General features: G+C 41.9%; 16 protein-coding genes and 1 long non-coding RNA gene across 31 annotated transcripts; 8 read left to right on the forward strand and 9 right to left on the reverse strand.

The window, feature by feature from the left end:
* The first annotated feature begins 4,574 nt into the window (after positions 1-4,574).
* Positions 4,575-9,890, forward strand: egr3 (early growth response 3). The gene is made up of 2 exons (XM_080468415.1): positions 4,575-5,088; positions 7,658-9,890. The coding sequence occupies exons 1-2, from the start codon at positions 4,935-4,937 to the stop codon at positions 8,734-8,736; spliced, it is 1,233 nt and encodes a 410-aa protein (XP_080324541.1). The 5' UTR covers positions 4,575-4,934; the 3' UTR covers positions 8,737-9,890.
* A 3,854-nt stretch (positions 9,891-13,744) lies between these two features.
* bin3 (bridging integrator 3) lies at positions 13,745-43,942 on the forward strand. The gene is made up of 9 exons (XM_080467011.1): positions 13,745-13,908; positions 21,582-21,630; positions 22,942-22,982; positions 26,585-26,646; positions 28,306-28,442; positions 33,285-33,325; positions 37,686-37,827; positions 38,917-39,051; positions 42,175-43,942. The coding sequence occupies exons 1-9, from the start codon at positions 13,901-13,903 to the stop codon at positions 42,319-42,321; spliced, it is 762 nt and encodes a 253-aa protein (XP_080323137.1). The 5' UTR covers positions 13,745-13,900; the 3' UTR covers positions 42,322-43,942.
* On the reverse strand, positions 43,471-64,789 carry acsl2 (acyl-CoA synthetase long chain family member 2). Its single transcript, XM_080467010.1, has 20 exons — positions 64,686-64,789; positions 54,704-54,954; positions 54,478-54,592; positions 52,263-52,327; positions 52,066-52,167; positions 50,971-51,070; positions 49,417-49,595; positions 49,261-49,293; positions 49,010-49,061; positions 48,778-48,851; positions 48,368-48,445; positions 48,150-48,284; positions 47,151-47,285; positions 46,461-46,629; positions 46,283-46,371; positions 46,088-46,204; positions 45,501-45,644; positions 45,314-45,415; positions 45,158-45,229; positions 43,471-45,076 (listed from the first exon to the last, which is right to left on the reverse strand). Exons 2-20 carry the CDS (start codon positions 54,950-54,952, stop codon positions 44,936-44,938), a joined length of 2,151 nt encoding a protein of 716 aa, XP_080323136.1. The 5' UTR covers positions 54,953-54,954; positions 64,686-64,789; the 3' UTR covers positions 43,471-44,935.
* A 1,505-nt stretch (positions 64,790-66,294) lies between these two features.
* On the reverse strand, positions 66,295-74,515 carry prkg1l (protein kinase cGMP-dependent 1, like). Its single transcript, XM_080466640.1, has 20 exons — positions 74,474-74,515; positions 73,497-73,689; positions 73,258-73,381; positions 72,871-73,037; positions 72,190-72,303; positions 70,631-70,736; positions 70,305-70,368; positions 69,890-69,967; positions 69,584-69,678; positions 69,334-69,399; positions 69,157-69,234; positions 68,405-68,501; positions 68,152-68,291; positions 67,954-68,043; positions 67,720-67,861; positions 67,477-67,640; positions 67,242-67,364; positions 66,933-66,995; positions 66,775-66,841; positions 66,295-66,687 (listed from the first exon to the last, which is right to left on the reverse strand). The coding sequence occupies exons 2-20, from the start codon at positions 73,684-73,686 to the stop codon at positions 66,604-66,606; spliced, it is 2,052 nt and encodes a 683-aa protein (XP_080322766.1). The 5' UTR covers positions 73,687-73,689; positions 74,474-74,515; the 3' UTR covers positions 66,295-66,603.
* A 1,527-nt stretch (positions 74,516-76,042) lies between these two features.
* On the forward strand, positions 76,043-82,374 carry ubl4a (ubiquitin like 4A). The gene is made up of 4 exons (XM_080466760.1): positions 76,043-76,257; positions 80,041-80,146; positions 80,254-80,498; positions 81,740-82,374. The coding sequence occupies exons 1-4, from the start codon at positions 76,210-76,212 to the stop codon at positions 81,845-81,847; spliced, it is 507 nt and encodes a 168-aa protein (XP_080322886.1). The 5' UTR covers positions 76,043-76,209; the 3' UTR covers positions 81,848-82,374.
* A 2,483-nt stretch (positions 82,375-84,857) lies between these two features.
* Positions 84,858-95,187, forward strand: LOC308112264 (dynamin-1-like protein). 3 transcript variants are annotated; one of them, XM_080467659.1, is made up of 18 exons: positions 84,858-85,020; positions 85,481-85,594; positions 87,319-87,460; positions 87,754-87,792; positions 87,992-88,038; positions 88,127-88,198; positions 88,284-88,370; positions 88,555-88,717; positions 90,797-90,917; positions 91,011-91,349; positions 91,771-91,891; positions 92,027-92,182; positions 92,290-92,379; positions 92,488-92,586; positions 92,769-92,879; positions 92,969-93,078; positions 93,211-93,370; positions 93,513-95,187. In XM_080467659.1, exons 2-18 carry the CDS (start codon positions 85,493-85,495, stop codon positions 93,567-93,569), a joined length of 2,016 nt encoding a protein of 671 aa, XP_080323785.1. In that variant the 5' UTR covers positions 84,858-85,020; positions 85,481-85,492; the 3' UTR covers positions 93,570-95,187. The 3 variants fall into 3 exon arrangements, with proteins under 3 accessions (XP_080323785.1, XP_080323786.1, XP_080323787.1); XM_080467660.1 differs by lacking the exon at positions 87,754-87,792; XM_080467661.1 differs by lacking the exon at positions 87,754-87,792 and having other exon boundaries at positions 93,211-93,274; positions 93,513-95,186.
* A 5,509-nt stretch (positions 95,188-100,696) lies between these two features.
* Positions 100,697-111,955, forward strand: disp3 (dispatched RND transporter family member 3; the record flags this gene model as incomplete). Its single annotated transcript, XM_080466673.1, has 20 exons — positions 100,697-101,696; positions 101,827-102,046; positions 102,169-102,305; positions 102,402-102,536; positions 104,108-104,268; positions 104,426-104,565; positions 104,686-104,777; positions 104,899-105,063; positions 105,436-105,597; positions 105,687-105,827; positions 106,607-106,743; positions 106,844-107,013; positions 107,138-107,268; positions 107,580-107,764; positions 107,875-108,001; positions 108,490-108,635; positions 108,738-108,897; positions 108,981-109,094; positions 109,209-109,381; positions 110,449-111,955. The coding sequence occupies 20 exons, from the start codon at positions 100,697-100,699 to the stop codon at positions 110,803-110,805; spliced, it is 4,053 nt and encodes a 1,350-aa protein (XP_080322799.1). The 3' UTR covers positions 110,806-111,955.
* A 1,441-nt stretch (positions 111,956-113,396) lies between these two features.
* bmp1a (bone morphogenetic protein 1a) lies at positions 113,397-144,878 on the reverse strand. The gene is made up of 20 exons (XM_080467926.1): positions 144,687-144,878; positions 136,275-136,388; positions 132,929-133,054; positions 131,946-132,063; positions 130,456-130,634; positions 130,060-130,165; positions 124,502-124,626; positions 122,681-122,796; positions 122,397-122,499; positions 121,057-121,173; positions 120,535-120,680; positions 120,246-120,441; positions 119,857-119,982; positions 118,515-118,675; positions 118,152-118,332; positions 117,931-118,056; positions 117,615-117,742; positions 116,962-117,175; positions 116,511-116,761; positions 113,397-114,532 (listed from the first exon to the last, which is right to left on the reverse strand). Exons 1-20 carry the CDS (start codon positions 144,829-144,831, stop codon positions 114,398-114,400), a joined length of 2,913 nt encoding a protein of 970 aa, XP_080324052.1. The 5' UTR covers positions 144,832-144,878; the 3' UTR covers positions 113,397-114,397.
* Positions 144,879-147,133: 2,255 nt separating this feature from the next.
* On the reverse strand, positions 147,134-161,690 carry kansl3 (KAT8 regulatory NSL complex subunit 3). 6 transcript variants are annotated; one of them, XM_080467772.1, is made up of 22 exons: positions 161,488-161,690; positions 160,047-160,322; positions 159,749-159,919; positions 158,852-158,942; positions 158,496-158,681; positions 158,271-158,399; positions 158,053-158,169; positions 157,869-157,967; positions 157,524-157,595; positions 157,359-157,433; positions 156,277-156,434; positions 156,127-156,190; positions 155,700-155,888; positions 154,816-154,972; positions 154,379-154,456; positions 153,885-154,064; positions 152,942-153,029; positions 152,620-152,747; positions 152,098-152,204; positions 150,195-150,393; positions 149,157-149,275; positions 147,134-148,208 (listed from the first exon to the last, which is right to left on the reverse strand). In XM_080467772.1, the coding sequence occupies exons 2-22, from the start codon at positions 160,259-160,261 to the stop codon at positions 148,203-148,205; spliced, it is 2,628 nt and encodes an 875-aa protein (XP_080323898.1). In that variant the 5' UTR covers positions 160,262-160,322; positions 161,488-161,690; the 3' UTR covers positions 147,134-148,202. The 6 variants fall into 6 exon arrangements, with proteins under 6 accessions (XP_080323898.1, XP_080323899.1, XP_080323901.1 ...); XM_080467773.1 differs by lacking the exon at positions 154,379-154,456; XM_080467775.1 differs by lacking the exons at positions 147,134-148,208; positions 149,157-149,275 and having other exon boundaries at positions 149,764-150,393; positions 152,620-152,706.
* A 1,384-nt stretch (positions 161,691-163,074) lies between these two features.
* LOC308112328 lies at positions 163,075-163,932 on the forward strand. The gene is made up of 4 exons (XR_013935481.1): positions 163,075-163,151; positions 163,389-163,470; positions 163,714-163,819; positions 163,900-163,932. It is a non-coding gene; the product is annotated as an uncharacterized lncRNA (long non-coding RNA).
* A 1,474-nt stretch (positions 163,933-165,406) lies between these two features.
* drc1 (dynein regulatory complex subunit 1 homolog (Chlamydomonas)) lies at positions 165,407-171,045 on the reverse strand. Its single transcript, XM_080466576.1, has 13 exons — positions 170,570-171,045; positions 170,277-170,466; positions 170,003-170,140; positions 169,260-169,346; positions 169,047-169,162; positions 168,574-168,708; positions 168,050-168,455; positions 167,813-167,902; positions 167,231-167,314; positions 167,005-167,120; positions 166,748-166,900; positions 166,577-166,672; positions 165,407-165,894 (listed from the first exon to the last, which is right to left on the reverse strand). Exons 1-13 carry the CDS (start codon positions 170,698-170,700, stop codon positions 165,867-165,869), a joined length of 1,770 nt encoding a protein of 589 aa, XP_080322702.1. The 5' UTR covers positions 170,701-171,045; the 3' UTR covers positions 165,407-165,866.
* Positions 171,046-177,536: 6,491 nt separating this feature from the next.
* On the forward strand, positions 177,537-200,766 carry antxr1a (ANTXR cell adhesion molecule 1a). The gene is made up of 18 exons (XM_080467838.1): positions 177,537-177,993; positions 181,588-181,659; positions 181,779-181,850; positions 182,431-182,512; positions 182,588-182,621; positions 183,072-183,151; positions 183,821-183,889; positions 184,990-185,070; positions 185,732-185,792; positions 186,941-187,039; positions 190,348-190,417; positions 190,870-190,948; positions 191,191-191,286; positions 193,481-193,522; positions 195,390-195,485; positions 195,880-196,047; positions 197,274-197,354; positions 200,222-200,766. The coding sequence occupies exons 1-18, from the start codon at positions 177,842-177,844 to the stop codon at positions 200,633-200,635; spliced, it is 1,848 nt and encodes a 615-aa protein (XP_080323964.1). The 5' UTR covers positions 177,537-177,841; the 3' UTR covers positions 200,636-200,766.
* A 5,041-nt stretch (positions 200,767-205,807) lies between these two features.
* On the reverse strand, positions 205,808-220,915 carry gfpt1 (glutamine--fructose-6-phosphate transaminase 1). 2 transcript variants are annotated; one of them, XM_080466691.1, is made up of 19 exons: positions 220,827-220,915; positions 218,672-218,779; positions 218,222-218,329; positions 217,791-217,916; positions 217,594-217,652; positions 217,361-217,495; positions 217,214-217,275; positions 216,853-216,932; positions 216,652-216,760; positions 216,364-216,527; positions 214,654-214,749; positions 214,089-214,186; positions 213,882-214,002; positions 213,352-213,509; positions 210,868-210,982; positions 210,241-210,368; positions 209,838-210,005; positions 208,794-208,955; positions 205,808-207,616 (listed from the first exon to the last, which is right to left on the reverse strand). In XM_080466691.1, the coding sequence occupies exons 1-19, from the start codon at positions 220,831-220,833 to the stop codon at positions 207,572-207,574; spliced, it is 2,049 nt and encodes a 682-aa protein (XP_080322817.1). In that variant the 5' UTR covers positions 220,834-220,915; the 3' UTR covers positions 205,808-207,571. The 2 variants fall into 2 exon arrangements, with proteins under 2 accessions (XP_080322817.1, XP_080322818.1); XM_080466692.1 differs by having other exon boundaries at positions 213,891-214,002; positions 220,827-220,886.
* Positions 220,916-221,788: 873 nt separating this feature from the next.
* nfu1 (NFU1 iron-sulfur cluster scaffold homolog) lies at positions 221,789-229,969 on the reverse strand. The gene is made up of 8 exons (XM_080468214.1): positions 229,845-229,969; positions 228,536-228,633; positions 228,129-228,264; positions 225,673-225,739; positions 225,467-225,584; positions 225,306-225,369; positions 225,049-225,223; positions 221,789-223,626 (listed from the first exon to the last, which is right to left on the reverse strand). Exons 1-8 carry the CDS (start codon positions 229,901-229,903, stop codon positions 223,588-223,590), a joined length of 756 nt encoding a protein of 251 aa, XP_080324340.1. The 5' UTR covers positions 229,904-229,969; the 3' UTR covers positions 221,789-223,587.
* Positions 229,963-232,957, forward strand: cUnh9orf78 (chromosome Un C9orf78 homolog). Its single transcript, XM_080468213.1, has 9 exons — positions 229,963-230,145; positions 230,335-230,394; positions 231,066-231,117; positions 231,220-231,290; positions 231,384-231,461; positions 231,736-231,933; positions 232,043-232,179; positions 232,256-232,360; positions 232,490-232,957. Exons 1-9 carry the CDS (start codon positions 230,069-230,071, stop codon positions 232,585-232,587), a joined length of 876 nt encoding a protein of 291 aa, XP_080324339.1. The 5' UTR covers positions 229,963-230,068; the 3' UTR covers positions 232,588-232,957.
* med22 (mediator complex subunit 22) lies at positions 232,480-238,507 on the reverse strand. Of its 3 annotated transcripts, none has more exons than XM_080468215.1 (4): positions 238,050-238,507; positions 235,988-236,068; positions 235,064-235,272; positions 232,480-233,495 (listed from the first exon to the last, which is right to left on the reverse strand). In XM_080468215.1, the coding sequence occupies exons 1-4, from the start codon at positions 238,170-238,172 to the stop codon at positions 233,300-233,302; spliced, it is 609 nt and encodes a 202-aa protein (XP_080324341.1). In that variant the 5' UTR covers positions 238,173-238,507; the 3' UTR covers positions 232,480-233,299. The 3 variants fall into 3 exon arrangements, with proteins under 3 accessions (XP_080324341.1, XP_080324342.1, XP_080324343.1); XM_080468216.1 differs by having other exon boundaries at positions 232,960-233,489; XM_080468217.1 differs by lacking the exon at positions 232,480-233,495 and having other exon boundaries at positions 233,858-235,272.
* A 918-nt stretch (positions 238,508-239,425) lies between these two features.
* aak1a (AP2 associated kinase 1a) lies at positions 239,426-261,748 on the reverse strand. 5 transcript variants are annotated; one of them, XM_080467816.1, is made up of 19 exons: positions 260,935-261,744; positions 257,478-257,596; positions 256,792-256,900; positions 255,502-255,644; positions 255,245-255,366; positions 255,077-255,158; positions 254,809-254,941; positions 254,587-254,690; positions 254,231-254,310; positions 253,972-254,135; positions 253,424-253,611; positions 252,752-252,952; positions 252,081-252,265; positions 251,576-251,772; positions 251,424-251,492; positions 247,720-247,821; positions 247,250-247,408; positions 246,813-246,902; positions 239,426-241,981 (listed from the first exon to the last, which is right to left on the reverse strand). In XM_080467816.1, the coding sequence occupies exons 1-19, from the start codon at positions 261,092-261,094 to the stop codon at positions 241,119-241,121; spliced, it is 3,270 nt and encodes a 1,089-aa protein (XP_080323942.1). In that variant the 5' UTR covers positions 261,095-261,744; the 3' UTR covers positions 239,426-241,118. The 5 variants fall into 5 exon arrangements, with proteins under 5 accessions (XP_080323942.1, XP_080323944.1, XP_080323943.1 ...); XM_080467818.1 differs by lacking the exon at positions 252,752-252,952 and having other exon boundaries at positions 260,935-261,748; XM_080467817.1 differs by lacking the exon at positions 246,813-246,902 and having other exon boundaries at positions 239,428-241,981.
* Positions 261,749-285,180: the final 23,432 nt, after the last annotated feature.

The following is a 285,180-nucleotide window of genomic DNA, read 5'->3' on the forward strand; positions in this document are numbered from 1 at the left end:
GGGGCTGCGCTCCCTGTCATCAGCGGAGAAAAGGGAAGTTTCTGTTTGTGTAATTGTTTATCATATTTCCATTGACCACTCTCACCCTGAGTGGAAACAGTGAGTTACTTGCGGGTTCCTGGTTGATTTTTCTGAAGTCAAAACTGCTAATTGTGTCCTTGAGTGTAACTGTGGGACGGTGAACCCATTTTGAACTTGGAACAGTTGCATAAGAGTCTCACCTGGCAGGTCTGTAGAGGATGGTGTGGATAAACTTTTCAACCCTTTCACCATGAGATACTTTTCAGACTTCACTGGTCTTTGTAGAGGGTGGGTCAGAGTACACCCCAGGAGGAGTATTGGTTTCTAACCAGCAACTCTCCTCGGGGAGTGGTTTGTATCAATACCCCAGATGTCTGAAAAAGGCTGGATTTACATGAATGACTTTGATGTTCTGATGATCAATCTTTAGTTGGTGGTTTCATTGACCCTAATTTGGTGTCTCATCAGTGAGCTAGGCAGGAGTAGGTAATGGAGGTTTTTTTGTTCCTTTGGTGGTTAAGCCAGCCTTGGTAAACCTCTATGTGCCCTCTCCGTGAACTCTGGGAGATCATTGATCAAATTGTCCTGCATTTGCTTTGTTTTCCTCCCGACTTAACAGTCAAAGCAAGCGGGTCCGCAAACAAAACAACCAAAACAATGCACATAAGCACACGGCTAGTCAGAGAATCCATTGCTTTTGAACAAATGTTAAGTATCCGTCGGCTGGAATATTGCTCTTGACCTTGATTTACCCATCTTATTTGACTTATGAAATCACATTTTTAACAATTGGCAAGTGGAGCATAATTCCACACTCATTGTGAAGCATGCCAAGTGGGAGAGCATTCTTCCAAAAACCACCTACTTGAATCCATCAGTACACCATTGAAATGCCAAGATGTGTACTTCCAATACACTGTGCTTTTTTTTTCTCTTTCATATCTTGGAGATATCCTGCCAAAACAGCTGGGTTTTGCCACTCAGCTTCCTTGAATGTGTTTATTTTTACTCTAAATGTCAAGAGAGTTGAAATATTATGATTAAGAAAAACTTACAGCTGTACTTTATTGCTGCACAATATATTGCCTTCTCTGAAAAATAGGTTTTCACATCCCCCGACGATGTGGGAAAAACATTTATTATTTTCTTAATTTATTCAAACTTACATTAATTAAAAGGAATTTGTATAATCAATTCAATTGCCTAACCGGTACAGAGTGATCTAATATGCATGTTGACTTGAGTCTCCATTCTAATTTTCTCTTCGCTGCTGTAAAAGTGCAAGAGATTTATTCCACTGGAGAATTTCTGCAGTTCATCACTTGTTGTGACAGTGGTGAGATGAATTTGAGTGTGGCATCTGTTCAATACACGTCAACAATATGGTTTTCTGACCACTCTGCACCCGTATTTATTGTGCTTTTGAACCGAGCAGACTGTGGACATTCATTGTCTCCCTGTAGATTTGATTGTTGCTTCTGACTGAAACTCGCACGAATATCCTCATTCCCAGGCATTATTGAATACTTGGGTATGTTCACAAATTAGTAATGCAGAATTTTAAAATTGACCTCTTGACCTTTAAAAAGAACAAAAAAAAACCAAGACAAGCATATACCTTAGCAAAAATCTTTAAATATATGTTTACCTCTCATTTTAATTGTCTACATACAAATGCTTGGCTTGAGGCTGTTCAACTGGAACTTGAGGGAAGCTATATGGAAACCTTTTGGAGGTTGTTTTTTCAATAATTATTATTTTTATCAATTTCTATACATTGTGGTAACATTGGGTTTTTACTTTAATTTCTCTTATATTAGTTATTGTGCTCTAGTTAAAGTCAAAATGGGATGCTGTCAAACTCCATAACAGGCTCTCAGTGCTTTTAACAAACAGGTAAGAGGTCTTCTGTAGGTTGTGAACCGTGGTAACAGTGAGTTTAATTAAAAACCACACTTACTGGGCATTAATTATATGCAAGAATCTGAAATATATAATAATCAGATACCATCTTATATGTTGGAGGATTATGGAATGTATGATCATAATTATTGCTGTAATATTGGCTTACATTTGAAATAAGGGGCCTAAAGTTGATGTTAGTGCACATGGGACCTTTTTATATCTCCAGCTCGCAGCTAACCACAAGGAACAACCATTTCACCCAGCTTGGAAAAACCAAATCTAATTTGACTATACACTCACAGAGCCCAGGAGGTTTTCCACTGTGCTTTAAAGAGGTCCTGTGCTTCCATGAAATACCTGTATGCAAAAGAGCCGGGACACTACGGCCGAGGAGATCTAACACTGACGGCCATTAAACAAGTGCTGCTGTCCAGCCCCATGTGACCCAGCTCACAGTCGAGGAAATAAGCTTGTAACAGGTGAGTGTTCCAGCTTAGCTGGCCAACTTTCCAACTGCAAAACCACATTAAACTTCCCATGAGGGCATACAATGTAGTGCAGTCACTCCTCATCCACACAGGTATCGTCACATAGGTTTGCATTCATAAACACGCAAATATAGATCGGTTTTCTATATATAGAGCTGCAGCCTAATGGGACAGACAAAATGGGATAAGCAGCAAATGCATGAATCCTAAAATGAACATTTGTTTTGTAAATTTGCCGAAAAATATTCCCTTTTGTTAAACTGGGGAATTTCTAAAGCCAAAGGTCATGGTGTGCGTCTACATCACAGTTTACAATTTAGCTTTCCTGTTGTTTATTTCCAATCAGCTATACAAAATACACTCGGGTTTGCTTGAATGTGTGATGATGTGCAAAGGTTTGTGTTGTGTTTAATGTGTAAAGCTTAAATTCAGTCAAATCGTACATTTTTTGAAAAATGAGATCAAATGCCAAATTATAAAATCGCAGATAGTGTTCAAGTAAATGCAGTATATCGCTGCAGATTTGTTGACTTCAACTCTGTAGACCTCACAAGACTAAAAAAAAAAGAAAAAAACTGTTTAAACTTGTGGTACCTTTTGACCTGCACCAATGTAGAAAACTTGATAAAAACAAACTTATGGGGTGAGTCAGAATGAATTTAAATGATGAAGCCAAAATAACAAATGTGTGTTTAGTCGATCATAAGGACATTGAATCAGTGCCACGAAGATCATGTCATCTGTTTTGCTGATTGAAGGTACAAGAGCAGGAACAGGACACCCGGCAGAGAGGGCTCTGATCGGCCCACTGGTGTGACAGACACTCCGAACACAAACACAGACAAGCACATGGAGGACTTGCCTGTGGTAATGAGACACAGAAGATCACTGGCTGCTCTGTTTGTGTAAGCCCCCTAAACACCGAGCATGATTCAGACTAATTCTCCCACACACTCTGTTTACACTTCTGGTTCATTGAGGTACTATTAATTTCTCAGGTCTGAATATTCAAGCACTGACATTTCATTCAGTATTTGCTGAGATTTTTTTTTTTTTTGCAAGAGCCTGCACATTTTATTTTGTCACAGCTGAGGCAGAAAACAGATAAAGTTCATTCAAAATTCCACAGCTACTAATTATGAGTTCAAACATTGACAACTCTGTGGATAGTGCTAGTCTGAAAACAGTAAGTGGGTCGACAGGTCTTTGAGTTTATTTTGGTCATATTTTTTGTTTAACAAATCTAACTATAGCGGCGTATTTTGAAGCATCATAGAGCTACTGGTGTATGTATATATAGATATATTCACAATCTGGTGAAAAGTGAGCCATGACGCCAAGTCCACTGTCATATCTTCAAAAAAAAAAAAAAAAGTCTGTGGCTTCCGATCACTTTTCCACTACTACTTCACCCGGAACTCTCATGTCCAAATACGGACATTGAAGGGGCGGGGCCGGACACTGCCTTATTTGGAGTTCCCACTTTAAGCGGTCACTTGGGCTCCAAGTCAAAGCAAGCCTTTCAAATATACAAAACGCTTACAATATTTACAAACTATTACCTCCTTCAGTTGCGGGCCTTTTCTGTGACAACGGTGCTGCAAGAGAACAGGTTGTGACCCCCCTCTTCTGCACTTCAGGGGGGCACAAAGCCTGCTCACCATGAGAGCACTCATTCCACTGTGCAAAATGAGATGGTGTGAATGGAAATATCACCAACCGGTGTCCCAACATATCATAATCTGGTTTCAGTAGGAATAACAGACCCCCTAGCCATAACACTGCTTCTTTCAAACTCACATACAGATGCATTACTAGCTCGCCGTGTGCCTGATAATCCACAGAAGACATCGTGCGGCCTGACAACAATGGAGATAACGCGCTCCTGGGCCGCTCTTATCTTCTCCACAAGGACAGGAACACGGGCGAGGCGCTCCATCCCAAAGAAGGACGAGGCTGGAGGTAACATGCAGATTTTTGTAAACTTTGTGTAGCTATCTGTGCGTCGGAGCCGCTTTGCCTCCACTGTAGTTTCCACAGACTGACGCGCCGCGAGCGCGCCGCTGGGCGCCCGTGTCCATATATGGTCATCTACGTCACGCCGATGTCCCAGCCCCCTATTTAACGCTGGCAGACTGGAGTCCCCTATCCAGCTCCAATAGAGCAAGTAGAGCCGCTCTTGTGCAACCAACACTACCACCTCCTCCATTGATTCACAGACTTCAAATTCCCCCACAAGCAGCCCATCAGCTCCCACAGTGATCAGATTAATAACAACAATAGCTCGCGATCACACGGGGGGAGACGACCGGCGCTGCTCATCCTCCGCGGGATACTTGGATAGCTACAGCAACAGGATCCAACCCTGCTCCTCTCCTTTTTTTTTTCTCTCCTCCACGCCCGATACACACCTGTGTTTTCCACTTTTGAGAACACCCGGCGTGTGTTTTTCTTCTTTTTTGTAACTACTCGGATACCTGCGCGTTGTCCTGTATAGATGTCGGACTGAACGTAACTGCTATGACAGGGAAACTAGCGGACAAGATCCCTCTTACCATGAGCAGTTTAATAAACACGATCCCTGATAGTCTCTATCCAGAAGAAGACATCCCGACGTCTATGAATATTTTCACCAGTTCGGAATCTATTAACCACTATTCGCAAATGAACACAGGTAAGAATTTGATCTACTTTTTTTTTTTTGTGAATGTGAGGATGTGTGTTTTCATGAAGCTGCGCGCTGCGCGGACGGCAACAGTTGTCTTGGTGCTGGAGCACCTGTTTGCGCACCGGCGCAAAAAAAGGCACATTCCCGTATCAACTATACGTTTTAGGGTCAGGTGTAACACACCCCCTTGTACATCGGGTAATATAAAAGTGACTCACTTGGAGATTTGCCAGAGATTTATAATTTTCATGAGTTTTCCTTTTTCATTCTTTTGCCGAAATGCGGTAATATTAAACGCAACATAAGAGCCAACTATACGAAAACTTAATACTTAAAAAGTTGTAGCCTACATTAGGATAATGTGTGGTCATTTTAATTCACGAAAGGTTTATGCGTATTTGAGGAATGTGTTTCTGAGTATGGCAGTAGGAAAAAAGGCGGTTTTACGCAAAGTCGACTAAAAACGCAAGCGGCTCTGAGTAAATCCGTGGGCTGTGAGAACAATGTTTATTCATGTGGTCAAACTGTAAAAACCGCAGATTTATCAATCTAATATCCACCTGAAAAAAAAATGGGTCATCTACTTTCGACAAGGACTTTCATTCACAACTCTATTGACATGTCATATCAGATTTAAGTAGGCGTGTGTGGTTGTTATATGAAACACGTTTAAACGCCAGGCCCGTGAACACGTCTTATATTCACCAAATTGCGAGGCCGAATATGTCGATTGATTTATTGCTTAGAAGAGATTAACGTATATTTGTGTTTAATTACGAGCCTGCCATGAAGGTGATCTTCTTGGTGCGTCTCGCTGTTGCAGATTAACATTGAATCAATCGCTCATTAGACTTCACCTTCCCAGGTGATGGGTCAGTGTTACCGCAAATACAACAAAAAAATTATAATCACTATCCTTGTACGGCTGAGAGGATCATCCCATCATGTAATGACCATTCACTTTGAAATTGCACAACGTTGTGCTCGATTCATTTAGATTTTAAAGTTGTTTTTTTTTGTTTTTTTTCAAATTTATTTACGCACAAATAAAACAGTCCTGTTACTTAAATCAAACCCGGCGTATTTCCTGATTTTTCGTCCAAGAAGTGTGTGTTTGAACCATCCAAACGCTGAGTACCAGAAATAATCTATATTTTTGTTGAGTTAGTTTGAAATGATTGCATTTAAGCTCCTTGCACGTGTGCGTAATATTCAATTTCTCTATAAACAGGGAAATAAAATGTATTTCATGTCATCTGAAAATTAGAATTTAATAAAACGAATATTTTTTTTATGGAGGAAGGTGTTGCAGGATAATGTACGTCAATGTTCAGATTATGTGTTACCTTGTGAAAATATATAAGTTAAACTATACTTGTATTTTTCTTTACCAATATGATATTTTGGAAATACCTGTAAAACCCTTTGAAAGTGCCATTCTATGATTTTACAGGTGGAGCAGGTGTATGAATTGCTCTTCACTATAAGTGACCTACACGAAAAGAGTGATGACTTTATTATGTGCCCTTCATCCTGTTTAAAAAAAAATAATCCCATAATTTAAAAAGCCTCGAGATTTAAAAGATTAAAGCAACATATATTTTTTTTAATCAGCAAGACTTGTTTTTGAAATGTCATATCTAAGAATAAAAGAATCCACATGGGACATTGATTTTATGACTCTTGTGTGTAGAAAGTGCACAAAATCTTTGTTTAATTTCATTATAATTTTGACACAATTCCAGCAGGCTATAATTATTGTGAAAGATAATATAGGCTCCCCCATTTATGATTCCCTGCAAATTAACAGAGGCGTCTGTTTAAGAAAGAAATCTCATATTTGTCCTTAAGAGTACGGTCAGTACAGAGAAGTATCTCTATTACGCACATCTGCATTTGATAAGTTTTACAGTCATTAAATGTGTGCATGAATGTGTCTGGCGTAATGTCTAAAACACCAACAAATAAAATAATAAGAATCCTTTACTGACAATGCAAACACATCAAATTTCCTCCTGGAAGTTCTTTGTTATAAATGTGTTTTGAATCCTTGAGCGAGATAGATGTGGCGTCTGCCTTATAATCCTCCCTGCTGTAAAGAAATCAAATCTTGCCATTGAGTTTGGCTGTCCTCCTGAGGGACACAATGACTGGATCAAAGGGGGTGTTTAGGTCTTGATTTATGAGAGCTTGTGGGATCTGAGAAGGGGAGAGAGAGAGAGACACCACTCTCTCAGAAGCAGCAGTCAGTCACTTAACTTACAGGTCTGACAGCGTTCACATTCTTTATGAACTGTATGGGATTTCTTTGATTTTTAATCTTTCGTTGTTTACCACAGAGATATGCAAAAAATAATCAGAATTTTGGACAAAGCAAGGACTTCCATTTAAAGTTCAGATAGCCTAAAGTGAATTTTGTTCACTTTGAAAAAAAAAAAAAAAAAGAACTTTTGCCACATTTATACTTTCATGAGCTTTTTCCCCTATATGAATGCATTTCATGTTTCATGTTCATGTTTAAGCAATCATGTGGATGATTTATTCATGTTCTGTGTTCTTTGTGCTTTTTGTCTAGATAATATCATGGATCTGGGCATGGGAAATGAGAAAGCAACCTCAGAGATTCAGTATGGATCCAGCTTCCAGTCCAACCGCAGCGGGCAGACTGTCACCTATCTGGGAAAGTTTGCCTTTGACACTCCTCCATCAGGTGGCATTGGTGGCTCTGGCTGGTGCTCTGATAATAATATCATCAGCCTCGTGAGTGCAGGCATCCTGGGTGTTTCTCCATCACCCGGCACAGTGACAACACAGACGTCTTCCTCCGCAGCCAACATGGGCGGACAGACGTCAGATATGGAGCAGGTATATGGTCCGCCGCTGCCAGCGTACTCCACCTGCAGTGACCTGTACCAGGATCAGGTCTCCTTCCACCACAGCCCCGCCACCAGCACATCTCTAGCCTACCCTGGCAATGACTATCACTCCACATCCAAAGCGTCCATGGATGGCAGCCTTTTCTCCATGATTCCCGACTACAACCTTTTCCATCATCAGGGTGAGGTTGGTGTGATGGAGCACAAACCCTTCCAGAACATGGACCCTATTCGAGTCAACCCTCCACCCATCACACCACTGGAGACCATCCGAGCATTCAAAGACAAGCAGCAAATTCACCCGGGTTTCATTGGCGGGCAGCAGCACCCACCTCAGCATCACCCCCCGCCACAGACTCTCACCCTCAAACCCATTCGACCACGGAAGTACCCCAACCGCCCCAGCAAAACCCCCGTCCACGAACGGCCGCACGCCTGCCCGGCAGAGAACTGTGACAGACGCTTCTCCCGCTCAGACGAGCTCACACGTCACCTTCGCATCCACACGGGGCACAAACCCTTCCAGTGCAGAATATGCATGCGCTCCTTCAGCCGGAGTGACCATCTGACCACACACATTCGCACACACACAGGTGAGAAACCTTTCTCCTGTGAGTTCTGTGGACGCAAGTTTGCCAGGAGTGACGAGCGAAAGAGACACGCGAAGGTTCACCTGAAACAGAAGGACAAGAAGCCGGCAGACAAGAGCAGTGGGCCAGCTGGGAGCCACAGCTCGCCGCCCAGCTCCTGTGGGGGGCCGACAGTGGGAGCATCGTGACCGTCAGCACGCACTTGGACTGGACCTTCAACACACACCATTAAGAGACTTAGGAAGAAGGGATCACGTCCACTATGAGATAAATAGGTGACTCTTTTTCCTCTCTTTTACACCCCTGCTCATTTCAGTTCCTTCTATTTTAAGATGGATGCCTTTATTTTAAGTACGAGAGGAAAGGCTGCTACGCCTTTCTTCATAAAGCAACTCAGAGCCTCAGCTACTGTAATGCAGTGCCAACATTAAAAAAAAAAAAAAAAAAAAAAAAGGGCACTTTGGCACATTCGGTCCTAAAGGCCGTGTGTATCCATAGGTTCTAAAGTGGATGCAGTTTTGTAAATTTTCCTGAAATTTTCTAAATTGGACAGAAGCCAGAATCTATTATAAGGGGTCGGAACACACAAAAACGATAATGGAGCTCAGTTAAAGGGTGAGTTGTTTGGGATGTATGCATTAATTTTGTGAGGCTGTTTAAAAGTGCAATTGGTTATATTTGTGTGTCGTCATGGATACTTTTATTAGTGGCACTTGACTGTCATTCTGTTGTTTTTGTTCAGGTGTGGTGTTTTTTTTTTTTTTGGTTTATTTTTTTATTTTATTTGAATGTTGTTTTCTTTAAAGAATGTGCCAAATGTATTGTGGTGATGCAGCCAACCTTGTTATATTAATTGTGCCTGACATTTGCCAAACATGACAGTGGTGTCTCAGCACACATGTTGAGTGCAGGATGAGTTCAGATTCATTCACCACATTCCTGATTTAGATTTATCCGCACAATTTAGTTAAATCTAGATAATGACTGACTGAGATACACATATTAAGCCAATGTCTTACCCTGTCACATGTACTTATAGAACATACATGCCTGCAGCAATCAATGCCTTTGCCAATACTTATTTATTCGTAGTCACTGTGAGACACTGTTTATTTTGTTTAGTTTTTTTGTTTGCATTTTTTATATCATGGCTTTATGTGGTGTTACAAGATATAATTTCTGTTATTTTTTTTTTTTTTTAAAGCTTACCAATGCTGTCCAGTTTTCTTGAGTTTTGCAATTATATGCAATATAACCATGACAAACATCACCGACCGGTGAATCAAATTAACTAAAAGCACAGTGAGACTGAACTACTTAAATAAAGAGCACTGGGTTGCAAACCAGCAATTTATGAAAGATGAATAAGGATTGAGATGAGCGAGTTCCCCTTTTTGTCCTCCACAGGGTAAAAAGACTTAACTATTTGGTTTCACTTATCAAAAGATGAGCAGTATATGGTAAAAGAAAAATAAATTTTTACAAATCCATGTTTACATCTTTTCTAATACAGAAGGACTGAGCTGTAAGTAAGGTGTTGTGTTTTTTTTTGTACAGTTTACAATGTATGCAGGTAGCTACAGTAGAAGTTTCACTTTTGTACTCAAATGCACCATAGTTCAGTATTAAATTGTGCATATATGTGCATGCCCTCATGCACACTATGTAAATACAAATATCTGCATAGACAAGAACTTTCAGTTGACTGAATGCTTGTGCAGAATGTGTCTTAAAGCTTTTAGTAATGTAGTTATAATACAGGATATTTTGTTGTCATAGGTCACTGCAAACACTTTTGGTGCACTACACTAGTGCCAGATAAGGTGTGCTACCATCCATTAAAAAAAAGAATAATAGCACTTGCACCATCTGTATGCTTTAAAGTGGAACCTGGTTTAAGGAGGCACTAATGTGTTCTCTGAATAAATGACAGGATGTTTTATTATTATTATAATTTTTTTTTTTTTACATATTGTGTATCTCCATTATAGCAATACTGGTATTTCAATTAAGACATCTTCCCCACTGTATAAAAAAGAGAAGAAAAAAAATCAGGTTGTTCTCGTTACATTTTTTTTTTTTTTTTAAATGATTGGCTTGTGTCATTAACAAAATACATTCAAGGGCAATGCACATAATATCCACACATGACTCCTTTTACTGTACCTATCTCTGTGCTGAAAGAAAGTATTCCTTTTTTTAATCATCCAGTGAAACATTTTGTATGAATTCATTTGTAATAATAGATCTGGGTCTGACATGTATCATAATAATCCTGACAAAATATCACAAATATAATCACAACTGATAAAAACATGAACTCATTCCTATAATACTGATTTGATTTACTTCTGGAAAGAATTTTAAGTTTTGTTTTGGTTTTTTTTTCTTTCACCCCATAGTTATAGTGTGTCTCTGTTGAGCAAATGGAAAACGTCCGGACTGAGATGTTAATATGGCATTAACACGAAGTACAATACATTTTTCACCAAAACAAATGGAAAACACAAGAATAACAATTAAATGAGACTGTAGCTACCTAGGTATTCCACTTTTTAGCTATAACACTAACATCAAAAAACCTAGTATCGAAGAAGGATTAAGGAAATATTGATGACCATGTCAGTACGGAAGAGTAAATTCATATATCTTTATTCGAGTTTCCCTCAAGTTATCCCATAGATATTAAATGCAGCTCCTACTTTGAGGGAAACATGTTGTTTTTTTTTGCTGTTTTTCAAATTGTTTGCCACTATCTCTGATTACTGGCTGTTGTCTCTGACTTTTAGGGGGCATGTACCTAATGAGAGGTGGATAATTTAAATGAACATTGTTAACACCCGGGGGGAAAAAAATTTTTTACCAGCCAAGAGATGCAGCATTCGGACTGAGAGAGTGTGAACTGACAAATGCAAAGGTCAAGAGAAAGGTTTAGAAAAGCTATGCCACAGAGAACACAATGCATGCAGAAATGAGCTTCCAAGGCCATACTTTTCCTTTCCTGTAACGAACCATTTTCACCGCTGAGCTTCCTGGCAAGTGTCCACTTATTCTCCAATTAATTTGGCCTCAGAGGGTCTTCTCTCAACTCATCTAAATGGGCAAATGAGCAGACGTTCTTGCACTTCTTGGGATGGTATAGACAGCCTGTAACATTTAACTGTAAATCAAAAGGTGTTGTTTTGGGCTTTTTTAAACCATAGAACTACATCATTGCACTGCAAGGATAAAAATTGAGTAATGAAGCTTGTCAAAACATGAAAAACACTGTTGAATTTCTAATCATAGTTTGGAAAACTACAACAAAAAAGTTAAGAAATTACAGCACCTTCATTTCCTCTAATAAGAAGCAGGTTGCTTAATAATGACACCTCATTTTCAAACACCACTTTTTAATTTGCCATATTACATCCAGCAATAAGTAAAGACCTCTGATGTAAACATAATGTTACATACAGCCTTACGGAGTTGGCATAAAGTGACGTGTACACCACATGTTCTGATGATTAAAAAAAAAAAATGTTTATTTCTAATGCTTATCTCAAAGGATTTGATATTACATGCTGACCTAGTTCATTCAGATTTTATTTTACCAAAAGGTATGCTCTCCTCTAAGAAAAAAAAAAGTGTGTTTAGTATGTGTTGTGTCAAGGACTGATGTAAGGTGGAGACCACGCCAAACCATTTCCAAGCCTAAAGGAAGCCGTGTAATAACTTTGAGAACCGAATATTTCATCAGTCTCAGCGTGTGTGTGTGTGTGTGTGTGTGTGTGTGTGTGTGTGTGTGTGTGTGTGTGTGTGTGTGTGTGTGTGTGTGTGTGTGTGTGTGTGTGTGTGTGTTTGTGTGTGTGTGTGTGTGTCTTCTGTTTTGTGCCATTTTACTTGTAACGGATGGACAGATTTTGTAAAATTGATATAATTTCCCTCCATCCCACTCTGTTTACCTAGTTTGGCGGCGACGACAATACAGGCTGCAACATGTTCTTCTATACAATAATATGTGTAACGTATGAATGCTATAGATATACATGAATGACTTGTTCAGTCAACTCAGAAACAACCAGTGTCTAATAATGCTTCTCCAACGATAATTTATGTTATTAAATATTTATGTTTAAAAAAAAAATAGTATTATGTTCTATCATCCAAAAGTGGGCGGCTGAAAGCTCTGAAATTGGAATTTGCCTCATCCTCGGCCTTTGCTTCATGTTGGATATGAGCCAACGTCAGCAGCCATCTTTGTGCCAAACTGGGTTGCAGGGTTGGCTGATCAAAAACAATACATGATGAGAACTCCACAGGAGCAACAAATCATAAATGTGACCTCCGTCTGCTTGCAGCTGAAGGCAGCCTTGTGCTAATGTTTGTGTGTAACTGTTTGAGTTAGTCTCTGTGAAACCGGCCTTGGGCAAGGCCAACGGCTTGGGCTCATTCACAACAATTAATAATTGTGGGATTATTAAAAAAATAAAATAAAAGTTACAAAAACGACAAAAAATATACTCATGTTTGAAGAGATTTCAATAATGTGTAGATATTATAGGCTACTCATGTCATCTTCTGGACTAAAGGGTGGCTTCAGGGATTTTGTGGTCTTCAACAGTGACACTGGTGTTCAGATGGAGTCGATTCTCACTGTTTTCTGTTGTGTTGTGTTTCCTTTCATTACAGTATATCCTCATCTCTTTGCATGTGCACGGAAATGTACCAAAGTGCCACTCTCACATGCCGGGGGGGTGGCGCTCATTTCTTTATTATGCATGAAAATAAAAAGTCACATTGGGTAAAATGGGATAAACCCGACAACAATGCAAGACAGACAATTGGAAGCACACACTGGGATAACTGTTCTGTTGGCTTTTTTGTTCAAGAAAACAAGGGGTCTTGTTTAAAAAAAAATGTTGTGGATGTCTTTAGCCTATTTCATGTTTCTATTACCTTATAATAAGGTCCTTTTATGATGAGCTGAATATTGAAATGAATTTTACTATATCCTTGTGATGGGGAGATGTGCTCCCCTGTTTACTTGGCACTTCAGTTTGTTGTAATGCAATTGTTTTGTTATTTCTATGTAAGTACTTGAATAAATAAAAATATAACTTGCTTTTGGTTTATTTGGATTCTCTATGAGATAATTTTTTTTTTTTTAAAAAGCATTAATGCAACGAACTTATTTAAATTGTCTCTAATAAGAGCATGTATGAGGTGAAGTGTTCGAGAGGAAACACTTTGCGGATCAGCTCCGGACTTCCTGTTTCCAGCTCGGCTCTTCACTGCTACTAACAAGGGGGATGTTTCTCCGAAGACCGTAAAAACTACACGAGTGAAACCCGGAATAAAAGTTCACTCAAAATGAGCTGGTACGTAAAATAGCTGCATGTATCGTTTGGTGTACCTAGAGCAAGTTGCGTCTCCCAACAACGTGTATTTTTAATGGGAATGCAGCTCCTGGCTTAGCGCCCGGGCGCCGTCTATTTCCTGGCGGAGCTACGTAAACAGTGCCGGGGAGTTAGCGGTAGCTCCTTTAACTGTCCATTCTCTCCATTAAAGCCTCATCAGGGGATACTCCTGGGCTCGGGTTGGACAAAGTACTTTTTGTTTCAAACTGGTGTGTTGGTAAAACATCGATCGGAAGATGTTTTAAGTGGTGTCGGTGGCTACTTGTAGATTACACTGTTAGCCATCTGTCAGTGAACGAAGGTTCGTCAGGTAGCAGGAGAGCTGTTAATCCACCAACTAATGTCGTAGCTGCTGTCTACCGCTGATGTGGAGAGCTGACATCTTTATACTGTTCAAAAGCAGTTTATTAAGGCTGATCGCACCACTTGAAAACGCCGAAGAAGCGAAGTGTCAGGTCAGCAGGGTCAGACGTTTAAAAGGACTCGACACTAATGTTACTGCTACTACAGCATCTTTATTATAGACAAAGGGAATTATTAATACGTTTACAATGGATAACATTTGATTAGTTCATCTTCACGTTGTTTGGATTACTTTCCTGTTGTCACTTCAAATGTTAGTTCCATCAACCTTAAGAGACCAGTGCCGTCTCGAGCACTGCTGGGGTCCTGGACCCCATATATAATTTTTTTTGGGGGGGGACCCTCTTCGACACCAGCTCTATGTTGACATTACAAACAGTTGAATCTATCTTGTTTAATGATTATAGCTGATCGGATCAACCTTACTGTTTCCCAAACTATGAGACCCGCTTTATCGATGTTTTCAAGTGAAAATGGAAAACCTTGCTTGCATTCTGGGAGTCCGTTTACACACCAACATGGCTCGGAGCCCCTGAAAACCCTTTTATTTTATTATTTAAAGGCCTCCAAAGGTGGATCTTCTAACTGTCTCCCAGTAAATGAAGAAAACGTAACATTTTGAAGACGCTCCGACTCTGTCTCTGTGTCGACAAAGAAAAACACAACTGTTGGAAAATGCTCTCGGTCCGCCTCTGTATCAACAAAGGAAAACACAATATTTTGAAAATGCTCCGACTTCGTCTCCCTGTAAATGAAGTTGAACATATATGTTTTCAAAAACGCCCCAACTCTATCTCTATGCAGACACGCTATACTTTTTTGACACGCTGCTACTGCGCCTAAGCACCACAGCAATAGTAAATAGTTTCTCCTGCAGATACTCAAGTCGATGGACAATAACAATAATGGCGGCAGTATCTCGTGACTCACTGGACTTGGTAGTTTTATAAATTCTCCTGTAATAGCAATCCAACTTGGTCGTTTGTCCATACGAATATCTGTGTACTCGCCATTGTTCATGTTTACTACCATATTGTTCTCTGCATGTGTGTGGTTTCATTAAATGAAACGCATACAAACACACAACAGCACCCACTAGTGGCTGAACATGAAAACTACATTGTTTTCAGCGTTTTTGCGATTTCTGTATAAATGGGCATTGTTTTCAGAAAGTTGTCATCGAAATGCAAAACCTTTCTGAAATAAAAACACAACCTTTTCATTTATAACTTTGTCATGTAAACTAAAGGGGGTCTGAGTCAGGACTCACGGTGCGGTGTGAACTGACTGTCTTTGGTTTGCCAAATATTGGAATAAAATTCTTCACAGTTTGGAGAATTTCATTTCCAAATTAGAATGTGCTTCACTGTGCACGCTCTCTAGGTACGTTTACTGGTGTGAGAAGAGTATTGTACTGCTATGTCTGCATTATGTTACATACAGAATATTACAAGGAAGATGTCTCAAAAGTTATCTTCACCAAAGCAGCTTGAATTAGAGGAGGGACCTTAGTTTGTATGTTTTTAATGGCATATTTGTCCTTCTTGGTCATTTTACCCAAGATTGTTGTGCCTGTGTGTGTTGGACTTGTGGCTTTTATTTTGAAAATGACTGTATTTACTATGCCTTTCCCTTCTGGCCCGATTTGACATATTGGCCATTTCTCAGTTCCAAGTATCCAAGTACGTACTTGCAAGTATGATCTCGGAAGTATGGACTTGCAAGAAGTGAGAACGCATTTCTGCCATTTTTTTACCAATGCATTGGGGGTAATTTGGTTTCCCCAAGTCTACACATGTCCCGTCTTCCATATTGTGGGCGGAGCAAGTACACATCCAAGTATTTCACTTTGAATTCTATCAGTACTTGGTTTCCAACTAATGACGTTTCACAGGTACGCGTGAATGCAAGTACAATTACGCTTTTTGAGAAACGGCCATTGACTGCCTAGTGTCAAACTGTTTCTGGATCTATTGTGATCACGTGCATTGATTAGAATAGTCGTGAATCAATCAAGTCAAACTCATTCAAAGTAACCAAACACATCAAGCGGGGGTAATATTGAAAGGACACTACACGTTGTGGATTAAAACCAATAAAACGGTAGATAAAAGCTTACACACAGAATAAAAACTGGATGAGGTAATCACATTGAGTATGAAATCTTGAACAGCTGAGTTATGAGTTTGGATTTTAAATGGGGGGGGGGGGGGGGGGTCGAATGTCTGGTCGGAGTAAAATTCCAGAGTTTGGGAGCAGACCGGCTGAAAGTTGTGGATAGTTTTGAATATGTACAGAAGAGTTTTATACTCATTTGACTGTGGAGCTGCTGTGGCACTGGTGTGATGTGACGGAAAGACGGCGTTCTGGTGATGATGCGAGCGAGCGGCTGATTTTTAGACCATTTGAAGCTTCTGCAGGGATTTGTGAGCGAGACCAAAGAGGAGAGAGTTACAGTAGTAGATGCGTTAGGTGATTAGCGGGTAGACTAGTCAGTGTGAAAACGGCTTCAGAAGCCATTGTTGGTCTTTTTGTTTTTTTCTCCATGGCTTTAGCAGTGGGAAGTGAGCATCTGACTGGGTATGGATGCCTCGGAGGGAGAAAAGCCTGGTCTTCCTCGGTGTTGAGGCAGAAATGACGGCGCCTGGTTGATATCGAGAGACAAACTATGCTGTTAATGTGCCTCCTCCAAATACAAATGCATTATGGCTGCATTTCAATGCATTGCCATTAACATGTTAATGCCGACTCCTTGAAACAAGCTTTGGAGTTATTCACTTTGCTCCTCAAAGTGTTTGAGAAAGTCTTGGTTAAAAGTGCACATAGATGAGAGATGTTTTTTTCTAATATTTATTCAGTGTATATTAATGAAGCAGTCTTTTCATTTCATCCCTATGTCAAAGACCTATAAATACTGTACATACCAAAACTATATGATATTCCAATCACTTTAAATGAGATCACTTCTTCTATTTACTTACTTCTATAACTGACAGAATCAAAATGATTGGCCTGACACATTTTAGTCAATGCCCTTTTTGTCAGAATATTAAAATCGTGTAAGGTAAATTTCACACCTTTATCTATTCTATTAGGAATGAACAATTATATCCATATGCCATCAGTGTTGCCAAGGGTTTGGGTCAGAGACTGAAAAAAAATATTATAAGTAATCAGTATAATAACGCAAATTGACCAACTTTTTCGGCCATTTTTGTCAATTCCCACACAAAAAGGATTATAAACACTACAATTTCCACCATGAACCTGGGCAAACAGTCAACCACAATAATCACATCACAGGTTAAAAGATTCCTCACAGATTTTACATGGACGATCAGTCTTGACATTCGCTTTACAATTACTGATTTTCTGATAAATCAGGCAGTCGATAGCAGATATTGGTGTGTATGTAATGAAGTGTTGTGCAAGGGAATGGTTGTTGATTCGTATAAATTTTTTTTTATATATTTTGACTTTTATCCTGCAATTCAGTTTACAGGCATTATAATGTTTTATCATCCATTTGTATTTTATGTTTCATTTATCACAAGCTTTTGATATACTTCACAACGTGTTCCTCGCAGGTCATACACCCAGCTGAAGGGGAAACGAGGAGAAACTTTTCCAACACATCTGTGACGTGCATGTATATTAACTTGCTTTCATCGACGCTACACGCTCTTAGTGTCACCAGAGCCGTGAGGAAGATGGCGTCACTCAGTTCAGTCACTCATTCAATGGCTGGCAAGAGACGTTTCTACCAGCACGCACCGCCAAACACAAGGTCAAGAGTGGGGTGTTTGACCAGTGAAAAGAGTCCTTTATGGGCTCTGCTGACTGATGCATTCCAGCACGGCTCGCACACTTGGTTAGATGACGTGAGAGATTTGACTTTCGGGTCATCATCGGAACAATCCCACTTCCCAACATCTTCAACTGCCCCTCTGTGCTCTGTGGAATATCTGAGGTCGAGTGATGCACTGTCTCTCTCTTGGTGTACACATTTGCAGTTTCAGTGAAAAGCCACTGGTTCTTCCAGCCGGTGCATAATGTGTCCTGGATACTGAGGACTGTCGCGTCTTTGTTCTTGCCTACGTGCTTTCTTGATGGTGGTGACGTGTATCCGATTACAGCAAAGATCAGATAGCTCTTTAAATGTGAGAAGACCAGCTTGCAGCAAATGTGTAAAAAGTGCCGCCTCTCACACAGCTCAGGCTGAACATCTGCAACGACCCAATCTCACCAACAACGGGAAATGATTGGTCAGCTTTCTCTTTCTAAAATTCCCACCCTTAAAAGACATGAGATCATAGTACTCTTAGTTTAAATTGTATGTTTTAGTCCAAATGGACTTTTAAGGGGACACCTTCATGCTTTTTAATTTTGTGTCAAAACTTGAACATTCTTAAATGGATTAAGGAAGACAGTGCGTTTGGACTGCTGAAACCATGCGATGTGGTATATTAGTGAAGTTGATTTACCATTGCACACTGCTAACATCAATCTTTCAGTTCGCCTCTGTGCCAAAATGGAGGAGGAGCAATCGGTTTGCATCTGGCTTTGTCTGTTGTCACAAGCTTAAGTTTGACTTTCAAAGTTTTGGTGTGCGTATTGCACAATTATTCCTCACCTTTCTTTTGGCTGTGTTTAGAGTTCACAGGACAAGATCAAGATCCATCCTTCGTTTTCATTCCCTCCCTTCTTGCTGACAGTTTTCCCTCTCCCCCCCCGAAGCACACTTCACTCTGTGTGTTTGCCAGTTCTCATGAGCAGCTGAAGAGAGTGACCACTTTCCTTTGGCTCTTTATAGGAGTACATATACTCTTGATCCATAATATTACGCCTTCCCCCTCAGTTTCTTTCCAGGCAAATAGATCCTCTGGTACATTAAAGGGAAAATCTACCCTAATATAGTTAGACTTGGACACAGACTCTTGATGTCATCTAGACGAAAAGCTTTCGACCTGGCCCTGCCAAAATTTAGAAAAGGGAGACCATTGACGACACATTTTTAAAAATATATGCTTCATGCTGCAATGATGGCGGTTAAAGCACAGTTGTAGTGTTTATACTTAAGTCTTCCATTTGTTTTGTGCTGCATGCATTTTGGGATTTATTTGTTTTCCGACACACCCACCAAATGGTAGCAGACATCCACGCTGCTTCCAAACATTGTAAAATATTGTTAGAAAACTGAGCTTCATATCAGTCCCTTTACCTTGGATTACACCTTGTTATACAGTTAGAATGTCAAAACGTTTTAAGGAAAAAACCTTTTTACCCAGACACACTACAGACTACACACCGAGCAGAAACGTTCACAACCATTAATCCGTGTCTTCATCTGATTTTCACTTTTCACACCAGTATAAAGTGCATAGCAACTGCTTGTTTCAAACCTATTAGTGCATACAGTGTGAGTCACTTCTGTAGTCGTAGTTTCTGCCTGAATTGCGGATTCATCGTTCAAGCACTGGCAAATGGCGTGGGTAAACGTCTCACAAATCTTAATGACATGTGCCAAACATGAAAATATTGCACCAGCAAGTGGAACAGTCGTCAAGACAAGTAGGTGCCCAGCCACACTGACAGAACGGGTTAATGGGATATGTACTCAACACTGGAAACTCGCTTCTGGGCAACATGTCAGAAACTGTTGCTGATATGCCTGTTACCCATCTGACTGGGCTCAAATGATTCGCAAATGGTTGTTTTGTCTTAAATATTCTGGTGAAAACTGATCATGCAAAATGATATTGTTTCCGTGGGAGGCTGCTGCCGCTTGTTGTTGTGTGTTTTGGAGAGCACTGTTTGACTTCCAGCCTAATTTTACATTAGAAGAATACAGTTGAATTATGCAGCGGTTGTATTTTGGGAAAGGAATTCCATACAGTTGCAAAATCAGCGGCAGGCGTGCGTGATGCACGCTACGTGACGTTATCGTTTATCTGTCAGGTACTTGAGAGCGGTGAGTCACCTCGATGAAGCTGACTAATTTCTGTGGTTATTTTCCATCTTGGCTCACCCAGATGATGACCTAGTGGGTGAAACTTCTCTCCTCAGCCAAAGCAGCAAAAATGTTTTTCGACATTTGCGATCAGTTTGGCTTCAAATCGACTAAAGTGGGCTCATTGAAGACCAGAGAGCTGATATAGCCTGAAATACACCACATAACCGGTGAATCAACTGAAGTCTTTATAAGTGAGCCATTTGCGTAGCCTGTTTGTTTGTTTTGTTGTTTTTTTAAATATATATCTATCTTATTCTTCTATCTCGATTAGTCTGGTTCTTATACGACCGTGTTGGAGTTTGTGATTGAGCTGTCATCAAAAGGATCTTCTCCACACATCACTAGCTTTCCCTGGTTGCACAACGAAGCCCTACATCACACCCTCTCTTTTCCATCTCATTAGTCTACACACCTTTCTTTGACGCAGCTGCTGCCTCACCCTGCCTGTCAGCAGCAACTGTCCATCACATAGCTTAGATTTCAGGCCATTAGTGCCACATCAATGGCGGCCCAGAGCCAATCACATCGCTACGGCAGTGTTTTGTCTCATGGCTTCCCAAGGCACCCTGAAGCTCAGCAGCAATTTATTAGGGTGGAGGCAAGGTTTTGAAATTGGGATAAAAGATTGTGTTTTAACTAAGAAGAAACATGTTTCCTTTTTCTTTCACCAAAAAAAAACTACAGTGGGGATATCTGTGTGTTTTCTTTCATGAGTAAAGAAAAGTTGTACTTCATCCTAAAAATTACATACAAGTATTGCAGATCTCATGACACTTTTTTTTTTTGGTGTCAACATGTTTGTTTGCGCCTGGCTGGGCCTTTTTCAGTCCCATTATATGACGGTATCTGCCTGATATTTTGGAGGAAAAAAAAGCTGCCTACTTCCCTGATGCACAATATGGCATCTGTGTTTGATTGCCAGCCGGGGTCAGGCTGCAAAACCACACACAGATGCGGGGACAAGCACTTCTGTTCTGTGATATCCGTTTGCAGCTGGAGCCAGATGTGATCAGTGATGACATGAAGTTAATGTACATGGCACTGACTGCATACTTGAGAGGACCAGGGATTAATAGCCTTAAATTGTCTGTCAGTGATCCAAGGGGTCACTTGCCCACCCTGAGACCTGTGCTGACCTCGAGTCAGCCATCATGCAACTGATGGCAATCGGTGCATTTAATAGTATCCCATTTTCACTGCTCACTCTTCTGGTTGCTGAAGTCTTGTCACCTCTCAGTGCTTTTTGTTTGTGTTTCAGGATGCCTTTCAAGATTGGACAACCAAAAAAACAGATTGTCTCTAAAACGGTAAGTTACTGGGGAAAAACCCCAAAGCTGCTCCCTCAAAAAGATTTGGTGTGTGTCTCCCTTCAGACTAGAATGCAGCCGTGTTGAATTTATTTCCAGATATATTGAGTGAGTCACAATGCATTTAATCGTTGAACATGAGTAGAATGAAATATCATCTATTAATGTGTATGTCCCATTTAGCTCGAAAAAAAAAGTTTGCAAAATGCCCCTGCAGTTCTTAATGGGTAAAGACACTATAAAAAAAAAAAAAAAAAGTGCTTTGTTAAAGCTAAGCTGTAGCTGTTAAGCTTCATAAATGGCATATAAAATGCGAATGGTAGTCTAAATACTGTCATCGGTGTGCCACAGCTATGAGACTTATTGGACTTCAATTTGTCTAAACCGTTCAGGGGGCAGAGGTGGTTACCTTGAAGTGACAGTGAGTGGGTGTTCTCCTCGCTGGAAAAAAAAACCACTTCCACTGTAATGGGCCTGTGGCCCTGCCGTCTCAGTCAAACTGGGTTTCTAACTTCCTGCGCCATTCTAAGCAAAAAAACCATGGAGTGGGTTTCAGACAGCCCAGCTCGCAGACCTGCTGGTGACAAAGTGTCAGCTGCCTCCTTCACTGTTTTGGCCTCTGTGTGTAAACCAGGAGCCCACAGAACCACAAGACAGGAACTTCTGATACCCCTGTAACTTGCTTGACATGTTTTAGGGACGGAGAAAGACAAGTTCTCTCATGCCTATGACGATGTGTGTTTTTTAATGGGTCATTTAATGTCAGCAAACCCTGCTTTACAACTCCTCAAGCTGATATCAGGAGGTATAATGTGCAAAGTGATTACAACATTCTAAAATCAACGGCTGAAAGTATGCGTGAGTAAGAATAAGAAAAAACGTCAACAGAAACTTTAGTTTCCTAATCAAGGTCACTTGAGTGTTACTCTCAGGTTTGGCCGTGGAGCAGTTGTGTATAAAACTCTGAAGTTTTGTGTCAACTGCTGACACATGTTTTAAAATGTTGTAGTCTCGTATTTGACATGCTGCATTCGCTGTCCAGTGATTGAGTCCCATGGAGAACATTGTGAAAAAGTTTGTGTAGTTTTTGAATTAAACGTACAAGTACTAGAGGCAGTGAGGCGTTAAAGAACAAGCAATATCAACAGCATTCAATAGGAGTGCAGTTAACATTGTTGCTGGGACATGTTGTATCTTTTGTTTGAAATATATAAATATGTCTTTTACAGTTTTTATATTTTAACTTATTCTTGAGATGATATTGAAATAGCAATATATGTAAAATGTATCACCCCCCCCCTTTTTTTTAAGGTTGAAAGAGACTTTGAGAGAGAATATGACAAGCTTCAGAAGTAAGTTAAAGTTTCTGTATGTAACACACACACACACACACACACACACACACACCCTTATTTAAAACAGTATTGGGTACTTTTCTAAAAACGGGCCTTCTATTGAACATGCATTCAGGAATGTCATATTTCATAAGCTTATGTAAGCTGGAGACTTATTGTAAAATGTTTGATTGCAGATCTGTAATATGCAATAGATGGTGCTTCCTTATTTTTGCAAAACAAAGGAGATTGGGATCCACATCACTTAAAAACTGAAGACCTAAAATCTCAGTACATCTGGGCCCCGGCTCACTGTGAGGCCGAGGTTAAAGAAACTCCCTGAGGGCCCAGCAAAATGAGTGGGAGCACCATTTTCCTCTCAGGTTTTGTTGAGTAGGAGGGCCCTTTATCAAGAAGGTGTGGTGCCAATAGACCTTATAGATGAGTCAGCGCAGCAGGCATGTAGAGACATTTAGGTTCCCCACCCTAGAGAGCCATATCAAGACATCTCGGTGGATCTGTGACCTAAATACAGTACACTTGATAGACAAGGCCCACCGCTTTATCTTTTTGCATTCTGTCTGCTCAGACAAAAGTATTTGAATGCAATTCAACTTGGGACTTGACGGTGTTGGTAAGCATCCGTCTGTCATACTGTGTGTTTTGCAATACTTTTGACAGGTGTAGTCCAGTGCATTCAGTTAAACCCTAATACTGATGGCAATATTTAAAGATTATAAATGCTGGTAACTAGCTGTTAGTTATTTACCTCAACTAATGAACCAAAGTTTGATTTGAATCTTTTTGATGCAATTCAATAAAGAAACTAAAAAGGCCACGTTCTTGCTCTGGATATCTTTGTCAACAGTATTGTATTCACAACAAAATATTTTATTAATGTTTTCAGTTATACAAAGTATGTTTTAGAATTTAATCTTTATTTTTAAAGACTAGAGATTTTTTGTGTATGTATGAATACGTTTTGTAAGCTCGGTTGAATTAAAAGCCGTAATGATATGCGAGGATTAACTTCCGTGGGACTAAAGTGGCTGACTTGTTTTGTGTGTGAATGGCTGTGGGAAAGAATTTTCCAAAAATGAAGCCATTGAACAACTTCCATAAAATGCCTCTTCGTTATCTCATGGCACGCTCGGGGTGTTGCTTGTGAATCTTAAAGACACATGAGCATCTTTCCGCTTTTCACCACGCGATGTCACGTGACGGTTGTGGCTGCACGGGGCATTAGGGCACTGGTGCATGGAGCAGCAGCTGTTCCAATAGGTCGCTCTATTAGCACCTTTTGGAAAGAGACTCCAGGCTCACCTGGCACTCTTCCAGAACGGCTCTCTCGCTGTCAGTGCTGACAGAGAAGGGGAGATGCAACAGTATTGTGCAACACATTTTTAAGTGGGAGGTAGTGTCTGGAACATGAGTTTCACATGCACAAACAAGCACTACAAGAACACATTTTGAGTGTACAGGCATTGGTCTCAGAGCGTGTTAGTTTGTTTATATAGTGAGACGCTTTTCACCCACTATCCTGCAACCCAATCTCTATGACTGGCAGGGTTTTGCCACGATGCTGTTATTTTCCTCGTCTCATATTTTTCTCCTTTCGTCACTCTCAACTGTTAACTGTGTCGGCCAAGCTACACCCCATCTTAGATTTTGTTTATTTTACTTTATGTACTGGGATTCCAAATTGCATTACAAAGTCTTGTTCTGTGGTAGAATTTCTCAGCTGCCTCTCGTTTCTGCGTTCACATAGGAAGCGCTTATAAAACGCGGCAATTTGACAGTTTCTCCAGACGTTTGTAACGACGTCAGACGCAATCTTCTCGTCGCAGGTACACCTCAAAAAGGATTTGTAGCAAAATGGCTGCATGGAAACGGTGTCTCTTCAGTCAAGCCCTTTAAATGTGCTTCACATGTTCTCATCAATGTCTGGAACTCTGCACATCTTTTGTTTTCATTTTTTTCACTGGACAAAATATATATATTACGAAAATGAAAAAAACAAAACTATAGCTTTAATTATTAGATTGTGACAGAGTCATGCCTGAAGTGTGGCTGATACAATTCAGCACAGCATTAGTAGTGCTCGCTGCAATTAGAAACGCCGGTTTCTAAAAATCGTAAATGTAGCCGTGTATTGTCATTACTTAAGAAGACGGCCGATACGGCTTGTGAGACCCAGTTGCATCTAATTGGTGAGAGGGACACAAGAAGTTACTGTGGAGATTGTTCTGACAGAATGTTGTTGTTTTTTTTTTTCCCTTTGGTGTGAACAGTAAGGGATAAAGTTACATCATTTACTGCAAATGACATTTTTGGAACAACCTCCATCTGGTCTGTGGCGATTCTGTATAAAATCCCCCCCAAAAAACGTCAAGACAAACAAAGACATGTAGAGGACAAGTTATGATTAAAAACATGAATCTGTTAGCTTTAGACCCCCACATCTTCAGAGTTTACAAACCCTTTGTTGGGCAAACAAACAAGAATTTATGTTGTTTTTTTATTTTATTTTTTAGAGATACACGAATAAATGAATACATTCATTATGAATGACAATCAAAAATCAAAGCTTTTACCATATGAGTGAAATCTGACATTAAATCATATTGTAAGGTTTCACTGTTTTGGAGCCCCACCTGCTTTTTGGTGATGATGCTTCAGGAGGGATTTTTCTAATAGCACAACCTGTTGTATTGTTAGAGCACCACATTTTCCTTTACTGCTACAGCAGCAACGCTTTGTTTAATGAAATGCAGCTCAACTCACTGTGGACGAATTAAAGCCTCACGAGTAAACAAATAAAAATAATTATTGGTAATTTGGTCATTTTCAGGCTCTTAGATTGAACAGTTTTGCTGCAGTAACCCACTGGGTGTTTGCTCCCCAGCTACCGAACAGTAAAGTAAAGGAAGAGTCAAACCCTGACCTGACTTCCATTTTTTAAATCAGCCTTGTCTACTTTATCCTTACAACCTATGGCTTGTGGCAACATCAGAAATCCCATGGTATTGTCATTACTTCATATCATATAAATATAGTCCCTGGAAAGGAATAATGGAGTGAACCCCCCCCCCCCCCCCCCCCAACACACTGCATTTTTCATCAAACCAGCAGAAATGATACGATGGAGGTCTCACGGGAGATTCTAAACCCCTTGTTTGCTTTAATTGATATAATGAATGGCATGTGTTTTCAGCCTCCGTAGTCTAGTAATTGCCATTTTTAACACCCATCAATGGAATATGTGCAGTGGAATGATTGAAGACATTAATGCTTTTGAGCGGAAATGCAGTTGACAGGAACAAGAAGGATTCCCCGTATTGTTAATTAGCTAACAGATTTTATGTGGAATCAATGAAATGTGTAATTTCTTCTTTGAAACATTTTTTTTTTTTATTGACTTCATTTCCTTCTTTGGGGTTTTGTGTTTTCCTTTATCTATGCCTGTGTTGTCCTTGTCCATGTTAGTGTGTTCATGATAAATAAAATACATTTTGTTAGAAGTATAAATTGTCATCAATTAATCTGCTTGTCAGGGGTTTCCTATATTGTCGCACGAGACGAAAAGCTGGCTGACGATCATCTTTCTGCTTGTCCCACAGGCTGGAGGATCAGACGAAAAAACTTCACAAAGACATGAAGAAGAGCACTGAGGCTGATTTAGGTGTGTTCTTCCACCAACTTGTGTGTTCCCGCCTGTCATGCTATTGATCTCCACTTGTTCACCAACATACTTGATGTTGCTTGGCAGGTTTTTCAGGGCTCGAGAGATATTTGGTTGTCTTAGTTTGTTTGTGGTGCACGAGCTCCTCAAATGAATCCACATATGAAACGATAGAATACAAGCCCTCGTCTTAATCTTCTTTTTCATACTTTTGGAGGCAATACTAGCGACTGGTGTGTTGTTTTTCTCTTTGTGCATGATTGAGTTAGGACTCGATTTGTGTACCACCTCTGCAGCTATTTATTTGTCTGCTTCAGAAGCTTTGTTTATTCTGTGTGTATTTGCTTATTTGTTGGTTTTATTTTTTTATTTTTTTGGTAAATATATATATATTTGGGAAGTAACTGTAGACATGGCCTGTGGTAAGTAGTTGGTTGTGGGGGTGGAGGAGTGGGGAGGGATGGAGCAATGCGAGGCTTCTTCATTTCCTCTCCTTTGTGCTCTGGAATATGGATGTCTGCATCATCAAAGTGTCATAACTGTCAGGGGCTCATTATCGTTAATGGATTCCATCTGTTGCACAGGTCCCATCTCCCAACAACCGCCAGCAAACAAAAGAACCAGACCGACTCCGCATGTCAGCGCTGCATTTATTACACTGCTCCATATCGGCCATTATTTATCAAGTCAAATGCGGCGTTACACAGAGCTCTGTTGAGCTGTCTGACAATCATCTGGTGAGGGGCGATAATAATCTTTTAAGGGCTCTGGTCAGTTCAAGCAGACTCGGTGTGAGAGAGCGGATAAAATAGTAGGGCTTGCTCTGATTTACCGGTGCATAAACTGTTCGTGTCTCACTAGCAGGTGATTACAATAGTTTTACTTATTTCCCGAAGCTCGCTTTTATATTTTCATAGCCCTGTAACACACGCGTCTCTGCATCGTCGACGACAAGGTCATTTCGAGCAATTTGTTACTTGAAGCTCGAATGGCAAGAGATGTAGAAATGCCACACCGTGATAATTGATTGGCTGAAAATTGGTCTTGAGAGAATCCCAAGGGAGTGTGAAAAGACTGATGACTGCTCCAGATTTCTATAAAACCCATTTTCGATGCCGCTCCACTTGTCAGTTCACGTCTCCTCAGTGCAGCTCATTTATTTTGACAGTGAAACCATAATCTGATATGCGCTCTGTGTCTAAACAAAGTGGCATGAGTGCATATTAACAGTAATTGGTACTGTCAGTGTAGAAACATGGCAACGATCCTTGGTACACTGGTGAATATTCAATACGGCAGGCAGCTCCACCACCCCCACAGATTTGTACAATGGGGGCAGGACTTTGCCATTCAACTTATGCTCTTTCCCAAAGGCTCACTTTTCAATACATGGGCACATAGAAACACATACATTGATTAAACGATTAAAGCCCCGGCTTAATCCCCCCAAATTGCCCACACAGTTCAGCAATAATGCCCAAATCTGGCATGAAATTAGATTAAATGTGGAGATGTAGATATCCACCATAGAAATTAGCATGGCTGGAAAGCTTATGTTTTTTTTTTTCCCCACTAAGTTATTTTGCTGTCTTTTAGCAATATTTTCTGCTTTATGAATGTGTGTCTCTTTCTGTGTGTGCGTGTATGTGTGGCTGCCAGCCATGTCCAAAGCGGCAGTGAAGATTTCTGCAGACCTGCTGAGTAATCCTCTGTGTGAGCAGGACCAAGCCTTCCTGGAGTCCATGACTGCTTTAGATACAGCCATGAGAAGGATGGACGCCTTCAACCAGGAAAAGGTCAGACCAAACTCACTCAGGTTTTACTTTCTCATTCCGTCATCATTTTTCTCTACTTTTATATTGCTGGCACTTGTCTTTGATATAATATTTGTATTTGGTTAAATGTATTTCCACAGAGATTTAAAGTAGTGAACTAGGAGAGGTTCTGTTGAGAATGCGTGTTTTCTTATTTGTCAATATTGTGGTGCCCATCAACTAAAAACTACCCGTATGTCTTTCCTTCTGCTGTTTTGGAAAAGCATCTGTGGTATCATCCTCTATAAGCTCAAGCTACTGGTTATCAGCTGTGAAAATTGATGCATTTGTGACTCACTGTTGTCTAAAATAACTCCTCCAAAGAAAATGCCTCTTTTCAACGGGAAAATATGTCTTGCCTCAAAATTTAGAAGAGTAACCTTTTGTATTTTGTAATGCTTTTGTCGCCCACTGAAAAAAACAACAACATTTGTCTTCAGTTCATTTTTGTCGTTTTACCCCAATTACTCCTAGGAAATTGTAATCTGTTTCTGCAGCCTTTTATGCCCTCTCCTACCAGGTAAAATGACTGGAACCACTAAACATATATGAATAGACTTCAAAGTAGTTCACACTGTTGGGTTCATTCATCTATTCACTCACGCACAAATGGCAACCGCTGCTGTCCAAGGTGCTCAACCTCAATTGAGAGCACATTGCGGAGTCTTATCGATTGACTCCAGGACACTTCGACACACGGACAGGACAAGATGGGCGATTGAACCACGAACTTTGGTGTCGAAAGACAACCTGCTCTATCAACTGAGCCACGGTTCAGTTATAGGGAGCCGGAGGGAGCAGGGATCATGAACTCATCATTAGTTACCTGCAGCAAAAGATGCTGAGCCGCACATATTATAGAAATATTGGAGCATTATTTTTGTCACATTTGTCACCTGAAATAACAAAAAAAAAGGGTCCTTTTGAAGATCGCTGGCTGTGTAACACGCTTAAGAATAAGGTGAAAAATTGATTAGACTACAAGGAGCCACTAATTGAAAGCTTAAGACTCACGTGTGGATTCAGAGCTGGGGGTTGCAGCAATCTGGGACACAGCACAAATTTAGTTGTCTCTTTCATAAAGATGAACAAATGTATTCAGCTCATGAAACGCAGAAAAATTCTCAACACTTTTCATATGGCATTGTTTGTATTTCGGTTGTGGAAATGGATTACAGCATACTCTGGGAAATTACCAACATATTACATTTACCAGTCTGACAAACAACTAGTGTTGCCAACGTATAATCTATCACTCCAGTCATGTTCTCATTGAATTTTGTAAAAGTTAGTTTGTGTTTAGACAACTGCAGGATTGGTTCATTTGGAAAGCATTTTCTTTTAATGTTAGTGTCTGTGATTCTTGTATGTTTTTGTCCTGAGGGCCAGCCAGAGCCAGGTAGACATTTCCTTCCAGAGCTGTAAGCAGTATTCTTCCACCGCTGTACTTTGTGAAGATCTCTTCTTTGGCTGTTAGGCCTCTTCAGTTTATTTGCTGGGTGCACTTTAGGTTTTGATTAGAATCATCGCCACAGGTAGTTATAATGTGAATCATAGTGGCACGGCATGTGTGCATCCCCAAGGCACTGCACTGTGAAGGGTAGACATTTAAAGAGGAAAAATACAGGAGAGAACACACTAAGTCATATACCGATTGACTCTGTTTCATCTGTGTTTTCTTGACTCGTTGCCCTGCTAGTAGGTGTTCTAGGCTTTTTCGCATTTGTTGCCTTAAAAATATTCCCCTTTCTTTTCATATTTTGTTGTGAACCAGAATGATTTCATAACCTTTCCCATAACAATGATCCAGCATGCAGGAGAAAATGAATGCCTTTTAAAACGGTGGATAATTTTTGTATTTCACGGCGTGCACCGTGGTGTAGTATCGTGTTTAACTAACATCAGTATGTTATACTGACCTGTGAGGATGTGATCTATCTTCTGATGCTTTCTGAATTGGACACAGTCCACACTGACCTGAAATTATAACTCTTTTGCCTCAATCCGCATTCAAAGCAGCTTGAAAAGTTCTTATTAAACATGTTGTCTTTTTAAGTCTTAAGCCACCTCAATAATTTTTTTAGTTTAGGTGCAATCCCATGTTGACAGAAAGTATATTAAATGTCACAGAGAAGTAGAATTACGGTATTGGCTGAATAGAAAAATAAATGACTTGCTTGCAATGTCAAACGCTTTTGTATGAATTACTTCTATTCCTTTCCTTGCTTCTTCAGCTTTAACATACCAGTCGTTCCGATTGGTTTCGCTTGCTGCTCATCAAATTTTACAGGCGCCATTTTGAGTGACGAGACAAAGTAAAATGTGGGTTGGACTGTGCGTGTGGGTTTGTGACCCGGGGTGCGTATGTTCCAGGACTTGGCTTGGTTGAGTGCCCAGCAAAGCTCTCCTGCCAGTTCCACTGTTTTCAGGATAAAGTACTGTTACATTCTTCAGATTTTATACAATGCCTAATTCTCTTTTCTTCTTTTTTTTTTCTTTTAAATTCTGATGAGATTTCTGAAGTACTGCCACAAACTCTTGGCTGTGGAAGGATAAGTAATGTTTAGTATTCTAAATCGCTCCTTCTTTCTATGTCATTTCAGCATTTTGGTTTGAAAACATCTTCAGCTTCAAAGTCTTCCTGCTCCTCTTTTTCCTCTTGGCTAAAGTTGCAACTTTTATAGGGAACTCCTGGCTGTCTTCGCTCATTTGAATGTTATTCTGTGTTTTCATGTTTCTAGCAGCCTTTTGTAGTGAAAGGCCTTCGCCGTGGATGGCGGTGGATCAGTTTCCTATTTGGTGTGTAGCTTCCTGCTTGGCTCTATGACTGTGATGTGTTTGACAGTGATTCAGCCAGGCACTTTGATCCCAGCTCAGTTTCTCACTTGCAAAGGACAACAGTCACCATCTGTATTGACGTGGTTGTTTTTTTGTTTGTTTTTTTTAAACACTCTTTCATCCAGAGTAGAATTTGACAGTTAGGTCACACCTGATTTTCCCTGCACTTCTTTCAGTCTACCTAAATAAAGATTCTTGCTTTAACACAATGTTCAGTTCCAGGTTTGGGATGGGCTGTGTGTCTCCTTTTTTGTAGAGTGGCTTAAAGTCAGCTACAGGCAAAATAGTGATTGTGAGTGCTTTCTGGTCAGTCTGCTGTGTGCATCACCTCTAGCTTTGCAAGGTGTTTAAAATCCAGCACAGCGCACTTGAACACTCTACTCTGACTTCTCTCTTCAAGCTGGCTGTTGATTCTGACGGCACCAACAGCAAACCTTATTGCTCCAGCAAAACAGACACAAAAGCATCCACCCTTTGCTCTTCTCCGTGTTGAGACGAGATGTTCTGCCGCGGGGCCCACAAGTGAGAGAGCCAGCAGATAAAACGTGCAGTGATAATGAAGGCAGCAGTGGCCCAGGTCTGTGTGTTTATTTCTGGGGCTGAGGAGGGCGCGCAGCCCCGCCGGCACACTGCTGCTGAAGCTGAGCCCCAGTGTAGATGGCGGCAGCGCAGTAGAGGATGCTCCGTTTGGAGGGATATTGATTTCCTCTGCGATCTGTGTGTATTTTTGGGAGGCCTGTGTGCCGGGATGGCCTCTGCCCCGTGACTCACTGATGGAGACTGCTGCTTGAGCGCCGGCCTCAGGCTCTGCGGGGCCTCCAAGGAATAGCTCTGCTATCCCCCCCCCCCCCCTCTGTGGGAAGGGGCAGAGGGTAGAGGGCACCAGCATGCTTAAGCAAATCTGCCGCTGTTCTTCTCCCTCCTCGCTGCATGCTCTCACCTTAGAAGCAGCAGCACAGCTCGAGTAGGGGAGGGGGAGATGGTGTGAATATGTAAAACAAAGAAAATGTGAATTCCCATGTACTTATTTGTTATTGGTTCTCTGTTTTCCCTCAAACCACAATCAACCATTTTGTACTTGGAAAAATGCCCGTGTGAAGCAGCGAGTGTTGCTGTATGTTCTCGGAGATGGTCAGGGCATTTTTACAAAGCACAGCTGCGATCTTGCCTCCTTGTTGTTGTGTGATTGACTGTCCTTCCAATAGCAAGTGAACATATGATTAGCAGGGATGCTCACCATTCTCATGCAGCTGTCACTTCACATCTCACTGCTTTAAATTTGCCTTCTCTGCTCTTTACATTTGCTATTCACTTGACTTGAAACGATAAGTAGTCGTTTTGAATCTGCAATGTAAATGATGCCTGAAACTTTATTAATTTTGCGCCAACTTCTGTCGATGAGACTTGGTGCTGGAGCTGCAGGCCCTGAGATGAGATGTTCATTTACTTCCATTTAACCCCCCCATACCCCCCCACCCCCCCCTCCCCCCGCCCTCCCCTGTCGGCTCTATCAAGCAGAAGGAGAATGCTGGAAAATATAAACTGTTATTGTTAAAATGTTGTTTGTAAAGAACTTTCATCTTGTACGGCAGCCCACCCTCCACAGGATTTGAAATCAGTAGAGCTTTGCTTTCATGTCCGTCCCCTGACAGTTCCATCCTTTTGTATCGCAAGCTCAATGAATATTCAGGGGTTTCTCCTTAGGGCTTGTGTACAATAAAAGAGTCAACGTCATGAAAGTTTGTTGTGAGCCCCCCCCTCTCCCTTCTCTTTTTGTGTGCTCTGTCGGAAATGTACACAATTGTTGATGTTTGTGCTGCTTCGTTACTTTACAGCTAATGAGCAAGAGACAGTGAAGCCGTTTTGGTTTTGACTTCACTTCTGATGTAAATCAATTTGACAATGAATAACAATTTGTAGAATCACTTCCCTTGATGTTGAGGTAGAATCTGCTTATGTTAACAGTTGTTCATTTTTTTATTACAGGTCAACCAGATCCAGAAGACTGTGATTGACCCCCTGAAAAAGTAAGAGTCAGTCTTAGTTTGTCTGGTTCTTGAATTTATCATGTTTATATTTTGCCCTTAAGTATGTCTCTATAGTGAATAAATTTGCTTGGAGTAGCAGAATAGTGCCAATCATAATGACAGTCTGGGCAGATAAAGTCCAGTTCACTTCAATATATTTATTTGGTGTCGGTCTGCACTTTTCACCAGCTGGGAAGAGTGAATACTGGACCACAAAACATTCTGGACTGTAGTAAGACAGGTTGTAAAAATGAACTAGGGAGTGAGCGCTGCTGCTGTGGTGATAGTTCGTCTGGAGGAAAGTTTATTTGGTTCCTAATACTCGCCCCCATTTCAGGCAGTGAACGCTATTCCATTCCTCATGTCCTCACACACACACACACACACACACACACACACACACACACACACACACACACACACACACACACACACACACACACACACACACACACACACACACACACACAGAGCAGAGGTACTAAGGGGAGTGGTGGACTATCCCACCCGTCTTCCGGAGCGCTTGTTAAGGTTTTGCTTCCTCCTGCTGGCTCCTCCCAGGAGATTAAACATGTGCTTTGTAGAAGAGATCTTGCTTAGTGTTTCAATGGCAAATTGAAGCTGAACTTTCTCCTCCTTTAAGTTGCCAGTTTATGAAATAACCAATGAGAAGAGAATCCTGTTAAAATGTAAGTTTGTGTGTATGTGTGTGTGCGCGTGTGTGTGTGTGCTCAGACCATTCTTCCTCATGCGCTCTGGTGGCGGAGCAATGACAGGATGGAATGGTTCTAATTTCCTCTTCCTGGTGGGCGGCAGGCGGACGTGTGGGCAGGCTCAGAATATGGCAAAAGGCCCAGCTTCCTGGGCCCATAGCTGTGGATTGGTTGAGGAGGAGAACTGTCTCAGGACAGTGCACACTCACACACAAACACACACCAACCCAGATTTTGGAGGGGCCACTGTCTCACAAAGATGGTGTTTCAGACCATAACTCTAAGCACTTACATGTTTGTAAAAACAGAGCAGAGGAAGTAACTTCATAAACCAATTTGAATGCCGAGCTAAACTGACCCCTCTTTTAACTTCTCCCTCGTAAAAAAAACACAGCACTTCTAGTGTTTAGTTGATCAAAGTGTCTTCTATAGAAAAGCAAGACACAAAAGCTGCTATACTTTAAAGCTTCCATTAGGATTCCATTAGTCCTCCACTAATGAATATTTTTTTTCATCGCTTACTTATCTCAAAATACTCTACTAATGATCCTGTGTCATTGTAAAAACAATTAGTGAAGAGTTCAAAAGAAGAACGTCATGTTAATGGAAGACTTTCAATGGGTTTGAATGTGTGTGCACATATGCGTGTGTATATATTTGCAAGCTACGTGATTGTGTCCATGTGTGTTTGCTATTAAAAAAAAAAATTGGCATCCATTCTTAATACTTAATGTGACAAAATTTGCAGTGGACACATGAGTCTTCTAGCCTGTGTGTCTCTCTCAGGCCGAGACGCGAGTTTCATCCACTCACTGGGGTCACAGAATGACATCACAGTGTTTATATGAGGGGAGGGGAGGGGAGTGCGTGGGCATGGAGGCGCTTCTGTTATCTAGGCCTTTACAACCTAGCCCCTTTTTTTTCTCCATTGGCTCCGACGGATGTTGAGCCTGTTTGGAGACCTCTGCCCTGACTTCAGCTTGAACTGGACAAACCGCTGTCACCCCACAACAGGTCGCAAATCCTCAAACTCTGGGGAGTTTTTTCAGGGTTAGCAGGAGATTGATGTTGGTTTCCATGAGACAGTGAATGAACTGTGAGCAAGTTTTCTTTTCTTTCTTTCTTTTTTTTTTTAACATCATCTGTGTGTTTTGTATCCAGGCTGTGTAAGTTTTGATCAACAAATACATGAGCAAGTTGCAGCACATCAAACTCTTTCCTAAGTTTTCGTGGCATGCACTTGACACATATTTTCTCACTTACCCCTCCTCTTAATTCATCTTATATATTAATTTATTATTTAATATTTTCTGCATAAAGATTTTCAACAAAACCTGCCACGTGATGTAATTTTAGGTGTTCATGAGAGGCCATGACAATGAGAGATATTCTATATGAACTGTTCACATTGTTTGTGGCTCGCTGCGAGTGTTTTCCTGGAGTGAGTTATGTGACGGTGCTGGTCCAAAGGGACAGCCAGACTTCTAGACTGAGGGTGTCTAGACCAGACTTGGGGCTTGGCTGACAGATCAGACGGGACCGTCTGTGGATTGGCAGATGTTCTTAAACACACACTCTGGTCCAGATGCTATTTCCGTTGAGCCTTTTCACCACACCCTGACCTGTCACATGGACAGTGGTGTGCCCTTGTGGCCCTTGTGCAGCCTTCAACCAGCTTAAGGCCTCATGGAGGCAAAACCGACCTCAAATGCCGAAGATTCTGGTTGACCGGTAGTTGTCCAGCCAAGGCCAGCACAGCGAGTGAAAAGTCCACGGCCTGGACGGTTTTAGACAAAACTGTTATTGCAGTGTATGTGTAGGCACCTTCAACCAGGGTCACTACTGCGTATTCTCATGTAGGAGGCGAGGACACAGCTGAGTCACTGTTGCTTCTAGACGCAGAGAGCCCTGAATACAACAGTGAGACATCAGCATCCAGCGTGGAAGGGAGAAGAATCGGTTGAGACCTACTTGGCTTTGTGTCTCGCTCCTTTGATTCCTTGAGCCGCAGAACAGCAGTGGCCTTCAAGTGTGTGAGCTGTCACATAGTGGCTGCTAGTTGCATTCCCATTCAGACCACAAACTGCAGTCCATCGTGGCATGACATGAGAAGATTGCTGGCACTGATCAGGTGAGCTACGCCGGTGAGAAATCTACCAGCCTTTGTGCCGTCTGAAAGCTGGTTGGCTGCTGCGTTGTCATCAGCCAATAGGATTGTGCTGGAGAGCAGTCATGCCTGGAGGGCAGTTACATAATCCCTTGGCACTTCAAGTATGTGTACACTGGAGCAGATAGTAGACTTGAGGATCGGCATCCACCCCTGCCATAAACTGGGCCAAAGTGGTATTTTATAAATAGCGGTAGAGCGTGGGCTGTGGGGCTGGGCCGCGCTGCGCTCCGTGATGTCACTCAAACATTACAAGACCACTCCTTGCTTAACTTCCTGTCGGAAACAATCCCTGCTTGTTTGAGACTGAGCTTCAGTCAGTGTCTTTCTTTCTTTTTTTTACCCCCCCTCCTTCCTCGCCCTCTTGGCCTCTGGTTAGGTGCACGGGCAGGCACGTTGTGATCTAGGATTTCACAGTGCAGGTACATTTTAATTCCCCTCATCTGCTGCACAGAGCAGGGTGAGAGCTGGCCTGGAGAGCCACGTAAATCATGAAGCCCACACATTAAGTGGTTTATAACGCCATGGGCAGAGACACACATATTGTACTATTGTAGTAGTATGTCTGCACCTTTGATGAAACGCTTTAAATGACTCAGTAAACTCAAAAACACAATACCTAATTTGAAGATATGATTGTATTTAAAACTAACTCACGTGGAGAGGGCACCTGGGTAAATTTCTGGTAGGCTATGTCTATTGGTTAGATTGGCCAATGTTACTTTGAATGGCTACGTATGTTTGCTTTTATTTTGTAAACTACCACGACTTTGCTAAAAGACTTCACCTTCTTGTAAATTAAAAAAACTAAATAAACATAACTGCCTCAGATTCAAAAATAAATGTCAGGTATTTACTGATTTCTATAGTATCCTCTAGGTATTTTCATTTTCAGATTAAATACTAATAGGTTGATATTCACTGTATACAGTATTCCTGCTTCCCATTAAAAGCTGCAACAAAACCAGTGCAACAAGTCCCAGGATGAAGCTCAGACTCCTGTTGCTAAGTTACAGATGAATGTTTTCCTATTTTTAGTGCAGAAGACTGGGATTTTTTGTTGCAAGAATATATTTTCATTTGGAATATGATAATTGTCACAAAATGAATTGTTTCATGCCATCCTGAACGGTAGTAATTAGATAATAGATTAGAGGAGGCTTATGCAGAGCTGTCCTCTGGGGTTTGAGAGTACCTCACAGTACCTACAATAAGATGTTAAGGAGAGGGGTTTTTATTAAATCATAATGGCTTTCACAAGGATATGATGCATCAACAAATTTCACAGAGCAAGCTTAGCTGCTTGGGTGTTTTCAATAAATTTGGTCTCAGAAATATTTAGTTTTTTTTCCATTTGTGCGCCGTGGCGTGAGTGTCTGGGAATGTTTTCTATTTGTTTGCATATACACTTGTGCATGTTTTGTTTTCACGCCCCGGTTACAGCTGCTTTCTTCAACTACCCCTATGTGGCTTGTTTCAGGTACGGCGGCGTGTTTCCCAGCCTCAACATGGCAGTGAAGCGTCGAGAACAGGCGCTGCAGGACTACAAGCGCTTGCAGTCCAAAGTGGAGAAATATGAAGAGAAAGAAAAAACCGGTCCGGTTATGGTCAAACTACATCAGGTACTACGAGTTTGAAGCCTGCATGTGTGCACGTGTTGCGCCACTCGAACGCTCCCTCTAACTGCAGAGGAGCAGAGTTCACCAGCTCTTACATGTTGCATGTATTGTGAATAGAGCTCAATAAGTGAGAGGGAAAAAAAAAAAAAGACACAAATGCTGACTGGATATGAACAAAAATAGTTGAGCACATGCATACAGTACATGTGCGCTCCTTCACCCACGCAAGCTGCCAGGCTCTCAAGTAGTGCCTTTTCAAAAAGGCACTGCTGCACATCTACAGGCACGTAATTGAGAATTGTAGACACACACAAACACACACACACACACACTATGAGGCCACTACAGAAGCACACACATTCACAGATAGTGCTGCAGTGTTGCTTATGCTATTGCCTCTAACACATCCGCACATGGTGAGCCACCCACACACATTGAGGAAAGCACTGTCAGGGGAACAAAGCCTTAAAGAGGCCCCTACATCCCTGCCCTTTGAGTCCCTGTGCACTTAAAGAAATGATCCAGACCAATCACTTGGATGCTATTTCAACTGGTGTGTGTAAAGAAATGCAAGCAAGGTGAAGAAACCATACCATAATGCTGCAGATAAACAATATGCTGCAGTTTGAATATAGCAACCCCCCCCCCCCTTCCCCTTAATAAAGATTCTCACCCTCTCACATTTATTCATTGTGCATTCCATAACTCCATGCCTACAGTAGACTACCCACTAATACATTCACACACAGATCAGTGGTGCTGGAGTCCACTCACAGCCAAGTCTGCCCACATTACCCACTCCTCCTCACTGTGGTCGTGATTACAGCCTTTTTTTGCACTGCTTCTCCGTGGGAATTAGGCAAATATCTCTGTGAACAATAACAAAAGCACACTAACGATGGCTCAAGTAATGAATTCACTCCACGGAAAATAAAGCAAGTTTATCCTGTAATCCACCATAAAATGAAACGTATTAAATAGTGTGAATCATGACACAAAATGATCTTTGTCAAAATGTAGTGATGCTTTCAAAAGACTTTAGCCCATAGAGCTGTTGTTGACGCGTTCTTCCCCTCTTTACCGCACACGAAGGCAAAGGAAGAGCTCCGGCCAGTCAAAGAAGACTTTGAAGCCAAGAACAAGCAGCTGCTGGACGAGATGCCCAAGTTCTACCACAGCCGCATCGACTACTTCCAGCCCAGCTTTGAGGCTCTCATTCGGGCACAGGTCAGTGACCCTTAGAGAAAGGAGCTCCAAGCGGGGGTCTCGCAGCTGCACGTGCACGCCCTCCCAGCAGTGTGCTGTCACACCCTCCATGCGGTTTGTTAAACAGTGGATGAAGTATCTGATGAAGGGTGTGTATAAAGCAGGCAGTCTGTCTCTCAGTGCAATCCTAATGTGATTAACCCCCGGCAACAGCCCACACTGTGTTCAGCCCAGGAAGGCCTCATCTGTCTCACTCCACCTCGGCCCTGCCAGCCTCTAACCTGAAGCTGCTCTTAGAGTAGCCGGGAGTCTCAACTTAGCGCCACTTTGTCCCCCCTTCCCCCACCCCAGACCTGCTCATGTCATTTCCTCTGCAGGACAGACACTGGCACACTCCGCTAATTGGTAAACAGGATTATCCCAGACCTAATGATCAACTTTGAACTACTTCAAATGAGAGGACACGGCGATCAGTCATACCCGGTGAAAAACGTGTCCACAAATCTAAGTTTAGTCTTTTTCTCAATTCAGAATGAATCTGATTATGACTTTTTACCTGGCTGTCTGTGGTGCGAGAGTTCATATTAGTAGCACTGTGTGTTTCATCCTCCCTACTTGATATTTATTCATGTCGCTCAGCCTCATGAATGAGTGTTTTTAAATTTACACACATGTGGGTGGTCAATGGACCTCATCCCCAGCCTTGTTGTGTGTGCTCGGCCTCATCCTCCGCTCCCTCCTCTTTCGACCGCTTGTTGATGCTCAGCTCCCAGCAGCAGCGGCAGCAGCAGCAGCAGCAACAGCAGCAGCAGCAGCAAAATACACAAAGGCAGTCTTTGTCAAGCTCACCACAACAAACTCCATCAAGCAACAGTCAGTGGAAGACACAGCCTGGCCTGCCCACCTGTACAGATGTTGATGAATTGAGACATTGTCTTTATTTGAACAGGACGAGGTCAAAACCGAGTATAAGATCAGAACATGTATGAAACTAGGGTATATCAAACAGCTCATTAGCTGGCTTGTGTGGCCATCATCTACATCCACTGGTGTGTCAAAATGTGCCTAATTGTGAGAATATAATCTATAAACGTGTGTATTGTATAGGACTGCAGCAGCGTTTTGTTTGTGTGTCTATACTGTGTGCTGCTGAAATCTAAAATTATGGTTGAGGGTCTTAATATTATGAATGGTGCTCATACCATGTTCTATGATCATGTTCTGTCTTCCTTAAATATTTCATAGAGAACTCAATCAAAACGGGTGGGTCAGAACTGAACAAAATTCGATTTTTCTTGATTAAAAAAATCTCTAAATGCGTTTTAGCACTGCTGTGCTGCCATAAAGTCTGATATTTACTGAGACTGATTGGGTCTGCGTTTAAAATTGATATTGTCACATGCAGTCATTTTCTGTGTACAAGCACGTTTTTTCACATTTTCTTATATTTTCAAGATAAACGTATCAATCAGATGCACTCATCATGAAAATGACGTCATTTTGCTCGAGCAGAGGACGTGGGCACTGGCATTTATTCTATTATCAATAATACTGCAAAAATAACACCTATTTCTTTGTATGCTGGTACTTGTTTCAATTTACCTTAACTTTTGTTTCAGATGAAAACATAAAAAGGAGCACAAGTTACCAAATATAATGCTTTTCTTGTTAAAGAAATATTAAAGACGACTTTGAAAGTAACATACAACTCAGTTTCTTTACATTGAAGTAGAACTAATAAACTAATAAATGATTATTTTACAGCTTCATATTTAGAAGTCTCACAGATAACGAGGGTTTGTCATTTGAAAGTCGTCTACTAGATCCCTTCATTGGTGTTATGACAGTTGTCACAGTAAGAGATGTGTGCATAGCTTTATATATATATAACATTTCTTTTTGTCTTGGCTTGATTATCTCACAGCGAACACAAAGTGTTTCACCGTATAAAATGCGACTTAGTTATTCATTATTTCTCTCCGAGGTCAAAGTGTAACCTTCTTGTATAAATATTAAGCAGCTGGGACTATGGTATGTTAAAATGCCCAGGAAAAAAAAAATAAAAAATGTAAATTGAAGCTCTGTTTTACCCACAGGCTCCTTTTTGTATCGTAGGTGGTCACAATTGTGTGAGGCTGCGTTTACTCCTCGTGGTGACTCGACTAATTGTAATAGTAGTCCTTGCTCCAGAGGGCGCCTAGACACTGATCTGGTGTACATTATCATCACTGGTCATATGGACATTTCCGATGCGCTTTTCAACAAGCCACTTTTGGGAGAAAAAAAATATATCCGCTTTACCCCCACAAACAACAGCAACCCAATACTTATGGCCCACTCATGTGGTTTAGGTGGCAAATATTGGTATAAACATGGAAAGGTCTTTCAGACTGAACACTTAAAAAGGCGTGTACAAGGTGGCCTTTTTTTCCTTCTTGCTGACAGCGTCTAGTCTGCTTATAACAGGGTTAGAGGTCTGTAGAAATTATTATTCTGTTGTGTCCTTCAGACTGAGTTAGTCAACTGTGTACCTGCTGCTCTCTGGGCCAATTCTGCTGGCTCAAGAGCACACGGGCAGGATGACAGTGACGTTTACTTAAAGAACATCTTATGTACGACTTCATGAATAAATATTGGTGTGTGTGTGTGTGTGTTTGTGTAGGGGGTGGGGGAGTGTGTTTGCAAGGGTTGTATTTCCCAGTACTTTCATTCTCTGCCCACTCTTCTGGAGTCTTGTAATGTGATTAAAGTCTATTAATCATCAAAGCAACTCTCAGGGGAGCCTGACTCATGAACTAAGGGGAAGAAGCAGGGGTGGGAAGTGTCAAGAAAGCTTTCAGTGAACACTCTCTATCTCTTGTTCAGACTGGGAGAGAAAAGCAGGGTCAGTACCCGCTGAAGTGCCGGGGTTTGGGGCTTTGTCGGACTTGTTTGATATCTGTGGGCTCCCTCTCCTCTGCTCAGATCACGTCTCATTAGCAGGGCCGAGGAGCTCCAGATCTGTGCCACGAAAACACAAATTTGCAGTTGGGGAGAGAGTTGCGTGGCTCAACCCCGTCGAGTTTCTGCGAGATGACAGACGGGAGAGTTTATTTTCTGCCGTCACAGATTATTCCTCCTTCTTTTATCCCTCCTTCCCATCAGGTGGTCTATTTCACCGAAATGTACAAGATCTTCAGCGAGCTGACGGACCAGATCGACCAGGCGGGATTGACTGACGAGCAGAGGGAGAGGGAGACCGAGGCCAAGCTCAGCGAGTTGCGTGCGCTGTCCATTGTCGCCGACGACTGAGGGAGGCAGGCTGGAAACCTGGAAGGGCTCTCGCCGTGCCGCTCTGAATGGATTGCACTCTTTTCAAGCTCCTGCGGCGTTCCAAACGGACAGCAACAGCCTTAACCCGATTCTCATTGTGTCTCCTCGCGGCCTCATCACCCCACCGTCACTCTTGCACTACACCCTAATATCTCACTCTCTCCACAACTCAGTGCAGCTGAACGCCACATTAACTAAGCCATCAGCCAAGTGCAACATTATAAGCCAATACGTTTCTTCATTTTAAATTTTTATTTTATTTTTTTAAGGGAAACAATCAAACAGATCTTGTCGGAACTAATTAGCATTGTTACACTTTGTGGTTTCAGAGGTATCTATAAGCTTTTTGTGTCGACTGCAGGAAGTGAGCAAGATGTCTTTATTAGTCACATTCGCTCCGTTACCAACAATCTGTGAAACATCATTTTTATTACCCAACTTTGAAATTACAAATACTGCAGATGTAATGTTATGTAATGTACTGCAGGTTATTGGCTTAGAAAGAAGTACTCCTGTATTTTTCTTTTTTATCTTTAAGTTTCGCTCCGTGCCATGCTGTGGGGGCTTTTTAACGTGGTTTAAAAGACGCCGTTTGTAACATCAGCCGTGCAAAACGTGCCTTTTTTTTGTTTTGTTTTGTTTTTTTTCCTGATCATGGATGTAGCCTGAAAACTAATCTGCGCAAAGTGAGTCTGCCTGTGCTGCCGTGTCAAGAAGGTCGAACACTCCGGCTGCAAAGATAACAAGTTGCTCTTCTTGTTGGGGGGGGAAGAAGAAGAGAAAAAAAAAATCAAAGGCTGCTGCTCCCTCTAGTGGAAAACATTCATCAGGACACGTATTTCCCTTTTGTTCACACCATCCATCCTTTGTTCTATTGTTGGTTCGAGAGTGTGTTTGCAAAGAACCTCTCACAATGTTGGCACACTAGAAAATCCTCTTTGTACACTCTGCGCCTGGGTTAGAAGCTATTCATTCTTTTTTTGGGGGGCTTTTCTTAATTCCACCAAAACCATATCATACTGTCGTTGCACTCCTTTGTTCCCAGGTAAGAGCTTCAGTATGACCAACACTCAATACGACAATGCACACACACACACACACACACACACACACAGACACAAATCGTTTGTCACAATTGTTATCAAGTGTCATCTTAAGAAGTCCACTATTTATTCCTTGTTTTTAAATTAATTTGTTGCTTGTCTTTGTGTTTTTAAATACAGAATGTAAAAGTCCATAATTGTATTAATGAAGGTGCTTTTCTATACAAGAGTTCATGTGGTCATAATGGTTAATTGTAATTTTTCTAACACAACTTTAACTTTAGAATGGGTTTTTCCTTTACGTTTGTAAATGCATTAATATGACAATCTGTCCGATGACAATGTTCTCAGTTGTCATGTCTCATGGTGAAATAAATTAACTGAACTGTCAAGATTTGGCCTGATGAGTTGAAAGTCGCTGCTTGAAAACTGTTTGAAGGATTGAGTCATGTAAAAAAAAAAAAAAGTTATTTATTCTTTATTTCCATTCAGTTATTTTGCTGGATTTATTCAACAGTGTCCTGTTTACAAATATTAATAAAAGCTGTATGTACAGTTGAGCCTTTAGTTTTTAACAAATCACTGCAGGCCGATTAGTATTTATGGTTGAATTAACGTTTTATAGAAACATTCTTCAGTTAGAAAAATGAGCTAAAAATCACAAGGCATTCATGAGAAAAGCTTCTATTTGACAATAGTGCTACAATGACCTGGCAACAAGAAACAAATCTACACTTACTGGATCTTCTAAGAGAAGCAATGCCCCAAGTGTGCGTAACAAGAGTCCCTTTCAAAATCCTGGCAATGTGGAAAAAAAACAAAACACTTAACTTGTGGATTCTTAGTAGCATTTGTGATTCTCACTAAAACTAAATGTTTACGTTCCCACAAAATCTCCCAGTGAGTCAGCGCTGAATTAGTGACGAGGACCAAAGTGAGAATCAAACTTATTCAGTGTGTAACCGGTTAACATGTCACAGATATGCAGGGTGTGCTTCCTGGAGGAGAGAAACAAAAAGGTGCTGCACATTGTTTTCAGATGATCCAGGGGGCCTGTGTCTGTTGGATAGATTTGACTACATTTAGAAACCCTACGCCGTGGTGAAGTGGCGTCACTGTGTTGCACGACAAGAAGTTTCTTCATGTCGTTTGGAGTTCCTCCCCGTGGTGTGTGGGTGAGTTACTCCGGCTCCCTCCTACAGCCTAAACACACACATCGGATCTAAACCGAGTCTAAATTGTCCATAGGTGTGACTGTCTCTCTGTGAACTGCCTCTCACACCATGTGAGCTGGGATCAGCTCTGGTCTAGAAGAAGATGGACGGCCTGGAGGTGAAGTCAAAAATGGATTGGGTCACTTTCAGTGGATTTTAACGAACTAGAACCCGTATTATCAAATCACACTGTGCATATGTGTAAGATGTAGTCACAGTCGTATATGTGCGGTAAAACAGAATCATAACTCAAAAGCCGGTTTAGTTTTACACGAGGTTCTGATTTTCATTCTCTCCTTGCAGGCTCCCGCTGCTCTGCGAGCGTCACCGATTCAGTCAATTCGCCGTCTTCTTGTACATCTTTAATATCTGCGGATGGAAGACCCTGCGGATGTCGCCGCGGCGGCTCTTAAAGGTGGGCGTGAGAAGGCCGTTGGCGACGCTGAACATCTCTGGGTGCAGGTGAATGTCTCGCACCTGAAAGGGAAGCGCGGCTCACGTTAGCACCCGTCACTTTGTAGCTGCACGTTGCAGCCGGGACCTCGTGGGCAGACTCACTTGTTCAAAGGACTTCAGCCCTGCCTCCTTCCCCACGGCTCGCATGTCCTCTAATACGGCCCTTTTCATGTCCTGTTGGAAGTGGAAGAAGTCAGAGTTCCTTTTTGCATTTATAGAGCACAGAAGTGATGTTTTGCAAGGAGGAAGCTCACACACCGGGTTTTCACACAGCTCCTGGTAGGACCCCACGATCCCTCGCTCTTTAGCCCAGTCGACAAACACCTCGGGGTCGGGCACAACTATGCCAACCAGATAAGACTGGAAACGTGCAATGCAAGACAAACGTTTCATTTCTGAACGTGCAACCGTTCGCATCAACATGGTTTGTTTTAGTTTCACCGACCTCTAAACTGTCTCCGTGCACAAACACCTGCAGCACGGGGACACTGCGCATGTAGATGTTTTCTATCTTCTCTGGAGCGACGTACTCTCCCTGGGCCAACTTGAAGATGTGCTTCTTTCTGTCAATGATGCGCAGAGTCCCATTCTGATATCGGAGATATTTGTTTAGTATAATAGAAAGGCGACATGCATCCATAAGCAGGTCGGCAAAAGGTGCATTCGTCCACTTTATGATCACAAATTGTCCATTGAGGCAAAGTTACAAATTACTTCACACACCAACAGAAAGAAAACAAAAACATTAAGATATCAATATTGGTCATTTAACCGTATTTCAAATCAGATATAGTAAATTGAGGTAAATCACAGATTCCGCTTCACACCCATCATGGGAACCTAAATTGTGTCTGATGGACTCGCATATCTTGAAACTGAGGGGAAAACATGAATATTTGTGACGTCATATTTGAGCGTATGCATAGTTCAAGTGACCGTATTCCCATTTCCAATGCAGAAATGATTATCTTTTACTTATTAACGACATCCTCATTGATATTTTTCAATTAGTGTTATTAAGCATTGTCTTACTGGCAGCCATTGGCCCACATCCCCGGTGTGCAGCCAGCCGTCGCTGTCCAAGGCCTCAGCCGTGCTCTCCGGGTCCTTCAGGTATCCCCTGAACACGCTCGGGCCGCGCATGCAGATCTGACATGGTGAAGCAGCGAGAGACGTGAGCAGTGTGGTTACATGTCACGCCTTAGTGCTTTTTACACCTCCACTCACCTCTCCCTCCCCATTCTTAGCGAGGTAGTTCATCTCTGGGATGTCGACCACCTTCACGATGTTGCAGGGTAATGGAGCCCCGACGTGACCTGAAAGAGACACGTTCACTCGCTGAGGACACAACAGCATAAATACTTTAGAGAGGGAGAGAAAGGGACTCGGTGGGACTGTTTATCACCTGTGCTGAAGTCTCCCGGCATGGAGAAAGTGCAGCCTGCCGTGCACTCCGTCTGGCCGTAACCCTCGAATATGAGGCAGCCCATGGTGGCTCTGAGAAAGGACAAGACTGTGGGGGAGATGGGCGCCGACGCCGTCAACACGAGCCGCAGATTACCTCCCAACTTGGCCTGAAACACGGAAGGGACACGTTGCAGGTTTTAATCGCGTTGTGATTCCAAGTTATTTTTAATTCTAACCATCTCCAGCCTTGGTCATATTTTTCCCATCTGTATTGATCACACCAAGCCAAAATCTTTCAGTTTCTCGTTTGCCTGTGTGCATGCTTCTCCAATACACTCCCACAGGGCCAATATGCTCCGGGTAATTTTGGCATTGATTGCTGGAATAGTTGTGCTTCTCTTATAAAGTTTGGAGTCAAATCCGTGGACTGTTTGCAAGGCTGCTGCTCTACATGCACCACCGTGTTAAGTATGAGAAAACACAGACAGTTGCAAATTTAGAGTCCGGGATTAAACGAAAGACTGAAAACACTGTGAGGACACACGATTGTGTCCCATGCGATACAATATATATACGGTCTTGGAGGTGGAAACTGAAGAGACACAATCCTGCATATTAATGTCGAGCTCCGCTAAAGCAACAGAAGACAGCAGGGCGCCAACAGGAACCGCTGCGTTCAGGGACCGACCTGGATCTTGTTGAACACCAGCTTGTCCCACAGAGTGTTGTTCCGTATGATCCCGCTGCGGAGTTCGGCCTGCTTTCTCCTCACGGCGAAGTGGAGCAGCGCCCGTTTGAACGGGGAAGTGACGGACGCCATGATCTTTATCGGAACCAGCAAATAGAATCACGTTAAAACAAGGTCGGCAGCCTTTGAGCGATGAGGTCGGGTTCCACTTTCTGTCACTGTGTGAAACTCAACAATTACAATTACATGTTACTGTAATTAAGTAGTACTTGGAGGCTACTTTTAATAGTTTTTAAAGTATATCAATTTACTCATATTTGATACAACTGAACCTATGTAATCTACTTTGACACCAGAAGTCTCTATCTGTGCAGCTCCACCAGTTGCAGTATTTCCTAATGATTTACTCTAGAATAAACCATGGAGCAGTTGCAGTGAGGATCACATCAGTTTTTCTTTAGCTTGGTGTTTGTATTCAAGAAGAAGGAACGTCTGTTGACAATATTGGCTTTACAAGCCTCATTTAATCCCTGTCTTGGTTTATATGGGTGATGGCAATATTATTTGTCATTTATCTGCAAGAGGCTGACTTGCTCCGTTTCTCTTCTACACATGAACGCACCACGAGTGCAGCCACTATATGAAGTAGTTTTATTCGTGTTCTTGTTGTCAATACGCCGATTCTTTCTACAGAAGCTATTGCCGCTTAATATCTACATTTGTTTACATTAAAAAAAAAACTATCATAGTGTCCCTTTTTTATGATTTCATAGTCAGAAATACGTTGTGAATGTACGTAGCCACCAATATTAGAATAAAAGTGATAATCTATGCTATATGAGATGTAATAAATCCAGTAATGTAAAACCTTGATAGATAGTTTGTACATGTAAATTTAATCCAATGATTGCTATTGACAACAGTTGTATTTATCCGCCCATGGTACCAGTTGACTATGGGTGAATGACGATTCGGACTCTTTCCATCTCGGGTTCTGACCTGGTCGTAGATGCGATTGAGTAGCCGTGGCACGACGGGGAAAAACGTGGGCTTGAGAGCTCTCATGTCATCCATTAGAAGAGTGATGTCCCCTTGGTAAAATCCCACCCGGGCCCCGTGGACGAACACTGTAAACTGTGACAGCAAACAGATTCATGATGGAGTTCAAGTGCGAATACTGACACTGTTCAGGGGGGGGGGGGAGGAAGATCAGCTACCTGAATCATCCTCTCAAACATGTGGGCTAGTGGCAGGTAGGAGATCGACACATCATCTTGTCTGATCTCAAACGAACCCTGAAACGTAAAAAAAAAAGAAATAGAACGTTAAAATGAGCAAAACACAAGGGAGAGATTACCCTCAGGCAGCAGCGCAGACTGAAACCTTGCAGGCAATCAAACACGTCGTACGGCTTTTCCAATAGCAGTTAGACAGCGGAGTCTTTATACAGGGGCAATTAGATAAAGTACCTCGTAGTGACAGGGGCAATCAAACAGCTAATTAATCATACGATTAGACACAGCGGGGAGAGGGACGGTTTGGAGATACACAGACACAAGCAGATGGGAAGTGATGGGAGCTCCGAGGCTGTTCTCAATTAGACAAGGAGGTGGAAGTGTAGACAGACCTCCAGGATCTTAATGACAGAGGAAGTGTTGGAGGCCATATTGCCGTGGGTGATCATGGCTCCCTTGGGCTTTCCTGGATAAATAAACAAGACATTATTGCCGTGCCCCGGTGCAGCAAAGGAAACTACAGCGGTGCCCATAAAGAGAGGTTGTTAGTGGGCACTGAAGGACATTTCTCTAATGATGTGAGTGAAGGATAATTATGGAGAGACTTATGAGATCAGACGGTACCTGTGGTTCCACTGGTGAAGCAAACCACGGCCAGATCCTGAGGCTGGGGCGGCTACAGCAGGAGGCAATAAAATATGAGAATATGACAACAAGCTTCCTCCACTCGTAATTTGAGACCTGTTTGCAAGTGAGTGTTAATGATATCTTATGGGACAGGAGCAACCATATAGCTGTCATGCTAGCGTTTAGAGGGAGATTAACTATTTACTCCAGTCGGTTTGATGTCGCAGCTGAGAAGAGGATAAACTCACCACAGGATCTTTGAGGTCCTGCCTGCCCAGGTCCTAAGATGTGGACAGAGAGGAGTTACTCATATCCATTTACACATCAGCATTGATGACCTGATTAAAGGGGATCAATTTTAATGAGTCGGAATTATGAGGATTTGGTGCTTCCTTCCCGCTCACCATGAGCTGCTCCAGTTTCAAAACCTCCACGTCGCAGCCCCTCGCCCTCTCCGCGAAGGCTCTGCTGAAGTCCTTAAAGAGAACCAGGCAGGACAGAGTCGGAGTTGCGCCTTTCTCTTTGTTCTCCAGCAGAGCGGCTGCCTTCTCCTCCCGGTCGCAGAACACCAGGGAGATCTCGGCTAGAACGCACAGAGAGTTCCCATCCAGGTGTGAGACCTTGGTTCACTTTGTCCGTCTCAAACGATGAAACGGAAACAGGAATTTATCGGCGGCAGAGTCAGGGCAAAATCGTACGGAAGACGGATGAGATGGATAAAACAAAATCTGGAGGAGATGTTTTAATTCTTTTAGGAAAAAAAATGTATATATAAAAAGAGTGATTGGACATCATAACTAAGAAATACATTTAAATACTTAGTAATACAAAAATATTTGCAAACACTTATTCCTTTTCAGTACATTCCTATATATCCAGATCGTCACACACAGACATAACATGTAAACTCACATTCAGCTCTCTAACGGGGGAAATTCTTATTGTGAGGCAGGCCTGTTAACCACTACACCACTGTCTGCAGAGAGGTTATAGAACAAATCACAGGTCCTTCTGTGGATTCAGACTTGATGAAATCCATGTGTCGACAGTTGTTGACGTTGGTTGTGTGTTTTGTGTTTCTGTTCTCTGCCGCAGAATGAATTTTAAACCTTTCTGAGTTTAATAACTGATGGATAAGTGACACTCATCACCTCTAGATGTAATGAAGATGAGTTATGATTGTAAAACCATGAGCACAACCATAAGCTTAACTGTAAAGCGTAATATAGACAAATTAGCTTTCGTAAAACCTGCGACAAACGCGTCCTACGGAAAATAAATGACATTTAACAGAAGATACAAAGACCAACAGAGGAGATTTAGCCTCCATTCTCACAGTAAAGTGCACACTGCCCCAGGTTTGAATCCCAGTGTCAGCAGGAAGGGCAACAGGCAAAAAAATAATAATTATTGTCATATCTGCTGTTCAAGGTGAGATGACCCCTGTAGAATGGAAGCAGTCGAATAGACGTATGCATGTAATTCTAACCACAGCTATACTTCAAGAGTAGAGATAAATTGGCCATCTGACTGTCACTGAAAGGCCATTAGGCATTTTGTCATTGCAGATTTTGGAAAGTAAATCCAGACCTCATCAAAGCTGCTGAACATCCAACCATGTTGCTTCAGGTTCAACTTTAACCTTATTTCTGGTGCTGCAGTGTTGAGTTGCATTTAAAATCATTTGTGTCGCCATTATATCTAATCTCATACGAAAGATCTTAAATGTTGCTGACGTGAGGACATTTTGTCCAACACCGGCAGTCTTGTGGTTACTTTCTAGAAGAAGAAGAATCATAGAATGTTTCAACGAGGTACTTGCAGCCCGTTTCACATCAGTGTGTCAATATTCAAACCAAAAAGCGCCAGTGTGCCAAAACTACTAGTTCTATTCGTGATGATGGATTTGATCTGAGAGGTTTAATTGCATATCCGTTTTCATGTGCAGGATTTCTCACCGAGGTTGAGGATATGGACCATCGCTTCCGGGCCCAGAGTGTCGTACAGAGGAACCACAGCCATGGAGAAGTAGTAGCAGGCCACCTCTGTAATGATGCACTGTCACCAGCAGAGGGAGACAAAGCAGCATCGGTGAGTTTCAACTCATCTCCAAATCCATTAACTGTGCACTCCAGCTAGATCAATTCACATTTAGGAGGTGATGCGTAACGATCGGCGTTACCACGCATTTCCTAAAAACAAGTCAAACCAACGCTGTAGGTGTAGACTGGTCTAATTAGACGTTGGGGTCTGATGGAGCAGAAAATTGGCTCTCACTTGCTGTCTTCACAAAAAGAGCAGACATGGCCTTTTTCTGACAGAAATATTAAGAGTTCCAGAGCAGCCGAGCTCCATTATTAGCTGCCCCGGAGACCCACATTCACCACCAGCAACCTGCTCTCAATATGAATGGAGGCGCTTTCAGGAGAGAAAGCTAAAACTAATCACATTCAAATCAGAAGAAATGTGATCTGAGCTCTGAGACGAGACACGTCACCGATCTCTGCAAAGAATGATGATACATGAACTTCTCTTCAAGTGAAATGTTGTTTCAAATTCAGTAGTTTACAAATCAATCGATCAGAGAAAAGAATCATGCAAGTTTTAATTTACTTTACTGACGGGAGCTCCTTTTTACTATTTCAGCTCTCTGGACACACATCACGTGATCAGTCACAATCATTCATTCACACACATAATCTCACACACAGATTAACACAACACACATACCACTGAGGCCAATCAGGATTTTAGTCAGAAGGGTGGAGCTCAACTAAGCTGCTTAATAGGAGCGCCGTTTGTGTCCTGGTATACACGATATTGTTGAAATTGAGACGTCTCAACTTGAGCTTGTCAATATTGGGACATTTCTGATCGACCTATGACCTTACAGACCACAAGCGAGCCCTTAAAAGTCTCTGTAAGCATCTAAAAATTAACTCAACTCCACCAGCTTTCTTCAGTACCACATGCAGCATCTCAAGCTGTATCTGTGAGTTTGTTAGTCACGCATTAAAAACTGTGATCCCAGTTGAGCCAACAGGTTTACATACCTGTGGGCAGTTTTGTGCAAATATGCCAATAAACTGCTGCGGATTGGGCTGGCAGCCTTTCACCAGCAGACCAGAGCCCAGCTTGTGTGCCTGCTCGGCCACCTGAGGAGTGCAGAACAACAAAACAGTAAAGATCGAGACGTGACACAGAGATGTTGTGATGGCCAAAGGGTTTATATACTGAAAGTATGTCTGACCTCGTTGTAGGAGATCCACTCGTAAGGCTGATTTGGCTTCCTGAAGCCCAGACACGGACCGTCCCCTGAAGGATAACGGAGTCAGGACAGTTCAAAGCAATTCCAAATTGTCTGAGGGAACATTTGTTTATCTGAACAATAGCAGGATTTAAGGAGTAATATAGAAAACTCTATAAAAATCGCTATCTCTCCTAATACAAATGTGTATATTTAATGGTTCTGATAAGAAACCGTTCCTATTCTGCATCATTCAGGTTCTTGTATTTCAATTTAGTTCTGTCTGGTAATGATTTGGATTGTGAACCTTAAAGACAGCGATATGTCTTCCCTGCACAGACCAACTGGGTTTAACTTCAAATCGTATATTAGCCCATCAATACCGTGAAGCTGGGTAAAGGTACGCCCACACGCGTGAGCTACATATGCAGGAAAAAGATAAAGGGACTCCTAGTCTCAGGATGCATTATTTGTCATATTCACCCACACAACAAAGAGAACGGCTGAGCGTGCGAGGCATTTGGGAGAAACCTCAGGTTCTGTGTTCAGGGTTCTGAGCCTCCCCTCAAACCAGGAACCTTCTTTCCATGAGTCCAGAACGCTAACTGCTACATCACCGTGCAGCCCTCCGTTAAAACAGCTCTTCTTTTTTTCATTTTAATTTATGTTTCTGTCTAATTATAAGTCATTCCTGTAAATAATTAACTCAGGAGGAGAGAGAATAAATTTATTCAGGCTCAACACTAAGGTATTGATTTACAGTGTCTAGCATTTATCAATGCTGGTTGTCGGCCTCTGAGCGACTGTCACTGCTTTTTCTACGCGTTTCAATATCACCCAAATGCTTTGAGGCACCAAGGTTAGTCTCACTGAGGAGGATCTAATTAGATTGTAGGGGTGATCTTAAAGGTCACATAGCCTCACATTAGTGTCAGTTCGGTGAATATATTGATGTCTCATAGCGTATTTCTAAACCAGTCCTCCAGTCCTGGGGATGTTATTTTGGAAATGCTTATAAACTGAACCTATGTCAGAGAATGCGAGTGTGTTTTGTGCGTTTTGGTTCATAACCTTCAACAAAAACCATGAGACTCCGGGCAATTTTACTCTGTAACTGATGATCACGACAGCTCTTGTTGTAGTTAAAACAACGGTGGTACAAAGAGCGAGGACTTGTGGATTGAAGGCGTCGCCATGACACCGGTGGCAGAAATTTGAAGACCAGCATCTCGCTACGTGACCTTGAATGAGACACTGGTGCTGCACCATAGTCGTCCCCGAGGAGTTAAATTTACTGCGTGCACATTCTCCATCTTCTATACAAAGCTTTCTATTCATTGAACATTGATGCTGCACTAACGGTGGCCTCGCTTTGAGACATTCATTTATGTCCTGGCAGCGCCACTGTTGTAGCTGCATGATGTGACTTCTTGTGTGCTGATGTTGTTCTCATTGCTCCTATTCAGTGGAGAGTGACACCCTGCAGTCAAACTCACTGACACACCAAAGTTGATCAAATCCCAGCATAGAAGGGACTTATAAGGTTACTACATTTGGGCAGTCTATAGGAGCCTAAATGCACAAGTCATGAGCCGTGGTGTTGGATGCCCAAAGGCTTTTCTACGACATCTCAGCATTCAAATTAAACACAAATTGACTTTATACTGGTTTTCTAACAGTAATGTGTGTCCCCATACGGCGTGTACGAGGCTCCAGAAGGGAAAAAAGTTTGTCATCTTCCTCACTTGCTCCACTTTATAGCGACGTGTATTCATACAGGCGAATCACAGATTTCCCTTTCACGATGTCACGCAGGGAAATAACCACTCCCCCTGGTAGTGGGTACTCCCATGACCGCCCCCAAAAGTTGCTGAGCTCTGCCCTCTAAAATTATGGGTAGGCGCCTTTTTTTCTTCTGGCAATATATCGGATAGGAAAACTGACACCGCTCATTAGCATTTAAAGGTACCAACACAGAAAGGACCTGTTCTCAGTCGAGCTCACTAGATTGACTTTTAGACTGGCTGAAATTCAGGACCAAGGCTGGATTTGGGAAAATACAGTTTGAATGCGATGTTGTGAGACCTCGGAGTACAATTGTTGGAAAAACTGTGTAATATGGGACCTTTAATAACCAGAAACCTAAAGCGACCAAACAGCAACCCGACTCATCAAGTCATCATTTCCCCTTTAATAAAATGCATCTTCTTTGCACTACCTGCAATCTTCCGGCCTCTCTGGAACATAGAGAAGGCCGTTTTGATGTCTTCATAGTAAAAATCCAGCAGGCAGTCGCTTTCATTCAGAGCCGATCGTCTGCAGACTGGATCTCCCTGCAACAAACGGCACGCTCACTGAAACCTGAAAATGCTCCTCTGGTGATTAAATACGCCGACCGCACAGGTGTGGCGCCGTGAGGCCCGCAGGAAACACGACGCGCTCACCTTGATGGCCACAGACTGGGCTTGTAGATCACATGGTGGACGCAAGGGTCGGGGACGGGTCACCAGCCAGTACGCGGTGAGGGAGGCCACGGCCCCCAGACCCAGGAGAGAGGAGGACGACAGGGAGAGGGAGGGCAGGGAGAAGGAGGGCCGAGGCAGAGAGGGCAGAAGACTCCAGAAGTCCTCCGATTCAGACCCTTTGAGTCCGGCGCTGGAGTGGAGCGATCGAAACCACTCCTGTAAATGCATCGCTGAAAGAGAGGAAGATTAAAGGGAGGGACGGAAAAATTTGTGAGAATTACAGGCTGCAGAGCCAAAAAAATGTAGCTGTGGTCTATAGTCTGCATTTCTTCTCTCAAAGCGGAGACTTGGAACGTTGCATCTGCATTACAAAGCGACAGATTTAGGAAAGTTTCACCAACGGGTCACTTTGGATTTAAAATTTAAATTGTGCTACACAATTTCCAGAGGGAGAGAGACTTTTTTTTTTTTTTTTTTTAAAGGCCATATTCAGTTTAAAATGAGTACCGCTGAAAGTTTCATATTATCTCAAGTTGCTTTTAAACTATTCAATTAAGATTATAGGAGATTGTTCCACAGTTTTAGATTAGCATAAACAAGAACACATTTTAATATTTGGAGACATATCTTTACATCGAACATGAGCTGATGAAGAAATATCCATTATCAGTTCAATGTATTTCAGTCATCTTCACAAATTTCAACAATAAACTGAAACGGGTACAAGCCAAAGCAAAAAATGATTATCTGCCTGCCTGCTTGTGATGCAATGTCAACACTTAACACTCATGATAGAGGATTTAATCTAGATGCATTTTAGTTTGACGCAGTGATAAATTAAGGAAACAGAATTACACCTATAATCTTCCCCGCACAGAGCAAACTACAAAAACCTCTACCGCTGTGAAACAGCATTAAATGTGAAGCTGGTACCTTTAACCGAATTATACTAGGGTGTCAAACGTGTCATGTGATACTGACAAACCGACAAGTTTTTCAGTTTAACGACAACGTATGAAAACAGAAAGCAGGACGTGTTTCAAATCAGCTTCACAAATGACTTCATCAAAACAGCAGAAAATGAATTTTCCATCAGTCAACTAATTGACTGACTAATCCTTTCAGCACTTTAATCTGCCAAATAAATAGACTAAATTAATGTTTTTAACACAGAGAGGCAGCTCTACATCATTACACTTTGAAATGGGCGGAATGAATGATAGAAAAGAATTAATTGAATTGAACTACAAGTTAATTGCATGTTCATCATTTCATTCATTACGTCTGTGTTCTATAAAATAAACTATAATCGCAACAGAAACTGGAGAGTGAACAGTGTTTCTGGGATTTAGCACAGCTTTCCTCTCACGTCATCAAACATGCAACAGACAGAATCAGAAATATTGACCTTTTTGTCAATGCAACATGTTCTTTCATGTCGAGATGAGGCGCAGACTCTTTTTTTTTTTTTTTTTTTTTGAAGCTCAGCCCGCCATCGACTCAAGTGGCGTCACTTTTATCGGACTTCAATCGTCCACAAATATGGATCCACAAAGCTTAGATTGAATTTTCTGTTGCGTACGCCTCCTGAAAACTGCAGAACAAGACGACGGCACGTCTAATGCAACAGCATTCAGCAGAAAATATAATTCAACTTGTGAAACTTTGTAATCCAGGCTGTGAGGAGTCTGGATACGAAGCTGAACCGTGCCGGGCCACAGGCTTGGCACTGCTCAGACAGCGAGGAGAGGAAGAAAAGGCCTTTAGGCTCCAAACAGAGACGGGCGGTGGGTGAGGGGAGGGGAGGGCACACCAGGAAGTAATAACGATTGGCTTAGCAGAAACAGGCACCGAGGTTACTCTCAGTCATGTCCTGCTGCTCTTTCATCCAACGGGGAGAGAGAGGGAGAGACTGAGTACAGTAGCAGAGAGGATGGGGTGAGGAGGGAGGACCAGCTCAGACCACCCCGAATCACTCGCTGCCAGAGACTTTATTGTTCATATCAGAAATGAATGAATCGAGGGGTGGGGTGGGGGTGGGGGTGGGTGGGTTGGAAAACCGGAGAACGATCGTCAGCCACAGAACAAACTCGCAGCCTTCACTCGCTCACAGAGCCTTCTCCCTGAAACTGTTCATTTCACCACCTCCAGCTGCCCACTGCATCTACCACCAGGGAAGGAATTCACCTCACTGAATAATTCTGTCCTTTCTCACATCCCCTCCTCAACCTCTCACCCACTTTCTCCCCCCCGAAACACCCACTAGGACCCGTCTTGCTCGCTCTTCTAACTAGGGCCAAAGCTACGCTGCTTCCTCTCTCAGAGGGTGAAAGCGTGACAAGCAGACGTTATAATCTGCTGTAAGCATCAATTTATGTGAAATAAAGTGGATCATTTCACACTTTACACCTGCTGGTGCTACAAAGCAGCTGGTGATCCCCTTGAGTCCTTTCAGGAGATAAATAAATAGAAAACAAAGGCCTTTATGAGGCTTGACATGAAAAATAATGACGGTCTGTTGTGAAGGGGGCTTCCTGTAGCCCCTCTCTGTCTCCCTCCTCTGCCTCCCATTCATAATGGCTATTGTCGAGGCCCAGACAAGGACCATTGTGCTCACAGCTTTGGCTCTCTGGAAGGCATCGCACCAAAGAAGCTGCAAACGCATGTGAAAATATACTGCAGGAAATCAAACACACCTCCAGTCTGTGTCAATTCCTGCCAGGGGAGGAAACTCTGAATATTCACACAAGCCACACCTGCTAATAGTTGAAATGGAGATGAACGCACTCGTGCCGTGGAGTAATATTTGAACGGCGAGGAGCAAATTATTTAAAAAGAAAATTACATTTCGTGACATTCTGCCCAGGGGGTTGCCTGCAAATAAATGCCATAAAATAAGCAGAACGCAGGTTCACAGGGAGTCGGGAGGCCAGGAACCGACAGCCTGAGGCCGACCGCATGTCTGAGCACATTGACTCCTGCTGGCAAGCAGAGGCAGAGAGGAGAGCTGCCGTACGACAAACAGAGAGACTGTGTAAAGAACCTACTGAAACCAAAGAAACTGGTTTCCAGACATTGTTGGCACATCATTGAATTACTGTTTAAACTGTTAGGTCACATCAGGTTAAACATTTTAATGAGCCTCAGACACTATGATCTAAAACGTCCACAATAAATAGTATTAAACCTCAGTGGTGTCATGACACTTCATCAAGCACTAGTGTAACATAATGGTGAGCAGCAGTTCTGAACCGGAGGGATGGAGGATGAATCAGGAGGTATAGTGTTATGATTAGCGCTCTCACAGTGAGGGAACCTCAGTTTGATTCCAGGTTTTCAGGACCTTCATGTGTGAGCTTGTTCCTCAATGCTCGTGTCATGTCAGGTGGTGTGCATGTACAGGACAGAGCGATCGTACAAGATTTGAGTTCACGACGGATACAGTTTAATGGTCCGGATCATTTGGTATAAAGCTGGGCTGTATGAGCCCCAAAATGAGTCGACAGCAGTTTCAGTTCAATTTCAGTACGAACACAGCTCAAAACAAAGCCGCGCAATTAAAAACACACAATCAAAGATTGTTCATTCATGTTGAGTTTTCCTCGTGGAGGTTAGTTCAGGAGTTTCTGGAGCTATTTGCCTCGTTCAAAGATTTTGGTTGTTGAGTTCACAGCTATGAATACCCACTGACTGGGTACACCCTGACCAGGTCATCAATCCATCACAGATTAAATGAGGGGGGAAGAGAGAGAGAGAGCCACACAGACAGTTTATGGAATCACCAATTAACCTCAAACACAGGAATGGATTACTTATTGGGCCAAGACAAATCATTAATCTCTCAGTATTTAACATTCAAGTGAAATATGTATTAAAACCCTTAAAATCGAGCCAGCCAGGCCTGGAGTGGAGAGGAAACACTGACTTTCAACAAGAAAGAGAAGCTCAGCTGAACCAGACTCGGATGTTGCAGCCATCTGCCTCAAGCAGTTGGTGTTCGTAGAAAGTGAAGCTCGAGGAGAACAAGACATATCAAATAAAGAGTGTCTGGTATATTAAGACAGTCTGAGTTCCAATAAGAGGACATCAAAGCCTATTTCACGATCAGCATGAAGAGGACTGCTTGCCGGGGAGACATCCGGATCATGACAGACACCAGTGGCTTGTGAAGAGATGGCTGGTCGAACACTGTGTGAGTGACGAGGGCCATGCTGCCCACACCCGGCCAGGACATTGTGCTGGGTTCTTACTGAGTTCTTATTGAGTTCTTACTGGGTTCTTACTGGGTTCTTACTGAGTTCTTATTGGGTTCTTACTGAGTTCTTACTGAGTTCTTACTGGGTTCTTACTGGGTTCTTACTGAGTTCTTACTGAGTTCTTACTGGGTTCTTACTGAGTTCTTACTGAGTTCTTACTGGGTTCTTACTGAGTTCTTACTGAGTTCTTACTGCGGCCGGAGGAGCTCAGAAAGGCCACAGTTTCAGGCTGGAAGTCCAAACCAGCAGCCACGTCACCATGCTGAGCCGACATGCGACCATGCAGCGTCTTTACTACCACCAATCACATCATTACTTTCCCTTACGACACAACAAGGCGCCTCATTGCCCACGAGCATCGACGACAATCCTCAGTTCACCTGCCAACATACTCTACAGAGAAGCCTCTTTATTCTGCACGTTTAATCCTGAACCCATCATCAGACAGACAGGAAACATGAAGGTTTAATGATGCTAATCCGATATATTCTTGTACCGGCTTTTTAGAAATGGCAGTTATGATAAGAAAACTCTGTCATACACTTCTCAGAAAACCCACGAATGTGTTTTTTCCCAATTCTCTTCATCAGTCATTGTACAGTGAGCCTTTAAATACAAATATATATATATATAAATATATATATATAGAAGAGAGAGAGAGAGAGATTTGATCATATGCATGCAAGACTGGTGTCATATTTAGAGAATATTTTGAAGTTTTCAACAATACTATGTTATATTACTGGGCTGCAGTACTCAGTAGTTGTACGGGATGCAAGTACATGCTTAAATAATCCCTATACAGAATTGGAAATAGAAATGTATAGCATTTTAGTCAGTTTAAAAATGTGGTAAATTTGTGGCTGTTTTATACTATCCAACAGATATTATCACCTAATACGTGAATTGGAAGGTACAATTGTTGAATTATTTTTACTTCAATCAGCACCAAACATTCACCCAATAAGAAATAACAGACAACAGACCCGTGTAAAACAGAGCATACAAATGAAAGTGACTGAATGAAGCCACCAAAAAATAATCAAGTGATGCAATATTTGTGGGGGGTTGGGGAAGGTTAAGTTTTTGTTATTGCGTACCGAATGATTTCTTCTTCAATCACATTTCCTGCAGGTGAACCATGTTTGAGGGTCTTTTCAAATAAATGGAAAGTTAGTTCCATAACACATTTTTGAGTGTTTTATCTCTAATAAAGTGAAACCCATCCGGTGTAATAATGCATCACCACTGCCCGCCACACTTGATATAAATGGAGCCAGCAGAGCAACCTTCAAAATAAGCAGGCAATAATTCAATTTCCTGCTCCGTTTAAAACTCTGGCGGGAGTAAAATTATTTTATCGAGTGCTTAAAACACTGGAGCATGAAAAGAAAAAAAGCTCTCAGAGCTACTTTTTAAAACATTGGTTTCCATGTCCGTCCAAGAGAAACTTGGAAACATTGATTTAGGGAACTGAATTAAATATTTATCCTTGATTAAAGACAAATGTTGAGAAAAGTCTCCATACAGTAGTTTGCTGATGGGAGCAGTGGGGGGGGGGGGGGGGGGGGGGGGGACTAGTGTTGGGGTGGGGGTTCCCAGGCGCTTACCCCTGACCCAGAAAACCACAGGAGGTGACATAAAGAGAGGGGGAGGAGGATTTTATAGGGGAAACCGGGGGCCAGAGCATTTTTGTGAGCTCACCAGCAGCAGCAGCGAAGTCTGCACATGCTCAGAGAGGTGATGGTGTGATCGGAGGGGAGAAGAGGAGAGAGGGACACGTGAGGCCGGCAGGGCCGGGAGGGGGAATGAGTGGAGAGAGAAAGAAAGAAAGACACACACTGGACTTTTCTGGCTGCGATTCCTAAACGGAGCATGAAGACAGACACACACACACACACACACACACTGACGTTTTTCTTGGAGAGGGCAAACAAGGCGAAGAACAAACGAGAGCAGTCACACATCCTGCACGTAGAAAACACCTTCGCTTTCCACCAGATGATCCCCGAGTCTGACATTCACTGGAAACCAATCGGGGCTCTTACAAACAATGGAACATTTGTGTGTTCTTGGTTTTTTTTTTCTTTTTTTTCTTTTCAAGGCTTAGGATTTCAGTTTCACTTAACCAAGCAGCACCAAGTCCACTCCGCAAGGTCAAGCACACATTTAGCTTTCCTGTCTCACGCCGGAGTCGGCGAGGGTTTTCTTTTAATTCTGCGCGGCCGAGCACGTCGACCCCCAGACGACACGATCAACACGGAAACTGTCAAAGGCGCACAGAGGGATGCCAGAGGGATGACACTGCGCCATGTGGGCAACTCCAAACATGTCTGAGTCAAAGTACTCACACATGCAAGTCACTAAAGATTGCAATTCTCAAGCAAAAATCTTTTTTAAAGAGGTGACGGACTGCAGTGTTATTCAACTGAGCCCACAGTTCAGGGTTGAAACGCTCTCCAACCATAATTATCCTCGGCTTTGACAAAAATAGAGCTGCAGCACACAATGTATAGCCAGTGTTTCTATAGGTTCAGAAGTATGCTGAGAAAAAAGCACAAGCTGAAACATTTTAATCCCATAAAGATAGTCGAAGGAAAAATTGTTTCATAGGGGGAAGAGCAACTTTTGATGTCAGTAAATTAAAACGATTAAATAAAACAAGAGGTATTGGATCTGAAGTCTTAGGTTTCTATACAGATGTTATATGTTTTCTGCCTTTCATCATATATTCAACATAAAGTGTAAAATGGTATAGAAAGCTGGTGAAATCTGTTTTATGTTTTTCTAAACTACTTTTGGCACTAATCCATCATTCAAGGTGAATTAGCAGGTTTTCTATGGTTCTTGTGTTCCGTGTTTAATGGTTCTCAGATGCACGAGTTCCTCTAAACCCAGAATTCCATTGACTTTGAATGGTAGCATTCAGCCGTCACTGTATTTTTGCACACAATTCTTTCATTCTTGTCGGTTGTCTGTCCATCGGTAATGTATGAATAAATCTATTTCACCGGAAGAGGTTAACATTTTTCATGAACTCACCCTTGCGTGTCTTTGTATTTTTCAGGTAATTTCAGAGATGATTGAAAAAAGAAAAGAGCGAGAGAGAGAGAAAGGGGGGGAATTGGAAAACACACACACACACACACACACACACACACACACACACACACACACACACACACACACACACACACACACACACACACACACACACACACACACACACACACACACTTAATGTCATCCTGGTATCAATGGGATTTCAGAGTCGTACAGTAAAAATAATAAATGATTCCAGTCTCATGATGGCTGCTTTTTCTTTTGAGCAGAAGAGTGTCATCAAGACGGTTACATCCAATGGAGGTTAAAGTTAAAGAGGTAAAACGTATCAAGGTTCACCGTGCTGGTCAAAATGTTCTTTATGTTACAATCTACACTCACACCTGCTTCAATGGGAACACGGTGGCACTACCAGCCTTCAGAACTGCTTCCATACTTAATGACAAAGTAGTAACAAGAACATGAAAGCAGTGGTAATGCATCCCATCGCTCCTTTGATTTGAGGTCTGGTGACCACAGAGGCCATTTGAGGTGAAGAAACCGGTCAGCTTTGTAGCCATCAGAGGAAGGTTACAATGTGGTCACGTCCTCCTGGCTGTGGAGTCTACATGATGCGCGTCGACACCAAGTGACCCACGTACATCTCCAGTAAAGGTCACACCATCATCACCAAATCATGCCCGAGCTTTAAAACACAAACTGACCAAAGGAAATCAGTGGTTTCAATTGGATATGTGAGTTTAATGTTTTGTATTAGCCATGTGTTCTTCCAAATAACCCTCCTCCAGCTGTGACTTTTGGAATTCCCTGAAGCGGAGCAGACTGTTCAGTTTCCTGTTTGTGGTCATTTCTCTTCCATGTCTGCCCTCAGTGGCCACCAGGTCCGAACTAATAGAAGCCTTCATTTGGTAAAGTTTTAGCATTTTAAATCACAATTTTCACGACGTAATAATCAATTGGGTTTTGTTTTCATATTTTGCCTTATGTCATTTTGAATTTGCATATAAAGTGCATGAATTCATGGAAACCATCTTTTGGGGTCCATCAGGATTTTGTGATTCTTTATATTGAACAGATTGAAATCAGAATGATGCAACACATTGTGCAGGCCCGCAGGTTTTTTGACTTTGCGTAACGTTCATGTCACATTGATCCCGTCTGTCCATTATTACACTTTGACCTCTGGCACCAGCACAGGAGCTTCACTCAGAGAGCTTTTGGTTATATTCATTTCTGAAGGCCTTCCTCCCATGAGACGGACAGGTTACCTATCCCCAGTGAGCTGGGATCAGCTTCACGACATTAGTCACCTTGAATTGAATAAAGTAGTTAGAACATGGATGGATGGATGAACGGAGCACATGGATTAGTGTTTTGTTTTTCTCCAATTTCAGCTGGTTGCGGATGAAATACCCTGAGAATCTCCCGTTCTTATTCTTTGTCTCGGCCACATCTACATGACTTGTGTTACTGCATCAGTACTGGTGTACCTAACATTATGGCTGGAGAGCAACATGTGGTATCACCTCCTCTAACATGTGGTATCACCTCCTGGCAGCACCGAGGGACAAAGAGAAAGCATTGTATTTACTGATCCATTCATAAAGTTACTCTGCTCTGGATACAGGCTGCTTGGAGAAGTAAGTGTAGGTCCTTGTAGTTGTAGAGCTACAGGAAAACAAAAGACCAGGGAAAAGCATTGTATTGTAAGCTGCTTGTGCAATTTCTCTCGCAAGTTAATTTGTGAACGTGTGTCAGTATTATCACAATCATGTTTTCAATGTGCATGTGTTTGAACTCTGCACTCAAATACAGGCAGAAAATCTCAAAGTCAACTCGAACATGACAGATCATTCCATACCACAACTACTTTGCCAGTGTTGGTCTGTTTTACCTGTACTTCAATACCACATAATTATTATACACGGGCAATTCCACACGAATAATGCTCCAATTGAAATATAAATGTAAGTTTTAGACACAAGAACTGTTTATGATGGTCTCCTACCTTTAAAAGCCAAAGGTGTTACAGCTTTATAACGTCCATAGAGGCAACAGGCAGCAACATTGACTTCTGAACAACAAGCAAAACCAATTAATGTTGTAAAAGGATTAAAGTGGTAGTTCAACATGATCAGGGGCACAGAAATGTTTGTAAAACAAAGATGAGTTAGAAATATAACCCTATTTCTTTCAGCAGATTGAGCAACAGAACTCTCATTCACCCCTCACGTGCAGAAAATCTCAAGACTCGAGCGGCTGCACAACTACAACAGGACACTGGATATAAAGACAAAACACTAGATTTAAAGAGCGCTGTCTTGAATTCTTTTTTAACGGGGTTCATAGCACACTTAAATAGTTGTGCTCAGAGAAAAGTGTTGCTTTTATGAGCTTAAACACCCGAAAGCTTCATGCAACAGTGTCCTGGCAGGTTTTCATTTTCTCAGAGACTGCAAACAAACTCTCAGCTCTGCAGAAGATCCATGCAAAGACTCTCGGGCGCTGCAGACTAACTTTTGTCCAGAAAGTCCCTCCTGAATCGCAGCCGCATCTGTTTTCACTTTTTGTTTCTCGAAGGGAAAAAAAACAAACAAACTAATTCAAATCACTTAAAAGCAGAGACGCTACATGGAACTCACCTTAATTACACGCAGGCCGTTTAATCTTCTCTTTAAAGCGCTCCCGAGTCAAACTCCTGCACAAGATCCATGGGCAGTTATCCTTACGTTAAGTTGTTTGTGATGCAGCTCCACTTCCGGTGCCGGCCTTCAAAATAAAGGTGGACACGACCTTTATGGGGAAGAGTCACCCTCCAAGTCATTTAACAATTGAAACTCATATGGTATTTATTTATTCCCTCAACTTGAAACAGAGAGTATATAACATTTCTACTGCTTAACTATTTCATGATAAAAGCAGAAATCTTTTTATACAACTAAATGCTTTTAGTTTGACATCTACTCTGTCTATCTATAGTCTGGTTTTCCACTAAATACTATTTCACATTTTGAACAGATCAGGACATAAATATGTGGATTTTCTATTTCTTCAAGGGGGGGAGGGGAGGTTTAGAATATTTTGAGTTATTTTTAAGTCAGGGGGGTCAAACACTATATTTTAGCTCAGAGGCCACTAACTGCCCAATTTCGAGTGAGACTGACCAGTAACATAGTGCCATAACAACCTTTAAACTTAAACTTTAAAGTTTTTCTCTGTTTTCTGTGTCACAAAACCAAACAAGATCTACCACGTATCCCACAATCTCAACATAAAGCTTATTTTAATGATAACTTCTGGTGCAAAACACAGTGAAATGTCAACAACTAAAAAAAAATCATTTATTACTGTTGCTCGTTTTTACAAACTGCCCCTGACAGCATGGCTCTGACAGCATCACAGATATCTCAACTCGGGTCTCAGTGTTGTGTTGTGTCTGCTACTCTTAAGAAAATCAATGTTTTCTTTGACATTTTTACAAGTTTTTTTTCAGCTGGATTGGCCAGTTTTGGCCCATGTGTCTTATTTTCAGCTCTTTGAAATATTATTTTACATCGTACCATATCTTTATCATATATATTACTTGTTTTTTTAGTAATCTTCCCATTGTGTCTGACTATAGGTAAAAGGGAAGAGGCTATTAAAGGTTATGCTGTCCAGTAATACCACATTAAGTTTAAACATTTTAAGCCCCCTCGATCAAATTATGGATGAGCTTAATCTTGCTCTCCTGTCGCTCCATAGAAATTTAACAAATTTTTTTTTTTTAATATTTGAAAACAGGTCTGAGAGCAGTGACAAAGGAACATTTTGAAATAAACAAAGCAATTTTGGTAGTATAATAATTTTTAGGATGTTAATCCTCCCATTCACATCACAGATGTTGGTAATGGCATCCATCTATTCATTTATTCCCTCATCAAAGGTTCATTATTAGTGTCAACCTTCTCCCAAATATGTCTTTATATGATAATTAAAACTTTGACCAATAGTGTATTTATTTTCATTATTTCCTTGGGGGTGGGGTTCGGAAACAAACTTTTTAAGTGTTATGTCATTATGTCATCAACAACATGTCAGATTACCGTCCTGAATGCTTCAATCGACACAACCTCCTTTGTCTTTTAGTTCCTTTTGTAGGAATTGAGCTTTTCTGGAAAACTGAACCCACACTGACATCAAACACAAATGATGTGCATGTTTTCACCAAAGTCTCAACAAAGTGTAGCAGGCATAAGAAGAGAGCAAGGACAGAGTGAAACAACATGTTTGTTTGTTTATTTAGTTACATTCAACTGCGGTGATATCACAGGACTGTGTTTGTGACTCTATACAGACGTTACACCAACGAAACAGTCTCAGGTTAGCACGGTAGGCAACACGGTTCATTTATCAAACAATATCTGCGGTAAGTGATACCGTGGAAAATATTTTTGGTTTGAAAATATAATTAATTCTCGATGTCAGTAAGACTCGGGGCAGTGAATTATTCATGAGGACTAAACCTGGAAACGATGAAGTATTATCTGACAGTTTATTTTTCCACTTCACAGAGATCCGTCAGAAGTCCTCCCAGTTTGCGCAGGGCTCCACTGAGTCCTCCGTGTAAAATCGACACGTATTGTTTTCGGGAGGGTTTCTCACCTGGAAAACAGTGTAACAAGAATGAAATCAAATGAAACCAGAATATGCAACAACAGTGCAGACAAATTAAAACAGAGTATGTTTTACCTGAGGAACGGCCGGTGGTGTGAGTGTTCTTTTACAAAGTCCGTCCCAGTTGAATCCTTCAAACCATCTGAATAAAAAGTATCAGAGTACCTATAACACCACGTCTCCAAGTAGAGGTCGGAGGGGTTTTCTCCAGTGTGATAAATATGTAGTCTTACTTGTGCTTCTGAATGTCCTTGGCCCCGTTTCTTCGACTGCCCAGTCTCTCCGAGGGATTGCTCCTTTAAAAGTCAAAGAATACATGAATACATCAACCATTAAGTAATTATTCTATTGCTTCGTCCCAGCAAACGCTGGAGCCAGTGAACCTGCATTGTTTCTTCATCTCTTCTCATTTGTTTGTCAGCTGGAAGTAGGAAGTAAGCAAGTGTTTCTCTTTCTGTTTAAGTAAGCTCTAAGGAATCTGTAGAAAGGTGTCATTAGTTTTCATGTTGTGTTTCATTGCGTTGGATGTGCTTTATTTACACCTGCACAGTTTCTTTATGAGACTGGAGGCACTCTTGCTGATGGTTTTTGGGAAGTCGATCTGATCGATGCCGCGAATGGTCGCCGTTAGAATCTTCATCGGGTCGGAGCTGCTGAATGGGAGCCTGAGGAGAAGAAGAAGAAAAAAAAAAAAGTGAGCCTTTCAGGACACTTTCAATCTATAACGAGGGGAAAATGAGCTCTGAAAGCTTGGTTGTATAAAATTGCACAGCTTACCCACCACTCAGGAGTTCAAACACAAAAACCCCCAGTGACCAGAAGTCTGCAGAGGTACTGTGGCCTTTGTTCAGAATGATTTCAGGCGCCATGTAGCCCAGAGTACCGCAGAAAGTCCAGGTTTTCTTACCCATCTCAACCTTCTTCAGACACCTGGAGCCCGTCTATAAGAAACAGACTTGTAGACACTCACTGGTACCTTTGCTAAAACTCAATATGAGGACTTGTGATAAGTTGTAGTACCAGTTTGGCATAACCGTGCTCGTCCAGGATGACATTTTCAGGCTTGACGTCTCTATAGATGACATCTCGACTGTGCAGAAAGGTCAAGGCCCCGACAACACAGGCCGTATAGAGCCTCGTGCTGCATTCATCCAAACACCCCCTGAAACAGTTTGGTGCAGAAGTGATTAAACCCCTGTACTATAACGTAAAATCGTGAAATAGAGCAATTTCCCTTTAGTTTAAATGACTTACTTTTCTGTGAGTAGACTTGATAAATCCCCACCAAGGCATGCCTCTGTTAAAAAGTAAAGGCGCTCGGGATCTCGAAAGGTTTTATATAGCCTGTGATCAATAAATGTATAGAAATGTTAGCTCTCTTTACGTCATCAACACGTGTCGACAACAAGACCGTCATAAGTCATAATTAGTCGGCCGTGAACTGAGTGACACCTGACGATGAAGGAACAGCGGGTCTCCATCAAGACACGACCTTCATTCAGGACGTGTTCTTGTTGAGCGTCGTTGAGGATCATCTTCTTTGAGAGGACCCTCATGGCGAAAAGACTTGTGACGTTGCTCTTTAGTTGTACCTGAGAGCGGGGGGGAAATCGATACATTACATTATAGAAACATGGAATCTCAATGAGGCACAAGCACAAGCCATCTGTGTCATTGTGTGAGTAGCTATAAGATCAAGTATTACCAGGTCTACGTGACCAAACTCCCCAACTCCCAGAGTGCAAATAATCTGAAAATCGCTTAGGGTAGAAGACGAGAGCGGAGCTGGATCCACGTCTGGCCTGCTCAGAGGGAAAACAGGGGTGAGCCGCTATCTCATATTTGCTATTCGTGCATCGGTTGCAGCATTACTGTGAAGGTGAAGTGAATAACACACATTATCTCTTTATCGTGGCACCTGTTTGAGATGGGATAGGCAGCGGGTGAGCAGTTGATGTGTGAGAAGCAGGAAAAATAGGCTAAAGTAATGATTTGAGGGGCGGCAAATTGTGATGACTGGGTCAGCGCATTTCCAAAACGACAGCTCTGTGGCGTGTTTCTAGTCTGCAGAGGCAAATATTAGGACTGCATAACATTAGGCATTTTTGATACGGACAGCGGTGTTTCAAAAGCAGAGCGGGTGTTGATTTTTTTGGGTTTTTTATCCATTTTCACTTGATTTTTGTTTTTCTGACTTCTGGCCTTTTTCAAGCAGTGAAGCCGCGGCAGCGTCATCAAGGCTCATTGAATTACAAGCGCAGAGCAACGGTTGAGCCAGACGAGCTACCGTCGCTAAAACTGCTGCAGAGCTTAATGCTGGTTGTGACGGGAAGGTGTCACACTGCACAATACGTCAAAGTTTGTGGCGTATCTCGCAGCACAATGGCAGACTGTTGAGGCTGATTGTTAAGGCTGATTGTGTGAATGCAAATACTTTTGTGTTGCAATTCTCCTCACTTGACTTCAGATTCCTCACTCTGCTGGCCCTCCTGACTGGAGTCAAATGTCAACCCATCGATAACGTCTTTGAAGGCGCTGAAACGCAAAAGCCATTCATTCGTGATGCTGAAAGTGAATCGGTTACGATCTAAACATTGTGGTTTTTAATTAGCTTTTTTTAAAATAGAAACGTACTCTCTGTCTATCACTAAGCACGTAACGTCTTCAGCAGCAATCACATTCACTGTGCGAATGTCTTCACTAGAAGGAGAGACAAAACATAGGATGAAAGCTGGTCAATGTCACGCAGGTACATGTTTCCTAAATAGAGAATAAGGCTGGAATATATGGCACTCATGCTGTAGCATTCAACAAGTTGTGATTCCTAAAGGCTGCGGAAATTCCTGGACATCATGATGTGAAAAGTCCTATATTTGCTTCCTACCACCACAGAGCTTTTTCTCCAAACCACTGTCCCTCCGACAGCTTGGAGAGCACCGTGTGCTCTTCATGCCCCGGCCTCTTTTCTGTCACTGTCACCTGGAAAAACCCCAAAACAAAAGACAGAGCAAATGAAAAGGGAAGCAAGAGTGCAGAGCAAATGCAGTGAGGTCAATTATCATCACTGTAATGTCATTTCCAAAGCTGCTCTGACACTTTGTCCTCTTTAATTCAAATCTTTTTTTTTTTTTCCGCCCGCTATGCATGCCTCATTTCATCGGTGCAGCAGGCAGAGAGCATAAAGCTTTACCTGGCCTTTACTAATGATATAGAAAGTGTCTCCTGTGGCTCCCTGTCGAATGATGTAGTCTCCATCTTTGTAATGTGCCTATGAGAGAGAGATGACACGGGAAGCAAAGGGAGAAAAATTGCTTTTAAAAAAAGGAAATTGGGAGGAGACAAAAAAAATGACAGAAAAACCATCATATCCAGAAACAAGGAGCCATTAATTCCAGCTACCAGTGTGCCTGTTGGCTTACCAGTGTAAATCAGAAAAGACTCAGGGGCTGAGAGCAAACATTTCTGTTTACAAGGATCTGACAGTCCTTCTGTCTGCACACGTAATCTATTAGCTGAGTGAAGAGACTGTTTGAAGAGACAGAGATGGCCATACAATATTATGCATTGCATTAAAAAAAAAAAAAAAAAGAAAAAGTAATCTGTACCTCCTCCATGAGATCAGACATTTTCATGATGACATCCTCTGGCAACGACTGCAGGAAGGGAAGGCTGCGCACAAGTACAAAAGGGGGCATCGTTACGATATCATTGGCAATGGCAGGTTTGATACGAGTTAGATTTAATTTGTACACAGATAGTCGCTGTGTGAGCACACACCGAATATTTCTCTGGCTGGCGCCCAGAGGTAAAAGCCTACAGGCTGCATTATGATGACAGACAAATCAAATGACCCCTTCTGACATTGCCGGAATACAGAGCGGCTTTCTGGTGCCGCACCGTGTCAAATCAAGCATATCGGGCTGATGTTCACCTGCTCAGCAGCTCCACGGAATGAGAGAGACGGTTCAGACCTCGTTGCATAAGTATGGTCTGGTAGCTCTGGCGGTCGATAACCCACAGCTTGCTGTCCGTTTGTGCTGCACAACAATAGACAGAGGAAAAGGAGGGGATAAAGGTCTTCTCAGTGACAGCTGAACTCAGGTGGAAACACTTCGGTCAACCTCAAAGACACATGTTGCCTATGATGAATGTGGGCGTGTGATTCAGGTCGAGCTATGGCCTAAAGAGCAGAGCGGCGAAATGCTCTAGACTAAATAAGAAGAGATGTATGTGATTACTTTCCTTGTGGAGGATATTTAATAGTCTAATCTAATACCTTTCGACCTGACGACCCGTTTTCTTTATAATAGAGCTTGAAGGACAGTGTAAATTAATAATGACCCATATTGATTGTTTCACAGAAGCTTCCTGCAAGTGGAGGTAAATGTCCTCTCGACACTCTAATTATATCCAACATCTGACAATATGGTGCAGACCTGATAATCTTAATTTCACCGTTTGGCTCCAAGGTTCCACTTCACCGCCATATGACAAGCACTTAATGGCAGTTGCTTTCGTTTTTCTTTCTTTCTTTCTTTTTCATTTCCACCAGAGATTTCTCGAAAAGGTGAAATCCTCATCTCAGACGAGGGTTTGGAGGATTCTGGAGCCCCACTTGGTGGTGACGCCCTGTTTTCACCTACTCCTTTATAACTGTCACAATGAAAGGCATCGCACAAGCAGACGCCTCACTGATGGTCTCAGATGGCCACATAAAAAAAAAAAGAGAAGGAAAAAAAAGAAGCAATTTCAGGTCAGGCAGGAGATAAACGCAGCGGGCTCGGAACGGATCCAAAGAGAGGGTCTGACACAAACGGACCCAGAACAAAGGACGGCGGACTGCCGGCATGAACTGAGCTTTGTTACCGGAGAGCAGACGAGGAGTGTAATAACCATACATCGGAAAAGGCTGGTTACAAGATAAACGCAAAGCCGTAGAAGAAGAGCAGGAGAAACGTTGAGGGACCAACCACAGAAAATAAACAGATTTTTCCACTGAAGCTGGTCCGGGCCACTTCCACAGCCGACTTATTTGTGAAACCGGGTCAGATGCAGGCGGCGATGGCTGGGAAAGTTTCCCCAGGGGACTCTGTGATCAGCCGCGAGACGGAAATGACTGCACACTTTCTATTTTATCAGAGATGTGACAACTTTTCACCCCAGAAATGTGCACATGAAATCTGATCAAATGCGTCAGGAAATCTTTTCAAAAGTGTTGGTTGATGCATGTGGGATTGAAAAGAGGAGACGTGGCGCTCAGACCGTTGGCTGTTCAGCTGAACATTTTCTAAATCACCCCACATTTCGGAAAAGCGATTAGAAACACCAGTGTCCTGTCAGAAATCTGTCTGCTTGAGATTTTCTGTTGAAAAACTGAATTATTTATATTCCCGTCAAATTAGAATTAATGGCAGCGTAATGCCACCAGTGTTTCAGTTTGACAGCCACTCAGTGATGAGAATGAAAGTCGACGTCACAATGCTTTGATACCTGAGACGGAGTAGATGTGAGTGCAGTTGTAGAGCAACGCCAGCTCTCCAAACATGTCTCCTGGTTCGATTGTGAGGAGCTTGATTCCATCTTTTGTCATCTCCAGCCTCCCTTCTGTCAATAGACATACACTCAGTGAGGAAACGCTGCATGTACACAAGATAGAGAGGTGCTGCCTGAATGAAGCTCTGTCTGAGTCTGGGTCTGAGTCTTATTGTTCACATAACCGATTTTCACATCAGCGGCTGAGATTAGGGGAGAAAAGAATAAAGGGAAGATTGGGCAGCTTCTCTTCATCACCTGTAACAGTTCACATTCAGCCAATATTGCTCAGGAGAAGGAAACACTGGCGAAATATGCGAGCAGGGCAACGCACAACCTCTTGTCTCCTGGGTCCTCAGGTTCAAGTTGACGTCTCAACACATTGCAGTGCAATGTAGGTCACTGGCTGTTCTCGAAGTATCTCCTCTTTTCTTGCTCAGACATGCAGTTGTCTCACTAATACTGTGCTCACAGGAAGGTCAGATTATCTAATTAAATTGCGAGCCAGCCGCGATATGTACAGATAGGATGGTTATAAATCATTTCATCTGGATTTTAAGCAGTTATCATATTAGGGAAATCCTAATAACACACTTAAGTATGATTAATGTGAGGAATTGTAAGAAGAAAACGAGTTACCTTCTAAAACATAGGCCTGAGCCCCAGTAGCCCCTTCCTGAATGACATAACAGCCTTGATTGATGGCGGTGCAACACATACAGGCTGTGATGGCGCTTATTTCTCCTTCATCAAGGTTCTTCAACAAGTCATTTTTCACCAACGCTGCCTGAATCAGCCTCTGAGACCTGAAAACACGCAGGTGAAAGGACACGAATTCTGCATTTCACAGCAAATTATCTAACACCTTGAATACAGTGTCCTAGGCTACAGCATTGGAAGTGATTAGAAATATTTGTTGATGTCTGCGTGAGTCATGCAGAAAGCAGTCACTGAGCCTTAAACATCGGAGGGTCTGATTCTTCAGTTGGCGGAGATGTATACTGAGAGAACGCAGCGTGCTCTTACTCCTGGCTTTTGTCACAGTTTCTGTGTGAAACCAAGGTGAGAGTCACGGGGTCCACGCTGAAGGGTTCACAGATGACTGTCTTCCTGCTGGATCTCTGGCTGCTCTCACTCTGAGCCGCACAAGCTACAGAAAGAACCGCACATCATATAAAAGACAGCATTTAAACGTGGTTCAAGGTTTATTTTCTTTTTCTTTTTCGCTTTGAAGCCGTGACGTGAAAAAGCATTCTGCTCTGTACCTGCGCCGGCTGCAGACGTTCCTGGGAGAGAGACGGTGGCTCTGTAGCGATCCAGCTCTTCCTGCAGTCTCCGAATGAGCTCATCCTTGGTGTCCAACTCCAGCTCCAACTCATCTATGAGCGTGTCCCTCTGGCGAAGCTCCTCAATCTTTAGCTGCAGGGCAAATTGCAGATCTCGAAGCGTCCCCATCACCTGCAAACACCAGCGGCAAATTCTACCTCTAATTACTCAGTAACATGCATGTGAGTGGCTCATTCCACATCAAATTAATATTTTCTGTCTGACTTTGAAATGCAACAAGTTCTCTTTTATTGGAAGAATCACAGCGAAATCAAAAAAACATTAATTTTTGAGATATTTGTATTAATACTATATTCATAAATACAATGGTTTCTGCTTGTAGATAGATAGATAGATAGATAGACAGATAGACAGATAAATAGATGGATAGTGTTTCAAGGACTCAGTTTTCAGAGCAATAAAAAGAAGTCGATGGATGTCTTTGTCCACTGAGCTTGCAGTGCAAGGTTTCCAGGGACAGAGCACACAATACAGCTTATTTATTCCTGCTCCACTCTGTTTACTCTGTTATTGTGTTTATCTATTGGACTTCCCCTCCTGCATCTTAATAGAAAAAAAATAATAATTCAAGGGCACTTGGAAAAGAAATGGTAAGAAAGCAGAGAAAAGAGGCATGTGTTGCAGGAGTTATGCAAAAAGACAGAAAAAAAACAAAAAAAAAGACAACAACAACTCACCACTGACTTCAACATACAAGTCCCAACAGAGATTAACAAAATAGATTTATCATGCGAGTATCAGTGCCACACAGTCTAAAAGATAATCTGTTAATAGACAGTTATATTTCCAATAGATTGTCGATATGGCTCATTCTGCAGAATGTAAGAATACTAACACGGTCCTCCGGTATTTTCCAACACACACACACACACACACACATACACAGAGCACTCACCACGCGCTGCCCGCCTGGTTGTGGAGTCTGTCTCACTTGTCCTGGATCGGTTCGTCCCGGCGTGTGTGCGCGCTCACAGCCCACCCGACAGGTGCACGCCCCCTCGTTAGCCGCACAGTGAAGGATGCGCGTGTCTCTCTCCGGGGCTGCGCGCAGACAGCAGCCAATCACATGACCGACACAGAGGAGATCATCCGGGAGGCTGAAGTGAGAAATGCTTGGACTGGATCAGAACTGGGTCAGAGGGTCCTCGGGGTATTTCTCAGCCCGGTGGGAGAGGCGGGTCTCCTGCACACTGGATTAATTATTTGACTCCTGCAACACAGTGTGAAGGAGATTAGCACCTGGCTGAGAGCACTGGAGCTTTAGTCACTCTGTCTTCATCTGCACGCGGCAAAGTGGACCAGCTGTGTGGTTCAATAGATTTTATGACATTTTCTTAAAGCAATTACTTTTCACTGTCACTGCGATGAATGAAGTGGCGCTCACATTATTGCTTAAAAACAAAAAAGAAGAAGCTGGCTGAATGAAACATATGTGGCTCTTCAGCTCCTCTGTAGAGGCTCCATGAAGCTTTCTGAAAATGATGTAGAAATAAACGTTCTCTTTCTTATTTTTATGTTAATTGCATCCCACACTGATTTTCAAGTATGGTCTAATCTCAAGGCTCTATTCTAATCAGGTAAAACAAAACAGGATGGCAAAAAATAAAGAAAGGATAAAATGGGTAAAACTACTCAAGAAATGAAATAACTCAGGAAAAAGTGGTCAAACTTGTTGATATAACGTTTTTTTTCTTAGGAATAAAAATGGAACAAATAGGAAACGTAAGGGGAAGGGAAGAAAGAAAAACGTTTTTGAAAAAGAAGGAAAAAGATAGAAAATGGGTAAAAAGAAAATTTAAAAAAGGCAAAAAGAAAGAATAAGAAAAAGACGGAAGAAATACAAAAAACAAAAAAAATAAAAAGGAACCCCTAAAATAACCCAGATACATAAAAATGGCTGAAGTGGGACAATCCATGCAAACAAACAGCAAAAACTTCTAAAAATGGCTACAAAAGCTAAACATGTAATACAGTTGCAGCTGTGACATTTTAAAAATGCAACCTGCAATTGCTGTTTTTCTTCGTTTCAGATAATTAACACGTTTTGCATATCCAGAGACATTTTGGATTGATGGAAAATCTCAAAAACGTTTCTTTAGGTCATGCAGGTTGCACACAGAAGGCTACAAAAAAACAGCCCATACAACTTCAGTTGATTTCGGTGATCAAAGTCGAAGAAAAATATTGCTGTCAAAATCTCAGAATTCAAAATACAATATGGAGAAAACTTCTGAAATAAATGTAGGCTAGAACTCATTTATACTTTGATGCTTGGATTTTATTGTTTTCACTCCTGCTTTATTTTCAAATCAACCCTAAAACAGGTTGTCTTGGCTTTTCTAAGATTAATATGTTTTATGGTGAAGCAATTTAAATCACAGCCACCAAAATAGGTTGCCCTTTCTTTCTGCGCTGCCTATGTTGTAATACCACACTCCGGGCACTGTGTGGCAGTAGTTCGCTCAATCTGAAGCTGTTGTGCAGTGAACGTCTGTGGGAGAAGAAGATGAGCTGTTAAAAAGAGAGGAACCACTAAGAATATTAAGAACTAATAATAAAGTTACGCTAGCGGAGTTTGTTTGTTCCTTTGTTATACTGTCGGGGGACTGCGTTTTGTTCGGGGTTTCAAAGATGATTCTCACGGTGAAACCTCTTCAAGGAAAAGAGTGCAGCGTGCAGGTGAGTGAAGCGCCGCCGCTAACAGAATGCTAAATGCTAAAGAGGCTCGCCTGTTTCGCCCCGGCTGCTCTGATCTGCCCCACGCCGCGTCTCGTAAAGACAACGGGACATATTCTTATTGACTCTACGCGGGTGTTATTAAGCAAAATACTCCATGGCTTAAAATAAGACGGATTAACAGACATCGCCTTTCAGTTACGAGTCAACGTTAGCTCGCCTGTTAGCCACATCCTGGAGTAATGCGCCCTCAGACTTTCCTCTGCGTTACATCTTCTAAACTCCGCAGATCAGAGGCACCTGGTGGTCGTGTGGCTTCGTCTGGCTTTTTGTCAGCTCATTTGAAGCTTGAACGTTGCTGTTAACCCGGTCTTAACCACATTATAGTCATACGTGCGTAATATGTTCTCTGATAGTACTTGTGTCGCTTGGTAATTTTATAAATTACAATGTGCCTGATCGTTGTTAAATAAATGTACCTTACCAACATATTTTGTGTGTTTGTTGCACCATGTGTTCACTGGGTGCCTGTCTGAGCCCCAGTGTGGGCCTCCTGTTTGAACACGATAAGGTTACAGGATGAGGCACAAACAACAACAGGGGTACACCGGAATACATAACACAGCTGGTTGATGAGTGATATGAAGGTTTATTACTTAACTGTACGGGTCTGTGTTGTTTTTAAAAGCATTACTGTATCTCGTCATTAAATTACCTTCCAGTGTATAGCAGTTACAGCCCAAGTCCTTGTGTCAGATTAAAATCTTCATCATACTTGTACATTCATCCATCTTCTATCCTTATCATTGTGAGCAGTGGTGGCCTAGCAGGTAGAGAAGCAGACTTTGGACCAGACGTTTGCAGGTCACTACTGTGGGTCCCTGAGCAAGAGTAGTATGTTGAAGTTATTTCACTTCATCCTATGTAGGGCCACAGGGCTGAGCCATGTTGACGATGGGCAAAGGTGTGTTACATCCTGGACCCGTCACTATTCCATCACAGGGCCCAAACTGATCTGGAACGTATATATTTTGTGTTTAATAGTCAGTATTAAATATCTGTAAATGGTTTTGTGTCACTGCATTGTTTATTTATATATTGTTTAATATTTACAAATGTAATACTGTTTTGGATTTCAGAGGTCTCGATTTAGCCATTTGTTTATCTTTGTTTTGTGTTATTTGTTTTGAACTGGATTGCTTTATATCAACAGCTATTTTTCTTCAGCTGCAATATGAACAGGGCAGAATAGAAAGAAATAGGAATCAAACACAGCAGCATAATGCATTATAGTTCAAGAGCAGTGTAAACTTCGAACTTAAAAATGCAACAATCAAAGGATAACTACTTAAAAAAAATGTACATACAGTTCAACTTCATCTCATTTTATTGTATAGTTTCATTAGATTATGAAACTAGAACAAATTCCATGACAAGTGAGTGTAGGTTCGTAATCGAACGGTGGAAAAAATGTTAAGTTAGAGTTGCAAAGATGGCAAACTCTCCAGAAAGTCCTCAAACAACAAATTCTATATTTCTTTGTTGTTTGAGTTTCATATCGATTAAACTTTTTTCTGATTCTTTACTTTCTTTGTGATAATAAACTAAATGCTTCTTATCTTAATACCCAGATTTACAATATTGCTGATTAACTTTTTGTTTTCAAGCCCAAGCAACTAATCAATTGAAGAGATAATTTGTAAATGTATTAATTATGTAAAAAAAAAAGGTAGTAATTTAGTTTTGCAGTGACAAAATTCAATCCAACTTCCATCATGCGAGGTAAACAAAACATTTATACAAAAATCAGGATGGATTCTATGACACTCGCTCAATTCTCACCAGGATAAATCACCCCGGTATCTTGCGCTGAATGTCCAGAGCAGGATATGTTCTGGATAAGAGGTCCGAGCTCCGCCCAATCAGATCTCTTGGAAAATGACCTGCCCATTTTTAAATGAGGTGAGCAGGTTCAGCGCTGAGCTGCAGCGGAGAGGAGATGAGAAATTAATTTAGAGTGATCCATCCATCCCTTTTCTTCCGCTTATCCGTTTCCGGGTCGCGGTGCTCAGACTGCCACCCAGATCACATCGCACCGATTAAGAACCTTTCCTGCAGGTGGTGAGCCCACGGGAAGGTGGCGCCCGTGGGACATGAACCCACTACCCTGAGATCCTGTCATGCTCTACCAATTGAGCTAGCCGGGGGAACCTTAGAGCGATCTTTTTGACATAATAAAATAAGTCCTGGTCACTGAGGCTTTGAAGGATGTTTTTGTTGTTGACTTGTTCCAGGTCTGTTTATCTCCACGAGGGTTGATCTGGAATAATGAGGTTAATGATCACACCTGGCAGAACTGTAGAAACATGAATTTATGGAGCGCAGAACTCCTCGTGTCGTCGCCGTGATGAATTAATATTCCAACACAAGAGAAACTCAGCCTCAAAACAACTGGACGAAAAATCTGAACTAAAAGAAGAGCAGTGTCCTCACTGCTCTTCTTTTCAGCCTGAAACGTTTCTGCTGTAATAAAGTGAAATTGATTGATCAGTGGACGTGCTGTCTGTTTATATCGCTGATAAATTAATATCCTATAATCTCATGAAGTCACGCATTAACAAGTCGGGAACGTTCTGTCTTTGGCTGAAGCAGCAGTGTTGCTTTTAATTTTAGGCATGTTTTAATTCTTCATCTTCTCTGAGAATAATCGCTCCTTCAGTAATCTGTAAACTGCGCTGCAGGATTTCTCTGTGCGTGTGACTGGTCAGACGCTGCAAACTCCGGCCCTTTCACGTGAACGCGCACACGTAGGTCTGGGTTGAACCAGAGAGTTGATAACCTGCTTCCTCGTAACGGTGATCAGGATCACGTGTGTCTGGATAAGTCAACCCAGGAAACAGAGAGAGATCCTGGATATGTTGATCCCGGTTTGTAGTTCAGGCCTCGAGTGTAGCCTGGATTTACCTGAGATCAACTAACTCCAACTGCCCTGCATCTCTGAATAATATAAAGTGGGATTGAAGGTGACGGATATTTGTTTTGAAATGATGTTTAAGGTGTGTTAAAATGGATGATGCATGAATGAATACCTCGCCAAGAGAAAGAGCTTGCCTTTTACAGTACATTTCAAGATGTTTTTTATTGATTTCATGTGCCACTGTTACGACAAGTCTTTCACTTAAGGTACGGTACACAACTTACTGAAAGTGTGCAGAGAGCATCAGTATGTGACCCAGTAGCTCTTTCACTCGCATCTTCTTTTTTCCAAGAGCGCCGCTGAAAATAAAATGTTACCCACCCGCAGCCAAGTATCCCTACAAATAACTGTGTTTACTCTGCTTTTTGGGAATAACAGTCGCAGCATGCTTTTTGAGTGGAAAGAAACAAACAGGCCTTTTCTAACGATCGATGTGTAGATTGCTCTCATTCTTGTGAATTTCAGTGGAACATTGTTAAAATAGAGAGTGTGTGTGTGTGTGTGTGTGTGTGTGTGTGTGTGTGTGTGTGTGTGTGTGTGTGTGTGTGTGTGTGTGTGTGTGTGTGTGTGTGTGTGTGTGTGTGTGTGTGTGTGTGTGTGTGTGTGTGTGTGTGTGTGTGTGTGTGTGTGTGTGTGTGTGTGTGTGTGTGTGTGTGTGTGTGTGTGTGGTAAAGCACACTGACCTTTGATGTCAGTGTTTGTGGATTGATCCCCGTCAGCTGTCTCATCATTGGTGTGTGATTGTGATTAAAAATGTCTTAAACGTTAAATGCTGCCGCTGTAACATTTGCCCGGCTGTGTTGTTGCAGGTGACTGAAGATGAAAAAGTCTCCACAGTCAAGGAACTCGTGTCGGAACGTCTCAACATACCGGCGAACCAGCAGCGGTTACTCTACAAAGGGAAAGCGCTGGCAGGTACAACAGACAAGACATAAGTAGATTTATCACATTCATCAATTCTTTTCTTCGTCCCTCAAATGTTTACCTCTTTGATGACTGTAGACTGTATGTCCTTCCTTCAGATGAACACAGACTGAGTGATTACTCCATCGGGCCAGAGGCTAAATTGAACCTGGTGATCCGTCCTGTGGGGGAGAGGACTGGAGCGTCGGGGTCGGCCGTCGCCGGCAGCAGCAGCAGCAGCAGCAGCAGCAGCAGCAGCAACAGCAGCACCTCACATGGAGGAGTGTTCCAGAGTGTCTCCACCATACTGGCTCGACATTTCACTCCAGCAGATGCAGCTAAAGTCCACGAACAACTTATTAAGGTATTTAAACCCTTTTACCTTTGGTCACTCTGATCTTGATGAAGCTGAATATTTGCTCCTACTTGTAGTTTATTGGATGGTTGTAGTTTCTAAGTGGCATCGCGTTTCTCACACCAGTCCCTGCGATTTTAAGAGTAGTATTTAAATCTTTATTGGTCAGATCCATGAGCCTGTTTGTTGAATAAAATCCTCTGTACAAAACCAAAACTTGGCTGTTCATGTTCCTCTGATGATCTCTGCCGGCCGGCGAAGTCCTCAAAAACTCACTATGGCTTTGACTGATCTCTTTGTTGAAGCTGGTTTGTATGATTCTACATTTTTCTTTTTCTGAACTCCTTTGGTTAAAGCACTTTCTAACCATGTTTTTTCAGCTCGCACAAATGGAATTGTGAAAGCTGCAAATGGAACACATTTAGGGGAGCATCAGCTGCAGGTTGAAATGGTTTGGGGGGACAATTGTGTAGAATTAACATGGAGCTGTGAGGAAAATGTAACTTAATGTCTGAGAACATGTGCAAGCGTTTCCAGGTGACGGCTCCGGTGAGTCCTTGGATGTGTGAAGTTTTAAGAACTTATTCCAGAGAGACATTATTTTTAGCTCTCTGTGAATAACAGTTAGTCTACTGTAGGGAGGTAACACTCCTCTTCAGCAGGTTTCCTTTAACAAACTCTGAGCGCCTCTCAGTCTCCAGCCCTCGTCACGAGCTTGAAGAAACTGTCTCACACAGTCTCAATTTTTAGTCACACAGTCTGCAGCTATAGAGATATAAAATCTACATTACATTGGGAAAAGATGTCGGTTTGTTCCTCAGTGAAGATTTTGTTTTATTGTTCTATTACTCACTCATGAAAAGGTCCATCTTGTAGAATATCTTTGTTGAAATAGTTTTCCTGGATTGATTTTGTACGTAGCTTTCACTGTTTTATGTTGTTTTTTGTGTAAATTGTTGACTTGCTCAGTTCGCCTGACTCTGCTTTTAGTACTCTGTTAGCATTGGCCTGAGTTTGGAAACAAGACTTGAGTTTCTGACGCATTTCTGAATGAATAAAAAAAGTAATTACCATTACTGAGTTTTCTGCCGGTTTGTATGCCTTTTTATCCCTGAAATATTTCTAGTCCTGTCAAGCAGCACACTCGTGAAATCCCCTCCTTTGTCTCTCCGTCCTTATTACACATAAACAACCGCTTCAGTAACTTCAATCGAAATAATCAGTCTTTTCTCTTTCTTTTTCTTCGGAAGGATTATGAGCGTTCCCTTCGACAGCTCAGCCTGGACGACATTGAGCGCCTGGCGGGGAGGCTGCTTCACCCAGACGGCGAGAACATGGACACTTCATACATGGACTAAGAATGCGCCGCGCTTCAAGCTGCTTTGGTTCCGACTGGTGTTTTGAGAGGCGCTCAGTGCTCGGACATGCGTACAGTGTTGATAGTGTGAGGCTGTATCAGTTTCTGTGCAGAGAGCTCGCGGCGTGTGAGCGTGGATAACAGTGACTGATTATCTCTGCACCGGGGCTTTCTTATCCACGCGCCAAGGACTTGGATAAGAAAACACGGCTACTTTGAATCGGCCCTTGTCATTCGATGGCGCTGTAATGGCTCCTCTCCTGATCGCGTAATATCCGAACACAAAGGATTCCATTCGTGCTGTTTGTTTGTTTTTTTTTCCACATGATCTCTGGCTGCTACCAAACCCAGGGGCCTCTAACTTCTACTGGAGGGTATTTATTTGTAATCTGTGTTAAATGTTTTTTTGTTTTTTTTTCTTCTTCTTCTTCTTCTTTTAACCCACCGGGAGCAGGTAATCCGTGTTTTATCCAATAACTTACTGATGACCGTTGTTAATTTGTAAATATGTTTCTATTTACAAACATTAAAATATAAAAATATACTTGCTCTTTGTGTTGTCTATTCATGCACGTATACCCAGCGCTCAGACCGTTGTGGGGAGAAGTGTTGAGCTTAGCTGCCTGTCCAGGAGGTTCTCTGCCAGTGTGCTGCATCCCAGGACAGAACAAGGGTGTAGAATATGGACGGACATCATGTCCAACCTGCCAGCTCACTGTCGATTCTTGTTTTGGTCTTGGAGATGGCTGCGCATGTAAATGTACTGAGACTAAACTAGTAAGCTGCTAATAACTTTTTATGTGCCGTCGCAGCTCGTAGGACTGCACATCTTTCATCTCCCTGCTTCCAGAACGTCTCCTGAGGCTTCAAACACATTGACACTCTCCATAATGAACGAGGGCAAAAGTCACTATCACCGTCTCTGGCCAAAAGTCAAGGTAGCTGTCACTTCGTTCATGTCCCTTTATGTGAATTCAACATCTCGGCTTAGCGCGCATGTTGCGTTTCAGTAAACTCCCACGGCTGTAAAACTAAAGGCAAATGACCTCCAAGCATTTTTGTGTAGTTTGTCAAGTTTTGAAGGTTTAAGGAGAATTATGAAAAAAAAAAAAAAAAAGGTCTTGTATTTAATTCCAGAATACAAACTGTTGTTTTGACATATTGACGGTTTTCACAGAGGGGACTCTGAATATCTTTTATTGTTATCAGAAAGTACTTTCAGCAGTCATTGAAAAATGAACCTGTTTTCTTTTTCTTAGAAATAAGATGTTACGTAAGTCACGCTATGAATGATGTATGAAGAAAGCTTTTGTTAAAAAAACAACAAAAAAAACTTCAAATTAAAAGAATAACATTGGAAAGCTTAGTACTGGTAAATGCTGCTGCAATAATGGGGGAAAAAAAACAACTATTTCAACCATTTTTCAGTTTGCAGGGCATTTTCTCCAGATTATTTCTCCCAATCTGGTTCAAATATCTGGTCTGAATATATTTTCAGAAGCACTTCATGAGAAGTGATCTCTGTAACATGTAACTGTTGTGCTCCAGTATCCTGCAACAACACAAGGAAGATCTAACTGGCCTTGAATCTGTTACGTTGTGGCTCAGAGGACCTGATCACCACATCAATGGCTTTGTCTGGGATTACATGAAGAGACTGAAGGATCTGATGCAGCCCGAATCTACAAAGATATTTCGACATGTTTGTAACAGTCTCACTTCTGAGTTCAGAATAAAACTGTGATTTAGTTAACAAAAAAAAAAAGGGACTGCCACCCCAGAAGTTTCTTAATTTATTCTTTGGTTTCTATATTTTGAAATCATCACAGTACAGTGCAGCATGTTTTGCCTTGTTTTATCCTCTGGGTAAAATTAGGAGAAATCTGAAAATGCATGCAATGAAAATTGTTAGTATTGACTAGATTAAGTCATATCATGAAAGAAAAAAAATCTTACAAAGGTCCAATGGATAAATTCAATTCTTTTCATTTGTATTCTAGGCATTAATATAAAATGTGATTACCTTCAATTGACCATGACAAGGCTGAGACAAAATTCCCCACATCTGTGAAAATCTTATGTCTATAAGATCATGAACAACATGAACATTACCCATTACAGCAGTGGAGCGGCCAGAGCCCCGCTTCACAGCAAACCTATCCCTGGTTAAAGTCATGGGTAGGGGGTGTTTCTGTATAAACAGGTTGCATGTTCTCCCCATGCATGCAGGGGCTTTTTTCTTCAGGGAATCCTACAGTCCAAAACCAAACAATTGCTATACCTAGAATAATGTATTGGTGTAAAATGTAACTATTCAAATGTCAACAGGCAACTCAGTGGCTAACATTTCAAACACATGTAGTTATTTAGATATTTTGAATTCCAATGTGGAGCAGTGGTTTGTGCTCTCAGCTCACAATAAGAATGGGTTCAAGTATACCAGTCGGGCCCCAGCAGGTTCTCCCCATATGTGGAGGTTTCATCCCACATTCTTAATTTATACAAGTGAGATGAATTGCTCACCCTAAATTGTCCATAGGTGTGAATGTGAGTGTGGTTATTTGCCCTGGGATGAATTGGAATCAAAAAGACATATTTTGTTGGAGTATATTAACTGTTCTTTCAGCAATGCCACAAACTGTGGCTTTTTTTGCATCTGCATCTTGGAATAAAAAAAAATACAAAGTTTACTTGATAATGGAACATGAATGATATATATATATATATATATATATATATATATATATATATATATATATATATATATATTTAAAAAGTAGCCTTCCCAGAAGCCAGAGGAAGTACAGTTAAAGGTCAGCTGAGTGTAGTCTGAACAGCTGTTTGTTCCATAATAAACCTTAAGTGGTTAAAATGGAAAAATTGAAGGAGTGATTTTTGTTCCCGAAGGACTCCAGAGGGTGGAGCCAAAGGGTCCAGAGTACACACGTTAGCCAATCAGGTGACAGAAGTCTGAGTTTCATAATTTACAGCCAATCAGAACGCTGAATTCTGATACGGCCCCGCCCATGTGTTACACTGACAGTCTGCTGCTAATTTTCGATAACAGGTTCTGGTAAAATGCTCCGTTTTTAAAGCTAACATTTATTTACCCTATTAAGGATGAAATACTGACCACCTGAACTAGAGGAGATTTGTTTGGTTGACATTAGAAAGGTGAGTTTATCAGCGCGCTTGACGATATGGCCGTTTCAATGAGGCGTTAGCATGAAGCTAGCACATCGCTCCTACTTCCTGTCTTTTAACCAGCAGCTTCAAGCTAGCACATATAATCCAGCAGATCAGCCTTTGTCGCGACCGTGTAACCCGGAGATTATGTAGATCGTGATAACAACCCGTTGTTAATCTGGGAATCCCCCTTCTCAACGTGTTGAGCTGAGCGGGCTGGTGGACTGCGGTGTTGGGGCGTCAGGTCCTCTCATCAGGACCACTGCCCTTGAGCCAAGCAGCACAGTCTCCCCAAGGGAATCAACTACATCCTATTTATATTCTATCTTCATCAGCTGCAGTTTTCTTTTACTTGCCAACCTCGTCTTCTCTGGATCATTTGAGATTGTTCTTTGCTTGACTTGCCTTTGTTGACTGTCCATGTTTGTTTGTTTTTTGTTCATTCTAGGAAGAGTGAAGAATGGAAACTCTAATTCCCACCATCAATCGGCTGCAGGAGGTTTTTCTCACAGTGGGTGCAGAAGTCGTACAGCTACCTCAGATAGTCGTGGTTGGATCTCAGGTGAGACAAGAATAATGACATGAAAGAAAAAGCTTAAGAATAATAACTAACGTTTTCAGGACATGTCACTGCATGCTATTTATGAATCTATTGAATAAATATCTATCCATCTTTCAAATAGCCCTATTGAACTTCAAGGGCCAAGCAGTGCAAGAGCCAGTCTAAGATGACTATGGTCGAAGACTGAATACAGACTGGACAGGTCGCCAGTCCATCACTGAGAGATCTGCAGGCAATTAGGAGTCACCAATTAACCTCTGAGGCCTGTTTTTACACTGTGGAAAAAATGTTGCCCAGGGAAAAGCCTTGCACACAGTGAGAACTTGCAAACCTGCCCAACCTGCACTCAACCTGACAACATTCACCTTTTCAGGAGAGCATTAACCAATTCACCTTCATGTGGCCCTCTTTAAGAATTTTCGAAACATTTATCATCTTGTGCCAAACTTTTTGGGAGCTGCATGGTGGTATGTGGTTAGCACTCTCGCTTCACTGTTAGAATATGCCAGATTTATATCTGGGCTTGGACGGTTATTTGTGCTATTTGCATGTTCTGCCTGTGTGTGCGTGCATGGGTCTTTTCATGGCACTCCCGTTTCGTCCCACAGTCCAAAAATGTGCATTTGAAGCCAGATGATGACTTTAAATTGTCTGTAAGTGTGAATTTTAGTGTGAGACTTCCAATGTCTCTCTGTTTAACCTGTGATTGACTAGTAACCTGTCTAAACCGTACCCTGACAATCACCTAATGTGAACTGGGATCGGCTCCCGCACCCTCACAACACAAAAGATGGATAAAGCAGTCCATAAAACTGATGGATATTATAATTGTGTAATTTGAATGAAAACACTACAATACGCTGAGTTTGAATTGAGTTCATATATCCTTTAAGTGACTTACTTATCAAAATGTTCACTAAAGTTAACTTTCTAACTAAATGTTATGTTAATGCACAGAATACTCAGTAGCACCAGCTTTTGGGCTCCTGTAGTCATCTTTTTTTTTCTCAACCGATTCCTACATTGGACTATGGAGGGGGAAATTGTTCATCTCTTTGATGTAGAGTCTATCTTGTTTTTTTGTTTGTTTTTTTGACTTGGCAGATGTCACTGAGTATCTCTTTCCCTCACAAAAGTGTGCTCTATTCTACCTTATTCTGCTCACCATGGAGCCCCTCACCCCCCAGCTCCCCTGCTTCTCAGTTCCTTGCCCTTTTTTTTGCTGGTTAGTGTCACACCAGGCAGTGCGGTTCCACTTTAATAATTGATTATTATTGTTGTTTTGCCCAGCCCAGGAGTTACATGAACGCAGCATGAAATGCCATCCTTCACGGCTCCCGACCAGCCACGCAAAAACGTTTTCTCAGTGAGAGGAATAGTTTATTTACAATAATGGTGATTTTTTTATGATGAAGATTGCAGTTGCAATAAACAAATCTGGGGTAATGAATAAATTAAACTAAGAGTGAGCGCTCTACACCAAAAGAACAAACAAAACTTACACACAAAACAAAAAACCAACACACGGCACTCCAGGCTTCGGTACGGCGCAGCCCTCTTTGAACTTTAAAAAGGGAAGCACATGAGAAAATACTTGCAGATGTGACTACAGTTGTAACATTATTTAATAATCTACAAAACAAAAGATGTGGCAGAGAATATCTGTATTATTAACTTCAGCTATGTCTTTATCTGACTCTGGCCTCTTGTATGTGTCTCTACAGAGCAGTGGAAAGAGCTCTGTGCTGGAGAGCCTGGTTGGGCGGGATTTCTTGCCTCGGGGATCCGGAATAGTCACAAGACGACCTCTGGTGTTGCAGCTTGTCAATGTTGCCCCTCTGCAGGACAGACTGAAGCTGGAGAACGGTACACCGAATCTATTGCTGCTTTATCTTTGTGTCGTAGTGAAATTTCCTCGACATAAATGATCATGTTTTCAAAGTTAAGATATACTGAGTGTCAGCAGATTAACAAAAAATAGTAAGTTTGTTTTTTGCATAGAGACTGCTAACAAAAGTCAGATCTTTCACTCACTGGTATTTTAACTTAACTACTGATTCGTGTCTTTACTTGATCTCTCTTTACCAATTTATAGTCTTCCTTCCTTATTTCTTCTTCTTCTTCTTCTTCTTCTTCTCCTCTCTTCGCTGCTTTTTCAGGAAATGGGGTAAAACAAAATGCCCTAAACAGCCACTCAGGTCTCTTTATATTTGCTCTGCATGGACGTGTCTTTGTTTAGTCTCATCACTTCGTTTGTCAAGTCTCAAACATTTAGATTGCTCTGACGTTCACATGACTACTGTCATCTATGTTCTGAGTTTATCTTGTGACTCCCCAAACCCTGATTTTAATTGTCACCCTCAGTGGAATAACTGGGGCTCACTCTTGTTTGCTCAGGTGTCAAAGCTGAAGAATGGGGTACGTTCCTGCACTGCAAGAACCAGGTAGATTCACCTCACCGACTCCCAATGATTCGCTTTTGTTTTCTGCCGCGTTTAAGTGATGCGTCACTGTCTTACCTTTTTCGAACAGATCTTCACAGATTTTAAGGAAATCCGTCAGGAGATTGAAGCCGAGACGGATCGCACTTCAGGCGACAACAAGGTGAGAAGAAAGTTTTGAAGTGAGCTATTTTAAGCTGATCCTTTTGCAGGAGCTAACAATTTCTCCCTCTTTTCATCTATTCTAGGGTATCGGTCCTGAGCCAATATATTTAAAGATTTTCTCACCCAAAGTCCTCAATCTCACTCTGGTTGACTTACCTGGAATTACAAAGGTAAACTGAGCCACTTGACAGGGGTGTCAGTTTTTGAATTACATTTTTTTTTTGTGCTTGTGCAAACATTGTGACAGAAGACGGTCGATAGCGCTGATGCAATTGCAGATCTGTCATCAGCGCAGATTCACAGATTGCGTGCTGCGGTTACTGTGACGCTGCCTGATCATTATTGTTTCCTCAGGTTCCCGTTGGAGACCAGCCAGAGGACATCGAGGCTCAAGTGCAAGAGATGATCTTGTCCTTCATCTCCAATCCAAACTCCCTCATCCTCGCAGTGTCCCCTGCCAACTCTGACTTGGCCACGTCCGACGCACTGAAATTGGCTCGAGAGGTTGATACAGATGGTAGGACATTCTGTATAGAGGCGCTTTTTCGCCTCTGATTTCATCTTAATTTTCATCCCTGCACTGGGCGCTCATTGCATAACACGCTTGAAATTGAAATTCATGAATTGAATTATTGAAAGTGCTGGAAGAATACATTACTCTCAAGTCATTTCAGGCTGTCAAGACTATTTGTCTTTACAGTTCACAATATCCTGACAGTTAATGGCTGCTTTGAGAATTAATGTTGCTGTCATGATACAATCTAAAGAGTAGATGTATCGGATATGAAAATGTGCCTGTAATAGTATCTGAGGGGTTGGCAGTGTGGCCTAGAAATGTCTGTTCTGTACGGTGATGTTTGTACAGAGTCTAAATGGTCTCCGAGTAGTTTATTAGAATGTCCCGAAGGAGATATAAATTTGCCAATCGTTCATTCGTCATTTCCTCTGTGAACCTCAGTTGCCACAGAAGGGAGATATTCTTCTTATCAAGTACTGTGGAAGTAAACTTCAAGTAAAAAAGTAATCAAAAGAAAACAAATAAAACGCAAGATCAATCATGAAAATAGCCGGTCCCTGACGACGCTGTCTCTACAGTGGGAATAAAAATATTGAGGTGCATCTCCATACAAACACGCATTTCAAAGTTCTGTCTCAGGATGTCAAACCAACCCACAGTCCGGATGACCGGAGTAAAAAAACTCTTTAGAAAGTCACAAACGACGTTGTCCTTCATAATACTCACTGCAGTCCCCTATAGTCCCACATAATCCACTGGTGTATAAAAAAATCACTTGTAAACTGGAATAAGAATCAGGAATTTCTTCACACGTGGAATGTTAAGCCACAAAAAAACATTTTTGACTACTTTTAATTTTCATGAAAGCAACCTGCTTGAAGTTTTGAACACATATAACCTCATCTGAAAGGTTTGATTAGTAAACCTGTGGTGATGAAACAACTTTCATCATGCTGTTGGGCAATAAAGCTGCCCTGGGTGAATGTGACTGTTATTAACGTTTGGCTCCTCGGTGGGTCCTCAATGCCTTCATCAGGTACTTTTAGCACTGAATTTGTGAAATCTAGAAGAAAAGGACACAATTTGAATACTTTCCTCCTCAATAGATAACACTTTCCTGACTTCACCCTTCAATCGCTTGCGGAAAAAGGCCTTAGTGACGAACGTGACGATGAAAAACATTTGCTCTAAACTTGTGAAAGAGATTCATTCATAAATAATGTAAATGTAATCTACAGTTTGCTGAACCCCATTAACATTCAGACTGAACATTAGCACGTCCTTTTTAGATGCAAGAGCGTCATATTTCAGTTTTATCTCGACCTTTTCTTTATTGTATCTGAAGTTTCTAATGACGCCTTCAGTATTGATGTAAATTCTGTCCGATTTTTGGCGGTTTGTTCTGACAGCGTCTTGATGCATCGCGATGTGGATTGTCTTTGCAGTACTTTAAGGTTTTTTAATGCTGGATAATAGTTACTCTCGAGACACACTTGTAAAAGTGATCATTTTTTTCTTTCTCAATAAGGATTTCCTGATGACTAAATCAAGTCTAAATAAATCTTACGTTTCACTTATTCACACGCACCTGCCATTGCCTGTTGGCTGATTGGTAGAGACGCCGTTCATCTCCGAGCGTCTCTTCCTTCATCTGACGAAAACGGTACCTGACAAAGATCCATCCAACGGTCGAAACACCTTCGATCCGTCTCTTCGTGGTTTATATTACATATGCAGATTTTCTTCTGCGTAGTTCGTTAAGAGACTTTACACGTGCCGGATGTGCCCGTGAACCTGTACATTGTCAGATTCCTCAGTTTACTCAGAAGCCTCCATCTCCATGCATATTCATCAGACTACGCACTCAAGACAACATGAAAGGATTCTTCAAAAATCACATATGGGGAGAAGCCTCGGGCACCAGATCCGCCTTCTGTACAGATTTATGGAGATGAATATTTGTTTAGTGTAATGGACAGCTGAGGGATTTCCTCTTGAGCTATGTCTACATGAAATATTTCTAGTTTGCAGGACTGTTGGTTCGATAGTGATTTGTGAATGTGTGTTTGTGTTCATCAGGACGTCGGACACTGCTGGTCATCAGTAAGCTGGATCTCATGGACGCCGGCACTGACGCACTGGAGGTTCTTCTGGGTCGTGTCATTCCAGTCAGGCTTGGGATTATCGGAGTGGTTAATAGGTTTGAAATAATTGACTTCCTTCGTTTCAGCCTGGTTTGGTGTTCTAACAGATTATCATTTTACTAAACTCCTGCCCTGTTGTTCCCTTGTAGGAGTCAGCATGACATCAATACCGAGAAGAGCTTAGAGGACTCGATGAGGGATGAGCAGGCCTTCCTCCAGCGGCACTACCCCTCGCTCGCGTCTCGTGCCGGCTCGCGCTATCTGGCCAAAACTCTCAGCAGACTGCTGATGCACCACATCCGAGACTGCCTGCCGGACCTCAAGACCAGAGTGACCGTGCTGAGCGCTCAGTATCAGGCTCGGCTCAACAGCTACGGTCAGCCGGTGGAGGACCACAGCGCCACCCTGCTGCAGATCGTCACCAAGTTTGCCAGCGATTATTGCAACACCATAGAGGGAACAGCCAGATACATACAGACCTCAGAGCTGTGAGTGTGACTCCTCTGGTGAACTTTAATATCTTAAGACATGCTTCGATGATGATGACAACTTTATTTCTCGCTTTGGAAAATTGTCTAATTATCTCAGGATGCTCTTATAACAAATTCAGTGATTGTTCCACGACTAAGCATTCTACTTGCACTAATGCAGTGCCACCAGGGTAATGTCCTTGGGGTAATGTAAGTGTAAATAGTAGTGGTATCAGCATCTTCTGCTTTCTCCTTCATCCCCACACTTCTTCTATCGCAAACTGATTAATTCATGTAAATATGCGGGGAGCAAATATTGACCTTTTTTTTTTTTTTTTCTTTGGTTGACTGCATTTCATTTGGGCACAATTAACATTGCTGACACACACAGCAGTGAGAAGCAGCACTGACGTCACAGCTTCACTCATCTCTTCTGCAGCTGTGGAGGTGCTCGGATCTGTTACATATTCCATGAGACCTTCGGCCGCACTTTGCAGTCCATCGACCCCCTGGGGGGTCTGACGGATCTTGATATTCTCACCGCCATTCGCAATGCCACGGTGAGCTTCTCCTCACTTCTGCCTCTGTAATTTCTTAAACACCGATTCTGGTTCAAGTTCCCGTTTTGGGAAGAATAGCAGGTAAATTTTAGGGTTGGTTTGTGTTTGTGTTTGCATCTGTTATTCTCCCCGCAGGGTCCACGGCCGGCACTCTTTGTGCCCGAGGTGTCCTTTGAGCTGCTGGTGAAGCGGCAAATTAAGCGTCTCGAGGAGCCGAGCCTTCGCTGCGTGGAGCTCGTTCACGAAGAGCTGCAGAGGATCATCCAGCACTGCTCCTCCTTCAGCACGCAGGTTAGCCCGGAGACGGAGGTGCACTTCACACATCGCCGAGTCTGAGGAAGAACGCTGCATTAATTATAACACCTCGTTAAAGGAAAATATGCTATTGTGTTTTGAAGGAGCTTCTGAGATTTCCCAAACTGCATGATTCCATTGTGGAAGTCGTGACTGGATTATTGAGGAAGCGCTTGCCGATCACTAATGAAATGGTAATCCGCAGCTTAGCTAAGAGGATATTTCATAATGATTATAATAGCTAACATCTAAGTGTTATTATCTGGGGTTTTTCCCTTTTTCTTTTTTTTTTTTGTCTTCAGGTACACCATTTAGTAGCAATTGAGCTCGCCTACATCAATACAAAACATCCCGACTTCACAGATGCAGCGCAGGTCTCAGCATCTGTCAACAGTCAGCAGGTAGGTTGTTTGTGCCTCAAAGCAAACGTTCACATTTATCATTTAATTTGCAGCGCCACAAGTAAACCATCAGGTTTCACTTCCAAACAGAGCGGCCCCTCGCAGAGTTCTTTAGTGGAATTTCAGACGGGGCCAAAAATTGAGTTCACCCTGTGACTTCCTTTCAAATTTCTCGCTTTCAGGCTGAGGCGGTCGACGGGGGGAAGCGCTGGAAGAACGAGAAGGTTGCAGAGGAGAAAGTCGCAGGCTTTGGCAGCCCCAGCAAAGGCCAGGCCATTAACCTCCTCGACACAGTGAGTGGCGGGATTAGCAGTTGGACGAAACGCTGCGTCCATTTGCAGGCTGCCTACATTAAATTTTTTTTCCGCCCCTTTCTTGCCAGGCTGTGCCCGTCGCTCGCAAGCTGAGTGCCAGAGAGCAGAGGGACTGCGAGGTCATTCAGCGGCTTATCAAGTGCTACTTCCTCATTGTCCGCCAAAGCATCCAAGACAGGTTTGACTGGGAAAATATGCAGAGCACCTGACGGAATCCTGCATCCCCTACATGTCCGCGGGTGTTGTTATCGACAGCAGCAGCAGGTCTTGAATAATCTCCTCACTGTCTGGGGTATGTGTGTGTCTGCAGCGTGCCCAAGACGGTCATGCACTTCCTGGTGAACTTTGTGAAAGAGCATCTGCAGAGTGAACTGGTGGGTCAGCTTTACAAACAGAAACTGCTGCAGGAGCTGCTCATTGAGTCACAGGACACGGCACAGCAGCGAACCGAGGTTGCTCAAATGCTAGAGGTAAAATTGGATGGTGCTTTTGTTCTCGGAGTCGGTTCTGAGCATCACAAGCAGCGAGCCTATTCTCCTTTTCTTATATCTGCTGTTTTGAAGCAAGCAATGTAACCAGCCTCTCTCGTTTTCTCTTTCTTTTCTTTTCCAGGCTCTTAAAAAAGCCAACAACATCATCTCCGAGATCCGGGAGACCCATCTGTGGTAGCCAGAGGAGACAAACAGTTTTACTTGTCATACGACAGCTTTGAGAGTATGAGAGTGTGTGCGTGAGTTTACAGCAGTGAAAATGTATGAGTGTGAGTGCGACTGAGTGTGTGGCGTGTCGTTGTGTGGCGGTATCGGTGTTTTCTCGAGGACCAATGAACATGGCACACGTAGATCTACTTTTCCTCTTTAGCTGTTGCCCTGAACAGCAGCTGTTTTTTTTCTTTTTTTTTTCTTTTCACTGTGAACGTCAAGAGCGTGATTTATCAAAGACTCAGGCCAAATGTGTTTTTACGAATGTGACAGACACCGCCGTGAACAAATCCTCTTTGCATCATTACATTGTGTTAATTTGTATTTTTCTATGTCTTTTATCGTTGTTGGGCTAAACGTGAAGTGTATGTGGTGTATTTAAGTTGTTCTCCAGTGTGGTTGTTTTTTTTTGTTCACACTGTACATTTTTGCACTTTCCAAAACCTGGCTTGCCTCTGAGCCTCTTCAGCAGGTGCTAAATGTGTGTAAGATTAGACTTTGTTAGTTTGAGTTCTCACCAGAGATGGAACCAGAAGCAAACTCCCTACTCCGTTGATCTTTACTGCAGTGCAACACTTGAAACACACTGCAGTCATTTTCAGACATTAAAGAATGACTGCAGACTGTTTTTCCAGCTTCACATCAATAATCGATATGAAGTTTATTTTTCAAAGTCACATTAACATATCAGCCTTTTTTTTTTTAACTGTTGTGTGAACTGCAGTTTTGTGTGTAGCTGTTAACGAGCGGCCCGAACATTCCCCAATTACATCTCTCTGCTCGTGTGAGACTTTTTTAGAAAACCAAAAAAAAATCCCTAATTGGGATGAACTGCTGTAGTACATGCATTTCATTTTATTAGTGAATTTCTATCGTTGAAATGTTTTAGAAAAGACGGCATTGCAGGATTATTCATAGTTTGGTTGGTTGGACCTAAATTTTGTGTAGCTTCTTTTCACTTCCCAGAACAATTATCATCTCATTGCACTGTTAGTGGCGCAGACACATAAAATCAGCTCCTCTCTCCACCCATGCAGATAAATGCCCTCCCAGGAATCCGACTGGCTGTGCAGATTTTTTCCTGCATGCTGTTTATTTTTTCAGTCCCCAACCATAAACGTAAATCTTTACATAGCCAGAGCGATTAGCCTCTGTGCCAGTCATTTTTCTCATTATGTAATTTTGCTTGTAGGGTACAATTAGGCATTTTCCTCTCCCGCTGTTCCCGGCTTTATAACAAGCGGATTTCTCCCTCTAATCTGAATCTGTTCTCATAGCTGAAATAAATAGTTATCGTAGGAATGAGGCTTTTACACAGCCCTCATAAACAAACTCTACATTTCTCTCTCACCCTCAGTCTGTCTTCCTTAAAAATCCCGTGTATGATTGCATGTGTGTGTGTGTGTGTCCAGTATGCATGTGTGAAAGTCAGAGCTGATGTATATTTTGTATTATTTAAATCTATATTATCATCATGTGTCGACTGCCTCTGAGTTCTTGCCTGCCAATATTTGTGATAAATGTTTACTGAATGAAGTTTCTGTCGAGTTTGTAGGAACTCATTAAACCCCGACAAAGGACACGGTACAGTCTGTGTGAGCTCATTGATGTCCTGCAGCTTTAAGTGTTGATCAGTTTCTGAAAGATCCTTTTGTTTGTCACCTGCAGTGAGGTGATGATAGTGGACTCCCCCCTCCTCACAGTATTGATCTCAAGTGGCTGAAAAAGTCTATCTAGTCAGAAGGGTCTGTCACAGTCACACCAGCAGGATGGAGTGTCCTGATCGCCCATCACACACACACACACACACACACACACACACACACACACACACACACACACACACACTCAGTTCTCGAACCCCTTTATTATTTCCATTTAAGTCTAGACTGCACAATCTGCTGTAGAAAGAGTCAAATAATCACCTCAGCACCTTATCTGCCCCGATTTAGATGATCGATTATCACCCTTTGATGTCAAAGCAACCCAAGTTAAACACGAGGAGGTATGAGACGTGAAGTGATGGACTACTTGAATGTAGCAGTGAGAGTCGGGAGCAAGGCATGAAAGTTAGGGGTGTGTGCGCGCGCGTACGTGCGTGTGGAATGCATTATTGGTCCAGCAAGGCAAAAGCAACGAGTCAAATCAGTGCTGGAATTGCAACCCTGCCTGTGTGCTCATAGCAGTCAAACATGATCCACATATTCAGGCTGAACATTTTTATGCTTCTTTTTTTTTTTTTTTTTCATCTGATGTGAGAGCGAAGTGGTGAAACATGAGAAATGAAGCAGAGGCTAATAAAGTCTTATTCCAGGTGATTATTTTAAATTGCCTGCACTTTGTCTCCTACTGTAGCCAGTTATTCTCATCACCCTCTTATAACACACCCCACCTCCCCACCAACTGAGACTAGACTAGACCATACCAACTCTGACATGATGGGAGGGGGCTTGGCTGCAGCATCGTGACAACTGCATCGCTTAGGTCTCTCGCAACCAGCCGAATGAAGGAGGAATCCCTCTATCTGACATCTGCCCCCAGGTTTAAAATCCCTCCCGGATGTTCACCCTGCCTCCCGTACAGTTAAGAGGCTGCTTGAGCAGCATTTCCCTCCTTGAGTTTGGTGTAGTATTGAGCCCGTCAGCAGAGCTGCCTGAACAAAGCCATGGGAGAGAGAGAAAGAGGGAGAGAGAGGGAGAGAGAGAGGAGCTTTTGGGAAGAAATGTCTCTCACTGACTCTGTCGCCTCGACAACCGGGTAAGAAAGGAGGGGAGGGAGGACCAGAGAGGGAGAGAAAGGGACCGGGGAGCATAAAAGGAGGGGAAAACAACACATTATGAACTGCTGAGATGAGAAGATTCCTGTAGAGTGAGGGAGGAAAGTGTATCTTTGTGTGTCATTCTCTCGTGTGGTGTCTCTTCCTCATTGATGAGTTATCAACTATGACAACAAAGCAGTAACTGATGATTTGATTTGATTTGATTTGATTTGATTTGCCCCCTCATCAGTGCATGGAGCAGATGAAATTGCAGAGCACAAGTTGAGCACATAAGTGGACCAAGCAGGCCTGAACGCTCCACCTGTGATTCTCCTTCCACCAGGTAAGTCTCTCCTCTGTGTTGCAGGCATGTGCTTGGATTGGGATGCTTTTGCTCTGTGCATGGGAAACATCGCTCATTAAAGGGAGTCAATGATGCAGGTTCATAGAAAATAAAAGCTATGAGTAAAACAATAAATAAAAGTTACAAAATAACAGATTTTTTTTAAGAAGAAAAAAAAACTCCCCTCTGTGTTGTTTGAGTCTTTATATTTTTCCATCTTATTTACAGGAGTAACAGTAAACGCATGCCTAATCCTCAGGATGCTCCACTGTGCATAATTCTTTGCACTCCCTTCAGTGTGAACACAGATTTGAACACAAGGAAATGAGCAGCTTTGTTAGGTACAAATGGAATCTGGAGAGTTTCACTTGCTTCACAGTCGGTGGAGAATAAAAGGCAGGTCCCCTATAAACATAACGCCGGGTGCTCATGCATAGGGAATGTATTCATAGAGCACTACTGGTGAAATCAACGCTCCTTTAAATGAAGCAGTATGCAGGTTGAGTTTACACCATACTGGATGTGTATGGAGCAGGAGGCAGCATGTGATATCCATATTGGATGAGATGGTGAGAAGATAAACTGGGGAGGGTGGAGGGGAGGGGTGGGGTTATTTTTAGCTGCTGTCAGTAAACGAAGGTTACACATCTCTCACCTTTGTGGACACAATAAAGATGGTGGAGAAAAGGCAGCTAGATTGACGTGTGTAAAAAGGGCAAGAGAAGAGAGACACAGGTGTTGGGTGAAATGATTCTGTGCGAAGGGTTCGAGGGATCTGCGTGCTGGGATTACTCGAAGCTCCCTCTTCTATTTGACAGAGATGCACTGTAGATGATTAGGGGGGTAATAACACTCACACTCAGCTCATCTATGTGTTTTTACAGGAGAAAAAAAATGTGTACGGGGGAAAAAAACGTGGCCAAATGTGGTTTTTGCTTATTACTTGCTGAGCATGACACTTGAGACAGCCAAAATACAGCTCTGTGCAGCAGAGCATGCTCTGTCACTGACTGCTGCTGCACGTCCATCAAGCATTCAGGTACAGCATGACCACCGAGGTTGTGCTGCTTTGAAAGAATTTAAGAAAACAAAATGCTTCCGAGAAAGTTCTGAGCTGAATCTATTATAGGAGTATCCAAAACACACTCGCACATCGAGTATAAATCAGGAGCTGATTCATTTTTGAAGGTGATATTACTGAATTTCACACCTCGAAACCTGCACCTACAGGTTCATTTCAGACTTCACTGTGGTTTTATATGAACGGAATCACTCGCAAAGAAGCACTGCCACGCTATGTGGATCAACGTAACTTTATTATTGACAGAGCTACATCGGAGGCAGTTTTTATTCTAGTGAATAAAGAAAGCAAGATGGTAAATGTCTGTTTTTAATGTGCACCCGCACAGTTTGTAATCCGCCTGTGTTCTCCCGGTGTGTGCAGAGAAATAGCAACGATGGAGACTCCTGACAGCTTGTAAACACATTAGTTATACCAGGCTCTGCGCTGCTCGCCGTTGCTTTGCACCGCTCATAATTATCGTACAAGAGGTGCAATGTTCTTGGATGTGAAGCGCAGTCAGACTCATCAAGACGAGAGGAAAGGAGGTGTCCCAGAGGCCATGCTTTACCGTGGTTATCTCCCCTCCACTGTACCTGCTCGCTGTCTACTGCCAGGCACACGTACACAGCAAAGGGTTCACTTAAAACACCCGAGCTCTGCTTTTATGTCTCATATGGACCAAGTCTGCCCATCAGCCGCTAATGAGCTCCTTGAAATGTCTGACTTTGACATCTGCAGTTCTAATCAGGCTGCTTTTTGATGCGGAAGTGACCAGAGGAATAAAGCTGTGGAGATGTAGCTGTCATTTGTTTTTTTTTTCAATGAATATTAAATGGCAATAAAGCCCGGTCCCCCCCCCCCCCCCCCCCCCCCCCCCCCCCACACACACACACACACACACATGTCTGAGCTGCAGGTTGTTTGTTTGATAGCTATGGAGTGTCTTCACTCCTTCCCCAGTCTTCTCCCTCCTTCTTTCCTTTCCACCTCTCTCATCATGTTTCTGCACTTGTCTGCAAGCCTCCTCTCATCCTATGTTGATGAGAACAAGCCAGAGAGGCAGCAATGAAATGTAACATGATTATATAAATCTAATTACTAAAATGAACAGCTGTTTATTTTATTTTTTTAATTCTTTAGCTGTAGAAATACAATTATATCTCACATTTTATGCAGGCATTGGCCACATAATGGGCAAGCTCTTTCATCATTTGAATTGGAAAAGCGACTTGCCTTTTATCATTGCACAAGGCACCATAATAGTGCTCATTTTCGAATAATTGTCCATAATGGTTGCAGATAACCAAAAATACTGCTTTAAAATTACATCCTGCCAAGGAGAACAAATTATTTTCTTTGTTATTTTAGAAATATGCAGCAGTGTAATCCTAAAGTAATGAAACTGCATATTTTGTTCTTAGGTTTTCATTTAAAAGAATTATAAATGCCCCCCCAAGACCATTCATGACTTTGTCCTCTAAAAATGGAGTAAGTTCGCGTCCACTGTGGGTGGATGCCGGCCTGCTGCCCTCCCATTAGAAAGGCACACTGGTGTCCTTGTCTGTGTGCTGAGATGACATTCTAATTAATAAAACCTACTGTTGTGGAGATTAACAAAGGAGAAAAAAAACCAAAACCAAAATGGTTGTCTTTTGAAGAGAAAGAGAAAAGCTCTTAGTTTTCAAGTCCGCAGGCTTTATCATCTCTTTCATAAAAGAAAAAAAAAAATCCCAGATAAAACTACATTAGCACATCTAAGTCCTGTGGACATAGAGAACACTGAAAGCAGCTTCTCTTAGAAAGCAAGAAACTGTCGAGTAAATGTTTTTAATGATGTGTCTATAAAACACATCCCTGAAATGCTACAAGATCAGTGAACTGGAGTCCGACTGTCACATAATGAACATGAGATTATGTTTAACCTACACAAATGCATTTTCTGCCACATCATTACGATTAACGAAAGTTTATCCAGCTGTAAGTGCATACACATTAAAACCCCGTAAAGCAACAAAACTCCAGTTCATTTACAGCCTCGAGGTTTGTCTCTCAAGAGTCTTCCTACTGTTTAATGTAGGAGTCTCAATAATTTCTACAAATATTAATTAAACAGTATAATTTGTGCATTCTTCTTTTCATGATGGATTTCCCCTCAGCCCTGAGCTGGATGCAGCTATCTCTTACACATAATCAAGATTCAGTGTCGTACCTGGCCGACCTTAAAGCATGGCTCTAAAGAGAATAGATAAATCGCTGCAGTTAGCAGGCGCACTTCTACTCGAATGCAAACTGTCTGCAGTATCTTGGAGTAGAAAAGTCGAAAAAAGTGTCGCCCATTGACACTATTAGTCAAAGGCTGCCCATCACAGGAGATAAACCTGCTCTTACTCCGCAGCTCGGTGTAATATCCTACTCACTCTTCTAGTCAGTAATTAGACAAGTGAGATGATTTAATTTGGTGCAGAGCAGACCCCGCTACACCGACTGCTGATATTTAGAAAGCCACCGGTAGACTCTCTTCAGGTGATAATAACGCACACTGACGGAGAGAGAATTAAATCACAGCTTTTAGCCTGTCTCACCCCCAAGCTTTTGTGATCGGCATCCTAAAGTGGGACTCAGACGACCGTTTTCCCTCGTAAGACCTTGAGAACAAAAAAAGGTTTCCCCGTTCAATTTTCTCTGTATGAGCTGCCAATGGCGTTCCTCTGTCGTCAGCTGTTTCAGGATTCACTTAATCCTCCCATGTCCTTGTTCAGTGTGTGCAACTTTAGACGTAGCTTTGTCCTTCATGTTGTCTGATGTTTCTGTCAACCGCTGCCGGTTCCAACATCTATTTTGTGCTCATGTTCACCTGCCCAGGGGAAGAGGAGGCGCAGCCTTAAGTGAGTGATGATGACTTGGTGTTTGGTGTCCCTGACAGGTGCCGGCATGGATGTGGAGGATGAGCCACCGCTGTTTCAGACCAGCTGGGGAGGAGAGGAGGAGGAGGAGGAAGGTGAGGAGCAGGAAGAAGATGATGATGGAGTAGGACATGCAGCAGGACAGAGCTGCTTCTCCGGGGACGCGGGAGTTTGTGGACTGTGGAGGGCAGTGGGGTGGATTTACACTCAGCCTTGGGCCAGTGGAGGGATCTTAGGGGTAGCCATCCTGTTGCCATGTGCCCTGTTTGCCTACATGCTGCTCTACTGCCCTCCTCTGGACATAGACCTCTCCTACAGTGCCTTTGAGGTCCACAGTCACTTCTCTGCCGAGCGCTTTGATGCCCTGACCATTGCTGTCAAAACTCAGCTGGGGTCCTGGGACAGACGCAGGCGAGACCTAGATAACATTGAATCTGAGGCTCTAAAGGAGCTTCTGCTGGAGAAGCTGGGCAAACGGGGAGTGCTCAACAGGACAGATAATGAGGGCACGAGTTCTTTCAATCCTCAAAATGAACCTTCACAAGCTGGAGATGATCAGAAGAGAGGATCTGCAGCGAGCAGAGATGAAAGGACAGTGCCTGAGCTGGGTCAGGAGGAAACGGCGAAGCACAAGAGCTCAAGTCCCAGAACAGAGGAGGAAGAAGAGAGATTACAAGGTGCAAATTCCACATTCTCTCTCATTAGGAGGCGCAGGTTTGCTCCCAATTACTACTTACAGAGCCAGGCCCTGTGGAGGATTGAGCTGGTGTTTGTAGCTCAAGGGCAAGGCGATCGCAACATCTTCACTCCGGAGCGTCTGCAGACCATTCATCATGTGGAGCATCTGCTCATGCAGCATCCGCAGTTCCACCAGTTCTGCTGGAGGCCCCTGGAGGTGCTGAGAGATCTGCCGCTGGGGCCGTCCTACTGTTCTCCACCCAGCTCACTCCTGTCCTACCTCTTCCCCAGTGAGAGAGGGGGCAAGATTTACTACGACGGCATGGGACCAGATCTGGCTGATATCCAAGGTAAGGTCGCAGTGAGGAGGGTGGAAGACTCCATGTCATATGGATTGTAAAGTACTGCTGCAGGATTTACGCTGCCCGTGACAATCTCGCCCAGCTCTGCTGACTCCCCCTGTGCTCGCTTTCTTTTAAGGTTCTCTGAATCTGGCCATCACCCATCCTCAGTTCTACTGGTACGTGGATGAGAGTCTGTCCCCCGAGCGTCTCTCCTCCTCACTCTTACGCAGTGAGATCCACTTCGGAGCTCCGCTGCCGTCTTACTACTCTCTGCAGGACCGAACAGATGAACAGAGAACTCGCTTCAAAAACTTTGTGGTTCAATACGCAGAAATCCTGGCCAAGCAATCTACCAGGTCAGGGGAAAGCAAACATGCAAAGGGCCATCTCACACAATCCATCATTGATTTATCATTTCTGTCAGATGCTCCTTTTCAGGCATGCATATGAATAAATTGATGCATTCTGTCTGTTCCAGTCAGGTGAAGGTGCTGTATGGAGGAACAGAGCTGTTTGATGACGAAGTGAGACACACCTTTCACAATGATATGATGCTGGCTGTCATCAGCGGAGCCTGCATCACTGTTCTCGTCTATGTCCTTACGTCCTTCTCTGGTATGATATTATGATCTGCTCCTAATTTACACTGCATTTCTTACTTTTAAATCCAGAATATTGTCTGCAATGCCATATTTCCTTTTTTCTCCCTAGTTTTTCTCACTTTCTTTGGGCTTGCAAGTATTGGTTTGAGTTGTCTGATGGCCCTTTTCCTATACCACGTTGTCTTTGGTGTGAGGTACCTGGGTATCCTCAATGGAGTGGCTGCTTTTGTTATCATCGGTATTGGTAAGTTGGTCACTTATTTTTTGTGGGGACGTAGATGAGAGGACTGATCAGAATCAGAATCACATTTATTTTTACATTCATGGTACATTTTAGTGTATAGTACTTGAAAGCAAAATATCAGAATACACATAGCAGGAAACCTGAAGAAATTTGCAGAATCATCGAGAGGAAATATTAACAACTCATCTGGCCTGTTCAGTCGGTATGAAGCTGGCGCAAACAGTGAAATCACAAAGACGGGGATCCGCGAGATGCTACCTGCCTGCTTCTGTCCATAAGCTTTAATTAGAGCTGCTGTAGAGAGTGTGGGAGGAGACAGGTTACAGCGAGAAAGAGTTAAAACAGAGACACTGACAATCACGCCTCATGAATACATATAGATTCACAATGTAACCTAATGTACATGTTACTGAATTAAACGCATTCCAGCAAGAGCATGCAAATTCCACACGGAAAGGCTCCCAAGCCTGGAATCAAACCAGGATGTTATCACTGTGAGATGAAAGTGCTAACCACTACAATACTGTGCATTCCTTACGTGAATCATACGCCTGTTTTTGTATTTATGTTTGTATAAATATACAGTGTATGTATTTATTTTGTAAACAGCGATGGCATATTCTGAAAATAGAAGGGAAAAAAAGCTTATTTTTTTGATTCTGTTTCCCCCCTGACAGTTTAACTTGTATTACTTCAGTTAATTGGAACATTTTTTTCAGTCCAAACAAAAATAAAATGTCAGTGTGTCACAGTTCATAATTACTTGTAAAAGGACACAGAGGTCTGATTCCGAAAAGGATGATAAACTAAAGTGAAGAGAGACAGCTCTTTACACAACTGATAGAAAAAGTAAAAAGAAATATGGATTTCCCAGAAATAGTAACAAAAATAAACAAGGTCAAGGTCAAGTTTCTTGAGACAGGAAGCAAGAATGGAAAGGAAATACTGACCTACATACCCCCCAACCCCCCCGCCCCCACCCCCAAAATTGTGTTATTGTTTTATCCTGTGTACAAAGCCTCACACTGTGTGAAATGTATCATGTAAGGATGAAGAGTCTCAGGTGAAACACAGAAGCAGGACAGCCAGTCACAGGAACTAAGAAAATCCCACTGGAAGGAGAAGTCAAAAATACAGATTTTACACCTTGTCCAATTATAAACGACTTTGTTCAGTTACACCTTACTCGCTGGAGTCGGTCTGTCTCTGAGGAAACTGGCAAAGACTGTAGAAATGCACTGTACCTGGCCAAGTCAGAGTCAGACACATAATCCTCCATAATACCACCACATGGCATACTGTTTTACTTTTTGTCTTTTTCTTTGTTTCTCCTGGCTTCTCCTTTGACCAGTCTTTATTCTTACTTCATCCTGAGCTAATCAGATTTAGAGTTTTGTGATGGATAGATTTAGGAGTGATGTTGATTTTCAAAGCAAAAAAGTGCTGAATTCTTGTTTCGAATTGAACCTTGAAGATTGTTAAACACATTTTTCATGCAATTTCTTTTTTATTTATTTTTTCCCCACAATCTGCAGTGATGCAGTTCATTTGTCTTCTCTTTTGTCTCCAAGGGGTGGACGATGTTTTTGTATTCATCAGCACCTTCAGGCAGGCCTCTCACATGCGGCAGGCGCAACAGCGAATGATTTACACAATTAAAACCGCTGGCCGGGCCACCTTCCTCACCTCCTTCACCACTGCAGCCGCCTATGCTGCCAACACCTTCTCTCAGGTGATGCATGAAGAATCCAGGAGTTAATAGGATAAATGACTCCTGTGCTACGAATGAATAGAAGTGCCTCTCTCAGCAGACAGCCATTCTCCTGCGATAAGCAGAAATTGAATGTTTCAAGGTCTTTTACACTGTGCTCCATTTTACTGACACTCAGATCCCAGCAGTGCATGACTTCGGCCTATTCATGGCCCTCATTGTCAGCTGCTGCTGGCTCTCGGTATCTATCCTGATGCCAGCCGCACTGTGTATCTGGACCCAGTTCGTGGAGCCCCACGAGCACGCCTGGTTGAATTGGTGAGCCATTATTTCCTTACGTTTGTGTGAGTGGTTAGTTGTGCATGCTGTGCTGCGACGCCGCGGGCGGGACGTAATCCCTTCAGCTATCTGCTTCCCTGAACTCTCATCCCTCCAAAGCTGGAAGTTGTTCTCGGGCCTGTCAGCGAGCCACAGTCCTTTGTCGGATGAGGACGATGACGTGGCACTCCTGTCAGTGGAGATGGAGCCAGGTGAGATTATCATCTCCTCAGCTCTGAATAGGTGACAGTTGGTAGGATTAGAAATGGTCCCAGCAGTGAAAAACACGACTGTCCAGGACCCGCTAAAGGCTCCTCTCTTCCTCTCATCCAGGCTCCTGTGATACAGACAGCGATGCAGCCATTCTGTCCCTGTCGGTGGAAACTGTCCTGTCCCCTCCAGGACAGCAGCATGTCGGGGTGGTGAGCACAACTCTCCAGTGGACTCTCAAGCACTTAGTGGCAGAGCCTGCCGTGGAGCACCGAAAAGCAGTTTTAGGTGAGATTTATTACAAACACTGAGAACTCAGTTGAATTTTGACACCACAGAAATCAATTCATGTCTGAGTAAACCAAAAACGATGAGGGGGAAATTCTGTAATCTACTCTTTATGATGACTGTGTGCAGAGCTCTTGATGTATGAGTATCCTCGGGCTTAAATAAGAAATATTGAAGAAAAGCTGTAATCTCCATTTTGTCCAGAAGGGATTTGGCCTCTCAGAGGAAGAGCAAGCGCCCCTCATATAGTATTCTTCCAAGCTTTTCAGAAGTGACTGCAATTGATCTTTACTCCCTATCTGTCTCTCAGCTGTGTACTCCATCAGCCCCTCCTCTCTGACAATGCTTATTACTGTCCCCCGGCCGGCCCAGGTGTCTTCCTCCTGGTTCTGCTCCTTTCTGCCGGCTGCTGCTGTCTGCTGAGGCCGGCCACACACGCCCCTCTCCTGTTTCGACGAGACACAAACCTCCAGACGCTTCTGGCTCTGAGGAGCAACCTCAGCGGCCAAGGCATCTCCTGCCCCATGTGCTCAGGTAAAACAGCCTGCGGCGACCAATGAGACATGCTCAGTTAATCTTCCAGATCCTCTACAAATCTGGGAAATGCATGTTGTGTCCTGCAGGTGTGTTCATGGAAAAACCCCACCCGCTGTACACCCACACCTCCTCGTCAGCGTTTAGGTTTTCTGCACATCAGCAGAACCCGAGCACGACGACCTCCACCGCTGCCATGAGCTCAGCGAAGCCGAGCAGCAACCAAACAGGTGAAAAACACTGTGTGCGCCGAAACATCCTTCAGAACATTTCATAATGACCACAGAGATTACAGTAATTGTTTTGTACACAGACAATCAACGCTGTGCCCTTGTTTAATTTGTCATTTGTTCTAAAGGTTAAAAATTATTTACAAGTGAATGACTATTTAACTTATTTTCTCCGACAGTCCAAACAATATCTAACGCTATTTATGTGCCAAGCATCATCTAAATGTGTCCTCATTGTTCTGGCTGGGTCAGCAGGAGGTGGGATGATTTGTTAAGGGAAAGAAATATGAAAGTAAGCTCAGATGCTGCTGTGTTGCTTTTTAACATTGACAATAGGACAATGCAATTCAGCAACTGAATTGCTGTGCTGTGTTTGAGTGGACTGGAAGGCAGTGCTGAAATCAGAGTTGTATGATTATCAAATTGATAGGATCCATCTTATTGATGATGAATTGCATTACAATTAAGACTGTATTGGGTTTTGTGCTTTAAAACCCATCCTTCCATCCATCCATCCATCCATCCATTCATCCATCCATCCATCCATCCATCCATCCATCCATCCATCCAATACATTACTATTCAATCCCTACTAAATAGTCATCATATTAAAAGTGTGAGTTAGGGGTTATAATGGCATGCACATAACAGGAGGGAGTGATTACATTTGTATTCATCAACAATCGTTTTCCAATGTGCATGTGTTACCAAATCCCGTCTCTTTTCCTTTAAACCCGTTTCTCCATGGTGAATTACTGTGTTTTGCACTGTGTTTTTAGGCCCTTTGCTGACAGTTTACATATCAAAGTTGGACCTCGAAGGCTCAACAACACTTTACCGTTTCTCCCTTAACACCAGCATCCCGTCCCCGTGGAAACCGTGCAGCACAGAGCACAATGAAGTGTCATCGTTTCAGGTTCGGGAGCGCTTTCGATAATTAGTTGTAGTGTTATGCCACCCTAATGTGATATGTGCCAGTAATGCGGCTTATTACTAATCTTGTTTTATCTGAATAGGCTTTTAATCAGCCCCACAGCAACTACACCGCCAGAATGACAGTCTGTACTTCCCGTGTGTACCATCCGTACCCCAGTTGGATGCTCACATCCGCCTCATGTGATCCCCGGCATGGCTGGACGCCAGAGTTCTCCTTTTATGTGGCAGCATCTCCACAGCTGCACAGCAGGTGAAAGCACAAAGCTAAAAAAATAAATAAATAAAAAGGTTTTAAATCAGAGCATAAATGATTTGAACTGTCATGTTGTTTTTAGGGTGGAATCTGTCACTGCAGCTTTGCTTTGTTCCCTCAGGAAAGTGTACTTTGCACAACGCCGCCAGAGGCCTCATCCGAGCCGAGTGTGTGTCAGCCCGCCCGGCTGTGGCGTCAGCTCAGGGCCTGATGGACCTTCACGGGGAACCTTCTATGCTCCTCTTCCCGGCGGTGAGCGGAGGAGCTGTCACAGTATCAGAAAGCATCATTAGCATGGCGACAGTTTGTTCGTACATCAGGAAAACTGTTTTCACGCCGCATGTGTCACACTGCCGGAACGCCTTTTTATGTCATTTAATCTCATCTTAAAGTCATAAAAATAGAGCGAATGCAGAGATATGACAGTTTAGTTTTTTTTCAAGTGGAGCTTCTTGAAGTGGTGCTTTCTGAACGTGTTGCAGGATTTTCCACAGTACTTTGGTTGTACAGATATTTTTACACTTTATAAATAGAGAGATTCTTCTCTGCTTCTATTTTCAAAGATCCCTCATCTGCTGCCAAAACGAAGCCATCCAAAACGTTTGGCTTCAACCCATGCAGCGGTGGTGTGTGTGGCCACCCAGCAGTGCGTCCTCTGGTCGACACAGGGGCCATGGTTTTTGTCGTGTTTGGGATCCTGGGAGTCAACAGAACTGAACACAAAGACAACCATGTCATTGGAGATATGGTAAGTGCTGTCAAAACATCTCGGCAAGAAACACCAAAGCAGAATGGCCCGATATTCAAATCATCCCGTGGTCCCGTGGTGATCCCAGTGTTATTTGTTTTTTCCCAAAGGGCAGCATTATATTGGATCCGGACTTCGATATTTTCCAGGAGATGGGGCATCTTTGCAAAATCTGTAAAGCAGTCAGTGCAAATAAACAACTTGTGAAGCCAGGAGGAGCACAATGCTTACCCTCAGGTAACACCCACATGCAATCACTTCATTTATGAAAAAAAAACAAAAACAAAAAAAAAACAATGTAGGAATTGATTGATTGTCGGGGTCGTTTGGTTGAGCTCCGCCAGGCGAGTGGCAGCCTGTTAAAGCAGCTCTTTCTCACTTCTGTGTCTTCCTGCTATTGCGCCCTTTACGAGAACAGTGTAACTGAATGTGATGGCACATTTATTATTCTTTTATATTGGATCAATTGTTATTTTTCAGTTTGGGCCTTTTGAGGGTACAAATAACATTTAAATTCTTGGGAAATTATTAGTGTGTGTATCTTCTGCTGTTAAACCTTACTGCACAATTTTGTTTAAGTGGCGCATAAAATGTTCCTAACAAGTGGGTAACAAACACAGAGACACAGTGTCTAAAAATGGTGGGGCACATAAAAGCCTAAGAAAAAAAAATATTAAAAAGAGAAGTGCTTTAAAAGGTGGCATTGTTGTATTTGTTCTCCTCAGGCAACAAGCTGTCTTCTATTCTGCCTTTGCTGCATCCCGAGTGTCACTCCCTCCCTGAACCGAACCTGCTCCCGGGGCAGCTCTCTCACGGAGCGGTGGGAATGCACGCAGGAAAGGTTCGCTGGCTGTCCATGGCCTTTGAGTCTGTAAGTCCCTTCATCTTTCCGCGTTTCATCTTCACGCTTCAAACAGCCACCCGGTCTCGGAGATGGCGCCGTCCCTAATGCTCTGCCTCCCCTTCTCCTAAGACCACATACAAAGGGAAATCCTCCTTTCAGACCTATTCTGACTTCCTTCAGTGGGAGAACTTCATCCAGGAGCAACTGGCCAGCCTCCCGCAGTCCTCAGCTCTGCAGCGGGGTTTTCAGACCTGTGAGCACTGGAAACAGATTTTTATGGAAATCATAGGCAAGTGAGAGGCCGCGTTAATCTCAAAGAAGTGCAGGTGTCGTGTTTGCCTGTGAAAATGTAATAAAGTACTCTTCCTGTAGGTGTGGAGAGTGCCCTCTGGAGCCTGCTGCTGTCTTTGGCCATCTGTGTGGCAGCTGTGTCTGTGTTTACTGCACATCCTCTGCTGCTGCTGCCGGTGCTCATAACCATCCTGGGTAAGAGATAAAGTTGCATATCTCGGTGTCAGACGGTGAAAAATACATTTTTAGAAGAGCACTCATGATGGGGCCCAGAGTCATCCTAAGTTTGTTTGCCCCTCGCTTCATTAGGGGTGATTTGCCTGGTCGTGGCAGTCATGTACTGGCTGGGATGGGAGATGGGAGCGGTGGAGGCCATTTCTCTCTCCATACTCGTTGGCTCTTCGGTGGATTACTGTCTGCACTTGGTGGAGGGGTACCTGCTGGCTGGGGAGACCTTCTCCCCCACTCCTGGTCATAACATGGTACTGAAGTGTATATTAGCCCCACGGCAACAGCTCTAACTCTTGTTTACAATCATGTAAAAGCAGCTTATGGGGGAGGTGGTAGTTTAAGGCCAGTGGTGCTTGAAGTATCATAAAGAAACAACATTCACAGAGACAAGAAGTAAAACATTACAAGTACAAATACTTTGCTATATTAGATATTTAGTGTATTTAGTCTATTGTTTTGACACTTTCACCCATACAGGATACATTTGATGATAAAATATGTAGACTGATTCCCATGTAGATTGTTAAAACAGTAGTACATAGAGAAGATGGCCACTTTGTGAATACATTTGATGAATGATAGATGTCAAGATATTTAACCATGCAGTCTGAAGATACTTCTTTTAAAAGCAGAGGCTTTACTTGGATAGTCACTAAATAGTTATTTGAGAAAGTTACTCATGCATTCCATGTAATCCTCACTTCGTTAGGTGTGTTACAATAATGAGGATATATTATGAGACATTGGCCGAGTTGCCAGTACTTTGTGAGTCAGTCTAAGTACTGATTCTCGTATTAAGTTCGTCAGTCAGTTGGAGGAAGATCTTTTTAATTTGGATGTCAGCACGTGTTGAAAGAAACAGATTTATCAACGACAAATGATGGCGATGAAAGAAATACAGCAAGCAGCTGTACAGCGACTTTATGTACTGCAAAAGTAACAAGCTCACTAAAACTTAAGGAATTGGAGCTGCATTACTAATTTTATAATATTAATCAGTTACTAACATATCGCTGACAAAGGTAATGACTTTAGTTGATATGAGTATGGGACAATGTCAGAACGAAAGATGGTGACCGACAGGAAAGTCCCATAAAATAACTACGGTAATTAAAAACTTTTGTTTTCAATGTTATTTATTTAAATTATAATATGACTTTCAACAATTGCTATATTTTTGACACAATATCTACTGAAACTCTCCAGCTGACAAGGTGTGTCCTTATATCACCTCAGGGATTTCAGGCCAGGAATACTTATTGTCCATTTACTATTTGTTTCAAAAAAGTCATCTTGATATTTTGTTGTGTCCTTGTAGGAGCTTGCAGCAGAGCGACGGAGACGGACTCTGGAGGCGGTGAACCATGTGGGCGTCGCCATAGTGTCCAGTGCTGTCACCACAGTGATCTCCACGGTCCCCCTCTTCTTCTGTGTCATTGTGCCTTTCGCCAAGTTCGGCCAGATCGTGGCCATCAACACGGCCGTCTCCATTTTCTTCACGCTGACCGTGACCGTGGCCACGCTGGCCTGCATGGCCCCCGTCCGCTTCAGCAGACGCCCCGGCGCAGTGCTGAAGGCTAGTGTGGCCGTGTTGGTGGCCGCGGCCTTGGGAGCAGGCCTGTGCTGGGTGGGAGGGCAGCTGGGTGCGTCGGCCTGGCAATCGATCAGCACATAAACTCTCCCTATCGTCACACTGATGTCAGGCCCAAGAGTTCCTCTGTATGCAAACTTCGAAAACTGTGTTGAGGAATGTCACAAAATGTGAGATCAGTGAAGGATCTTGTACTCTACAGCACAAAGATGTCAGACTCCTCTCAGTATTTACAAACTGCTCATCCTCACAAACCCATGTCCCCCCCCCTTGTGTTAATTAATGGACTGTAAGTATTGAGGAAGCCGGTCCTCGCCCGTGAGTGTCTCATCTCAAGTTATTGACTACATGACTCATTGTAGTGGGCTGACCTTTTCCGAGTTGACATGATGACTCAATTGAGGTATTTGTTTCATCTGGTTTTGCCTTCAGCGTGTGCGATTGAGTAATTGAGTAATTTTTGGGAGACAGTGGCTGACTCACAGCTTTCATCCTTACAACTTATGGAGTTGTGAAGAAACGCCGACTGTTTTGTGACCTGCTGGTGTGAGCGTTGACAGCGTGTGGCGCTCTGACGTCCGTGGAGACTGGCCTTCACATGATTCATGACCACCTTTTAAAACAATGTTGTTGTTTTTTTTAATCATGCACTGAATGTGATATTTTTTCATGAGAAGATCTGTTGTCTCGCTGTGGCTGTATTCAAGATGTAAAAAAAACCCAACCCATTTATACCGTTTTGTTAAATGTAAGGTGTATATGTCTCAGTATGCTGCTTTCACACACTGTGAAGTGAACTTTGCTGCCAGCACATACGTGTTCAGAGGAGCTGCGTGTGACCGTACTTAGCACAAGTTTTTTCTGACTTTACATGGTTATATCTCAGATGATTTAAAGCTTGGACGTCTCTATTTTTGTGATCAGCGTCCGTTGAAAGAGACCTCACGTCCGCTCCTCAGGTGTACCCTCCACACACGCTCCAACACACTTACAGGCACTCTGGAAAACCTACTCTACGCCCTCTCCGCTTACTCTCACACGATTCATAGCACCACTCAAACTGGCCATCGACGGCGGCTCGGGTCTGCCCCGCAGTGAAGGCGCGAGGGCCATTTATCAAACCGCACAACACAATAATGGTTAGGGTGAGAGACTGACTCAACGTTGGCGAGAGCAGTACATTTCTGTTTTCTGTGTGTGTTTTACTTGTGAATGTCAAATAAAGCAGGTGCAGAAAAGCCTTGGGTGTTTTCCTCTGAGAGCTCGTCTTCTGCATTGTTATGTAACGGAGCAGCAGAGCAGAATGAGGGACCTGTCACTGTTTGCCTACAGTCACACAATTACTGAGAGATCTCTGTTGGTAATTTTTCATATTAAATGGCTCAGATTTATGGAGTGAAAATGCAGCGCATCAATGTTTTACCTCAATTATTTAACAAAGGGAAGCGCTGTTCTATGTAACGTGGCGTATCAGCACAGTGTGGTGGAAACAGACGGGAAAAGATAACAGATGAGAGAGAGGAAAAACCTTGCTGGGGAGTCTTCTGTTTTCTTTTTGTGAAAGCACCAAATGTACGGTTATGAAGACAAAAAGAAAAACAATGTTTCTCGTAAATCTGCACAGCCGCTGGGAAAGTGCTGGAATTTCAAAATGTTTTTTTTTTCTTAAATTACAAAAACCCTTTTCATATGGAGGTAATCAGCTCATGTGCATAAGTGTGTATGTTGTGTGTGACACTCATCAAAAGAAAGGCACATTTATGTAAAAAGGGTAAACTACTTGCATATTTCAGAAATATTTATCATTTATTCATGAAAGAGAATCTATTTTGAACCGTTTCAAGCAACGCGTGTCTGCAGTTCGGTTACGGCGGAGTGTACTTTGCAGGGTCTTTTTGTTAGAATAAGTTCAGGGAAGGCCACAGTTTCAGCCACTTCTGGCAGGTTTTTGTGCAACACTGCTCCTTCTCTTTTTTGTTTTCAAGATAAAAGGACATAAGAATAGTAATGAAATACTTATTGAGGAGAAAGCGAGGTTACAAAGTGGGGAAAGAAAATGCTTTTGGATTGTGGCTCCGTGTATGAATGGTAAATCACAGATAATATAAATAAGAGATGTCTGACTTTGTCTGCCTTTCTCAGAAAACCTTTACTTAAAACCAGGGTTACCATTTAAGTTTTGCAATCCTTCTCACATGTCAATGGCACAAATGAGGGATACAGATCCAAGTTAGTTCTGTGAATAAAAGTCGAGCACCAATAAAAAAAATGTCAGACTGCAGCAAGTTCACACAACATGTTGCTGAATGACAAATAAACGGAGAAAGGGAATCGGTGAGCAACAAAGTATATTCAACATCGACCAGTGGCTTTACATTAGAAGGCAATTATAGGGCTAATGTCAACAGTACCTTTCCACCATTACATTACTTATGTAATCACTATAACAATAAATACCCAGGCTCATTTGGTTCTTGAGAAATACTTCATTGTACCAAGAAAAGGCATTTTCTCTGGAGAGATATTATTTTACATCAGAACTGTAAATCAACACTGGAACATAAGTCATACCTTTATTACCCCATTGTAGAGGGCACACACAATGTTCAAGTATGCCTGAGGAACTAAATGGAGCAATTAAAAAGAAAACAAACAAACAAAAAAAAACAGACGAGTAAGAGAGATAAAATGCATTTAAAAAGAAGTGAACTGGCACTGCATTTCACAAAGATTCAAAAGCTCATGATTTTGGAACAATTCACTGTAAAGTGCCAACGGCTTTGAGCTGAAAAACAAAAGCACATGTTCCCTTTCAAAGATCAAACACATCACTTTATACATGGAGGTACAGGAATAGCCAGTCATCGGGCGAGCAATTACCAACCAGAAGACATGGGCCACATTTCATTTATTAGTCCTTTAATAAGATATCTGCTTCCTCAATTTCCTTGTTAATGGTAACAACGAGAATCTTGCCACTGGTTGCCAGGACAATGCCAATTACAAATGCTGGTGTTGTCACTGTACAGTTTTCCTTCTTTCCTTGTAATTACATGCAATTGACTGACATACTGTATCAAAATCTCAAGTCATGTCCTTTCAATCCTCTTACAGGTAGGAATCCTTGAACCAAAGGGACGAGAGCGTGAGGAGAGGAGAGCAATTATTGAGGAGTGCAGAAGATGTTTCCTACTCTTCCTCCTCCTCCTCTACCTCTCCTCTTCCTGGATGTAGATGGGCTGGCCTGACAAAAGCAGGGATCTGTCCAGCTGATGCCTGCCTTCCTACAGGTCCTGAGAATCCGCTGTTTTCCTTTGTGCCTCATTTTACAAGGCGTGTTAAAAAACAAAAAACAAAACAAAAAAATACCTGGAGGGGACTGGGTCAATAGATTTTCCCCCTACTGTCCGTGTGAAGCGAACATTCACCCTCCCACCCCAATCCTAACCATAAAAAGGTAAAAACAAGGTGTACTGCAGAATGGCTTTACTCCTCACAGTCTGTGGGGGGAGCTAGAGCCCCTAGGAGCTGAGGTGCGGTTGGTGGTCTTGCGGCTGTTCTGTCGTGTCTGATTCATCTTGGTGGCCGAAGGTTTCCGAGCGTCAGGCTGGCGCCTCATCTGGGGGCCCCTCCGTTTGCCCCTGAGCCCCGCGCGGCCCCTTCCGGCCCCCGCTGGTCACTTGCGTGAGTGCAGTGTGTCCTGAAACTTGGTGCTGGTGTAGCGGACGTGAAATCCCTTTTTGTTGATGGTATCGTCAGAGCGGAACTTGATCACAATGGAATCACCAGCCGAGTAGATCTCCTCTGGAGGCTGACAGGAGACACAGGAACAACACAGTCATTTCAAGTTGGGGCTTTTCTGCTTCTTTGACTGCACTTCAATTAGAAATAAAGACTCCTCACATGCTCACAGGTCAAATCAGTGACCATGAACAGCAGCCTCTGAGGGCTTCTTCTGGAACAACCGGGAGCTACAGACTGAGAGTCGGGGTCAAGCAGCATAGTCTTACAGCTGCAAACGGATTCAAGTGCTGACTGATATTTAAGTAAGAATTTTAAATACTGTGGTGATTATGGTATGCCACTGAATGGAGCTCAGTTCACCACGAGAAAAAGAAAATCTATCTCCTACAAAGGTATTCATATATTGCTCTTAATCAGTGGTTTAGAAAATGTGGGGCGTGCCTTCCCTGGGGGGCACAGAGGAACTTCAGCAAAGGGCATAGCAACAGGAAAAATAACCAGAACTGCTTATCTAACTTTAGGTGTGGTACATGTGGACTTTGAGGGACTGGTTGTGTTGCAAAGAATTTTGTAAGAAGCTAAAGGCACGTCAGTCATAGTTTAGTGCTGAAACCGCTGAAGCAACCAAAGCATCATGACAGTCAGGTGGCCAAGGAGGACAAACACCACCGCACAGGTGAAGCTTTCCTCTCCCTGCTGCTAAAGACAATTCTATCGATCCATCTTCTCCACCAGATTCATCCAACTTGAGGGTCACCGGAGACCGCAGCAGTTCTCAGCTGTCACTGGATGAAGGATCAGATAAATCCTGGACAGGCTGCCAGTCTGGCAGTGTTTGGTAATGCTCCTATAACCAAGCTAAACTCCTTCCTAATGTTTGACATGGCATCTGATTGTAAATCATGAGAATAATAAATATAAAAGGCTTTGAATTATTAAAATTAGATGACTCTCATGGGTTGAGTATAAGCAGGTGGCCAGTAAAAGTGGGGGACTCATTCTCCTGTGCACCGAAACCCGCCCCCCCCCGCTCCAGAACAGGCTCAGATAAATTCTTTCCAGTAACAAGTCCACACAAAAGTTATTCAACATTTGACCATGTGATTATTAATTTGTACACCATTTTGAAAAGTGATTAGTGAGTTGCGGTGCTGCCACAAAGACAAGCTCTGTCAATTCAAAGCAGCCGAAGCTTGTGCAGCCAACCGTAAAACCACTTGACTTCTGATTGAAGCTGCCATTTATGTGAATAATACTTCTACAGTGGGCCATGAGTCTCAGTTTATTGGGGAAAGGATTCAAAGCACAAGAAGGAAGCAGCATTTCATTTCACCGTAGACCCAGAAACACCGTGGACTATTTAACGGAGAGAAGCCCTTGGGCGAAAGTAAGCCTCCCAACACTATAATGAGTTTTCGCTTTCCTTTAGATCAAATTGTGTCAGTTTATTTCAACATGTCTTATAAAAGGAAACTTGATTGAGAAGCCGTTCCCCGGTGTACCCAGTGTTATATGTCCCCTCCAGCGGTTGATTCATCGGAACAGTCGTGAGTAAGAGGCTGCAGCTTATTACTGAAGTGTGTAAATGAAATCAAGCTGTTCTTTGACCTGAGGAAACTTGTGTTTCTATTCCCTGCCGGCCTCATTGTTCCAGACACCAGCTGCAGCCTCAGCACTGGTGGATTGCTTCTCAGTTACAACCCAGCGCCAAGGACTCTGATAGCCTATCGACACCCAGAGAGTGACCGCTTGTATTGGCCCACGACCAACTCCTCAGCAACAGTCTTGCACTCGGAGGAATGTATCAGCTACAACAGTCAATGAGCTGGAGTAGAAACTGGCATCTGAAGCCCCTGGGTGTCTCTCAGAGTTACCCACTGACAGGCTGCCAGGACTGGTTAGTCAACAGCAGGACTAATTCCTGAACAATTATGCAAACACTCCTGCTGCTGTAGTGTAAAAAACAGACTGAAGTGCTGAGACTTGCCGGTTGTTATTAGTCTCAGAAAGTATGCCCACAGGATAGTGAAGGCGGTTGCTCTTACCCCTGAACCACAATAGCGTCCCAGACGTGGAGACTTGGTGTCAGCGCCATCGAAGAGCTCCATGTAGTCGTAGCCGCAGTCCGCCTCCTCCTCAATCTCAAAGGTCTGGAAGATGAGCTCCACGCCGTAGCCTTTCTCGGCCGAAATCACCCACTGGCAGTCTGATGCCCCGGGGTAGTTATTGTCCCCGAACTGGGCGTGGGAGAAGAGGTCCTTGGTTTTGACTTCAGCCTTGAGACGACCTCCACACTCTGGACAGAAAAGTTGATGAAACAAGACAAGAAGATTTACTTGTTGGGCAATTGGGCAAGACACTCAAATGCTGAAGAAAAGAAAAAAAGAAAAAGATTATTTGTGCATCTAGATGGGTGTGAATTAACAGATACATGAGGCTACAATCTCATCTGCTCTTGTTTCTCCAATAGGCGGAGGAGAAATTCCGTAGCCTTACCTGCAGTATGAGACGCCTCAAAGCCTTTCTTCTGCACCGAGTTGTCCGAGAAGAAACGAATGAACAGCTTGTTGCTGCTGGACGTGATGGGCGGAGGTTTTTTGGTGCCGCAGAAGCGACCCAGGGTCGGCGCTTTTCCATCTCGGCCATCATAAATCTCAATGTGGTCATAAGCACACTCCAGGTGGGCCTCCATGTCGATCTCATTAAAGGCCTTTCACAAAACAAGATGATGATAAATGGACTTGCTGAGATTAGGCTGGTCCATGCCGTTTTTTTTTTTAACTAACTATTCATTTATCTGCACACACAAACCCCAGCAAATTAATTCACACAGCAAGTTCAACAGCAAATATATGAGTTCATAAAGACCTCAGCTCTTGTGTTGTTATTTGATATCATAGATGTCTCTGTGCATTTGTAAAGCAAATCTCTTCTTAAAAACATCAGCGATGACAAAAATGCAGATATTAACAGAAGGGGGAGCCACACATCATCATTAGAGGTACTTTAACTGCTTCTGACATGAGCACAGTAAACACAGATGGCCTTACTGGATTTAGAAATTCAATTACAGAAACAGGCTTTGTATAAACAAATACACAAATGACGATCGGAGCTGTGCTGAAAGCAGGAGAGAGAGACGGACGTACGATTTTGATACGATGGCCTGGAGTGGTGGTAAGTGCCCAGGTGCATGCCTTCTTGCTGGGGTATTTATCCGGCCAATTGGGGCTGGTAATGACACCACTCACACTATTCACTGTGTGATCGCAACCCGCTACAAGAAAAGAAAAAACAAAGAGAAATCACTGAGTCAACAACGCACTCTGAAACATGCGAATACAGATTTCATGCAATGTTGAAACTGCACTCAAACTGTGTTTGACAGGTAAGCAAGCTTTAGCGGCGGCAGCTCTGATTACAAAAGGATTAACAACCACACACACAGAATTTAAGGTGAATTACCTTCTTTACAGTCGTGCTTGTTTTCGTGCAAAACAAAACCACTCCGACACTGACAGCTGTAACTCCCGAAGGTGTTGACACACTCATGCTGACAGCCGCCGTTCTCCTTAGAGCACTCGTCTTTGTCTGAGGAAGGACAGGGGCACGGTGAAGGCGATCACTTTGAAGACTGACGAGTAGGAGCGAAAAGTGGCCGAGCGAAAAGATTTGAGCTGCTGTACCTGAGAAGAACTGCGCTTTAAAGCCCTTTTTGGACACGGTGTTGTCAGATTTGAACTCAATGCGCATGTTGTTGTACTGAGAAGTGATCGCTTCGGGTTTCTCCGCCCCACAGAACTTCCCATGGAGCCTGGAGTCGGCAGAAAGTCCACTGCGCACCTCCACGTAGTCGTACTTACACACCTGAGCAAAGCAAGACAGCATTTAGAAATGGTAAGACTCTTCTATTGGTTTCAATTATGAAACACAAGAAAAACACAGAATTTTTGTTTGCGGTCAGACCTGGGAGCTGCAGCGCAACAACGGTTTGGAACACAGAACAAACAAACCGACTATCGATTAATGCAGAAAAACACAGTGCTCACGTCATTGCCCTCAGTCTCAAAGACGTCAAAAAGCAGTGTGATGCGGTACTGCGTGGGTGCGACGAGCTGCCAGATGCAGTTCTTGTTTGGAGGATACTCTCTGGGCCAACCTGGACTGGTGATGGACCCATTCAGCTTGGTGATGAAGCCTCCACAGGCAGCTGAAACAGACAGAAGAACACACTGTAATGTTAACACAGCTGCGGATGAATGGACAAATGAATAAATTATATCACCCGCATGTTAAACCAGGACTCTATCCAGATGGATAGAAATATCCTTTAAAAAGCCCGATTATAGCTTGACCTTCCTGCCAAGGGCTGTCAGGCTTTATGAGAGTTATACAATCCACAACATGTTACGACTACCGACACCGCACATTAACTCCCCGGGATGTTCTTCGTTCAAATAAACATGTGGTGTTGACATTCGATCAGTGCAGCAAACGATGTTGCGAAATATTAACGAAGAAACAAAGTCATGAGTTCTCGAGTCTGCATGTTCTACCTATTCCTGATTTTTCCCTTCCCACAGGCTAAAAATATTTAATTGCAGTAATAGCGACTCTAAATTGCCAGTGTGTGGATGTGAATGCGAATGTGTGTGATTGCCTGTCTCTCCTTGTCTGCACTGTGATGGACTGGTGATGGACTGGTGATGCCTGCCCCCCCCCATGGCCTTAATTGGATAAAATGGTATAAATGATTGATGGGTGGATGTTTAAATTTAGACTGTAGTAGGTGCAGCTAAGGCAGTTTGTAAAGCAGGTCGTCTTTCAATTAAGGTTGGCAGTTCGATCCCCCATTCCGCTCTTTCCATGTATTGAAATGTTCTTGGGGGAAGACGCAGGGCCTCAGTTTATATTCCCACTGGTGCACGAGTGTCTTGGATGGCAGCCGTTATCATTGGTGTGTGAGTGTGTGAGGGAAAAACTCTAAGACTGATCATGTAAAGCACATTGAGACACCCGAAGCAGTAAAATTGCCATTAAAAAAGTTAATTCACAAATAAGCACAATACTGGTACACACAGTAAAGATGGAATGATTGCCGACATCCTCCAAGGGCAGACAGTGGTTACGTTTTCATTTTGTGCAGCTTGTATACAAGCAGCTGGCTCTTCAAACACCAACATGTAATTTGTGAGATAAATAAAGCTTGCATTGTTGTGACTCAAATGTCTAAAATACAGTGCCAGGCTATCACCAGCGTCCCTGCGAGCATGTTGTCCCAGCTTTTGGGAATAACTGTATTTATTGTATTTGGGTGGCTAACTGTGCAAAGTGCCTTAGCATGTAAATTACATGGTGAACAGTGCTGGTGCCTTTCCTCCATGTACTTACCCTCACAGCTGCGCTTGTCTGCAGCCAGCTCATAGCCTGGGTCACATTCACACTTGTAGCTGCCTAGTGTGTTGACACAGCGTTGCTCACAGCGACCGTTGTCCGGCTTGGAGCACTCGTCCATCTCTGAAAACACAAAGATATGTTGGGACCCTTTTCACTGGCCCCCTGGCTCAATGGTGTACAAAAGGAAACTCTCCAAAACAACGGCAACCTTGGGCAGAAAGGGTCACACTGAACCCAAAGGTGCCACCAGAACAAATAGACTGAAATAGACCGACAATGCAGAACTAAAGGAAAGCTAATGTTCAATAGTGAGATTGCTGGAAGGCGTCGGATATACAGATGTTGAAATTCACTCCAGAAGTTCAGAGCCCTCGACCTCTCACCTTTGAAGAAGTTAGCAGCAAAGCCGGCCTTGTTGACAGACCCATCTGAAACAAATTTCATCCACAGATGGTTGGAGGTGGTTTTGATGTCATCTGGCTTGTCGTAGCCACAGAAGCGGCCCAAGAGACGGCTGTTCTCTGAATTCCCATCACGCACCTCAAGGTAGTCATATGCGCAGCTGTCGTGCCTCTCAATCTGTAATGGAAATGGAGAGAAAAATATTAGACAATAACTCCAAAGAAAAATTTGATTAGAATCAATAAATGAGGGGGAAAAAAGGGGTTTTACCTCAAAGGACTGGAAGGTGAGGCCCACATGGAAGCCCTGAGTAACAGAGATCTTCCACACACACACTTTGTTGGGCCTGTAGTCATCAGGATAGTTGGGGGACTGGATCTGGCCATTGTCCTTCTTCACCTCCCCACCACAGATGGCTGCAAATGACAAGTGAAAGCAGTAAAAACACTGCCGAGCTCCCACGATAGCAATATCATCTGTACATGCCTCAGAAAAAAAAAAAATGTGCGCTCAGTGTTGATTCACGGATTTGTGAAATGCCTGCACACACACACACAAATATACACACATCCCTTTGCACGGTCTGGAAACAATGGAGCCGAGTGTGAAGGCCGGCCAAAATCTGATTAATGCAGCGTAAAGTGCCTGACACATCAGCAGTACCGGGGCCAAAAAACTGGATGTTGCTACAGCTTCTAGGCACATTGTTGAATGTGTGACTGGCCATGCGTTCAGTCAGCTGAGCGACACGCTGGAGCAGGGTGCGGGGAGGACACAGGAAGGAGTGCTTACCCTCATAAACAGCAGAGAAGCCTTTTCCCACCCAGTTGCTGCTGCTGCGGAACTCAATCCACAGGCGGCTGTCGGTGGAGATGATGGGTTCAGGGAGCTTATCGCCACAAAACCGACCTGAGTCACAGGTGAGGACACACAAAGGCTTGATCGGGACAAGCATGGCAGGGTTGTAATTTTCTCCAGACAGCTATTTATTTCTAAACTAAACAAATCATTACAGGATACAGAGAAGTACGATGAGATCCATAAACATAGACAAACAAAACTAAACTAATCAACAATTGGTGCCTTAATGTTACTATTCAACCGGGCAAACCAGATCCATCACCTCTAATTATATTTCAAATTTAAAGCATGTGCATGTAATGTTTGCGGTCCCTCCCTGTTTTTTTTCTGTCATTTTGAAAGTTTAGTTTGTCATAAATTAAAGGGAGAGATAACCACGGTGCTCGGCTGCTACACTTAAAAATCCAGGGAAACAGACTGTAAGCAAACTAACATCAACACCATGTGCTCAAGCTGCAAACAATGGAAAATACACCATACGGTGAAAAGATCAGCCCACACTTTTACTTCAGAAGTTTAAAGGGTTTTTTTTTTTAGTGTGAACAAGCTGAAGAGCTCGTATCAGTCACAACTTATTCTTATTTGTTTAGTTTGTCCATTACTTGAGGTAGCATGCGTTGATCTTAGTCAGGGTGTGATTGTGCAGCTGTGATTAAATTTACTTTGACTGCAGACTGGACAAAACAAATCAAATGGTTAATTAAACTCTCATTAAACTGAATTGAGAATGTAATTAAATAAAAGTGAATGCAAAGCAGGGCTGCTAACTCTTACACGCTGAGATGAAACTCAACAAACTTGAAAGATCTCACACAGTCTGTACTTTGTATAAGCCAGAGCAGCAAATTTTGGGTGAACCTTGGTTTTAATCATCAAATAAGAAACGAGAGGTAGATTTAACTACAAAATATTCAGAGTATGACGAGCTAAAGATTAGTAAAATGACAATTTTCTCAAATAAAAATGGTATGAGTTCAAATATTTAGATACATGTGAAAGCTCCTAGGCTAAACTTCGTATATATGTGCAGTTAAATTTCTATTTCTATTTAACTTCACTTAAATGATCAATTCCATTCTGTGCTGAACTACGTGGAACCATGTCAAAGAATTTCCCCCAGGGATTAATAAAGTGATTCTGACTGATAACTACTGATTAATGACCACAAACTAAATAACCAAGTTGTGATCTGTCGATTAAAGAGGTATAACAACCATAAATTTGTAGGTTTCAGATTGATGCAATTGACTGTTGCTCAGGTGAAAGCTGACCTTTGAGTGGTGCCTTCCTCCAGTATCCATCTCGGATCTCCACATGATCGTACCAACACAGGTGGCTCCTGTACAGATCCATGGAGGTGAAGTTCAAAATGATCTAAAAACCAAAGAGAGGATCATTATTCACACGCTCCGGGGCAAAGGTTACACACTGCTCAAGCTCAGATAAATATATAATGAAAATAAAAACAGACAGCACGGCCACATGAAAGCAGACAGTGCTCCTTGTTTTTCCAGGCATCTCAAGAGTTGATTTGGCACTTTCCATATGCTCATACCTTTTCCCCCGGTGTGACTGATATCCTCCAGATGCAGTGCATGTACGCCGAGTATCCATTGGGGAAGCCAGGGGAGGAGAAGTTCCCGTTGCTGTCCTGCAGACTGTCCCCACATCCTGTGCACAGAAACAAAAACACACAGACCTGCACGTAAGGCCCAGAGCTAGGAGTGAGACATACTACCAATTAGTTTCTGCCTGAAAAACACCTAATCCGCTAAATCAAGCAATACAGACAAACAGCGCGAGAGTAAATCCCCTGAAGCCTCCATGCAGAGACACATGCTGGATGTTGGAATTATAAAGCTGAATGTGAAGTAAAGGGCAGCTCTTTTATGTTTCAAAGGCACATCTGCTGATAATATTCACCCACAACCCTACATCTCACCCGCTCCCTCCCCCACCTCGTCCAGATGATGATCACACAAAGGACTGGAGAGAGTATGAGACACTTTCTCTAAGCATCCTCTGAAAATAAACCTGGCCCTCTATAAATAACCCAGCCCTCTCGAGGATGTGATGCATTATGTACGTGAAGCCAGTGAGAAGAAAATAAAAAAACAACTCTCAGTTTAACTGGCAAAAGTAAGAGTGCATGAGTGCGAGGTCTGATTTCAAACACAACGCGCAGGCTTGTGCAATGAGCGAGAGACACTCCTGCCAAGTGAGGGAAAGATGCGTTTAATTAAGCTGGAGAGGAAATGCTAGAGAATGGATTGGTATCTCCACTTGTCCATCTTGAAAACTGTGTGTGCGTTCACAATTACCTCTGTGTTATTTTTACCAGGGGCTGCATTTAGTAGGAGTTACGAAAACATCTAAGCCGTTTGTTTGCGTTTACTGCCTTGCCTCGAGGCTTGTGGCAGCAGAACGAGGAGCCCAGAGCTATAATGGGTGTGTATTAATGCTGAGGTGTGCCAGTCCACATTAGCAATCACTTAGCCACACACAAGGCATGGGATGAGAAACACTCCCAGGAATGCTGCATGAATGGAAGACCTGTGGCTCTTTGGGGATTTTTTTTTTTTTTTTTAAGGAACACGTGTAGAGACTGAGTAACTCATCCCCCACACTGTGTGCCACATCATCCAACCTTCCTCACGAGAGAAGAGACCGTCGTGATTAAAGAGACAGCACACTTGCACTGTGCGCATACAGATCCATTACAGCTAAAACTTCCACTCGGTCTCTGAAACCGCACCGGCCAGCCCATCTCTGGTGACCCACTGCTATGTTTATTCATTGAGCTTTCATGTGAAGCTGACAGCTAACAGCTCTCCTTGTCATGCCTACAATTAAGTGTCTGAAATCAAATGAATTTTGCAGAAGGCTGCTCCTGAAGGTACATCTATCAATGCCATAAATGTTGTTCAATTCCACAGGATTAAATTCTCTCTCCTTCGTTAGTATTGAAGCATAAACAAACTGTGTAGAAAAGGTGCCAGGCTTACGTAACTCTCCTGAGAGAGGAACTGCTCAGTTTACATTTTACCCGCTGTGATATGTAAACATGAGAAATAACTCAACTATCATTTTAGTCATTGTCTTCACGAGACCAGCTGTTAGCTTGCATTGATCTGGGGGAAAGAATGATGACAAACTTCCTGTCCCTGGGTAGTGTTTACACTCCTCTCAGCTTGGGAGCCTTGGCTGCTGAAGCCAACGAACCACGCCACATCAATAGTAGATGCATACAGTGTGAGCTGCATCTGGTGAAGGCAGGAGGAGTCAGACCGCTCATTCTCTCCCTCTCTGCTGTGCAAAAATGCAAAAATAGACAGGAAAAACCCGGAGCAGACAGGATCTGTCATTTTGGTCTTACTGGAGCATTTGTAGAGTTTGCGTGCCTGAGAAATATCCCCTTTGCTAAGCCTGGTTCTCTGGCCAATGGGTGGCCGCACTCCATTCACATCGTAGCGTGGCAGGATGGTGTCCAGAAAGATGCCTCTGTAATTCAGAGAGAGAGCCTGATGTTAATGTTGCATGAAACCCAGACAGCATGCACATGATCCTGCTAACTATTCCAACATCCATGTATGTCTAATACCGCTTAATCCTGCGCAGGGTCGCTGGAGCCAATCCCAGCTTACAATGGGCAACGGCGGGATACACCCTGGACGGGTCGCCAGTCCATCACAGGGAGAAAGACAACCACACACACTCACATTCACACATAAGGTTAATTTAGGTTCACCAATTAACCTCACATGCACAGAAGTAGCCAGAGAAAAACTCACACACACACGGGGAGAACATGCAAACGCCACACAGAAAGGCCCAGCCGGTATTTGAACCCAGACACGGTGAAACGAGAGCGCTAAGTGTTCCAACATACACGCCACAAAACACGTTTGCTCAAGGATTAAGTGAATTACCATGAATTGGTGCAATTCAATCACCGTCAATGTTAAAATTAACTGCTCCTAAAGAATTGAGACCTCTAAATACGATGATGAAAAGGAGCATTGCCAGTGTTGACAATGGCAAACAAATTGTGGTATTTTTTGGGAGAAAAATTCATCAAATCCAGCTGCCAGAGAAGAGAGGCATGGCGAGCTCATTGCCGTAATACCTCTGGATTAAAATTGAGAACATCAACATATGTTTTCTGACCAAAGAAATGTCAGAATGGATGTGGGATTGAATAACAAGATGAATTCTAATGATAGACTGGGACATTTTGGTGTGGAATCCACATGTTCTTCCTGGGTCTGTGTTGGTTTTTTCTGGATACCTCATCTTCTTCCCTCAATCCAAAGGCATGTTTTTTGCATTATTGGTGACTCACTGTATACTCAGTGGGAATGTGTGTTGATTAAGTGTTGTGGTGCACTGGTGTCCTGTAGCGAATGTCCCCTGCCTCTTAGCGGAGTCAAGCATCAAACTCAATGACCTTGACATGAATAAGGCGGGTACAGAAGATGGATGAAGGAATGAATGTTAATAAGGAGACTGCAGTGGAGGAAGAAGAACAACCACACTCATCTGAACACAAAGAGCCCTATCATTAAATATACAGATCAAGTTACTTGGCTGAAAAAATAAGAAAAGGAAAAAAAGAAAAACTTTCAAGTGATAAACTTTCGATAATGTTACGAAACCAGTGAGGAAATACTTGACATACTTTTCCATTTGACCCAAAGTAGCTTTTCTAATATTCATCTTAATGCTTTTTGCGCAAACTTTAAGTGCAAACTAGTTTTCTTTTATAAACTATAAGGAAGTATTTCTCTAAATTGAATGTGGATTTTTAAAAAAACAAAAAAATGTGTCTGAAGTGCACCAGACGGACAGTTGCAGTCACTTATCATTGTTTTGCTTTGAGGTCAGGGTCATGCAGTCTGCTTCAGGGGTTAAGGCTGAGATCATTCTTCACACATGTCTGCCCCACAGATGGACCAAAACTAAGAGCTTAAGCCCTTTTCCGGAGTTACAGAGAGATCAAAATGAATTGCGTTGAACTGTGAAGGCAGGGATGTGAACATCAGCCACATTTTTGAAAGAAGTCCAGGCTGAAAAGAATAAAACTGCTCAGGTGAATCATCTCTACAGCTTTGGGAAGGGAAAAAAAAAAGAAAAAGAAAAAAGAACAGAACAGTTAGTCCACAGAGACTGTTATTCACCACGCTGCTTCACTTGACACTTTGCTAGTTTATCATCTTCATTTTTCTCCAAGTATTGGCCAGGAACGTCCTGGCTCCCTGGCTGTTCCCATGGTGACATGCCTATCAACGCCAGGCATGTGCAAACAAAGCAGCCTGAGCTAACAGTTTAGACTCTGTCTGTCTGTCTGTCTATATGTCTGTGAGCCTCCAGGAGCCCGTATGCTGGCTGCTGGTAGAAAAAAAAAAAAAAAAAGCCACTCCAGTCGGTGTCAGAGCAGACAAAGGGCACGCTGGCAGGTCTCTATTTGAGTTGGCACAGCTCCATGCATCAGTGCTAAAAAAAATATCTCTGGAGCAATGGAGGGGGGCAAGCTGAGCTGTGGGTCGGGTAACACACCCCAGAACAAAAAGCTATGGGATCAACTGGGCTTGTCCCCAGGAGACACAGAAAAACATCAAGACAAGCCATGAAATCTTCCCAACAATACCCGCAGCAAAGGCCCTGGCTTCCCACGGTGATTTACTGTAAAACACAGCGCAAACACAACGGCCAACAATGGAGTAACAAAAAAAGGGACACCAGCACAGGTAAATCAGCCAATCAGCACTAAAGAGAAAGTGCTTGGAATGACTTGTGAAAAGCTAACAGGAGCCCCTCGTCTGCGAATACAGCTCTGTGAAACATTCCCCAGCAGCAGCCATCGCTCTCACATGTTTAAGCAGTCCTATTGATCAGCACAGTTCCACGAATCCGGACAGGAAGAGAGTTGGACCAAAAAACAGGACAGGGTAAACTACCCCATACAAACACACTTCAGGACTGGACTGCTCCGTTGTGCGCAGAGCTGTCGGGGATCCTGCACATTTACAGGATTAGCAGGTTAAGTCCAAAGTTGACCTGAAAGCGACAACAGCAAGAAGGACATGTGCTGAACAGACCGAAATCCAACACAGGATTATAACCTTTCCCCAAAAGACCCCTTTTTTTCTAAAACTGAAAAAAAAACCCAGCCATTTATGAGTTTGGTTTGGACTTTGTTCGGGTTGCCAAACAAATCCTGTAAACCTAAAAGCCCAACTGAAGGGAGTACAAGTTGTTTGCATGAAGTAAAGCTGTATGACGCAGGAGTATAATGTTTCATGTTATATATCACGCCAGATGTTTCTTTCTGCCTTTCCATTCGTCCATTTTTCTGTACAGGCAATCAAACACGTCAAGAAATCCAAAATCTGCGTCTGCGGTACTGACGAGCGGCATTTCAAGCTTCAGTCTGCGTGAGGTGCGTTTCCGACCTGCAGTTTGGATGCACGGGGCCAGACAGGAATTTCTGTACGTTGGCCTACCTCCAGCCTCAGCCGCCATTTAGACAAAGATCCCCTCTCTGCTTATGGGAATCTGTTCGCTGCAAGAGCGAAGGCAGCTGATCTGGGAAGAGGCCACTACACAGAGAGGAACACCAGGGCATGAGAGCCAGTGGTGGGGAGTATAAATATATATGTGTACAGCTGACACAGAGGACCGACCAACAGCTGGTTCTTATATCAGATTGAGGTAGTAATGATCATAGCCTGAGCTTATATGGTTGTTTTCTTTGTGTTTTTTCATGTGCCCAGAGATCCCATTACACCTTCTCGGACTTACTCAGGGCTGGCACAACTATTGTGTTTGGTAAAACACTGCATAGCTGAAGTGACTGTTTCTGCAGCAGTCCAAAAGCGCTCCTATAATTCATTTATCTATGTAGCAGACGTGAGCGTAAACTGCAGCTGGAATACAGAAAACAAGAGGCATATCCAGCACATAGCATCAGGGGGTAACTGTAATAGCGAAACGACTGAAGCTCTGTTGTCACAGTTTAGGGAATATGTCAATGACAACAACAAGTGTGTAAAGAAGCAAAGGTTAGGGTTAGGCTTGCTGATGCTTTTGTGTTTATAATAATAATAAATCAGCAAACAATTCAGACTCAACTTCTCCCAAGAGGTCTATTTTTGCACTCACTTGGTTTGCTACTTAATAATATTTGAAATTAACTACAGTCTGGGGTGACCAGAGTAAAGTTCCAGACTGACCCGTGTTCGTCATGTGGCTTTTCCGACTAAAGTTTCTTGTGAAAAACCGCAACACCCCTGTGTAGTGGTGAATGACAGCACAACATCTGGCGGAGCTTCCTGGGGCATGCAGCGGGGAGTGGAGAATGAGGTCAGCTGGTGACTAATTTAAGTGTCATTTTAAGGGAGATGCGAACTGCTGTGCTTATACAAGCACAGAGTTTTTCCAACCAACTTTGGTTTTAGCTGGACTTCCACAGATGGCTATTTCTGTTCATTTATTTACCGACTGTCCAAAGCCTGAAAAATGAAGTCCGAGGCACAGTAGAGATGCGGCGAAACTTTTCCTTTTGTGAGTGAAACAATAATGAGGCCAATAAAGTTTCCAACTGCTTATTCTATACCATATGTAGGTGATTATTAGGGGTGAATAAAAAGTGCGAGGTGTGCAGGAGACATTTAGCAGCCAGGTATTTGTAATTACACTGAAGGTATTATATGTTTTTCAGCACACACCTCAGAAATACGAGTCCGCCAAGTAACCCAGTGTGACATCAGGCTACTAATCATCAAAGTGTCTTCAAAGACCTTTTAAGATTATAATGAGATGTTTTATGGCATGAAAGTACAACATTTACAAGCAGCTTCATATAACCTCGAGAGTGGTGTGCAGAGATTTTGCCGGGAGGAACCGGGGCTGCTGCTGCTGGCTTAGCTCAACCACCAGGAACGACACCGTTTTAGTGGGGCTGCTGCCGCAGCAAAAGCAGCAGGAACTGAAGAAAACAAGCTCTAATTTATAAAGGCTGTGGGCAGAAGCTGGTAGCTAAACCCTTTAACAAGGACCACAAAGAAATCGCTTTCGCTCAAAAGAAAACAACGCATAAAATGACACGATTATATCCCCGTCAGAGACGTCCGACTGAGGAACTTTCACAACAATCTATTGTCATGCTGCTAATCCTGCTAAATCCGTAATAACAGTGAAAAGCGTAAAAGAGACTGTTTTCATTGCCACAGGTAAAGCCTGTGAACTCAGGCCAAAAACCAATTCACTCAGATTCACTGAGACTCGGGGAAAGATACTAAATAGAGCCACATGAGTTCAATTTCTTCATACGGCTGGTATATTATTTTTTGATCCCCAGAAACCCAACACAACAATAGGCAACATAATCCTGTCCCAATGTTGCACAAATCACATTAGTGCTTCTCCAGTTCTCCCGGAGACTGATACAGTGTTGGAAGGATCGGCTATTGAAAAAAAAAAGGCCCAACCCAAAGAAAGTTGCAGAAGAATGCTTCTGACTTCAAAAGTGAAACTCTCTTTATAGAAATCCACGAAAGACTCATCTGCTTCCAAGAAATCAGTTTCTGTGTCTTTGCACCTGAACAATCCACATCTAAGACAAATATTCAAGTAAGAGCAGGCTTTTCAAAAACTCAATGGCCTGAAGCAACAAGTTGGATCCTCAAAGTGATTTATTAGTGCAGAAGAATTAAAGGCTTCATTCTACCTTCTTCCCCCGATTTGGGAATAGAGCCACATTACTCAGCAGTAGACCACAGAGACAGACGTGGTACATTACAAATCCACACAGTCATTAAAGATTATGAGCAGAATGGAAAACACTGATGGGTTAAAAGGCTGAAGCAGAGGGGGGAAGCTGACTCAATCACACGATGCCAGTTTATACGGGGTGGAACTTGACAGGGCTCCTACCTGGAGAATGTGTTCCTGGCATAGTGCATGATACTGTCAAAGTCGTAGACTTCTCCCAGAGAGTCCACCTCCCCTGGCTCCATCTTCAAGAAGTTATACTCCTGTCCTGTGAAAGGGAAACATCGAAACGTGAAGCCAGGTCACACTGTGAACACTCCTCTATGTATGTCAAAGATGAATACAGACTGTCAGGATTGGTTTTCTATGCTTGTCAAGAGATCTGAGGACACGTTTTAATGGAAAGTTTCTGGCTAAACATGAGCGTGTACAGATGTTTGTTGCTTTTGTTATAATCATAGCCTTCCCTGTCTGTGTGAGAAAAACAGGTGGCTCTTATTAGTTGGTTTCTGGCTACACTGGTTGCACATTATTGCTGAGGGATCACCGTGCACCTACCCGGATGAATGTTGTCCCGGATTATACTGACGTGTTCGTCTCGGTCGGGCCGTGTGTGTTCATGCCAGAAGCCGATCACGTGACCCAATTCGTGCACCACAATGCCAAACTTGTCACAGTTTTTACCGATGGATATGGCCTGGGGGCCCCCTCCTCGACGACCCACATAGGAGCAGCACCTATGAATCAGCAGCCAGACGCACACGTGGAAACACAGAGAGGTAGTGTTGACAAAGTCAGAATGGTGAACTCTATGCCTCCCGAAACCAGTGGAAACATGGGAGGATGAGAAGGAAAAGAGTGTGTCTCTGGCTCTCTAAAGTCTAATAACGCTTTACATTTCAACACGTTGTTTATGTATATAACCAAAACATCTTTTTCTCAACAACCCCTGGTCTGTTTAATAAGTCGAATGACCCGTCGTCGACACATACAGGAGTGACATTCATTCATCGGCTTGCCAATGCAAATGCTGAGAGTGACGGTGGAAGCTGGCTGACTGCAGAGCTCCATCTCAGTGTGACATGAAAGGTTCAGTGTGGGAGTCTGCAGGACGGGCACACACATAATGGCCCTGTGGGCCAGACAGCCGCTCTCTAATTACTGCGAGCCAAGTCAGGCTCTCCTGAGACACGCCTTGAACTTTGCACAGGACAGATGGGGGCCTGCTGAATATGCAGCAGAGTCAAGCGTTCCCACTGCTAACCGCTGCTGCCTGTGTGGATAATGTCATCCTTGTTGCCCCAGAGGCCAGTCGCTAAGATAAAAATGTCTATTAACAGTAAACTGGAAATAAAATTTAAAAAAACCTCCATGAGTCGCATCCGCTTGCTTTAAAGCTGTTTGTGTTGAACCCTACAAATCAGTGGGTCAAGTACACTTTGTGTAACAACATAATGACTGGTCTTTCCCCTGGAAACTTCTTTAATAACTTTGAACCGGGCTGACTTCTTTCTCCCACAAATAGGTCATGCAGGTGTTTGTTCAACAAAGCACCAAATTCAAAAAAATTGTTCATTATGAAACCAAAGAGCTTTTCCTGTCTGAACAGGTTGTCTATAATCGGTTCGCAAGATTAAAATCCACAACCACTATTTCCTCTGACTTTCTATTTAAGGAGAAACGCTGAGTGGACACAGCAGTCTGACTTTGGTGCGGAAAACGGTGTTATGGAGCAGCCGAGGAAATCTCTCTTTTGTGTGCTGTCCCGGGCGAAGTGTATGACACGAGTCACTGATGCAGTGTGATGAAGAGGCACAGGAAATTCCTAGCCACTGAATAGATGTCTCTTTCAGGACCGGCGGGGGGTTAAAAGAACAGCTCAGGCTCACTGCAGAGGGACTGTAAACAGACGGAGGGAACCTCAATGAAGCCCTGCTGAGCTGGAGGCAAGAAAAGCCTAAATAATTAGCCGGAGATGATCAAACCTCAACAGAGAGCCACTAGTGTTCAGTTCCTGCTAGTGGGAGCTCAAAGCTCCACTGACTCACCCGCATGGTCGATAGGTGAAGACAATATAGCTTTCCTCCTGAGTCCTCTCGACAAAGGTCACGCAGGTGTGCTTCTCCCAGTGGCGCATGGCTTGGCGGAATATCGCCCGCTGGCTGCCTGAATAAAAAGTCAGTGTGGGTGAGAGAACACACTGGAACACAGCATTTCTAAGAGGAAAAGTAGACTTATGTATAGCTCACAATACTTTTTTTAATTCCAACATTGGACATTATTGGACATTCCAAATGCCTAAAGATCACAAATCATTTCCCTATTTTTTTATGTCCTTCAGTAACATCCTGTTTAGACTAAAAGCTGCAGGATATGCACCCCCCTCCCCTCCTCCTCTCCCTCTTTGCCCCGACTCCCCCAGCCAGTAGAGGCGGATGGCTGCCACCTTCCAGTCTGGCAGTTTCTTTCTGTTCTCCCTCTTCAACATCATTCACACTCGCTCATGTAAGATTTCTTTTTCTATTATCAAAAAGTATATCTCATGCCATGAGATCACAGTGACCCTACTCAAAAAGGTTGAATTGAACATATAATGGCTGCCAGAAAATGTCTTCAAAATGATCATGTAGTCCATTTTAGCCTCCTTGAAGAATAGTGCTTCTCTATTTCTGAGAATTTCAATTGTCTTGAACAATTTCTGATCGAGACCACATTTCTATCGAATATCTTCAGTTAGGTTTTATGGCTGTAAAATGATCAAAAATGGCATTTAGTGAATGCTTTTGCCAGGAATTCAATGACAATGTTACAGTACTGAGAAGGTTGTGTTACAAATGTGTCCTCCATAAGTCCTAGGGGCATTTTAATGAATAATATACAGCCACAAAAATTCTATTTCTCTGCTTTTCTGTTTGTTTTCAACTTTCTAGGGATCATGAAATATTCAGCTTATGGGTGTGAGAGGTACGCATTCCAAATCCTGTCAGCTGTGACAGGATAGGTTTAATAGCAAGTATATATTGTTACTTACCACTAAAGTTACCACTGATGACATAAGGTATAACACCTTCAGGCCAAACACGCTCGGGTCTGGAGGTAGCCGCTCTTTTCCTGCGATGTGTGCCCAGCCTGTTCTGGCTGGTCTGATTGGTTGATCCTGATGATTTAAAACAAGTAGAAAAGCAGTGTTGATTCTGTACATTTGCTGGTCCCATAATGCAACAGTTTCACACACAAAGAGACATTTTGTTGTCAATCCAATTCGGTGCCAACAACACCAAAAAACAAGGGATTTTTTTCCCTGAATCATTTAGTCGTGTGAAATACGTTCAAAAAGAGGAGTGTTTTTTTTGTTTTAAATTAATTTCACCATTTTATTGTGACTCAACCAAACATAATGTTACCATGGCTTGTCTCAAACCCGGTGTTCAAAAAGAGAAAATAAAACATCCTGATGACACTGCAGGTTTATGGTTGGGATTTCCTTTCTGATGCAGCCCAACCAATGACCTGGACTTTGGTACCGACATTAAGTAAACACAAAGTGTTGGTTTTCCCCCCAAAATCGAGTTGTCAGAATTTGTAATGTCGCAAGAGTATAAATATTAACTTTGAGTGATCTATGATGGGTTGCAAAAACATGTACAAAAACAATTATATTTTGTGATAATTATTTAAATTTTCTTTAATGAAACTATGTTTTATACGTTTCTCTTCCAGTGAGAGATATGACAGCAGTTTGTCAATACAATGGATGTGTTATGAATAAACCTACATTTTAACTTGTATAAATAGAATTTTATTGATAAAGCATTGTTGGCGCTCGGGATTTTCCTTTCTCTTCCATTTGGCCAAGTTAGTGAGGACGCCAACAGACAACTTTAATCAACTTCAGGGGTCTGGAATATAACCGCACGACTTCCAGATAAAGACTCTGACAGATGATTTCACTCAGTTTTTCATTTGAGGTTGCAGTACTAAAAGTAAATCTGCCAGTGCCTGAAAAAAACAAACATCTGCAGGTTGTTCAGGATATATTGATCTGCATCGCTGTTTATTGAAAGCTCCATGTAACATCTGTTTACACAGCTATGCAATTTGGTATTAGTAAAAAACAGGAAAATCTTTACGAATTTAAGTATTGACAAGGAAAGTAGTACAAGTTAATCGTTTGATATCAGACGACCCTGGTGAGAAATGCTGGTGGTAAATCAGTAACAGCATAGAGAAGGTGCCTTCGTGTTTTCACGCCAACCGCGTTTGAAGTGCAAGCCACAAGCTTTTTTTTTTAGTTTATTGGACAATGTGTTCCGTTTGAATTTCAGTCTGCAAGAGTAAATCTCAGCTGCCTGCCAAGATCAATTAGCACGTACACTTGTGCATGTGTTGAGGAAATGGCTGATAACAGTCAAATCTGTTCAGTCAACTGATAAGAAGTGCTGGGGAAACTAAACTTGTGGGGAGATGTGTTAATTACAGTGAGACGATTAAATCGACAGTCTTCATTCAAAGTTACATGCAAAAGTATTTTTAGGCCAGAAGCTTTTGTCATATTTCTTATTATTATTCCGATTGTGCTGCAAGCTTCACCAGCTGTTGTGTATTTCAGACAATCGAGTGAATGAAGTCAACTCCAGAAGGAAAAATTATGTGGTGAAGCTTTTGGGCTTGTGAGTACTGAGCAAGTCTCGAAGTCCAGAAGAAAGAGTTTAATAAATGCTGATCAACGTTCAGATGTAAGAGCAGAATTTTTAGAATGAGTAGAAACTGATTTATAAGGAGTTTTCACACATTTTTGAATGTATTTGACTAAATTGTTACGGTGAAAAAGTACAATCGAGAGAAAGAAGGAAGGGATCTGTACCCATCATACTGGAAAAATGAAGAACTGTCCTTTTCTACTATATCATTTGAGGGAAGTGTGGAAATTATAACATTATAATAACAAAAACTAAAATCATGTCTCATTATTTTGTCAAAAAAATGGACTTAAGACTTTAACCTGATTATGTTACGCTTCCTCAACTGCCTCTCAATGACTTGGTCCATTCTATCCCAGCAATACTGTGCAAGGCTGCGTGTGGATCAGTGGAAGTCTGTCAGAGGTATCTTACCTTCAATGGGAAGCAATTTTAGAAAAGATTAACTATTGACAAAATGTGATTGAGACTTTTTGTTATTTCTACTTTTCAATATAATATTATTCATGAGACTTGACCACAATTGGGTTTGTGAACCAGAATAAACACATCACTACCCCAAATTTAACAACAGATGATTCAAATGGGAAAAAAAAACTGGTTCAAAATCAACAGAAAAAACACAACCATATGATTAAGAGACTTTTTATGGTACCTCCTGAAAGAGAAAAAAAAAGATTTTCCACCCATGCATCCACACTTATGTAAGTTGATCCGATACAGATACTGCAGAGACGGAACGTCTGTGCAGCCTGACACATGAAACATCTCTGTGAGGAAATGTAGGACACACACTTGACTTGATGTGTGTTTTTTTGAAGAGCAGTCTTATGCAACACCACGACACTGATAATGGGTTTTTTTCCCATCTTTTTATACTGAAGTAGCTTTTCTTCTTCTTTTCCTTCTTCAAAACGAGACTCTACTGCTGTGACCTCACAGTCCATCTCCGTTTCCTGGAGCATCGTCTTCACCCCCTGCTTCAGAGGTGACCGTTTAGTCTGAAAATCCACCTCACTCACTGGATATTTTAAGCAGCTGAAATGTATTTTTAATCCACCAAAGTGATCATTTTCCTCTGCATGCTTATTAAATCAAGCACAAAATATCCGAAGCAAGCTGACATAGTTTGAGCACAGGCGGCAACCTGAGCAGTCTTGTTGGTTCCTGCTCACTTCCAGTCTCCAGACAAGCGAAGCCGATCAGTCCCCGCTGACTCACAGCTGTTTGCCTAAATGGTGCTTTTCATTTTAGGAAAAGACATTCAGCGCGACAAAGCCCCACAATTTTTGCCCCAAACCGTGGTGTTACAGGTGTAGCAATGCACAGTGATAACAAGATGATTGGAGGCATAAACCTTTAAAGAGAGCTCGTGAAAAGCAAAAGGCCGTTAGCCCGACAGGTGTTGCTGCCGAGTCTCAGCTGAAGAGGATCCGAGTGGCTTCCAGGCTGAAGTATAAGAGAGCAAAAATGTCCTTGTATGCAATTACTCCCTAATCAGAAGCTCCCTTTACGGGAACCACAATCATTTCAGTTCTTTTGTTGAATTTTATCTCAAGTGACAACGCCCAACACTTTACCTCAGAGCAATAATGAAGATATTTATTTTGATTTGTATTAATGTCAAGTTGTCAATTCTGCAGCAGCGTTTAGAGTCCAATGTTTAACAACCATTACCTGCATCTGTGTGATTGAAAGTCTGAACAGTCCTCTGAGCCAAATCTATTATCCTGTCCACTTTAAATGATCGCAGGTCCTCCTCGTCCAGAGCGATGTCACCCAGATAGGCAACTGAAAGACAGAAAACACAGACGGCACACGTCAGGCGAGTAGCGAGAGTGAAGGTGCCTCACAATATGAAGCCTCGGTTGTTGCCTCAAGCTTTTCCTGTGGCTCGGGCCGAGTAGGCTGAATGGAAGCCCAGTGGACGCGCTTGGGGAAGGCCTCGAGGTTGTAAGACACGCATATGAAAATACACACTTCATTCCTTTTTTCCCCCACTTTGTTCCGTTTATCCCTTCCTCACAGTGGAATTGAAATGCAGTTGAGGAACAGGGAATCTGCTCATTTGGAGAGTTTTTGCTATGTTGTCAAATCGCCGTTAGTAAATGGACAAAGTAAATCAACTCAAGACATTGTATGAGGCTTAATAGAATCTGTCCAATCTAGTGAGAGAATGAACTCAGTAACCTGGCTGTTTAGAGGATTTTGCTGACACAAGTTTCATCCAGATGTTAACCGTGGAACAACAAAATCTGCACAGTCTGCTCCGGCGCCCTTGAATAGATAATGAGAACTACGAGATACGAAACAATGGGACGTTGACACTACCTCGATGGAGCAATATGGGGCACCTTGAACAAGTAATTGCTCTTTAATGAGGCCAAGGAGAGGGAAAAATAACCGAACAGGCCCACTTTACAAGGAATGTGCTTTATTAGATTTCTTACTTAAATGCCCCATTGCTAGAAGTCCGCTCCGCAGAGACAGGGCGCTCGGTTTTACTGGCTTTTAACACCAGCACGTTTGCAGAATTTATGGCACAGCTTGCATGCAGGAGTTTTGGGAGCGGTGGGATGAGGTGGGGAGGTTCTGGAGGGGCAATATTGTGGCGCTGTGATCCATCTCTGAACAGGAGAGGACAATGACGGAGGTAGAAAGGAGAGGAAGGAGAAATATTCTCTCCGTCCAACAGGGAAGGCAGATGTGGAGCATAAAGAAAATAACATTCTTGATGCAAGTTTGGTTTTGTGCGGTAGTGGAGGGCAGGCCGACCTTAAAGATTTACAAAACTTTTAATATCAGAGTTAGAAAAAGATTTACAATGTTTTTGAACTGTGAAAAGCTCGTCAACCCAACACAAGCTGTACGGCAGAAATACACCAGAAAATCATTTTGTGCGGTTATGTTTCAGGCAGTTCAAAGTTTTCTTTCTTTTTAAGCACAGAACAAAAGCGTCCACGGGAATGTTTTTATCTCCTTGTAGTTGTGTGGAAGTTTCAAAGAGGACTGAGACTGAAGAGAAAAAAGGACAAAATGCACAAAAGAAGCAAAGACAAAAACACCACTTGGCTGGAGTCCCCGCTCACCAGAGGAGAGTTATTGAAACAATCTGGAGCTGGCTTCAGTCGACGCAGGCTGGTTTTCCACCCTGCAGGATGTAGAGGATGCACAGCACACTGATGACAGCAATAAAGAAAAAGGTGTAGATCACAGCTGGCAGGTCAGGGCACGCACAGAGGACGGGTTTGAATTCCAGAGGTCAAAGGGATCCTCTAATTTGCACTCGAAAAGTACAACAAAAAACCGCCCTAAAAATCCCAATCTGAGACACAAAAACAGGCTGCTTTGGATCTATCAGTGGTGCTGACAACCACTACCATTAAACACTACTGATAAGGGGACGCCACCAGATGTGGTGCAGTATAGGATGGATGGACTGACAACAGGAGGACTTCTCTTCTTCACGCCACAAATTTTCTTCTTTTTTTTTTTATTTGATTCCCAGAAAAGAAGAGGTGGCGCTCTGAAACCAGTTTGAACAATTAATAAGAATACATTATTGAGTGCAAAACAATTCCAGGAGATATTTAATCTTCCACCTTGGCAGAAAGAAAAGAAAAGTACAACTGGAAGGATTTATCTGGCGTTCACAGCGTAATGTGCAATCCAGGACCAAATAATGAGGTACAGTCCTTCTCCCACCCCCTGGAGTTCACAGAGGGCTGCGCTCTATGAGCTCCATACATCCAGCAGCATTTGGAAGACATGCTGGTTAATCCGCAGCATCATTGTTCTCACACAACAGTGGAGATTGAAGTGAGCAAATGCACAGCCCGGTGGCATTAGGACTCATTTCCCCCAGGCATGGCAGTCGTCCTGGAGACGCTGTTGCAGGTTTATGGAAAGACTCGCAGGGATTGTGAATTAATCCCCTTGTCTCCTGCCTTTAATTATCCATACACACATGGTTTTAGGATTCTTTTGTACACAACTCTAGGCGAGGATTGAGGCCAGGCTATGGAGAAAAGTGATAAACTTATCTTGATGAGGAGCTCTGTAACGAGGTAAAATATGAACACAGCAAGGCTGGTGTGTTGTACAGTAGATTACAGCTTCGTGCATGTGGCAGATGGCTCGTGATCACCACAGAGTACAATGCTGCATCTCTTTCCAAAACATTATTCATTACCTAAATGACAACAGCTGCAGCTATAATATCAGTGCGGAGTAGTTAGGCAACGGCTGAGCGGTGTCTGTTTTTGGTTGATTTCTTTTTTTTATGTAAACAAAATGAAGTTTGAGGGAAAAATCAACGTGTGTTTCACCTGCCTCAATTCAAAATACAACAAAGACCTTTGGCCAACTCCTGGATTGACAACTAATTGATACAGGATGAAGGTCAACCCCCCCATCATTGAATTTTTTTAAGTTAATCTAAACCATCATAATCCTTCTCATCTCTTAAAACTCCCCCCACCCCCGTCCATCAATCAGCATATCTAGTCAGATTACACATGAGACCTCAATCAAATTAATCCCATTGATTCGTGTAATGCCTTAGCCTCGACCTCTGCGGTGTCAAATACACCAGGACTATTCCCATAAATCTCCTTCCCTGAATACCAGACCGTGACATCTGCCACTGAAACCTGCACAAACATCAATACTAAGCCTATACAGACACTAACATCAGCCTTTATTTAGAAGGGCCGGTCCCGCTGTGAGGCCCTGCTTTTTCCTGGCTGTACTTATAAAGACATCGAGACCGCCTTCCTCCATACATGACCTAATGAAGAGGGATGGAGAGACGTAAGCCTGGAATGCATCACAATACCCTCGCACCGCCTTTCACTGCCTTTTTGGGAACAAACACTGCCTTTTGAATGCCAATAGTGTACTTCGTTAAGGTGATTACCATATGATGACGGTGTAAGTACCAATTTGCAGGGGTTTTTTTGTACAGTCCTCGCCTTTTTCGGGCTGAACGCTCTCCTGTGTTGATATTTTCCCTCCAGACACTGCATTTTAAACAGCACCAAGAAGACAAACAGGTGGAAAAGTTTTGTGATTATCAAGAAAAACTTTCTATAAAGGGAAGAAAAATATATATTCCTGAGGGATGATGAATAATATTATTCAGGGGACGTTGTCGTGTAAATATGGTACCTCTCTCTGTTGTAAAAACAACACCAGCTGTTATTTCTTCAGCAAATGCTTATCTTGACATTTCCTTACACCCCAATTTAAGCCCAAGGCGGAAGAAAGAAAAAAAACATGCGTGTATCTGCACTGATTTCCAAAAGACACCGTGGCATAATTAGAGGAGAGAGTTTGACAAAGTCAGAAAGTAGAGCTCAAGATTCATGCAATTATTTCCCGATGAAGGCTCGACTCCTCATCACCTGCTGCTGAGATCAAGAACGAGTCGCTGTCGCCACATCGCCGCTTCGGATCTTATTGACCAAATTAATGTGGCCTCAGCTGCAAAGGGCGCACACCATGAGACTGCCGTCCCTTTAACGTTTCACACTCCATCAAGCCCATTAGCAGATTGGATTTCTCAGCTCATCCTGGCCAGTGATCACTGATACACCCGACTGTCAGTTGAACTCCCTCTAATGACTCATCAGCTCGCTAACAATTTGTCTATTTTAATGTCATTGATATGCAGTATTTGGGCTCCTTACACTGATGAATAATTCATAGCCAAGCTGTATTCTCACCTTTGACTAAACTTATTTTGACCGTACCAACTTCATATTTCTGGTTTAGAAAGCAGACTAACACTCACACAGCATTTTTCCCCCTGTAGCAGATGTCCAAAGTCAAATTTAAATGGGTTTGTGGACGAGTTAAATCTGGAGGCAATATTCACCTCTCAACATTTTCCATATTCAATAGCTATCTCCAGCTGAAGAAAAACACACCTTGAGTATATATCCCGGGTGGAGGGAAGTGAAATAATGTTCCTCCAGGTGAGCTGCAGCAAACTTTACCAAATAGAAGTGAATATGGATGAAATGGTGTCAAGCTGCTTAGTCCTGAAAGCTAATTGAACATCCTCTGAGCCTTTTGAAAGACGACTCCCACAGTGTGCTCCGTACCCAGACCTGATAATAAAGTCATGCAAGATTAGTTGTCGTTTAGCTTTGATGGAAAACATATTGTTTCAACTGAAGCATGGAGACTACGCTAATAGGTCTGCTGCCTAATCGCCTGAGCCCTGCAGAGACAGAAGAAGCAGGGGTCCTGCATGTTAAAAAAAACCAAACCAAAAAAAAAAAAAAAACACACAGCGGGAGCTCGGCGATACAACCCCAATTCTATGATGGAAGCAAAACATTTTCTTAGGTGTTGCTCAAAGGCTCAGTCTAGAAGTTCAACCGGAACGTCACGTCGTGAGAGGAGGGCCGCTGAGGGAGTCGCATAGAGAGCAACATGTGTTTTTCAACCAGTTTAAAGAATTACATAAAACAATGACGCAACTCATGTCTCACCTGCGTCTCTTACGATACTTCCAATGTGTCACGATGAAAATCTTTGCATGTTTGCAGGTTCAAATCCCACAACTGACAGATCACCACCAAGATCTCAGAAATAGGATGGGGGGGGGGGGGATTTCCCCAAGGGGATTAATGAAGAATGATTTGTTTAGTTACTGAGGTCTCCTTGAGGACAGAAAAACCTCCCTCAAAAACACGTTCATAAAAAATATCCAGCTGTTGTGTTACAAATGACCGAATCAGAGGCAGGTGGAAATGTGAATTACATAACTTCCTGATACTATCAACAACTTTTTCTGAGGCAAGGGGCCAAAGGGGGACAAACTCAGCAGCCCGCCTCCTGAATGGCCTCCTCTCACCTCACCTGGGCTGGCGTGGCTCAGCGCGACCCGCCTGCCCTCAATCTTCCAGCGGTGCGTTCTCTTGGCACAAGGTGAATGGCCCACTCTGTGTGGCGTGCTAAAGTCAGCCAGAGGAAAGACCCGGCGGCTCTCACGAGAAAACCGCTTGCATAACAGAAGGACGGGCAAGGAGAGATGAGCACAGGTTGACCTGTCTGCTGCTGAAACCACAGAAAGTCAGAAACATTTAAAAAAATGGAGAAGAATGTATCCGGAGCTTTAAAACGGGGAAATTGGGACGTCTGCTTCGTGAATTACTGCAGACCAACAAGTCAATCCAGCCACGACTTCTGTGACGATCGTTTCAGGCTGAGGAGACAAAGAGCATGGCTGCTTCGCAGTCATATTTCATTTTCTAAATAAGTACATCTAATCTCAGTGGGTTGTTAAAGACTTAAATGACTTTCTGGGAGCTTGCCAAGTCTGGAGTTCTGCAAACTAAGGAATTTTCCACTGGTTGAGCCCTAAATAGACGGCATTATTTCAGAGTTACAGCACTGCTCCTTTCAATCAATGCACATTTCTTTCATGTCGAATGAGGTGATGAGTTATTTATGTCAATGAAGGATTTGCAAAAATGAATTTTCAGTAACCTGAGGAAATTAAACAAACTCATCACTGGTTGCTTACTCAGCTTTTGCACGTCAGTCGAGTAGAACAGCAGCACTCAGGAGCCATTGGTGGGAGGCGTTATCAGCTGCATTTAAACCACAGGAACTTTCAAAAGCTTCAGATTCCTCAGGGGTGTGGCCCGCAGTGCGGAACATAGCTGATTAACCACTTGTGGTATTGAAGTTTACCAACTATATTTAAAAATCCTTGCAGCTGTGTTGTCTTCATTTGTCCCCACTGTGCTTTCATCAAATACTCGAGTATTTCATGGTTTTCAATGAAGCCGTTCCAGATGCAAAAAAAAAAAAATCACAATCAAAACCAGTATAATTTGAACCTCCTCCATCTATACAGTCCATCAAATGGAAATGCAGACCTCTCCATGCCATCAAGCTGTGGTGGAAACACAGGCAATAAAGGAACCTTTTTAAGTTCCATTAAGAGAAACATCTGGAACTAAAATTTCAAGGCGCGTTTGGTCACAAAGTGGGTCTTGTCAATTTTGACACAATAGACTTACATTCACTAAAGTTCTGACACTGAAAAGTAAAAGACAAAACCAACAGAAAGACCAATACTCTCCCCACATGGCATCCCTGCATTAAGACTCCACCAGCTTGTAAGCATTTTCCTGAGCGGAAGCTGCTCGACTTAGAAATGCTGACCTCCGGCCACAGAGAGCGATCACGGACTCAGTGTTGTGACGTGCATGAAAAATGAGAAGGGGCGAAAAAAAGAGACAGAGACAGAGGGAAAAAAAAATCAATAATTCAAGAATGGTCAACTCCGTGGACACTTGTCTGGAGTTGATGGTTGGGAAATAGTGTTTTCTCTGGTTCATCTTTTGAGTGAGGAGGAGTGAGGAGATCTTGGACAATGTGCTGTGTGGTGGGAAGGAGAAAAGCAGGTGGGTGTTGGAAGAGATGGAGAGTAGGGAGGGTTAAAGGAGTGGGTGTTTGTACTTTGCGACCATCTCCCAGCCGCCTGTCTGCAGACGTGTCCAGAGGAGGAAACCGTAAACAAAACAGCAAATGACACGCCGGACCACTAATAATGATAACATCCGCACTGAGATAAACACCAGTCATGGCCGGGCGTTTGTCCTCGGACATCCCAGCTGAGACATATACGTTCTGCAAAACTAAGTACCAAAACAACAAAAAAAACAAAAAACAAATCACTTGACATCCAAACACAGCATCAGCGACCTTTCGTCGGGGCGTCACTAGTGTCCAGCGCATCTATACGGATACATTGACAGCTTAAGTGACTCAACATAAACAGTACAGTTAAAACAGGATGCAGCATCTTAATGACTCACGCATGAGACATCGTTCATCTGCAGCTTGACCTTTGTCATGTTTATGCAGAGGCGAAACTCCGCAAACTTGCAAAGGTTTGTGTTTTTGTTTTTTTTTTGCCGACACTTTCTCGTCTCCTTGAGGGGGGGGGGGGGGGGGGGGACGGACGGACGCGATGAGAGGAGATAGTTGGGTAACTGAAGCGGGAGGATTGCGTTTCATAATCAGCTGACACATCAGAAATCATCAAATGCCAAATCAGTAAGCACTTCCAGGACTTTAGAGGTCATTTTGACTCAAGCCAACTCCCTCTATCTGTAACCTGAATAGTTTTACCAGATGGAAAATGCAATCTGTTCAAACTCCCCCAAAGGGATTTGGCAAGACAGTGAGTTCACGGTACACACACACACATAGTCACACACACACACACACACACACAAGAGGGGAAAAAACAAAAAGATTACAGTGACAACTGAGAATTGTTGGCCAAATAATGGGAAAACATGCAGGAGGAAAAGGCAGACATGTTTATACTGTGACCCATAAGACAATAAGAATAATGTGTGCATAGATTCTGAGCTCTACTGTACTCTCCTCTCTCTCCCCTCCTCCACTTTGTTTTAGTGGTTTGTGTGAACAGCCGGTGGAAAAAAGAAAAAAAAAAAAGACTATTTGTGCAATGACAAAAACCAACCAGAAAAAGGAGCAGAAGTCTTTTAAAATCCTTTGTTATCCCAACAGCTCAGACGTCTTCCTAAAAACACGACACCCTGCAGGAGCGACATGAGCGCATTTATAGGGAGAAAACGTGCAAAAAAAAAAAAAAAACATCAGGCTGAAACTTTTTTTTCTACGGGTACTTAAGCGAAAACTTTTCATGTCAGTAAAAGAAAAAAAAAAGAAATGTAGTGAGAAACATTTTTTTCCCTTCTTCCCATCCTTGTATTTTCATCCTCACTGCCGCTTTCGGAGCTGGATTATCCGAGGCGACTGAGAGAAAGCTTCACATGTTTCAAACTGCACAAACTACAACACTTACTACTAAACATTTGCACATAATGTTCCCTCAAGCCTTCTAGAAACTACACGCAGAGCTGTCATCTCAGGGAAAGAGAGAGAAACAGCGGTGTGATCTGTGCGAGCTCCGCCAGAAGAGATTCGTGGCATGTTTCTACCTCCACATAAATAAGGTGAATCAAACCGGGGGAGAGAGAAGAAGAAGAAGAAGAAGAAGAAGAAGAAAGAAAAAGAAAGAAAGAATCTCACCAGCTTTACAGGGATCCTTGTAGTCGATCGGGTCTGTTGTGGCAGTGGGCTCCACGTAGTAGCCCGGATCAATCGCCTCCAAATCGATCGCCAATATCACGCCAAGACATGATAGAAGAAACAAACACCTCGCCCGGAGCTCCATGTTTGTGGTGGGGGAGACGGCGCGAGGCGAGGGATAAAGGTAAAGGGAGAGAGAGAGAGAGAGGGAGGGAGAGAGAGAGAGAGAGAGAGAGGCAGAGAGAGAGAGAGAGAGAGAAAATGGGAGGTTTTGGGGGGAGAAAGAGAAGAGATCCCTCCAGGGGGGCGGGTTTTAGAGCCAGCCTCTCTCCGGTGTCTCTTGGCTCCGGGGCAGCGGTTTGGTTTCTCTCTCCTCCAGCCGGAGCAGCTCCGGACTCAAACTTTGATGATAGGGCAGCTCCTCCACCGGGCCCTGGAAATGCCCTCATGGGTGGACCTGCGTCTTTATTGCCCCCTTGTCGGTCCATTAGAGGTACTAGAGCTATGATTAGTTATATTTAATATTACGCTACTATCTCCTCTTATCGATCTCCTGCCATCAAGCAGCATTCACTAGAAACTAAAGCTTTCGTCACATATCGTTTCAAAGTTCCACTTTCATTAAAACATTTCACTCGTATTTTAACTCTTTGTTTAAAGTTTCAAACAAATTTGCCCTTTTCTTTTCTTTCTTCTTTTTTTTTTTTTTTAAGTTCAAAGTAGCCAGCATCGCGGAAACACGCACAACCATTCACACGTGCGCACTGGATGGTTGGAATCCCGTCACCCTCGCGCGCGCGCCGGGGCACGCGCACAAGCTCATAAGCAAACACACAGGAAAGAGCAAAGCGCCACCTGTCGGTAAGTCACCGAACAGGACCTAAATGAAACCAGAACGAAAAGGCAACACGCCGGTTTGTGTGTGAATTATTATTCTTTTTTTATTTTTTTATTTTTTTATTTTTTGGAGGGGTTCTCCAGTTTTAATCTCAACCTAAAGCTCAGTAAATGTCACATTTCGAACAAGGACTTCCAGCTTGCATTAAAATAGCCATATAAATGCAGGGATTTGTCATCCATCCATCCATCCAATTTAAATCACCAATAAACCTCACATGCATGTTTTTGGACTCTAGAAGGAAACCAGTGTACCCTGGATTCCTGTAAAATACCAACTATACACTATTGAGATCTAATTTCCCACAATGTAGTGTGTTATTTGAAACAAAAAAAAGCCTAAATATGGTTTACAAATATAAATCTCTTTACTTATTCATTATTTGTCACTTTCACTAAACAATGTGAAGTTACCAAATATCACTCACCTGTTACAGGGATGAAATAAACCATAATATACGACTCCAAATGTAAGCGGTATAACAGCCGTTTGTCTACATATAAGGACCGACTGACCTGAGTTCAGTTTATATTTTATAAAGCGTAAGCCTCTAATCATGGTTTGACTTGCTTATGGAGCCCAGCAGCTGGGAGCAATAAAATATCTATATGTGACACTCCTTACAAACCGGAATGAGCTACTTTCAGTGTGAGATTATTCTGTTTGTGCCTTATGTTTTCTTCAACATTGACTCTTAATAATAAAAAATAAAAAAAGGATCGATGCTTTACTTGGATTTTGAAATACATGGATGTTACGTGTTTTGTCTGTTTTGCTGTTGAGGCAGATTAAACTGATGCCAAGTTATTTCTTCCTCTGATGCCAGCGGATATGTTTTATTTGGTATTGAATGTTACCAGTCCACACTTGGTGGCGGCATTCAGTTAACCCTACATATTTACAGTGTTGTATGAGAGTGCCACCCACTACAGCTTTATGCAGCAGGGCACAATGACCATCACATAGTAAACACAGCGACAGATAGTCAGATCTCGGCCAGTTAACACATCTTTTTGATGTGTGGGAGAATACTGAAATAGCAAGAGGAAACTGACGCACGCACATAGTGAACATGGACACTCCACACAGGAAGGGACTCGAAAATCCCTTCCCCTGGACTTCATGGACAGACTCATTTCTGAAGACAATAAAAACAGCGCTGTAGTGGAGATTGGATGGAGGAGCCTCAGATGGATTGCACTGGTGCTAATGAGGGGAGGAAATGCCAGCAGCTCTTCTGCTCTCCCTCTGACCGCCATCACTGATCCCTCCCCTGTCTGCTACATACACAGACTTATATAAGAAGCAAGAGACACACTCCAATCTTTATCTCATCTGACTGCTGCTGAAGTGTGTTTTAGACCGGATGTCTGTGGCAATGACCGGCTTGTATTTATGTAGCAGGAGTAAACATCAGTTTAACGAACGAACATGAGCTTAAGACTGCATAACATTTTGAAAGATAGGAGTCTCTAAGCTTGCTCAATGCCTCAAGTGTTGATCACACCAGAGTAAATGTTTACATTAATAAAAGTAAATCTGAGCAAGTGTCTTCAGGCAAATCTGTTTATTTCAAACAAAAGGTCTGATGACAGTGCAGAGGGGAAACATTGTCCTATACAGTGGCTTCGACTGCAGAACAACGGCTCACACAGGAAACAAATAGATGGTCATCAGTGCACATGCACTGCTACCTTGTGACTTTCTGGATGATAAACAGTAACTGAGCTGATGAAGACCAATGCTAACGGACTCGGTGCAGAAATGGGTTAATTTTTGATCAGATTTCGGGCCTGTGTTGTATTAGAATGTCATGTGGAAAAAGCAGCTTAAGAAATATCAATGAGAATTTAACAGTAATGATGGTAATTATATTTATAATAATATTAGTGCCATGAGCGATGTAATTAGTTGTCGCAAATTTGTGTATTTTGAATGATACACACCCATTTCTTTTAGACCTAGTCATGGAGGCCCTTGGTAAACAGGATATATTAAAGCATAGTAGTATAAACAATATTACCTTAGTGCAGTTGTTCTCAAAGTGTGGAGCGGGTCTCCCCTGGAGGGGTGGCAGCAGGCAAAAATCACACTTTGAGAAGCCCAGCATTAGTGTATACCTACAAAACAACATAAGGTTTCTAGCTTCTTTTCTTTCTTTTTCAAAAATCTGAGTGGCAGGTTTCTGGTAAACACCAGCAGCCATCCTCTCACAGTCTTTGCACGGTTTGAGTCCAGTTAGTTCTTAAACCACACAGGATGTTTTAAAGGTGAAGGTAATGAAAACAGAGCACAGACTGTAGCACTGCGGTGTTGGAAGAATCACTGCCACCCAATCCGGAGACTGGTAGCAGCTCGGTCACGGCTGACAGTGACTGCTTGGCCTTTTCCCTTCGTCGGGGGTGGGGGTGGGGGTGGGGGGGAGGGGATGTGCTCTCTCTGGAGGATGTCAGGCAGGTTTGTTTTTTTTTTTTTCCCCCCTGCACATTGCGGGGTGGTGCGTTAGTCATTGCAGGGAGGGTGCAGTCTCATGAGCAGCCCGCGGCTCCCAGATGTCTCTGGCACAGCACCAGCTAACATCAGGTGCGTCTCCACATGGGAACGGAGAGCTGAGACTTTCACTGCTGTAAAAGGGCACAAAGAATTTAATTAACTCACAGTCCACAACGTGTAATAAAAAAAACCCAACTCATTTGTATTGGATTCTCGAGGGCAATTAAATGTGTGGCATTTACGAGTTTGACACTTCAACTGACCCACAAGCTCTTTCGAGGGCACAAAGAATAGACAGTAGTACTCGGAGGCGATTTTCAACCATCAGATGATGGATTTTAGAAGTGCCTCACATTTGTGTTCTGGAATGGGGACGTGACGGTCTGAGCTACTCTTCACTTAACATAAGGCGCAGTGCGGACTAGGGCTTTCAAACTCACATTTACAGCAAATTATGTGAACAAATAGCTATAATATGACAATACTATGACCATTTTTTAAATATATCTTTTAATTCAGTGTTATTTTTAACAGTAAACATTTGAATGCTTGTCTGTTTTGTTTCATCTAATGTTGAGCGAGCCATTTACGATGCCAGCCACTCTGGTAGAATAGAAACATGTAGATTATGAGTTAATTCATTTATTTTGCCTGAATCACAATTTTTTTTTTAATGCGACAACTATTCTCTCTTTTGAAGTTTTTTGGAGAAAATTGTTAAATGAATGTGTAATAATTCAAGAGGGTGGCGATAAGCATTTCCAATGTTCTGTGTATCATTAAAAGGTCATAAGTGACCTATGCCATCACAATGTTACATACATTAATCAATTTTCACTTACATTTTTAGAACATTTGGACCCTCCCACCGTGAACTCTTTAGTTACAAAACGGCTGTATTGAATCATGTACAGTAGTTATCGTTTGATTCTCATTAACAACCAAAGGACAATCATTCAGATCTGATTTAGTCAGGAAGAGCAGATACTGCTGACAAGAGGCAAAGACACATCCATAAAATCAAATGATATCAAAAGAAGGAAATAAACTTCGACTGTGCCTGTTCAAATGGGACACACCTTGGGATCATTGGTATGAGCTGGCGTCGCCGCCTCGCCTGCCTGGCTGAGGGATCCCACTCTACTGGGCTGTGCTCCTCGAAGGGTCACGGTTATAGAAGTGGGGGCTTTCTGCCCTCCTGACAACACACAGAAAGTGGCTCAGCAATAACAAGCTAAGACGTATGTCTTAAAGATACACGGTAACTGAGCACTTGTTGTAGTCAAACGGTACAATCCTCGTGGTTTATGCATTTTTATCAAATTTAGATACAAGCAGGATGTCTGGATGTTTGAATGAGGTGAGAGCAGACCTGTAAGTCAAGGTAGGAAACGGTTATGACAAATCCAAGTGAATCACAAGAAAGCAAAAAAAAATTAAAAATCAAGCAGCACCAATGAAAACATGAGTTTGATCCCAGTCTTTATTGTAGCAACACAAACAAAACTTGAGTAATGCCATTCTTTTCCAGTGGTATTGCTTTTTAACCCTCCCGAAGGTCACGGTCTCTCAATATGGATAATGTAAGCAGGTGACTTAATGAGAGGGTTTACATGAAACATGTTACATGTATAAGAAAAGGAAACAGACAAACAGACAATGGCAGGCGAAATATAATCAGACGGAGGAAGTAGCGTGGATTGACCTTTCGGTTCTTTTTTTTTTTTTTTTTTTTTTCCAATCCACCTGGATGTAAACTTTGTACATAATTCCTCAGAGTCAAATGGTCTCATACAGCTTCAGTTTCTATTTGCATTCTTTCTTCATAAGTGACCAACAGAGAATTTAGCTAAAAAAAAAAAAAAAAGATTTTACATTTCCTGTATAGCTCTTGATGAATATTTACATAAAACATGCTGCATGCCACTGATCTGCCCCCAGACGCTGTATAGCTGCACGTGTGACTGCGAACCTCACAGGTCAGTCTCTATCACCTTCCCGCCTCTTGTAGTCCCGTTTGGCCGGCCGACTTATTGAACTACCGATTCCTAAACAATGGACGAGTGAAACCGAGGGCACTCAACGTGGCCGCTGTGTTTTGGCAACTCGAGACATACCAGCGGTCTGATTGGTGATGTGTGCCAAGCCGGGCAAACTGCTCGCCAGCTTGGCCAGCCCGCCATTGGTGAGCAGCTGGTGGATGGCGGTGGTTTTAGCCACTCCTCCTGTGGAGACCACAGGAAGCGCTCGGAGCAGAGTGCTGCTGCTGGTACCCGCGGAGCTCAGGACCGGACCCTGGGGTTTCCCGCAAACCGCCTGAGGGTGGAGTGGAAGAGGAAAGAAAACACACAGCTCAAGGTTTGAATGTGAATGTGCAGGAGAGGAGGAGGAGTTGGTCCTGATGTGTGTTTGAATGAACAGAGCGATTGATTTAATTGGAAATATCACACAGTTAGGGCAGCTCATTAGAGGAAGTGTGAAACCCTGCCATGGGAAACCTGGTGGGCACCAAAGATGAGCTGGAGCTGTGAGCTTTCTGTGGAACAAAGGATATGCAGTGGCTCCTTTAAGGCTACAGATGCATCTCAATTCTTTTCAGATCTATTACAAGGCATTTTTAGTTTTATTCTTTAAAATACAACCATGAGGATCTGAAATTCCAGTGTCTCAAAATACCATATTTCATAAAGCCTTTCAGTTTATAGGTTATAGTTGAAGAAATAACTGACAAAATAACTGACTTTTTGATGGTATTCTAAGTTATTTGAGATGGACCTTGAAGTTCAGAGAAGCCACATAGTCTGGAAAGTTATCTGAAGACACATGAGGAGCAAACCGCAGATGATCAATGCTCAAAGAACCGGCTGGTCACAGAGCTGCATCAAAACAGATTCATGGAAAAATGACTAGAAGGACCAAATGTGATGGATAATGGTTACAAACACAACAGGTGACTGCACCCTGGAGGAGGTTAGAAAGTAAAACCACTCCAGAACTTGGAGGAGCTTCACCAGGAGAGGACTGAGGTCTGGAGTCAGCAGTGTGGGGAAAACCAGATGTGTGCAGAAGATTAAGCTACTAACTCTTCTGGATAATAAATCTTTTTATTTCTGTGCTCCATATATTTCCACGCTATTTCACTATGCTGGATTTTGGATTTTCATACACTTCCGTTGTACGTTCCTGACAGCGCTCACCACAGCAAGTCATTATGCGACATTCACCAGAAACCAAACATTCAAGGTCAATGCAACCAACTGATGAGATTAATTAAAATAACGCAAAATAGGACAATACTGTGTACCAATAATGACTGCTTCACTGTTTGAAAAAAGTGTTATCATGTATACAGCATGTTCTATATTTTGAAAGTGATTGTAAGCTCAGAACTTGCCCTCAGGAAAGTCCTGGATTTGGATGTAGAGTTGGATGGAGTAAATGTAAAACATGAATGGGCTGTCTAATCCCTGCTGGAACACTTTTCGAAACACTGATCTAGAATTAAAGGTAAAATTGCATGATTCTGATTTAGAAACTGAGTACAACCCAAGTGCCCTGCATAATATGGCTGTTATCCTGAAAGCCATGACGATGGTTTAAATGATTTGTGATTTCTTTTATTTTACTTTTGGCACCCAACACAAAAAAAGCTGATAAAAAACAAATGTGTCATGCAACAGGGGTGTAAGATCATGGCTGCTACATTTATACGTTGAGGAAATAGTCCACCAAAATATTGCTTTATGCAAACACACGTGAGTTGGTTGAAATATTGAAAAACCACCAGTCTCATCTGAAATATTTATACTTCAATAGATGGACAAAAAAATGCTAAAATAATGTTCTAAGAGTGAGAGGACTTATTCATAGTGTAGACTTTATAATAAAAATGTCACGATAGACCCTGAAACGTTTATGTGATGACTGTAAACCATGACAACTTGCTGTGAGGTTTCCCATATCAAATCCCAATCTTATCAAGATTTTGTTATCAAACATAAAGACCTCTGTGGGGGTTACCTGGGTGCTGCCAGTGTTGGCTGCTGTCGAGGGCAAGTTAGGTGTTTTGGTGACGATCTCCTGAAGACTGAAACTTAGGCCTTGAAGTAGACTGCTGGCGGAAGGCGCTGCACACAAACACACACAAAACAAAATGAAAAGATAAAGATAAAAACAGAAACTCAGTGAATACAAGAAGTTCAAATCAAGATGAAGTGTATCCCCAACAGATAGGAGAAAACACAGCAAGCCAGCCAAAAAGCCTCAAATCCTGCCTCAGGAGTAGAGTTGACGAACAGACACAAACAGTTATGTCCAAAGGTTTGGGTCAGTGACAGACAGCAATGGCGCAAGAGGCGATCAATGATGATGTTTGTCAAAATAAAATGTCCTGACAAATTGTTCCAATCCAGTGTTTATACTTGATTTGTCCCTGTGTAAAGCGCTCAAGAGTTGCACTGAGTGTTGAAACTACTGCGTCTGAGATCAGATGCACAATTGAGAGTGCAAACAGGCGTGCAAGGCAGGACAAGACAGAGATACCTTGGGCAGTAGCTGGAGCTTGCGCCTGGACTGGTGTGGAGGGCCCTGACACCATGCAAGGCTGCACGCTGCTGAATGAGCCGGAGCCTGGGGACAGGGCACCAGACACCTCTGAGAGACTACCAGACCTGCAGTGACACACATAACCACCAGTCTACTCAGGAGCTACCCCAGCAAATGGTGTTTGGTCATCACTTCACTATCCAACTCCGAGTACACCCTTCATCAACCCTCTCTGCACCGCACACGCTTTTGTCCAATAGAATGAGAGTGAGTGTGGCTGTAGGCAAGGTGCTGTGTGTGGCCCTGCTGCTTCGCTTACCGCTGGCCGGTCAGAAGTCCAGAGAGCTCCTTGGCTCCAGCAACAGTTTGTCCCACTGACACTGTTAAGGGCTTTCCAGAGACCCCCACTGCATGCAAACAGAACATCAACAACATCAGACATTCAACTTCGGGAGATTCAAAATGCATGAAGTGACCAAGGCTGAACCTCTCAAGAAATAGCTAAGCGGTTATGCACAGCCGCAAACGTAGGACGCATTTTAAGTAGTAAAAACTCTCGGATGAACCCTCAAAACGGTTGTCTGCACCCAATGCAATTTATTACTAAACAAAATGGTAAATAACACATGCAGACATAAATGTCAAGGCAAGTTAGTTTTTTTTCCCCATTCAAAAACATAATTCTCCAAATTACAGAGCTTTGAGCTGCATTTTATGTCCTGAACCAAGACCAAGAAGACTGTGTTCATTATTCGATGGTAGTATTGAGAGAACTATAGATACTCCAAGTAGAGGAGTGCAGGAGCTGCAAGAGGTCTGATATGACATGTGGATAAATCTGAACAAAACGTCACTATAACATAGTTGAAGAAAAAGAAGAATCACATCAAATTGTAAATAGAAAATCCGGATGACATTATAGACCAATCAAGGCCAGAATCTGTATTATTTAACAACAAATGTGTCTGAACACAAAAACAGTGACTGAAATCCCAGGAGTCTCTATAAATCTTATTTTAGCTTATTCCTCGTCTTATGCTTGTTCTCTTGTTTGAATTGCAAAGTAGCATCTTACACCTGCATGAGGATATTGTTGTGGCGCAGGCAATAGTACTAGTTTTAGTTTTCAAATCACTTGTTATTTTTGGCATCAAGTTTGATTCGTTCTTTTCTGAAAATTTCAGTGAAAATATTACTGTCAACCCTGAATCTAACTCCTCTGTATTCTCCACAGAGAGTGATGGAGGAAACCAGTTTTGTACCTTCATGTGGAGCCGGGCTGATGGCGCCCCCTGCTGACTCATTTTGAGAAACAATGGTGACCTTGATCTTCGCCCTCTTTGACGCTTTGCTTGGCGTGGGACTCGGCGCCTGCCTCCTCTTGCCATGAGAGCGCAGTTCATCCCTGTCCAGGCCCTCCATCTGATCGCTGGTCACTGGCACTGCACCGCACAGAAAAACACACAAACAAACAAATTCAATGTCATACAGAACAGTATTTTGAATCTGTGTTTAATATTTATGTGACCTTGCCTGATGATAGAACTTGCATTTTTACCAACTGAGTAAAGTGTAAGACGAGATAAAATGGATTACATTAAGCGAAGGATAAATTCAAAACATTACACCGAGTGTGTTGATGCAGTTGAGTCGACTATTATGCAAAATGCCTCTGAATATAAAGTGGAAGTAAAGAAAAGAGAGTGACAGGGATAGAGGAGAGAAGGGCAAGAACGGAAGAGGGATAGACACTTACCAAAAATACAAGGAGGAGTGCCAGGAGGAAGATTTTTCCTCACAAGCATGTTTTGTTTCATAAAAGCGGCAAACTGAGCTGGAATGAATTGGAAAAAAAGCCGGAAAGGGGAAAGTTGCAGGAAGAGAAAAGACAAGAAGATGAAAGGAAAGTGTTACAGTCCCGTCCCATCTTGCCCCGTCAGATGTCGTGACCTGATAATCTCTTAATAAAATAAAAAACAAAAATAAAAATCTTACGCAATCATGTCACATCCACACATTATCTCAGCCGCTCAACCTTTGCAAAGTTTGACTTACGTTGAGGTGAATGCCTCATTGTAACATGTTCACATAAACAAGTGGGGCCCCAGTGAGAGCTGTGCACACACGGGTGCCAAGGATCACTGGGCATTCAGGTGTTTGTGAACGCTCGCAGTGCGTTTCATGTGAACTAACCTTGTGCCTGCTTGTGAGTGAGCACTGTGCCCGAGCGCTGCATGTGAGTCTTTAGGAGCTGAGTAGCTGTGATCAAACTGGACTTCTGAGCTGGAGACAGGCCCGACGTCTTGGGTTTGGGACTTGAAGTGGGACTGCTGCAGACACTCGAAAGATCCTGCAGGAAAATTGATTAAACCTGAATCAGAATTGATCCATTAATCTCAGTCACAGGGCATATAAACACGCTATGAAAGGCAGTTTATTAACCCTCTCCTTAAAAATGCTAATTCAGCTGCATCACTAAATTTAACACACAAAAATTGCTTCTCGCGTCCCATTCCTTCAAAACTATTGCAGCAATGGAGAGCAAAGACAAGGGCAAAAATATATCACAGATAGCTTTAGAAAAATCCAAATGATAAAAAGAAAAAAGTTTTTTTTTTAATCAAATAAATTGAAACAACTTGACACGTATTTGTTCCCTCTAATGGAAGAACATCACTCGCCCTAATTTCATCTCCAACTTAGTTTTATCCTATTATGAACAGCAGTTTGAAATTCAATAGATGTGAACCAGACACACGGTGGTTATTGGCTCTCATCACACAGTGGGAATATACCTGTTACGAGTTCCTGTTAAGCTTGGGGGCCTTTTATTGTGGAGTTTACATATTCTACTGGTGCGTGTGTGAAAATTTCCCTGAGCCATGAATGTGAGTGTGTATGTGTCTCTCTGCATTTGTCCTGTTAAAGACTGGTGACCAGTTCAGCATGTACCCTGTCTTCACTCATAGCTGGGATCAACTCAAGCACTCAGTAACCCCGAGCTGAAATAACACAAGATTGAAGTCATTGCAGCCATTGTGATTCATCAAAATGAATAAAATGAAGAGACGTCTGACCTCTGAACCCGATGGTGAGATGGGAACTCGAAGTGCAGGAGAAGAAGGTCGTCCTCTTTCCATATCAAAGGGAAGCTCTCGCCGAGGCCTTTTCTTCTTCTCTGTGTCCAGGTCCCTCATCTCCCCAGAGCTGTGACTGTGTCCCTCTGAACGTGTCAGAACGCCCATCAAGAAATCTGCTATCTCATCCTGAAAGCCAAAGAGAGTGCAGCATGAAGATTTCCATCAAAAACAATGTTTTATTTTTTTTAATTCACCTCTACTTTACCAGGAAATCTCATAAAGATCAAGATCTTCTTTGCAAGGGAAATGTGACCAAGCTAGCAGCTCTTACAAATCACAAAATAATGTGGAACATATAAAAGACAATAAAACACAAGATGATCAGAGGAAATACAAAGAAAACTTTCTGGCTTCAGACACTGACCTGGACACAGCGATCCACCATGGTCTGCGTCAGCCCGTCTGATTTCATCTTCGCTGAAAAAATTCTGTGAAGGGATAAGAGTTTATCTACTGAGTAATCGTTCATACTCCATTACAAAGGACATGATATGAGGTGATTTCTGTGACTGACCTGAGGTTGTCGTCAGCTCCTCCCACCACCACCATGCTGTTGTCGGCCCTCAGCTTCTCTCTGAACTCTTCCATACCCTCAGTGGTGCACTGCAGAGCATTCTGGCCAATCACAAACAACACCGGGGTCTTCATGTCCAACAGGGGGTCGTCCACATCCTGAAAAAAAAAAAAAAAAAAAAACAGCACTGCAACAGTCATCATCTTCATCAATAAAGACGCTTTTCCATTAGCTCCTACTCAGGCTTACTCGCCTTGCCTCTACTCGCCTCAGCCTCGGTCGTTTTGCATTACAGAATAGTAATACCCACCGTGTACAAGTAATCACCCGAGATATGATGGGAAGCAAACGTGCATTGGAAATCAGCTCAAATAATAAATTAAATAGTAAATTTTTTTTATGCTTATTAATAATATTACAAAATGTGGATTGGTACGATCGTGCTTCACTGTTCAGTGTTTCGGTTTCACCTGTGCTCGTGTTAACTGCTGAATTCCTCCACAAGCCGTTGGCAGCAGCTGATGTTAAAATAAGATAAACAAATGATGATATTTTAAACTTTACTGGAAATCCGGTTAAACGACGTTCGCCAGGACAGCCACAGATTTTGGTCAGGTTTTTAACATCGGCTGTGAAAAGGAAACGCTTGAAGAAGCCGGTCACTAGTTAACAGGGAAACCAATTAATCCAAAACACCGCCACTCGGAGACCTCCCGATGCTCTAGCGCAGGGGTGTCAAACTCAGATCCTCGTGGGCCACAGCCCTGCACGTTTTCAATGTCTCCCTCCCCTGAATGTCCTGATGGTTCATCACCACATTCAGCACAAAGCCAGATAACGAGCTGCTCATTGCAATCAGCTGTGTTGAAGCTGGGAGACATGCAAAACGTGCAGGGCTGCGGCCCTCGAGGCCTGGAGTTCGAAACGTGTGCTCTAGCGGGTCCATCGAGCTCCCTCTGAATCCTCTGGTCGGCCACCAGACAAAAAAACGCCTGCACATCGTTGCTGCTCCACAGAGTTTATTTCTGTGCTTCTATCTCTGCGACTGAGTGCTTTGGTTGTGCAGGGCTTCAAGTTCTTACCCCTCTCGGTCCGTTGACTGTTAGCAGAGGGAAACCAAGACACACAACAGCTGTCAAATACTCCATGAGGGATACCTGAAATGACAATTCGAATGAAGAACTTTTTAAATATTCCTAACAGTGGAGATTACACAGCCTCATAGAGATTACTAAGAACTGTCTTACGTGACATGCGATGAGGGCACCAGCGTTCCAGCCGACCAGGATTATGGGTTTATGGGGGAAGTGACTGTGAACCTGGAGGGGTCACATTAATTACATAATCAGTTGGGTACAAACACAAAATCAAGCATAATACATCACACCAGCAATATGATAAAAGAGGATGCTACAGTTTGAGTAACATTAGTCATCAAATATCATATTGTTACAATCCATATACATTTCATTTAATAAATGATATTTCCAGTGTGCATATTCAAAACACACAAGACAATTAAGTACATGTATTTCACAAAATCGCACTTCAACTACAATGACAAAGTTGCCAAATAACAACAGTTTTTGTACCTCCATGACCTTGGCTCTGACAGTACACAACATGTGCTCCAGACACTGGGTGATGCCAACATTGGCCCCACTGTTCAAATGAGTGTGCACTGGAATAACCTGAGACACAAACAGATGCTTTAGACACAGGAAAATGTTCTTATTTTTTCCATCCATAGAGATTTCAGTGCAATGTATTTCAGACCTTCCCTAAACAGGAGAGTTGTGACTGCCAGAATCTCATTCGCCGTGAGGTAGAGAGGACAAGATTGGTCGGGCTCGATGGTGCAATAAGGATGAGTGGGGAGCCGGGAAGCTTACACTGTCACATGAAAAGGATGCAAGAGGAAGATCATGAAGCAATGAGCAGAAGTCGTTCAAGAAGTGTTTCTTTTGGGGAATAAAAATGAGTCATGATGTTACCGGTTTGTTTTGAGACAAAACTCCCACAGCTGGATCCCAAGGGCGTTTCAACAGCAGTGACAGAGCCTCTGCACTCGGGGCTCCGGTCTTTGCAGATGACAGTAGCATTCGGTCTATCAGCGAGGGCAGCTTGACACACGAGGAGAGGAAAATGATTCACTTCACACAAATCTGATAAGACACTACACATCCGTTATTCCTCTTTATCAGCTATAGCTACCATACCTTGCTTTTGAGTGTCTGCAGCACATCCAGGTAAGCAGCAAGCATGGGAAGGCTCAAGGACTCAATCATGGTGGTGTGTAACCACTGAGTCAGCTTGGTGTCCCAGTTCACGCTGGCGAGAGCATGTCGCACCTTTCTGGCACACTTATTGACGGCTATCCTCCGCAAAATGGGCTCATTCGAAGTCTGTGGTAAACAAGACCACACCAGTGACGTGATTAAAACATATTTAATAGAATATTGTCAATTATGCAGTTTTTTTTTTTTTTTTTAAAAACACAACATAACACAACTTTTTTTTTAAATCTCTCGTCAAAAAATGAAATTTAAAAAAATAAATAAAATAAAGAAATTACATTTTCATTAGCCAGACGGGCGAGTCGTTCTGCCTGCAGAGCTTTGACGACCTTGTTGAACAACTTGTTCTGAACCACTGACCACCCAGTCCTGAAAGAGGAAAACAAAAGAGGGTTTAAGCAATGTGTTGCAACTCAGGATCATTCGGTACCAATTATATTCTAGATCACTGTTTCACAATCTGGTCCTGCAGCTTTTACTAAGTGTCCGCATGTTTGGTGCAGTACCCCGGTTAAAATAAAGTTAAAACTGAATAAACAAAGTGAGGATGTGAACAAAAGACATAACAGATATCTGCTGTAATGTATAATCTGTGAAATAATTTCCACACCAATGTTTTCTGCTCAGCTGAATGCAACACAATGCATGTGGGATTATTTCTCTTTGAATTTTCACCAGCTAAAATTCACTGGAAAAAAACAACAACCCATAAACAAAGCAGGCTTCAGATTCCATTGGTGCAGAAATAGTTATGGTAAACTGCAAGCATATGGTGCTTAAAAACTCCATTAAACCCTATGTTTGGGGTGCGCTACATTCAGACATAAATACAACTTTAACCAAACTTCCTTGCACATGCACAGAGAGCTACTTTTTAACGGGACCTGGCACATTTGTGTGGTGCACAACATGGATCAAATGCCAGCACTCACACTTAACATATGAACAACACAAATGTAGCTACAGTTCATTCAAGCTGAACCAAACGTGAAGAAAGTAAAGACAACCGTATGGTTCACATCTGCTTTCTGTGTTGGAACAGGGAGATGTCCCTACATGCAGCCAGGGTAGCAACTACCCATTGTCATCACAAAGAGCCACTATTAGATATGTGATAGTGTTAAAACACACCAATAGATGATAAAAACCACAGATCATTCGGAGTGTTGACTTACTTGTTTATGTGTTCCTCCCAGTCATCAGGTGGCGGGGGGTTCTCAGCGACCGTGCGAGCAAACAGGACATGCCGTTCGCACTCTTTCATCACACTAAGTGCCTTCTGGTTATCATACAGAGGAACAGGGGTCGGAGTGACTGTGTCTACATCTATATTGGATTCTGAATCTCTGCAGACAAAGACAAGATCATCAAATCACTGCGAGAATGAATCACATAAACTGGTGAAGTCTGGATACCACCTCAGCCAAAAAATGAATATCAGTTTATTATCAATTCAGGAGCTTGATGACTCACGATACAGCTTCAGACTGACGACGAGACGAAGGGACAAATAGCGTTCTTGTGGGCCGGGCGCTGCTGGCGTCGGGATGGGCGTTCCAAGGTTTGGCATAGCTATGATCCAGAAACACCAAGTCCAACTCTCTTTCATGGGCTGACAACTGGAAAAGTAATGACGTGCCCATCTTGCGTGCTGATGTCTGGAAGTCCTTATCCCCACCACGATGCATAGTCTAGCTCGGCCCCAAAGGGCCCCAAGATGTCATAAACAACTTGTGTGGATACAGGCCACTGGTGGGAAAGGAGACACGATAATTCTTTTGTTTTAAATCAGCGTCACAAGCAAAATAAGATCCAAATCATTAACTCGTCATTTACCCATGAAGGCCAGTTTCATGTGTGTCATTGTGACACACAATGAGTTTATACTTAACTGTAAAGTTAGTCAGTTTTTCATTAGATGCTTCATGGAGTCAATGAGAATGAACACATGAAGGGAAGCACTGTTAACAAAAATTGTGTTACTATTGTGTTTGCAAAATATGGTTTTTCGATGTTTCCATAGATCTGATGCTTTTCATGTACCATTTATTTGGTGGAAATCCAACAAGAACGTTCCTAAAATAAATTTAGTTTAAAAAGCTACCAGCATTGTTCGAACCTTCGGTGTGTCGTCTTTTTGATTTTAGGATAGAAAAGTTTCCTTCTAAACTTTTACTTCTAAGACCATCTACAGGGATAAATAATTTAATGGATAATGAAAAGTGCACAGTGCTGGAAACAGTTATTCGATTCAGAAATGTACTGATATAATCTTGTTTATTTCTATAATCCTCCCACGTGTACTATCTGATCCTGTCATCGTGGTGTCTGTATAAATGTATCTCCACTAGTCCTATGACAATCCACAAACATCATCTCAATGGTAGAAGATCACAATTAGTGTCTCGATTACCCTTTACAGCAAAAATCCAGAATTTGTTATTACTGAATGGTACTTTCCCCACTAACGAAATCTCTATCTTGGATACAGGGCGTGGATACTGTCACAACACGAGCTATAATTACGTCACATTGCAGTGTAGTTTTTATTTACGAAAGTCGCCCGAGATATATTCACGTATCTGGTAACGTTATAGTGTTATTTCTAATCCAAATTAAGCACATGAATTTTTTGGGCGAAAATAGTCCAGCAAGAAATCGATATTATCTCTGATAATCATGCGTGCAGTTGCTTCGTGTTGAGCACCACCCCGAGTTCTTTATGAAGCCTACTAACGTTACTTTATTACGTTATTTTAGCAATACAGTGATTCAATGTAGGATTCCGTTGTGGACATACAACATAAATCCCCTCGGAACATTCATGAACAGCAGCGTGTAGGCGGCGGGATGGCCTGGCATGCTAATGTTACCCTAGCATGCTAAAGGCTAACTGCAGCGTACTCCTTCTTACCTTTGTGTTTGTGTTACTCCATGTTTACCATGAATCTTAGCGCTTCTCTTCACAACAAATCGAAAATGGTACGTGTTTTTTTTTTCATTTATTTCCCATATATTCGTAACTTTAAAATGGTTCTATTGAACATAAATAAGCGGTGCGTAGCCGCCTCACTTCCTTTTGTTGTGTGGTTTGGTTGCCATGTTATTTTCAACGTCCCCCTTTTCGATGCGCAAAAAAATAATAAGCGTGTCAGGGCGTTATTTCTACCAAACTGGCAACCCAGCCTGCGTAAACACAAAGTGGGAGTAAGTTTAGAGCGAGCCTGTCTAACGAGTCAGTTCATAACAACTCTCAATCAGGGATTATTACTTCAGAAAAACGAGAAAGCTTATTATGAACAATCAAAATTCACACAATTAACATTTTGTAGTCATTTACACCCCGCTAAAAACACAGTTGTTGTTGATTTTTAAGACTTTATGTAATCTCTAATATCATAACTCATACCTTTGTCATTTAAAAATTTATGTCATATCAAAACGTTTCTCCTTTCATCATTACCTCAGACAAACCGCAAGTTTCCTTACATGGTAGTTTGTGTGTAAATATAACGTAATTATATAATCTGTTTAGGAAACCTGAGCATTTTCCCTTCATGAATAGCACATAATAATAATAATAATAATTTTAATAATAATAATGATGATGATGATGATGATGATGATGATGATGATGATGATGATGATGATGATGATGATGATGATAATAATAATAATAATAATAATGCAATTTGTATGGAAATATTTTTCACTCAGAAAACTAACAAAGATAATTTTCATTTTACACAAAACAATTTTAATAAAAATCCCAACACGGACTCATATCACTGTATCATCTCTCCGCAGAGCAGTACCATAGGTGAAAACATAATTGTGGGCCTTTTGTATGTCACATTATGTATGCCACCATGTCTTTGTACTCCTGTTGGTAGGACACCCCAGATCATCCTGACCAGGTCATCCAGACTCATGCTATCAGTTAATGAATTAATAAGCAGCTCAAAAGTCACCCCATTGCCCCAGTTAACACTTGCATATGAAAGATGATAATGAATGCATGTACATGTTGAGGTTACATATACAGCACTCATCCAGAATGGTTTAATTGCTACTTTCATTTTTTTTTTGAGCCTTTGGATGGCTATATTATGCAGCACTTTCTCCATGTTATGGTTGCATGTTTTTCTGCTTTATTACATTATTGGGTTTATTACTTTTAAAATAAAAACAATTATTACATTCTTGTAAGATATTAACTTGCTTATCTCGCTAAACAAATTGAACTTTAACCATTGCAGTATGTGTAAATTATTTAATATATGCAAAGGTGGCTGGTGCCATCCAGCAAAGCATGGCTTTAGATTTTTCACCCTACAAAAAGGGTAAGACAAGGACAAAAACAGCAAATACAGTGCTTATTTAATGAGAATTATTTGTCTAAGGGTTCAGGGTTTATTCAAGTTTTCAGTGTTGTTGACCTATTCCAGTTCAGTGAGAGACCATTCCCCCACATGTTTGATTCCAAAGGTCTTTGAACACAATCTTTAAAAGGATTCCATCATCATAATTTCAGCACTCTTTCCCCCTCTGACTGCAAAACCTTTTACCTCCACAATGGTGAGTCTTAATGCTGTTAATCTAGGCACTTTAGTTAGCATTTATTATTTTGTCTCGTTTTGTTGACTTTTGTGCATTCGAGTTTGTTAATATGAAAATGCATATTATTGTCAGAAATTTTGATGTATATCACCGTGTGAAGATACTAAAGAATTATTCTTGCATGGTAAGATACATTTGTTTAGGTTAACTAATAACACTGAGTTGTTTTTGCTTTGTTCCGTTTTTCCTGTAAAGAAATTGTTGGCTGTGACTTTGTTGCTCGGTGCTCTACTGGCACTTTCACATGCTTCCTGCTATGTTAAGCCTTGGGCACCAGGTAAACACACACACACACACACACACACACACACACACACACACACACACACACACACACACACACACACACACACACACACACACACACACACACACTTCATTGTAGTGCTCCTAGTCATGATTTTGCATGGGTGCCTTTAAACCCTACAGAGAGGGTGAAAATCAGACACAAACAAAATCCCACAAAACACAATTGTAACTAAGCAGAAGAATATTCATCATTTCTTTTTTCTACTTTTAGCTATGACCCACTGCCAAGACGATGTGGATAAGACATGGCACCCAGTCGGATCTAAATGGAGGAACAGCAAATGTTATGACTGCACTTGCAATGAATGTTGCGCCGCGTAAGCACACTGATCCCAGCAACTGAAAATGATCTTTTACATTTCCTGCTCTTAACCAGGTGTTTGTTTTGTGTTTGCAGATATAGCACCCCGCGAAATATCCCACCAGAGTGTGTGTCAGTGTTTATGCCGGAGAGATGTGAATACGTCGTGCACAGGAGGGGTGACCCATCTGTGGCTTGTCCCGTCTTTTCCGCTGTAGGAAAGTGATTGAGTTGCTGCCATGGGTGGCCTGAAAGTCTGCTTTGAGCCTGAGATTATGATAAGAAATTGATAAATATTGTCATGATCACAGAATGAAATTAATATGGAACCAAAACAAGTTCAGCGTGTCTGTTAAATCATATAAATGCATTACATGGGATATGTTTTCATTTGTCTTTGTTGCTCAATTAAAAAATGAAACTTTGCCTTCACTACAGAACCACTGTCATTCTTTATAACTGTAGTGATTCTATAATTGTACGTACAAAGAACCATGGACATCTTGCCCTTTATATACCTCTAAGTGGTACCTTGACTAACATAGATTGCTGTATATATATGAAATATATTTATATTTTTAATTCTACAATAAATGGAAACTCATTTGTTCATGAGCAAAGTTCTCAGGTAACAAATCAATCTGAATTTCAATGAGTCAAGATCATTTTTTTGGGGTGGCGCAGATATTCAATAAATAATTGCATTATGAATGATGACCTATTTCTTGGGTTGCGCAATAACATAGAGTTTAGCACTCTTGACTCACAGCAAGAATATTCCAGGTTTTGATGTAGGCTTTTTTTTTTGGTGTTTGCATCTTCTCCCTGTGTGGATTTACTCCAAATGTACAACAGCCATTTGTGTTACTATAGTATGAGGTTGTAGCGAAGCCTCTTTGTAATGTTAAACTAATATTTATACACATGTATGTTTCTTTTTGTTTCATGAATACATATATGCATGAGTCCTACAGTGTATGCAAAGGATCTTTTGCATGAAAAACAATGATGGTGGTTGTTAAGGTGATCAGTGTAGGAGCATCCCACTTGAGGAACAAACCTTTCTCTTATACCAACTGCAAATGGCAGAGGCTTTGATTTTATCATTCACAAATTACTACAACATGTCAGGATGAAATGAAACCCACAAAACTCTTCACTCATGGCTTCAACATTCCACTTGACTAAACTAAACCAACTAACTAGACTAATTAAACAACAAAAAAACAACACAATCACCATCAACAGTACAAAAACCAACAAATCAGTCCTTGCGATCAGCTCAGTGATTGCTATAGGACATTACATATTATTGACTTGTTTTTACTTCATTTGGATATAATATAATATTTAGCAATTTCAAACACTGACACAATATAATAGTAATATTATATATACATATATACCCCCATCACAAAACTATTTGTACAAGCTTATGGCATTGATGTCCCCAAACCTCTGTCACTCTTGTAGACACCTGATGGAGTTCAAAAATAACTCAACGGTATAGGTTCAACACAACTGGGAAGCTGAGTGAAGAAATCCCAGAAAACGTGTAGAATGACATCTAGAAAACAAATAAAACAACGCACTCGCAGAAATTGAGAGAATTTTGGGGGAAAAATCAGATGAGATACTTTATTACACCCCAAATTAAAAGCAAACAAACAAAAGCTCAACAGCATTGCTGGGGATTATGTGGACAAATGGAACCAAATCACATATGTAATCTGGTTTTACACAAAAATACAGCCTTTTCTGAGAGAGTACACACTCAGCTCTCGGTGAAATTTTTAGATATGAAATCCTTCAAACCTGCTCAGTCTTGTACACTGGGACACTTGACTGGAATCATTTGAACAGAGGACCGATACCTGTTCAAGATTGTCTTGGTGGCAGCCGAGAACGCCATCACAAAATAAAAGAGTACGGCTTGCTGAGTTTTCACTTTCTCCTTTCACCATTTTGAAAATAACTTGAAAATGACTTGAATGCTGAATTTCAAATAATACTATTGTGATCCCAGACTTCACACAATCCCCGTGATGATCCCGATGTTGACTTTAGTCAAACATATCTGCTCCAGAGTACCTGAGAGAAAACGTCAGAAAAAATGTTGTTAGATAAGAAACAGATTCCTTTAAATCCAGCTAGACATTGAATTTGTAGTCTGAATTACATAATTTAACCATTTAAAATTTGATAAAAAAAACACACTGATTCTGCAACATGTAAATAATGTATTCATTCAGAAAAAACTATTGAAAACACGTATTTCTTCCATCAAAAGACAGAGAAAACCAGGAAGAACATTGTATATTGTATGCACAGCAATTCTGCTCAATATGAATATTTATCTTCATGTTCGATGGTTTTGCCAAGTGGCTGTTCCTGGTTTCCATCGGTCAGAGATTTGTCTGGTAATGATGATCCATGATCTGCTCTACACTAAACAATCTCTGACTTCACTGAATAAATGATAACAGATCCCTGTCTTGTTTAACACTATAAATGAAAAGCTGGTATCATTGTAACAAAGATTTGCTCCTGTCGCGGTTGTATATTATACATCATATACACTCGTTTTAGTTTGATTTCAAACGTCTCATTGACTTCAGGTGGGCCGCTCAAGGTCAGCCAAAGGAGCGCACAGCATGTCTGCTCTGTTCAATCAATGGTTCCACTGTAGAATTAAACTATTATGCTGAAAACACTATAATTGACTGTCTGTCAAGAGAGCAAAATATTCATAATTGTCCCATTCTGTACATACTCCTGGTGCTGGTGCAGCAACTTCCTCAGCTCTGTGTTCTGCTGCTCCGCCGTCTCACTCTCAGAGGTATGATCACACATTTCTGTCAGCATGGCTCTGAGAAACATACACACCAGCACAAAACCAGTCATTCGATGCAGTTAAACCACAGCGGTGTATTCGTCCACTCACTGGCATTTCCTCAGTTGGACCTCCGCTGCATCCCACAGTTTGAGTTTGTCCTCAGAGATGATGCTGCCCATACTCTCCCAGTAGGCTTCAGCTGCTGCGGCTTCTTCGCTTTCGAGAAGCCGGGAACCAGACTGTTCTTGGATGAAGTTCCTCCTTGAAATATAAACCACAGCGTCTAACAAAACTGGTGTGGAATCTTTTCAGCGGGTGAGCCCTACACTGGGTTTTCACAATGGATGCACTGGATGTGGATTTACCTGGACCTCCTGCTGTGCTCAAGGAAGCTTTTCAGAGCAAACAGGATATTGTTGCGGTCCATAAGCTCTGTGCTCATCTTTCCTGCCTCTTCTGCCGTGCCACTGCCACAAACATTCTACAAGCAAACAATGGACAGTAACGTCCACAAATAAAACTGAGACCATTTCCTATAAGTCGATGTTCACAATATCCCCAAGAACAAACAAACCTACTGCTCCTCCTCACCTCAGTCCTCTCTCTCTGCTGACGATCGTAATTCAGGAGGAAAAGAGTCAACTTGGACACATCCTTATCTTCGATGCCCAAAGTCTGAAGGACAAAGCAGGACGGTTGTTATTTACCTCTTGACGTAGTGGTTTGCATGCTCACCTCACAGCGAGTCACGTATATCCTGAAATCACTTATCAAACACATATATATTTTCTGGAGTAACAGCAGGAATAATCCTGGTTCTCATCCGGACTTGGAGGCTTTTCCATGAAGAGGTTCAACGTTTTCCCTGTGCGTGTGTTTTCCACTTTGCTTCTACAGTCCAGAAACATGCTTTGGAGGCTTTTTATGTCTCTCAAAATGAATGTGTATGTGTTGGTCTGACTCCGTGAAATGTTTATCCTGCCTTCACCCGTAGGGAGCTGGGATCAACTCCTGCACCTGTGACCCTGTTTTACATGAAGGTGTCAGAAGATGGATGGATGGTTTGCTCTATCTCAACCTGGTAAGACCTTGTGAAGCAGCCGCAAGACACTGAAGAGACTGTATATGCTTGAGGGAACAGTGGAATAAAAAGATGACCAACTTTATACTCACACAAAGAAGGGAAGCCAGCTTCACACCAGTTTGCTTCTCCGGCTCCAGGGATGTGAGTATATTCAGGAGAATATCTGTTATCAGGAAACCCTGTGATGGGAGGAGAGAAACAGTTTGCTTGCCTTTGTATGTGCACACACTCAGTTCTATACAAAAACAGTTACAATTATTGGTCGCATTCTTTTTTAACTACTGCAGTATCTTTTTCATGACATAAACATGTAAGATGACTCTGACCGCTTCATCGCACAGCATCTCCACCACCGTCTCCAGCATCTTCTCCTCTTCCTCCAACTCTGCGTGGCTCTCAGCATGCACTGCTTTCCCTTCTTTGTCTGTTTCCAGGTGCAGACTCTCAATAGTCTCCGGGCTAAGTCCGACTGAGGCATCCATCATTGGTGTTGCGGGGCTGCCCTTCGATGCTGACTCAGTTTGAAACAGCTGGTGAGCAGGACCTCTTCTTTGGGGCCTGATGGGACCACAGACCTCCATAAAAGCCATAGGAGGTGGTTTCCAAACTAAACCCAGGTGACTGCAAATCAGCGAGTCCATTTCCAAGGCCTTTTTCACACAAAGTTTGACCTCCGTATCGATGGTTCGCCACACCTCCTCGTACTGCCTGGCGTCGGCATGAGCAAAGTGTCTGCATGAAGGGAACAAGAGGTGCAGGAGGAACAGAAAAGTAGATTTAGAAGAAGAAAAAAACAAAAAACATGAAGCATTTATACTTCACAATCCCAATGTGATTAATCATGACTCACTTGACTTGGTTTTGAAAGCGTTCATATCGGTGCATGAAGCGTTTATAGTCATCTAAAAGTGGCCGGTTCTTCTTTGTAAAGTCTTCGTCTTCCTCAGCAAGCTTGGCTTTCAAATCCTTCATTTCTGACTTCAAACTGAAATGCAAAGGGATCGATGTCACAACCTGGGTGTGCTTGTGCATGCACGCGTGTGTGTTTTAGACAAGTGGTATACCTGAGGAGCTGCTTTCTTAGTTTAGCCTCGATTCTGGTCTCTCTTTCGATAAGTTCCACTGTTGTGTCTTTTACCACTAACTTGGAGGCCATTTTTTTCTTCTTTCTCTCCGCATCCTGCAGAGACCGGCGTGAAATGGATCAAAAAAGTTATTTAATTGTGGGCAATTTAAATAATAAACAACAAAGAGGGTTTTTTTTGTAACAAACATAAGAGTTCACCCAATGAAAAGCTAGTTGGTATATATGTGCAAACCTGCCACTCCAACAACTGTTTCAACTCCATGACGATCTCCTCTCTTGTCGTCATTACTTCCTGCTGTATTTTCTCTTGACATTTCTCCATTGTCGTTTTTGTGAGTGTTTCCATAGTTTCCTGCAGCTCGACAAAGTTCAGAAATCATCAGACACTGATATATATACGTAAGACACCAGCACGCCTGGGACTGTTTCTTTACACCGATTGTCTTTACCTCTTTGTTGTTGAATGCCTTCAACTCTTGTTCCAATCTGGTCTTGTCATCTGAATGTAGCATTTCAAATTCCTTCATATAAACTCTCTGCCAAAACAGAAATATAAGAATCAGAATCAATAAAGACGGGTCGTTATTACGACACTTGAGCACAGTCCAACAGCATGCAATAGAGGTGAATTGGTGACTCTAAATTGAACAGGTGCAGCAAACCAGACGAGGATGGATAGGAACTATCCGGGACTAAGTACAAAACAATAAACAAGATTAAAAGGGAGTATAACATGGGAAATATGAGGAAAAACCATAATAAAACACAGAAAATAACCAAATACAAGCAAACCATCAGGATCACAGCATTCCATTGTGTAAGCTTGTGGTCAAATAGCAAAGTGCTGGACCACATTTTGACTAAACAATGCATTAAAAGTGCCAGCAGAGTAATTATTACAGTGACTATACTGGGGTCCACTAAAGATTATCATCCAAAACTACAAATCTCAGACCACCAATCTAGTTATTCCCTGATTCATGTGGGTCATGTACAAAATGCTGTTGTTTTTTCTTCTTTTGAGTAATCCATTTGGTTGAAGGCTGGAGCAAAATATTAGAGACAGACATAATTATTCATAAAAGCTTTACACTGCTTACAAGAAGGTAAAAAAGTGATTGAGATGAAGAAAATGTTCCTTTTTCCTGCTGAAACAATAAGAACCTTATAGGACCCACACATCTCCTTGTACCTCAGAGTCTTTCAGCTCCTGGCTGTAGGCCTTTGTCAGGACGTCGATCTGGTGCTTGTGTCTCTCCATTAGCAGGTCAATCTCCTTTGCATTTTCCTTCAAGGTCTTGTCATGAAGTTCATTTCTCCTTTTGACATCCTGTTCAGCAGCAGAGAACACTAGTTATGCACACAGCTTCGAGGAGACACACCTCAGAGGGTCAGGTTGTCATATGGTATCTCTTGTACTTTGTGAGTCTATAACTATGAAATAGTAGCGGGATAGGCTGAGTTACCTGATGCAGGTCATTTAGGAGCTGTTTCTTTTCCTGAAGAACAACAGCACACAACTGCTGCTGGCTCTTCAGGGCTTTCTCCAGCTCCTGAGGGATCATCTTTTCATTTTTGTTTTTGAGCTGCCATCCTTTCGCGAGCTCCTCACAATTTGCTTGGGTGGACTTTACATCCTTTTCCAACAGCTCCAGTCTGTGTCATGAAAATTGTGAATAACATAGATAGAATGAAGGTCAGATGAAGGTATCTTGCAATTTGACATAAAGCAGATTGAAAAGATGAGTGAAAGATTTGCCTGATTTTGCACGCTTCCTCCAGCTCGGCCCTTCGCTTCATCTCCTTGGCATCAGCTGCGGTTATGATGTTGGTTACCGATGTAGTTAAATCTCTCTTCAGGTTGGCCAGCTTCTGAGCAGTGAGCCACATGAAATAAGAAACTTAAAATAAAACTGTCTATAGCGGCACCTTAACCTATTTAAGGTGCTGCTCTGGTGAGGACGGGGGAACTCTTTCAACCGCGTTCAGAGGCAACAATGATCAGGTCCAATGCGTAGATTTCCTTGGCATATTTTGAATCCATTTATTTAATTGAGGGTTTCCACAGTCCAAAAGTTGATGCCTGTCATCAATCACTCAGCCCAATACTGAGTTCCTATGGTCCACATTTAATCTTTCCTACCTACTGCCACTCTTCCTGACACGTCTCCCTGGAACGTCTTCCTGGAACGGTTCAAAACTGTGTCTGTTCCCCTGTCCTGCACACCTGGCATTGATTAGGTGGAGGCTTTATAACCTCCACCTTGCCCTAGCTCCACCTAGTGGGCGAAATCAAAATCAAAACAAATGGCCAGTCATCAGGAGGACACATACAAACAGAAATAAACAATAAACCCATAAAATGGCTCCTACACTGTCTGTATAGTTTAGTTTACTCTTTAGTGTATTGTCAGTTATGCTTATATTATATCATCTTCTGCTTTGAGGTGGTGACAGAGATTAAAACAGGGTAAAAAGGCAAAGTCCTGTTACGCGCAATGCATTAAGAATCGCTTTAACAACAATATCAATGGGCACACCCAGGAACCAGAAGTTGGAGACCCTCTCCACAAACTCTCCACAGATAAATACGGGCTGAATGCCAGTGTTTATCCTCTTGTAATCCACGATGACGTCCTTTGTCTTTTTGGGGTTAGGGATCAAGTTGTTCTCTTTGCACCACACTGACTGCTGCTCCACCCCATCCCACAGAGATAACACTATGATATCACCATGTTCAATACGTTAAAAACTGAAATTAAAAGTGCAAGCAGCGTTGAATGGGTCCTGGCACACTCACACGCTGGGACAATAATCAGGAATTTAAAACAACCTTCATACGGTCTTCCTCCTCCTCCTCCTCCTCTTCCTCATGTTGGCTCTCCTTTAAGTCTTCACTCAGGATGGGGTTTTGTTCAATCAGCAGGGTGGAGAAACTGAGAAATAAAAAACAAAACCATGTTCATCAAGATTACACATTAAACGTCACGTTGACTTCGTCAAACGACACAAAGTTACCTCGTCGTAGCGTCTTCAATTTTGGACAACACAGAGAGTTTTGGGTCACTATCAACTCCCTCCATGTCGAGAATGTGTCGTGTTCAAGTTGAAAACCGATATGATGAAGACCTTACGAGTCGGCTTCCTGGGATCTTGTTTGACAAACGTTGCCATGGTGACAGAGCCATCTGTGTTGCTTTCACGTGTCCTCGTAAAAGAGAGACATTTGCTCTTTGGTCACTTAGATTTTTTCCAGTTCTTTAATACTGAAGACTACGGAAGAGTATTAGGGCCACTGAAGAAAAAAAAAATTTTCGGAGGCTAAAAAAAAAAATAATTCATGCACTTCAAGAAAAAGACGAAAATCGATATAAACTTTTCTTTTCTTTTTCATCATGCAGACTGCTTGTTTTAAATGCCTGGCAGGCAGTTTGAGGAGCTGGTTAAACTATACTTTAGTAACAAAGAAATCCTTTCGCTTTTAGCTCACAAACACGGTGTAGTTATTAGTATTGGGACGTCGAAGAGAAAACTGCAACTTTTCCGAAGGATAAAGCCCACCAGCCTGGAAGAAGTGGCCTCATTTGAATTATCGGGTAATGGACAAATGCAAGGCTATCGATGGCTGCGCCCAGTTCAGCTGAAGCACGTGGTCTCACAAGATACAATAAGACATTTGATCAAGTTGTTCAATCCTGAAGGTGTGGAACTCAGACCTGCGCGTCGTTTGAGAAGGAGGCATTACTGCAGTCACAGTCGCTCCTGTTATGCGCAGCAACCATTTTGCCGGAGTCCGAAGTTTCATGTTTGGACGCAGCGCCGCAAACCAACGGATTGGATCGTGGTGGGGGATCCTGAGGAACCAAAGTGCACAATTTTGGATCAACATTTTCCAGACTCTCCAGGATGACGGACACTTCTCTGGTGATTTCCTGGATGGGATCCTGATCCAGTTCTGCTTCCTAAACCTTGTTCAGGTAGGCTGGGAAACTCATGATGTCGGTGCCCCTGGCCTCTCCTTCAGTCACCTGGATGGAATTTAACAAAATCAAATGCATGTTAACTTTTGATCAGAGCACATTACAGAGGAATTCAACTTGATTTTTTATTTGGCTTTATTTTTTAATTGTAGAGGGAAATTTTCGCATTGTGTTTGTAAGAATATAAACTGCAGTATGAGATCTGAATAAATAGAATTGATACTCATATATGGCCACCTTTCAAAGTGAAGTCCAAAGTAATCTTATTACTGCTGTTACTGTACTCACACCAGAGAGCCTGTTGTGTCAGGTAATTACAGACAGACAGGACTGCAGCACTGAACCTGAAAGCAATAAGTAATAACACCAATAATCGTGAGATAAACATTTTTTTAACTGAGAGTGAGGGAAGCAACTATGCATCCCGCACTCCATTGTGAGTCCCTTGTTTAATTGTGAATGCTTGTCTAGTACCTCTGTCCAACAATTTGAAAATTAAACAACATAAGTAAATTGTCACTTGCATTCTTCGCCAACAACTACAAACCACAACAACATCAACAACATGTATTTCTCATATTGTATGTGTAGCCTATTGTTTAGTGAATTAAACCTCAAGTTGTGTACTGTTTTGTTTTTATGCAGGATGAAATTGATGAAGTTGTGAGAACCTGGAATTCACACAAGACGAGAGCAAAGGAAGGCGGCGGTGTGATCTGAGGTCGCCTGATTTTGATGTACACACTTCCAGACATGTACAGAGCAGAAGACAGTCTCAAGATAACAGACATGGATGACCTGGCCCTTTGTCAGGAGGAATGCACCCCCAAAAGAAATAACTCGGAAGTGAAATTCTATAATTACGAGCTACTTTTATTTGCAGCAGTTCCCAGCTGGTCTTCTTCAGTACAAAATTAGTTTTTGGTACGCAGAGGAAACACAGGATATATTTTCATAATTAAGTACAGTTTTTGAAAATATTTCACATTCATTTACCCGCAACACATGCTTGTGGTGGTTTGATAAATTTAAAAAAAGATAGAAATTAATTGGGTGAAAGAGAACATTTTCCAAAAAAACCCCAAAACAACTAAACAAAACAAGCATTTAAACAACTTCAAAAGTATTGAACCACAAAAGGCATTTTAAGGCACAAAACTAGCATTTTTGCAAGAACTGTAAATTACAGTACTGTGAACGCATGAATAAACATCCAATATAATGCTAGACAGGTATTTACAGGGGAAACTTTAACATTAAAAGTTACAGGTACATTCTAAAACATTTATTGACTACTCTAAAACATCATAACATCTAAGATTTGAACATTTTATCGGGCCCTGAGTTACTTCGTAACAACAGAACGCCTAAGAACAAGAATCATCACACATCACACTGTGTGTCAAATGAGTATCACAGCAGAGTCTTGGTTGAAGGACCACGTACCATGTTACACAATGTCCATCGCCAAGATGTTGCTGTCAAGGATTTCATTGAATTCAGCACGAAATCTAGGAACTTTTCATAGCACTCAGGTAGCTCTAGAAACATTTCACATGTTCGTCCAATTGGACGTCTTGTGAATTCAGAATTACCGTGAACTCAATCACGATACCGTCTGACACAATCAAATCAGATCCTTTGCAGAATCTTAAAAATTTCCCCGGTTTTGCTTCATCCAGTTCCCTGACAAACCGTTTGAGATGATGCTCGACCTTCTTTTGCTTTGCTGTCATATCTGCTGGGAACTTCAACAGCCTGGACACTTAGTTGTTGGGTTAAGATCAGAGTACGTCTTTGGCAGTTTTTCATAACTGAGACTCATTGGTGGTTTTGTGACGTCTCTCCAACAATCAATCACAAAATTTGGCTTTTGCACAAGTTCTTTGTGGGAAGTTTCTTCCAGAATTGCTGAAAGGCTGTCTCCTGAGACTCTTCTCCTGCATTCGAAGTTGTTGATCCAAAAGATCATCAGGTTCAACAGAAGAGGAGTCTTGAAAAGCTTGGATGAGGACCTCTCTCTCTTGGCAGCTTATGAACAGAAGAAAGACCTCTGTCAGGTCACTGTACACTGCTCCAAATAACATCTCCTCAATGAAAGGGGGTGCAAGCTTAATAGGGAGATAGTAGCAATCTTGGTTTTATTTCAATAAAACTCTGCCAATGGCTTTCCAGGTGTCAGCCTTGAAATCGTGTCTGATGAAGGGTACTTTTTAGTGTTGCCCCAACTGTGCAGCGGTCATAGAAATCCTGCCAAAATGCACTACAGACGTCCCTGAGGAGGCCTGACCCACGACCAGCTTCCTCAGAGTTATCTGGAAGTAATTGGCTAATTTCCAGTGGTCTGGTCAGAATCTGAGGGTCAGAAAATGCTTCAAGCATGTCACTGAAGCAATTTACATGATGTATCGTAACTATTCTTGGTAAAGTTGAATGGTCAGGTGTTTCAGGCTGATAAATCAGTGTGTCATCTTGATTGAACTCAGCGTCCGTGTGAGGGCCAAGTGTAATTTCAGGGTCAGAAGGATCATACACAATGTCTCCTTCTAAAATGAGGTTGATCTCTGAGAAAGCTGGGTGGTCTGTGGTGACTGGAGGATTTGCAGCAGGTAGATCTGTGACAACATTGTGATAAAAGCTGCTTGCCTGGTCTTGGTCTTGATCTGTGTAGTTGGATGACAGAGCTACAGACGGGGCATCAGAAATTTCAATAACTTCATCCTGGCCTTCATAGCTCAAATCGCCGTCTCTGAATTCAGCATTTTCACCCGATTGTGGTTTTGGCTGTGTGGCGATGTAGAGTCGCAGGTTTGGAAGTTTGACAGTGTCATATACGGTTCCAATTGAAACCTCATCAGAAAAAGTGTTTTGTTTAAAGTCCCATACATCTAATGTAAAGTCTGACTCATGCCCTTTACTTGACACACCTTTTGGGGGGAAAAAGACAACCTTTCTCGTGCCCCTTTCCTTGCTTGGTAAGGCTTGGCAACCTGTTTGCCTTCATCTTTTTCTTTGTGTATCCAACCTATCTCAATAGTCAGTGTAGTTAACTTCCGTCTGAAATGGGGTTCAGAAGTTTGTGGCTCCTCTCCACTTTCTTTGGTTTCCTTTCTTATCTTCATTTTCTCCCTGAGCCTCTCAAAAAGACTCAGTTTGTGCTTTGAAAGTGGCTGTTGATTTCTGCAAAAATTGAAAAGTGCAATTCTATCTCCCTATGAGGGGATGTCGTTGGCCAAAGCTGATTCGTCCATCATCCGGATTACATCAATGTCGGCCTACAGAGGAATGCAAAACCATGATAAGGGTAAAGAAATCTCATGGGGTACTACTTGCACAAACATTCTAATATGTTGTCATGAAATACAAAACTAAATTTGCCATTGAGCTCAACAAGTAGACATTCATTTCATGCATGTAGACTAATCAAATTAAAACAGCAGCCCATTCTGTGCATGTTTCCCTATTGTATCTATAAAGTAATCATTTTCATTTTGTCAATAATTCTTTCCATATGCACCGTACTTTATACTCAGGTCAAACTGGCTGCTTGTGTCTGTGTGGTGACTTGCTGAATTGCTGTAGCTTGCTTTCCTGTGGTATTGAAAAGACGGTATTTCCCTGAATTTTTCAAACAGTTTCAGAGATAGAGAGTAAAAAAGAAAAACTGCAGTGTGAGGTATCATATTGCTGATAATGTTGATATGATTGTCAACATATCATTTTTAAAGCACATACATGAACCTGAATCTCTGGATAAACGTGATTCACTTGCTGTCTGTGTGTCTGTCTCTTTTAGAACAAGGTGAAAATTCATGCTGTTTTCTGGTTACAACAGTTTTTTTTCTCTCTCTTTGATAGTTTTCTGCAACTGTCTGAAACAAGGTCCGTGTGGAGGAAGCATCAATTCTGCGAGCTAACAGGCACAGGTACATGCAATAATACCTCTGCATCTCAGTTGCCACAACACACCTTTTGCTCCTCCGTCAGTGTGAGAGCTTCCTCTGGGACCCCCGATCTCATCGGAAATCTGTCACGGTGACTGACATGTTTGCCGATAACCAAGGAACCCATCTATCTCTCTGTACTAAAGTGATGGAGAAAGTCTGCTTTGAGCCTGAGATTATAAAAAGTATTGAGAAATATTCTGAACACAGAATAAAATAAATATGGAATGAAAACTTGTTCAGCGTGTCTGTTAAATGCATTACATGGTATGTTTTCATTTTTCCTTGTTGCTCTATTAAACTTGGACTTCGCTACAGAACAGTTTGATTTACTCCAAACATTCAACAACACGCATTTGAGACCTCCCTAAATTGGTCATAGGAAAAAAAATCTGCGAGCTGAGAGGATCAATGGTGTCTCTCTACCCTCCCTTGATATTTACAGCACCCACTCCACCCACAAAGCCCTTGACATCACAGGTGATTTCACCCACCCACCCATCACACAGCTTCCAAGAGACTGAGATATAGGTCCATCCATCAGGCTGTCAGGATGCTCGACTCTACAAACTCGTTCTCCCCTGCTCCCTTGGCCCACTGCACATATATAAACTACCAGGTGTCACTCGTCCTCAAGTGGGTATTCTGTACAGAGGTAGCCACTCCTCACCACTAGGTGGCAGAAAAAGCCAGCACACACTGATGTCTCTTGATGAGAGAGAGAGAGAGAGAGAGAGAGAGAGATTTTGCAAAAAAGTCCAACATCCACTGTTTGTGGGTCTTTCAGTTGCATGGCCTTGTCATTAACAAAAAGCAGCAGGAGTGTGAGGTTGTGGAGCTCCTCTCATCTTGATGCATGCTCCACAGAGCCCAGTGATGAGAGGGTTCCAACAACAGTGAGACTCACAACACTCATGCTGTCTCTCTCCAGTCGTCTTCAACCTCTGAGTTACACTCTCTGCTCTGGATTAATGCTCTCCTTGCGCTGAAGCTATTTGTTAAAAGAAGGATCTACAAGAAGGAATAACTTTTTTTTTTTTTTTTGTTCCAATTCAAGTTTTCTTTCTTGATCATCTATCTTGCGTGAGATTTTCTTGTGCTGGAATAATGTCATTGTGCTGGAGGAGAGCCTCATGGTTTCCGGTGGTGTTTGCTGCTGCGCTGGCTGTTGTTAGTGCTGGTACTGCTGGACCAAGCCAGGACAGGAGGCAGGCATCCTCCTGCTATGGAGGGTTTGATCTCTACTTTGTTTTGGACAAGTGAGTTCCCTGACACACATCACCGGACTGTGTTGCTGAGAAGTAGTGGAGACAATCACTTCTGTTGACCTGTTGCTTGATCCTAAAATCCAATATGGTATTTCTATATATTTGAAAGGAAATGTGTTAATCTGCATTAAAAAGCTTTACACATAACCATCATTACAGAATCTCATATGCATTATAATATGGGTTCATTATGATTCTCCCAGTAAGAATCTTGGTGCTCCTACATGTTTTAACAGCCTGCCATCACTTCCAATTCTGTTATAATCATCGATTTGATATTAAATAAATTAATCCTCTAATAGAGCTCAATCTTCATTTCATCCATATGTCTGCATATTAGTGATGTGTCACTCTCCCCATTCTTCACGCAAGAGCTCTTGTGTTTATTTTGGATTTTTCTAATTTGATTTATGGACAATGCATGATCATGTTTCATTATCATCCTGAACTTTCAACACAAGTGGAGGCCTGAATAGTTGGCCTCTTTAACTGAGAAGCCATTGGTGCAGATTTATAATCCGCTTCCTTGTTTATACAATGTGATTGGAGTCATACTTGTTTTTCCTTTCAGGAGTGCAAGATGGGCACCCGACCAAGTCAGTCAGTTTCTTTCATGGACGCTTGTTATTTTCATTGTTATATGGAGGATAGACACAAAGCACTATTTACTCACCATTTTACTTTTTATAAAGAAGGAAATCTCACTAAGAAAGCCAGCAGAGTGTTTCAAACTTCTAAAAGTAGAGAAAGCTGATAAATACTCTGGACTCATTGGTACAGTCTCTTGCCTTTGGACTCCAGCACAAATTCTTTCATTTAACATTCTTGTTTTGCAAAGCTGGCTATGATCTATTTGTTTTCACTGTATTCTAAACCATCAGTCAGAATGCTTGCCAACTAGGTTAAGGACAAGTTTACACTCTTGAAATGCATCATTTTTCTTTTTTGGAGGATGCGATTGGATAATGTTCCTGTAGCACCTCTGTTTAGTCCTAAGCTCCAGAGATGGAGACACATTTTCCAGTAACAAATCAGTGCCAAATCCAGGCAGTGGGATGCGTCCTAGAGGAAAATTATAGGCAAATCTGAGCAATAGAGAGGAACTGTGTGAGCTTAAGTTTGAATGAAACTGTGACCTGAAGATATTTGATTTTAGGCATGATTCACTGTGTGAGCTGTTACTTTATAGGCTTTTACCATCCTTTGCAGGTGGGACCTCACCTTGCTTCTTTTTTTTTTTGGGGGGGGGGGGGTTGTTTTAATCGTGACGTCCACCTGCTCTCTCTGTCCTGTTGTTTCTCTTCTTCTCTCACGTCACCTTGCCTTTGTTTCTTTTCTCTGTTTTGGTCCAGATGTTTCGGGGTTTTTTTGGCTGTGCTGCAAGTACTGGGACTGTCATGGTAACATTAGAAAATATATATGTTTGAGAAATGAGAGGCTTACCATAAAAGACCATTTTATAAAAGTCCACAGTGACACATAGCTTACAAACTCACTAATGCCTGATGATATCAACCAGACAGACTCTGTACTCATATTGACCAAGATAGTGAAATAATTAGCAGATGAACTCTGTCCCTTATGCTTTAGAAGACAAGGGATTCCTTAAAAGAACGGAGCAGGAAGGAGTGATTGTTGTGACATATACTTTGAAGTTGAGTAAAAACACCAAGTTCAATAGCTCATCTTGGAGTTTATTACAAAATAGGGAAGTGAGTGCAAAATGACAAACATCTACTCTGACCCAGTTGTGAACACAGCTGGCTGCAAGAAATCACGAGGGCACATTCCCATTTAAATAACATTGAAATAATTACAGCTGCTTTTAACTGGATTTTAATTGTAACACAAGGAGCATTGGACATTGTTTTTCCTTCACTTATTCACTCAGCTGGGCTCTCCAAACTAATCTGCTGGCTCTTCTTTAGCCGTTTCTAATCATACAGTGGTTTTTAAAGCTTGGGCCATACGTGGAACAATTACCACATATTATTATATATGATATATTACATATCAAGATTTACCAGATATTTTAAATTAAAAGCATTTAACTAGCATGATAAGAGTTCTGATATTTAATAGATATGGATTTTATCAGCAGTTAATACTATTTCATTAAATCAAATACCATCAGGAATTACAGTAATCCAACACAATCTACCACTTGGCATGAGAAGCAAGTGTGGTTTGAGAGTTTAAAAACTGCAGCTTAAAAAGCAGTGACTCAACAAATCAGATTCTCATTTGACACACAAAAGACAGGGGTGGACGAGACATTAGAGAAGCAAGTTTGTGTTTGGAGGTTTGCAGGCTCAATTTCCACTGCTGACAGATTACACTGGGTGTGTGGTGGGGCTAAGGAATGGACAGGGTACAAACATAAATAGTTATCACACGTTGAGAGATAAAACAATATAAAATGAAAACAGCTGCAAAACATAGACAAGGTACCTTATGACAAATTCAAAAAGACATAGGTTTGTGTCTCTCTGAGTTAGTGATAGAAGGGAATGCAAAATATCTGCAGCAAGAGAGAAAACATAAACCAGAAAAAGACACAAAAGGTTCAAAAAGGTACAAAAAAAACTTTGTACAATTGAAAATCATTCTAAGACAAAAAAACTTAGATAGTGAGAGACTAAACAACATAAAAACAGTCACCAAAGATCCATGAAAAAGCTATTAATGGACCCAAAGTGATGAGAAACAAAAAACAATGACCAATTATGTGAGATGCAAAACAGCTATAAAGACACACAAAACGTCCCGAGTGAGAAAACATGAACTTCAAGGAAACACAAACAGGTACAAGAAGAAGCAGCAATGCTCTGCAGATGGCAATTACCAAACAAATTAACTGTAAAAGCTTACTTAAAAACAAAACTGCACAAATATATCACACAACTAAACAAAATGACCACAAAGAAGCCCGTTATTTGTTCCCGGATACAAGACAGTGGGGAGGGCATAAACAATGCCTACACATACTAGACCAGATAAACACATAAAAAATAACTATAGGCTGACGGTGTGAGTGGAGCCCTGCAGTTATTTATTTACTACCATTTAAATGAGGTATTTAAAATGGTCCTTAAAAGCAAGAAAAGGTGGCAAAACCAATTCAAAAAGACTCCAATTCAGTGAGACGTGAATATAAAGGCATGTGAGACATATAAACAATATCTGCTGACCTCAGAATCACAAAAAAAACAACAGACACACGATAACTATTTAAAACATGAATGTGTCACGAAAAAGACGCAATCCCACTCCAGAAAACAATCACAAACATAAAACTAAATCTGAAACTTCCACGGTGAGCAACAGGGTAATAAAAACAGACCACAAAAACGAAGGAGGCCCAGAATGATTATGCAACACCACCACAAAGTGGAGCAACACAACTACAACAAGCGGGCCCTCAGAGATGCACAACAGACAGACGGACGGACACAAATTAATCACAAACAACACGACTGCGCACTTTGACCCTCGTTGTTTGGAAAAAAACCAGCATGTGGATTCATGAAACACAGCCGTGTTTGAAGAAAAGCATCTTCACCTTGAACTCTTTCCTTGCCTCAGATCTGGGAGTGTGCAGAATCACTGGACTGAAATCTACCACTTTGTTGAACATCTAGCTCATAAATTCATCAGGTAAAATAACCCGACAAAAACACTCGACATCAGAGGCTTTTTGCGAAACGTGTGAAGAAGAAGAGCTGAACTGATCTCACAGAGAGTAATGTTTTGGGGTTTTTTTCTTCTCACTGCAGCCCACAGTTGCGGATGTCCTTCATCGTGTTCTCCACTGAGGGACGGATCTTAATGAGCCTGACAGAAGACAGGTGGGTGCAGATCCCCGGAAAAAAAAAAGAAAAAAAAAAAAGGTTTTAATCCCATGCTTTGCTCTCATCTGGCTATAAGGAATGAGTATAATACCAGATTTGGACAGAGGTCACACACAGTTATGATCCATGTTTCTTTTATGGCCAAGAAGCGTTTCCAGGCAGAGACTTTCTCTCGCTGGGATCTGTCTGTGGTGTCGTCAGTCTGGGCAGCTACTGACTCATGTGGTTTTTGACACTTGGTGGACAGTCCCTGTGTCTAATCTTTTTTCAGCAGTCACACTGTTTCATGGCTTCCTTCACATCTTCTTCTACAAAGGGGTTCATTTCCTGTCTTTCTGCGTGACAGCGTCTCCAGCCAGTACAACCAACACTGGATCAGTTTATTCATCTGTTACATATTGCTTGTATGTTCTTATTACGGTGCCCGTATGGAAACTATTATGGTGTTGCCATGCCTCAGAGTGTCTGGTTTTGCTCAAAAGCGCGATCACAAATGAAACTGGCAAAATAAATATTTCAATTACGGGTTGATTATCAACAACGTGGATTACTCTTGTCTCCTGTTCTGCCTGCTCAGGGAACGAATTCGCAAAGGTCTAGAGGAGCTCCAGGGGGTTCTTCCAGGGGGGGACACTTTCATGCATGAGGGCATCCTGAGGGTGAGCAGCCGACATGTCTGACTCCTGAGCAAACAAGGAGAATATAGCTTCAAATCAGCTTTTCTTTGTTCACAGGCGAGCGAGCAGATATATTACGGAAACACTGAAGGTGAGTCTTACTGGAAGACAGGTCAACACATGGACATTTTCCATTTTCAGGTTTGTGAAAAGTTCCATGAACCAATGAGACAAAGTGTTTCTTTCTCTGAGCGTTGATTCAGTGGTTCTTAAGCTATAGGATCATATCTGAAAGATTATTTAGTAGTTAAAGGTGAAAAAACATGACCATCTTTACTGATGTTGAACAAAATCAGTGTTTCTATTTTTTTTTTTTAATATGCCTATAGTATCTCAGTGAGGCATAAATCCTAGAATAAACATAAAACTTATTCAGTGACATAATGATCTATGTAGCTGTAACAACACACTAGATCGCTCCATACAGCATCAGAAAGACTCAGTTCAGGTCAAGGGTCTCACGTTAGGATAAAATGACGTTCGTAATTATTCGTAATTATCCACAATAACGGTTGCTGATGGATTTATGTCTGGCCTGCAGGTTATCGGAGTGCCAGTGTCATCATAGCGCTGACAGATGGAGAGCTGCACGAGGATCTTTTCTACTACGCTGAGAGAGAGGTGAGGAAGGCGGAGAGGGGTTAAAGAGGACACGCAGATTATAACCACGTGAGACTCCAGATGAAAACGCTGCCACCACATACATCATCACTTTGATCCTCCGTCTTCAGTCAGCAGAAATTGGGTCAGAGCGTCTGCCAGATTTACACATCCTCTCTTTTCACATCTGCACTATAGGATGATTTATCTGCCCCTCAGACCGTTCAGACCCTCCAGGTGAAGGCATGTGAAGGCTTCAGGCTTTAATCAGCCCTGAGTGCCTTCTGACACACGTTGGCAGCAGAACTGGAGGGAAGTTAAAGCGGCTGGTAGCTGTAAAAGCTCCTCCAGGGAGATGAGGGTGGCCTTGATTTGTCGCTCGGTGTCAACACTAAAGTACACAACCAATAAAACTTGTAAATTAAGCTTTACGCTCATGTAATTATGTGCTGAGTGACAGGTCTTATGTTATATCATGCCTGATTAAATTGTTACGTGGATAAAAAAAACAAAAAACAGTGTTGCACAACTTCTTGTAAAATCTTCTTTGGGGCGAGACAAAAACAGCAGCATTTATTGACGTTGTTTTGGATGCTGTTGTGAAATACTGCAGTGTAATTGAACCCAGGTGTTGACCTCCTTCCTGTTTATTTCTTTTCCTGTGCGTGAATTTGTGTGCATACCTGGCAGGCCAATCGCTCCCGAAGTCTGGGCGCCTCAGTTTACTGTGTCGGGGTGAAGGACTTCAATGAAACACAGGTGTGTGCCTGTTATTAAGTATCTGTCTGAATCTTAAGTTGTTTTGGAATGCAGGCTTTTCAGTGAAATAATTCATAATAATTCAGACACAAATGTTTTGTAAGAGGTTACGAAGCACTAAAAATCACTATCTGGTCCCTTTGAATCAGCTGAGACTACCTATACAAGTTTGAACACACAAACTTTCCAGTTCTATTACCAGACAACTGAAGTAAATGTAATCCAGTGAGTTAAGTGCCACTAAAATAAAATATATTTCAGTTTATGCAAGTGTTTTGTGGCGCAATCACTGCATCGTGTGAAGTCAAGAGGCCTATTTTTCTTGCTTGGTGCAAAATAAATTGTTTTAGATGGCCTGTCTTAATTTAAATACGTGTTCCGCATGCTCAATTAATTAGAAATCTGGAACATTGCGAGACTTTCAGATCTGAGCATCAAGACCAGTAGTTTTAAACTCAGTTCAGGAGCCAAATCCAGCACTATTTGGTCTTGAGTGGGCCAGGTCCGTTGAATGATCGATTGAGCAATTCCGAATGCTTGTCTTTGTTTTTGTGTGGAAAAATTATGTCATGTCACTTTTTGTTATTTCAAAGTACTTTCAAACTACAACATTCAAATTTTGAAAAAACCATGTCCTTCACCTGCAGCTCCTCTTTTCTCTTTGACCTTCGTTGCATCCAACATAATGCAACAAATTACCTTGACCTTTACTGGTTTTACAAATCGATAGATTGATCTAATAAACTATTTGCCAAAAGGGATTCTCTGCTGGCTGATTAGCAGGCCACAGGCTTTCAGCAGCCTTCAACAAGTTTTCATCAATTCATATTCAAAGTATTGTTTTGATGCTGATGATGCTCCTCAGCAATGACAAACCTAACTTTCACGGGTTTCCCCCAGTGAACAAATGAGGAACAGCAGTGATTTAATAGAAATGTTTGAGTTTCCTGTCCCAGGGGTATAGACGCTGTGGTGAGGGGGTGTTGGGCTGCTGGCCGTGTGTCCGACACCCCTTGACATAGACAGTGTGTAGGTGGAAGTTTTCGGGAATTACATGTGCAGCTGTCTCCTGTGGTTGTAATTATTGCTTTTCTCTCCAGCTTGCTAAGATCGCTGATAGCAAAGACCACGTCTTCCCCGTAAATGATGGATTTGAGGCTTTGCAGGGCGTCATCGACTCAGTAAGCACTTCATTACTGCTCATACACTTTCTGATTATATTATAGCACCTACAATAACTAAAGCCAGGTGAGGGGTCCAAACAAAGTCAGTGTCTTCGCATAATCTACTCCAGTCATTCTCGAATTGACCAGCGTTCTGCTTAAATAGCAAAGAAAAAAAACAAGGCCTAATTGGTTTAAGTAAGGATACGTTGATCAATTCATGGAGCTCAGCCAGGGACGAAAACTCCAGGGAAACATGGTGTGACTTTCCTGCTTTTGATCAGCATGGCTGACATGAGCCAAACATGATCAAAGTATGACCCTCATCTCTCAAGACCAAACCCAGGGAGGTTCACTCAGACGGTTTGTTGTGAAGATGCTGTGGTCACTCAGACATGAGGTTTGTTAAAGCAAGATAAAGGTCAGGCAGCTGCCCGTCATCTGGAGCTGGTTAACAGAACAACGGAGAAACTCACGTGAGTGCGCCAGTCGGTCATAAATCAGTCCTCTTCTTCTTTGGGCCAATAGGGACAGCAAGATAAAAAGTGAAGAGGGGAATTGGAGAGAGTTTATAACAGATTTAACAAAAAAACAAAATACATTTGATGATGGCACTCACATGGACAGTAAGACATTCCTCTCGAAGATATTCATGATCTATATCTAATCGTCTCCTCAGATCCTGAAGAAGTCCTGCATTGAGATCTTGGCAGCTGAGCCTTCCAGCATCTGTGCAGGAGGTACAAGACAAAAACCCATCTTTCAAACTGTGAGCCGGAGAAATTAGGCAGTAACACATTTTAATCAATGCTATTTGACCATTGTCGACTTTGTATTATATATGTTTATACTTGATACTAAACTGAACTGTATCTAAGTGGTCAAACTTCCATATACCACAAACTGAGCTTCAGTATCTGCTGATGAGGGGAAAAAAAAACCCAAAATTACCAAAACATCACATCTCACAGCTGTTTTTTTTCTTTTGGAAGTGTAGCCTCACATAGAGAACAGTAGAAAAAGAGCAAACTTAGTTTATCAAAACTTATTTTTACAACTTAAATTATTGTCAGTGTCATGACAGTGTACCGAGTCTTACACACTGACAGTGTATTACTGTTATGAAACAGGGACCGTTACAGACTAAACATAAAAACATATGAGGCAGTTAAACATTTATTCAATATTTATTCCCACAGCCGGCGTCTCTAACACACTTTGAACATCTCTGTGTTACAGCTAATTAATAATACTTCATGTTTCCAGTTGAATGAGTTACATATGAAAAGTACTTTAGTGCCAGTAAGTCCCAAATCCCCCAAAATCCCAAACAACAAACAGCATTCAGAAAAGCCAAATTGCTTGTTCTTGATGGTTGTTGCTGTTCAACAAATACATTTGTCTGTTGCCGTTATATGTCTAGTTATGTAAAGCACATACAAATTGTTTTCCATCAGATTGTCAGTGACCTGTGGTGCACTGAATCTAGATGATCAGACGTGGACATTTGTGATACTGAAAATATTAACCTTTATAAGAACAAACACTCTTATTTTTAAATGGGGGAAAAAAATTGCAACCAAACTAATTATGACAGTATGTCAAAGTCTGCAACTTCCATTTGTTGAAGATCATTACTGGAGTTTTCTCTTGTATCCTTGTTGTGTAATAGATCATGTGGGTTGGTGTTATTATTACAATGATCATCTCTTACAAGTTCTTTTTAAAAGCATTTCAGTCAGTTATACTCAAATACCTGTCCCTGTTGTAGCTACACAATAAGATGATGCAAAGCTGGAAATTACTTGAGGCTCAAGACAACTCAGTGGATCTGAAAAATATTGCGTCATTGCTGAATTGCTGTATGCGTTTCTCTTCTTTTAACCAGAATCCTTCCAAGTGGTCGTGAGAGGAAACGGTTTCCTCCATGCTCGAAATGTTGACAAAGTCCTGTGCAGTTTCCGGATCAACGACACCGTAACTAAGAGTGAGTCAAACGCCTCTGAACGTCAGCAACATTCACAACGAAGCCTTGAGCACACATTGCCTCCGAGCATCAGAGGTGATTGCTCAGTCCATTAAAAGGAGCAACATCAGAAGCAAACAGCGGGATATTAATTGAAATTAGTACGAGTTCCCCCAAAAATCAAACAACAGTCACACAGCTGGAGTTACATGTAATTAAACAAGCAGCTGCGCTGACATTACTGGTACTATGACCTTTGTTTTTTTTACACAACACACTGTGCAGGTTTGCAGCCTGGAAAAAAAAAAGTGCAAGAGAAAAAAGATAAAGAAGAAGCACCACACACATGGCTGGAGGAGAAAAGAGTGAGTTCATTCAGCCAGTTTCCATGTGGTCTTTACCAGCAGCTTACAGTAACACTTGTTAAAACCACTTCCTACTGCACACGCCACTGTCGGTGCAGGCGACAGTAATTACAAGCTGAGCCTCAGGACTCACAGGCAAATACAATGTTGAAGTAGAAACCATCAGTGAGACATGTTTCTTTTTTGAAAAGGCAGCGTAACGCCCGTGATTCAGTTTTCTTGGGGCACGTTATTTGACCTTTCGTCGCTTTTATCTTTGAGCTCGTCTCCATCGAATCTCGTGTCGACTTTTCAGGAAGGACTTGGTTCGATTTTGCCTGGGTTAGCTGTTCGTGCCATCAATGTTCAGCACAGTCATCCTCTCGCTCTTTCAATCAAATTCAAGTACGAATTCCTTCAATATCATGTTTGAAGTTTCTTTGAATCACAAGTGTTTCTGTGATATAACAGCATCAAACTCCACAGCAGACATGGAAGCAATTTGAGGAACAATTCTCTTGTCATGTCAGGCCCATTATCCCTGTAGGCTCCTCTTCCAGATTCATTCATCTCTCAAAGCCGTTTACATAGACTCCTCTGGAATTTGTTTACTTCACATTTTGGGTAAATATTGAAAACAAAAAAGAGGTCAAGTTGACTCCCCTAAGGGTAAATATAAGAGTTCTTATAAAGAAAACATACATACTTGCTTTTGTTGGCTCTCTCGATACTTGTGGTAAAACTGGTTTAAAAAAAAAGAAAATCATAATAATACATGTGTTAAACAGATGAATCAGTGTTTGAATTTGTGAGTCCAGGAAAAAGCAGCAGCAAATACGGTCAGGCGCGCTGGGATCTGGCTGGTCGTATCCTGGGCAAACAGTTGTTTTGTGACAGATGTTGCACCGGACAACTGTGTCAATACTGGAAGACAAGACATGACAGAAATGTTGGATATGTGTCCGGTCCGCACGATGAGCGTAAAGATTCCTGTATGAACGTAATCAAAATCCCGCAAAGCAAAATGGCATTAATGTAGATAACACAAATAAACTTCAAATTATTGGTCATGATAATAATGATTATCAAACCACAACTGTAACAGCTGTTGCAGACTTTATATAGAAATGTAGTGTTCACTTTCAAAAAGTGTGCAACTCGGAGCCATCTGCAAATGCTTACAAAAATCAGCTGATGACGGGAGGTCTTGCTTCAACCACAATTTACCACTACTAATGTATTGTATTTACCAGAATGTAAGTCCTATTTTCTATTTGGTTGGCTTGTCATGTGACTTATATATTAAAATATATATTGGTTAATACCATCTGGAACTATTAGATGACACTATGACAATAGAACGCTGCTACAGTGTCACCAAAAAAACCTCTCTATTGGTACTGTGTTTGACTGACAGTGCAAGTGGAGCGTCAACAAAAATGCATACAGCAGAATGTGAAAAATGGAATTATAAAATATGCAGCAGAAAATGGAAACAGGAAGTTCAGCGTGTCCCAGAAACTTGTAAGTGACTGGTGAAAAGTGATGGAGAAAACAAAGAAGGCTAATCGTGGTCTAAAATCACAACGGCCAGAGATTTAGGAGCAAATTCACAGATGGATTCCTGCACAACTGACCGAGGTTTATTGATGGTGTAATTACATCTAGGCATCAAATAATAATGCAATTCATGCTGCAGTGCAACTTAATTATGTTTTTTGTTCCACTTCATGATACAATTTTTGACAAATGTGACTTATGGTCTGGAGAGTATGGTACTTGCAGCCTTCACTACTGCGTTTGAATAACTGACCTCACAATGAACTGTTGCATCCAAGCAACCAATAAAACAAACTTGTACAGTATTTGGATGGTTTCTTGGTTGTATGACTGAACAAAAGAGATCCTGAGAGAAGCATTTTTCTTTTTTTTTCAGATCTCCAGTTGTTGCCACTTATATGCAAAGCTACGTTACTGTAAAGAAATGATCAATTTTAAACTCATGCTCTTGAAAATCAAGCCAATTTAGGTGAAGTTACTTCAGTAAGTCAAATACACTATGATTTCCCCAGAATTTACTGAACGCTGCCTTTGGTTAAAATTTTAAGTTTAAACTAAAACTCTCAAAGAGCATCTCTCTGTCTTTGTCTCAAACATCAATTCCTCATCGTGTCGGTGGTTGAAGCTGAACTCCTGCCATTTGTCTGCCCTTCACAGTAAAACACGACCTCTCTGTGAGCGGGTGCAGTGAAGCGGCTAATAAAAAATAAAACAAATCATGACATGCACTTGGATGTTTGCCACGATCTTCCTCGAGATTTAAACAAAGGCAACGTGCAAGCTGCAGGGAATCAGGTCACATCTCCAGTTTGTCTTTTGCTTCAATAATATCGGGCTATTCAAAGTGGGGTCGGAGATGAACTCAGGAATGAATTCTATCTGGGCCGGCTTATAAAACTGGCGTGGAGTTGTTTTTGGCAGCGCCGGTCACCCAGTTCTCCCTTCTCCCTCGTCCTTGATTGTGCTTCTAGAAAAAGAGCAGCCGCTTGTGTCGATTCCCTCAGTTCTGGGGTATGCCCTGCCGCTGCCAGAATAAGCAGACGGGGTTTGGGTGATCATGCTTGTTGGAGCCACATTTCTCACAGCCAGCTGGACAAGCAGAGGACCTCGATTATTTTTCCCTAAAAAACAAAAAATGGTGGTGAGGCACTGTATTGGCGCTTGTGACATGGAGACAGATGTCGCCTTCAGACCGAGACAACAAAGCATTGGTTCTGCAGAGACCCTCCTCTCAGCTTGTTAGTCGAGTTACAGTGAAAAGGTGTGACGTCATTCCAGTCCTGTGAACATGTGCACGGTTTCCTCCCGGCTTTTGTGCAGAAGTTTGGTACCATTAATCAGTCAACTAACCCATAAATACCGACGGGAAGGTTTCCCAATGCTTTTGATAGTCTTTATTACACTTTGCTTCCTCCGTTTCTGCAGTGGTGAAGCCGTTGGTTGTGGAGGACACATATCTTCTCTGCCCAGCACCAGTGCTTCAAGATGAGGGAATGTAAGTCCAAAAAATGTTATTTAAGTGTGTGAGAAATGGAGTGATTTGCAACAAAATCCAAACACAGAACAAACTGAAATACTGTAGTCGTTTATCTTGATGTATTTCTGGACTCAAGTATAAATCACAATCATTACTTAAGGATATTTAATATGACTATTTTTACTATAAAGATAAATAAAAGATTTCTGTCTGAAGTAGATTAAAGAAAATAAATATCCATCAGACAGGTGTAGTTCGACCAGAAAGTTGTTTAAGAGACAAGCTTGTCTTGGGTTTCAATTCATCCAGTTAACTCATATGTAATGAAGCCCCCAGACGTTAGATTGTCTGGGACCCTCCTAGTCCATAACATCAGAGGTCCGTTCATACGTGCTTTGTGTTGTCCTACAACACTTGATGTGATTTTGCGAGATACAGCGTGAGTAACATGATTTGTCTTTCTCTTCCAGGGCAGCAAATCTTTACGTCAGCATGAACGAGGGTCTCAGTTTCATCTCCAGCTCGGTGACAATCACCACTGTGAGCTGTGTGAGTATGACGCACCAGCACTTGGCTGGGAACGTTTCTGGCTTCACGGCGTCGTTGTTTGGGGCAACAGATCAAACCGAAGATGTTCAAATAATAGAAGCAGACTGATTTAAGTATTTCAGGGTCGGCAGAAGAAGGAAAAAAAAAACTAAACAAAAGGACCATTTTCACTTACAAAGAAAAGGGGGCTACATGAAAGCTTCACATACTCAGACCGTCTGCGTTGTCTGTGTCTGTCACAGTCTGATGGAACCATCCTGGCCATAGCTCTGCTCATCCTGATGCTGCTCTTGGTCTTGGCTCTGCTCTGGTGGTTCTGGCCTCTCTGCTGCACTGTGGTGAGTTCTCCAAAGCGCCAGCGCTCTAATAACATGCACACATCACTCTTGCAAATCACCTTTGGTTCACTCCTGTCAGACTTCAGATGGCTTAAGATGAAGTGAGGTTGTTTGCAGACCAGAAGACAGAGAGGAATGTCTTTTTCAGGTGTGTCTTGTCTGAGCGGCGTGCCCTCAGGCCTCTCATGACCTCTTCAGTGCCCCCATGGTGACACGGTCGGGGTCGAGAAGTCAATAAGGACACACTGCTCCTTTGAATCGCTGCAGCTGAATTTAGTTCAGAACCAGAAGAGGTCAAGGCCAACAGGTGTACATGTGTTTAAATAATTATGCTGCAGCAGAAAATAATGTGTCTTTCCAGAGGTCACGGCACGTGACCTTCACGTTTCACTTCTCAATGCGCCCACTGTTGACACACCGGAGGAGCTGCGACTTCGCAATTCCTTCCATCAATTAGGATCTGAATACTAGGAATTTCCAGTTATCGACGAGGGGAAAAAAATCTATCACGGCGTAAATGTTTTAGTTTAATATATCTTTGTTCCAATTTATTATTTTTTTTGGTATCAAAAAGCAAGTGGTCAGGAATGAAGTTTCATGAAAAGCATTTTGTATAAATGTCATGTGCTCGGGGTGGAGGGGACAAAAGAGAATGCCTTTGGAAAAACCCTCCCTGCCATTATTTAGAGAGTCCTCAACCTGCCAGCCTCACAATATTTCAACAAACTGTCTCGTTACCGGCGGTCCTCTGTCAAATCCTGTATTTCTCCTCTCACATGAAAAGCACTATGGCGCATCAAAGTCCTCTCCAATGTTTCCAGCAGCGGAGACAGAAAAAGTTGAGAGCTGCCAGTGAGCGATGTCAGATTTTACAACATGACCCTCACTCCCTCTCACTTTTCTTTTTCTGCTCTTGTTCATTTGGTTGCAAATTCAAGCCTGTGTGGCAAGTGTGTTTCGGAAAATGACGCTGGGTTACCATGGGGAATCGTTCTGAGTTCCAGGGTTTGGAGAAGCGTGCAGGAAAATCACAAACGAGAATCAGTCGTCGTCTTAATTTGCCAAGTGCATTTAAGTGCAGAAGAAAATGCACTAAAGTGGTGACAAAACACGCTGACAGCTCATGGTTGATTTATATTCAATCAAAAGGGGACAAGAGGACACTGCAAGAACTGAATTAAAATCATACCTTCCTCGGAAATAAAAAAAAAAAACAACAACACGCAGATCGTCTAATGCTGCGCTCAGGCAGCTGGCAACTGGGATAATTACCAGTTGGAAAAGTCCAATTTCTCAATTTACAGCGTTCACATGCCAATAAAAACAGGCAACATGAGGTTGTCTTACAGTTCTGCTGTTTTGTGGCTGTCAGAATCCAGAAAAGAGACAAAGAGGTTCATCATCATCATCATCATCATCACACACATCCACCAAGAGCGGAATGGAATAAGGCTCAGGCGGGTTCAATAGATTTAGTTTTATGCAGGTAACACATCTGATAATCATTAAAGTTGTTATGAAGATGAATAGTTCATATAGCAGATCGGGTTCACTGGCGTGCCCCCAGAGGAAGTGTTATTTCTGTCTCTGAGTATAAGCAAAAATAAGAGGAGAGTAACTTTGTGTGGCCTGCACAGTGGTGTAGCTGTCAGCACTCGCAGCTCTGTGCAGAGTTTGCATGTTCTCCCTGCGCATGTGTGTTTTTTTTCCCTCCGTTATGTTGGTTTCATCCCAGAGTCTAAAAACTTATGTTGAAGCCAACTGGAGACTAAATTGCATCAAAAGTTGCAGCTGTTGAATATTCTAAAATAATTCTAAAAGAGTCTAACTGAATGAAAGAAAAGTTACTTCATGCAGAAGAAAAAGTGTCCGAATTCAAGGCTGTAATGACTTGATGCAAAACATAGGTGGAAAAAATCCTGTATCCCTGAGCTTGTTACTCTCCACCCCTGCTAATCAAAAAAAGTTCAAGCCAAAAAAATGTGGACAGCAGATTTCTAGGTCAGCGTGTTGCGCTCAGAAGTAGTTCAGACTTACGAGAAGTTGAGAAATCCCTCTATTATGTGATGTTGTTTCGCCGTCTTGTCGTACAAAAGGAAGACATGACTCTGACTTGCAGATTCTACAAAAATACATTTTGGTTGAGGAATTCTGTCATCGCAACCTCTTTCTTTCTGTTTCTTTCCACTCGCAGATCATCCATGAACCTCCGCCACCAGTTGTCGAGGAGAGTTCGGTAGGAACTACACCACTTCAATCTCCTATCCAACTTATAAAAACAACAAAAACATGCTCATTATTTAAAGATTCGGCAGAGTATAGATTGAATAATGTCTTAGTTTGCTTTAAATCTCAATGGCCATGGAGCCTCATTCGATCTCTCTCTGGCTTATGGCTCTCGTCACTTATTGGGATGTCAGTTAACGCCCTAAAATAATAACAATTGCATTTGCAATTCCTCCTTTCTTCCTGTTTTGAGGAAATTTGATGTGTCCAAGAGTTTCGACAGCTGTTCTTTGGACCTCCACTGTAAATATTACAAAGTTGAAATCAATCAAGAAAATCATTTCACATAAATTTAACCGACATATAACTGATGCTGAACAGTATACTGAGCAAAGCTAAGACTCCGACTGTACAGAGAAGAGCTACTGTATATCGACCTAAGGCAGCAAATGGACTGAACTTTCTTCAGTCAGTCAAACATGTTATACATTATGTTCTCCAAGAAGGGACTAGACGTAGACTTTGTTGATATTAACTCTATATTGTGAAACATTGATGTAGCTCGTGACAGACTTCTTCTTCACTCTCCTCATTAAAACGCCTGAACACTTGTATATTGACTCACTTCTCTGACAAAACTTCGCTCACTTACAGAATTCATTGCTTTAACTTAGAAATATGATGAAGAGAAAACAGCCTACATCACGGTCAATCATGTGCACTCGTCCAATCGACAGTATTCGGCTCCTCAAGCAACTTTCAATGATTGTGATTATTTTTTCCCCAAAAGCACACTATATACCACGATTGATACATTTTTGAATCTCAAACATATAAATTATGAAGTATGTCTGATTTTAGTCAGTTTAATCCTCCCAATCACATTTCTTATACGTAATTTGCAAACAACAGCGCTTCCATCCATCCAATCTTCTTTACCGCTTATTCCTGTGCTAATCCCAGTTTACGTCATCTTTCTTATTTGGATGAGTTGCTCCACAACTACAGCAGATTCACAACATTATACATCTACCATCGTATAAAACAGCAATCTCACACAATTTACAGTTCAAGCTGAACTGTGGGTGTTTGTTTGCCCCTCACAGTTAAAAAACGCCTCTCTGTGAGCCTCGTGTCACTTGTCTTTGTAATTCCTCAACTGTGATGGGAGTAAACGCCCTCTTATAATAACAATGAAATCCTGACATTTGCAGGACAAGTCATATATCGAAGAATTTCAATTGAAGTTTCCCTAATCACGGTTTTTAGGACCTCCAGTGAGAATATTGTGAAAGTAAGTGAGCTGAGACAATTATTTCACATAAATGGGATTACAGTGTTGGCCCAGTCTGTACAACAAATACCTTTTCGATATTCCATAACCACAAGACCGAACCGCATGTAAATGAGCGACATGTAAGGCTGCAATAACTTGCCCCAGATTTAACAGAAAATAAGTTTTACTGATTCATTAGTTCCAAAACCAGTAACATTCATACTTTCAAAGACAACATTCAGCCTATATTATGTTGTTTTTCTTAGCAACATCCTGGTGGATTATGAGTCAGACAGGGTGTATTCAAGGGCTGAAACATCTCAATTTTGGCCAGTGGGCTTTGTAATTTCCTGCGATCTGAATACCTTAGCAAGAGAGGGCAAAAAAAAAAAGAGGGCTGGGTTAGTGTGAGCAGGGCAGACGAAGAGATATTCACTTCATATGAAATTGTATTTACCAGGTAGCACCTTGGTTTTTTTTGTGTTGGTTTGTTTGAAATCAGTCATTCACCCTCTTTAGTCTCATCAATACTTATTTAGCTTTGCCGCTTGTCATTTTCTTTCCTAACGACTTCATAAAACCTCCTGTCGCTGTCTCCTAGGACGATGAGGACTTTGATGCACCTAAAAAGAAATGGCCGACTGTTGATGCCTCCTACTACGGAGGAAGAGGAGTAGGAGGAATCAAAAGGATGGAGGTGAGAGAGTTCAAACTGAAGACCTCTCATCAAAATGCCTCATCATTGTAGGATGGTACAAAAAACTGAATTATTTCCCCAAGATTTGAGCCATACAGGTTTATGACTTCTTAAATTCATCATTTTGGGCACATTTTATTGAAAAGAAGACTTTTTATTTGCTCTTCAAAGATCAAGTTAGTATAGCTTCCACATTTAATGATAATGTAGTCAATCCAAACACTTAAAAATGCAGTGATGTTATGAGATTCCCCTTACTTTGGTAAAGCATATCATCTTCCCAGTGAAAAGCACTTGATTAATGAAGATAATTATGAAAAAAAAAAAAAATCAACTATTACAAGTTCTTCAATAAAACAATGATCATTAATCTTTGTTTTCTCCTCGCCGTCAGGTCCGCTGGGGTGAGAAAGGCTCCACTGAAGAAGGAGCAAAGTTGGAAAAAGCCAAAAACGCCAAAGTGAAGATGCCTGAGCAGGAGTATGAGACACCCCCCACACGGCCTCTGAACAACGGCATGCACAAACCCCCCGGGCCGCGCAAGTGGTACTCACCCATCAAGGTATTAAAGCAATGCTGATGCTTTGCTTTAGCAGTGTTTACAACAACTGAAAATGGCGAACATAAAGAAATAACGAGCTTCAGCATAAAATTGCCATTAGTGCAAGAACTCTGTGGATCGAGCTCAGCTCAGAATTCATTTACAAAATGCATTTGCTTAACAGCTCTGCTGGGGCAAAGTTGCTTTTTTTTTTCCAGCTGATAGCATGCGTGTGCTGCAAAAGCACAACATCTGCAACATATTACTGCATTCTAATCTGGCCGAGGATGTGCAAGTGTTACTATTATTAAAATATTGTAGCAAGAGGAGGTTAAGATGTGTTAAGGTAATAACGCTTAGGTGCCTGCTGGCACACGGACCCTCGGTCCAGGTCCAGCAGGGGGTTAACGGAGTCATTCTGAAGCCTTCCCAGTCAGCAGGGGACTGCTAATAGAAACCAGACTCCTGTTGGACTGACCTCCGGGGAGAAGAGCTGCAGAGCCAGCAGTTTTCTGAAGAAAAACAGCTGCGCTTTCTGCTCTTATCCTCAAACTATTTACTGTTTGAAAAAGAAAAAAAACAAAACAACTACGAAGAGTTGATTCACAAAGAACTGAGTCCACTTTAGTGTGTCGCTTTGAAATAATTGGATGAGTTCAAATTGAAAAAAAAAAATAATTATTTAAAAGGGTTATGGGGGACTCTCAAGAAAGGAAAGAAAACACTTTTCACCCGTTTTTACACTGTGTTTTTAGCTGCACCAAAAAACCCCTATAATTGTGCCAGTTTCACACTGACATGTTAAGTTCATTTTTATTAAAATGGCTCGGAGTCTTTGACACATGTTGTATTTGATAAAGTTCACATTATCGGCCAACCCGGACTGAAATCACAAGCGAAAAGCTGCAACCCTGCACCCAAAGGGAGGTTAGGATTTGTGGGTGGCTGAGTCAGGGTGAAAACACTTGCAGGGTTCTTGCATTAGATTCTCTCGTTGTCTCTTCCTGTACAACAGTGTGAAATGACTCTGCAGTGAAGGTGTTGAATGTCTACTCACGAGGGTGTGTAAGGATTATTAAGCGTGGCTGGTTTATGAAAACGTTACTAAATTCTGAAGCACACCCTCTCTGCTTAGAAAATGCTTTTGCCAGAAATGCACTCATTTAAATGTCCCTCCACCATTGTTTAAAAAGGTGAGACATTAGTATTAAAACTTCTGACGATCTAATCTTTATGTGTTTCCACAGAGTAAACTTGATGCATTGTGGGTGCTTTTAAGAAAAGGCTATGACCGCGTTTCTGTAATGAGACCTCATCCAGGTGACAAGGTAAGACGAAGGCCAAACAGGGATCAGCCCGCATTATACAAGCTGACGCAAGCCTTGGCTCTGCGTTAGTATCTGGCAGGTTAAGATCAACATTTCACGTGTGTCTTTTTCTTTTCTACTGTAAAGTGTTCAGTGCTCAGCTGTAAGCAATGAAGTGTGCACAGACTCATGTGAAAACCTGCGGTGAGCCGGGGTTTAGACTGCAATGTAAAGACATCTGGTGAAGTCGTTACGAAAAGGAGAGCGTAAGGCCAGCTGTAGTGAAGGAGTAACGGCACCGTGACCTCCCGAGCTGGCGGATGACTCGCAGTCTGAGACTGTGAGCGGTGAAAGAATCAGTTTGAAGGGAGTTCTGTATATGATAATCCCTCACCGCAGAGGTTTATGTAATGCTTCATCGCCCTCAGGGTAAGACAGAAATGTGGGTTGATCCCATACCGCTGTGTTGATGGCAGAATCATCCTATAAACTGGCAAAATTAATAGTTTGCATCATGATATCTACATCTCACTGCTTCACTGTTTGTGTGATCTACTGTACAGCTTGTTTAGTCAGTCCGGCAAAACGGCTCCAGACAGCCCTGACTGTGTCGTCTGCAGATCAGAGAGCTGGTCCTGTTGTTGTGACGGGTGGCACACAGCTGTGTTGACACTCAGATGAATATACAGCTGAAGTTGGAAGCTGAAACGAGGCTCATGTAGCCGTAACTCAGTGGTGAGATCATCCCGAGCGCTCCTCCTGCAGCAGAGGAATGATTTTGAGAAAGTTCTGTGTGATTTATTTTGACAATACAGTGTTTCGGGGCCGATAGTGTTGACATGTGTGTCCAATCATGCAGTAAAATATTTCCAGTGGATGTGATGTGGCAACTATCGAAGTACGACTGTGAGCAACGCTGTGTGTGACGTGTGAGACTGTACGTCAGGACAAGCTGACATATTATAGAAAGAAAAAAAAACAAACATCACAAGGTCAATATTGTAGGAGAGTATTAAAAAGGTTTCGAGAACAAGTTGACGGTTCACCAGCAGTAAGTCAATGGAAGGGTGATAATGTTAAATCAAAGCTCAAACATCACACTCGAGCAACTAGAACTCCAACAGATCAGGAAGTCTGCATGTGATAAACTCAATTTGAATGCGATTTAGGACCAACTGCATGACAATATAAAATTGTAAAATCGTTTAGGACCTGAAAATAAAATCCCCAAATCCTTTTCAGAGCGAATCACCTTTTGCATGGTTGGCATGCGTAGTTTTTGATTCCTGGCTGGTTTGGTTTGGCATGGTGGATGTAATTGTATCATGACTGAATGCCTTCATTATTGAGAGTCTATATTTGACCACAATGACATTTAAGAGAAATTCATGTTTAAAGTTCAGTAAATTAGAATCCAGAGCTTTTAAGGGCACAAAAAAACTTTGAGACTGATTTAGTCAGAAAGCAAATAAATATCTGGACTACTGAGCCTAATTTAATAAACCCTTGTTCATTTCTCAATCAGTCATCAAGCCCTGCTTCTTTTTACCACTAAATAACAGGTTGTGTCGTTACATAGTGCTCACTGACCTAATACTGTATAGAAAATGAACGAGTTTTATCTGGGAACTATAGCAAACAAACCTGGGCTTTAGATGAAGCCGTCCTGAGCTCACCTTAAGACACCAACAATCCAGCATGCCAGCAGTTGTGGGTCAGGCCGTTTGCTCTCTGGCTTTAAACTAAGAACAGCCAACACACCACACACACTGTAATTAGAAGAGTAGCAGTGCGTCTTCCTCTCTATAAAACCTCTGGAAAAACTACATGGTCCCAGGTTTCCTTGGGCTGTAAACAAGCTCGCTCTGATTGCAATTAGGAACCTCTTGTCAAAGAAATGCTTGTACAACTTGCCCTGAATGAAGGGGCAGTTGATCCTGCTGCCTGAGGGGAGAGAGAGAGAGAGAGAGAGAGAGAGAGAGAGAGAGAGAGAGAGAGAGAGAGAGAGAGAGAGAGAGAGAGAACAAGTCAGCTTCCTCAATCATTTATATTGGAGCCTTATTAAACTCCTGAGCAGGCAACTGTGTGCTATCGCATATTTTACTCGACTTTGCAGGATTTTGATTGTTAATATTGAAGTTCACCCGATATGAGACCCTATGGTATGTCCCACTGACGCCAGATAAAATGCATCATTTGATGAAGAAATGTTGTCAGTCTTTATCAGTCTGCGTCCACTCCCTAAGTCAGTGGGTGCAGCTGTTTAAGGGGCGTAGCTTTTTTCTGAAATACGATCGTCTCTTCTGAGTGACGTCCAGATAAAGAGTCGTGTGGTACAGCAGGAAAACAGTACGATAGATGTGCAGCGTCTTCTACACTAATCATCCTTCTATCTATGCAATCTGTGAGAAAAAAACGGAGAGGCAGCTTTAGAATTTTGTACAATATGTACTATTTTCCATAATTTAAAACGAATGAAAACAAATGTAACAGTGTGAGCATTGAAGCCACAGACTTATCTTATGGCTCAGGCGTCTCGTTGTCTGGCCCTAATCCAATAAGATAACTGGCAGATTTGATAGCAAGAATAACAAAAGTTAAAGTACATGGTACCATACTAACATATAGTTTTTTTCTATATACTAACAAGTTGTACTACAGTGACTCACTCCTACCACTTAATGATGCTGAAAAAGGGGAATGTTAAAGAAAGACCTGCAGCTCAACAAACTAACACTTTTAATCAAATAAGCACGACGACAAATGATACGTCTTTATGTAGATAACCATGTATTACCTACAGCTGGTGGAATAAAAATGTGGATCTCTACACTTCCTCCAATGTATGCAATTTTCTAAAACAACTGGGGTGTGTTTTTAAATTTCAGGGCAGATGCATGAACTTCACCCGCATGAAATCTCCTCCTCCTCCTCCTCCTCACTACCCGCACTTCAACCACCAGCCATCGTCTCCCATCTACAACCCTCCCAGCAAGAGTCCACCTCCACCGAAGGGGACGCTCCCGCCGCCCCCCAGCAGCCCACTGTCATCACTCTCGTTTTCCTTCGCTCCACCTCCGACTCCGCCTCCCGTTCCCGGCACGCCTTCGCCTCCCATCACGCCTCCCCCTTACACACCCCCTCCCAATCGGGCTCTCCCTCCACCCACCTTGTACACACCTGACCCGCCGGCGCTCCCCCCGACTCCTCCACCCTGTGGCTCCCTACCTCCCCCTCCCCAGGGACCTCCTCCGGGGCGAGCCCCTCCACCTGCCCGCCCGCCGCCCCGCCCCGACCTGTAGAGCCCTGGCAGGAGGCGGGGGCGGGGGCGGGGTTGATGGGGGGGGGGGGGGGGGGGGGCACCACAGGGACATGAAAAAAGGCCACAGAGTCCTATTAGCATTCTGCAGCGCATAACCATCGCTGGACTGTAACCTGCACACGAAGACTGACCTTGTGCCACGATCAGCAGGCGGGGGGGGGGGGGCTTCCCACCTCATGAAGTGAGGAGTACTGAGGACTGTTTCACAGCTATTTGTCTACATTGACTTTTGTACACATCTAGCTCAAAATGTGCAATTGCTTGAATGCTTGAATTACAAAGACATTTCTTCTAAATGAGGTCATACGGGCGAGTTAAAAAACATTAGCCTGCACGGTCCTCAGAGGAGCCCCAGGCCCCGTCGTCCCCTCCACAAACCAACCAGATGAGATGAACAACAACAACAGCTCGTCCCAATCATCACCAGGGGAAACACAGCTCAGTCCAGAATGTTAAAATGTTCATGACACCAGAGTAACACCCCTTAATTTGTCTGATAAATGCTAAAATACTTATTTTGCAAACGTTCCACACACAGCAGATTGACAATGACACGAGCAAATCTGGAAAAAAATATATATAATTTTTTTAGAATTCTTGAATATTGAGCAATTGCATGCAATCGTGCTTGAGTCAGCATTTTGCTGTTTTTGTAACTTTTGTACTTGTTTTTCTACAATACTTTTTTTGTGTCATTTTTACTGTCGAGAATAGTGCAGTCTTTTACTTTTTGAGGTTAAAAAGACAATCAGTGCAGATAAAGACATGCACAGGAAGCTTATTGAAACAACAATGCAAGACATCTGAACTTATTTTGTTCTACCATTGACATGCATTCCATGTTCAACAGGCCTGACAGCCACAGCTATCCTGGTTTGTTTTTAGGGGTTTTTTCCCCACAGGAAACAATTCATTGGGATTCACCATGGTTACCACAACTGACTAAGGTGACTGCAGTCACAGACATATAAGCATAGCAGATTTTTTTATCCAACAGGATGTGGATGAATGTGCCAAATCAGGGAAAAGCTTTGCACAACTTCTTGCTCATCCACCCATGGCTTCAAGCAAGGTTTTATGGAAATAGACATGTACGTTTAGTAACTGTGTGCACGTGTGTGTCAAAAAGAAGCGAAGGCCTCATCTCACAGCACACTGATCTGAAGTCAGTTTTCTAAGGTTCACATATCTTAATTTAATATGCAGAAACTTTTCACTTCAAAGCATAAATTCGGTATAAAGGCTATCTTATTAGTCGGGAATATGAAACTGTTCAATGTTGATCAGATGTCCGAAGGGATTTAATTTTAATGTTGCCATCAGAACAACTAAATGAACTAAATGTGACTTTGAATCAGTGCAGTGTTGGATGCCTTCTTTTTGGTTGATTCATATTGCAAGTAAACAATCTATGTGTGTCAAATTAGATTCTGTCTGTGTTATTTTGTTGGAATGGATTTTAGTTTTTGCCATCTGGAAATAGCCACGTAGCCGTCTGTGTTTCACTGGTTTTCATTAAGAACTCTAAAATCTTTTGTTGGTTTCACCTTAAGTCACTGTTCCTTGTGCACCTCGTCCTATATATTCTACATTTTCTTGGGTTTTCTAATCTAATTGGCGACTCATTTCTTATGGGCCAGATTGTGAGAGTGTCAGACGGACTCGGGCCGAGGTTACCTTTTCACTAAGCTCCTGTTTTCGGAAAGATGGTCCGCCTGTTTCATCCTGAACCAACTTGGTGGAAATGACAACTTAACAGATGTCCAGTGTTAGCGTTCACCTGCATCTACAGAACCTTCATGACCACAAATGTTAAGTTATTTTTAAAACAGTCTCAGGCTGTATTTGTCCAGAAACATTAGCTGGAGTCTGCTGCAACAAAGTTACTAGGTCGTCCCCGTTTGAATCGACGAGTACAGTCAGAGTTACTTTATCTAGTAATTAGTCACAGTTCATTTCCAGTAGTCTAATTGATAAAGAAGTACTGAGCCTGCATGAAAATCCTCTATGAAAATGTAGTTGGGATCAATGGGTTCATGCAATACGGTTAGTAAAAAAAGCAGCAGGCTGCCCGCTCCTTCTCTGTCATGGAAAAGAGAAAAAAAGAGAGAGAAAAGAATCTGCAGTGCATTTCTAACCAAGCCCAGATGTTCATATGTTGCATTATGTCACATGCACGGATGGAGTGAGCTATCTTGGAAAATATTAGACAATTTAATCCTCAGGAAATGTGGACTGGCTGCAGGAAAGGCGTGCTGGTGCTGATTGTTCGTGACATAATTTGGGGACAAAGTGAGGACTCGGTGGACTGAGAGGTATGGGTTGGGTTTGGTTTGTTTTTTTAAATTGGTGGTTTTATTTAAAGTTGATGATGTGCAAAGACATTTTAATACAGGGCTTTCCCATTTTCAGTCAAACTCCTAATGATTTGGCTTTTGAGCCAGCTTCTCCTGTCAGGACACAGAACTGATGTTTAACATACACATTTAAAATCCTCCTCACAGATTGCCAGCTGTTACTCTGACACACACTAAATCTTTTTTTATAACTATAGGCAGCAGTAAATACTTTCAGGGATTTGGTTGGATCGTTATCATAAACACACATTCTCAGCCCTAAGAGATGAGTGATGGCGTATTGGAGGGATGTTCTTTGGCAGCGCTGTGTTTCGACTCAGCTCTTTGCTTACAGTATGCGTTCAGCTCAGGCTGAGATCATTCACTCAAGTCGCCCATATTCAAAGAGAAATTTGTGAATTTGTTAATGATTAAAAAGGGAGACTTAAACAGGACAGTTGTCGCCCCAGCTTCACTTTTCCTTTGAAGCCAGTGCGAACACAAACAGAGGACACGCGGCCAAAGTTGAACATAACAGACTTCACACAACTGATCAAGGTAGAGCTCTCTCTGCTTATTGAAGCAAAATAAATCTGAAGCACAACCATATTTGTTTTGCATGTTGGTCACTCATGAATGTGGAAAACTCTTTTCATCCTGATCAGAAGCAGATTTGTGGGGGAAAAAAAAGGAAAAAAAGTTTGGAACCAGAAAGGATAGAGACATTTAAACGTTGTGTTTCATTGTAGAAAATCTCTTAACGGTTTCAAGGATACAGAAAAGTAACAAAACTATTTTGTCTCCAGCAAAAAGAAAATAGCCACTAATTGATTATCGGCATGCTTAGAGACCTGATTTGCACTATTTCACATGTTTTTTCAGCTACCCAGGTTCGTGTAAACGTGGCCTGAATCTTATGGTGCAGTGTCGCTTTAATCATCGATTCATCTTCTGTGGCTTCTCTCTCTCAGCTGTTGGCAGCTGTAGCTCCTACCAGCAGTAACACTGGGTCTGTTTTTCACACGACGGCTGTCAGCAAATCACTTTCATACACAAGGTCACAGATCTTTAAACACCCACAGAGATCGATGCCTTCACAACTGCTTTTTTTTTTTGGCTGGAAGACTCGCACACTTCCCCCCAGTTAAGTTTACAGCTATAATCAATATGAAGGGGAAGAAAGAATGTCATCCTGACCCCAAATACGGGATAATTATAAACCACACAGTAGTGTAGTGGTTAAAAATCTCCTCACAGTGGCAATGGGGCCTTTCTGTGCAGTTTGTCCTGTCGTCATCATCAAGCTTGCAAGTAAAGTCCAGTAAGAAGTTCTTCATTGCAGTCAGGTGTGTTTTAACTTTTGAGAGACCTAAAACATGGGAAGGTGTCTCTCCGGGACCAGGACTGGACACTCCAGCTGTAAACAATCAATCAAAACACAAGAAAAGTTTGCAGTTTTGATTGTCAATGCTTGGGTTTTCTCCAGGTACTACAGTTTGACCACACAGTCAAAAAACCCCACACGTTTGAGGTTATTTGATGAGGGATCGTTTCTCTGTATTTGCCCCGTTTGGCTGCCCAGGACCTTTGAATATAATGAAACCGCGTTCAGATTAAAGTAAATGAGACTAATAAAAGAACTGCAGTGTTTGTTTGTTTATTAATACCACTACATTTCAAATAATTAACTATAGCTGTAGTTGAGTACTTGTTTTCAGCCATTTCTGAAAGAATCCTCACTAATGTGACTTAACATGAACGTTTAATCCCATAAAAAAAGAACAAACTGAACTATTTCAGTTGGTACTGACTGCGGGCAGCAGGGACGTCCCTCCTACACACACCTGATTCAGATGAGTGGATCATGGCGGTTTCTCATTCCGTTCGAGGGGCTGGTAGAGCTGGTGGTCGCAGCGAGAAAACAACCTGGAGAAACAGCTTGGTGGGTAAAACCAATCAATCAGTTTAGAGTTAAGGCAGGTGTGCCGCTTTAGGGAGCTGGTGAGTCTCCTGTGACCTCAGTGCTTCACATGACGATCTCTCCTGATGAGAGACTCCCCACACTGCTCCTTCTCATGGTTGGCAGATGGAGACAGTTTCTGCTCTGGCTTGTGGCGGTGATCTGTACTCAGTCTGAAGCAGCATGCGAGGCCATTCTTGTGGTTAGCGAGAGAAACGACTTCCTCCTGAAGGCCGCGCTCGCCGTCACCGCCGGCTTTGCTCTGTACCTCTCGGTGCTGCTGAAGCTGAACGAATTCCTCAGGTGGACGCTGGCCAGGATGCGTTTCTCACGGGAGGACTTGGCCCGGCAGACACTCAAGCTGCTCCACCTGGACTTCATCACAAACCTTTAGAGACAGCAGCTGCTCTCTCTTCAGCTGTGGCAGAGGGAAATCTGCGGAGTGGTCACAGCCAGCCCTGCTGGTTGTTCCAGATCTCTGCCGATCTTCATTTTCCATCTGGACGACTGTCTCAGCGTTCGCCAGTGTGGCAGCATCTGTCCTCTACGCACCAACGTGAGGCGGAGCGTCTCCACATTTCTGACTTTTCGGATGCAGCGTCAGACCACTGCTGTCCATTGCCCAGGCTCTCGGCATGTCTCGACCTTTGACCTCGCCGCATCTGTTAATATCCTGAATCTAAAGTCTTGGCAAACAATGAGACGGCCGAAGCTGGAAATAACTTGTAAAATTATCAGAATGTATAAATTTCCTTTTATCTACCTTTTAGAACATTAGTAAATAATCTGAGCAGTTTAATAAAGATTAGATTTTTACCACCAGATGCATCTTGAATGATGGGAAACGCCTCCAAAAGAGAAGTAATTGACACTTTATTGCATCATTTCCACTAATAAATAGTGCCCCATCCCTCTGTAACCCAACAGATGGTGCTAAGATTCAGGGTCGTGTCCATTTTGTCAATGTATCCAACCAAGAAGTCGAGGTTTTCTATCGTGGGCTCTGAAAGTACCTGCAACAACAACATCTACTTTTTTTTAAATCCTATCACTGGCTCAGGAAAAGCTTAATGATGAAAACAGAGTTGCAAACAAATGTGAAGTTAAGGCTTGATTGCAAAAGCAAGATAAACATTTTCAAACGTGAGATGGGTCTTAAAAAGACATGCAGCTCCTATTTCTTCTCTTATACAAAGCTGTGTGCACAGAAATCCGTCTTTCCTCGGTTTGTGGATAAAAGACTTCTGGCATTTCTCACACATAAGAGACTTTTCTACCTAAGTAAACATCTACGGTATGACGTACTACCATGTCACTGTGTATACGCTCCCTTTGGGCTTCACTATGACTCTTTATGTGACACAATCTACAGGCATCAGCACACGTGTGGCGACAACAAAATTAGACGAACATATAAAATACATGTTTTGGTTTACAACTGCCAAAGCCATTAGACAATTTTGGATTGACATTTTAAATGATGGTAACATTCACTTTTCAAACAAATACAGTAACTTCATCAATGATTTAAAAAAAAAAAAAAAAGGAAACTAAAATGTATGAGCTACAAATGGTCCCAATAATGTGTTCGCAGCAGTTCTGGAGGCAGAGTGTGGGCTGGCAACTGTGCAATTTCTACTTCGGGTGAGTATCTCACATTATTTACTTCAGTTTGTAGTTTACTGGTAAGCCGGAAATGAGTCCTCTTTTTTCCAATCGAACGGCTAAATGTACGTAGACAGCAGTAAACAGTAGGAGTTGCATGTAGAGAGAACAGCAACAGTGACCGGGTCCTCGGTAAACAAGCCTGATTCTCATTAACTGGGCCCACCGAGGCCGGCGTTTGAACTCCAAAACATGAGATTCATAGACGAGACATGTTGAGAAGACACAGTAAAGTTGTGGCAAATTACAAGCTTCTTAAGGAATCAAATTTCTGATGTTTGTAAGTCAGTACACTCAGGAAAAAGTAAAGATACTGAGGCAAAAGCTGGCAAATCGTGCAGAAATCAAATATATATATATATAAGTAATCCATGACTTGTGGCTTGGAATGATTGAAGACTACGATTTACTTCAACTGTGGAATAGAGACACTTCAGATAATCAGCTGCCAAAGGGGGGAAAAAAACCAAAATCCCAACCAACCTACAAATCATTGCACTAAACCTGTAAATGAGCCAGGAAGGTCTTGAAACATGACTTCTGTTGGTCAGCTTGGACATCAGCGACCAGACAGACTAATAAGCACAAGTAAACATGGAGGGCTTCTTCCGAGTTTGGCGCACTCGTGCGAATGAACCTGAGTGATCACTGTCAGCTGCTACACGCTCACAGACCTTAAAAGAAATGTAGGAAGCAGATGGTAAAGTACCAGCCCAGTCCCTGCCACCACAGACCAAACAACAGCAGGAACCACTAACTGAACACAACCAAGATCGGAGAAAATAGACGGAGAACTACAGAGAATGTTACAGAAAAATACACGAGCGCCAGGGGGAAATATTGCAAAAAAAAGAGCACAGAAACGGCACATCTCTGGGTTTTCTTCATCCGGACGCTCTCTTGGTGTCCGCCGGGTGTTTTGTCGTCGTCGGCGTCAGGTGATGAATGGCGTGTTTCACTCTACTGTCACAGACTTGGCCAGGTTTCTTGGACAGTCCACCTGTGTTTAAACAGGACAGCATCATTTCCAACATGACAAACATCGGCCCCATAAAAGCAGACAAGCGGGTGCCTGCGCTGATGACTAAATGCTGCCGTCAAGCGATCCGGCACAATTGACCAAAAATCTCAACAAAAACACACTTTAATGTGTGAGCCAGTGATATGGCAGCTTGGCAGGGCTGCCTTTTTTTTTTTTTTTTTTTTTTTAACTAAATATCTGGCTCAAGCGGTTCTCATCACTCAGTCTTAGAATTGAGTTAAAACAGAAAAAGAAAGTAGGGTAAGAGTGTGATGGAGCTGAATGTTTTCACTCTGAAGAGTTTTCGCCGACTCAGCGCTGACATTATTTACAATCTGTACTTTAGTAGAGCCGTTTACTTTGACCTTTAGCATACTTCAATACAGCGAGTGATACAAAAAGACACACAACGGCGAGTCGGGTTCTGGTTAACACACCGAAAAACCATTAGAAATAGATTTTTCGGTTCTAATGAGAAAATGAACTGATCAGGTTTAGGTGTGGATTGCAAGGTAGCAATTAGTACTCATACTTCAAAACAACAAGACTACAGGTTGATTCAAAGCCTTTCTGTGTGGTTTACATGTTCTCCCTGTGTGTGTGTGCTTTTTATAGGTACACAGCCTGTTGCGAATTATCCGCCCGGATCAACTCCAATTTTATAGAAGAAGACTTGGCGGATGTTTGGATTCATTGCAATTCTTTTACTATGGCAGCTAAACTTGACATCAGTTTCAACATTGTTCCTGAGTTTGGACTATTGCGTCATTAAACCAATACTAGGTTACTAGTGCAAGGGAGTTGGGGACAGTGGTCTGCACTTAGACGCTGCATGTTTAATCCCAGCTGAACTCCAGTGTGTTTGCCAACAGAACAGTTCAGTAGAACACAGTCAGATAAGCAGGGATGCAATAACTCAACCTCCTTATTTCTTCCTATTGCATCTTTTTTCCTGAATTTCTTAACTTCACCTTGTGGACTTCCTTCTTATCACAGTGAGCAGCATGCAAACATTCACTCACTGGTGGAAACTGAGAACATTAGTTTCAGTTAGGGCTGAAGAAACTGTCGTCCGATATCAGATGAGATAAACCTCGTTAGAGAAACCTCTTTCCGTTTACGAGCTGCGGCGGAGCCTGAGGGGACGGGTACTTACATCGTAACCTCGGAGGACAGCGAGGTGGAAGGACAGCAGCTGCAGGGGGATGACGCTCAGGATGCCCTGCAAGCAGTCCACACAGTGAGGCACTTTGATGTTGTGGCTGGAGTTCTTGGAGGTTTCGTAGTCGTCTTTGTCACAGATCACGATGGGACGGCCCTGGAGGTCAGGAAGAAGGCTTTAAATGTCACTCGCTTGGGAGTCGCATAAAAGTTGAACTCTCAAAGATTCCAGTCCTTCAAATTTAATCCCTCAGTTGATTTTCACACCTCTTAAACTCCCATCTGCTGCAGGTTACAGGCAGTGGTGATGTCACCTTGACCCAGACACTCCCTTTGTGTTTACTGGGGTGAAGGAGCGGGGGCGCGGCACAGACTGAGCCGTGAAAATTAACCTAACATGCAAAACCTGCTTTGGTCATCGAGGTTGTGAACTTGTTCACGCTGACGGCAGAAAAGTATTTCATTCTAAAATATATATATTCAGAAAACTCTTGATGACAAAATAAACAGGTAACAGGCCTCATCACTGGACGACTGCCACATTAGAGAAAAGTAAAGCAAGAGCTCCCCCGGGATTTTGTATTTTTCCATGTAACCAGGATCACCAGAGCTTTTGTTTCAACAGCAGTTTTTTTTTTTGCTTTTAAATTCAGCGGAAGCACATTTCAAGTTCTGTAAATGTGACTTACTTCTCATTAAACACAGCAACTTTATTCTGTATTCTACTGATGGACCACAGCAATTTCTCAAACTGGGATCTATCAAATCATTACAACTCTCTCAAACTTTTCCGGAGCTCCTCAGTTCACTCACTGAGTGACATGAGATCAACTGATGATTGGCCCGAGACATGTAGCAGTAATGGCTTGTCGTTTGACACCAGCCTCATAGTTTCACTGAAACCTTGGAACATTCCTAAAACATTTGGTTCATGTTATTACTCGACTCTTCATCCACATCAAAATACAAGAATGTGGAAAAAAAAAAGAGCATTAAACCTTTTAAATAAAGACAAGATCATACATTTTCAATGTTTTACCTGGCGGGCAACGATCTGCTGCAGAGCGTTCTGACATTTGGTGTAGGTGTGGTCTCTCATGATGATCATGATGACTGGCATGAGTTTATCCACCAGCGCCAATGGACCGTGTTTCAGCTCTCCAGCCAGGATGCCTTCTGAATGCATGTAGGTGATTTCCTTGATTTTCTACACAGGAAGGCAACAAGCCACAAATTATACAATCCAAGCATATGTTGTACATTTACACTTTCATTGAATAGGGAGCTAAAATGTCAATTCTCAAGACCGTTTTGTTTAATATGACTCAAGAATAAAATTATGAAAACATTTTTTTCCACAGTTCTTTAACTGGTCACACCAGAAATGGGAAAATAAATCAGATTAAACTGATGTAAAAAAAAACCAAAACACATTTACTCACCAGCGCTCCCTCCAGGCAGGTTGCATAATGGTAGCCTCTGCCCATAATAAGTACACTCTTCTGCTGGTACAGCTCTTGCGCCAACTTCTGGATTTCATCGTCCAAACTCAAGACCTCTTTAATCAGATCTAACACAGACGCAGAAAACGAGCATTGAGGCTGATTGGAAGCAACAAAACTTTCAAAACACAAAGCATTAGTGTGAGCTACACACTGTCAACACAGCCAGGACCTGGACTCAATCAGTTTATATTGTAAGACAGGGAGTGGCAGGCATTCCTCATGGTTTTACCATGAGGGGACATGCCATCATGTGCTTTAGATCCAGAGAAGCATGCGAGCCCCTCCAGCCAAAAGCTAAAGCAGCAAGAACATAGAGAGGATTGATCCTCCTCATCGTCGAGCTTCCTCGTCCAGGAAAATCATTGAACAAATACTAAAAAACAGGCCTTTGATGTACTCTATTTTTGCAATGCGAGCTGCTTCTCATTCAGCATCCATATGAAGCTTTTACATGTCAAGTCAGTTTATTTACATGATCACATTCATACACAACATATGTTGACTGATGGCCCTGTGAGATGAGGATTTCCTTGGATGAACCAGAATAGGTTTGGCTTGAATTACCTGGAAGCACTTTCAGGCCCTGGATTATCTCACGGCGTCTGGGCTGCATGGAGATCCTGTCGTCGCACATCAAGAGCGCAAACATGATCAAGGCCACAAACTGGCTGGTGTAGGCCTGCAGAGGGAAAAAAAATTATCAAAGAGGGAAAACCTAAAGCATTAATTTCCAAGGTGAAATTAGGAAGTATGAAGTTTGTGTTGTCATTGATTGATTATTATCCAAGTGTCCAGCTGTTCAAAAATATACATTTTGTTATATATATATATATATCCCAATAAGTTGCAACCAAACCCTTATTTCTTCTGGAGAATTGTGCTTTTCTCCAGTAAATAATCTGCCTCATAAAAGAAAAGGAAGACGTGTGTTTATTCCAGGCAGAGCAGTACTGTTCAGTCAAGGCAGTGCTGCTCAATCTCAAAATCTTTGGTGAACACACGGTTTTACGTTATGAAGCACACGCTCTCAGATCATGCTGAAAATGCTGGGGGCTCATAAGCTCAACACATCAGAGACTCTGTGACTGCCGTCACCGTCACCGCCACCCCCTCTCCTCTCCTCTCCCCCTCTCTGCCTTCATCTAGGAGCATGTTTGGACGCCTTCCATGCCCATCTGAGAGATTTAATCAGCGTTTGAGTGAAGCCAAGTCAACTCACAGGACCCTTCAGACTCAGAAATACCAATATGTGGGGCCAAGAAAACTGCTATAAACGCTTTGCACCGATTTGTTGTTCTTTTCTTTTTTCATGCACAGAGTTGTGCATGAAAAAACGTTGAGAGTCGGCTCAGATGTGGCAGCATATTTATTCCACATCACAACATGTGACGTTTCACTATGTTTTCATGGACAAGATACCAAATGTGAGGCTACAAAGGTGACAACACCTTCACATAGTGGACATGTGATGAAACGTCAGAAATTAAAAAACTGACGAGTGGCTTAAGATGGCATCTTAATTATTACATGACACTTGCATTTAACCAAAGAAAGAGAAAAGAAAAAAAGAAAGAAGAAAAGAAAATTCTAATTAGCATAAAACCGAGATTTCGAAGATCAATTTGAAGTCATTCGGCACTTGGGTGTGATACATGTGTTCCAGTCATTCGATGGGCTGGGTTGTAAATATGAAGCACTTGGTTGAGGTGGGTGTGTGGCCCAGCAAGCCAAGCAGTAAATGGTGGCGTCTCCGAGGCGTGCTCTGGTGCTTTAGAGCAGCACGAGAGTTGCTGAGCCAAGCCCAAGGGCCGGGGCACACAGAGACCTGCTCCCCTCTGTGTCTCTCTCTCTCTCTCTCTCTCTACATGCATCACAAACTTTTTTTTCCTCCATTCTGAGTCCCAGTTGGCAAATCTTTTTAGTTATAAGGTTTAGAAGGAGGAGAAGCATAAAAACCAAGTGTCTTAGCTTTACATAAGGCAAGATGAGAATATCAGGCCTCCTCAGCTCCCTGTGGGATCAGAGGACAGCGTCAGCATCCAAAGGCCGGATAAGATTTTCAATGGAGGTTTCATCTGGATTTCATTCATTGTTAGAGGGAACTTTCGTTTCGGAACGGACGCAACAAACTGGGACCAGAATGACGTAGATCTGAAACCTGCTGTCATGAGATTCTCCGTGTTGACTCCTGCAGCACAACACGTTTTCTTTGTGAGGCAAAAAGGTGTCGTGTTGCATGGATCCTGCTACATGGAATTGATCTTGCACAGTCCAAAGACATCAAATATGAGCATGACTAGGCAATTCAACTCAACTTCAAGTATTTTGCACCAAAAATAATATACTGGCAAAAATGAATGCTTGCACCAAATCTTAAAAAGAGGTTTGAATATATAAACATGGCTGAATGAATATATCCCAGAGACCATAAAACTGTACTCAGTTAGGAAAAGAAATATAGTAGAGAGGCTTTATGAGGCAGAGAAAACGCAGGTAAGTTCTTCAGAAATGTAGTTGAAGCTTCACAATAGCACGCTCTATACATTCTTCATATGAGGGTTGCACAGTTCTGGACTATTCTAATGCGAGTAATGCAATAGAGAGGCAGAACTCCAAATGATCAACAGGTCTCCCATAAGTGTTACATTATGTCAGTTCTGCACATTTAAATTAGTTGATTGAACTAATGTAGGAAAAAAATAAAGGATAAACAAAGGAGGTGTCTCGGTTGTTAGATCAGATCTTCTAATAATCTAACTGATGGTGTGAACATACATCTCAAATGAAGTCCATTTGGCCGTCACCATCGTCAGGAGCACTTCAGTTTCAAATTCCTATTGAGGATTTATGAATAAAATGTTTCCAAGTCTGCCAACGTCTGTCACATTACTGAAACTTGAATGTCAAGACAGTGTTCCTTCAGGTTACTTGGAATTCTGTAAGCTGGTGTTTGAAAAAGCCATTATGGCTTCTAACTTGCACAGGCTGCGTTAGGGACACACTTGGGGGTTGCAGGAGTGAATCAGCACACAGGCTGTCACTGTTTACCTTGGTACTGGCAACTCCAACCTCTGGCCCAGCATTGATGTGAACCCCACAGTCAGTCTCCCTGGAAATGGAGCTGCCCACTGTGTTGGTGATGCCCACAGTCAGAGCCCCCCTCTCTTTACAGTAGCGGAGGGCCATTAGGCTGTCAGCAGTCTCCCCTGCAGGGTTGGCACACAGAAAGCAGAGCAGTTAATTTGATGCGACAACAAAACAATCTCATATATTGGATTTGTAGGAAATTGCTTCTGTGCCACACAGGCATCCGAGTTAAGACTGCATCTTAGGAAAACCCACAAAGCCCACAACTGAAGACATGGACACACACAGACACACAAGAGTCTTTTTCTTCTTCTTAAATTCAGAGCTGCAGAAGATTGGTTCCCGAGTTGGAAAACCCAACCTGATAAAGCAGCAACGACACTGACAGAAAGATGAATCAGAAATGCCAGAGTGGCTCCTGCAGTCAGACAGCAGAACACAAAGCGGGAGTCAGACTTTAGATTAACTCCAGATGACATCCGGCTTCACACCTGACTGACTGATAAAGAAGCAGACGTCATCTCTGAAGACGGGTGTGTTCCTATCCAGGAAGTCGCTGGCCAGCTCCACCATGACGGGCAGCTCGGTGAGCTCCTCCAGGACCTGACGGGTCTGAGAAAGCAACGGAGGACAGCTCAGTATAAACGGAGGACACCAAAATGCTTGTAGGAAGACACTTTCTTAAAAATGCTACTCACTGCTACTCCAGCATGGTAGCTGGTGCCACAGGCGATAAGGATTAGTCGCCGACACCTCTGAATCTCTTTGATGTGATCCTTCAGTCCACCGAGCGTCACTGTGAAGCACAGCAGACAGTTAATCCATCATTCTGCTCCATTATTTCCCACCTCATTAAAGAAGATCTCGGAAGAGAGCCGAGAAAGGATGTTTAAACCATCACTGACAAGGTGCACGTGCACAGAAAAACATTTATGCAATTCTGCTGAATTATTCATGCAGAATAAAGAAAATGGTACAAGACGGGTTTATTAATCGTGAAATGTAGGCTGCATATATAAATGTGGTGTAATCAGCTTCTCTTCAGTGGAGTACTGAACCAAAGGTAAGTTCACGTGCACTTCAGCTCAATTGCACAAACGTAAATGCAAGAACAGTGAGAGCAGCATCTGTTTAAACTTTCAGGAGCAGTTCAAATCTTGGCGACCCCACAGTTTGGGAAGAAGTAAAAAGAGGTTATTGCTCCACTGCTCCAAAAGGGTAAAAAAAAAAAAAAAAAAAACCCAAAAAGGACGCCTCTCTAACCTGAGTTGTCGTCGAAGTTCACTCTCCCTCTCATGGTGTTCACCACAGACTCTGGTTGTTCAAAAATCTCCTTCTGCATGAAGGAGCTGTAGTTTCCTGTGGTGGGAAAGTCAGGTATTAGGGAATCATTGCAAACACTTGGAGTTTATATAAAGTTGGAGCCAAGATGAGTTTGTCTGAGGAAAAGCCTTGTTGACCCACATTAAGTTCTTACAAAGGCGATGTGAAAGCGTGAAACACGAGTGAACAACCTCTTGACAGCGTTTTACCAATAACAAGGCTTTTCTGGAACGGAGAGGTGGGGAGTAACAAAATGTTTGCAGTGCATTAATAACATATTTGAAGGCACAAGATAAGTCAGTGCACAAATTATATAAAACCAACAAGACGCATCAGGGAGATACTATTCTCCAATCAATCACAAACGGTGACAGTGAAAAATGAGAGTGCTGCACGGCCCGCCTATGATGGCAATTTGGGTCAAGCAAATTAGGTTATTCAGCAGAAAGGCCCCAAAAAATAAGGCGGAGGAGAGAGGCTGAGTAATGACAGGACCGCAAAGGAATGTCAAGCACAGCCAACATTAGCTTACTACTGCCCTCTGCTGGACAACCAAACCCAAAAACTAAATGAGAAACAATGTGTTCAAACCTATAACTAGTAAATTATGACTGATGACACACTCGTCACCTCGTATATGACATTGTGATCAAATCCAGTTCAACCTTAGTCTAAGTAATGACAATAATGGTACAGCTTGGTAAATAAATCCTACTTTGATTACACCAGTTCAACCCCTCAGGCCAGCTGTTTCTAAGTGTAGAACTAAAACAGTTTAATCCAGCTTAATCTTATTTAGATTAAATGTTGCTATCAGTTTCATGGCAAATCGTTGATGCTTTTGTTCTGCTTTGTCCACCTGGAGCTGTTGAAATTTGGTTTCTAGTTCACTTAATTTGAACAATTGTTGGTATTATTTTAAGTTCACATATTGTTTTGTTATATCTGCATTATATAAAGCAGCTTTTGTAAGACGGATACCAGATTAAAAAGAGCTGTGAAAAAAAAAAAAAAAAGGTCCCAATTGGAGGTGTAGACATTAGGTGATAGGTACGAAAACATAAACCATATAATTGATTTATTGGTTTACAACGAATCGCCTCCGTCATTAAGGAACAAATACAAGGCTTTACTACATCCTGAGTGCACATAAAGTCATCTTCAGCTGAGGGTGTGTTAGGGTGAGAGTCAGGGGTCATTTAAACAGGAGTGTTTTCACTGTGGAAGCAACTGAAGCGGAAAGGACTGGATCATAAAAGATTCAGCCTCAGGGCTCAGCTACATAAGCGAATAGACATTTATTGTGACACGTACAAAAAAACAACAAAAAAACCCGGATTCAACCCAAAATTACAAAGGAAGAGTACAAATTATTCATTCATTCATTCATTTTCTTCCGCTTATCCGTTTCCGGGTCACGGGGGTGACAGTCTGAGCACCGTCACTCAGATCACAATGCACCATTTAAGAACCTTCCTGCAGGTGGTGAGCCCACGGGAAGGTGGCGCCCGGCGTGGGACACGAACCCACTACCCTGAGATTTTGAGTCTCATGCTCTACCAACTGAGTACAAATTATACATTTGCAAATATGGCCGCGGGCGAAAGAATGTCAGGGAGACATGAAGACAATAGCTGACCCTCCACTCACCCTTCATGATCTGCTGCAGCTCCATCTGCAGGGTCTGGATGGCGCGAGCTGGATAGTCCCCGACCCTGCGCTTTATCCTGTGGATGGACAGTCGGCCGTCCATCACAGCAGCCACATCGTCGTCCTCCAGAAAGATCACACGGTTCGTGTGCTCAATCACTGCACTGTCACAAGACCACATCAGACATCAGCTTTATGCTGAGACGTGAACAAAACTGGAGCACAAGTTTCACAGAGAACCTTTGTACGCCGCAGAAGGTCGAGGCAAAGACGCAGGAATCTGCTTACCTTGCGTCAGAGGCAAAATAGTACTCCACAGCTTTCTCATCCACGGGGAAAAGGCAGGTGTCCTGGTCCATCCTGGGTAGGGCACTGCAGCTCTTCTTCTCTTTACCAGCTGGGAAATGAAAAAGAACCAAAACCTGAGTCCCCACTCCTCCAGAGAAAGTCCAATGGATGAATGAAATCAGACGCATAAACTCCAATTACAAGAGCGGTAAAGCACAGGAATGTGATCGGTGGACAGCTTGTGATCACTGCGCACTCCAATCAGCAGAGGACTTCCCCTCCTGCACAAACACACAAAATTCACTTATGTTACACCACACTGTAAACAGAGGACTATTTGGTAGATTTCTGCAAGCGAAAAAAAAATATAAAGAAAATAAATTTTACTTTAGGAAAAAGAGTAACACAACCGGTCAAACACTAAACTTTAACCAGAAATCATTGTTTTCATTTTCATGTAAGCACGCCGTCATTTATTCATCAATATTGGAGGAAACTCTTTTAGGACTTCAAACAAAAACACTGTGATTGATGAGAGGAAAACAAAACGCCACGAGCGCACCTTGTGCCAACTGCCTCTCCAGGATAATGGACACTTTTGAAGACCAGTGCAAAAGCTCCTTCCTGCCAGGATGAAGAACAAACATGTCAGATGGGCTCTTTCGTCTCATTACCTCACTAACGGCGGTGGGCATCGCCAAGTCCTTACCAGCTGCTGGGTCACACGCTCGATCAGAACGGCAAAACTGATGTCATCACTCTCCCGGTTGTCGTACATGTACTTCACCAGCTTGGCGATGGTCTCCGTATCAGTCTCCGACTCAAAATCGTAGCCTTTGCTCTCCTGTGGAGATGAAGTCAGAGTGAATGTTGTTTTCAAAATCAATGTAAAGTCCATTTGTTTTTTTTACATTTTCTTCAGAGAAAAAAAAATATGCTCACCAAGAACTTCCTCAGGTCTTTGTAGTTGGTGATGATCCCGTTGTGAATGACTATGAACTCTGAAATAAATAAATAGAAATCTCTACAAGATGTCTCGGTGTAGGCACACAGGTGGATTAAATGACTGCACACATTAGAAAACCAGCAACACACTGAGTTGTGCAGAGTGTTTGTTTTCTCTCTTCGGCACAACTCACCGTTGGACTTGTCGGATCTGTGCGGATGGCTGTTGACGGGGCTCGGTTCACCGTGTGTGGCCCAGCGGGTGTGAGCGATGCCCAGATGAACATCAAACTCCACGTCCATGTCCATATCATCCTGCTCTGAAGAGCACAAAGCAGGGAACACACTTAGAATCCCAACTCCACCACACTTCTATACTACGTTTGTATGATTTTAGGTCTTTTGTTACTTCTGCATTTTACTTACACTTTTATTGTTTTATTTTTGTACTTCCGCCTTCACGGATATATTTATATTGTTCCATTCATTTTATTGTTCCATCTCTTTGTATTGTCTGTACAGGATTCCTTTTCATCCAAGAAATAAAGTCTCCGAATGGAGACAATCTTTAAGCTTCAATCTTAGACATTGTGTTTGTGACGTGAATGTGTGATCTTCAACTTACTGTGGATCTCCTCATCGAGAGCCTTGACTTTTCCACTCTGCTTAATCAGCTGGATGGACTTTGCATTTGACTCCCACTCCTTCACGTTTCCCCCATCGATCCCCACACCTATAGAGGAAAACCCAACAAATGATAACATATAACAAGACTTTCTATATTAGTTTGTTGAACAAAAAAACTGTATTATGATGCTATTATGACTCTCCTGTGGTATTAAACTATTGCAGGCAATAACCCTTCAGATCTGAGTGACTGGAGTGGTCCAGCTCATCTAACTAGGACTGCTCAATAATTCAGTTGTGGTTTGTGTTCATTAGAAGAATCCATCAGCAAAGAATACAGTGAAAGTCTTTTTAACGCTGTGTTATTTCTGTATTAAACACCAACCTGATCAGATCGAAAAGGAGATGAATAGAAATGTGTTAACAACATGACTGTTTTCAGTCTCACCGGCTGAGTCGTATCCTCTGTACTCCAGACGTCGCAGACCTTTGAGCAGGATCTCAAGGATCTCACGGCGAGTCCTTGGCACATGGTAGTTGAGATATGCAAAGATTCCTGGAAAAAAACAAAAAAGATTTCAGGCCACCAAAATTGTTTCGTAAAGTGAAAGCACAAATACAATTAACTGCGAGTTGTGTTTTTGTTTAGATGAACACACTGTTGCACTAATATCTTTGAACCAGCGGTTTTACTTTTTTTTTCTCCAATACTTAATTCAAGTGGATTTGAAATGGATCGGAGAGCAGGAATGAAAGCAATATCTCACAGTTATTAAGTAGACTTTCAGATTAGATAAACATTTTGATTTGACAATAAAAATTCTGGCCATTTTTCTTTGACGTCAGATAAGCAGAGTCATTGACGTCAGTTCTGTTTGGAGAGTGATCCTACAAGTTTTACAAGAGAGTTAAATATATAAACACAGAGCTACTAACAAAGAATTTCCCAGATTACTGATCACAGAGGATCATTATGAATCAACCCCATAGCTACTAATTGGATCTAGACTATTGTTTATCTTTAGTAATCCAAGACTGTTGATGTAACCTTTCTCCCGCTACAATATTATTTAGTGCAATTTCAGGTTTCCATGGTTATCACATTAGTTCTTCAGTTTGTGTCGAGCATCTCTAAGCATGTGGTAATTGGGAATAAAGAAGAAGAACAGAAAGATGTGTCCATCTTGAAAGATTTATTTCACTAAAGAGAGAAAATCACACATAAATTTTCTTTATGGTTTCACAATAAAAATATCCAAGAAATCATCCCGTTTCAAAACGGGTTCATCTCATAGGTTTAGAAAACGGAACCCATTTAGCCCAGTTGTTGACGGCTTATAAATCAATGGTGATCTTTTTCCATCTGATGGATCTCGCTAGCTACATTCACTCGTACACTGTTCAGGAAGTCAACAACAACAAATAAATATTCATAAGATCGCCAACATTTCCTATATATTGTGCAGGAAGTTAATAAATACGTTAGAAGATCTGTTAGTACGACGGGTGTGTTATTTTTTTTGCCACTATTGTCAGTGAGTTCTGTGTGATTACTAAATGACCTTAAACACTATTACAAAGCATTAACAACTTATACGTCAAGGCTGGCATCTTACCAAGTCTCCTTAATAATCAGCACTACCTCCTGAAATCATCTGGCAATTTATCATCTTCCACATGCTGGAAGGAGTGAAACTTTAACCAGCGAAGGCAGGGAAACCCTGTTACACAACCAGACAGTTTAATGCTAATGAAGCACACTGGTTTAACTTAGATTGGATGATGGAGGGAGGCAGTGATCAGGGAGGTACTGCAAAATGCAAGTTTTATGTCTATCAGAAGAATAGATAACAGTGGCTCAACACAGGTATTATTAGCAACACGTTTGATTGTGAAAAACAAGAATGCTACCTGGTCTATCAGGTCTGATTGGTGTTATCAGATTGTGTTGACAGTGATGGAAGCCAGAAGTGATATCAGTCACACATTCAAGAAAGAATAACACACACACACACACACACACACACGCACGCACGCACACACACGCACACACACACACACACTGTGACATGTAAAGATATAGCATGTCAGTTACACTTCTTCCCTAAAATCAACCTGTCTGGAAGAATAGTATTCTCAAGCTGCTATATCCAGAGATAGCACACTGCCAGGTGGTGCTGCCGGTTTTATTTTACCACTATAGTTAAGACACAACGACTGAATAATGTGATTTAAACCCAGAGGGATGTTAGCTAGGAGCAAAGTTACACGGTAATGTCACCGCAGAACACATTAGCTTCTTGGCATTTCGCAGAAGAAAGAAATCAGCTCATACTCTTAATATTACACCCGGGTATCGTTCTGCAGACAGATATTTATTATTAAGTAAAGCTAGAGTTTGTACAGTGAAACAGAGACAGACATATATTTAGCGAGCTAACAGCATCAGCTAGTCAAACTCATGTTAGCCACCCGGAGCTCATCTCTAACCTCCACCGCTAACAACGCGGTTCCAGGCAGAATCCAATGCATGTTCTCTAAATGGGAGGGGAAACAGCATTTTTCTGAGAATGTAGTCGGTAGAGAACGAGTCCTGTACTCACCACACATGACTGCAGCTCGGATGTTTCAGCTACTGGAGGAGTTTGGCTGTTCTGCTGGGAACGCCTGTCAGTAAGCCCCGCCCCCTCTCCCGGTCCACTGAATCACAGCCAGCCACCTTCCGCCACAGCGCGCTCTGATTGGCCGAGAGGCATATCAATCACACGCTACCTTCGCGACGCAGGCACTGGCCTGACGTGGCACCAGGATGTGATAATGATGATGATGATGATGATGATGGTGATGATCCCCCCCCCCCAGGACAACCAACCAGCAGCAGCGCATAATACCCGGCCTGTGCTCTGTGCCAACAGCCAGGGAACCGCCAACAACCCCGCACTGTTCCAGGTTTACTTTGGAGCGAATGGCCGATGAATCACTAAGTCAACTGGAGGTTAGCATTTCCCAGAAGAAAATTAAAGTGTGAATGTTGAAGCTGAATATAGCAAATCTGCAATACTGATGAAGCTGATGGAAGTGATAAGGGATCTCTGATCTCCTGTGATCTCTTCCATGAGATGATGATTATTCTTCTTCTTCTTCTTCTTCTTCTTCTTCTTCTTCTTCTTCTTCTTCTTCTTCTTCTTCTTCTTCTTCTTCTTCTTCTTCTTCTTCTTCTTCTGTGGTAGTCTCATGGTTTAAATCGGTTAAAGATTGCAGGAGGAGAAGCGCGGTACGGAAGAAGTCATAAGAATAAGAATAACAAAGATTTGGATCACAAATGTGTGAATGCCTTTCAGCATTCACTCAATAAAATGCACCATACATCCACATACACACATTTGTAATTTCAAGACTGTAGCAGGTATTCAAGCTGAACTCCCTTCAACATGCAGATGGATCACTACATAAGCCTACATGGAAGAAAAGTACTATGAACACTATATACAGACACAAAGTACAAGTACAAAATAGACACATTTGAAACCCAAAATGATCAGAAAGTGACACAAACGACTAGAAGAAGAGAAAGGCAAGCAAGGCAAATTTATTTATAGAGCACCATTCAAACACAAGGCAATTCACAGTGCTTTACAAAGAAAGTAAAGAAATACAGAATCAAAGAAATGCATTAAAGCTTTAGAAGAAATTAAGGAAATGCAATAAAACAAATAATGAAGAAAAGTATAATAAGGGAAGATTTATTAAGATAAGTTTAAGAAAGTAAGTAAAATCTATTTTTTAGTCAAAAGCCTGTGCAAATAAGAATGTTTTGAGTCCTGATTTAAAAGAATTGAGTGTGTCAGCAGTCTTCAAGAAGTTTGTTCCCCAGGTGAGGAGCGTAGGAACTAAAAGCTGCTTCACCTTGTTTGTTTCTGACTCTAGGAGCACTGAGTAAACCTCTCCCCGAGGACCTCACAAACAAAAGGATAACAGTGCACACAAAATCAATCAGACTACCAGGCACAATATGACACCAGTGTCCTCTACACGTGACAGTCTGTACGTTTCGATGTGCATTATTTATTTGTTCTTATGTTGATTCAAAAATGGTAACGGCTTATTTTCAAATGACAACTTTGAAAGAGTGGTAATAAAACGCTTATTCAATTATTTTATAGAAAAACATGCAAAACAACAAAACGAGTACTAACAACTGTAAAATAACCACAAAGACCACAATGTGACCAAACACAATATATTGAGAGACACAGACGAGCCAGACACTAATAACTTCTACATAAGACCCACATCGACCACAAACAATAAAACTAACAAAAAAAAACAACCCCAATCATGACAGATCTGAAATAACCACATTAAAGAGCAAATAAGCACAAAAATGATTTTAAAAAACACCATCTGAAATTAACTAAGTAACTGATATACTAACCAGTGTGGAAACAATCGGGAGTAGGAAGGTCTTCTTTGTCATCCATGATTTAGACCCTGGCAGGACAAACTGTCACCAGTACCGACCTGCGTCTACATGCGTGATAGATATTCATATGTGATCAGGTTGGATGTGTGTGAGGGTTAAAACCAAAGCTGGAATGTCAACAAAACAAGTGTCATCTTCACTTGTAGCAACCCAAACCTCTTCTTAAGACAATGAGGTGTGAAGAAATATGTTTGCAGGACACATGAATAAGTTTCTTCCACTCCTTAATACAGTAAAATAAATCTAGAGATATCGGTTATACCATTTTTAAGTTATGCCTCTGTCACCGAGCAAAGTTGGCCTTGATATATATCCAAGTAATATTTGCAGTGAAGTCTAGATATGCAGGTAGGTTATAAGAGGGATATAGAAAACAGACCTCAAGTACACAAAAAAATATCGAAACCCAATCATCCACAAATATGCAATGGAAGCTGCAAGTACGCACAGAAAGCAACAAAAAGTGTTGCTTTTATTAAATTAGTAAACCATAAGTGCATACAATTAAAAAGACGAGACTAAAAATGTCACGTAAGAAAAATAAAGAGTCCAGCTTCACGATACAATTTAAGAAACTTTATTCATGTACACACAGTATATAAACCTCGATTCTGGTGTGACTTTATTCAGAAAATATGTAACAATGTGAAATCATAAATATATTTTATTCCTGCTCTGCAGCCATCTGTCTTTATAACTGAGCTGTTCTGTACAACAGTTCAGGAAACAACTACCAGAACCAATGACAACATCTGGAAGTATTACAATGATTTACCCAGCTGTGCTAAACATCGGTTCATCTTGTTGCTCCTATAGTTTGCGGTGAAGCGGGCGGCGAGGGAGACACAGGAATGTGCAGAGATGGCTCTGGATTCAGACGTTCAGACTTGAGCTGCCTCCTCTTCATCCTCATCCTTTACCTGTGGAGACACACACAACACGCTCTTACTGATGATGATGATGATATGGAAAAACACAGTTCAGCCGAGGGAACAAGTCCAGTTGACCTGAAACGTACCGACGTTCTGTTATTTTCATTATTGCAAATGTCGTGGTTCAAATCCCACCGTGGCTTTAGGAAGGAAATCTGACAATCTAACGTCATAATTTAGTAGAGTGGAAAACTTCTGTACCTTTGTCCTTGTTCAATATGTATCACAGAAACACAAGACCCAAAGAAAAGAGCTGAATATAGATTTATCACAGTGAATAAAAATGGTAAAATAAGATAAGCTCAATATTCCAATAAAGATTCTTACACACCTGAACACAGAAGCTTACATATTTGACAACTTATGAGATTTCTAATAAAATATATATATTTAACCCACACATAACAAAATGAGAATAAAATGAGTAAACAGGCCAAAAATAAACTGAACCTAATGTGTGACGTTTTGCTCATGTAAAATGACGGGGTCTTCTTTGCAGGAGACACGAGGCAGAGAAACGCAGTCGAGCGCTTCCATGAGGTCATTTCTATTGTCTGCCTTGTCAATAAGAAACGGGAGGTTCATCACTCTGCGGAGGTTGAAAGCAGGATTTGAAAAATAAACTCCATGTCTGCAGCAAAGTATGTAAAAGTAAAATACCAACATGATTTAAAGTTGCAGTGCTAAGGATTTAGTGCACTGTTTGCCTGTTGGTGCACCAGCAGTCTTTATTAAAAAGTCTTCAAAAAGAAATGTTTGAGGCTTTATTGCAACGCGAAGCCTCGTCTCAACAGGCTGCTGTTATATGTGTAAAACCTACATATGTGCTGAGGTCAGGTGAAGTCAGAACAATCAGTGCAGATAAGTTAGGGGTGGGAAGGTCGACTTCTTCATGACTCATGATTTAGACCTCGACAGAACAAATGTCACAGCAATTTGTCATATTCGCTTGCTCTTCTTTTACAATGAGGTGTGAAGAAATATTTCCTTTAACCAATGTGATGAGATCAATCTAAAGGTATGGGTTTTACCACTTTCAGTTAGCCTTGATGTCTAGCCAAGTACTATTTGGAGTAAAGACTGTAATTATACAGCCATGTTATATGACGATGAAAGCAATTATCAGACAAGCAGTCATATTTTGTAACACATGCACATGACAACAATAAAGTGAAGGAAACACTTGTGAATTCGAAACTGAATTTACTCATCAATGATTAGACTTTACTTGTGGCTAAAACCACTTGGAGAACAATTAAAAACTAGAAATGGTGAAGTTTCTGTGATTCTAATCATTTTATGACAATTTGCCACACATGGTGGTTGTATAAGTAGCATGTACAGGTGTAGCTTTATACGGACTGAAAATGTTTACCACACAAGTGTGAACAATAGAAACGGAGAACGAACCTGCTCCACTGATTCAACTTCGGGGACGTAAAACTGCAGCATGTTCTGGATTCCACTCTTTAAAGTAACAATGGAACTAGGGCAGCTGGTGCAAGAGCCCTGCAACTTCAATTTAACGATGCCATCTTCAAAGCCTCGGTACAGGACATCGCCTCCGTCCTCCTGCACGGTGGGCCTGGACAGCCAGAGCATCAGCATACATGAGAAACGGACAGAGGCAACCAATCATCAAAGAATATATCTTCACAAGCTGTCACCTTATTCGAGTGTCCAGAAGTTCTTTAATCATAGAGACGACCTCGTCGTCATCGTCCGATGGTGCTGAAAGACAAGAGAGATTCGAGAGGTTTTGCATTCAAACAGTATTCAGTCTGACCCACTCTTGTGTTTTCTCTGTACAGCTGATTCAAACCCTGACCTGTATCTGCATTTGGCTGGCTGTCCTCGTTCACAACAGGGAGTCCAGAGGTGAAAAAGTCCATAATGGCAGCATAAACATCTGGTTTGATTAATTTCCATTCCACGGTAGAATCAGACTGAAGTGGGGGGAGAGAAAAATATTAAAGCAGTATTATTTATAGAGTGCTCAACCAGGAGATGAATTTGCTCTCCACCTGTTTGTACCTTTGTGATGGTGATGAAGTCCGGGCCCAGAAAGACACCTTTGACTCCATCAATCCTAAAGAGCTGTCTGAAGACAATGCAGCACAATACAGAAGGTTCAATACATTTACACAAATGGAAAATTCAACCTGACCCAGAACATGTTTCAATATCTCAAGCGTGCAGGATGCCTTCATGTGAAAACCTTTTTGAATCATGGAACAGTAAATTACTTCCACTGCCGCCAAACCTGAATATCTTCATATTTTATTACTGAAAGACAAAAGTAGTCAAACAGAGATTCTCACTTGGAGGTTTTGGAAAACGTCCCAACACGTGTCTGGAGTCCCTGAGTTCTTATTAAATGTAAAGAATGGAGCTGCTCCATGAACAAGAGGAATTTTATTTTATGTTAACTTTGCGCATACGTCTACGCATAAATTACCACGCTTATATTCGCTACTTTAGTGAAACAGAGTTTCCATTTGCAACGATGAGGAGTGAAATGATAGTTTACCTCCTGTTCTTTATTTCGTGCTCTTTGGATGGATGTACGGGAGCATATCTGTCTCTTATCTTGACTATGAGAGCAGCAGGGAAGTTATAGCTTGTTTATCATAGTCACAACGAAACTGTGAACTTGGAAATTCCCAACTGATAACTAGCTCATTTGCCATTAGTATGAACGTACGATCACATATCCGGTGGCGTCCTCCAACGTATAGTCACAATCGTTTACTTTGTTTGTTTTTTTTTATCACATCAATGTCCATAATAAGAAAATGAAGAATGTGGGCTGGATTTCAGTTTGACGTGTTTGGAATGTAACAACTGTGTGATTTCTACAGTATATTAAAGAATTCAACACAACTGATATATGGAGAAAGAACTATCCTGACCAGTTCACCTTCTCATGCTATTCTGCTTCCTGTCATTCTCCAGAATTCAGTACTTTTTGGTGTCCACCGTTTCAAGAAGCTGATATGATAGCAGCATAATCTCAGATCACTCTCCAGTTTAATTCAGTCTACATTTGTCACAACCACTGAATTTTCCCACAAGGTGGCACCTTAAGCCATTTTGGCTGAAGGATCCAGCATTTCTGCAGTTTATTAAGGTGAAAATTGAAGATTACTTTAAATATAACACAACCCAAACCACAGCTGCAATTCGGTGGGAAGCTGTTCAAGCCTTCCTGAGAGGGCAGATGAAGTTTTACTAGTTTTAAACACAAATCCTGGAGGTTGGAGATAGAAGAGTTAAAGAAAAGGATAAAAGAAACTGAATCAAAACACTTCACAATTTTAAAGAACTTAATGAACTTAGAGCTGAATACAATATTTTATCTGTCAACAAAGCAAACAAAAGCTTTCTGAGATTGACACAGTCGTACTACGAGCAAGGAGAAAAGGCTCATAAACGCTGAGCTTGGCTCATTAAACAAGCTGAAACTGAAAGAACAATAAAGACCATTCAGCAGATGACGGTTTAGAAGCTAGTGACCTTAAAGAAAACAACACAAAAATTTGTAGCGCCAGATTCTTGTTGAAATTGATCAAATATTTTTATTTACTATTTCTTTTTATCTTTACTTAAGGAGTGTTTGCACCAGGACCAGAATGGTTTTATCCAGGGATAACATGGTTTCCTTGACGTACGATGAGTACTTAATATCGTGTTTGAAAGGTTAGGATGCTTTAAAACTGCTATTTTGGCATTGGATGCCACCTGGGTGGAGTCACACTTCCTGTTTGAGGAATTTCAAAGATTTGGCATGAAGGAGAATTATTTTTGATGGATTAGACTACTCTATGCTGACCCCCAAGCTGAAGTTTTAACAAATGGACTGTCTTCAGCACCCTTTAAACTGTACAGGGGCACAAGACAAGGATGCCCTCTGTCTCCACCATTATTTGCCCCGGCAATTAAGACACTTGCCTTGGCAATCCGTAACCATACTCACTTAAAAGGCAAGAGAATAAGATATATGAAACATCGTAAAGCTGATGATGTGCTTTTGTTCTGCAACCTGAAACAGACTCTACCAGCTCTACTCAACATAACTTTTTTGGTACCTTTGCAGGATACAAAATAAATGACTCCAAATCCATAATACTATTCATGAATGAAAATGAACAGCTAAACCCTCCAATTCATACTCCTTTGACTGATATGACATTTACAGAACAAAATAATAATAATAATAATAATAATAATAATAATAATAATAATAATAATAATAATAATAATAATAATAATAATAGCCACAGCAGAGTGTGTGATCTGCATGTTGGATTTGTCACCAGTTTTATGCTTTATTATGTTACATTACTGATGCATCCTGAGCAGTTGATAGTTGAAGGCCTCATTCACACACTCACAGTGGTGACCCATTCGCAGTGGGCTTCAAAGCAGTGAACTTATGGTTACTCGCTTGTTTCTTTCATCTCTAAGGCCTCTGCTAAAAAGTGTTTTACCTGGCTAAGGGTGAGCAGAAAGCGTCACGCGGACCAGCAAAATTCATAGTTCCTGCTTCAAGAACTGTTCGACCAGGTAGAAACTTCATACTGTTTGGATTCGGTGTGTCTTGCGTCTGCACAAACATGGTTCTTCCTAGAAACAGAAAACACCAAGAACAAGAATGAATCACCAGTCATTATCGGGGGCTTACTCAGGCTTGTGCTATATGCACTAAAATCAGATTGTATCATAATAACACGCTCCTTTTAAGTACATTTATTTGAATGAGAAGCAGAACCAACATCTGCCTCCCGAACACACAGCACACTTCGACAGCAGCCGATCATCATCTGCTAGTTAAAACAGTTTCAACATTTTCAATGCCAGACATGAGAATGTTGCAGAATGCTTCATGAATACAAACCAGGAACAGCCCAGAGGGGGCTTTGCCATCTGTTTGAGACTTCGATGGTATGTGAAGGCCAATATAATCCACTGCTCTGACATCCACCGGCAGCAAAACTGAAATAATACAAACAGGAGATTCAAAAGGTGACCACAGTATAGACATATTAGACACCCTTTCCACTCACCATCATTTACTGTAATACTGTGAGCATAGAGAAAGTGAAACAATGAATTCACAGATATGAGACAAGATATGTGCAGTATACCTGTCATGCATCCCTATTGGCCCATGTTGAAAGGACACTCCTTCACATTGGAAAATTGTAAATCAATAGACACCAAACACACATCAGATGTAAACCGCAAAATAATACATAACATATGTGCTCAGTAACAATGACACGCTTAAATGTAAATGTAAGTTGAGGAACAGCTTGTTTCTGGAAGCTGTTCGACTACTGAACTCTGGTGGTGCCCTGGAGTTCTGCAGTCCTCACAACTTGCACTGACACACTGATCACACCTATGCATCGGTTTTGTAAACATGGCATATATTGTTTTTGTAAACACTATAAACATATATATATATAGTTAGTATTGTGCCCATTTACATTACTCTCTATCTTATTCAATTGGGAGTCAAGAGTCCTTGACCATGACCTTTGACCCCCATCAATTCCCCAGAGCGTCTTAATGAGGCTGCTTCTTAGAAACAGGATGGGTAAATGCCAAAGTGGGTTAATGAAGTGTGATTAGTTAAGTTAATAACAAAGCATCATCCAAAATCTGTTGGCATCTTTGTGATTTTCATATCCATAAGTTTAGCCACAATGTTTACACATTGAAACTTCAAACTACCCCACACCATACTTGTTTAACCCAACATATGTTGTCCAAGTTGTGCATTAGGTAATATTTCTATATGACATATAGCCTGCTGTTTTCTACGAGCATCAGGCCATGGCAACATGAAGTAAAAAAAATGCACATGATAATGTAAATAGAGTGTTTGTGCTCTCCTGTTGTGTCGTTGAACTTCCATTGTTGCACAATGTTTGTGGCAGACTCTCACTTGCAATAGTTGAAACACAATATATAATCATCGTCACCATCTCTCATCTTAACAAAAGGACAATTTAGGGCAAATTGGGGTAAACTGGGTCATTTAATCTTTCTGCGTCAACACGCATTTAACCAGCGTGCTAAACGGCTAGTTCATGTTAGCCTGACTTTGTTAACATTAAATGTGCTTATATTAAAATGCTAGAAAAAATGAGACCCTAAATGACACTGCATGACCATTACTGACAAATACATAAACTTACGGACGTGAAAGTCTCGCAGAAAAAGCCAAAAGCCTCCCGACCTGTCTGTAACTCGACATGTTTGTTATGATTACGTAAAAGGGTGAACAGAAGTGAACGGAAGTGACGTCCTATTATTGTACGTCGAGGAAACGTGTCCGCTCCAAACGACATCCGGTATCTACAGCGCCACTAATTCGCCAGAAAAAGCTCCCGAATAAGCTCGCGGATAAGTCGGGGTAAAAATGCCGTGTAACAAAAACTTCAGGAGGAGAAGGAACTCGTCAGATGAGGAGGAAGACGAAACCACCCGAGAAGTGAGGTAAAGTCGATCACTCAGTCTGTTTTTGACAGAAATACAACCATAAGAAACGCTTCGGTGAAGGAAACAAGCTAGCAAGGGAGCAACATCCAGACGTTTCCTTCACTTTATTCTTATTTATCTTTCTGTATTTGTTTTAATAAATAAACTAGATCACTTGGTTTGATTTTTGTGTTCTTTTTCAATTAGATCAAAGGTGGAAGAAGCCAAAGAGCTTCAGAGTCTGCGGAGACGACAAAACGGAGTCAGGTAACACAAAGCAGCGGTTTTATTCTCCTTAATCTCACATTCTAATGTATCCACCACAAACTATATTTTTGATATCATTCAAGCACTCGTAATATGATGGTGATCCATAACTGGGAAGTGATGCTCTGGAAATTAACCCTTATAACTGATATAAACAGACTGAGGTTTAACGAGTTTGTTTTAAATTAGGAGGCTCATTTTGAATGCGTTCTGATCAAGTATATTGTAGATTTTATATAAACTAGGGGTACCATAATCTATAGGTTTCTATATTCTTTGCATCACAAGCAAGCTAAAGGTTTGACTATAAGTAAACTCAACTTTGAGGAGCCAAATTCAGACTGCCTCTGTTTGCTGGTATTTCATTTAAACTACATTCACTGTGGTCGGACTTTGTAGAATAAGTCAACCATTTTCATAGAATCTCTTTGTAGTAAATAATTTTCAACACTAAACTGCCGGTCCGTTTTTGTTTTTGAAGCATCTTCTCAAAGATAATTTCTCTTTACATCAACACTTTCCTGAAAATGTAATGCATGCCTTCATAGGCTTACCTGGAACAAAAACATTGAAGAGTGTGAATAAAACACTAACCTGGTCAGTTGTAGGAATCTTTTCAACTTTTTGGTGTGAAGACTCTTTACATATAACACATCTACCTTTTATTTTAGTGTCACTGCCTTACTGGCTGGAGAGAAGCTGCCACCAGACGCAGAAATCGATGTGAGTCATGCTTTATGGCTTCTTTAATGTTAATTTCACAACCTTTTTTGTGTTTAGACTGATCTTTTCTTTTTTTTTTTACCTTAATTTTAATCACAACAGAATGACCCCTTCAAACTGAAGACTGGAGGCATTGTTGACATGAAGAACGTGAAAGACAGAAACCGAGACATGTAAGTGACGCCAACTGCTTTATGGATTCCTGTTGTCATTTTGAAACGCGCTCCATTTCGTCGGACTTTAAACAACTTTCACTTCCCACGCAGGACAGAGGATGACACCGACCTCAACCTGGGGACGTCGTTCTCAGCTGAGACCAACAGGAGAGACGAGGATGCAGACATGTATGTGCTTTTTGTCACATTGACACACACACACACACACACACACACACACACACACACACACACACACACACACACACACACACACACACACACACACACACACACACACACACTCGCATCTTCACAGTTTTAAATAAACCAAGTGTTGATCAACGTGCAATTTTCACCCAAGTCCAAAATGTCAAAATTCCCATTTGATATTTATATATATGTTCTATATTTTAAGCTGGTTACGGGCTTTAAGGCAGCAGTTCGCGATCTTTCTTTGCAGGATGAAATACATCGAGACAGAGTTAAAAAAGAAGAAAGGCTTGGTGGAGGCGGAGGAACAGAAAGTGAAGGTGAAGAACGCGGAGGACCACTTGTACGAGCTGCCAGAAAACATTCGAGTCAACTCTGCCAAGAAGACGGAGGAGATGTTATCCAATCAGATGCTGAGTGGGATCCCTGAAGTGGATCTTGGTATTGAGTACGTACAAAATATTCCTGAATTAGAAAAAAAAAAAAGGTCCGGGTTAGATATTCCTTATTGAGATGTGGCAGCAATTTTTTTTATTACATTTTTTTTTTCTCCTCAGTGCAAAGATAAAGAACATAATCCAGACGGAGGACGCAAAGGCCAAACTCATTGCAGAACAACGGAACAAGAAGAAAGACCAGGGCACGTCCTTCGTACCCACCAACATCGCCGTTAACTATGTCCAACACAACCGCTGTGAGTTCTGTCGACAGCCACATGATGCAACTCCTGAAGGCAACAGTTTGCTGATCATGATGTGTTCTTCTCTCAGTTTACCACGAGGACTCGAACGCACCGCAGAGGCACCAAAGACACCGAGAGGAGCCCAAAGCCAGACCGCTGCGTGTGGGCGACACCGAGAAACCAGGGCCCGAGGGTGAGACTGAAATACACTTCCCTTCAGTTCTACGTCAGCAGTTAGGATCACTTCACGAGCAACATGCTTCTTTGAGATTAATAAACTTAATCCCCCCCCCCTTTTCTTTTTTTTTTTTTAAATCTGCAGCTCCATCACCACCTAACTACCGCAAGCGTCCAAACAATGAGAAGGCCACAGACGACTATCACTACGAGAAGTTCAAGAAGATGAATCGAAGATATTAAGGATCAGGATGGTTCTTCTGTCTTTTTCAATTTCTGCTTTTAATGTCCTTTTTTTCCTGATTTAGCTGCAAGTCATTTGTGGACTGGTTTCTCTAAGCAGCTGTTCTTGGTTAGTCTCAAACACAATGTTGTTTCTTTATAGCGCCTATTGTTCAAGTTTAATATGTACTGGGATCGTTTGCCCCATCTCTCCCTGGACGTTTGACATCCAAGCAATCGGGGGAAAAAAAATGCAGAAAGACGTCAAACTAAGAATATAATCCCGTTTTAAATTCTCAAGTTTGTATAAAAGTTTCAACTTCAAACTGCAGTCTTGTGTTGCATCGCTTTCAAAGAACACGTTTGATTAAAAACATAAAACCAACATTTCTTCCCCCCTCATTCTTTATTTAATGTCTTCATAGGGAAGTAAAAAAAGCTGCCATCATATTACAAATGCAAACTCAACTCAAAGTCCAAGAACTTAAGATTTCCAAACTTCTAACATAAAATAAATGCAATTTATATTGTCACAAAGACCAGGCATTAAATTCATTTAAACAGGGGAATGTGACTTTTTACGGCGTTATGGGCCGTTATTCTTCAGATCAGTTTTTTAAAGTAAGTTTTACTCATTTACCCAATAATGGTTAAAAAAAAATAAAAAATCTGCCAAGTTTTATTCCAGTTGAAACTAAACATAAACCAGCCGGACTCCCAACACCAGTCCTCGTCACGGTTTCTCTGAGCAGGCCGTCCCGTGTCCATTGAGGTGGTGCTGCGGGGGGTTTGCCTCCTGCGATGGAGGACCGTCCGCGTCGTCCCGGTCGCCCTGCGTGGAGCTGCAGCTGCTGTCGGACGACGCCCAGCTGTCTCGGCGCCGGAAGGCCTCGCACAGCGGCAGATCAGTGGTGTCCCACTGACTGTAGCTTTGCAGAGCGGAAACCAGCGGGAGGCAAAGAGTCAGCGCAGCACAGAAAGAGAGGAGCAGACGAGAGCGACAAGTCAGAATAAAAGCACACCCGGAACAGGAGCACATGAAGGCACACGTCCGATAGCGACACGGAGGTTATGCAGAAGCACCGGAGACCGCAACGATTCAGAGGGATGACGGATCATCCGCTTGTCTAGGTTCAGCATGAAGGATGAGATTAGTAGGTGATGGAGGAAAAGGCAGTGCAAGAGCAGCAAGGAAGGCAAGCCCACACCCAACGTGCTCCACACGGGACTGAGACACTTCTCAACACACACCAAAAAAAAAAAAAAAACGAGACAAACTACTGCAGCGTTTTGTCTCTACTTTTATTTTTCAATCACTCTGTTGGAACAGCTTGTAAAAAAAAAAAAAAAAGTGACACACATGTACATCTGCACCTTGTGTGACCGCTTACAGCTTTTGTTCCTATTGGACGGAATCCACAAGGTATAAAACTTCCAAATCTTTTTATTTTTTTACAGGAAACCTCTACGTTGGAAACTTAAAGCCTCAGATTTAACAGCAAACACCAGTATATAAATGTACATCTTGGTTTTTCTTTAGAAGGTACAATATGTCATATTTTTACTCAAAAAATGTCAACCTGGAAAAATATCCATCAGAATGTTGCAGAGTCAAGGTAACCAGCAGTCTGTCAGTAATACCACGTTGTACCACAAGGTGGTGCAGTGGAGTCACCAACGTAACAAGAACAGAAAAAAGAAGCGAAATTAAAATCTCAGTGAGTGACTCACTGCTGCGACCTGGTGGACAAAGGTGACATTACCCAGATTTTTAGGAATTGTACCTTTAAAATTGTCAGGCTGTTGATCATATATATGCTTTAAATATCAATTATATTAATTTTCATGGTTGATACATTATAAATCTCTTCTTTCATTGTATAAATCTAGTAGAACTTGTAACCAGCATGGAACCATTAGAAAAATCAAGGCCTCAAATTATCGCTTCCATTGAAATACTTGTGTCATAAATGCACTTGGAGATCTCATCGCTTACAAATATCTGAAGGGTTACTCTCTTGCATGTCCCCCTAGTTTATTTGTGAAAATGTTTGAAAGCTGAAAAGTCTCTTAAGGATTTGGTCAGAAATCTGCAGTAAATCCACACTGATGCTTTTGGTTTAGCTTAACCCCCCCCCACAACATGAAAACAGCATTTTGACTTTCAGAGTTATATATATATATATTGCTCATAAATACACTTTGAACAGGCAAATCTAGTGGTCTGTCACTTTAAGGCCTCCCTGCTTTAACCATCAGAGCAGAACAGCCAAAGCACTGTGTCACCGTGACAATGTAAAGGCACTGAGTGAGATGTGAGTCGTCACAACGACCCCCAGCCGCCATCTTTGTAGATGGATGTTTGGCTGTTTAGAAGTGGGGATTAAACCAACGGTGAATGGTAAAAAAGTGAGACAGTACATGGTGCTGGGCATGGGCGCCAGAGATGGGCGGTGCTGTGGAATGGGGGGGAGGCGGGGTTTGAGCCTACTTGTACCTGGAGGAGTAATATTCTTCCTCGAGCTCATACAGGTCGACGGCGATCTCGTCCCGGAGCGACGTGAGCTTCTTGTCGCACTCCTCCTGCAGCGAGCGGAGCTGCTGGTTCTGCAGGCTGATGGCGTCGTTGACGGAGGGGAAGTCGTTCAGGATCAAGAACTGCTTCAGATCGGACACCAGCTTCATGAGCGACTCGCCGGCGCGTACCTGACACAGTCGCACGTTATACAAACCAGTGCTTTGCCAGCAAAACCTACACTAAACTTCCAGGATAGGATGAATAACAGAAATTAAGGCTGCATAAACTGTAATTAATACAGAAAAAAAATTATCTTTCAAACCATAGTTTTACGGTAATTTACGGACTATTGAGCGCACCGGAATATAAGCTGCACCCACCAAATTTAAAAAGAAGAAAAAAAGAAAGGCCGGAGTTACGTGATGCACCTGAACGCATCACACGTGTATAAGAGGCATGAAGCTTGTTAACATAAAAATCCATAAATTACCAGCAGGGTTCAAGGCGTGTGTGAAAAAGTAGTGTCTTATTGTCCGGAAATTACGGTATGCGAAACTACAACTAAAAACACTCATTTAATGTAGGAACCCAAACGTTTTGCTGTATTTGAAAAAGTACATACAGACGTGAGCGGCATGTCTGAGACTTTCTAATGAGATTGTTTGTGTGATATTTCCGCTTGTTTCTGCAAGTATTACAATGGCGTGCCTTTGGAAGTAAAACCATGCGGTTGGTAAATCGAGCAACCTGCAATCTCAACTTCACTCCCAGAGAAAACATTCCACACTCAATGGAATGAAGAAGAAACATCCTGAAATCATGCATCAAGCACTTATAGGAAGACGTTTTAGAAATTTAAAATACTTCCATCCTTATAAAATAAGTGTTTTTGCAAATACTCACAATGTTGGCTGCTCTGACATGCATCTCGTAATGGTCCTGCTCTGCTTGGGTCGGTCTCGATACCTGCGTCTCATCCTCAATCTGGACACAAAAAACAAACGTTAAGTCACTCCATCCAGTCGTGTGCTGAGCTGTCGGACAGACCACGTGGTGAAAAGACGTGAGAGAATAAAACATTATAAGAAAGTAAAAAATCATAGAAGGTTTGTAAGGATGTAAATATCTTGATGTCCGTATTAGAAAATACATGGTCAAGCAATTCAGCTCCTCGTAAAGCGGATCAACGTTTGGAGCATAAAAGATGTTTTGGTAGCACATTAGGATGAGGCGGCTTCTCAAACGTCCAACATGATGCAGTCAGTGCTGATATCCCCTCCTTTCAAAATGTCCCCTCCTGTTCCACCGAGACAAGAAATCCTATCCATCACTTTTGTTCTTTTTCTAGTTTTGTAAATTGTATGTTCTGCAAACATATCTATGTATCTTTAATAATGTCATTAACAAACTAACAACGTCTCGGCGGTTGTGCTGAGGAGACGCTTTAACAACACACACTGATATCAGAAGCCAATTATTAATGACTCCGAAGACCCGTGTAATATTTGACATGGTGGTGCAATAATTTGAGGGAAAAGAATTTCCCGCTAAAGGATTAGATGATTGGGGTCGTCGAGGGCGTACATATAACTGCAACTGGTTCCAACAGGAGTTTTACCCTCTTCCATTCAGCTCATCAAGTAGTAGTTTTATTTGTCTTATTAGAGATATCATATATATTATTGTTAATACTTGTTTGGATCGATAGGTAGGTAATAAAAAGTGTTAAAGCACTTGGATTTAAATATAGACCGCCACTTTATTCACCAAAACTTATTTTATGACTTTGATTCACCTCCATTACACTTCGCAAGAAATCTCCACAATAAAACAAAACGGATCAAACTTTATTAAACCCCTTAGAGAGATGAAGTTTTTCTACATTTAACCATCCCCTTTCTAGGATGCGGTGTGCAGCCACATCGAGGCGTTCTGGGGCGCCGTTAGGGGGCATGGGTCACGCTCAGAGACCCACAGTGGCGGCACGTCTGGTGTGGGAATCGAACCTGCAAAGTCCTGATATCCAGTTCACCACTCCCCCAAACTGATAACTATACCACACACCTAACCTTCTTTTATCTAGAACAAGAAACAAACAAACAAAACATGCAGGGACAATACATAAAATGATCAAAATAGTGCAAAACGCATAAAGAAAAAATATAAAACATAAGAAATGTATATTTATAAGTATGCAAGTAATAATTCCATATCTAAGACTTGTCTACCGTACGGTCAGGCCAGCTAGAATCCTGCAGAGCTCCAGGTTTCCTCAGGTGGAACAAACCTTGAAAAGTTTGACAACCAATGTTTGAGTATTTTGGAATCGTTCCGTTATAGAATGTTGGAGTTTGAAAAATTGTTTAAATATGTGTGACAGTTTGGAACCCACTGTAAACCTAACAATTAAGATGATAAGAGGTCCAAATTTTCACACTGAGAAACTTCTTCTCATAGAGAGAGAGGACAAAATAGAAATACTTTATTAATCTCAGATTAAAAAAATAAAGTAAAATATTTACATCGTTGCTCCAAACATGATAGAATATAAGAGAATAGAATGTTAAAATATGAACTGAGTCAGAAAAAAAAGAATATATGTAAATATCATAAATGCATGGAGGCGTGGCAATGACTGACCAACACAACAAAACACTATTTACTGGGAAGAGTTAAACTGATAACTGTTTAACTGAATTAGTGTAACCATACAGAGGATGTATAAATGAATATGTAAAAACAAGAGCCAGTTTTAAGTAAACTTTGAGTCTCATTGAAGTATCTCGAAGATATCAGATTGTTTTTAGACTAATTTGGTTCGTTTTGTCAGCAGATCATTATCAGGGTTTGAAGAGGAGTTTCCACTTTGATTACATGGGTGAGCAGTTTAATATCATCAACACAAGTTTCCAGCTCGATAAGAACCACGGTGACAGAGGAGAGGAGGGAGGATCTGCTCTCTCACCTTGGCAGTTTTGATGATCTCTGTGAAGTTGTCCATGATGGACTTGATGTCATCTTTCAGCCTCTTGTTGTAGTTCTGCAGCAGAGTCTCTTTGCTCTGAGAAAGCCCTCTCTGTGTGGCCATCGTTCTCAGCAGGGGTTAACTCTTCACAAAAAAACTAACTGAAAACCCTCCTTTGGAGTTTTAAAATAAGCTGAACATCGTTCACGAGCGAAGCTAGCTAACGACACCAGCGCGCTCCTGCAACAAAAGCGCGAACTCACCGGCGACGCGAGTTTCACAATCGCAAACCTTCGTAAATACACTTTATGAAGGATTATGTAACGTTTATTCCTCCATCTAATGCTTCTTATCGAATGGTTTGTAGAAACTAAAAGGTCGTTTAATGAAAGGAAATGCGCTCCCGTTTCTTCTTCTTTCTTGTAACGGTGGTTCATATCTGCACCGCCAGTGTAACCGCGCCCCCTTGCGGCAGCTTTGTTAACTACACCAAGAGTAATCAGCAGAAAAGACTCTTCCACATAATTCGACTCAAACGCCTAAAAAAAACTAACCTGTCGAATATTAACAATGCCCACTGCTTTACAGAGGCACTTTCTTCAGTTAATTATATTTTCAGGGGAGTCAACAAGTTGCAACTCCTTTCTTGATGTTTATCTTAACGCTTTATTCATTTATGATTGTCATCAATGCATGAAGTTTGAAAACAAAAAAGGAAGAAATCAGAAGTTGCCAATTACCTTCACTTGCCTCATAAATGCTAAGGTGTCACTTGGGCCTTCTTGTGCACACAAACAGTGTCAAATTAATTGCCTCCCAACATTTGGATCCTGCAATTGCAATTATGATTTTAGGTTTAGATGAACCTTTATTTGTCCCACAAGTGAGAAATTGCACTCCATGTGATCATAAATGTAGGCTATTCCATCTTAATCTGAGTTGTATTGTACTGTACCATTTCAAATCATATTAAAAAAAAACAAAACAAAAAAAAACTTAATTATAAAAACTGCTCACCTCACTTCCATTCTGTAGACTCGACCAGTCTATTACAGATCACTCCTCACACTCATCCTGCAATCAACATCCTTTAACATTTGAAAATAAAAAGTGATTACTGCATAATTATTCACAACCTAATGAGCAGTTGTGGCCATCGTGAACTTAAACCAGAAAAATTATGAGACCCTAAATGAAGACATGACCTGTACGCTCCCAGGAGCCAAAACCTGAACTACTAAGTGATAACCGAGTGAAGAAACATATTTCCATGAGCACATTGCTCGTTTTAACATGAACAGCTGTGGGGGAAAAAAAAAAAATGTAGTGCAGTGTGTGAATATTTAGGGGACAACAAATATGAGTGAAGACAACAACTGATTTACATTCATTTAATAGTTTCTTTATGACTTACAGCATAGTTTTCAAAGGCAGGCTGTGCAGCATAACAAGGATTTTGAGTGCTTTTTCATCCAACAGTGTCATCAGCTGTTTCTTGGGAGTTTTCCTATACACCGCCAGTCGTAATGTGTTACAGACAAAAAACATTCTTAAGAGGACCCTGACTCTGTGTCAGACATTATGTGCAATCTTTATGGATATGGGTGAGAAAGGAGAACATAAATAAAAAAAAACAAAAAAAAAAAAAAAAGATTGTCCACTTCCATGGAAAGAAAAGGAAACAAGGGGTTTGCATGTTATGACCTTTGGGTTGTAACGGGTCGAGTCCTCTTCTCTTCAAAGTGCCAACGGTCAAATCCAAAAAGTGTTTCATGATTTTACAAAGACAATAAAAAAAAAAAAAAAAAAGAAGGTTCAAACAGTGATGAAAATAAAGTCAAAAGGAATGCCATCATTCATTCAGACACTTAAACCCTTACCTCATACAACCTATACAATCACCGACTCCAAACTGCAAAGCATTAAATGCCGTAGATATTTGTGTGAAGGCCGGAAACCATGGTTTCGGGTTTTTAAAAGTTGCGGTCAAAGTTCTCACTTTAGCTGTTCGTAAACGTGGAATCAATCGAGATGCGTTGAAAGAAAATCTTGCATGCGTAATACGGAAGGCAAAGGTAACTGCACTAAAGTCTCTGGTGCTGAATGTCAGTGCAATACTAATGAAACAACCAAAAATGTAAACGCAGCAGTTTAAGGCAGAAGTGATAAATACAGTCTTGATGTGGAAGGAGAGTGTGAGGCTTCAGAGGCGGCATCTTGTCCAGATACAAGGAAAAGTGAATCGTCAGCATCTGATGAACACAGAATCTACTATAAAGAATTTTCTATGCCTAACATTTATATCATAGGAACAGACACTGGTATTTCATTTTCATGAGACAGAAAAAAAAAAAAAAAAGTTTTACATGATTGAATGTCAACTTTAAAACGTCTGCATCATCATCATCCAGCGTCCGAATGAAAAATAAACACATATGGGCCCAAAAGCCATCGGCTGAGGTCATGACTGTACGCAGAGGTTGTGTTGACTGAACAATGTTTGGTCATTGACAGAATTATTTTATTTTGTCCAATGAGGCCGTTCATCATTTAGACAAGACGACACTACTGAGGGGAGATCTGGCGCAGCCTCTGTTCTTATGTGGTTCGCATGTTTATAGTACTATACAGTGTTTTCTAGTTTTCATTCAAAGCTGTTGCGACAATATGAGCCTGTGATTGACTGAATTCATCCCGTCTGGAAAACAGAGGAATCAGATCATAGCTCCTCAGTGAAGACGACCAGTGAGCTCCCTCACTGTGTGGCATGTCAGCGCAGAGACAAAATCACTTGAGGTAGACAAGAAAACAATCAAATGCTTGACCACCATATTGGACACGCGGATGTATGAAGGACTGACTAAAGAGTTGGAGTGTGGGACAGACTTGGGTTTCAGCAGTGTACAGAGGACCCATCAGCTCTAACTGGAGTGGGTTGAGAATGAGATCAAGCGGGTCTGCAGTCCAGCTGCAGCGCTGGTGACAGCATGCAGAATGCCCGTTTCAGTTTGCATAATTCAGCGGTTTCACTTCTTGCCGACCCCCCCCCCCCCCCCGAGTGAGAAGCCCTCAGGGCTTTTCCTGCGGCGCCTTAAGGTGAAAGGGTGCAGAGACAAAAGGGTCCACGGAGCTCACCTCGGAGGTCCACGAGTGAAGAGGTCCGACGGGGACGGATGCCACCGCAGCTTGCCTGCTCACATTGGACACCACTCTGTGAGCCGCCACCGGCTGCTGCGGCACAGGCCCCTCGAAGTGTCGGGAGTATTTGGCCAGAGCTTGAGGGCGGAAAGGCTGTTGTGCGACTTGTCCCAACACCCCTTGATCAGAGGTCACAGCGTGAACTCCAGCCGCGTGGATGTACGAGGTCGTCGGTTGTGCTCCTGCAGCGTCTTTCCTCTTCCCGAAAGGAGCCTGAGAGAATACGTCGAGGTGCTGCTGCTGCGGCTCGGCGAGCGGCGCACGAGGAAACGGCGCGTTGGTGAACACGTCGGCGGGCTCTTCTTGAGAAATCCGAAAGGGCGCTTTAGAAAAAACATCTGCCGCGACGTGCGCGCCCTTGGCTGGCTCTTGTGCGTGATCCTGAGCAAAGGAACTCGGGGCTTCGTGGTGGAAGGTGGAAGGCGGCGGCGCTGCTACGGTACTCGGGTGCAGCGACGAGGGGAGAGCCAACTGAGGGCCGTTCTCGTCTTCGTCCTCAGAGTCCTGCAGCAGAGGCTGAGAGCCGCTGCAGTCAAGGGCTGCTACTTGGCCATCGGTGGCGACGCCGTCCTGCCGCTGCTCCTCCTGGGACTCCTTCTCTTCGTCTTCGTCTTCGTCTTCCTCTTCGTCGCTGGAGTGCACACAGCCTTCAATCTGTTGGGACTTCCTGTCCAGAACTTCCGTCTCTTGTCCCTCCTGAAGCACAGCGTAGCCGTTGCTCTCCGCTTGCATGTCTACATAAGAAGAGCAGATACAGAGGAGCAGATCAGAAATGAATCGATCGAACCTCAAAATGCACAAATATATAATGTATAGTTTAAAAAAAAAAGTTACCGTCTGAGCTCCAGCTGCCTATTTATCTAGCACACCTTCAACTCTCAAGCCTTAACACTTGACATACTGCACGTCTAAAAAGGTGTAAGGCCAGCGATCTGTGAGCTCGATCCGACACGAAGGAACCACAACAGAAACAAGACAAACTCTACTCTGGAGGAGTCACATGAGACAGACAAGACTAGCCACTCTACTGTTACATCAGACAACATCAAGTAACCTTGTTTCCACAAATGAGTTGGAGCACAGCAGCACTATCCTCAACTCGGCCTGGTGACCACCGGCAAATTGCTTTAGAGGGGGGAAGCAGTGGGAGCAGCTTTCATTCTGAGTTAGAGCTGAATTGAGTTAGAGGGAGGTTAGAAGAGACCAGAAGGTCTGTGGAAACAAGGGGAACTAGTCAGGGATAGACAGGTTGGCACAGATGAGCGGAGACGGGTCAGTCTTACCTCAGCAGTGTAGACAGCAGCTGTTAACTGGCAGCTCTTGGGGAGAGGTTAGTTGAAGCCATTAAAGGAAGAGATCTTGGTTTTGTTTTGGGGTTTTTTTTGCTTCATGCTGGCTGATTTCCCTCATCAGTTGCTAAATTTAAAGTGTATTTCCTGCCTGAAGTTGTCAAACTGAAAAATGACCTGCGGCTCATTTGCCTGTCTGTCAAAACAAGAGAATTAAACTGCTTCATTAACAGGAATGGAAACAGCTACTATTCTCTCACAATACAAGTCATTAATGGCAGTCCGTCTATGTTGCTTCCTCGAGTATAGAAACAATTAAGACAGAAAAGTCAACATATTGCCTGGCCTGCAATCACAAAGGCAACTAATACCGACATCTGCAAATAAAGGAGAGAGTGGCGAGAAAAAAAGCTTTGATATGAAAGTCTCAGAACAGTAAGACCCGAGTAAATCTAATATCCAATAACACTAGCACATGCAACATGCAAGGTCAAGGCTCATCATAAAGCACCTGCATTATTTGGTTTCCCATACAGAGCTGAGGGATCTGAAACCTGCTTGTCAGCTTTGTTCTCGTGAAAAAATACGACACAAAGAGACATCGAATGGATTCACATCGAGTTTTATTGTCACTCTGCTGTATGCCTGTCTTTTTATCAATTAACTCATAAAAATAGAAGTACAATCCATAATGATCCCACTCCGACAGGTGAACATATGCTACCAGTCCAGACCTAACACCCCAATGTGATCATGGTGGAGCTTGTATCCGTCACCATTCCAGCTTCGACCAGCACAGTCAAGTACATCAGTTTGACACAGCGACACAAGTGAAACTCCACGGCCAAGGCTAGAACTCTACAGGATACGGCACTGAAGCAGTATCAAGGGATTGCATAGATCAGCTACAAGGATGCAAATGACTTAACTCAACATGGGAAAGGGGGAAAAAGAATGGAAAAAAAAAAAAAAAAGCTTGGTAGGATTTACTCATGCCACTTCTGACAGCAGTCTGTCATGTAGAAGAAGAGTAGAAAACTAATTATGCTCAAAACTTAAAGCTTGTGGGAAATGTTTATATATACAGAAATGGGGTGATATGGAAACTTGATGTGCGATGACATTAAAGAGAACCGATTGGGCTCGCTTCGTTAGTCCCAGACTCCACTGCCAGTGCTTTTTACGATGGCCAGTTCACGAGCGACTCACTGGTGTTGCACCGAGTTCCTTCAAAAGCGAGTATGGTTCTCTTGTATTGACAGAATCTATTGATCTCATCGTTCATCGAGTATTTCCATCGAGGTCCAGGAGAGACCTGCTCAGAGCACAGCCAGGCATAGTGCTGCCACTAACTTCTGGCATCCTAATAACCAAAACGGTATGAAAAAAACATCCGAGCAGTAATTCCACCCAATATTAGCCGTCGCCAACAACTGCAGTTCAACATTACATTAGCTGTCAACAACAAGACACGCCTTTTACATCAGATCAAACAATTAGATCATAACTTTTTTGGGAAATATTAAAACCCGACCAACTGTCTGGCCACCAGGGGGCGCAGCAGCTCTCTTGGCGTCACAAATTGGGAGTTGTTCATTTGAAGCGGTTTTAGGTCGCATCCTTCCTGCATCTTTGGTGAGCAGCAAAGCCAATACACAACTAGTTAAACAAATCCCTTAAAAGCTGCTGCCAGCTTGTTGCAAATGGAGTCAACAAAGCAAAGAAGTTACTTTTGCTCGTTTATGTTGTGTTTTGAGATTTCTGGCATGTTTAACATCAGCACCTCTTTTGACTGTACGTATACAACACAGGAAAGCATAACGGTCCTCTTTAACACCGTCGTGCTGGTCATGTTACGCAAGCTTTTCATCTTGTTGACTTATTAAATGATGGTTAACAATTAGCAGGGGGGAAATGCATTCCAGAGGAATCAGGAAGCAAAGTCCATCATTAACTCTGTTCTGCTGTCAGATCCAAATTCATCAGCATCAAATCAGAGTAATTTACAAATACCATGTAAATACAAGGTGGTCGGGTTTGTTTCACGTACTGACAGCGGCATTCAAAAATAAAAGCCATCTCTGAATGGCTGACATGAATCAAGAAATGATAGGACCACTTTGGACAGAACATGTTTTTGCAGTGTTAAATACAGTTTCATACACAAATATCGTATTTTTTAAAATCAATATATCCTTATACATTTTTACAGATTTAATACATTCACTCTAAAGCACTATTAGTAATAGCCACATCTACTCATAACGTGAGAGATGAAACACCTTCAAATAGTACAGACTAAAAACTGACTTTCACCAGTGCTGACGAAAGCAAAATGGGGAACCAATAAACATGGATTTAATGTACATATATATATATATATATGGAATCTTATTCCCTTTAATTCTAACTCTGAAATTAACCAGCACAACATAGTTGGATGAAAATGACACTGTACCTCCCGCTCTCTGCGACAGTGGTGAGCTGCTAAAGATTTGCTCAATGTTTCTGACCCCGGGAGCAGACCGGCACACGGCAAACTCTAGAAAATCACCCTACGCTTTGGCATTGCTGCAGGTCAAAAACTTCATGACTCTATATGTAGAAGGATTTAATCATAAAATGCATCCATTTCATGTCAATGGTCTTATTAGTGCCGTACAGAATGCTGACAGTAGACGCTTGGCAATGGATTTGGAATAATCAATCATTTCACCAGCTTCAGGACGTCCAGGAACACGGACAGACTCAATGGTGCAGCTAAATAACATTCAGAAAGAGGTGCCGGTACACGTGTAAAATAAAGCCGAATGTTGTGAGCCTAAGTTACTCGTCTATTCAGGGGGAGCAGCTCAGAAATGAACAGATGCAGATGTTTGAAGATGTTGTTGATCATGTGCAAAGCAATCATATCCAAAATGTTAAAATAAGGCAGTCTATCACTCTTCCAACAACTGTAAACCACAACAGCTTGAGAAGTCTGTAAATACTGCCCAGAGCTCACGTTTTCTCTCCCCCATCAAAGCTCTCCACACGGGTTCAGTCAGCGTAGCGGCGCAGCTCCCAATCAAGTTGCGTCTTTGTTTGGTCACTAGTTTAATTCAAAGCTTTAACTGGAAAAGTGCATCACATGGTCCAAGATGCCACTAATCTCTGACACACATAACTTTAAAAAAAAAAATAAAAATGCAGCCACAACCCTGAACAAGTGGAGAAAGTGAACACAATGCAGCTGTGATCAAGCAGTTACATGTGTGCATAAGATGAGGGTCGATCTCCATGGGCGTGCGCTCAATGAGGGGCATTAATGCAAATATGAAGAAAGCATGAGGAGGACTGTGGTGTAGCCGGGACAGAAGCGGACGATATGCTCAGGCGTTAAAAGATTTTTTTTTGTTTTTTAACCAGCGTGGGAACAGCCAGCAGAAATATATGAAACCAGCTAATCAGGCAACTAGAGATGGAGTTGAGGCCAAGGAGGCGCATTAAGAGAAAGGTTCGACTGAACCCGTCTACGCTGGCTCCTCTCTTCATAAGGTGCTACATTAGGTGCCTCTGTGAGCCCATCTCTACCCCCGCCCCCAACCCTCCTCCCATCTCTGTTAGGATTGCACGCTGCCCCTTCGACCTCTCCCACCCCCTCTAGAGGTCGATGAGCTGATCCACCAGCAGAAGGGAGCGGGCCAGGTTGGGGATGCTGGACTCTGAACTGCCACTGTTGCTGCGCGAGTGACCACCTGAAACGTGCCAGAAAGAAAGGGAGAGATAGAGATGGAGGAGCCGAGGGAGATCGAGAGAGAGAAGCAAAAGAATAAGTCATTTTAAACGGGGAATGAATGGAGAAATTAAGTGTGAGGAGGAGATGGAGAGGATGGAGGGAACGTGATGGCAGAGCATAGGGATGTATGGACGAGGCAGAGAGAGAAACGAGCAGAGAGTGAGCTGAGGTCATATCATACAGCTGCATCATTACAGGGGAGCCATTCTAAGATGACGAGACTTTTCAACTAAAAAAAAGCCAAACAAACATCAGCAAGACTGAGAGTTACTGGCTGTATAACTTCAGACACCAAGGGGGCGAACAAAGATGACTAATGTGAGAGCTTGATGGGGTTAAAAAGCCTTAATGTGACGAGCACACCCATACAAGACTTCTCACATCAGCGATCACAAGAAAAAGCTACGGTGACTGCACAGTGGGCTGCGTCATTACTCTGTGAGGTTCAGTCTGGGCTTCAGCAGGTGTTAACGGGCATCTCGGCTCAGTTAGCCTTACCTTGATTTGGGTTTTTGGAGATAAGCACAGGAATAGGGTCAAACTCGTCGTCATTGCCCTTTTCCCCGCACGACATGAGGAAAGTAGAGTCTGCGACGGAGGAAGAGGAAATAAAGGAATAGTGATAGGTGGAAAGAAGTTATGGCAGGAAAACCGCAAAACCAAAAGAGAGAAGAGGGTGAGTGGTTTATGTTTCTATATATATATATATATATATATATATATATATATATATATGGTAGAACCAGGGCTGCCAGTTTGTTAGGCCATCAATTTTAAATGGTTTTTCTTCTAAACCTTCTAAAACATCTGCAGGGGTTCATATTAACAGTCTAAATCAATTTGCACATCATCTGACTATGTTTATGTGGGGTAACTCCCGATGTCACCATGTGGTCAGTGCACATAAAGAAAGCTGCACAGACGAAGCGACTCACCAGAAGCCGGCGGGCCGGGTTGCAGATCCTCCAGACAGGATCCCGAGCCCGGAGGAGCAGAAGAGCAGGAGGAAGGGAGAGCAGAGACAGACGGGTTTCCATGAGAAGTATGAGATAGCAGATTGCAACCCAGCAGAGAGTCCTCCCCAGTGAGAGAATCTGAGACAGGACGAAGCAAAAGCACCACATTAAAAAACCCCAAAGATGAACAGAGAAAGATGCATTTTGTTCGTAAGATCATTAAGCTTCTATATGTAGAGGAATATATTCAGTTTCAAAATCGATCAGCAACTCAATCGATACAGGATTGTGCTTTATGGCAAGATGGACATTGTTAGAGATTTTATAGTACCGAGAGTGTTAATGTTAGGGGTCAAAAATATTGAGACCTTAAAAAATGTTTTTTTGTAAACTCTTGGACGGTGTGAATTATGTTCTTTTTTTCCAATCCAGTATTCCAGGACGCTAACCTGGCATGCTGGCAGGAGTGAGTTCTGGTTGGCCTGAGTGTCGCTGGGTCAGGGGAGCTTCCAAACCAGGAATCAATGAATCCACACACACCTCTGCCTTCGCTACACAGAGACAGCAAATATGGAGAACAACACAAAGAATTTGTTAGTATTGTAAGAAAATCGAGTTGCAGAGAATAAAACGGATGAAAATCTTTGTTCCTTTGGCAGCTGCTTGGTCTGACCTCTTAATGACGTGTGACAAAATGGAGACAGACAGCAAAGAAGAGACATGCAGGGCAGATGGAGGGATTTTTAGTCAAGGAAGGGGGACATGAACACAGCTGGTACCATTGGTAGAGCTCCCAAGAGGGTTCAAAGGTCAGGGAGCAGCAGAGAAGGTTCAGGGGACGTCAGTCCCTCAACCAGCTTCTCTTCGAGCGAGTCGAACAATGAACAGGGAGACGAAACAGACAGATGGTGATGAGGGAGAAATGTGCAAAGGAAGAAGGATGAGACAAAGCACACATTTGAATTGTAGAGATGCGTCACAACAAAAATGAAACAAATATTTATGGTTAAAAGGTTTGCAAGAGTCCAAATCTGTTCAATCACATCCAAACAAACCTGATGATCGAAAATAATCTATAAACCAACATTCCATGCAAAAATAAGGCTATAAGAAACTACAGTTGTTGTAGAAGCACAATCTATTGCACTTATTAGTTTATTTAGTTCAGCAAACCACAACTCTAGTCTCAGACGAGTGAAATGTCACACAAACGTCAGGCCTTCAAGACAAACGGAGACACTTTTTAAACACTACAAGAACTCTAAAAACAAACAAGAAAAAATGTCTCCTTTAGTTTTGAGTTGTTTGGTCTGCTTAGCTTTGAAAGTACATTTGGCTGAAGTTTTTTTTCCCTCTAATTTATTAGATAAAATTGTGTTTATTTGAAACTTGTCAATGTGAACACAGTGTGATGTTGTCTGTGTGTGTCCTGTGACAGACTGGATAAAGTCGTACAGAAGATTTGATGGATGAAACCAGTCCCAGGTCTGTAGGTGGAGCACTTATTAAAAACAGCTTGCTCCACCTTTGAAAAACAAACAAACATGTGCGCTACATAGTACAGAAACGGAAAAAAAACAACAACTGCTAAATAACAGTGAAAACTGTCCAAACCAGTACAGTTCTTATAAAACAGGAACGGGGATATTTTAGGAGCGTTATCCAAGGTAAAAGTTTACTATTGCTGGAGTGTTTGTTTGGAGTGTTGACCGACGTATTTTGTTAATCTTTAATTGTTTTCAAAGTCAAGCTGGCCTCAGGACAGTGTCAATGCATTACTGTAGTTACACATTCTAGAACTACAAATGGAGTTAATCCACTTCCTGTCCCACACTTCTCGGTTCAGTAAGCAGTTTTACTCCTTAGCTGCAGATCTTTGTGATCTCAGGACAATATGAGGACAAAGAAAATGGACTCCAAAAGCTTGTGAAGTCCAGTTAAGCAATTTGTCTAAGAAGACATTGTGCCGAGGTTGATGGAAGAAAACATTAATTTGAAGGATCTGCTGGCTGACCGTCAATTCAAGCAGCACCAGTCTCATTGTAGACCAACGATAGCAGAGGATTAAGGATCCATCAAGACGGTCAATGTTGAAAACTGAACAGAACTGAAACTAAAACTCAAGCTGTTTGTGTTGTTCTTATCCAATAAAGACAAATATATCTCTCAGCTCTTTCTGCTGTTAAAATAAAGCTCATGAAGACTTGGTTGTTGTTGGTTTTTTTTCTACTTTTCTGTCCTATTTTTGTGTGTCTTGGTGGTAAACCCAAGTGTCCATGGTACAGAACTAACAGAGACCAGGTGAAAGAATCTGGAGACCAAAGTCAAAATTAAGATTTTGTTTTTATGTTTCAAAGAGGAATTGTATTAATTTCTTTATATTACTTTCAACAGGTGCCAACATCAAACCCTGTAACATGCTTATTGAGTCGTTTTGTAATATTGAGGGTGTAGATCTGGTGCTCAGAAACTGAACAAAAACATCCTCTGTCAAGCACAGTGTGCATCTTTAACTCTTCACAATATGTGATTGCAATAGAGAGCGATGTAGCCCACAATTGTTGCCATTTCATTCCATTTACATACAAACTCATTTCAATATACGACTCAAGTTAAAGCATTTAGTCAGGCTCAAAGTTGTCAGTGTACAAATTTGTTCAATGGACTTTTAAATCTGCACTGGAAAAAAACGGTTAAAGTGAGTTATTCAGTCATAGTTAGTTGTTCATTAAACAAGGCATAGTGATTGTTATTGTGGAGAAAATACTGGCACTCCATGCTCAAAACCACTGCCTGCTGACTTGTCACTGCACCTCATACTTACAGAAAAACTGCTATATGGGGCAATAAGGGGTGGGGTGGAAGTCGGAGGGTCTGAGACAAGGAATGTGTTGGCTCAGAAAATGGCACAGCAGATGTGACCTTTTGCTCCCTGCACTATAGAAGAGAGGCCAACATGAATAAAAAGCATCACACCAAAAAACCCATTTGTCACAACAGCAGGCTGAATTAACCACGAGCAGTTTTTCCGTCTCACTTTACTCCAACTTGACAATCCCTGGACAAAAAAGGCCACTTGGAAGGGAATCGTCTTCAGTAAAGGTTAAACAGTGTGTGCATCTTATTTGAGTGAGCAACACAGAGAGAGTCAAAGAGACAGCTTCGGTTGGATTAAGAAGATTAACCACGCCCTCATTATGTAATGGCCTCGGTGTTTATTATCCTCTCAGTTCAGACCTTGAGCAGCAACTGCACAAAGGCTGTTGCACAGTTTCTTCAAAAAGAGCTAAAGGCTGCACTGAGGAATGCATAAAAGGCTGGGTCATCTGTTTAACAATACTGGGTGCTATACGTTCTGTTTTCCTCAGCAGCAGTGGTAAGCAGGCTGCAGCAGCAGTGAGGAAATCCAATTAACAAAGGAGAATTTGTCCTTCGCGTTACCAGGCAACAGCGAAAGCACAGATCTGCAAATGAGAAGCGATGTAGTTGTAGCTACTGTGTCTATTCAAGGCCACTGACAAGAAGCCACTGTGAGGATATGCATGCTATGTCAACAAGATAGCACTGTGGGCAAAACCAAACCACTAAACTGACCCTTGTAAAGTAACCTCTGGTTAGTGAGATACCCAGGAAACTACCCGAGCAAATAAAAGAAGCCGACTCATAAATTCTCAGAATGCATTTGCTCAGCATTACTCAGACATGGGGCGATTAAATCAAAGCAATTAAAGCTTGTTCTGTAACATGATGCAACACGAAAATTACCTGTGGTGTCAGAGAGCGAGAGAGTATTAAAAGGCTCTGGGACAGTCAACAGTGCTGAACCTGCACTGGAGATGGCTGCAGGTCGTTCAGCTTATCATCACACAGTGAATAAAAATGGAAAAGAACAAATGGAGGAATGTGAAGCATGAATGAGTGGAACAGAACGGTAGAGAATACATAGGATAACATTGACGATTTGTAAAAACAGCAACCAAATTAGGGGTGAATGAAATGCAGCGTCTCTCAGGAGAGATATCGTAGACACGGATACTCAGAGAAGTGCCCACTTGTTGCTGATATACGATATTGCTCAGTAAGAGGCCTCCATAGCATTTAGTACCTAAAATCAATGAGACAACACATGATAACAATAAAACAAAAGTCTTACCTGGAAATGAACCGAGCCCTGGAATGAGGTTTTCATTGGAGCCTACGCCCCTCTCTCCTGCTGCAGCAGCTGTGCAAATATTAAAAAAAACAAAAAACAATTAAAACGGCCATTCACCATTTGTGAGTCACTAGTGAACCAGCTCAACTTACTCTCAGCTAACTTCGCAAAGTCTTTGTTGAGGAGCTCTTCTGCTGTCAGTTTGGAGAAGTTATCGTCACCGAAGGGGTTCCAGCTGGACTGAGCTTTGGGTGCAACAGCTGCTGAAAGGGCGTCAACAACATCACCGGCATGATACACACTCTGCTGGGATGAACACGGTGAGCCGGAGGGAGTAGTGCTGGCTGATCTGCAGGGATACAAAGATACAGAAAGAGAAAAGGCTGTAAAGAGCACACTTTGAAAACAAATAAGAGGTGTTAGTAGTATGGCTGCTAGCTTCCTGATGCATGCAAATAGGAGTAACTGAAAAGAGCTATTTAAAGACTGAATTGAGCGATTCTTTCAATACTGGATTCTTTGGGAGGTAAAAGGGCTATTTGTCTTCCTTCTGGGTTCTGTCATATGAATGGACTGCCTATTGGGCTTCCCGCTTCACTCAGAGCCATGAAAGGACAGTTCATTCTCAGATTACTGAAGGGACTTCATTTGGCTCACTTGGACTTGTTGAGTCCGGCTTCAGCTGCGGCTGCATGCAGGAGCTGAGTGGACTTGCTGACTGGGACCCCGAAGATGGCACTGTGGGTGACGTCGCTCAGGATGCGTCTGTGGCCACTCTTGGGGGCCATCTTTGGTGATGAAGGGGGCGTCAAGGAGCCGACTTTGTGAACCCCTCTGCCGCTCTGTAACAAAGAAGAAAATGAAAGAAAAACTAAATAATCCTGAATGGAAGATTGAGGGGAAAAAATGGATGGCAAAAAGAATGTGCTAATGTGCAAATCACATATATATTCTGGGTTAGTTTCACAAAACTAAACTCAAACCCCAAATGTACAACCAACAGAAAAATGAAAAGGAAGGAGAACGTTTATGAATTCTTCTTAAGCCACAACAAAAAGCAGTTAAAGGAGAGAAGAAAAGATGCAGACAGAAACCAATCTCAAATTTTAGTGATAAGTGAAAGTACATTGAGACAAATCAGGATGAATCACATAGGAAATGTCTCGTAATGTGATTTCTGTGACATTGAAGTTTCCCGACTGCCCAAGAGGGAAGAAAAGAGTCAATTTCGATCATTGAATTGATCATTGATTTGATAGAGATGAGCAACTACTCAGCCCAAACCCAAAGAGTAGCAGACGGCAGCAGGATTCGGGTGTTACCACAACCTCTGTCTCAGCTGCAGGACCAATGATGGCGGACTCGGGGATGGGAGTGAGATGGAGAGCTGCTGTTTCAGGAGAAACATTCAGCTGCTGGTAGTGTTGCAGGGTCACAACTGGAGGAAGAGGTTTAACTTTGGACTGCAGGAGAGCAGATGCTTGAGAGGGTGTTTGTTGATGCTGCTGCAGGTTCTGTACCAGTTGGTGCTACATAGGAATACCACACAGCCAATCATGAGCAAAGCTCCGGATCAACGGCTGAAATTCATTTTAGTCAGGCTCGTCCAGGAGTTTAAATACAGTACAGAACGAGTAACAGATTTTGCTGCTGTAACAAAACCTTTTATAAACAGGCATTTGAAAAAAAATGAATGTGTATATATTGGCTTTGGGGAAGAAAACATAAAATAAAATCAGTGATTAATAAAATTAAGGTAACATTTTAATTTAATAAACCTGCCCCCACCGCCCCAAAAAACAGTTGGAGTTGGAACTAGAAAAATACATGACAGAGGACAAACAAATGAACGAGCCCATAATGTACAGGACAATTACTTTGAAAAATATCATGATGAGCCGGATGGACCGAATGATAACGTAACTGTGCTTTCTTAGGTTGAAAATCTATTGATGTAGTTAAACAATACTTACAAACCAACAATTACTATGCATTCCTACCTGCTGGTTGCTTTGAGGGCTGAGAAAGGCTGAGGCCTGCTGCTGCTTCATCAGGAGCTGCTGATGCTGAGGTGTCGCCTGTGGCTGCATGTTGGCCGTCTGTGCTTGCTGCTGTGCCGTTTGTGCAGGAGACTGCTGAGCCGGCTGCACTGCAGCTGCTGCATGAGGTGGGACACCGATACCAACACCTTGTAGCGGAGGAATGTCAGAAGAATGCCGTTGTGTTATCACCAAGTTTGTTGTATGATCCAACGCTCATGCACACTAAATATTATCATGATGTCAGGGTGGTGTTTGTGGCCTGAAGAAATGTGAAAGGAAGCTTTTGTAACTAATTAGAAATTGTGTGACAGTTCATTCTCAAAAACTGATAACCGTAAGAACCTATAGTGAGATGACTGAACCAGTGGGAACACACGGCCACAATAGCTTTTACAATTAAATTAGTGAGAAGTTCGTTCAGTCTATTAAAGGCTGTCCTTTCAGTTGGATCATAAAGTGTGTCATTATCAGTGTGATTGTTACTAATCAAAGCTATAAAGTTGTACCTATAGCTTGGGGCGTTCCAGTGGTCACGCTGGGCCTCTTTCGTGGAGTGAGAGCTGGCTGGATAGGAAGAATGCCCGATATGGGCTGGGGCTGAGCCTGGCCAGCTTTGGGTCGCTGACGAGGTGCTATTGAGGTTTCCATGGTAGGAACTGGGTCCGTGAGCCTGATGGGAAGAAAGAAGGACTGCAGTGTAATGCTAAAGTTTTTTGTTTTTTTTTATGGTAATAGCACATTGAAATGTGTGGTTTCTCCATTCACCTGGCTTTGGTTTGACTCTTTTTGGCCACCGCTTCACTGGCTCGGATAGGTTCAGGAAGTTTTGCGGGGATGGGCAAGTTCTGCAATAATACGATTATCAGTTGACTAAAGAAATTGAATAGTTCAATGTAATATTAAAAGCATAACACAATATACATGACAAGAATAGTTTGTTCTAAATGTTTATATCCCAGAACGTACACAGTGCCAAAGACAAGAAAAGGTGTCCCTGTGCTCCAATATGTTCTAGATTACTATTTGAAAAGCAAACAGTACTCAGATAAAAGTGTAATTGTGAAAGGCAAGTGATGAGTTAATATTCCATTCTGCTTATTGGTCTTCTCTTACTGACTTACGTGTACATTTGGGACTGAGCACTCTCGTCGAGCCAGTTTAAAAGCAAAGTAGGATACTTGGTAGATGTCCGGTCTCTTATCTGGATCAGGTTCCAGCATGTATCCTAAGATGTTGATAAAAATAAGATCAGAAGGTTATGTGCATGCAAATCTGCATTAAATAATAGCCATACATTTACAAAGGAACCAAGTCAGCAAAAATGTAGGAAAATGATTACTCACTAATAAGACAGTGCATTTCCTGGGAGTAGCGGGAATTGTCTGGGATTGTGAAGCTGCCATCGCAAATGGCCACTTGGCTCTCGCCAAAAGGAAGCGTGAAGTAGCACAGCTTGTAAAGTAAACAACCCATGGCCTATACAGACGACAGAATCAATACACATTACATGAATGTCAACACTTATCAATGCTCTTCTCATCATGACGGTGAATCAATCCAGTCTTAATCCTCACAAGACTTATTAATTAATTACTGAAACGTCAGTCTTACCCAAATATCTGCCTTTGTTGTGATAACCTTTCCACCGTAGAGATTCACCATCTCTGGAGCACGGTATGACAGAGTTGTGTACCTGAAGGTAAGAGGAGGCTGCTGAGTTTCTGAAATTTTCCCGGACTAATAAATGATGCAAAACGCTCCGAAACAAAAAATCCCTACTTTTTGATCTCCTCTTCCACGATGGCCACTCCTTCTGTCTGAGGATTTTGGAAGTGGTTGGTTGCACTTCCAAAGTCACAGAGGACGTAGTGTCCCCGGTCGTGCAGAAGAATATTTTCCACCTACACGAGGAAGACGACATGAACCTCATCAGAACTGACAGCACAGTGCCAGAAATAATAACTTCCCGCTTCCAAATAGCTAATATTAATTATCTAGTCCAGTAAAGGCAGTTTTAGGAAAACAATCCGGCTTACCTTGAGATCTCGGTGAATGATTGGAGTCTTGCACTGGTGGAGACGAGCAACGGCCTCACACGTATCACAAAAGACCTGCAACACCTCCGCTTCAGTGAAGCCCGTCTGTAACCGCTGGTTCATTAGGTTTACCACCTGCCCACCTACATGAAAGACACACGACAGTTACAAGTTCATAAGAAGATAAGAGAACGACAAATAGACGTAGCCGAGCAGCACTGGTACACATGCTCGTTGTCTGAACCGTTTGCTCTGTGACGTACACAATAGTCTATGATGTCAGTACGATGGAGACATTATAACCTGGGCTGTGTTTATACAGACAATTCGAATTTTACTTTTGTAAGAAAAAGTTTGGGAGAATAGAAGAGAATCAGTATTTAATATCAGACAGTGACGTAGTGGTTAGCACTCTGGCCTCACAGCGAAACGAGCCTGTGGTTCGAGTCCAGGCTTATGGGCCTTTCTGTGACGAGTTTCTATGTTGTCCCTGTGTAGCAAGGGTTTTATCCAGGTACTCTGGCTTCCTACTCCAGCCTAACATGCATTTGAAGTTAACTGGTGACTAAATTGTCCATAAGTGTGAATGTGAGTGATGGTCAGTCTCTCTGCTTGTCCTATAATTGGTTGGTGATCTGTTCACTGTGTACCCTGCCTCCACCCATAATCAGAATCAGCTCCGGCGCCCCCACCACATTCAGTTCGATGAAGCGATAGAGAGAAACAATGGAATTATTTATCATGGTTGTTTGAACAAGGAGATATTATTGGAGATATTTCTTTTGGCAGTGCTAGTTGATATAATAAAAAGGTATACAAGAGAGGAATCAGGGAGTGATCTAAAATTACAGCGAGTAGGGAGCTAGTGATCTGTACAAGATGTGATTTATGACCTTCACCACCCAGTGCACGTCGTTCTCCACTAGACAACTGGAGAACCAGACAGGGCAGCAGTACGTTACGAGACTCTAAAAGTACTACTTTAGTATACTTATGAAATCAATTCAGCTTCTTTAAAAATATATATATATTTTTTTTAAACTTCTCCATCTTTATTTTTGTATTATTTCTAAAGAGAGTTTTTACAAGTGTACAAGGGTATTAATATTTGATCACTCTATAAATACCATCACTGAGGTATCATTTATTGACTGAAACTGAACCTCCATTGATTCCAACAGCTATCCAAGGTCTATTAGGCTTCTGAAAAAAAAAAAAAAAAAACAGGATGCTGCAAGCAGCTGAACCCAGCAGAGATAGAGAGGCACGGAGGGGGGTGGGCTGATTTACCTCGGCAATAGTCCATTAAGATTAGGACTTCCCACACATCGCCAGATCCAACTGCTGCTATGCTGGAGTCCAGGAAGCCAACAATGTTTTTGTTGCCCACTAGGTCCCTCTATGTAAACAGAGAACACAACAATGTAAAACAACAAGGATGACTTTCACAGTATACAGAAGTAGGACAATGTAAGCATTCAAATAAATACATGTCTAACTATTCAGGCTGTTGAGTGTATTTTCAGCTACTTAAGTCTGGAAGTAATGATGATAACCATCCACTCAGGGCGTGGTTGCAGGAACTTGTTAGTTTAAGATGCCAGTCAGGATATGGACAAACAAGACAGAGAAGACTGCAACATTTACAAGTCCTTAATTCAAAATCCGACTTTTAAGTCCTCCCCCAAGTTCTTGCCAATATAGCTGGATCAAAAAGACTTTTCAGATAACGTTGAGTGTTTGAGAGCCTACAAAATTTCCCCAAATTAAAATAAAGTATTGCATGTAAATTCTTTTTTCTCAGTGAAGCACAGTTATGGCACATGTATGACACTTTCATGGCACCAGTAACTCCACCCACTTTACTAATGTAAAAGAAAGAATCCAATCAGACAGGCTCATGTCTGAGAAGTGTCAAAAACAAAGTGCAGCTGGCTTCAAAAAGCAGTTAGTGACTGAGGAATATTCCTACTCACCATAATCTGTATCTCCAGTTTGCAGATCTGCAGATCGTGCTCGTTGTTGACATACATTCGTTTTAGAGCACAGCGTACGCCTTGATGTGTGCGCACCAGAAAAACTATGGCGAATCCTCCTGCAATAAAAAACAAACAAACAAACAATAGAGAGAGAATTACCAACAAGGTCATTTGTCATACAAAACATGTATGTTTGGAGTTTTATATATAGTAATAGCTATTTAAATGTTATTGTATCATTTATCATATGATTATTCGTAAATGCTACATTCAAAATACCCAGTTTAAACCAAACAATTAAATGGCTTCCAACAGCTATGTGATTTATCTATTCTCAAAGTATCTTTCAACAAAAGCTCCAGGCCCTAATATATCATACATCTCTTCATTTTGGTAGCTGAGGACAGAAAATGAAATTGGCTTATGTTGAGTGTATCTTTTCCCATGTTATGACAGTAAATGAAGAGGTATGGAAAGGTTGAATCATGCGACTGGTGTATGTAATGAGTGACTGGAATGAAGAGCTCGAAACGCCACTGTGAGTCAGCCATCACGCTGTAGAAAAAAAAAAAAAAAGGAGACAAAAGTGACACAGGATATGGGAAGTGAGAAAAACTCATCATCCCACCTCAGGTCTATGTGATGCTGACACAAGAAAAACCACATGATGTCAGCGCACATCCCTGGCAACAGAAAGCAGCAACAACCACACAGATGAATGAAGACCTTCCATCAGGCGCTGCCAAAATATACCTGAACCCAGCCATCATGTGAAGTCTTATCAAGTGTTTGTAGAAAAATCCACTATGAACCACCAAAACTGAGCATCCAGTGTTTCTCCTCACACCCACGGGAGCAAAAGTGTCCATTTCTGCAGCCTTTAGCGTGAATATTCTCACAGACCCACCCTCACAGTCAGCTGCCACAACCAATGCATTGACACACACACACACACACACACACACACACACACACACACACACACACACACACACACACACACACACACACACACACACACACACACACACACACACACACACACACACACACACACACACACACACACACACACACACACACACACACACACACACACACACACACACACACACACACACACACACACGATTAAGTTTAAATTCACTACTACAAATTAAATTTTGTTATTACTCTAACTCCTCAATACACTGTTTTTCTTGCAGTTCGAGTTAATGCCACACGCAGGTCTGACTCATACAGCTGGCATCACTAAGCCAAGGACAGCTCCACGTGATCAGGCTGCTTGACGTTTCATTGCGGCTGCCTGGGGATAAATCACCACATTGCTGAAGAAGCTGTTCAAGTATCAAGCAACAGCAATATATTTTCAAGCTCTTCTAGTTCTTACACGACTTGTGTGTCAGTGTCCTGCTCTGTGTGGGACCTGGGAAATGGAGGGGATGAGCATGAGCAATCACACATCACGATTCCCCTGCTGACATTACAAATTTTATAACTGGAAATTTCACAATGAAGTGCAAAATTCTGAAACAGCTTTAGTCACAAAAAGAGATTTATCAGAACACTAACCAGAGTACTTTGTCTTATGGTCATGACATGTAGAAATGCCGTGCCTAGAATATTATTTTCTAACAAAGTAGTGACTGAAGCCCGCGCTGCATCAGCATGAGGAGCATAGAGTCTCCAGAGCAATGACAGCTGAGCCATTGCCGTTTCGCTCCGTCTAATCTGAGACGCCGCTAACAAATTAGAAGGATTAGCTGCCTTCTTAAGAGACACTCAGCAGTGGTCTACGATCTCAATCGACGGTGTGACCGAACAACTGTAAGCACTGCTACAAATAGCCCAAGCACACTGACGTAAGTGAGCATCAGGGATTATACCACTTTCCTTTATGCATGCATGTTCAAGTAAATGGACAAAAAAAACCCCAGTAACAATACACCTTTAGGCAGTGCTATGAAAAGCACAATGAAAGGCTCTCAGGCTTCTGTCCTAATTTGTCATCAGTGTAATGGGAATTACATAACCAAGTCAGCTTAAGGCTAATGCACAGCACATGTCTTCACTACTATGCTGTTTACAAACATGAACACAATGCTGCGATGTAGGCGCCCCACAGAGCCTCTCGCCCAGACAAAATTAGCAAAGACCACCCAGTCTTGGATGAGACAGGTTTAGCGTCATGAAATACAGAATATTTTGACTATTATTAACAACTATGTAAGACACTCGTGTTACCAGCAGTAATTTGATATTGACAAGAAAACAGATACTGTTGATGGTAAAGACAGAGACCTGTGTCTTGGAAAATCTTTGAACAACTGGTGTGAAGCAAATCACAGACATTTGATCCTAATGTCGTAAACAATAAGAAAAAGACAACTCCTGCCCTTAAGATACAAAAAAAACAGGATGGCATATCAGCATTGACAGGACTCACACTGTAAGGAGGAGGTTTACTGGATGAGCATTAAATATTGATATGCAGAGTGAAGACACTCATAAGCACAACACAGAAGTCAGTAAATTCCTGATCATTGTTTCCAATGATGTTTTCACACAGGTGAAGTTAGACCTGTGTCTATTGATCAAACCTGGCTGTGGCCAAACAGATGGTGCTCATCTATAGTACTGATAAATTAATCAACCTTTTTTAATCAATTATTTAGGAGGAGGCCCTCTTAGCTAACAGAACATGGCAGACTCTTATTGCAGAGACAAACGACCACAAGAAACCAGCTACACCTTCACAGACACTTGTTTAACTGAGTTCTTATGAGGACTACCTTGCAAGTTATAACCAGTTGAAGGTGGTTTTCTTCACCCTCCACGCTTTGATCTTAAACTTACAGGAAACCAACATGCATATTTGGTTTCAGTAAGTTGCAGACTTCTAGGAAATCCCACACAATCAACACCGCTTTTTGTTCATGCACATGTCTGAAATCTACATCTGAAATGTGTCCCACCCTCTGCACATACCAGGACACATGACTCAGCATAACATTTAAGAGCACAGTAGAAAATCCAGTTGCACCTCCTCCCAGCCTGCAGGTAACGTGTGAAGTAAAGCAGAAAGAAGACAACTGAGTAACACACCCTCCTCCAAGTTCCAGTTTTCTGCCTTGGATCACTTTTCCCATTATCACTGTACAGAAGAAAGACTCGGAGCACAAAAGAAAAGGGCTACTTGGCAGGAAAAACAGCATTAAGAGAGCAAACAGGTTACTGTAAATGTTAAAGCCTTGTGCCAATAAGGGGTATGATCGCCCACTAACAGGTAAGAAAGGTGAGAGCCTGCAATTATATTGGCCAGTCGGGATGAGCCCAAACAAATACAAGGCCCACTGACTGAACTCAGGTTACCTGAATATCCAGCAATGTGAAGCTGATGAGGTTCTGTTGGAAGTGTTTGTGTGACATGTGTGCAGAAAGCCACGTAGCTCACCTTCTGCGACGATTTCGTCGACGGTCACTTGATATCTCCCGATGCTGAACACCCGCCCGATGAAGCTGCCGCCGCCGCCCGAACCGGCGCCTCCTCCGCCGGCTCCGGAACCAGGCCCGGAGCCCGCATAGTCCCGACGAGAATCGAAGAATTTCTTCATTTCTCCCAGATGGTATGCAAAGCACGGCCCAGTCCCCCGACACGTCGCGGCGTCGTAACAAACGCTGGGACTAAATTAGAAACAGACCCTGGTCACCGAGACGAGCCGCTGTGAGCAACACGGAGCTTTTCCACTAATTGAATGAGCGCTGCTCGTTAGCTCGAAGCTAAGCGCTAACTCCACTAGCTTCAGATATTCCAGAGCCGAGCGACGCTCCTCCGGCTAACTCATGACTCCGACACCAGGCGGAGTCAAATCCTCAAAGATAAGTCGGCGCTTTCCGCTCCAAAACGACACTGAAACAACGGCGGCCAGGCGACGAGGTCGAAGGGAAGAGCCTGGTTAGCTGTTATCACACCCAGCCGGCTAAGTAGCCCACTAAGCGGCTAGGTGACAGCTGTCAGCCGACGGACCGGCAGCCGGGCGGGTCCGAGGAGTCCAATGCAGCTTATCACTCATCTCCACCGGGAGCCTTCTCCACGGCGGGGTCCGAGCCTCACTGGGGTGCTCGACCGGAGGAAACGTGTGCGCCCGGCAGGCTCTGAGGAGGCTGGGTGACTTAATGATAGAGCCAACAGCGTCCTCCTCTCCTGCTCCTCTCTCCCTCGATCCTGCTGCTGCTCCTGCTGCTCGTGCTGCACTTCTCATCTGATTGGTCAAATAAACATCCATTTCCTGGATGTGCTCCTCAGCCACGCCCCCTCAACATGTAGGATTCTGTCAACAAACATCACGATTTTATAAGACGTTTGAAGATTTACACGAATTTGAAGCTTAATATGAGTCGATCATCAGTAGATATCTAGTCTAGTTAAGAAACAGTCCACCTTTGTGTAACAGGTGCAGCAAAGAATAAAGGTAATTAAATGTATTGTTGGACAGATGGCAGTTTTGTCAGAGTACTCCTATATTTATTACATAACAACACTAAAATTGGTAGAAAAATACAAAATATGGAATAATTATTGTATCTGGCCTGCACCATGAGCAGTGGTTGGTGATTATATATATATATATATATATATATATATATATATATATATATATATATATATATATATATATATATATATATATATATATATATATATATATAATAATACCACCAGGCCTTCCAAGTTATAAGAAAATGTCACATGTGCTGAAACAATTTCACTTGTGTCATGGAAAGCCAATGATTTAGGTGAGAAGAAGTCATTCAGATTCAAATCAAACTGAACAGTGTATGGCCCCTTTTACACTAGGGGTTTATTTTATTGGTTGTAATTTGCCCTGATATTGTCTGACCCTATCAGTTTCTGTCCTCAAACTATACGCTTAGAAAATAGTCAAACATGTCTTTTTCTTTCGCATTAATATGAAATCTAAAGCCGGTTTTAAGCTTTGTAGCAAGCACAGTGTGATGAATGCTTTGTGTTAATTGTAGCCTCACTGGGGTTACTTTCTATTTTTTCTATTTATTTGTATTTGTTACCTCATGTGAAGCGGCGACCATTGCTGCTTGACGTGTCGCTCTTTTCCTCCTGCAGGGGTCGCTGTTTAATTACAAAAAGAAAGTGACTAAAGGCCTTCAGTCACAGTTTCAACAATTTGCAAAGCTTGGTTAAACCTTTTATTGTTGATCTAAATCTGACGACAGACAGACAGACAGACAGACAGACAGACAGACAGACAGACAGATAGATAGATAGATAGATAGATAGATAGATAGATAGATAGATAGATAGATAGATAGATCAATGTCATTAAATTAAAAAAGTAAATATAGAATAAAATAAACTAGCCTAAAATAAACTGAACTAAATTAGACCTTCTTAATATTAAGTGTCTATTTAAGAAGAGTTATCAAGAAAGATTTTTTTTTCTAATTTCTTTCCAGAAAAATACCTCAATCAGATGTATCATTGGGGAAATAGGAGTTACTTTGCTGAAGTAAAGAGCCATATACGTGTATGTGGCACACATGGCAGTAATACTATAAAAAGATCACCTGTCTCAATAATTAGAACAACATGGTTTGTCTACATTCTAGTATTTCCTTCAGTTAATTAAAAAATGTAAAGGAGCAAATAGAGAGACTTGTTTATATGAGATTATGGATGTGTAATATTTATCACCTGCATAAGCCAAACAGATTAATTTGTGACTGTGCCTATTACTGTGTCTATTACTGTGGTATCAATTTAGTTCTGAGATGTTTACATAGACTGACAATGCTTAATACATATATCATTACCACTCTTTGTAGCTGAATAGTATGTGTTCATGGTTGTTTGTTTACAGAATACAGGACGCTGAAATCGAGTCAGGCTTGAAAGTCTAAGAGTTGGTGCAGCCACACATTTAAACACGTGGAGACCATTTTGTTAAAATAATTGAGCCATTAAGCTATTTCAGGAGTAGAGCTGTTAGTGCTGTGGTGATAAATGACAAAGCTCTGATGCATTCTTTCCCTTGTGCTTATCCTCTAGATGCTACGGCTCAGACATCCTAAAAGCTAAACACACTTTGTTCTCAGTTTCTGTGCTTTTATGAGAAATGAAATATCCTCACATGGCGACTGATTTTAGATATGTGAAAAGTGAAGAGCATTTCCAATCAAGCATAAATGCAAGTATCAGAATAGCACAATAGTGCCTGTAAAGTGAGTAGAGATACAGGAGAATTTGCTACTTTGACAAAAACAACAAGAAAATCCTCAGAAGCTCAAATTGCACCAAAAGATGTGTTAGCACGTTACACTGCAGCTGAAGTTATTGCTGTGTGAATGAACAAACATGACTACTGTTATTGTGTGAAGTGGCTGAAGACCATTGAGACACACTATTTAAACGAAGTCTACGTGCATTGATTTGAATGAAGACAGTTGGAATCAGTTCTGTATACACAAAATACCTTTAGTGTTTCTATATGATGAGAGTGTGTGTCCACCAGTGTTTGGCTTCTCTGTACTCTCAAATCAGGAATCAGAGAGGATGTTCGCAGCTTTTCTTGAAGCAATCAGAAGATGGCACCAGGGAAAAAAGGTTGATACCACTGACACCCCATTTTTATTAATGGAAAACAAAGGGATATTACCAGTATGCACATTTTCATTGATTTACCTCTTTCAAAAATGAACCAAATTAAAAGCAGGGTTAATGTTACTTTTACCCAAGTTAGACCTCAGTGTCTTCCACTAAGAGGAAACTTATGAAAATTTCGATTTTGCCGGTAAGCATCATATTTTCAGTAATTGCATGTTTTTGTTCTTGTAGGACTCTCGGCACACACACACATACACATGAAATAAAACCACTCTCTATTCAGGAGGTAGCCTGACCTTTATCTTTCCTTGATTCTTGGTAGCTTTTCTCATCAAGATGGCCTTTTTTACTTCAAAATGACCTTTCATTATCTTTCCATAGTTCCTATGGCAGTTTTTTCTTTCTTCGTCATTGTCTTTTGTCTAAATATCAAAACTATGTTGAGTCACAGTATGAACTCTGAGATGAAGGCTTCAGTTAATAAATACTTACATTTTCCTTGATGGTAATATGTCCTTCATATGAGGGATTGGCAACATGGCGAGGGTCATAAGAACTTCATCTGCTCAAAAATGCCAAATTGTAATGGACAATTTGAAAATGTATAATAATTGGAGCTACCTATTTGACCAAAGAGCTAAATGAATGTAAAAAAAAATGCATGTGTTTAATACTTTAAAATGCATCCAGTTTTATAAATTTTAAAGAATAATGCAATTGATTGTGGGTTCAAATGTATTTAACTGAACCTGTTCTATTATTTTTGGAACTGATCTCCCTGGGCTGTAACAAGGCAGCCTGTGGGCCACTAGTTTGGTTTATAGCGTACTATAATAGACCTTAAAGGGCCGTGCTATTTGCCAACTAGACATTTTAAATTAGGAGTTGTTCTCAATAAATCTAACCCAGTTAAATAAAGGTTAAAGGAAACAGATCATTAAAAAAAAAAGCTTTCTAGCCTAATCAAAGGAACAGCAGGATCTGAGGATGCCACTTTGATAAAAGGCAAACCGTCTTCCATGACATTTGACCAAGTCCAGCAGATCTAATTCAATTTCTGAGTTGCCTCCTACCTGGATAAATCGATTGTCTAGGAATACACAGACAATAGAAAAAAAAAAACCCTGAATGTAAAATGTGCATAACACAAGAAAAATGTAGTGTGTTCTTTCTCATTGTAGGTGGACTGAGTGTTGATTAAATATATATTATATATATATTAAAGTTCAATCAAAGCGGAACACAGAAGTCATTTGAGGATATGTGTGTGTGTGTGTGTGTGTGTGTGTGTGTGTGTGTGTGTGTGTGTGTGTGTGTGTGTGTGTGTGTGTGTGTGTGTGTGTGTGTGTGTGTGTGTGTGTGTGTGTGTGTGTGTGTGTGTGTGTGTGTGTGTGTGTGCATCAAATTCCCATCAAAACAGCTGGATTTCAATTCTTGATATTCCCTTTTTGAAGCACTTTAATTTTGAAAATCAAATCCTGCACGGTCTTAAGGAGATTTATCCTCAAACTCTTTCCAATTTGCTTGCTTATTTTGGCATGACTACAGTTTTAGAGTAGCTGATTATTAGACCTTTGGAGAGTGCGAGGCAACATGTACCCACATACGAGAGCTGAAATGCCCTCTCTCACTCCAGCGGCAGACACATTACACATCTGGGTCTTATCCTCCTGAAAGAGAAAGTCAATCTCCACATGCCTGAGTAAACACTCTGGACATTCTTGGGTTTTGACGATGGAGAAGTTCAAGTCCTAACCAAGTTGTCAGAAGTGTAAATATTTCCACAGACATGGTCCAAACTCTGACATTATGTTGGCATTATGTACTCTGAGAGAGATGTAGGTCCGGTTTGAAAGAAATTTGGCTTCCTTAAAAGAAATGAAACTGTGCAGTAATGTGGAGCATCAAAGAGAAATACATCTGAGGAATTAGTGGATCACTTCCTTTAGCCGGGTCCAGGTCATGGCTCATATCAAAAACAAACTGCCTTTTCGTCCACTATTCTTCAACATCACTCCAGCTTTCATCACAAGTACGTTTGTTTTATATCCTCACAGGTACAGTGGGCCCATGATGGAAAAGTCCTTATTTATTTTAAAATATTCCACTGTTAAGATCCGAGGCGAAATTCAGTTCTTCACCTGCATGCCTTCAAAAGCAGTGTTTTTGTGATCTTTTCATCAATTGATTTTCCACCCTTCTTCCTTCATTTTGTTTCCCCGAATATATTTTTAGGAACAAAAAACAGAAAGTAATCATCCAGAAAATTGCAAATAGGCTGACGATTGGATGTAATACATATTATGCTTCCTGTAAATCCTCTTGGACAGGCAAAACAAATTTCATTTTCATTCTCCTTGAAGTGATAAATCAATTTAACATATATGCTTTTAATACTCCACGGGAAATATGCTTTTTTTGTTCAGCTGTCAAGAAGAAAAATATAAGCAGAAGGGAAAATATAAGACAGGTCCACCTAATACTTATAAAGGCTTTATATCTATAAATATAAAGCGTAACCGTCAGATGCAGGCATATAAGTTAGAATTTTGCTAATGATAAATGTATATTCACAATATCAAGAGTCCACCTTGTACATGGACTGGCGTACAATAAAGTGATATTGTCTGCATTTGTTAGGGTAATTTCTGTTTGCGCATAGAAGCAAATAAAGTACAAATAGGGGATACTTTAATGAGGTATTTTTTGGTTTATATGCACTTGATTTATTCCAGAGCAATGTGTCAGCCAGAAGTTTGCATTTGGTTGTAAAAACAAAGCAATCACACAGGGAGGAAATGAGCATCAATCGATTTCTAAATTCTCAGTCCAATATTGGCAGTATGGAGAGAAGATAGGTCATCTCAGTTCACGATAAGTTCCTTCCTTATCACTGAGGACCCCAGGCCATTCATAGACCCACCAAAATACATAACATCGTCACAGACTTGGCAAGCCTCCAACCAAAAGCAGTGAGGGAAATATTATACCTTAAAGTTTACAACCATACCTTTAAAGGTACCAGTACCAGTTAAAGGTATGGTTGTAATCCAATATGTAAATAAAGAGCATTACTTTACAATACAATCTGGTCCAGTGACTGAAATATAGCTGTTGCTTGTCCTAGACAGCTGTCAATCTCACAATCTTTTTCTTTTCCCTGTGAATCTAAAAATAATCAATCTCTTCCACTTGGTGGAGGTTCTTTCTCTCCCTTGATCCAAAAATGGAATTTCACATCTCTTCCGTGAGATACAGATTTAAACGTGGAGCTGACCATCTTCAAACTCCCTGCTTGGTTATGAATATTTTGACTTCTTGTTGGAGGAACTTGTGTAATCCTAACAAATAGACAGAATCATCCAAAAAAGTACAGATGACATCCTCCAATTCCTGCACATTATGCTCGCCTGACCTCAGCTGTACCCAGATTCAAGATAAAAGCCACAAAAAAGCATGGAGACAAAAGACGTTGTTGTAGCCTAACCTCTAAAGCCAAATATAATCACTCCAGGACCACACAAACTAAATGGCTCACACTGTTGGTCCCAGTACTCAATATTCCCAAGGTCTCCTGAGGTGCTGACAAGGAGAAACTAAAAACCCCAGCGAACGTAGTTATAGCCCTCGTCCAAATCTACAAAAACGCCTGAATGTTGAGGGTGAAAAGCTTTGGCCCACAGGTTTCCTTATCATGTGATCCGGCTCACCAGCAGATGGTGATCAGTGTCCAGATGATATTATCAATGCTTCTTGCTGCCTTTTCTACCTTTCATGCAGGCGTCTCAAGCTGGAAGAAAAAAAAAAATAATGAAATGTTCATCAATATTTCATGGAGACATTATTTTCTAAGTTTTTTACCCTTATATTCAGATCCGCCTTAAAAAGTTAGGTTAATTTTCTTCATGGTAACAGTCAAATGGATATAATAGATAAAATGGGTTTTATACCGATAAAGTCAAGCCAAGTCTATAATCACACTCACACTGTGAAAATTTACACAAGATAAAATTAGAACTTTGTGAACACAACAGTAGTGTATAAAAACTCTGGCTACAATCCCGTCTGACCCCACAAACAGGAACATGTTATGTACACACTGACACAGCCAGTTGCCCATATTCACAGATCCACTTTAAATCTGTGGATTTACATTTCACCGGACAGCCGTGCGAACACAATGTTGTGAGGCAATTGACACGTAACCCCGATACTCGATGGGCATAACTCCCTTCTGGTTATGTTCGTGCTTCTCCTGCTACGCAAATTATTGAATGCATGTATAGTGCCTGCGGCTTCGGGATGTACTGATTCTCATGAGATGTGACAACTGGCAAGCCATTCTGCCACCCACAGACCAAACAGCAGCGGCTTCTAGATTATTCTCCCGATGGTGGCAGCAGGTGTTGCTGTTTAGGAGAGCTGATGGTGTTGATGACCCTGGTGACAAAAGGGCTTTACCTGCCTGGAACATTCAGGCGGACTGAATGGAACTTGTAGCCATTGCTGGTAATATAATAACATGGAATAAGGACGTATTAAATGAAACTAAGTCTTTCAACCTTCAATTAAGACTGAATGTGTGGGTGTGTGTTTGTATTAGCCTTAGTCTGGGTCGCTGACCCATTTGTGCTTTAACCCCCAGCGAAGCCTGTGAGTGCATCGTGGGAAGTTTACACCGGTCAGCCACAACAAATAGAGGGAAAACCATTAAGGATCCTGTTACGATAGCAGAGACACACAGCATGGTGATAATTGCTGCCATCAGAAGTGGAAAAAATAGACAACCTCTTTGGTTCCATAGCCTAAAAGATTAGTGGAACAGTTATTGAGGTGAAAACTGGAGGGTAAACAAAGAAATTGGCAATTTAACTCATTGATTGATTTTTTTAGAGGAAATTGGGGTTAAAAAAATAATCAAGAAAGATAAAACAATTGATTATCTAATACATTTCACATAATTGTATTCATTGTTAGTGTAATAAGGATAAGATTAGAAACTTAGTTTTTTTTTTTTAAATCTCTCTTTCTCTGAGTACAACACAGAAAATATCTCATAAGTATCTGCTTATGGGACCATGTCTCTCATCACAATAACAGCTGGATCTCTGACAGTTGAAACCTACCTTATTTGCAGCTCCTTTTCAAATGTGTTAAAAACAGATGCAATCATGAATGTTTCCAATGTTCCCAGATGTTAAAAAATCACTTTGAGCATTTTACCTTAATATATTATCAAATACTTGGTGCAATCTGGAAAACATGGCTAATATTCCATATTCACATGCTGTACCTTATTTTGTTACATACTCCTTGTGTGCTAGTAGATGTGTATGTGTGTAATATCAGGTTGACGACCAATTTCATACCAACAAACCTTTAGTAGATCAGGCCTACAGAGCATGTAATATATTGGCTTGTGAAGACAGGGACACAATGATCTGCCTAGATTAATGAAGTATTATAAAATATGGCAGTATCTCATATTCAGTTATATGTTTTGGATTAATTTACACCACAAACACAAGTCAGGCATGTTTGATACCTCATCAAAATCAGACAAGCACATAGATATACAGAATGTAGCTCCTCACAAGTTTCTCGTTTTTAAAAGACCAAGCAACTATGTCACCACCACTGACATAGTTATTGAACGGCACGCGATTTACTTGCACAAGCTTTGGAATATACTGGTCGGTTGATGTACTGGGCACTCCTCGCATTCACTTGGCCTGAAAGGCGTCAGAAGGCATCAACTGGAAGTGAAGTTACTGCTTCCAACACCTGATAACATGGGACACCTTCACAAGACTGTTCAGGCGGCTGACACGGCACGGTAGCGGTGGATTTAATGTTGTGACTGATCCGTTCGAACGTCAGAACTTATCTGCGTGTGAAAAAGTCTTTCTCCACTGAAAGACGAAGAGTCTCCTCTCCTCATTAGCATCCCTTATCGGCCCACCCAGCCAACAGTAATCAGCTGAGATCAGTGGAGGCAGGAAGAGTGAGGGATGAAGGAAAGAGGCGATGGGTAAACTTCCTGAAGAATGTGGCGTTTTTCTCTCGCGAAGGGTGGAGTGCTTCTTACAGACAGAAGAGGGGAGCATTTTACCCCATTTCCTTTTTCTTTTTTTTCTTTCTTAAATCTTGTGTAGTCACAGTACTCGATGCAAGAATACTTCCCCGAGTTAGTAAACAGAGACCGTGGTTTTGGATGATAAGAGATTTTTTCAGGAATGAGGGAAATGACCATGTGATGTTAAAGCCTGACAGCATTTGTAACACTGGAAGAAGATGGAAAGGAGGGAATTCATTTAATCTTAAGTCATGTATTTGAGCAGGCATTTAAAAAATTGGCAACAAGCTGAAACCAGAAATCAGTGTTGATCCTTGCTCAAAGATGCCTTCAACTCCAAATATTTAAAACAAATTCTTAATCAACTCAATCAATCAGATTTTAAATTTGAGTATGAAATTAGTTTTGAAACTCTATTTTTTTTCTCCTGTGTCTCCTGATTGTCTCGAGGGTGAAACTTATTTCTCTTTGTGGTGTGTGCTTTGGGCTGGTAGTAACATTATTACTGGTATGTTAGATAACTAGGTGCTGAGAGCAAGAGGTAATAAGTCCATAACTCTCCATTTAGATCACTTCTTAGGAAAGAAACATTTGATTTAAGAACAATTATCATTTAGTGGGTGAAATAATCCAACAAAAAGAAAATAAATAAAACGTGTTTGTTTGTTTTTTTAATGGGCTTTATTGCTTAAAAATGTTCACCTGTAACACCCCTGTAGTCAGTCTTCAAATACTTTGTTCTGGTTTTGACTCTTGTGTCTGGAGAATTCACTGAAGGGTTTGAGAAACAGCTGCACACCTCTGAGTCGACAGATTCTCTCAGATCATTTAGAAATGATCCAAAGGTTAGAGTCCAAAGAAAGGACACTTGAGTCTTTGTCTCAAACAACTTTCACATACTGTATATTAGGTTCTTGTCTGAGTTTCTGCAGCCATAAAGAATCCATTCCAGCAAATCGAATCAAAATGACTCAGCAATGCAGACATTCATAGTCATTGTCCTGCTGCTCTTAGAAATAAAGGAAGCAACATGTTGAAAGTAAACCACTGAAGATTCAAAAGTGTCCTGCAATTGTTCAGCCTGTGTGATTTAGGAAATATAAAATTAGCACTTAAAGACGTTCTTTATTCCTGGTTTTATGTATATTCCTTCAAGGAATGCCACATGTTTTTACTGTCAAATTATGTCATCACAAACCAACTTTTAGAGTTAATACAAGCGATGTAGTTATTTTAAAGATATGACAAATGAGCTTGCAGATTATCAAAGACACTTCTGACTGCCTCGGGTTCAGATGGAGTGTGGAAACTTTATGCTGCATTTAGACACCACTTCCTGAAGAGGAAAATACACCGCTTATTCCCCTGGAGTCTATGAAACAGATATCCTTCCCATTTTTATCCAACCTCCATGGCACAACAGACAGCATTCATCAGATGTTTCAACAAACCCCTGGTGGACTGTCGTCTCACACTAATGAGTCCTCGGGCCTGACCTCAGACATTTTCTGAGGACAATGAGCAGCGGTAATAGCAGTAAAAGGATTTAGGATGGCACTGAGGGGGTCTCATGGGTGATGTGTGACAATACTTCGAGCCAGCTTCCTTTTGGTTTAGATAGGAAGATGCATAACATGTTGTGTGTACCGTTCAGTTTAAGCAACACCTCAAAAGTAGATTTTCACTTAATTAGAGGGCAGAAATATGTAAGTCTACTCCATGACAATGATGGCATGGAGTGAGTAAATAACTAAACTGTGCCTGCAAGTTCACAGACATGATCCGATGGAAAATGTATTGTTAAAATGATAGGAATCCAAGGTCGCACAGTGGTGAAGTGGTTAGCGCTGTTGCCTTAAAGCAACAGCGTTAACCACTTTCCATGTGGAATTTGCATGTTCTCCAGTTTCATTCAACGGTCTAAAACAGTCTGAAAGTGTTTCAATGGTTAGTCTAAAATTACTCAAAGCTTTTAATGAGTTTGTGACTGTCTGCACTCCATGTTTGCTCTGTGATTGACCCATTGCCAGCTGGGATTGGCTCCAGCACCCCTGGAAAAAGGATAAAGCAACATAGAAGATGGATGGCTGGATGGATGGATTGCGTACCATTTGGTACTGAACTCTGCAATAAGACATTTCTTTCAATGGTTTTTAATTTTGAGTCCCACTTCAGCTTTGTCCAAATGTTAAAAACAGGCTCTTCATAGTGAATTAACAGGCCTGCTGCACCTATAACAACATACATTTACTAGTTAGCTGTGCTGATCTTCCACGCATGATGGATCGGCAAAAAAGTATTTGTAAATTTCAACAGAGTGAGATGATGAAGATGTGAGGTAATTTGATAAGAAATCCAATTAATCAACAACCTGTATTGCAATATTTTATACTGGCTAGTTTCACTGTCTTCAGAGATAAAGATGGTTCCTGAATGAGATAGAACTGTCTACCTCTCCCTCTCCGACTGGAGTTAGTAAGTTAGTGCATGTGCTTATACTTTATTTTTGTCATTAACTAAATTCCTTAATCTGTATTTCAGCTTTTAGTTGCTGATCTTCAATTAGCTAACTTACTGTGAACTTCAAAGTCATTGAAAGACATGCTTCACAGTTTCAACATCATAATCTTAACAACTTGAAATTTTATTTCAAGTTCATTGCTGTTTTTATCTTTAAAATTTTGCTCTTCACCTACTAATGCAGTTAATCCAACTAATCCAATTTAGTGTCACAGGGTGCTGGAGCTGATCCCTGCTGACTCAAGGTTGAAGCCAAGGTCCAACCTGGACCGTTGCCAGTTCATGTGACACGTAGGGACAATTTCAGCAATCAACATCAAACAGATGTCGTTGAACTCTGGATATGAACTGGAACATCCACAGAAAACCCAGTCAGACAGATTATGCAAACTCCACACAAAAAGGCCTAAAAAGCCTGCAATCAAACAGGCAATGGTCCTGCTGCACCACAAAACCACTATGGAAAAGACACAATTCAGTCATTTACAATGTGCAAAGTTAGGAGACACAGTCCAACAAAAAGCCTTTCATCACCCACAGAAGCAAGAATGAGAGACAAAAATTATTGATCTGGAATTAAAGTGAACATTGGAAACTCCAGTGCAATGGGAGAGTAGTGGTTAGCACGGTTGCTTCTGGTTCAAACCTGTGAGCTGATGTACCTTTTGATGGGGTTTGCACATTCTCTCTGTGCTTTTATATCCTTCCTCCCACAACTCAAAGATGCATGTGAGGTTATTTGGCTGTTGATGTGACTTTCTTCGATATTGACTTTGTATTCATTTTCAAGAAGTACGTTAAGAACCGGACATACCCCCTCAGCTTTTTTCCATTTATCATGGGCAAGTTAGGTTTATCTGTTATCACTATCAAGTGTACTTTGAAAACACAAGTGCGAATTCTGACAAAAAATAAGTAAATCTAACAAGGTTGTTGTTCACTGTAGGCTTAAATATTACGTTCTGCGATGTCCGCATGTTCTCTGTCTTTGAATAATAAAGCCAACAAAGAACACAATGTATAAATGAGACAACTTGGAGGATTTTGATCACTCCTCTTTTAGTAAGCTCTGCTTATTTACTCACAAACTGGGCTTAATTCATCCATCAAACCACTTTAAGAATCAAAACTGTCTTGAAATAAAGTGGTTTAGTGCAAAAACATGCACCTAATGTTAATTGTTTACAATAAATCACCCATTGGAGTGAATGCGTGTGTGAAATTGTGTGTAAGATTGTGTTTGCCCTGTGATGGACTGCCCGTGACCCATAGTCAGCTGAGCTGAACAAACTGGTGCACAAGATCAATGGAATTACTTTTTGACAAAAATAATGCATTAATTTAATTCATTGATTTTAAACGTAAACTTTATTTTAACGTAATTAACGCAGTTGTGTTTACTTCCGTTTTTTTGTTTGTTTGTTTTTACTCCCTTACCGGAGCAGCCTAATGTGCAGCACCATGACTACAGAGCAGCACAATACCGAGTAGAATAATATTAAAGTAGAAAGTTTCACTTTAAAAAGTTACCTGACGGCTGATTGAGAAAGTGAAAGTCATTAATTTTACTATGTAAAGGAGGTATTTAACGACCACAGAAGTAATTCTGCAGCAAAAAGCAGACTGCCATGGTGGCTGACCAGCAGCCACCAAACTGCTAAAGCTGGAGGAAATACTGGCAGGGAAAATATAAGTTTGGCTGGCTCTCCTGTATACTGTGTGTGCTCGCGTGTGCATGCTGTCTCTCTTGCTCTCTCTCTTTCTCTTGTGTATGTAGATATTACACTAGTATATTATTGCCACTTTGTTCATGTCATAAGTTTACCACTTTTTTTGACCTGCACTCTAACAAAACCCAGACTTATGTTCGATGTTAATTAATTCATTAATTTATGTTTTTATTTTTTATATTAGTTATAAAAATAATCTTTGAATTTAAATATAGTCTCTGTGTGTTGAGTCGACAATAATTCCATGGTTTTCCCTGAATAAATATTCATTACAAGCTTCAGTCTTTGGTAGGAAAAACAATGCAAGTAATCGCAATTAATTACAGAAAAATGTGCAATTAATTGTTAAAATAATCCGGACACATGTTCATCTGATAATCAAGAATACAAAAGGTTTCTATGTAGATTTGCACTTAATCATTGAACCTTCACTGCTTACGTGCGCGACGTGATTCTTCTGTGACCAGGTTCAGTCAAGGCCTCCTTCATGCTTGGCCAGAAAAGGTTCACAAACATAAGATGAATGACCAGTCACTGTTAAATGAGATGAATGGCGTGAAGTGAAGCAGACATTAACAGGGTTGTCATACGCACCAGCAATACTTCCTAAGCCAAACATCTCATTTCTGTGCTCCAAAATATCACACAGCAAAAGGAGAATAACATCTTCTGGTTAGAGCCTGATTACAAACAGACTCTAAAGAGCTCTGCACATTTTCATGGTTAAATACTGAAATAAAAGTGATCTGTTTTACTTTTTTGAAGCAACTACATTCAAACTAATTTTGATTTAATGAAAAGTTAAATGTTTTTATAACAAACAAAATGAACAATAATAACTACAAAAACAGCCACAAGAGTGATATTGACTTTCTTTTGTAGATCTTTTGCAAAAAATAGAAAATGGCAAGCAAAAATAAAAGAACTAAAAGTTATATGAAAGTAAACATAGCTAATGATGTATAATGTTAGCCATCAGATGCTGTCTAGGTCTCAGGATTATGGTCTTGATTGTGATTTTTTTATACATCGGTTTTCTGGAGAAAAAAAACATTCTTCGAGATAAGAGAGGCTGCCGCTGCACTATATTGATTTATAAATAAATAAATATGAGGAGTCCTACAGAGGAAGTTGCCTTCCTTTTGATTAAACATTTTATCAAAGCAATATTGGGATGGATTCTGATATAAGTATTACAACATACTGCACAGATTATGGGATTGGATTTTGTGTAATGTTTCTCAAAAAATGTGACATTGGTGTACTTGTTGATGCTGGTGAACATGACAAAGTTGTTGAAAAGAAAGGACACAAATAGGCAAATACATCCATCCACCTTATACCCAGGCTAGGGCCTCAGGAAGAGAAGCTCTGTTCCAGCTGACATGAAGCAACGAGCCGGGTACATCCAGGATAGGCCGTCAGTTAATCTCAGGACAAGTATTGTCAAGGTCAGTGGGATTGAATCCTGGTCTCCAGGAACCACAAACCTACAGTGCTCTTAATGCTTCACTGTTCCAAACACAACTGATTGAATGGTTTATTATCAGGCTTTCTACAGAATCTGATTCTACCACATTCACTGAATACTAATGTATAAGAGTAGGGAGAGACATTAAACAGGACATGACTAAAGCCTCTGATTAAGAATCACCAACATAATAAAATGAGGTAAATTAAGAACTGTCATTCCCATTTTGCATGCAGACTTTTAATACTTGTTGGATATTGAATGTTGGGCATTATATTAATGATATTTCAGAAATAAGTGTACTTTATTGATCCCCTTTGGGTAAAATACTTCTCTGCATGCACCTCATCCTACTTAAAATGAACCTTAACGACATGTGAGGAGCAGTGGGCTGCCACAGTACAATGTGCAGGGAGCAGTTTTGGGCCAGGGGTTTTGCTCATGGGACCCACAGTGCAATTCAAACCTGCAAACTTCCTATTCCAAGTCTACTTCTCTAATCTCCGGGGGACCACTGCCCATTTTATAATTATTTGTCATCTGTCTAGCCCAGATGTCTCTTTCAAACAACAAAGCAGTAATATATATTGAACTTTCAGGAACATGGTATCTGGAGTGGTCCATTGGTTTGCACTCACAGCGAGAAAAGCCTGTGTTTTCTTGTCGTATCAATAAATTGATCGCAGGTGTGAATGAGAGTGTGCGTGGTTGTCCGCAGCCCTCCCGCACATGTAATTGTGTGAAAGCTACAAGAAGTGTCAATAGACAGGCTACATTCGTCTCCAGTTTCAGGAGTTATCTTGTGAAACTATGTCACCTAATGGACTCACAGTGTTCCCAGATCTTAGAGATTGCTTTGATGACAGTGTTACCAAAACTGATGGGAAAGATATCTACGCCCAACAAAAAGGACAAATAAACTGATATTATAGTTGCAGTGAGCGATGCGGAGTGAGACCATGACGTCCCGTCAGTGTCAGAGTTGACTAAATGGCGATGTTTTGATTACAGTAAAGGCAGGCTGATTTATTAATAACAATTGTTTTCAAACAGAGACAACATAGTGTGTTTTGATAAAGAAAAAATAGCATATGCTTTTTATGGGAACTTGATTACCCCAACCCTTAGCTCCGCTGTGTGAACCCGAGTATCTGGAAGCCCGTGTTTGTCGCCATGTTTTAAAACCATTTTCATCAGCAGGACAGATAAGGCGGATCCAGAGGAAATATAGAAGAACACTCTGTAGCTTTTATTAAAAGACTTCTGAACCTGGACCTATTTTGCTCCCGTCTCTGCTGACCCCATTCAATAAATCATTGTCTATTAACTGTTAAATGATGAAGGGTTGTATTTGTTTTTTATCAAAGTCAATCAATGCTGTCAAAGTAAACTACATAGAAGCAATTTCCTTGTGTTTTTGTTCCCTGCGCTAGGCTATAAATCATTGTACCAGATGGCTGAGCAAAGTGGTGAAAATGTGAAATAACCCCTCTTCCAATAGATCATGTTTGTGGGCAGCATCGGGCTGGGAAAGGATTAATGAAGTATGAGATTGGGCTCAGTGAATTGCACCAAGAAGAGTCATCGCAGAAGTGGGAGCAACGGAAAGTTCAGCTCACCTTGCAAGACACAATTCATTTCATCCCACCGTCACAGCTCGCCTCTGACCTTACGGATCGGCACAATGTATCACCTCATAAAGCTGAAACCACAAATTGGACTCTGGCAACAATATGAAGTGTGTATGTGGTCAGCATTACTTCTTATGGAGCTTCTCTTTAACAACAGCACCTGTAAGAAGGAAAGGCCTTTCAGTCCTCACGAAGTGTCATTTCCTAACCTAATAATGTCTAATGTGCCCAGTAATCACATCACTTACTTGAGGAGACAATATTAATATGCTGCTCTGTGGCAGTGTGTCACGGATAATACTAATCCTATCTATCACTGGGAGATAGTCCCAAAAGCTATCAGCTCAGATCCGGATATTCGATCTGACAGATCCAAAGGTGCAACACACTTCTGATACATTGCATTCACACATAATAAACACCTAGAATAGACTTTGGTTCCATTTCTTTCACTGTAAAGGTAAAATTCTGAATTCTGAGGTGAAAAAAATTCTGTCACTGCTGAAAGACATCCTAAAAAATATGATAGAACTGAAACAGCTTCAGGAAGTACAGTACAACAGTGGCAATACAGGATGTTTTGCAGGAAGCAGACTTTGGTTAGCCTTTGGGTGGCAGTTTGCACTGTCTCTTTTTAACTGCATGTGTCACCGTCCTCCATGTGTTGGCAATCTTGTGGACTTCTGACCCCTTTTAAGTTGTACCTTGCACTTTCCCAATTATGGATTCATGAGGAAGTATTTTAAGGAAGAATAGGTCTTCCGCAACATTTTCAAATTCTTTGTGTAGCTTCCTCTTGCTGTTTTTTCCTACAGTGGGCTTGTACATTCTTAAGTTCAGAAAACTGCAAGAATGACCCCCGTAAACATGGGTCATTCCACTAGTGCGTGAGTAAACATGCCTTTGCATAATAACCTGGGGTGGAAAGTGCCAAGACTTCTGCAGGTATCTGTTCTGTACTTGAGTATTTATGTTATTGGAAGAGATATTACTTTTACTCCCTACATTTGCGAAAGGTAGACTCTAAAACACAGTGGTCCACAAACATCTGGAGTAAACATTCTGTGAAAGTGAAGTGAACATTGTTTGTAACAACACAGATTCTTTGCACAGCTGCTGTTGTGCAAGACATTTTCTATTCCGCTTTTCATCAGTGGACGGGGCTTTTTCTTTGTTTATCTTGGAGGTGAATCAGCAGATGTCCAAGCGAAGGATTGGAATGAATTCTTCCACGGAACTTATGATATTCTTAGAGGTTTTTGTGAACTATCCATCCTAAATGCTAAAAAAAAAAGAAAGAAAGAATCCAATTTATTGATATGTAGTTGACTGCACAGTGGTGTAGGAGCAATCTTGCCTCATAGTGAAAACATTCGTGCTTTAAGTTTGGGCTTTGGGGCCTTTCTGTCCAGAGTTTGAATGGTCTCCATGTGTGTGTTTTCACCTGGTACTCACTTTTTATAGCGTAAAATTTGTGCAATAGTTGAAAAAATTAAATAAAAATCTTTTCTGTCCTGAGTTTGCATTTAACATCTGAGCTCTTCCACTGGTCACCATAAGCGGGCATGCAGCTGAATTCTCAGAGAGGAGCTGACATACTTTGACGGTGTTCTTTGAATGACACAATATCCCTGATATGGGCATGTTATAAAAGAAACATTCTGCTTAATTATCATATGTCCTTCACATTTTAGAAAAATAAAGTGGTCATTTTATTTCATTCAAAATATGTTTCTCAGTCGTCAAATAAGCAAACTTGAACTAGATTCAAATGTGGCTGCACTGTGGCAGGGGTCGACCCAGAGGATGGCCGTGTGGTGAGCAGCGCGGGGGCCTGAGAACAAGACTGGAATGTCAATGCGCCAACTCACAAGCAACAGCAAACTGCACTGCTGGGCTGCAAATAAACCAAAGAGGCATTCCAAATAAATATATAGGTTCATTCAACAATCTCTTGTTTTCCTATTTATGACATGTACCTTGCCTCTCAGGGGAACGAGCCTTTGAAGAATTCCCATTGGTCCCAGCAAAATTCCCACAAACTCCCAGAGGCTCACTGTGTGTGTGTGTGTGTGTGTGTGTGTGTGTGTGTGTGTGTGTGTGTGTGTGTGTGTGTGTGTGTGTGTGTGTGTGTGTGTGTGTGTGTGTGTGTGTGTGTGTGTGTGTGTGTGTGAGAGATTAATCAGGCTGGTGTAAAGAAACCCAGACATATCCAAGTTCACAATGGTCCCATGTATGCCCACCCTTTGCTCCCACCCCAAGCTCTCATTTCCCATTGTCTCCTCCAGTAAAAACACCCTGCGTTATCTCCTGGATTGCTGATAATGCTAGTCTCACGCATGCAACACTGTTTGTTCAGCCATTATAGACTAAATTCACTAGAAAAGTCCCCGTTCTTAGCAGCCACTATCGGAGTGAACCTTATTACACAAGTCTAAAAACAAACGCACTCCCTAAGAAATCCATCTGGGCCAGCTGTGGTGAGGCTGCTGCTTGCACTGGAAATAGAGCTCTTTAATCACAAACATCAACGTTTCATCATATATTGGGAGCAGCATAATCTGTGTACAGATAAGCACTCAGGCTGAGGAATGTCATGTATGTCCAATCAGTTCACGAGATGACTAATGCTGACTCGTTTTCTTTCAAATTGCTTGGCGAACAGGCTGCAGGTGTATGCGAAGTTTCGGTCAGGAGTTGAAAGGTGAAGTGCGGCTTTATCTGATGTGACATGAAAGAGAGCCAGGAATCTGATCATCTGATGTAATGTGTCTGCTTTTACAAATGGCGCCTGACTGAAGTGGCATACCACAGATCCACAGACGTGGGTCACTCCCTCAAATAGGGGAGATGACACAGTGAGGACAAACTCAGCATGGCGTTTGGCAGGACATGCTTCTTCTCAGACCACACAGCGGCAACAACTAATCCTGTTTTTGTTTAAAAAAAAAAAATGAAAAAATGAAAAAGTGGATCATTTGACTGATCATGCTATTTCAGCTCCAACGAGAGGAACAGAATGTCCTTTTTTAATGGTGGTAAAGCTGACATTTATATGTTGGAAGAGAAATTAACATCCCTCAAGGAGTTTGAGTCATATTTGTAAAATCGGTAATTGAGTATTTTACCACACCGCGAGAGATGGTTTATTTGGAGAACAGCTGTTGAACCGCTCGCCAACCTCATCGCTCATTTTCATCATCAGGAAAAGCGAGTCCGTCTCTTAACATTATTGTGCTTGTCATGCACAGTGAAGTACTTTATTTTTTTCCTGGAGTGGCGATCCCCTTTTAGGCTTTAAAGGTCAAAACATGGTCAGTTGCAATCTTGCCATCTGAGCTTTACCTACTTTGGGAGCAGCAGATGAATATCGAGTTTACACAGCACACACGGCGACGCCATTCATTCAACACGCCAACGTGCGGCGCTGGAAACTTCCTTTGTGCCGTGATCAGATCACATTGAGGGTTAAAAAAAGCAGAAGGGACATTCACTCTGGTTATGGATATTGTCAATGACACGCTTGGGAGCATGCACCTGTTGGGAATTGACACATTTTTGAATGCTATTCTATCATTAAACACCTGATTAATATCTCATTCAAAAAGTGGTAAAAAAGACACAAAAATGTTTCCTGTATGTGGACTCCAGCTCATAAAACAACAATAATACAATGCAGAGCGTTTTATATGTGATGTAAAGTGGAAAGCAGTGGTACCCCACCTTTCTCACACTCCTCCGATTGTGACAGATTCTTTGGATTCTAATTATATATAAAGTCAAATGGAAGCCAAACATTGGCAGAAACAGCCCGAATTAAAAAAAGAAAAAAAAAAAAAAAAAAGCAAGTGGTGGTTTTCCCAGGTCAAAGAAGGAGTCCCAGAGAGCAGGTTGGAAACCACTGCTGTGAAAAATACAGATGGATTCAGCTAAAAGTGAGGGAATTTCTGTTTTGGCAGATTATTTTTTGTCGCAACAAGTCGTCTTTGTCTTTCATTTCATTATAAGGATGCACCTGGGCTTTTCTTTGTGGGTCCTAATGATTCTGCTATCAGTGAGCAGGCTGGTGACCACCACAACGAGGAGATGTTGTGAGTGTGTATGCCTTTTCCACATGATACAGAGGATGTAATTTTGTGTTTTTCTAAATAATTGTGATAATGTATTCTTTCCTCCACCAGACAACAATAAACACCATTCAATAGCAATGAAAAGCATTTTGCCATTCACAAAAAAAAAGCATTTTCCTCAAAAACATGGCATCATTAATAAACAGGCTTTTGATTTAGTATACGATTTACTGCTGAGAAGTATTGTTACAACAAAGAAGTAATTTACTAAACACAAATTTCCTTACTTTTGTGACGAGTTTAGATTGAGCTACAGTCCATATAAAGACAAAGTATGACATTGCTAAACAATCAAATAATTCAAAGTAGAGCTGCTTGACTAATTATTACCAATTTTAACAGCCTATCTAATATTCCAATGAAATAACAGTAATAAACAGGAAACTGCTCACTGATGGTTGACTTGGTAATAATCAGGTTCTCTAAGTCTGGAGCTGTCCTCCTGACGTCAGGGATCCATCACAGTGGGGGAGAATCAGGGAACGCTGGAGCCGACCAAACAGGACAGGAAACCCAAGAAGGAAACATGATTTGACTCTTAGATAAAAGTGTGATTTAATTAAAAGACAGCCTGTGAGACACCAGAAATGAGACAGGACAACAAATAGCAAAGAGAGACAAAATAGGTTTTGTGACGGTGAATGTTTTTTTCACGCAGCAACCATACTGGCTTTATGGCTTTAAATCTGCTGATATTCAGACTCGACACCACAAGCAACCACGATAGACAGACGAAACACTCATGCATTTAATTCAACCCAGAGATTGTGCAGCACTAAAGAAAATCTTGGGTTTCCCATAGCACACTGTACATACTTGCGTTGATTTTCTCTATGAAACTAGAAGAGTGGGTGTTCCACAAATACATGAGAATCCAATGAAGCGTATATAAACGCACTCTTTATTTGTGGAGTTAACTTAAGCTGAACTCATCCCTTTCTGTGCACTTGCACAAAAAACTTCAGCGCAACACAGGCTTTGGCATCCACTCTATCACTGCTAAGAGGGTCAGCACAATAGACGGTGTAATTTGATGACTTTATTTGATTTAAACTTCCACAGACTCCTGGCAAGGTGTAGTAGTGCAGCACTTCTCTCACTTGGTGGGAAGAACCTCCGTGCAGAATCACACAACCTCTAGATTATTCGCTGAGCTCTTCTGGTGTCTCCACTTGGAATACTGACCATCATTTCAACATGGCACGGAAAGAAATGGTCAATGAACAAATATTTGTATTCACTTTAGCAGCTGGCATCCCTTATTCTTTGCAGCCCCCACAGACATGTCTCACTTGGCACTCTGAGGGGGGAACTATCATTACACCATGCCTTCTACGTTGGACTTCATGCACATGGAACATGACTGCTTGCAAAGAATTTGTACAAACAGACACACGTGTAAGCTGCATGAAATAATGGACCAGACTCTGTGCATGGATGCACACTGAATGATGGTGTGCTGCTCAGCTTAATGTTTGACTACAGGGTGCAGTAGAGTGATGGATTATTCTACATGCACACGAGTAATAAACGATGAGAAAACAAGTGTAAAACTGCTAGGTAATGAGGTTTTCTTTCTTTTTTTCCCCGGTTTTACTCATTTATTCTTAAAGTGGATGGATTTGCTCAGAAAAAGTAATACATTTCCAGTAAAAATGGTTCATTTGATTTCTAGTTATTATGAAAGTACTCCAAACTGCCGAGCAAATCATTTGAAGGGCACTTCTGTAGATGGTAAACGACATGCAGCAAAAACAGAAACAAATCAAGGGACACAGAATGACGTTCATTCACAGGAATAAAATAACAAAACAAAATGCAGGAAAAATTATTACCATAAAACAAAACTTATATTTCTGTTTCACCTAAATGATCAGGCAGCATAAAAACAAAAGCTTGTTTAGATATGATTCCGTTGACCTGCTTGACATAATAAGACACGTTTTGTACAAGTCACAACAGGAAGCAGCAATTGCTTCTCCATCCCCGTAAATAATTTCCTCTTGGCTATTAGTCCGTATTTAGCTTCACGTTGCATTTAAATTAGGTTTGTGAGAGGACTATTTTTACAGAAGCTTCAAATTTAATTGACCAAGATTATCATTGCTTATGGAAAACAAATTTAGAAAGGATTTAGTCAGAATATGGACGTAATCACACTTCATTAAATTCTGCACAGAAACACGATAGAAGCAATGAAGCTGTTGCAGTGCCTAAAAGACACTGCCGAAAATAATATTTTAATAGGATTTCTCATTAAGAAGCCTCCATTCATCAGTCTTCTATACTACTTTACCTAATTTAGTGTTGCTGAGGGCTGGAGTCAATCCAGCTGAGCGAAGGCAGGATACATCTAAGGCTTCGCTCACACTGCAGGGAAATACGCCCCAATTAAGATTTTTTACTCACAAGTGACCCACCTGTGACCTGACCTGTTTTGTGGCTGTGTGAAAACCTCAAATTGCAATTATGTCACACCAGATCCAGGTTTTGATCATATGTGGGACCAATTCGGATATTTTTCTACATGCGACTGCTTCGGATAAGCGCCGGAGGAAGTTAAAATGTTAAAGGCTGTTAAAAGTTGTGCACTTTTTTACTCATTCTCCTTCTTCTTTGCCTTGTCATATTGTCTAGATTTTGTAGGCCAGTATTTAACAACCACTTGAAAATGGATCTACACACGCTGACCAGTGACTGAGATTTAGTCTGGTTTTTATTGAAGTATGTGGTTTTTTATATTGTTTGGGCTATAAACAGTGAGACACATCTGGCAACCCCGGTGCTGACCCGAGTGCCATGCGTCAACAGCGTGCTCGGCGGGACTTCAAGTCGTCTTCTGCGGATGCGCACTGGGGCCCAAAGACATCCGGTCCAATCACGTTCACACGGCAGGTCGCTTTTGAAATGATCACGCAAAGAAATCTGAATTGAGCATGAAGACCTGCAGTGTGAACGTAGCCTCAAACAACCTACAAGTCCATAACAGGGCAAATAAAGAGAGCCAGTCATCCACATACAGACCTACGCGCAATTTAGAATCAGCAATTAACCTCCAAAACATGTTTTCAGACTGTGGGAGGAGAAACCACAGGGAGAACATGCAAATTCTACACAAAAAGGCCTCCAACTTTGATTCGGATGGAAACTATTCCAGCAGTGAGGCAAGAACATAAACCGGTAATCATTCTGAGAAAGCCAATTATATTTAAATGAAGTAATTTAAATCAAGCTTTTTGGTTCCTTATATAACCTTTTTAAGGCAGAGTTTCTCTTCTAAATGCTAAAAGCTGTGATCAGATAGATCAAAGATCAGCCCATGAGTAGCAGGTCGTTGTGATCGAGCTGCCAAACATTAAGAAATTCACATCGTCAGCTTCTGGAGGCTGAACCAGATGTAAAACAGGACAAAGTTTGGGTTCACTTGGATGGAGATGTTTAAAAGACTGATCTGTTATCGATAGGTGGATGAGGAAATAAACTTAATCCTTGAAAGATATGA

The sequence above is a fragment of the Lipophrys pholis genome (assembly GCF_963383615.2).
Source record: "Lipophrys pholis genome assembly, chromosome: 7".
Classification (NCBI taxonomy): domain Eukaryota; kingdom Metazoa; phylum Chordata; class Actinopteri; order Blenniiformes; family Blenniidae; genus Lipophrys; species Lipophrys pholis.

What these genes read in the sequence shown, in the direction of transcription:
- egr3 (XM_080468415.1), top strand. Translation starts at nt 4,935, where the DNA reads ATGACAGGGAAACTAGCGGACAAGATCCCTCTTACCATGAGCAGTTTA. An exon ending in CTATTCGCAAATGAACACAG is followed by an intron (nt 5,089 to 7,657) that starts GTAAGAATTTGA and finishes CTTTTTGTCTAG; the next exon opens with ATAATATCATGGATCTGGGC.
- bin3 (XM_080467011.1), top strand. An exon ending in GAATATGACAAGCTTCAGAA is followed by an intron (nt 22,983 to 26,584) that starts GTAAGTTAAAGT and finishes CTTGTCCCACAG; the next exon opens with GCTGGAGGATCAGACGAAAA. An exon ending in TTATGGTCAAACTACATCAG is followed by an intron (nt 37,828 to 38,916) that starts GTACTACGAGTT and finishes CCGCACACGAAG; the next exon opens with GCAAAGGAAGAGCTCCGGCC.
- acsl2 (XM_080467010.1), bottom strand. Translation starts at nt 54,952, where the DNA reads ATGCATTTACAGGAGTGGTTTCGATCGCTCCACTCCAGCGCCGGACTC. An exon ending in GGTCCATATCCTCAACCTCG is followed by an intron (nt 49,596 to 50,970) that starts GTGAGAAATCCT and finishes TGTGCGTTCTAG; the next exon opens with CCGAGATCTCCCTGGTGTTC. An exon ending in TCAATCGCATCTACGACCAG is followed by an intron (nt 47,286 to 48,149) that starts GTCAGAACCCGA and finishes GTTCCGATAAAG; the next exon opens with ATCATGGCGTCCGTCACTTC.
- prkg1l (XM_080466640.1), bottom strand. Translation starts at nt 73,686, where the DNA reads ATGGGGACGCTTCGAGATCTGCAATTTGCCCTGCAGCTAAAGATTGAG. An exon ending in AGTGAGGAATCTGAAGTCAA is followed by an intron (nt 68,502 to 69,156) that starts GTGAGGAGAATT and finishes CCCTCTGAGCAG; the next exon opens with GCCAGACGTGGATCCAGCTC. An exon ending in AGTTTGGTCACGTAGACCTG is followed by an intron (nt 68,292 to 68,404) that starts GTAATACTTGAT and finishes CCCCGCTCTCAG; the next exon opens with GTACAACTAAAGAGCAACGT.
- ubl4a (XM_080466760.1), top strand. Translation starts at nt 76,210, where the DNA reads ATGATTCTCACGGTGAAACCTCTTCAAGGAAAAGAGTGCAGCGTGCAG. An exon ending in GAAAAGAGTGCAGCGTGCAG is followed by an intron (nt 76,258 to 80,040) that starts GTGAGTGAAGCG and finishes GTGTTGTTGCAG; the next exon opens with GTGACTGAAGATGAAAAAGT. An exon ending in CAAAGGGAAAGCGCTGGCAG is followed by an intron (nt 80,147 to 80,253) that starts GTACAACAGACA and finishes TCCTTCCTTCAG; the next exon opens with ATGAACACAGACTGAGTGAT.
- LOC308112264 (XM_080467659.1), top strand. Translation starts at nt 85,493, where the DNA reads ATGGAAACTCTAATTCCCACCATCAATCGGCTGCAGGAGGTTTTTCTC. An exon ending in TGCCGATCACTAATGAAATG is followed by an intron (nt 92,380 to 92,487) that starts GTAATCCGCAGC and finishes TTTTGTCTTCAG; the next exon opens with GTACACCATTTAGTAGCAAT. An exon ending in CATCTGTCAACAGTCAGCAG is followed by an intron (nt 92,587 to 92,768) that starts GTAGGTTGTTTG and finishes TCTCGCTTTCAG; the next exon opens with GCTGAGGCGGTCGACGGGGG.
- bmp1a (XM_080467926.1), bottom strand. Translation starts at nt 144,831, where the DNA reads ATGGAGCTCCGGGCGAGGTGTTTGTTTCTTCTATCATGTCTTGGCGTG. An exon ending in CTTCTCTGCTGTTTATGAGG is followed by an intron (nt 120,681 to 121,056) that starts GTAAGCACTCCT and finishes TGTCATTTGCAG; the next exon opens with CCATCTGTGGTGGGGAGGTG. An exon ending in TAAAGCGCAGTTCTTCTCAG is followed by an intron (nt 118,057 to 118,151) that starts GTACAGCAGCTC and finishes GTCCTTCCTCAG; the next exon opens with ACAAAGACGAGTGCTCTAAG.
- kansl3 (XM_080467772.1), bottom strand. Translation starts at nt 160,261, where the DNA reads ATGCATCGTGGTGGGGATAAGGACTTCCAGACATCAGCACGCAAGATG. An exon ending in TGCAGACACTCAAAAGCAAG is followed by an intron (nt 158,400 to 158,495) that starts GTATGGTAGCTA and finishes TCGTGTGTCAAG; the next exon opens with CTGCCCTCGCTGATAGACCG. An exon ending in CACTCCTCCTTGTATTTTTG is followed by an intron (nt 154,065 to 154,378) that starts GTAAGTGTCTAT and finishes TGTGCGGTGCAG; the next exon opens with TGCCAGTGACCAGCGATCAG.
- drc1 (XM_080466576.1), bottom strand. Translation starts at nt 170,700, where the DNA reads ATGTGGCTCACTGCTCAGAAGCTGGCCAACCTGAAGAGAGATTTAACT. An exon ending in AGGCATTCAACAACAAAGAG is followed by an intron (nt 169,163 to 169,259) that starts GTAAAGACAATC and finishes GTCGAGCTGCAG; the next exon opens with GAAACTATGGAAACACTCAC. An exon ending in GAGCACAGCAGGAGGTCCAG is followed by an intron (nt 166,901 to 167,004) that starts GTAAATCCACAT and finishes TTATATTTCAAG; the next exon opens with GAGGAACTTCATCCAAGAAC.
- antxr1a (XM_080467838.1), top strand. Translation starts at nt 177,842, where the DNA reads ATGTCATTGTGCTGGAGGAGAGCCTCATGGTTTCCGGTGGTGTTTGCT. An exon ending in TGCATGAGGGCATCCTGAGG is followed by an intron (nt 182,513 to 182,587) that starts GTGAGCAGCCGA and finishes CTTTGTTCACAG; the next exon opens with GCGAGCGAGCAGATATATTA. An exon ending in GTGCTTCAAGATGAGGGAAT is followed by an intron (nt 190,418 to 190,869) that starts GTAAGTCCAAAA and finishes TTTCTCTTCCAG; the next exon opens with GGCAGCAAATCTTTACGTCA.
- gfpt1 (XM_080466691.1), bottom strand. An exon ending in GGAGAGGCAGTTGGCACAAG is followed by an intron (nt 216,933 to 217,213) that starts GTGCGCTCGTGG and finishes GTGTTTGTGCAG; the next exon opens with GAGGGGAAGTCCTCTGCTGA. An exon ending in CTGTCCTCCGAGGTTACGAT is followed by an intron (nt 207,617 to 208,793) that starts GTAAGTACCCGT and finishes GTTTAAACACAG; the next exon opens with GTGGACTGTCCAAGAAACCT.
- nfu1 (XM_080468214.1), bottom strand. Translation starts at nt 229,903, where the DNA reads ATGTCGAGTTACAGACAGGTCGGGAGGCTTTTGGCTTTTTCTGCGAGA. An exon ending in CCAGCCAAATGCAGATACAG is followed by an intron (nt 225,370 to 225,466) that starts GTCAGGGTTTGA and finishes CTTGTCTTTCAG; the next exon opens with CACCATCGGACGATGACGAC. An exon ending in CTTCTGGACACTCGAATAAG is followed by an intron (nt 225,224 to 225,305) that starts GTGACAGCTTGT and finishes CTGGCTGTCCAG; the next exon opens with GCCCACCGTGCAGGAGGACG.
- cUnh9orf78 (XM_080468213.1), top strand. Translation starts at nt 230,069, where the DNA reads ATGCCGTGTAACAAAAACTTCAGGAGGAGAAGGAACTCGTCAGATGAG. An exon ending in AAAGACAGAAACCGAGACAT is followed by an intron (nt 231,291 to 231,383) that starts GTAAGTGACGCC and finishes CTTCCCACGCAG; the next exon opens with GACAGAGGATGACACCGACC. An exon ending in CGAGAAACCAGGGCCCGAGG is followed by an intron (nt 232,361 to 232,489) that starts GTGAGACTGAAA and finishes TTAAATCTGCAG; the next exon opens with CTCCATCACCACCTAACTAC.
- med22 (XM_080468215.1), bottom strand. Translation starts at nt 238,172, where the DNA reads ATGGCCACACAGAGAGGGCTTTCTCAGAGCAAAGAGACTCTGCTGCAG. An exon ending in ATGTCAGAGCAGCCAACATT is followed by an intron (nt 235,273 to 235,987) that starts GTGAGTATTTGC and finishes CGACTGTGTCAG; the next exon opens with GTACGCGCCGGCGAGTCGCT. An exon ending in GAAGAATATTACTCCTCCAG is followed by an intron (nt 233,496 to 235,063) that starts GTACAAGTAGGC and finishes CGCTCTGCAAAG; the next exon opens with CTACAGTCAGTGGGACACCA.
- aak1a (XM_080467816.1), bottom strand. Translation starts at nt 261,094, where the DNA reads ATGAAGAAATTCTTCGATTCTCGTCGGGACTATGCGGGCTCCGGGCCT. An exon ending in CGACGAAATCGTCGCAGAAG is followed by an intron (nt 257,597 to 260,934) that starts GTGAGCTACGTG and finishes TTTTTATTGCAG; the next exon opens with GAGGATTCGCCATAGTTTTT. An exon ending in GCCGGACTCAACAAGTCCAA is followed by an intron (nt 251,773 to 252,080) that starts GTGAGCCAAATG and finishes GTATCCCTGCAG; the next exon opens with ATCAGCCAGCACTACTCCCT.